This window comes from Neurospora tetraspora (assembly GCF_033439725.1).
Source record: "Neurospora tetraspora strain CBS 560.94 chromosome Unknown B0H65scaffold_2, whole genome shotgun sequence".
Lineage (NCBI taxonomy): Eukaryota > Fungi > Ascomycota > Sordariomycetes > Sordariales > Sordariaceae > Neurospora > Neurospora tetraspora.
Genome location: NW_026944384.1, coordinates 1,759,730 through 2,005,924, shown reverse-complemented (window position 1 = coordinate 2,005,924; position 246,195 = coordinate 1,759,730). Strand labels below are relative to the sequence as shown.

General features: G+C 49.4%; 59 protein-coding genes and 1 non-coding gene across 60 annotated transcripts; 26 read left to right on the top strand and 34 right to left on the bottom strand.

Annotated features, from left to right (window-relative positions):
- Positions 1–6,486: 6,486 nt before the first annotated feature.
- On the bottom strand, positions 6,487–9,651 carry B0H65DRAFT_567624 (glycosyl hydrolase family 3 N terminal domain-containing protein; the record flags this gene model as incomplete). The annotated part of the gene is made up of 4 exons (XM_062830372.1): positions 6,487–8,714; positions 8,773–8,798; positions 8,858–9,274; positions 9,402–9,651. 4 exons carry the CDS (start codon positions 9,649–9,651, stop codon positions 6,729–6,731), a joined length of 2,679 nt encoding a protein of 892 aa, XP_062684124.1. The 3' UTR covers positions 6,487–6,728.
- Positions 9,652–10,334: 683 nt separating this feature from the next.
- B0H65DRAFT_99984 (uncharacterized protein) lies at positions 10,335–11,063 on the top strand. Its single transcript, XM_062831677.1, has one exon. The coding sequence runs from the start codon at positions 10,509–10,511 to the stop codon at positions 10,881–10,883; it is 375 nt and encodes a 124-aa protein (XP_062684123.1). The 5' UTR covers positions 10,335–10,508; the 3' UTR covers positions 10,884–11,063.
- Positions 11,064–13,708: 2,645 nt separating this feature from the next.
- On the top strand, positions 13,709–15,372 carry B0H65DRAFT_456036 (putative triacylglycerol lipase precursor). The gene is made up of 4 exons (XM_062826270.1): positions 13,709–14,111; positions 14,174–14,336; positions 14,393–14,497; positions 14,562–15,372. The coding sequence occupies exons 1-4, from the start codon at positions 14,027–14,029 to the stop codon at positions 15,247–15,249; spliced, it is 1,041 nt and encodes a 346-aa protein (XP_062684122.1). The 5' UTR covers positions 13,709–14,026; the 3' UTR covers positions 15,250–15,372.
- A 1,032-nt stretch (positions 15,373–16,404) lies between these two features.
- Positions 16,405–17,261, bottom strand: B0H65DRAFT_586179 (uncharacterized protein). Its single transcript, XM_062830946.1, has 2 exons — positions 16,951–17,261; positions 16,405–16,862 (listed from the first exon to the last, which is right to left on the bottom strand). The coding sequence occupies exons 1-2, from the start codon at positions 17,022–17,024 to the stop codon at positions 16,514–16,516; spliced, it is 423 nt and encodes a 140-aa protein (XP_062684121.1). The 5' UTR covers positions 17,025–17,261; the 3' UTR covers positions 16,405–16,513.
- A 155-nt stretch (positions 17,262–17,416) lies between these two features.
- On the bottom strand, positions 17,417–19,346 carry B0H65DRAFT_456031 (peptidase family M48-domain-containing protein). The gene is made up of 3 exons (XM_062826269.1): positions 18,909–19,346; positions 18,102–18,848; positions 17,417–18,036 (listed from the first exon to the last, which is right to left on the bottom strand). Exons 1-3 carry the CDS (start codon positions 19,110–19,112, stop codon positions 17,593–17,595), a joined length of 1,395 nt encoding a protein of 464 aa, XP_062684120.1. The 5' UTR covers positions 19,113–19,346; the 3' UTR covers positions 17,417–17,592.
- A 159-nt stretch (positions 19,347–19,505) lies between these two features.
- B0H65DRAFT_456028 (uncharacterized protein) lies at positions 19,506–20,319 on the bottom strand. Its single transcript, XM_062826268.1, has 3 exons — positions 20,204–20,319; positions 20,013–20,146; positions 19,506–19,940 (listed from the first exon to the last, which is right to left on the bottom strand). Exons 1-3 carry the CDS (start codon positions 20,253–20,255, stop codon positions 19,857–19,859), a joined length of 270 nt encoding a protein of 89 aa, XP_062684119.1. The 5' UTR covers positions 20,256–20,319; the 3' UTR covers positions 19,506–19,856.
- Positions 20,320–20,944: 625 nt separating this feature from the next.
- On the top strand, positions 20,945–21,444 carry B0H65DRAFT_545912 (putative ribosomal protein L38; the record flags this gene model as incomplete). Its single annotated transcript, XM_062829412.1, has 4 exons — positions 20,945–20,974; positions 21,049–21,082; positions 21,165–21,293; positions 21,395–21,444. The coding sequence occupies 4 exons, from the start codon at positions 20,945–20,947 to the stop codon at positions 21,442–21,444; spliced, it is 243 nt and encodes an 80-aa protein (XP_062684118.1).
- A 138-nt stretch (positions 21,445–21,582) lies between these two features.
- On the bottom strand, positions 21,583–22,674 carry B0H65DRAFT_99880 (uncharacterized protein). The gene has a single exon (XM_062831676.1). The coding sequence runs from the start codon at positions 22,482–22,484 to the stop codon at positions 21,783–21,785; it is 702 nt and encodes a 233-aa protein (XP_062684117.1). The 5' UTR covers positions 22,485–22,674; the 3' UTR covers positions 21,583–21,782.
- A 1,527-nt stretch (positions 22,675–24,201) lies between these two features.
- Positions 24,202–26,305, top strand: B0H65DRAFT_99636 (ribosomal protein S5 domain 2-type protein). Its single transcript, XM_062831675.1, has 2 exons — positions 24,202–24,711; positions 24,798–26,305. The coding sequence occupies exons 1-2, from the start codon at positions 24,412–24,414 to the stop codon at positions 26,082–26,084; spliced, it is 1,587 nt and encodes a 528-aa protein (XP_062684116.1). The 5' UTR covers positions 24,202–24,411; the 3' UTR covers positions 26,085–26,305.
- A 321-nt stretch (positions 26,306–26,626) lies between these two features.
- B0H65DRAFT_456018 (protein prenylyltransferase) lies at positions 26,627–28,822 on the top strand. The gene is made up of 3 exons (XM_062826267.1): positions 26,627–26,752; positions 26,876–27,571; positions 27,647–28,822. Exons 1-3 carry the CDS (start codon positions 26,707–26,709, stop codon positions 28,591–28,593), a joined length of 1,689 nt encoding a protein of 562 aa, XP_062684115.1. The 5' UTR covers positions 26,627–26,706; the 3' UTR covers positions 28,594–28,822.
- On the bottom strand, positions 28,823–30,065 carry B0H65DRAFT_456015 (uncharacterized protein). Its single transcript, XM_062826266.1, has 2 exons — positions 29,695–30,065; positions 28,823–29,631 (listed from the first exon to the last, which is right to left on the bottom strand). The coding sequence occupies exons 1-2, from the start codon at positions 29,741–29,743 to the stop codon at positions 29,108–29,110; spliced, it is 573 nt and encodes a 190-aa protein (XP_062684114.1). The 5' UTR covers positions 29,744–30,065; the 3' UTR covers positions 28,823–29,107.
- Positions 30,066–30,223: 158 nt separating this feature from the next.
- Positions 30,224–31,228, bottom strand: B0H65DRAFT_456014 (protein trafficking Pga2). The gene is made up of 2 exons (XM_062826265.1): positions 30,770–31,228; positions 30,224–30,688 (listed from the first exon to the last, which is right to left on the bottom strand). The coding sequence occupies exons 1-2, from the start codon at positions 30,888–30,890 to the stop codon at positions 30,357–30,359; spliced, it is 453 nt and encodes a 150-aa protein (XP_062684113.1). The 5' UTR covers positions 30,891–31,228; the 3' UTR covers positions 30,224–30,356.
- An 84-nt stretch (positions 31,229–31,312) lies between these two features.
- B0H65DRAFT_99611 (kinetochore component CENP-S-domain-containing protein) lies at positions 31,313–32,120 on the top strand. The gene is made up of 3 exons (XM_062831674.1): positions 31,313–31,504; positions 31,560–31,683; positions 31,735–32,120. Exons 1-3 carry the CDS (start codon positions 31,472–31,474, stop codon positions 31,914–31,916), a joined length of 339 nt encoding a protein of 112 aa, XP_062684112.1. The 5' UTR covers positions 31,313–31,471; the 3' UTR covers positions 31,917–32,120.
- B0H65DRAFT_99605 (WD40-repeat-containing domain protein) lies at positions 32,121–35,203 on the bottom strand. The gene has a single exon (XM_062831673.1). The coding sequence runs from the start codon at positions 35,088–35,090 to the stop codon at positions 32,325–32,327; it is 2,766 nt and encodes a 921-aa protein (XP_062684111.1). The 5' UTR covers positions 35,091–35,203; the 3' UTR covers positions 32,121–32,324.
- A 103-nt stretch (positions 35,204–35,306) lies between these two features.
- On the top strand, positions 35,307–37,890 carry B0H65DRAFT_537068 (uncharacterized protein; the record flags this gene model as incomplete). Its single annotated transcript, XM_062829067.1, has 3 exons — positions 35,307–35,599; positions 35,685–37,162; positions 37,878–37,890. The coding sequence occupies exons 1-3, from the start codon at positions 35,567–35,569 to the stop codon at positions 37,888–37,890; spliced, it is 1,524 nt and encodes a 507-aa protein (XP_062684110.1). The 5' UTR covers positions 35,307–35,566.
- Positions 37,891–38,682: 792 nt separating this feature from the next.
- On the bottom strand, positions 38,683–40,515 carry B0H65DRAFT_99593 (uncharacterized protein). The gene is made up of 2 exons (XM_062831672.1): positions 39,968–40,515; positions 38,683–39,917 (listed from the first exon to the last, which is right to left on the bottom strand). Exons 1-2 carry the CDS (start codon positions 40,131–40,133, stop codon positions 38,713–38,715), a joined length of 1,371 nt encoding a protein of 456 aa, XP_062684109.1. The 5' UTR covers positions 40,134–40,515; the 3' UTR covers positions 38,683–38,712.
- A 1,181-nt stretch (positions 40,516–41,696) lies between these two features.
- Positions 41,697–42,565, top strand: B0H65DRAFT_487453 (putative small nuclear ribonucleoprotein SM D3). Its single transcript, XM_062827702.1, has 4 exons — positions 41,697–41,882; positions 41,943–42,003; positions 42,075–42,204; positions 42,320–42,565. The coding sequence occupies exons 1-4, from the start codon at positions 41,835–41,837 to the stop codon at positions 42,429–42,431; spliced, it is 351 nt and encodes a 116-aa protein (XP_062684108.1). The 5' UTR covers positions 41,697–41,834; the 3' UTR covers positions 42,432–42,565.
- Positions 42,566–43,489: 924 nt separating this feature from the next.
- On the bottom strand, positions 43,490–45,760 carry B0H65DRAFT_99533 (uncharacterized protein). The gene has a single exon (XM_062831671.1). It carries the CDS (start codon positions 45,633–45,635, stop codon positions 43,623–43,625), a length of 2,013 nt encoding a protein of 670 aa, XP_062684107.1. The 5' UTR covers positions 45,636–45,760; the 3' UTR covers positions 43,490–43,622.
- Positions 45,761–45,971: 211 nt separating this feature from the next.
- On the top strand, positions 45,972–47,204 carry B0H65DRAFT_99528 (putative ubiquitin-conjugating enzyme ubcP3). The gene is made up of 3 exons (XM_062831670.1): positions 45,972–45,987; positions 46,056–46,552; positions 46,690–47,204. Exons 2-3 carry the CDS (start codon positions 46,306–46,308, stop codon positions 46,941–46,943), a joined length of 501 nt encoding a protein of 166 aa, XP_062684106.1. The 5' UTR covers positions 45,972–45,987; positions 46,056–46,305; the 3' UTR covers positions 46,944–47,204.
- A 193-nt stretch (positions 47,205–47,397) lies between these two features.
- B0H65DRAFT_419140 (uncharacterized protein) lies at positions 47,398–50,540 on the bottom strand (the record flags this gene model as incomplete). Its single annotated transcript, XM_062824189.1, has 2 exons — positions 47,398–47,499; positions 47,577–50,540. 2 exons carry the CDS (start codon positions 50,538–50,540, stop codon positions 47,398–47,400), a joined length of 3,066 nt encoding a protein of 1,021 aa, XP_062684105.1.
- An 849-nt stretch (positions 50,541–51,389) lies between these two features.
- Positions 51,390–56,125, bottom strand: B0H65DRAFT_99474 (uncharacterized protein). Its single transcript, XM_062831669.1, has 2 exons — positions 52,842–56,125; positions 51,390–52,783 (listed from the first exon to the last, which is right to left on the bottom strand). The coding sequence occupies exons 1-2, from the start codon at positions 55,990–55,992 to the stop codon at positions 51,696–51,698; spliced, it is 4,239 nt and encodes a 1,412-aa protein (XP_062684104.1). The 5' UTR covers positions 55,993–56,125; the 3' UTR covers positions 51,390–51,695.
- A 1,815-nt stretch (positions 56,126–57,940) lies between these two features.
- On the top strand, positions 57,941–60,273 carry B0H65DRAFT_537063 (uncharacterized protein; the record flags this gene model as incomplete). Its single annotated transcript, XM_062829066.1, has 5 exons — positions 57,941–58,147; positions 58,504–58,593; positions 58,865–58,961; positions 59,726–59,806; positions 59,969–60,273. 5 exons carry the CDS (start codon positions 57,941–57,943, stop codon positions 60,136–60,138), a joined length of 645 nt encoding a protein of 214 aa, XP_062684103.1. The 3' UTR covers positions 60,139–60,273.
- Positions 60,274–60,501: 228 nt separating this feature from the next.
- Positions 60,502–60,834, bottom strand: B0H65DRAFT_439790 (uncharacterized protein; the record flags this gene model as incomplete). Its single annotated transcript, XM_062825444.1, has 1 exon — positions 60,502–60,834. The coding sequence occupies one exon, from the start codon at positions 60,832–60,834 to the stop codon at positions 60,502–60,504; it is 333 nt and encodes a 110-aa protein (XP_062684102.1).
- A 1,784-nt stretch (positions 60,835–62,618) lies between these two features.
- On the bottom strand, positions 62,619–65,050 carry B0H65DRAFT_518401 (uncharacterized protein; the record flags this gene model as incomplete). Its single annotated transcript, XM_062828697.1, has 3 exons — positions 63,915–65,050; positions 62,863–63,788; positions 62,619–62,738 (listed from the first exon to the last, which is right to left on the bottom strand). The coding sequence occupies exons 1-3, from the start codon at positions 64,873–64,875 to the stop codon at positions 62,619–62,621; spliced, it is 2,007 nt and encodes a 668-aa protein (XP_062684101.1). The 5' UTR covers positions 64,876–65,050.
- Positions 65,051–66,534: 1,484 nt separating this feature from the next.
- Positions 66,535–67,431, top strand: B0H65DRAFT_419409 (HAD-like domain-containing protein; the record flags this gene model as incomplete). Its single annotated transcript, XM_062824206.1, has 1 exon — positions 66,535–67,431. One exon carries the CDS (start codon positions 66,535–66,537, stop codon positions 67,429–67,431), a length of 897 nt encoding a protein of 298 aa, XP_062684100.1.
- Positions 67,432–72,515: 5,084 nt separating this feature from the next.
- Positions 72,516–72,902, bottom strand: B0H65DRAFT_439787 (uncharacterized protein; the record flags this gene model as incomplete). Its single annotated transcript, XM_062825443.1, has 1 exon — positions 72,516–72,902. One exon carries the CDS (start codon positions 72,900–72,902, stop codon positions 72,516–72,518), a length of 387 nt encoding a protein of 128 aa, XP_062684099.1.
- Positions 72,903–76,751: 3,849 nt separating this feature from the next.
- On the top strand, positions 76,752–77,991 carry B0H65DRAFT_99274 (ras-2 protein). The gene is made up of 2 exons (XM_062831668.1): positions 76,752–77,064; positions 77,221–77,991. The coding sequence occupies exons 1-2, from the start codon at positions 76,957–76,959 to the stop codon at positions 77,800–77,802; spliced, it is 690 nt and encodes a 229-aa protein (XP_062684098.1). The 5' UTR covers positions 76,752–76,956; the 3' UTR covers positions 77,803–77,991.
- An 8,874-nt stretch (positions 77,992–86,865) lies between these two features.
- B0H65DRAFT_t86 lies at positions 86,866–86,939 on the bottom strand. The gene has a single exon. It is a non-coding gene; the product is annotated as a tRNA-Val (tRNA).
- Positions 86,940–87,640: 701 nt separating this feature from the next.
- Positions 87,641–88,787, bottom strand: B0H65DRAFT_99245 (uncharacterized protein). The gene is made up of 2 exons (XM_062831667.1): positions 88,339–88,787; positions 87,641–88,125 (listed from the first exon to the last, which is right to left on the bottom strand). Exons 1-2 carry the CDS (start codon positions 88,622–88,624, stop codon positions 87,761–87,763), a joined length of 651 nt encoding a protein of 216 aa, XP_062684097.1. The 5' UTR covers positions 88,625–88,787; the 3' UTR covers positions 87,641–87,760.
- Positions 88,788–88,950: 163 nt separating this feature from the next.
- B0H65DRAFT_421938 (uncharacterized protein) lies at positions 88,951–90,288 on the bottom strand (the record flags this gene model as incomplete). Its single annotated transcript, XM_062824371.1, has 2 exons — positions 88,951–90,203; positions 90,228–90,288. The coding sequence occupies 2 exons, from the start codon at positions 90,286–90,288 to the stop codon at positions 88,951–88,953; spliced, it is 1,314 nt and encodes a 437-aa protein (XP_062684096.1).
- A 5,685-nt stretch (positions 90,289–95,973) lies between these two features.
- Positions 95,974–99,282, top strand: B0H65DRAFT_99169 (chitin synthase 1). Its single transcript, XM_062831666.1, has 3 exons — positions 95,974–96,240; positions 96,309–98,855; positions 98,915–99,282. Exons 1-3 carry the CDS (start codon positions 96,169–96,171, stop codon positions 99,050–99,052), a joined length of 2,757 nt encoding a protein of 918 aa, XP_062684095.1. The 5' UTR covers positions 95,974–96,168; the 3' UTR covers positions 99,053–99,282.
- A 1,160-nt stretch (positions 99,283–100,442) lies between these two features.
- On the top strand, positions 100,443–101,636 carry B0H65DRAFT_99135 (putative E2 ubiquitin-conjugating enzyme). The gene is made up of 3 exons (XM_062831665.1): positions 100,443–100,692; positions 100,828–100,921; positions 101,101–101,636. Exons 1-3 carry the CDS (start codon positions 100,672–100,674, stop codon positions 101,541–101,543), a joined length of 558 nt encoding a protein of 185 aa, XP_062684094.1. The 5' UTR covers positions 100,443–100,671; the 3' UTR covers positions 101,544–101,636.
- A 2,177-nt stretch (positions 101,637–103,813) lies between these two features.
- On the top strand, positions 103,814–106,345 carry B0H65DRAFT_586158 (mitochondrial ketol-acid reductoisomerase). Its single transcript, XM_062830944.1, has 6 exons — positions 103,814–104,420; positions 104,510–104,541; positions 104,631–104,693; positions 104,751–105,029; positions 105,100–105,767; positions 105,827–106,345. The coding sequence occupies exons 1-6, from the start codon at positions 104,219–104,221 to the stop codon at positions 105,852–105,854; spliced, it is 1,272 nt and encodes a 423-aa protein (XP_062684093.1). The 5' UTR covers positions 103,814–104,218; the 3' UTR covers positions 105,855–106,345.
- On the bottom strand, positions 106,296–108,324 carry B0H65DRAFT_518383 (tryptophan synthase beta subunit-like PLP-dependent enzyme; the record flags this gene model as incomplete). The annotated part of the gene is made up of 3 exons (XM_062828696.1): positions 107,650–108,324; positions 107,231–107,443; positions 106,296–106,891 (listed from the first exon to the last, which is right to left on the bottom strand). Exons 1-3 carry the CDS (start codon positions 107,984–107,986, stop codon positions 106,296–106,298), a joined length of 1,146 nt encoding a protein of 381 aa, XP_062684092.1. The 5' UTR covers positions 107,987–108,324.
- Positions 108,325–108,539: 215 nt separating this feature from the next.
- B0H65DRAFT_455944 (putative single-stranded DNA-binding protein 68k chain) lies at positions 108,540–111,096 on the bottom strand. The gene is made up of 4 exons (XM_062826264.1): positions 110,826–111,096; positions 110,507–110,767; positions 109,005–110,444; positions 108,540–108,944 (listed from the first exon to the last, which is right to left on the bottom strand). The coding sequence occupies exons 1-4, from the start codon at positions 110,855–110,857 to the stop codon at positions 108,845–108,847; spliced, it is 1,833 nt and encodes a 610-aa protein (XP_062684091.1). The 5' UTR covers positions 110,858–111,096; the 3' UTR covers positions 108,540–108,844.
- A 623-nt stretch (positions 111,097–111,719) lies between these two features.
- Positions 111,720–113,306, top strand: B0H65DRAFT_99039 (uncharacterized protein). The gene is made up of 2 exons (XM_062831663.1): positions 111,720–112,601; positions 112,665–113,306. Exons 1-2 carry the CDS (start codon positions 111,956–111,958, stop codon positions 113,114–113,116), a joined length of 1,098 nt encoding a protein of 365 aa, XP_062684090.1. The 5' UTR covers positions 111,720–111,955; the 3' UTR covers positions 113,117–113,306.
- Positions 113,062–114,144, top strand: B0H65DRAFT_99045 (uncharacterized protein). Its single transcript, XM_062831664.1, has one exon. The coding sequence runs from the start codon at positions 113,496–113,498 to the stop codon at positions 114,111–114,113; it is 618 nt and encodes a 205-aa protein (XP_062684089.1). The 5' UTR covers positions 113,062–113,495; the 3' UTR covers positions 114,114–114,144.
- A 2,821-nt stretch (positions 114,145–116,965) lies between these two features.
- B0H65DRAFT_455937 (uncharacterized protein) lies at positions 116,966–117,741 on the bottom strand. Its single transcript, XM_062826263.1, has one exon. The coding sequence runs from the start codon at positions 117,648–117,650 to the stop codon at positions 117,420–117,422; it is 231 nt and encodes a 76-aa protein (XP_062684088.1). The 5' UTR covers positions 117,651–117,741; the 3' UTR covers positions 116,966–117,419.
- A 6,103-nt stretch (positions 117,742–123,844) lies between these two features.
- Positions 123,845–124,315, bottom strand: B0H65DRAFT_545886 (cytochrome b5-like heme/steroid binding domain-containing protein; the record flags this gene model as incomplete). Its single annotated transcript, XM_062829411.1, has 2 exons — positions 123,845–124,002; positions 124,222–124,315. The coding sequence occupies 2 exons, from the start codon at positions 124,313–124,315 to the stop codon at positions 123,845–123,847; spliced, it is 252 nt and encodes an 83-aa protein (XP_062684087.1).
- A 391-nt stretch (positions 124,316–124,706) lies between these two features.
- B0H65DRAFT_455932 (PLC-like phosphodiesterase) lies at positions 124,707–126,633 on the bottom strand. The gene has a single exon (XM_062826262.1). It carries the CDS (start codon positions 126,335–126,337, stop codon positions 124,967–124,969), a length of 1,371 nt encoding a protein of 456 aa, XP_062684086.1. The 5' UTR covers positions 126,338–126,633; the 3' UTR covers positions 124,707–124,966.
- Positions 126,634–128,342: 1,709 nt separating this feature from the next.
- On the top strand, positions 128,343–129,668 carry B0H65DRAFT_567608 (SUR7/PalI family-domain-containing protein; the record flags this gene model as incomplete). The annotated part of the gene is made up of 2 exons (XM_062830371.1): positions 128,343–128,573; positions 128,632–129,668. The coding sequence occupies 2 exons, from the start codon at positions 128,343–128,345 to the stop codon at positions 129,406–129,408; spliced, it is 1,008 nt and encodes a 335-aa protein (XP_062684085.1). The 3' UTR covers positions 129,409–129,668.
- A 1,808-nt stretch (positions 129,669–131,476) lies between these two features.
- B0H65DRAFT_98951 (uncharacterized protein) lies at positions 131,477–132,888 on the bottom strand. Its single transcript, XM_062831662.1, has one exon. It carries the CDS (start codon positions 132,571–132,573, stop codon positions 131,749–131,751), a length of 825 nt encoding a protein of 274 aa, XP_062684084.1. The 5' UTR covers positions 132,574–132,888; the 3' UTR covers positions 131,477–131,748.
- Positions 132,889–143,282: 10,394 nt separating this feature from the next.
- On the bottom strand, positions 143,283–144,605 carry B0H65DRAFT_98926 (uncharacterized protein). Its single transcript, XM_062831661.1, has one exon. The coding sequence runs from the start codon at positions 144,349–144,351 to the stop codon at positions 143,548–143,550; it is 804 nt and encodes a 267-aa protein (XP_062684083.1). The 5' UTR covers positions 144,352–144,605; the 3' UTR covers positions 143,283–143,547.
- A 619-nt stretch (positions 144,606–145,224) lies between these two features.
- Positions 145,225–146,861, bottom strand: B0H65DRAFT_518365 (uncharacterized protein). Its single transcript, XM_062828695.1, has 2 exons — positions 146,657–146,861; positions 145,225–146,585 (listed from the first exon to the last, which is right to left on the bottom strand). The coding sequence occupies exons 1-2, from the start codon at positions 146,751–146,753 to the stop codon at positions 145,306–145,308; spliced, it is 1,377 nt and encodes a 458-aa protein (XP_062684082.1). The 5' UTR covers positions 146,754–146,861; the 3' UTR covers positions 145,225–145,305.
- A 513-nt stretch (positions 146,862–147,374) lies between these two features.
- On the bottom strand, positions 147,375–153,377 carry B0H65DRAFT_487399 (uncharacterized protein). The gene is made up of 2 exons (XM_062827701.1): positions 152,829–153,377; positions 147,375–152,763 (listed from the first exon to the last, which is right to left on the bottom strand). Exons 1-2 carry the CDS (start codon positions 152,894–152,896, stop codon positions 147,726–147,728), a joined length of 5,106 nt encoding a protein of 1,701 aa, XP_062684081.1. The 5' UTR covers positions 152,897–153,377; the 3' UTR covers positions 147,375–147,725.
- Positions 153,378–155,842: 2,465 nt separating this feature from the next.
- B0H65DRAFT_98865 (uncharacterized protein) lies at positions 155,843–161,613 on the bottom strand. Its single transcript, XM_062831660.1, has one exon. The coding sequence runs from the start codon at positions 161,203–161,205 to the stop codon at positions 155,977–155,979; it is 5,229 nt and encodes a 1,742-aa protein (XP_062684080.1). The 5' UTR covers positions 161,206–161,613; the 3' UTR covers positions 155,843–155,976.
- Positions 161,614–164,377: 2,764 nt separating this feature from the next.
- B0H65DRAFT_98834 (uncharacterized protein) lies at positions 164,378–166,589 on the bottom strand. The gene is made up of 3 exons (XM_062831659.1): positions 166,022–166,589; positions 165,751–165,953; positions 164,378–165,687 (listed from the first exon to the last, which is right to left on the bottom strand). The coding sequence occupies exons 1-3, from the start codon at positions 166,402–166,404 to the stop codon at positions 164,426–164,428; spliced, it is 1,848 nt and encodes a 615-aa protein (XP_062684079.1). The 5' UTR covers positions 166,405–166,589; the 3' UTR covers positions 164,378–164,425.
- Positions 166,590–167,384: 795 nt separating this feature from the next.
- B0H65DRAFT_439769 (uncharacterized protein) lies at positions 167,385–168,366 on the top strand (the record flags this gene model as incomplete). Its single annotated transcript, XM_062825442.1, has 3 exons — positions 167,385–167,704; positions 167,912–168,161; positions 168,253–168,366. 3 exons carry the CDS (start codon positions 167,385–167,387, stop codon positions 168,364–168,366), a joined length of 684 nt encoding a protein of 227 aa, XP_062684078.1.
- Positions 168,367–172,306: 3,940 nt separating this feature from the next.
- On the bottom strand, positions 172,307–172,868 carry B0H65DRAFT_98790 (uncharacterized protein). The gene has a single exon (XM_062831658.1). The coding sequence runs from the start codon at positions 172,832–172,834 to the stop codon at positions 172,466–172,468; it is 369 nt and encodes a 122-aa protein (XP_062684077.1). The 5' UTR covers positions 172,835–172,868; the 3' UTR covers positions 172,307–172,465.
- Positions 172,869–177,540: 4,672 nt separating this feature from the next.
- B0H65DRAFT_506312 (CRAL-TRIO domain-containing protein) lies at positions 177,541–178,792 on the bottom strand (the record flags this gene model as incomplete). Its single annotated transcript, XM_062828055.1, has 2 exons — positions 177,541–178,112; positions 178,165–178,792. The coding sequence occupies 2 exons, from the start codon at positions 178,790–178,792 to the stop codon at positions 177,541–177,543; spliced, it is 1,200 nt and encodes a 399-aa protein (XP_062684076.1).
- Positions 178,793–179,369: 577 nt separating this feature from the next.
- B0H65DRAFT_98744 (DNA polymerase alpha subunit B N-terminal-domain-containing protein) lies at positions 179,370–181,825 on the top strand. Its single transcript, XM_062831657.1, has 3 exons — positions 179,370–180,071; positions 180,122–181,457; positions 181,535–181,825. The coding sequence occupies exons 1-3, from the start codon at positions 179,581–179,583 to the stop codon at positions 181,709–181,711; spliced, it is 2,004 nt and encodes a 667-aa protein (XP_062684075.1). The 5' UTR covers positions 179,370–179,580; the 3' UTR covers positions 181,712–181,825.
- B0H65DRAFT_98738 (splicing factor, Prp19-binding domain-containing protein) lies at positions 181,775–183,730 on the bottom strand. The gene has a single exon (XM_062831656.1). It carries the CDS (start codon positions 183,502–183,504, stop codon positions 181,939–181,941), a length of 1,566 nt encoding a protein of 521 aa, XP_062684074.1. The 5' UTR covers positions 183,505–183,730; the 3' UTR covers positions 181,775–181,938.
- A 12,352-nt stretch (positions 183,731–196,082) lies between these two features.
- Positions 196,083–197,217, top strand: B0H65DRAFT_455902 (uncharacterized protein). Its single transcript, XM_062826261.1, has 2 exons — positions 196,083–196,766; positions 196,833–197,217. Exons 1-2 carry the CDS (start codon positions 196,548–196,550, stop codon positions 196,953–196,955), a joined length of 342 nt encoding a protein of 113 aa, XP_062684073.1. The 5' UTR covers positions 196,083–196,547; the 3' UTR covers positions 196,956–197,217.
- A 1,120-nt stretch (positions 197,218–198,337) lies between these two features.
- B0H65DRAFT_487387 (uncharacterized protein) lies at positions 198,338–199,685 on the bottom strand. The gene is made up of 2 exons (XM_062827700.1): positions 199,386–199,685; positions 198,338–199,276 (listed from the first exon to the last, which is right to left on the bottom strand). The coding sequence occupies exons 1-2, from the start codon at positions 199,396–199,398 to the stop codon at positions 198,588–198,590; spliced, it is 702 nt and encodes a 233-aa protein (XP_062684072.1). The 5' UTR covers positions 199,399–199,685; the 3' UTR covers positions 198,338–198,587.
- A 159-nt stretch (positions 199,686–199,844) lies between these two features.
- Positions 199,845–201,159, top strand: B0H65DRAFT_487383 (regulator of volume decrease after cellular swelling-domain-containing protein). Its single transcript, XM_062827699.1, has 2 exons — positions 199,845–200,178; positions 200,255–201,159. The coding sequence occupies exons 1-2, from the start codon at positions 199,901–199,903 to the stop codon at positions 200,964–200,966; spliced, it is 990 nt and encodes a 329-aa protein (XP_062684071.1). The 5' UTR covers positions 199,845–199,900; the 3' UTR covers positions 200,967–201,159.
- Positions 201,160–219,263: 18,104 nt separating this feature from the next.
- B0H65DRAFT_98632 (polyketide synthase) lies at positions 219,264–226,178 on the top strand. The gene is made up of 3 exons (XM_062831655.1): positions 219,264–219,673; positions 219,736–226,042; positions 226,105–226,178. Exons 1-3 carry the CDS (start codon positions 219,369–219,371, stop codon positions 226,144–226,146), a joined length of 6,654 nt encoding a protein of 2,217 aa, XP_062684070.1. The 5' UTR covers positions 219,264–219,368; the 3' UTR covers positions 226,147–226,178.
- On the top strand, positions 226,104–226,883 carry B0H65DRAFT_98629 (uncharacterized protein). The gene has a single exon (XM_062831654.1). The coding sequence runs from the start codon at positions 226,306–226,308 to the stop codon at positions 226,846–226,848; it is 543 nt and encodes a 180-aa protein (XP_062684069.1). The 5' UTR covers positions 226,104–226,305; the 3' UTR covers positions 226,849–226,883.
- A 4,150-nt stretch (positions 226,884–231,033) lies between these two features.
- Positions 231,034–232,673, bottom strand: B0H65DRAFT_537034 (uncharacterized protein; the record flags this gene model as incomplete). Its single annotated transcript, XM_062829065.1, has 3 exons — positions 231,034–231,880; positions 232,441–232,558; positions 232,631–232,673. The coding sequence occupies 3 exons, from the start codon at positions 232,671–232,673 to the stop codon at positions 231,259–231,261; spliced, it is 783 nt and encodes a 260-aa protein (XP_062684068.1). The 3' UTR covers positions 231,034–231,258.
- Positions 232,674–234,324: 1,651 nt separating this feature from the next.
- Positions 234,325–235,576, top strand: B0H65DRAFT_567598 (uncharacterized protein; the record flags this gene model as incomplete). Its single annotated transcript, XM_062830370.1, has 1 exon — positions 234,325–235,576. One exon carries the CDS (start codon positions 234,325–234,327, stop codon positions 235,408–235,410), a length of 1,086 nt encoding a protein of 361 aa, XP_062684067.1. The 3' UTR covers positions 235,411–235,576.
- On the top strand, positions 235,577–236,799 carry B0H65DRAFT_98585 (uncharacterized protein). The gene is made up of 2 exons (XM_062831652.1): positions 235,577–236,374; positions 236,619–236,799. Exon 1 carries the CDS (start codon positions 235,742–235,744, stop codon positions 236,372–236,374), a length of 633 nt encoding a protein of 210 aa, XP_062684066.1. The 5' UTR covers positions 235,577–235,741; the 3' UTR covers positions 236,619–236,799.
- Positions 236,800–246,195: the final 9,396 nt, after the last annotated feature.

Here is a 246,195-nt window from a genome sequence, read left to right as displayed (position 1 = left end):
CATGAGCTTGGAAGTACAGTACAAAAGCCCGCCGTACCCGTCTCATCGTCCTGTTCGTGTCCCAACCCTCGTCGAGCCCCTCGTCCATCGTCATGGCCTTCGACCCCGTCCACTGCGAAGTGGAATCCTCAATCGAGCCCATTGCTCCGAACCTGGTTGTGATTGGGTATCCACTCGCTGGCCATGCCTCAAAACGGTGAGATCTTGGAGCCTGCGTACATAATTGAATCCGTCTTTCTCCAGTCTTTGTTTATTTCCTGACCTCCCCGCCTCTTCTAACTCCATACTTAGAGTCTTGAGTCTTGACTACATGAACTCCTCCACAGTCACCCAAATCTGTTCGAGTCTCGAGTGAATCAGCGGGGACATAATGAAATGGCGTCTTCGTCGTCGACTTTTTCAAGATCTCGATTGAGGAAAGAGATGAGTGTGGAGGAGCCAATCACGACACTTGCGTGGATGGTGTGGCAGCCAAAACGGGGTTAGATTTGCTGCCCACACGTGCAAGTTGCAAGCCGAAAGGTAGTGTACAGTCAAGTCAACGAGCCAGGGTTGCTTGAGCAAAATGTTAAGACACCCCAGGCCGTCGTGGAACAAGCGGGAATGTTGCGATTTGCGCAATGTTGCCAGCGGTGGAAAATGTTACGGTCATGTGCCCAACTGCCCACCTTTTCCTTAACAGTTTGGAACAAACCTTGCAACCCACGAACCCACCCATGCCCCATCGCTACCCCATGCTGGCCGTCGTTGGGAAAATCAGTGGCAGAAGAGGAAAGGCAGCAAGGTACTGCACGCAACGGTACGTCGCGGATACCAAAAACCCTTGATCTCAGTCCTGGCCTTTGGGGTAATAACTCCGTTGCTGGTCCTTTGCACATGCCAATGCTTTGAGGCTTTGAATCACAAGCTTCGAGTTTTGACTCTCCTATCTAGGGTCAGACGGACTTTTTGGAAGTTCAATGAAGTCTTCGATATCATCCATACGGACATTATCGGCGTCAAGAAAAACTTCCACTCCGTCCGCCAACCAGCCCCTTTTGTTTGAGGTTTCTTAGGCTTCGATGCATTGCATGCAATGCGAGATACCTGAAGTCGAAATACTGTTTGTATTCTGGAAGAAAAACTGGGGAGCATTATCTCCGTTCCGTTTCTCTACAGTCTACACACATAACCCTCTCTTCTTCGACCCCGATCCTTTGTACTGTAACAGTTGTGCCGCGTGCGAGAGATAGGGCACCAATGATGGCATTCGCTATTAACAACCAAAACTGGATCTCCTCGATTGGCAAGGGAACAATGGGCCAGTGACAGGTCGGCCGTTTGACCGAAGCAGCGAAGCGCGATGCGATGCCGCTTTTGTGTGTGGTTCCCCTAGGCCGGAGCGGGACTTCTCCGCAGTGGCTTCTGGGGTCCGGCCGGGGCGGTGTTCTGATTGACCGAGAGCACGAAACTACGAAGGACATACGAGCAAAAGCCTTCTTGGGATTTCAGTCCAGACCTCGTCGGGAATAACAAAAACATTAACGACGACGACTACGACCATGTTGATATCGCAACACCGCTGCACAGAGCCCAAGACAACGATCGGAGACTCTCGGGTCCACACCGTTGTCCGATTATCGATAGCAACCTTGATATCTCGAAAACATAACAACACATGAAACCGAAGATCACCACTGTCACAAGGTGAAGCGAAACCTGGGGAATCCAGCACTTGTATGCTTCATTTCAAGTTTCGTGATGGTCAATCATCATGGACAACGAAAGAAGAGACAACAACCAGTGAGCCACAAATTCCGACGATCATCATGACAAACTGGGCTTAGCTTCGGCCTCGAGTCAGTTGCTTGGGGACGAGCCTAACGAGAAACGGTGAAGTTGCATGCATCACCGTCTTGACCGTTTCTGGAAGCCCACTTTTTACAACACTGGGCAGCAATCAACCAATCCACAATTCCTGAACATTGTGGATTTGGGAAATTTGAAACGGTTCTTGGCTGATGATGTGTTTTTTTGGAGTTTTGTTTTGTTTTGTGCTCTTGCTCTTGTTACCCCTGAGTCTCCTGATCGCAAAGTAAACAAAACAGAAGTCAGGTACAGTTGAAGAAGAGGTAAGCCATGATCCGGTCAGGTCTGAAGCAATGCATTAAATTCATCAGATCATGGCCAGAACCCACGATCGATCAACAAGCGAACATCACGACCACGCATCCTTCAATCTCTTTTTTCTTCGAGGGACTTCCCCATTGATGCCAAGAGCGGTGAAGCCTGGCTCGTTGTCCACAGGCACAAAGGAAAGCTGTGGGGATGAGAAAGATGGAGAGAGACAAAAAAAAAAACGATCACCGATCTTTTTTTGATTTTCTTTTCCTCCCTGCCTCCCCCGCTTCCATTGGCGGCCAACCCCACATTCCTCCGCAAAAGCCAAGCTTTTTTTTTTTTTTAACTGCTGCTGGAGCTGCCCCTCCGCACACCGTGCTGACGGGACCCCGCAGACGGTGATGCCTCAGTGCCAAACACTCACCAACAGATCGTTCACTGTCACCATCACTGCACCGTTCAGAGCCTCAAGCCCACTTCTTCAGTCTTATTCTTCTTCTTACCGTTTTCACCAAAGCTCCCCCAATCAAGTCTTCAGCTTGGCAGCCTCGGCAGCGATCCCAGTTCCAGCCTCCCCGCCTCCAGCCGTCCAGTCCGCCCACAGCTCACCGGCGACCGGCCGACCCGGTCATGCCCCTGTCTCTCTCCGTCTACGCCGTCCTCCTAGACAATTTCACACCGTTCTCCGTCGGCGTTCTCTCCGTTCCACACGCACTCCCTTCGCCAGACTCCGTCAGGAACAGACAGGCGAGACAGGTTCACCCCTCCTCCTTGCTTCTCAATAACATGACATAACACCCGTTTTCGGAAACGATTATCCAGAAGATTAAAACTCATGTACCTTTCCACCCACGCCTTCAAACCAGCCTCCCGTCCCTTCCCGGCCCCGGGCCCTGGTGATGGGCCTGGCCGGACCTGGACCTGGATCGTTCAAAACTACCTACCCAGGGCCTCGTTCCCAGGAATACAAAATGAAAGAAGAGGCGGGATCACGAGACACGGGGAAGACGGGGAAAATGGGGCACCCTCCGCATTTCAATTCTCTCCTGCTAGCAGGTGGCGCGAAGAATGCCGGTCGGTGTAAGTGTCGTGCTTTACATCCATGCGGTGTGCGATCCGGACTGGGTCTGCCTGCGTTAGATCCGATCGAAGCTCGACCGAAACCAACGGGAGGGAAACTACCTTGACGGACAGTGATCCAGTGACTAACAAACAGCAACGGGTGGGCTTGGCTGGGCTTACACCGTTTGCCTATTGCCAAGAGCGTCATTGGTTGTGCGGAGGAGCACCTGGCAGAGGTATGTATGTACCACTATATTGTACACGTTGGGGAGATCACCAGTTTCATCGACGACTATCGACTTGGAGATAGGAAGTGGTATTTGCTGGGCATTGGCTGGTAGGTTAGAAGGCTGGCCATCAAGGGACTCGAGCTCGAGAGCGAACAACGAGCGAACGACGGTAACGTACATCATCGTGAATCGTGAAGATTAAGGTAGGTAAGTTGGTGAGATGGTATGATAGTAAAGGTAAGCAGAGACTTCGTGAGAATTTACCTACTGACCCTGAGGATCGTAATCAACAAAGAAAAAAAAACCGAACAAAATAAATCAACGGAGTGAACAAACGCCGGTTTCAACAGTATAGGATTTACCTCAAGACGTTGAAAGAATATCACAGAAAGACACATAGGGGAGCTTTTATCTCCGTCACTGACTGGCAAGATAGACGAGACAGCATAACCTTGACACTGAAAGCTACATAGCAGAGAGCGACAAGACATCATCGAGATGAAACATCACCTATACGACTGAAGATCCATTCGGTGTCGCGAAGGATCATCGATGACAACCGATGATCATCTACCGAATGTGATCCGCGGTGTATATACTAGAGCTCCGATTTGACGACGGGTCTTGATTCTATACAAGGACTCGATATGTGCCTCTGCCCTCACTCGTCATTGATAGTATGCGAGCTTGGATATCAACTAGGAGCCCAACACTAATCTTCAAGCTACCAAAAACGTGCCGGATTTCATTCGAATCTTCTGCCAACACTTAGGTACCTACCTCAACCCTCACGAGACCGGCCTGGGAACGAAAGGCGCGATCAATTCATCTACGGCTCTGCACACCAGTACGCATTTCAATCACCGGGCCAGTATACCAAGACAGCTTTTTTACGTACAAATTACACATCACCCAGCGCATATGTGGTAGTCATAACCAATTTGTGTTCAGACTCATCGTTTATTTTTACAAAACTCAATCTCACCCTTGCCTCTTACAAAAGTATACCTACTCAGCTTACGACCGGTTTATCCATAACCCGCAAGCCATGTAAACTACCGTCGACTAGAGGTACATACCTTAGGCTGATAGGGAAGGGTTAGGTAAAGAAATAGACAATACAAGAAAAAAAACATTGTGGTCATTCCCCCGAAGTACTTGCGAGGATCTGAGAAAGTTCCAGACCTCTTGAGTTCCAGCCTTTCGGAATTTTTTTCTTCACGTTGTTGGTTCTCCTGCATGTTCCTTCCTCCCGTCTGCATGTCTGCACGTCGAACGTTCGTAAACAGAGCGAAGCGAGAAGCGAGAAGCGAGAAGCGACGGAAGAACGAATGAGAAGGGATGTGTATGGACGCCACAAAATCAAATAATGCATCAAGAATGCACCATGATCTGATCTGAACCCTCCTGCCCTCTCGAACCCCTGGATTCGAACGAAGAAGGACTGGCGGCTGACTGACGGGTTCGGTTACATTCGGGTGAGAGGAGAATGTTGTTGGAGATGCTGTGTTGGGGATGCTTGGAGAGATGCGGAGGAGGCGTTGGAGTCCGTCCGAATGGAGATATATCGGGTGTGACGAAATGAAACAAAACGGATGCTCACTCAGCCCTGCCATGGTAGCCGTCAAGGTGCTCAAAAAACTTCGGAAGAAATCTAATCCAATGTATGCGAGAGATTCACTGGCGGTTATCTTTCTTAATTTGAACGGAATATGCGCACCAATTAGGTAGATTTGAGAACTGGATAGGTAGGCTGTATACAGATGAAGATAAGGTCTGTGGGTTTCCAGTTTCCTATATCGGAGGAGTGAAATTGAGTGTATATGCTCAATATGGCACCTCTATATGCATGAACATGTTACAATGTTTATCATCACAGCAGCGTCGCTATGACTTTGTAGAACTATTTTCAATGGCATCTCGACACACAAGAAGCTAGCGTCAGAGAATACAGGGAGAAAACTTCCATTCCTTCTCTTGAGGAAGTGAGGAGGAAGGAGAACAAAAGCAAATTGGCAATAAATGTCAACGATGAAGACCATAGGTAGAAAAGCAATGCGAAACTCAAGAGTCAAGAGGCAAAATGAGAAGATAATCAGAATAACATGAGAATAAGAAGGAAGTACAACTGCAATGTAGAAAGACAACTAATTCGAGGAGGAGGAGGAGGAGGAGGAGGAGGAGTATGAAAGGAATTATAAAGTAGTAGAACGGGTCTTCTAGATCTTCTTCATTGTGTCATTGTTCCTTCGTTCATCCGTCATTCGTGCTTTGCCACCGGCAATCTGTCCGTCCTTCTTCTCCTTCTCGTTTCCTTTATCTATCCATCTCCTTCTTCATCCCTATACGTCCGGGCAGTTTCCTTCTTCGTTCCCGCTTTTGATACCGTAGAGTACTCGTGCTTGCTGGCGGAAAAAGCTACCAACTGCTTTGAAAGTTGACAACTTCGGCTACATGATTACCTCTACTAGCCCGCATCTTTGCATGGAAAATTAGACATATAAGGTAGCTAGTCAAGGGCTAGATGTTCTTTGGGAATATCGATCAGTGGGATTGAGAGCTCAAGGCCGTCGTCAATCATGGGGCACATGTGTGCTTTTGGCTTGTTACATACCTTCCGTGCTACGAAATCCTCTTTTTCACAATCGGTATGGTATTTCTCAGTTGGTAACACACACACAGGGGGCAATGCCGAGCATCTTTGTTGGATTGATATTTGTGCGGAATTGATTCTCTGGGCTCGGGGGCGTCGAGGGTGAGGAATCTGGTCTTATGAAATGCCGACAAATTGTACATAGTATGAAGGTATCTGGATATCCGGATGGAAACTACCTAGATATATCGAGCCAGATATGCGTCACAGGCGACTTTTTCAGAATCACATGAATTCGCTCGAGTAAATCATAGCTTGTCGGTAGGTATTCAAGGCTCACAGGGACGTCCATATTGTCTGGAGGAAAGGAAGATGCGGGCGATATGGCGTGTCTCAACATCTTGATTTAGAAATCAGGCATGTTTCGATACACGTCACCGAGCATCTCGAACCACCAACTCTACTTAGGTAATCTGCTGGCTTGCATCAGATTACGGTATAGGACTATCATATGAACAGAAAGAGGAAACCGTAAAACTAGGACTCGTGAGAACACATCAATCAAGTAGGTATTAACACTAAAAGTTACGAAATACTAAAGCATATAACCTGGCATACTCCAGCCAAGCCATCGTCATCCACAAGTAAACAACCCCTTACTCGTGTGGGCTCGAAACGCCAGTCACACCCCTTGGCCCGGCAGCATTGGGTCTAGAGGGCGTTTCTAGCCCAGACGAGTACCCTCAAACAGGCGGCTCAACCCCCCTCTCACAAACCAAAGTATCACTAAAACACCTAGTAAAAAGCTTATCACTCCCCTCACCCACCCACACAACGTATCTCTTACTCTTCCCATTATCCCCTTCGGCACCAGGAGCCACCCAATTCTGCTTCTGCGTATCCCACACACTCAAATCCTTCCTCCTCAGCCTCAACGTAACCGTCTCGCTCTCTCCCGTGCCCAACTCCTTCGTCTTGGCGAAATCACGCAGCTGGATAATAGGCGTGTCGTACCCGCTATCCGAAGGAAACTGGACATACGCCTGCACAGAAGCTTTACCCTTATGTTGAGTACCGGTGTTTTGCACAGTCACGTCCAGCTCGAGGATGGTGTCGAACAGGGCGGGGTTACCGCCCTGACCGCCGCCGGCGGGGACGCCGGGCTTTTGCACGGTCGAGTAGCCCTCGGGGTAGGGGTAGGGGTAGGTCTTGGTGGAGCCGGACTTGGTGGAAGAGGTGCCGACGGCGTAGGCCTTGTCGGCGTCGGACTTGGACAGCCAGGAGTAGATGTAGCGCCAGATTTTGGCGAAACCCGCTGGCTCGTAGGCTTCGGAGGCGGATGGGATCTCGGTGGAGAGGACGGGGACGGAGGGCTTGGGTTGGCGGGCGGGCGGTAAGGCCGAGGAGAGGGCGTTGACGATCTTGATGTGGGCGTCGGTGTAGTTGAAGGTGGTGTAGCTCAGACCGTGGCCGAAGGCGTAGCGGGGTTTGATCTTCTGCTTGTTGAGCCAGCGGTAGTCGATGTAGAGGCCTTCGCTGTAGGTGTCTTGGGGCTGGCCGATGAGTTCCTTGACGAGCTTGGTTACGCTGCCGGGCAGGTCGTCCTCCTTCTTGGTGATGGAGTAGGGAAGGTGGCCGGAGGGTGAGACGTCGCCGAAGAGAACGTTGGCGAGCGACTTGCCGGCTTCTTGGCCGGGGAGGTGGGCGAAGAGGACGGCCTTGACGGAGGGTAGGTCAATCCAGGGCTCGACGATGAGGGGACCGACAGTGTGGACAACGACCACGACGTTCTTGTACTTCTCAGCAGCCTTCTGAACAAGCTTGTCGCCGTTATGCCAGGCGGAGAGCTTATCATTGTCGCGATCACCATGGTTGCCTTCAACGGTAAACGAGTTCTCGCCCGCATCAGAGTTAATAAAGACGATTGCAACGTCATCATCAGTGGGCGTAGGGGTGAGGATGAGGGGGAAGTTATCGCTGTCGTATAGCTTGACGTCTTCAACCCGCTTCTTGATGGCAGCGATGGGGTCATCGAAATAGGGGTAGTTCGCAACGCCGGAGCCCCAGCCCATTCCCAGAGTGCCCTTGTTACAGGCGCGGCTTCCGCAAGCGTTGGCGCCAGCAGGGTCGACCCGAGCATCGGAACCAAAGACCCTGAGGGGTGACTTGGTAGAAAGGGGCAGGAAATCGCCGTCGTTTTTCAGAAGAGTGATGGCATCTTGGGCGACCTGGCGTGCAACCAAGCCGTGATCCGCTTGAACGTCCACGAACCAGTTGACCTTACCAATGGGCGAGGACGGAACAGCACCGGGGTATAGAAGTCCCTTTTCACTCGATACATACGAGTGAAAGTTAACAGCCGGGAAGTCATTGTCTTGGCCGAACTGATACCAAGCGGCCACAATTCTGGTCGCCATGTCGCTCAACCTGTCCACTGGTACTGATCCGTTCAGGACAGCCTCCGTAAGGTGGAACTTCCACGGGCTATCACCAAATAGAGGGATTTGAGTGTCTCCAGGCATGCTCATGTCAAGACCGGCCAGTGCTGATGCGACGCCGGAAAGGTGAGAAAGCCAATCCGACATGACAAAACCTTGGAAGCCGAGCTCATCCTTGAGCAAGTTGTTGATAAGGTAGGCGTTTTGAGAAGCAGCCGAGCCGTTGACGGCGTTGTAGGATGTCATGGCCGAGCCAACGCCGGCGTGGACACCATCAGCAAATGGCCATAACTGTAGGTAGCTCTGTGTTAGTCTTGAGAATTCCGGAAATTTGCGTTAGACAACTTACGTAAAGCTCGTGTAGGGTGCGATCATCTACAAACCTTTGGTCAGTATCCAACTGTAGATTTGAGGATCCGTTGCAAGTCACTTACCGATATTCGAACTGTATCCTGGCTGCAATGGGTTGTACATGCGATACATCTCCTGCTCGTTTCCGATGAGATGTTTGATGGTAGCAATAACACCCTGCTCCTGGACGCCCTTGATAGTCAAGGCGCCGGCAATACCCTGGAGAACAGGGTCGGCGCCGAAGCTTTCCCAGTTGCGGCCACCGAGAGGCTTGCGACCCATAGGGCCTACCGCGGGACCAAGGAAAACGTGAGCTCCTTTGCCGCGGAACTCTTTACCTATGGCAACAGCACGAGCATAGATAAGGTCCTTGTCAAACGTCGCTCCCGTCGTGATACCAGCCGGGAATGCCGTATTATGATCGGTGTTGCCCACACCGAGAGCACCATCCTGCAAACAAAGCTGAGGGAAGCCAACTCGGTACGCACTACCGCTGTTTCCTACACAAGGGCTGTTGAGATGGTTAGATGTGCTCAAGTGCTTCGGTAGCCGTTTTGATAAACTCACCCTGTGTCCCAGTCAGCTCATGCTCAGTTTGCCACTCGTATATTGGACTAGGGAACCTACCCATGAAGTAACCACTTCCACCTGTGATGTTCGTCTTTTCCGCCAGAGTCATCTTGTCCACCAGTGCCTGCGCTTTTGCATAGCTCTCTTTCCATGAATCTTCCCAGCCACCATAAGGTGTTGGGTAGTAAGGGGCCGCATAGAAGCCATCAGGGACGGCCTCCCTTTGGCGTACTGGACCCGCATTACAGGTAAGATCGAAAAGGCTCAAGGCGAGAGTGAGCCACACAAGGCTCGATCGAACAGCCATCTTGACAAATGCCCTTGCGGAAGTCCGAGTACTTGTCAACTTGAAGGCGTCCAGAAAGGAAATGGATCCCCTAGCGAGGAACAACGGCCCGGTGAAGGGAGTCAAGTTAAGATATAAGGGAAGATGAAAGACGGTGTTCATGTGCCTCCCTCGGCCATACCTTGACGGCTATCGGTACCGTGTTTCCATCCCTTCAACCTTGCTAAAAGAGAGGCCGTGAGGGGATATCGACGAGGTTCCACGAATAAGACCAGGGGACATTACGTGATCTCCTGTCGACAGAGTAACAGCCAAGTGCTAAACGATCAACTTTTACCTGGAACCCGCCAGAATACCGCATACACGTACAGCAAACGAGAATAGACATGGCGACGGAATGCGCTGCACGATATAACAGGACACAAGGCATGACCAACCGGAGCCAGATTGCCACACATAGCAAATGCGTGGAATGCCGCCACGTTCCACCACCCGTTCGCGTGCCAATCTGCTGTGCATCGTGAATCCATACTGACAATGACCGGATGAGATGCTGAATATTGAAGCAATATTTCCAGCTTTCAAGTTGCACTTTACACCGTAGGAACGAACATGGCGTTCGGTCCAGCCCGCCGTATGACCAACGGTGTCCAGAAAAGGAAAAGGAGCGCAAGTGGTTCCTGACGAGCACCTGGTTTTCCTCCTATAAGCAACATTAACGGGAATATGGGGGAGAAGGAGAGAGAAGCGGGGATGGCGAAGTGAAAAAGCTGGAGTTCCCCGACGTCTTCCAACTTTCCTCTTGCAACATCACCACCACCACTACCAACGACGACGACCACCAACAACGACGGGCGACGGCCATCACACTCCCAGGTATGGCTGCACCCCTGATTCAATTCCTATTGCTGACCATCATCATTTGCATCGCAGATTCAATTGCCTCGGCGATAGCGACGACGACAGCGACAACGACGGCCTCGATTCAAGGTAGTAGTAGTGGTGAACTTGGTGGTGGTGGACTTGATGGTGGTGGACTTGATGGTGGTGGACTTGGGTGGTTTTGGATGGACTTGGGCGGGCGACGGGCAAAGCTAGGGGAAGGAGCGGGCCTGGCCAATCGGAGGCCGGATTTCAATATTATCGGGAGCCAATCTAGCCAATCAGGTGTAGGCATTGGTTCTTGGCGCTTAAGCTCTCGTCAACGCTTTTGCTTAAGCCTCAGCATCGTGAACTTCAGAGCCAACGCTTAAAATATATTAAGCGTTCTAGGCGAGGTAGATTACCGGTAATGAAGCTTGTATATAATCCCAATTTCCACCACTGTAGCAGCACTAGCCACTGTGAAGATCCGGAACAGGTTTTTGGTCACCAGCTCTTCCGATGTTGTTTTTTTCACTAAAATCAGAAGAAGGGCAAAGGGGAGAAATCAATCGAGATGCTCTCCGCTTGAAGATAGGTCTCTCGGTCCGTGTCGTGCTCTGGTAGCCATAAGCAGCAAGCTAGATGCTTGGCCGACGTTGCGGTCCGGAGGAGATTCCTCACTGAAGTTAGGCCATTCCATGCACCTGTTGATCCCTTCTGTTGGCGGAGTTAAGTTATAGCAGAGATCCTTATGCGGAGAAATAACGGCGGGGGAAAGCAGTCCATGGGGTATGATTGGGCCTAGTGGGCAGCTGGGCAAGGGTACTGGTCGGCAACGGCCGTGATTTGACCGTGGCAGTGGGTGAACAGCAGCAGGGGGCGGAGGTTGCGCCGGGACACCTCATTTACCGAAGAACCTCGAAAACCAGAACCAGAGAAGCCAGAGAGTTGGGCAGCAGCACAATGACGCAGTTGCTCTTATGCTTTGCTTAAAGTCTTGGGGATGGTTGTCCTTCGTGGTGGTGTAGTGCGCTGCAGGCTCGCATGGGGAGGGGAGTTATAGCATGAGGAGGGGAGTTATACGTCAGTGAGGCCCGAGATGGTGTGGTGTGGTGGTGAGTGCGGGTAAGCGAAGCGATGTCGGAGCTGATGCGCGAGCGTCTTCATCGAGCAGGTCTGGCTAGTGTAGGAGCATTGAACTGAACTCCGCTGAATGGAGCATTCCGTCTTTTTACTCCTCAATATACGGGAGGCCGGCAGTCACTAGACTAATTGAACCACCCGGATCCGAGTTTGTTGATAAACGGTCGTACTTCTCACCATGCCACTGTGAGACATTCCCGTTGCTCTTTATTAACCCGTTCTAGTAAGCAGGAGTGTAGATCACGAGTCCAAATTGAACATATGCGGAACCATTCCGCCCGTCAACCTCTTTGGACATACACTACAGGCCAACTCAATAATTCGAAACAATATGGTCGCACCAAGTGTCCCAGGACCCATTCTCGTCGGCTGACCTTGCGTAGAAGTAACTTGTTGGAGGTTCTTGGGGGTTGTGGTGCGGCTCGGTGGTGGAACCTTTCCTCAACCCCCTACTCATCTTTTCTTTTGTCAACCCCCTCTCATAAAAGATGAGTAGGGGGTTGACAAAAGGCTCCAACCAAGCCGCCCGACAACCCCCAAGTATATCTTAGTAAGGACTTTTTACACCACTCAGTCACTAAAAACAAAGGAGCTTGGCGTGAGATGAACGTGCAATCGTGACTTCGACGCCGTCCGTCCTTCTCTTTTGAGTCAGTCATCTGCACATAACAACCGTGGCGACACATACCTTATCACATTTGTTATAGCAGATTTCTTTGAATTCTTCAACTTCTTCGGCTTACTCGACCGAATTTCCCTCCATTGGGGTTTCGTTGGGGCACCAATCATCAGTCGTTGTTTGCGGGGGTTTAACGGAAGGCGTTGCCCTTCTTCTGCAGGAACATCTCGAACTTGCTCTTGTCCACTCATATCAAGAGAACGACAGGAACAAGAACCAGAAGAGGAAGGAGCACTTCTTACACAGCGTCCTGTTGGATCTTTTCTTCTTCCAAAGGGAATGATTGAGGTGGTGATCTTTTCCCTTCTTGCATCCATCTTGCGAGTCGGCCGTTAATGCAGAATCCGGAGCCGCTCAACCGTGTTCTTCATCACACCGCAAACCTAGAGCCGCGGACGCTACCATATTACGTATACTTCCCCAAGTTCTCCAGCATGAATACTCAGATTACCGACAGTCAACCCCTGCACTTATACGGCCCGCTCCGATGATCAAAGTTACCTTAATCTTTCACGGTGCACGGTGCACGTGGCTGCGGTCTCGGTACCCTCTTGAACACTCTTGGACAGTCCGGCCTAGTGTACCGTTTAGAACAACAGGGGAACGTTCGAAACTAGTATCAAGATGATCACTTGACCTCTATCACATCTTTCAGCCTTCACTGTACCCTCCTCTCCTTGGTCCCCTTCTCGCAACTCAACCCCAGATTTGGCCATTCCCTCCGCACCTACAGAAGCTATACAACTTAGCGGCTGTGCTAACTACCAGACCGCCGGGCCTCCAAGTCCGTGTATGGAAGGCCAGAGGATGATCCCCTCCATGCCCCATCAGGGAACCGGCACAAGGTGGGCCGTGGTGTTTGACAACTTGTGACATGTGAAGCTGCCCAGACTACCTGAAACTGACCATGGAAAAGAAACTCCCAGAAGCAAAGAAACAAAGCAAAACAAAACCCCTTGCCCTTCAGCTTCCTCTCGCTTCGCCTGAGGACCTGGCTGATAGAAGTGTGCCTCTCGTACTGCACCCACTTCCTCTCCAATGGTTAGCTCCGCTGACGATCTTGTCCCGGTCTAGTGTATCAAGTCCGGTCCTTTGTGCTAATTAGCGAGACTAAACTACCTAGTCTCCGCATTGTTTGGCTGTTAGCTGCCGTGTTCCTGGCGGCTCACGCCGAGAACGATCACCGGCTTCATCAGTGTTGATCTTGATCTCACCGTATACGCCAAGTGAAGCGCGATACTACAATTTCAGGTCCTCCTGACCGATGTCCAGGGCTCGGCTTTGAAGTTGGGTGGCAGGCCAAGCGGGCCAAGCCGTACCGGCGTTCTGGGCTTCGGATCGTTGCGGAGGAATTGAGACAAAATCCTGGTTGGCGATACATCGGGATGGAGGAGAAGGGATTAAGCAGTGTGGGTGGTGGGTTGGGTCCAGCGTGGCACACAAGGCAAGCCATCTCAACCTGGAAGGCAAGTCAAGTTAGGGGTATGGCAATGCAAGTCAAGTCAGGGTAGAATGTGGGCAAGTCAAGGCAAGTCAGGGGTACATATTGCACGCATGGTGATGGTGTTGAGTATAAAGATCACGACAATGTCCGCCGTTTCCCTTCTCGAATCTCTCTTGCAGCAGACACAGGTTCAGTATTACTCCTGGTTCTCATATCCCGTGGACTGTCTTGTCTTCTCTCTGAAATAACCACTTCTCCAACACAAAATGAAGGCATCTCTGTTTTTGGCTTCCGCCATGGCGGCCACCGGTCTGGCGGCGCCCTCGACGAGCCCCAACGTGGCTAAGAGAGGTAAGCCTACAACACCTACACCATCTCTTGATGTCAACCTGAAGCTAACCAGCCTTGTCCAGCCGATGTCACCACCGATGAGCTTTCCAAGCTCCACTACTGGGCTGAGCAAGCTGGCACCGCCTATTGCAACAGCAACAACGCTGCTGGCACTCCCGTCGCTTGCTCCAACAGAGTTTGCCCTACCGTCGCCGGCGACAAGGCCGTGACTATTGCCTCTTTCACGTAAGAGACTCCATAAAGACCCAGTCGAGATAATGCGGCTTCTAACAAATCAAAAGTGGCTACACCACTGATATCCGCGGCCTTGTCTCAGTTGACCCTGTCAAGAAGGTTATCGCTGTTTCCTTCAGAGGATCCTCTTCGGTCCAAAACTGGATGGCCGAGTAAGTCGAACACCGAGTCCGTATCCCGTACCACAGCAGGACCCCCCAACTGACATTCATCCAGCGAAAATTTCGTCCAGGTCCCCTGTGACCTCGTGAGCGGCTGTCTCGTCCACGCCGGCTTCTACACCGCCTGGAAGGAGGTTGCGACCAAGGTCACCGCGGCCGTCCAGTCCGCCCATGCCACCAACCCCGACTACAGCATCGGTGTCACCGGCCACTCGCTCGGCGCTGCCGTCGCCACCCTCGCCGCCGCCTACCTCCGCAAGGCCGGCTACACCGCCGACCTCATCACCTTCGGCTCGCCCCGCGTCGGCAACGAGGCCTTCGTCGCCTTCGTCACCAACCAGCCCGGCGACGAGTACCGCGTCACCCACGCCTCGGACCCCGTGCCCCGTGTCCCTCCCATCTACGACAACTACCGCCACACCTCCCCCGAGTGGTGGATCAACACCGAATCAACCCAGCCCACCACCAGCCAGGTCAAGATCTGCGAGGGATACGCCAACATCCAGTGCAACGCCGGCACACTCAGCTATAACATCGCTGACCACCTTAACTACTTCGGGAGCATCGGCGGCTGCTTGGTTGGCGGCCGCGGCTTCGGTTGGAAGAGGGATGACACTAACGTTGCGGCTAGCAACGTCACTGATGAGGAGCTCGAGACTCGCGTGAAGCAGTGGACTGCCGAGGATGTTGCTTATGTCAAGAGCAACAATCTTGAGACTGACTTGAAAGCCTTGGTGTTGTGAGAATCACATCAAGTAAATGAGAAGACTGATGTTGCTACTGGCGGGATGAGCTCTAAGTCGGGGTAGGAGGTAGGAGTATGGAAATGAGAAGGTGGAGGAGAAATTGAGATAAAGATGGAATGCGTAATGTTGGATTTATGTTAGTACGAGATTAGTTTTGGTAAAGTTATAGTGGTTTGGCGCAAGTAATTCTCGATAGGATCTCTAAATTAAACTTGTCGAATTAGAATTTATTAGGGTTGGCGATTACTGTGACACTGCCCGCGTAGAAAAGTGACACTGCCCGCTGAGCAAGTCTCAAAGGTAAAATAGGGGTGCTTTGTGCAGGGAAGCTTGGAAGATAGTTCTTCAGAATAGCATCAATGACACCCCAGAGAAATCACCTTCTTGGATACTTTGACGTTTTGGTGAAGTGACAGTGTATGTGTGAAATCGCCGCCACTTGGCAGTAAAACAACCTTTTGACTGAAAAAAAAAAAAGAAGTTTGAAGTCAACCCTCATGCCGCGTCGCGTCGTATTGCACATATAAAACGGATGGAGTTAAACAAAATTGCCGACCAGCGCCAAGAACGCCGTCGCGACGGCCATAGTGTGCATGATAAATACTTCTCAAGTATTGTAAATCAGGCGGGCAGGAAACCTTGAGTGATGGGTGGGTATAACAGGTCGTATTTTTCATAATGTACAAGTGTTCTCCTTCATACAATGTGTAGAGAGGAAGGGGTAAACAAGAGCGTGAGGTGAAGGCTGAGATTCGGTTACCGTTCCTAGACCATGAGACGGCAGGCAATAGAGCTCGTCCGGTTCGTTTTGCGCCTCGCTGCTGTAGTATGTCCAAGCCCTCCCAGTATCTTCAGCGGCCGAGGATATTATGTTGTCCGTCTCCTGCCTGCGAGCTTTTCACTCGCTATGCCCCGTAGATGCGTCAGGTCGAACGATCGAGAGCATGGCTTGCCCGCCCATATAACTACCTCCGAGACGCGGCCGGGTCCGTGAATTCCAGCAAGCGAGAGAGTCGGTCGAGTCGTAGCAGCTGAGCCCACCCAACAGGAGAGAAATATGGTCGAACAGCTTCTGCGGACGGACGGAGGGACGGACGGATGGACGAGTTTCGATTCTTTCTCCTCTTTGGCCCCCTTCACTTCCCTCCCTTTCCCCTTACTTCCTCCCTTCATTCCCTCTTCCCTCTCTACTCACTTGGTCCCTTTCTCCCCCTCCCCCCCAACATTTCAATCAATGCGTCCCAGCTCAAGTCAACCACGCCTAAGCACTCAACCTCAACCTCCCCTTGGCCTGCCTCCTCTTCAACGTCTTCTGCCCATTCTTCGTCTTGACCCTGCTCAGGAACCCGTGTCTGCGCTTCTGCACCAGCCTCGTCGCGCCGCTCATCGTCGGGCGCGGGCCGCAGCGGATCTGGGAGCCCAACCCGCTAAGCGCCGGATGACTCGAAACAAGGGAGGAGGCGGAGAGGAGGTCGAGGACTTCGCCGTCGATGCCGACCGTAGCGGTGGTAGTGGGAGAGGAGGCCGAGGGTGCGGTGATGGCGTTGGGGGCGCGGAAGATGGGACTAGAAAAGGTGGTGGGACGGAGGGAGGGGAGGATGGAGAATGAGCTGTTTTGTTGGAGTGGCACGGGTTAGTTACTGTTTAACCTTATGTTTTGGCATCAGGGTGGGGAGGATGGAGGGCAGTGTAGCGTACCGAGTGGCAGTCTTGGGGAGGAAAGCGCTCGGCTTGAAAGCGGCCTGGAGGGCCGACGAGAAAATTCTGGACATCTTGGCGGGATGTGGTTGTCGCCGATGGTGGTCGGTGGTGGTGGTTGACGTCGAAGAATTGCGGGGGTGGAAATAGGACCGGGCGAGGCCGAATGCGCCGGGACGAACACAAGCGTTTCGGGATCCTATGGAGTGGTTCGCGACGAGCGGGCGCGGTTGCTGGATCGGCTCCGTCCAAAGTTCGATTGATCGGCCGGGGTCCGGGGAGAGCTTTTTGCACCCGGTTGCCAGCTGCTATAGAACATAGCCAAGGGTTAGGGTTCTGTATGTGTTAAGCCGCAACCATCACAGCTTCGCAAGTTTGTAGCACTCAACATCAACAAATTCCAAATTCGACGACCAACAGCATAAAAAGATTCAGGTTCAAGGTTGACGGACTTCGTCCTGTTCAGTAATGGAAAACAGATTTCTTTCTAGATTCTCTATCAAAATGATAATTCAAAAGCAATATAGAGTGGGGTACTCTTTCATCAAGGGCGCTGATTTTCCTTCAACTTGTGATCACACACATCCCAGCTTGATTTTCAATTCCTCCTCCACTTTCTCATTTCTATCATCCTACCCCGACTTAGAGCTCATCCCGCCCAGTGGCAGTAGCAACATCAGTCTTCTCATCACCCTCTTTACCCTTCTCCTTGACCTCCACCTTTCCAGTGGACTGCCAGTTGAGAGCCTTCAGTCTCTCGGTCAAAATGGGGTGCGAGAAGTGGTAGGTGGCGAACAGCCAGTCAGCATCCATGGTGCTAAGGTTCTGGATCTGGAGCTTGATCAAGGAGCGAGCGAGCTCGGCGTTGTAGCCAAGCTCGTTGGCGAACTCATCGGCCTGGAACTCGAACTTGCGGCTGAGAACGTTCATGCCGAGCTTGATAAGGGTATCGGTAGGGCCAAGGACGTCCGAGAAGAGAAGGAATCCAACGATGATAGGGTGCACCGTGTGGAAGCCAAAGTCGGCATAAAGCGAGTTGTTGTTGATGAAAACGGAGAAGAGGGAGAAAATGGCGAAGAAGTGGGCCTGGTCATTGTTAGTAACATTTCATGGCAAACAGAGGAAACGGCAACAAAGGAGCAATAGCTTACCTGGGAGATGCCAAAGAGGCTAGTGGTATGACCCAACTTCCAGTGACCCAACTCGTGTGCAAGAACGGCAACAACCTCCTGGGTCTCGCTCTTTTCGATCAAGGTATCGTAGATGACAATGTGCTTCTTCCAGGGCATGCCGAAGAAGTAGGCGTTGCTGTGGGCGCTGCGCTTGCTGCCATCAATGACGTGCAACTCGGAGAGGGGGAACTTGAGCTTCTTGGCCAAATCCTCAACGCTGCTCTTGAGCTCACCCTCCTCAAGGGGAGAGAGCTTGTTGAACAGAGGCAGAATGAAGATCGGGTAGATGGTGATCATGACAACCTGGAGACCAGCGACAAAAACCCAGAGATAGTAGAAGAACTGGTTTCCAGTCTTCTGCACGATAGCCAAAAAGCCAGCGAGGATCGGAGGCGTGAGGACAAAGGTCAAGAAGAGAGACTTGATCTTGTCGGTAATCCAAAGCTTGGCAGACGACTTGTTGAAACCGAACTTCTCCTCCAAGACGAAAGTGTGGTAGAGGCTAGTCGGCAGCGAGAGAATCTGGGAGATGACGACGAAGGACAGGACGAAGACGATAGATTGCGAGATTTCGCCGGAGAACCGGGCTGGCGCGAACCGAACGAGGAGGTTGCCGGCGAATGACCATAGCTTCGGGAGGACGTCGAACTGATAGAACAAGATGTTTTGGATTTGACCGTATATACCGCTGAAAAACTCGAACTTTGCCTTGGCGCGTCCGTATGCCTATATCGTATGTCAGAAAATGGTGACTGGCTGGTGGTCCGTAGCTGGGGGATATCGTACCTGACTCTTGTCGAAGACCTCTTGGGACACCTCATGCTCCAACACCTTGGGGACCTTGGTCTTCTTGAGGACCTGATACTGACGATATCCGAGGAAACCTTCGATGAAGTAGTTGGCGAGGGAGAAGCCAATGATCAGCTTCTTCCAGGGGAAGAGAGGCCGGTCGAGGAACCTCGCGAGACGCTGCCGTTTGGAGAGTGCCATGTTAGCCGGTGCTCCCCTTGGATGTCAGAGGAGAAGGATTTCGCAGAACGTACCTGAAGAAACTCCATCGTCGCGCAATAAGGGCGTGTCTACTAGAGGCTCCGCCGAATGCGCAAATGGAATGTTTGTTTGTTGGAACAATGAAAGCCAAAAGACCGTGTCAGATTGTCCGCCGCATTGGTTATAAGCACAATGCCAGCAAGGTACAAACAGTAACAACAACCTGTCCTTGCCCCAGTTCCGCTTGAAGCTTCCTTGCAGGTACGTACCGTTACGTATGGCGCAGCCACCATGATTTACACATGCTGATTGGGTTAATTTGCAACTCGCCCCACTCAGTAGGTCTTATCGATAAGCCTGGTCGTAGAGGTTCCCCGCGAGCGCAGCGTGGTGGTTCCATGTTGCCGGGTCACCCTACGGATCCCCGAATGTAAATAGTGTTTCCTGTTGACATCAAGGAGCATTTCCGGATGGCTGTATGTAGTCATATTGTCTGGTTGCCGGTTTATGCTCTTGTATTCAGCGGTTGGGATCACGAGTATGTAAGTACGATGGGAGAAAAGGATCCAACAGCATGTGTCCTCTAGCCAGCTGATGATACCATCGCACAGCCTGCTATGAAGATAGCAATGCCATGAAGAACATGGGACAAAATGAATGCATGCTAGGTATTCTTCAAAGGGTATAACATATCATAGGGCTTTTGAGCTTTGGGGATCCCCCAATTCCTCCAGTACTACCAGCTCACTGTCTTGGGATTCTCATGTTCGCTTGGATCCTTTCCAGTAACTGCTCCCGGGTGTCTGAGTCTGATGGATGAAGATTACGCTGGAGATGATAAGAGTTCCCAACATTAGCTTCGAGTTTTTCGTCTGCTTTTTACAAAACAAGAAAACTCACCAGTGTAAGCCATGTGCGCATCTCCTCGCGAGTCCACTCTTCAGGGTTGCCCTTCGGGTCAGCCTGGGCTTGAGGAAAGACGTCGCCTCCCCAGATAGACCATGCGGCGGCACCCGTCACGATGCCGGCGAACGCTATGTGGGGTTAGTCAAGGTTCGGTCGACTGCCCGACTGTTGAATAAGAAGCTTACCAAGAAATGCGTTCTTGCTCGCGGAAACTATCAGCAAAGATTCGACAAGCATGATTGCTTCGGTATGTTGAGTTGTGGTGATGAGGTACTCACTCGTGATCTCAATGCGTTATCCAGTGGCGTTGGCATGTTTAAGTAGCTCGAAGGGGGTGGTCTTGTAAGTGGTGGTTAGGCAAGAGGGGTAGGCGCAGTGCAAAACGTTAACGCCCAAACTAACTGAGTTGTCTGATGAGGTGGCACTTGATCTGGAACAAAAGAAGCTCTAAGTAGGACCGCGTGATTGATCTCTGATTATATACTATCTGGGTACACAAACTACTAGAATCGTGTCCTCTCGAGGCCTCCACGAGTTGCAACCGAGCTTGAAGGCGAACTTTCGCAATCAGATGTTTTAGACGGTCCAACGGTGACTGTTCGTTGGAATGAGACGAGTCGACGCCACACGAGCTCCTTGCGTCACCGTGTCCGCCAAAGTTAACGCAGTTACCAAAGTGCAGCATCAGCCACACTTGGAGCTTGCGCTAACGTCGGCATGTGTGATTTGGCAGAAGTGACAGCGAAAACAAGGGTGCGTCGCGTTAGCGGCTCATTGCCCGCACGCACCCCCACCAAGCCACTCGCACCGCCTAGGCCCCAAACCCACACAAAATTATTTCCATAGTACCTAAAATTCATCCACGCTCCTGAACTCCGTTGTCGTCGTCACCACAAGTACGGGAAGTCCAGCACCAAGCCGCCAAAATGCCTCAGGAAATCGGAGATATCAAGAAGGTACGTCGTCATGCTGAATTTGTGCATGCGTGCTGCAATTGGGCTTGCTTTGCTGACTTTGATTTCAATAATAGTTCATCGAGATCTGCCGGCGCAAGGACGCTTCCGGTATGTTTGGCCAAGGGCCTGCCCGAGAAATACCGTCGCGAAACCCGAACGAAATTCTAACAGAGTCGCTTTCACCCTGCAGCCGCCCGGATCAAGAAGAACAAGAGCACTCAGCAGATCAAGTTCAAGGTCCGCTGCCAGAAGTACCTCTACACCCTTGTTCTCAAGGACTCCGACAAGGCTGAGAAGCTCAAGGCTTCCCTCCCTCCTTGTACGCGCTCCCCGACCCCGAATATCTGATCCAGAGAAAGAGATGGACAAGGCAGAAAAGGACAGCTGCGAGAATGATGGAACTGACATGCGAGACTATAGCCCTCACCATCGCCGACGTTGCCAAGCGCAACAAGAAGCAGACTGCTTAAATTTCCCGACAATGAGGAAATGACGGCTGCTTTTGGGCGAATGGGAAGCGAATGAATGACGATTTTCAACTGCCTGGTTCTGGTGCTGGACATTTAATTCTCGCGAACTAAGACGGCGTTCTCGGATCGGGGGAAACCTTCATGGGATTGGGAACAGGAGCACTTGCGAGAGCAGGTGCAGGTCTTCGGAGAAACGCGATGACTATTTAGTTGTCAAGGTCTCAGCGACCGCAAACCAACCCCTTGCAGAGGGTCTGAATACACATTCATGAGCGACCAGTTCTCGGACCCGAGACCGCGCATTTTCCCAACCAAGTGTCTGAGTGACAGAGAGGGCACTACAGGAACCGTCTGTAGTGCCGTGTTTCCACCGACGAAGCGATACCAGCAATCTGACTGTACAGGAAAGACTCGGACGACGCAGCAAACTGTTGCGTATGACTTTCGACACAGGACCACCCGGAAACCAACACGAACTCCTCACCCTCCGCCTCGCGATCGACACTGCGCCCGCTTCTGACCAAGTGAGGATGTACGACCTTTTCCATGCTGGCCCTCACCTTCTCGAGCGTGGCGGCAAAGCTCTCCTTCTTTTCGGTATCGACAGAGAATTGTTCAACACTGATGACCGGGCTATGGAGGAGCGCAATCGTGTCTTTGCTGGTGGCGGCATGGCTACTACCAAAGATGTCCGTATCCAAGTGGAAAAGGACGAGTCCACCAGGCTGGTTGGGCGGCCCTTCGTTTGCGATGATATTGGTCAGGTTTGTACCCTCCATCTGCTGCTTGTTATCGTCGCTGAGGATCCATGCCCAATGTTCCTCTACGGAGCCCCAGCTCGTAGTGAGGAGTATCTGCGTCTCATCGTCGATCCCCCGGAAACTAGCCACGGCCCGTGCCGAGGCGGAAGAGGGGCGGTCGGGAAAGGCGCGGGCGTGCCATGCGTCTTGGACAGTGATGGCCCCGCTGAGGTTGTCTCGTAGGGTAGAGTCGGTGACCCCGGTGTGAACGCGGAGGATGGCAATCTCGGTGACGGTCATTGTTGAGATATGCCCTTCGTCAGTAGAGCCAGGATGCGAGCTTGACGGCTTGAATGCTTCACAATGCAGCAAAACTAGAGTCCATATACAACTTGTATGTGTGGTGGTTGAAGTTCACTTGGACTCACTCAGGACAACAGCATACGCAAATTAGGCTACCCTCGGAATCCGTAATCTCACACGGCACAGTTGAGGGGTTCCATGGACTACATGCACCTGTTCCAGGAATCTGCCATCCATGTCATCAGTTCCCCAAGAACATAATCATTATGATGCCCTGGGGCTCAACGTCAATGGAGGCCATGCCGGCCGTCACCTGAGACTAGATCCTATAAGCAGAAACACTGCTGGAAAGATTGGATGCGATGATGTGTTCTCGAGACTCTCTGAACAGTCTCAACAAGATCCTTGCTGGTGTCGTAAATGTATGACGAGTTCTCGGCAAAATGGCACTACGATTTTGTAAATCGGGCACTCGCCAAAGTCTTCGGGTTTCGGTGCATATTGCCAACTCATGTATGCACTTGGACAAACACGTCGAAACCACTAATGAAACTCTCGTCCATTACCCTAGAGCATAGTCAGGAACGAGCTGAACAAACCAGCGAGACAGGTAAAGTTCAAGTGACCACCTGACGTACGTCGATTGGATTTCAAAGCCTCGACAAGCGTGGTCTAGCCCTAGGTCTAGGGCAGTTGGAAAACGGCAAAGGTTCGTTCCACGATCCTGGTGTTTATCCTGCAACCAAGAGAAATCCTGGGTGATGCCACGCTTCGCCTGCTGCAGTCCAGACTCGACTGACAATGGGGCAGTTGTCAGTTGAGTGGGGAGCCTGAGGAGCAGAAGCTCCCCTTGTCCTGAGCTCCCGATGCTTCCCCCTCCCTGTTCGAGGCGTTGTCCAGTTCACCGGAAGCTAAATAGCGTTGTGTCGAGAAGCCGGAAAGCGCCAATCAGCGGCTTTGAGAAGGAAATCCAGAGCTAAAAGGCCCCCTGTCAATAAAAGTCCATGATGACAACCCCTTTTCTGCATGGCAAGTAACGGCTTCGGCGTGCGGGCTGAACTTTCCAATGACAAAGAGTTTGATTAGGCGTAGATAGCTTCGGTTGTAGCGGACAGCAGGAAAAAGAAGAATCGCATCAAGCATCGTTGGCGTAGAATAGGAAAAAAAGGGAGATATCTAGAGCCCACCGACCTTCTTCTGGGCACATAAAAGTGACTCCGGACCCCCTTTCCCCACGTAACGGGGCCCCTTTCTTACCTCCGCCCGCAGTTGCTGCAATCGCAAGTTGGCACCCCTCGGCACCCAATCAACCCAAATCAACACCAATTGACAGCGCCTGCCGCCCTCGAACTCTGTCACTTTGCGCAACCTCAACACGGCACGTCTGCAAGATTATTTGCATCGCAAACACCCTGGGGCTTGTCACCTTGTGTAACTCGTGGTCGTCTGGCGTATCAGGAACACCAATCGCACTCGTTCGCAGCCTCCGCATAATATCCGTCATCTGGACCTTGCAGACCACAAGCAAGAAAAAGATCGGCAGTATATCAACAACCCCGTCTCGCCCGCTTGCTTCACCACCTTGGCTACGCCGCGATACCCTCAGTTGCTTTGGGCCATTCCTTTAGGACTCCAATATCTCACATATCTCTACCTATCTAGGCAGCTTCGGTTGCCTTTATTGCTGATCCACGGCCACGCCGACGCGCCTTTCATCACATCAGCACCACGGCACAGTTCTATCTCAACGTGAACTAGTACTCAGCCATCATACTGTTGGCGATTCCACGGTTCAACCAGTTGCGCCGGATCTGTACATATAGCCCCTCTTCGAAGGACCCCTCCCGCTTAGCATTGTTGGCGTTTACCGAGGGACGCTCGGGTCGATTACGTGCAACATACACACAAAGAAAACTATCTAACCATGGCGGAGCAAGAAACCAACCGAGTCAGTGGATTCCATTCCGAGTCCGATCAGGGAGGCCAACACATAAACGGTGATGCGAGCGAAGCCGTCAACGAAAACACCAGCAATGGTCTTAGAGTGACCATCCAAGAAGGCGCCAGCAGCTCCGTCAACGGGGGCTCTCCTACCAACGGCACAATAACACCCATACGAAAGAAGATGGAGCGCAAAAAGTCCAGTCCTATGATGCCGACCTTCATGGTCTCGGCACCAGGAAAGGTCATTGTGTTTGGAGAGCACGCAGTCGTTCACGGCAAGGTATGTTGTGCGGGCGCATAGGTCATAAGGGTGCTGGAAAAGGGGGGAATAGTTATCAGAGGCTAACAGTTGTTTCTCTTCGCCAGGCTGCGATTGCTGCCGCCATCTCGCTGCGATCTTATCTGCTCGTCAATACGCTTTCCAAGTCTAAGAGAACTGTAACGCTGAAATTCCCCGACATCGACTTCAATCATTCGTGGAATATCGACGAGCTCCCATGGAAGATCTTCCAGCAACCAGGGAAAAAGAAGTACTACTACAGCCTCGTCACCGAGATCGACCAAGAACTCTTTGACGCCGTACAGCCCTTCCTCACCGATGTCTCGATAGACAAGCCCGCCGACATCCGCAAGGTACACCAGAACTCGGCCGGCTCCTTCCTCTACATGTTCCTCTCCCTCGGCTCGCAGTCGTTCCCCGGCTGCCAGTACACATTGCGCTCGACGATCCCCATCGGAGCCGGCTTGGGCAGCAGCGCGACCATCGCCGTCTGCTTGTCGGCAGCGCTCCTGCTCCAACTCCGGACACTGTCCGGTCCTCACCCCGATCAACCTCCCGAGGAGGCCAGGCTACAAATCGAGCGCATCAACCGCTGGGCATTTGTCTACGAGATGTTCATCCACGGTAACCCCTCAGGTGTGGACAACACAGTATCAACACAGGGCAAGGCGGTCGTCTTCCAACGGACAGACTACAACCAGCCTCCCGCTGTGCGCCCCCTGTGGGACTTCCCCAAGCTCCCGCTACTCCTCGTGGACACCAGGCAAGCCAAGTCAACAGCGCACGAGGTCGCCAAGGTGGCAACGCTAAAGAAGAAGCACCCGCAGCTGGTGGGCACGATCCTGACCGCCATCGACCAGGTCACGCAGAGCTCTGCGCAGCTGATCGAGGAGCAAGGCTTCAACACGGAGGACGAGGAGAGCCTGAGCAAGGTGGGCGAGATGATGACTATCAACCACGGCCTGCTGGTGTCACTGGGCGTGTCACACCCTCGTTTGGAGCGCGTGCGCGAGCTGGTGGATCATGAGGGTATCGGGTGGACGAAACTCACTGGTGCGGGCGGTGGCGGATGCTCTATCACGCTGCTGCGGCCGGGAGTGCCGCGCGAGAAGCTGGATAAGCTGGAGAAGCAGCTGGATGAGGAGGGGTACTCCAAGTTCGAGACCACACTCGGTAGCGACGGTGTTGGCGTGCTTTGGCCGGCTGTGCTGAAGAATGGAATGGATGAGGATGATGTGGGCGGTATGGAGATTGACGTTGAGAAGTTCCTCAGCGCGGACAGTAACGAGGCGCTTGAGAAGCTTGTCGGTGTACACGGTGACCGGGGCGAGCGGGAGGGCTGGAAGTTCTGGAGGGTTGAGAACCGGGACTAAAGAGGATGGCTGATTTGGGATGTTAATGGAGACCCAATCCCATGTCGGTGTGCAGACAAGGGATGACAGACAGGGCATGGTGTTGAGGGTCTCTCTCCCCACGATACCTAAAAGAAGCTGGCAGGAGGCAAAATCCCCTAATAGACTTCCTCACTTCAGTTGTACATATCGCGTTCTAGGTATTCTTGCTGGGCGGGAAGGTGGAAGATTACTACGTAATGAGTATTACCTATTTAATAAGGTGTATATACTAGAGAATTGTTTGGGGCCAATGTGAGGGAGTTGCTAGGTGGTGATGAGGAGGTGAAGTGACGGGAAGTAACAAGGTACTTACCTCTTCAGGGGCACCTTTTGGGATAAGTAGAAGGAATAGTCAAGAGAAGAAAAAAGGCAGACAGCAAGCGATGTTTGCGGTTACCATGGAGATCATGATATCCCGTGCATGTTAAGCATTGTGCTGCTTGGAAGTTGCGATTGTTTTGTTCGATGCGCCACTGGCTTCCACTTCGTCACTTTGTTTGTATCTTATCACAATCCGACGACCGCAAATCAATGCGTTCAGCAAGGTCCCCGTTCCGCTTTAAGACCCCACCATTTCCCCCTTAGCAACCACCTCATAACAATGCCGCCCAAAAGTAAAGCGGCCACAAAGCCCAAAGCAACCGAAAGTTAGTTTCTTTTCGTATCTTCGACCTCGAAAGATCCTGTTTGTCTTTTCACTCTGTTCTGTTTGCAGCTTGTCCGTTCGGTACAATACTTGGAAGGGTAGCTAACCGGGGTCAAAGCTCCAGCGACTACAACCACCAATCCCACCACCATTACTAGCCAAACAGCATCGCAACCATCAGAACCTACCACCGTACTCGAACGTAGTCAACAGCGTTACGAAAAGACCCGTCCATTCGAAGCTGCCCGTCGACAGCAAGGACTCAGCAAACTCTCCAAAGAAGACCAGAAAGGTTGGATCTGCGACCAGCTCCTCCACCTGACCAACCGCCTACCCGCAGCCAGCCGCTCACGCCTCCTCGGCCCTAAAGCGTCCAAGGAGATCTGGTGGACCATCAACGGGACCAACTCGATCGTCCGCGGACTCAAGCACAAGCCCGAACCCCATATCACCTGGGGCACCGACCGGAACGGCCACGACGTCGGCAGCTACACGATCGAGCGGTTCGACGAGCGATTCAGGAAGCGGATCGCCTTGACAGCGCTCCAAGTGTCGAGTAGAGTATTCCGGGAGAACGTCGAGCGCGAGAAGAGAGGGTTTGTCGACGCAAGGTCCGGACGGGAGATTATTGTTACGGAACGAGAGATCGACGAAGAAAAGGTCCGACGAAGCAAGATGGCTGCGCTCAAGAAGGAACTGTACGGCGAGATCACGGGGAAGCTGGCTGGGAGCGTGGAGTGGGAGGATGTGGTGCCTATTCCACATGAGGAGCCTGAGGGCGCGCTGGCGGCGATTGCTTATCCGGCTGAGTATGCTGAGGGTATGTTACCACTGCACACTTTCTTTCCCTCTCCTTCAAGTCATCATGACCAAAGCTAACATAACTCCCCAACAGCCATGTCCTACCTCCGCGCCGTCATGACCACAAAGGAGTACTCCCCGCGCTGCCTGCGCCTAACCGAACACATCATCTCCATGAACCCCGCCCACTACACCGTCTGGCTCTACCGCGCCGCCAACATCTTCGCTTTGGGTCTATCCATCCCCGACGAGATCGAGTGGCTCAACGAAGTCGCGCTCGCCAACCTCAAGAACTACCAAATCTGGCACCACCGCCACCTGCTCGTCGAACATTATTACCCCACCATCTCTTCCGACCCCGACGCTCTCGCGCAATTCGCCAAACAAGAGCGTGACTTCCTCATCGCCATCCTGTCCGAAGACACCAAGAACTATCACGTCTGGTCGTACCGCTCGTGGCTGGTGGGCAAGCTGGGGATGTGGGAGGACGAGGAAGAACTCAAATCGATTGAGCAGCTGATCGACGAGGACGTGCGCAACAACTCGGCTTGGTCGCACCGGTTTTTCATCGTGTTTTCGAACCCCAAGTACGCAACGCCGGGGAAGGGGGCGACGGAGAAGGATGAAAGGGTACCCCAGGAGCTTGTGGACAGAGAGGTGAAGTATGCCCAGAACAAGGTGTACCTGGCGCCGCAGAACCAGAGCCCGTGGAATTATATGCGGGGCGTGTTGGTCAAGGGCAGGCAGCACCTGGCGAGCGTGCAGGGGTTTGTGGAGGAGTTTGTGGTGAAGTTGGGCGAAGGGGAGGAGGAGGAAGACGTAAAGAGCACGCATGCGTTGGATTTGTTGGCGGAAATTTATGCGGAGAAGTGGGATAGTGATAAGGCGGATTTGTGCTTGAGGAGATTGGCGGAGAAGTGGGATAGGATTCGTGGGGGGTATTGGGAGTGGAGGAGGAAGTGTTTGACACAGACTGAGAAGGAGAAGGCGGTTGCGGTTGGAGAGGCTGAGAAGGGTGGTGAGGAGGTTGCGGCGGCGTAGGAGGCCATGTTGGGTTTGGAGGATTGGATTGCATTCAAGAAACAAATGATCTTGGCCGGACAGTTCGGACTACAGTAGTGAAAGCAGTTATAGGGTAGTAGCTCAGTAGCGAGCATATGGTTAAAGGGCATCGGGTAGTTTGGATTATTCGGGAGAGAATTCCCAAGCGGTTCGCTTTGGTAGTTGTGCTGTAGAACAATTTGTAGTGAGTATCATTCTTGATGGCTTTTCGAAGTATGATGTGTATTTCGTGGTATCAGCTTCCCACATGCTCCGCTTCGAGTTATCATCAAACCATGTCAGATCCTTCTCTTTTCCGTCCCTGACGCCAAATCCATAAGCTAAACGCTGAAGCAAGCACTTTGCTGATCTGGAAATCCAGTGAAGCAAACCCTTTGATATATCCCTTCTAATTCCCCTTTTGCTTCCCTTCCCTCTCCTCCCTCCGCTTACCACCGCTTACCACATCCCCACGTTGCTTTCAGTCACCTCTTATCCCTCAGAGTCGTACCACCTAGTACGCCCTATAAGTATGACTAGCAACCAAATACCTCTTATGCCCCTTAAACTTGGGCCTCGTCACATAATCCCAATTGGGCACCAAAACAAAAACATCCGAAAAATGCTGCTTCGGCGGCGTGCCCTTCTCTTTCCCCCCCGCCCCAAACGTCACACTCCCAGCCACAGTAACAACCATCATCAACCTCGCATCCTCCGTCCTCTGCATCAATTTTGGGTCGGTAGCAGCCACGATCTCCGCGGGCGCGGCGAACCGGTAATCCTTGTTGATGACGTGCACGTCGAACCCCTCGACTTCGTATTTCACTTTGCCCTTTTGCTGGGTGAAAGGGACAAGACGCTGTTGCTCGAGGAGGGCGTCCCACTCTTCGGGCGTGGCGATGACTTGCCCGTTGATGCAGATGTCGGCGGGCGGGTGCGAGGCGGCCAGGTACTTGGCGTTGGAGTTGACGTAGGCGGAGGCGATGGGCTTGCCGTCGGTGAGTTGGGTGTAGTACCAGTCTGTGAAGGCGCGGGCGGCTGGTTGGGGGTGTTAGAATGGGTGAGGTGAGGAAGTGGTGAAAACTGGGTGAGTGGGCGTACCTTCGCCAGAGGAGCGGATGATGGCTTCGTCTTTTGAGATAGTAGCCATTTTGGGCTGTGATGTGGAAAAAGGCCCTTTGTTGGGATTGGTATTGAATAAGGTGGGCGAAGGCCGCTTCGCTGGTGAGTCCCGCTGATGTGCTTCGATGACGCTGGTAGTGGTGAAGCTGTCTTGATGACTTCGCTGGTGGTGAAGCAAGAGTCCGCGCTTGGTGGAAGACCGATATATAAAAATGCTGTCTGATGATGATCTTTGGTAGTTGTAGGTAGGTTTCGCTAGGGTAGCAATATTTGAGATGTGCGTCAAGAATGAGGTTTGGAGGTTGAGGTGCGCAAGGTGGTTTTGCGAAGTGAAGTGGAAGGTCAGTGAATGTTAAAAGGACGTAGAAGTGGGCCCCTTTGGAGGCGTTTTGCCTTCCCTTTGGCTGCATGCCGAGACACGCTTCACCCGCAGAATGCAGGTTGCAAGGTCCCACCTTTCTCGCAACACAGTTTCTTTAGCCACATCACATGCAAGCAGGAGTTCTCACTCCATCCATTGTCTTGTCTCGTGAATGCATTATTATTTGATTATTCTGTGTTGTTGGTCGTCGTCCGTCTTTTTAATGTATAAGTTCATCCAACGTCAGTCATACCCAAACCCGATTCCTGTTCTTTTTTTTTTACTCCTTGAGTAGGAACTCCTCGATATCCTTATCCTCCTCTTCCTCCTTGCTCTCCCGCAGTCTGTCCTCCTCGGCCTCGATGAGCTTCTTGATGACCATGCGCTGTCTCCTGCGGGCCTTCTTGCCCCAGTCCGCCGCCGAAGTCTCTCCGTTTAGCGCCTCGTCGTCTTCCGAGTCGCTGTCCTCACCAGGGAGACGGACCATGGCCTTTTGTCCGCGCAGCTCGTTGGGGGAGATGGTGCCCCTAATGGCTTCGGCAGATTCTTCTTCGTGTTGCTTCATCTGCGCCTTTCCGCCGAGCTTGATGATGTACGGGCGCAACAGGGCATCTGCCATGGCGCATCGTTAGCTACTGTTTTTTCTTGAAAATATGTTTGCACATTGCGCTTTTGAAAAACGATGCTACTCACAAGCTCCGACAATGATGATCAGGCGAATCCACTTCTCCGCGGTCATGCTGGCGAAGGTGCCCCTGACATTGTTGGAGATACGATCACCCAGGACCGTTATGACATTGGCTACTCCGTCCATCTTGATCGGGTTTGTTCGGGCGTGGTTTGGTTGTTATGTGGTGGTGTCTTTAGGCTTCTTTGCGCAAAGGGCGGTGGAGAGAGGCTTTGGTGTACTTGCGACAACTCGAGAGGTAGAGTCTTTGGGAAACGCCGGGAAGGAAAGCTTTCGCCGACGACTGATTAAGTACGAAGAAAAAGAAGTCTAGTTTGAGGAAGTATTATAAAGAAGGATCCCGAGGTTGCCGGAGTAATTAAAAAAAGAGAAGAAGGAGTCTAGAGTTGTTGTGAAAAGGAGAAGGGAGAAAAAAGTGTTGAACTGCCCGGCACCTGCACTTGCGAACTTGCGGCGGGCTGGTGTGCTCCATAATCCATCTGCGCGAGAAACGTCCACTCGGGACGCCGACGGCACGTACGTACAGGTTACATCAACTTCGGGGGCCCCACCAGCGCCGAAGGGCACCCCCAATGCCCCACCGAGCGCGCCTCTTGGCAGGCACTCAGTGGGACTAGAGCCGCATTACGTAATCCACTTTACGACCGAACATCATTGAACGGGGGTGCATTTTGAGTGTGTGTAAGTTGTCACTTACATAATTCAAAATGGCTGACGCCTCGGGTGAAGATGTCCAGGAGGTAGGTGTCCTGTCTTGTATCTGTGAGCTTCGCTTTCAATGCTAATCAACGACAGCGTCTCAAATCAGCCCTATGGTTCGCCATAGGCAAGATGGTCGACGATGAGTCGCTCCGTCGCAACATGAATGCCACTCCTCAGTTCATCGGAGCTCTTACCGAGCTTGTGTGGACTCAGATTGGTACGTCTCCTCTCAGCGCAAGTTGTTTTGTTGCTAACCTGTGGGCATCAGAAAACGTCGCCATCGATTTGGAAACCTTCAGCCAACATGCTGGGCGCACCACCGTCACCACAGATGACGTGCTTCTGCTTGCTAGGCGGAACAGTGACCTTCAGTCTGTGATCAAGGACTGCGTCGACCGTCTCAAGGCTGCTAAGGCCAAGGAGAAGACGAGGGCTGGGAAAAAGAAATAGTTTAAAGAGGCCGCCATTACAGACAGCACGATATCAGTCTTCGGATTGGGCGAGGAAGAAGTCTTCGAATCTTCAGTGGTTGCTTGAGGCAGGGTGAGTAAACCATGACGATGGTGATATAAGGTGGAGGATTACCAGAGCAGAGGGCCAGCATCGTATACGGCCGAGACTACACACGCAGCATTGATACCCTTGGCGAGTGAACAGAGAGATTTAGGTATGGGCTTCTGAAAGAGAGACAAAACTTCATTGACAACAGGACAATCGGCAGACTAGACTGCATTCTTCGGTCTATACGTGTATGTGTTTCAAACTTGGTATCACATTATTTCATCCCTTATCAAAAAAAGCTCTACTGCTACTTTTCCCAACCGTTCTTTATGCTTTCAAAAATTTCAAAACAAAAATCTACGCATCAGCCATAACCAAATCCCCATCCCTCTCCTCAATCGCCGGCGGCGCCAGACTATCCATCTCCTGCAACGTATACTCGACAAGATAACTCTCATCCACCAGCTCTTCCGTGCGCTTATAGTGCCTCTCGGTATATACCCTCAACGCGTTGAGGACCTCCTTCAGACTCTTCTGTCCCCTCGCGCCCTTGACCGACAGGTTGGAGAACTTGTTGGCAGGGTAGAGCCTGACGAGCGCCCAGAGGATGCGCTGCGCCACGGGCGCCGTGCGCGCGTTGGTGTTCCAGTCGCGCAACCTCAGGAGGAGAAGGAAGATCTGCTCGTCGGAGAGGTTACCAAGCACCTGATCGACAGCCTTGATACCGGAGAGAGAGCCCTCTTCGGGAGCGTTAGTGGTGACCACGTTGGTGAAGATGCCCAGCAGACGACCGGGGTGGTTGAGCTGCAGCGCCAAGATGATGGCATCACGGTAGGCGCCGGCGTGGATGTAGTTCTCGAGCTGCTGCTCCTGCTCGACGAGCTTGAGGGCGGCCGAGGAGGCGGCGGCATGGCTCTCAGCAGTGGTATCCTTCCAGAAGGTCACGCGGGAGTCGGAACCACCAGACACAAGCATGTTGGTCTTGGGGTGCACGGTGAGCGTCCAGAGACGGTCTTCGTGGTTGTCGAGCGTGCACTCGGTCTCGCCCAGGTTGGCGTCCCATACCTTGACGAGGGAGTCGGCGCCCGCAGAGGCGAACTGAATGCGCTGCTTGGCCTTGGTGGCGGCGGCAGCAGCCTCATCTTCACCGTCAGCGGCCTTGGGAAGGCGCAGCCAGACAACCTTGAGGACGTTGTGGGAGTGGCCCTCGAAGGTGCGCAGACAGGTGTAGTCGGAGAGGTTCCAGAGCTTGATAGTCTTGTCACCGGAACCGGTCAAGATGACACCCTTACCGGAAACGGCTGTGCCGGTCTCGCCTTGGATGGCGGGCATGCCCTGAGGCGCGAACCGAACAGTCCAGACACCCCTGCGGTGACCCTTGAGGATACCCACGACTTCTAGTGTTGCAGAATCCCAGATCTTGACCGTCTTGTCTTGTGATGCCGAGGCAAAAAGCTTCCCGTTGGGGCTAATGTCGAGGGCGTTAATATCCTTTTCGTGGGCTAAGCGACGGAGACTGGTCGAGACAGCTCCCTTTTGTGATGTTCGGGGAATGTCGCGCTTCTGGACGAACCGATCCTGAGAACCGGAGATGAGGAATGCGGGTGGGTGGTCGAGAGGGTTCTTGAATGCCTCCGAGTTCTCGGGGGGTACGGTCTTGGGGAGTGCGACAGCGCCAACGGACTCGATGTGACCGGTGAAGACTGCATAGCACTCGAAGGAGTTGTTGGCTGGGTCGACCCTCCAGAGGCGAGCTGTGTTATCCTTGGCACCACTAGCAACCCAGTGGCCAGACCAGTCAACATCGAGAGACATGACAATATCTTCGTGCCCCTTTAGCAGAGCTACGTCATGACCAAAGTATGCCGCACCCTCCTCCTCGTCGCCCAGCTGGGGCTGCTTATCCGCCACAGAAACGAGTCTGATATCTTCGGAGTTGGTCGCAAGAGCCATGAGAGACTGATCGGGCAAAAGGTAAACAAGGTCGAGGATTTCGTCGTGTGTTCCCGAAATGCGCCTGAACGGCTCCAGGGGCTTCGTCGACTTTTTCATGGCATCGGCGGCCGAAGGTGTACGGTAGAGGGCGAGGGTGAAGTCGGACAGGGCGCAAACAACGAGGTTCTTGTGGGGAAGAGCAAAGGCTGACACTATCGACTCGGCTTCCGACTTGGCGTCTTGCTTTGCTGTGATCTCTTGGTGTGTGGTTGTGTCCCATAGCCTCAGGAGACCACTCGTGCCAGCCGAATACATCAAGCTTCCGTTGTTAAGGAAGCCAACAGCTTCGACGCCCTCGTGGCGCAACATGGGTGTTCCCCTCCAAGCTCCCTCCTTCCATAGCCATACTGTCATCGTCTTATCTCTGCTGCCGCTGAGAAGGGCATGTAGTTCTGGCGAGTAGTCAAGGCTCTGTACGTTGGACTCGTGCGCTTCTCTCCTCGAATTCGGGTCGGCGTAAACGGGGTAGGTCTTGCGTTTGCTGAGATCGAATATACGGATCTTGCCGTCCTGTGTGCCGTAGGCAAGACGGAACTTGGAAGCGACGCTGTCATCCTGAGCTTGCTCCTCATCCGCTGTGCTCTTTCGCCTGTTCTTCTTGTTCTTGTTGCTGGCTTGGTCCTCGAGCGCGGCAATCTCGAAGAAGTGGAGGGCAGAAATAAGGACACTCGGGCCGCTAACGGTGTGGGTGACGTATCCGCCGACAATGTCCCAGATCTTGATGGCGCCGTCGGCAGCACCGGTGGCGAGGAGGGTGCTGGTTCGGTCGACCGCGAGAACAACGACGGGGGTGGCGTGGGGCTTCGTGGTGCGTACAAGCGTCGCTTCGATGGAATCGTAATCTGGTGAAACCTTCAGGGAGTATATGCGCATAGTAAGAGAACGAGAGCAGACGATCAGGTGGGAGGCCGAAGGGGTGATGGTGAGGGTCGAGATGGGCTCTCCATCGCCCTCGATCTCGGCAAGCTGCTTGCCGGTGTTGAGCTCTGTGAGGACGGCCTGCTCGCCGAGGGTGGTCGCGAGGATCCTAGCGCCATTGTCGAGGGCGACGGAACCTCCTGTGAAGATGGGCTGAATGACATTGTTGACCTCGAAGGTCGTCTTGGTGGTGGTTTGCCTGTACGCCATTGTGAAGGAGTGTCTGGCTGTACAAGTGGATTAAATGGGTTGCGATTGCGCGCCGCCGCCTTTGGATTCTGCTGTAGAAGGTACACTGCAAAGTCCCCAATCCCAAAAACTTTTCGCGGTCGATGCCTGCCGCCCGCTGATAAGGCCAAGAAATAAGGTTATCTTAGCGCAATGCAGCTCTAGCCCCTGTAACCAGTGACGAACCACACTGAAGCACTGGAGCATGACCGGGACATGGCACACTGACCCCTCGGCTTTCTGTGTTCCACAAGCTCCCCCACCAACATCAACTGTCTCCATCACTCATCAACTGTACCACCACAATCTTCACTCAACACAGTCCCTGGCACGGAATTCGTGACACGAGGATGGCCAGCAACTGGTCAGACTTCACCGTGTAATGCACACATAACCATCTTGGCAAATGCCGGATAGCAAACCACAAACATTTCCTGAATCCAGTTGACCCTTTCACTATGCGGCTGGGTCCTCTGACATCACAGGCCCTTGTAAGTCATCCGTCTTGTCATCCGATGCAAGACTTTAGGACTACAACTTCCATGTACATCGCCTTGAGTCTAATACCAACCACAGGGCCGCTCTCCCTACGATGAGGTGGCTGAGGGCACTGGTGAGCCTCAACCCGGGGCACCAGAGCAGTTGTATGATGATCGAGGACGGCCAGTGAACCCGGAGACACGGCGCATTAACAGAGACATCATCCGCTCTCACAACGAGGTTATGCTGGTCATTGGCGTTGCGGAACCGGACAGTGGCATTAATGAGGCCCAGGCTCTATACGATGCGGCCACTAAGCATCAGTACTACGAAGATGGAATCGGCAGGAAGCTGTTCCTCACTGGCGAGGTGTTGGCCACCGTCGGTGTCTGGGGAGTCAACGGCCTGAGGCAGCGCATCTTGCTGTACAAGGACTCTGCCCACGTCCCGTTCTCTCGCCTATTCTACTTCCACAGAAGCCAGCAGTCATGGGGAGAGTATATCTGGGCTGGGCTACCGTCCTATGTCCTAAGCGATAGTTTTGCTGGATTCGACATGCCAGAATACCCCTGGGTCAAGTACGTGTTCGCATGGGTCAACTTGCACCTAGACATCTTTGTCTTCATGCAACGAACCGGCCTAGTCAACACTTCGAGATGGGTTCCTACCCTAGGCTTCTTCATTCCCGGCTGCTATGACTCTCCAATCTTCCTACCAAAGCTCCCATCCTCGTTTACCCCTGGAAGCATCATCAGCTGGCTCGGCGCCCTCGTCGCCGGTGTCGCCCCTTTTGCCGGCTACTGGTTCTTCTCAAAGACATACGCCAGGCTCGTCTGGTCACTTAGGCGGAAGATCCAGAGACGCTTGCCCAAACCCATCAACTTCAGCAGGAGGAGGACCCTTAAGGAGGTAGTCCCCTATTTACAGCCGCCTAGTGGAACATACAACCCACCTACTCCCACACCAGAAGAGCAACAACCTCAACAGCAGCAACGACAGGAAATCCAACCACGAACACCGACACCAACACAACAGCAGCAACAACAGGCCGCAAGCGCAAACGCAATCGAAGCAGGCTGGGAAATGGTCCACGCCCCCTCCGACACCCTTCCAACCAACGACGCCCTCCCCACCGGTCCTCCCCCCGACGGCACCCTGCGCCGACAAAGCACCATCTCCGTCAGTGGTCCCGGCCCCGGCACTCCCGGCAACAGCCAATCCCAATCCCAATCCCAATCCCAATCCCAGTCTCAATCCCCAGCAGCAACAGCCGACGAAGCCCCCTTCCTCAGCGACGACGACGAAGAAACCGAGCACGTCAACCCGACCCTAATCACCTTCGACGTCGACACCAGCGACTCCGCCACCAGCGACTCGGCTCCGATCCCCCCGGGAGCAGCGGTCTGGGCCGCCGAGTTGAGGCCTAACGTGCCTGACAACTCTTCTGGCTCGAACCGGAACTCGCAACAGACAGTTACCAATAATAGCACAACCCTAGGCTTGGACGCCCCCCTCTACAGAGACAACGGCCTCACCCGCCTGCCGCACGTCCTCGCTGCGGGAGCGTTGGGACTGTGTGCCGCGAGGACGATGATGACGCCGTTTGAGAGCTTGGCTTTGTTGGGACTGGCGAGGCCGTATATGGCGAGGCGCATGGGGTTGGAGGGGGCGGCGTTGGACGTGGCGTTTCATGGTTTGGGGTTCATGGATGCGTTTTCGGTGGGGAGGATGTTTAATGCGTTGGGATTGGAGATGGTCCATTTGGTGATTCAGTGCGATTTGTGGGCGGGCATGATGTGCGTGGCGGATTGGTTTCGGATGAGTGATGAGGAGTGGTGTGAGAGGGAGGGGGTTAAGAGGAGGACCCAGGAATGAGGATTGAGGGTTGAAGAGGGGGTGGAAAGGGGGTTGAGGGGGTGAAGAAGGTAAAAAGATAAGTAAAGAGAAAGCGAAAGAGAGGTGAAAAGAGAGGTGAAGAGAGAAGTGAAGAGAAAGGTAAAGAATAGGTAATAAATAGGTAAAGAAGACCTAAAATAATAAATAAAAAGAATTTAAAAAGAAACGTAAAAAGAGAGGTAAAGAATAGGTAATAAATAGGTGAAGAAGACTTAAAGTGATAGGTGAAGAGAATTTAAAAAGAAACGTGAAGAGAAGCTGAAGAGCAGGTGAAGAGTAGGTGAAAGGAAATGTGGAGAGCCAAATGAAGAGCAAAATGAAGAGCCAAATGAGCAGAGCTTCAGGTAGCGGCTTGCTATATATCTTTCCACACCTGAATATATCAATCGGTAGATGCTTGGTCTGAAGCCAGCGTTATATAATAAAAGACAAGCATTTTATTACAGTGGTATCTGGTCATTACCTTTCATTGTCGATTCTATCCCTGAACCAAGTAAACAACAATGAAACACACGTTGCACGCTCAACCTATCTCGTGCCTGTTGTCCAATATAGGAGAGGAAACAGGTTATGCGTACCCAGTCAACCATTCCCACAACCAACAACCACAGCCACCAAAACCACCGGAACTCTCCAGCATTTGCTCCACAAGAAAAAAAAGAAGAGAAGCTCAACCGACCTCATCGGGGACCAAGAAGACGTCATTGACAGGAGGACCGAGCATGTAGACTATATGCCGGCCCTTCGCCCTTCAACGTCGCTATATCCTGCTCAAACCCAATGATGATAAGGACCATTTCTCCTCTTGCTCTTGCTCTTGCTCTTGCTCTTGCTCTTGCTCTTGCTCTTGCTCTTGCTCTTGTTTTAGCTCCTTCCGAGTTCCGATGTTCCTTGACGGCCATACGGGTAAAGTGGATAGGACCAGACCGGGTCTAGGACCGAACTAGACTTCCACCGCTCCGTGCCCATGTAGCCTTGCCGGCTGCCATCCATGCCTTTGAGGAGGAGTGAGTGGTTAACGAAAAGAAAACAAACAAAAACAAATGCAAAACACGATAAAACTCCCAACAGCCTTTATGCATTCCCCCCCTCTTTCCGTCCGTCCTTCCCTCTATTATCATTGCCTCGTAATGTCCTCGTAACACCTCATAAGCTCATAATCATTTAATCATCAGCCAGTTTGCTGCCCCTCAACAAACCCCATCATCCCCTTTCAAAACCCAGTCCATCACTTCGTCATCCTCCTCCCCCTCTCCTTCCCACCACTACTCTTGCCCTTCATCTTCTTTTCTTCTTCCGCCCCAGGCTCCATCCCCGCCAACCACCCCTTAATCATCTTCTTGCTATCCACCTTCATCTCCTTCTCGCTCTTGATCTTGGAGTTGAACTTCTTGGTCTTGGTGATGGTCGCTTTTCCCGGCGGTGCAATCACACTCGGCACGCCCGTATCGAGGGGCACGACGACGGTGGTCTCGCTTGCTGTGGGTACCGGCGGCTTTTTCGGTTTTGTTGTTTGTTTCGTCGTGACCACCGGTGGCTTTTTTGTTGTTGTTGGTGATGGTTTCTGGGTGGATGTTTTTGGGACGGCGACTTTGGTGCTGCTGTTGTCTTGATGCTTGCCTACTGAAACGGAGGGGGCGCGGGAGGAGGAGGAGGATGTGGCGGTTGAGGGGCGGGTACCGGAGGTGCGTGTTGATTTTCCAGGTGTGGAGGATCGATGGGGTGAGGAGGAGGGCATGCGCCGAGTTTGGGGGCCGGCGTGGGTTTTGGTTACTGCGTAGAAGATGGAGAAGAGGAGTGGTTGTTTGTGGTTCGGGTCGTGGCTCTTGGTGCGTCTGTGGTGGTGATGGTCGTGGCTGTCTTTGTGGCCTTCCTTTTGGCCTTCGCTGAAGGTATGGCGTTGGGGGAGTCGTGGGCGGTGGTGCGAGGATGGGACGGCCGTGTCAGCCCCGGTTGTATGTCTACGCCTTGGTTTGTACTCTCGTCGTAGCGATGGGACGGGAGATAAGGGCCGAATGGGTTCTGGTTCGCGAGTGAAGACCATGGGTTCCGCTTCTTGTACGGTTGGCAAGGGCTCGCTTTCACGATAGCCATCATCTTCTGACAACCTTTCGGAGACATCATCACCCGAGACTGAGGTGGCGTTGGTGGTGGTGCCTTGGTGTTGTTCCTCCTCATCGGCGGCCGAGAATTCTCCAATGGGCTCTGACTCTGCGATCTCCGCGTACCTAGGTTCTGGATCCTCCATGACCTCGGGACTCTCTGGCATAATCGCAACGGGTTCTCCGGGAAGTTTCCAAGGGCTGACCGCAACTGCCGGGTGGTATTCCTTCTCCTCGGGTATCTCAATGCCTCCCGCATACCCATCCGCATACCCTCCCGCATAACCTCCCATGTAGTAACCCTCTGTGTATTCATAATCTCCCCAAGTGCCTGCAAAAAATCAGCTGGGGTCCAACAAGGAAGGCTTGTGAAGGGCTTACCGTCAGCCAATTTCCTGGCTCGATAGAAGTAGGTTCCATCTTCACTTGACACCCAATCTGACCACACCACAGGCTCGACCACCATTTTCTTTTCCCGCTTCCATGGGAACCACTTGAAGCCCTTCGCCGGGTGCTCGGTGGTATAGGCGCGATGCCTTCCTGGCATTATGACGAAGACAAGACAATACCTTGAGACGTGAAGAAGTGGGCCTCGGGTTGACTAAAGCAGGTACGATGCCCTTGTGTAAGAAAGCCAGGGGCAATACGACCTTCAAGATGATGCGATCTCGGTTTGACAGGACCACGTAGTCCAATTCACAAGAAAAGGATCTTGTGACAAAACGAACCGATCCCACTCTGGGAGACGGACGGGCATAAGTAGGAGACGGGAAGCCCACATCACCAGGGGTAAACTCCTCAATTACCGAAACTGATGGAGTGACCAGACAAGAATTTTCCACTCGGAACTGTGAGATGTCATGTAGCGTCCAGCGCTAGAAGTTGGCAGACACCTCCTGGAAAGTGGTGAGACGTCCAATCAGGGACAGCACCAGGACATGATGGTGGGAGGTGGGATGCAACCGAAGCCGCCGTTGAGCTTGTAAAAAGCTTGCTAGTACCGCACCATCACCACACGATCCAGCTCACACAGAGAGATAAAAAGAGGGTGGAGAGACCTCTGAACACAGAAAACTCGGAGCAACCACAGATGCAGACAGACCATGGTCTCGATGCACATGCAATGCAGCCTATAACAGCCAATGCTATGGAAGATCAGTCCACGCCAAACCCACTTGCCGCAGCTCGACTTTGAGACCGTCTCCTCACCCATTCAGTGGTGCCGGGGCGGTTCGTGGGGTTTTATCAAAAGGTTTGGGCATCAAGCTGACAACACAGCAATTGGCCGACGGCCCACTCGGCCAGCCCGTCACTACGTTTGAAAATGGGACAGGATGACCCTTACTCGCTGGACAACGTAGCCGTGCAAGCCGTGGTCGTGGCAGACAGGGAGCGAGGACGGAGGCATGATTAACGAGTACGGCATATCTCGGGGCGCGTGCAGGAAGTCTGGAGAGCGTCGAGAGCGTTTTCTGTCCTGCATCATGTCCCGTCCTTGCCGTCGAGAAGGTGGGAGATGCTCGTCAACGGTTGGCTTGTTGGAACATCGGAGACCAATATTCGGGGGCGCGGGTGATATTGAGGACCCGAAGGACCGCACACAATTCAGCGTATAGAACATCGGAGAAGGCCTCGTTTAGAAAAAGGTTGGGGATGCTGTGTTCAATGCGTTGGACAATCCCATGACGGCCGCCATTATGCGACGACTCGGAACATGAACCGGGAAAGTTGAGCGATAACGGAGTTCGAAGTGCTGGACCAGACAATTTTATACTTTGACTGAGCACAAGCGTATGACAACAGGCCGGTCAGCTAATGTCAATGGGTTAAAAGTCAGTGATGATGACGATGTTTTTGATATCCATCACTTAATTCGGAGACTGATGAGCGATGACTGAATGTGAGACCATGTTTCACTGAATGCGGGGACAGCGCAGAAGAGGCGTGTGGGGAAACCTCCACACTTTGAAGGACCTCAAGTGGAATGTCCGGTTCGTACCTTACCTTTGGAGGCTTGCCAGCTGTTCGTCAGCTGCCAACGCTGGTTGGAGACGACCAAGGTTCTCCGACGAAATTCCCAGCAGCACCGGGCTGACAGGGCTGCCGCGTTCACGTCAAGGCAACTGATAGCATCCACTATCATCGCGAACCGAGTCGCCTGTACTTACGGCATACCATCCAAAGTCTAAAACCACCAAGGCCCTTCCACAAACAACCAACCCCACGACGTAATCACACAGCCGCCAACATGACTTCTACAATTGGTATCCCTATCAAGCTTCTCAACGAGGCTCAGGTTAGTAAAGACCATTTGTTGCCAGTTGCCATAAGCTAACCAACTACTCCTGTCCAACAGGGTCATATCGTCACTCTCGAGATCACCTCCGGCCAGACCTACCGTGGCAAGCTTATTGAAGGTACTGCTTTTCCCAATCAATCTTCCAAACTGTCCAACCATGCTAACTCATGCGCTTCTCCCCCCAAACAGCCGAGGACAACATGAACGTCCAGCTCAAGGACATCACCGTCACAGCCCGCGACGGGCGCGTCAGCCATCTCGAACAAGTCTACATCCGCGGCAGTCATGTGCGATTCTTCATTGTGCCGGATATGTTGAGGTACGGCCATCACTGCTACCCGCTGCGATCTCCTCCAATCGCTTCCCAAGAAAAGCCCCAAATCCCAAGTCCTAGACCAGACTAAGCCTAAGCTAACGCTTTCTCTTTTCCACAGGAACGCCCCCATGTTCCGCTCCCGCAACGTCCGCGGCCGCGGTGTCGGTCTCGCCCGCGGTCGTGCGACAGTCAGTAGGGCGCGCGCCGGTGGTCGTGGCGGCGCCAGATAAGGAGACGACGACGCCGCCCGTCGTCAAACTCATCAAAAACCAGACCCAGACCGAGAAACATTAAAATCACAACACAAATGCAATGTTGGGGCACAATAATCGGCGTATTATGGTTCTTTTTTTTTTTTTTTTTTCCGCGCGCAACGACAACCACCGTTATTTTGATATTTTTTAGGCGTTTGGGGGACGACAATAAAGCAAACTTCGATTTCTTTTCCACGAAGAAGAGGGGGCAGCAGCAAGATGGATGGGAAGAGAAAAAATGTGATGCGAAAGCTTGGATGCCCGTATAAAGGAAGGAACAGGAGGGATAGGGAGGGTGGGTGTGTTGAGGCTGGTTAGAGTTGAGAAGGGACTACCGGAGTGAGGGCTGGGGTCGCAGGGCTGGGAGTCTGGGACGAACAGTGAGTTGGAGGACGCCAGGCCAGCCAGCCTACAAGTATTCGCCTGCTGCAAAGCGATGATCATGGGGGAAGCGTGGCGTGTCCTGCTTCCAGGGGTTTTTCACACGCTCCGCCAGCTGGACGAAAATGGTCGGTCGGGGCAACAGCCGCTACCCGTCAGTCAGCACGCAACGAAAACCCGGCTTCATCACCATGGCACCTAGCCAGGACGCGAAAAGCGAACCAGCAGCTCGCCTTAGAGCTCATCCGGCTTTGAATTCCTTGCCCAGGGAGCAAGCACAACATGGATTGAATCGGATGGACCGCACCACAAGCGAAACCTCTAGCCCTGGCTCTAGCATAGACAGGGTACGTATCGTCTTTGTCTATTTTGTTGTTGTACGCACAACGCATCCCATCCTCAGCTTACGCTGACAGTTTAGACATCTACCACAAAAGTCCAGTGCCCCTTTTTTTTTCCCCTCGGATTTCTTAATGATACATGGAGTGTGGCCCAGTTGATCTGTTGTGTCCGGTTGTAATCCGCCTGTCCCTAAGTGTGCGGCTTGCATGAGATGAGCTTGCAACAGTCCTCCTCCGGGTGAGAGTAAATGGTGTAGACTATATATACAACAGGTGGCTGGTTAAAGGGTTGGTTGGATCGGAGGGGGTTATCGTCAGGATACCCACCTAAGGGACTAACAGACAGGATAGGGCAGTGGGGAAAATAAGCACAAGAAGGAAAAAACTTGAGTCAGTAGGTTGGTATGATCCCTTTTTGAGCATCTGTTGCATCTCTTCATCATTTCTACTTCAACCTCGCAAGCGCTTCCTCGGCCCGCTTGAGGGCACTCTTGGCTTCCTTCAGCTCCTCCAGCTCAACCGCCACATCCTCGGGGACCTCAGGGGAAACGCTATCCAGCAACTCAGCAATGCTGGCCTCGGTCGCGCGAACGGCCTTGCGTCCCTCCTCACGGACCTCACCCTCCCAGAAATCTCTCGCCTTCTCCCACCTCCTCTGCAAGCCCCTCAAGCTCAACGCAATACCCAGCGCGGCGATGGCTCCGCACTCGTAAATTCCGAAACCAGAGAGCCAGGACATGCCGCCAAGCGCCGTGGTGGCACCCGCCAATGTGGATGACTGTAGCACGAGCTTCTGCGCCAGCGCTTGCAAAGCTGGAACGGTTTCCGCTTGTAGATAGTTCCTCGTGAAGGGGATATGTGCCGGCCAAGTTCCCTTGGTCTCTGATTCCGTAGTAGTAGTAGTAGTGGCAACACTGCTCTCGCCCTCAGGGAACGACGGTGGCACCGCCGGACCAGAGTACGTCACCGGCTTGTCCCCGCCAGCAGTAGTAATACCCGCCTCGTGGAGCCTGCCAGCCAAAAAGATCAAGCGCTTCTCAGCCTCGGGCAAGAACCGCTGGGCTACCATCTCGGACGACAGCATGCCCACATCGTCCACCCGCCAAAACAGCTTCCACCAGTTCATCTGCCTCCACGCCTCGCCGACAAACGCAATCTCCAGCTGCTGCTGCAGCTCCTCGTGCGCATCCTGAGCCCACTCCGCCAGCGCCTGGTTCAGGCGCGCGACCGTGAGCGGCGACGGGCCCCCTTCTACCGAGATCTTCATGTCGCGGTGCTCGGCCGCCTGCAGCGCCGCGCTGGCGTTGCGCAGGACGGACTCGATCAGCTTGCGCACGGGCGCCTTGGTGGCCCCTTGCTCGGTCCGCGAGAGCACGTTGGATCGCAGCCACTTGTTGATGTGTCCCACGCCGGCCTCGGTCCAGAGGGCTTCGTACTTCATGGCGTTGCTGGCGCTCTCGCGGAAGAGGTCGAGGCCTTGCGCACCAGACTCGACGCTGGTGATGACCAGGGACGGGCATGCGGCCTTGTCTTCGGCGCTGATCTTCTTGAAGTTGGCGACGGCTGTGATGGTGTCTTGGCCCTCGGGGCTGATGGGCAGCGACAGGATCGAGGCGGCGCCCAGCACGCCGTCGCCTACCAGCACGGCCATGTGCACGGGCGTGACGATGGGCGCCGAGTGGCCGGCTGTGGTAGCCGCTGTGTCGACGGCGGGCACGAGGACGGCGTCGTCGAAGGCGTGGGGCTGCTTTTCGCTCGCCTGCGCGACGGTTGCGTAGTCGGCCTCCATGACCAGCATCTCGAGATTGGCATCGTTGTAGATGTGCGACGGCACGGTGATTTCGGGAATGACGTGTTCGCTCGCGGCAAGCGACAGTGGCGTGGCTTGCTCCTCGGGAGGGCCGATGTGTACGATGAGCGGCTTGGAGGGGTCGTGGGCCTTGAGTTGCGCTTCCCAGGTTTCGGCGGACTTCAGCGGATCGGCGAGAACGAGGCGGAGAAGTTCCCTGGCAGTGTGTTGAGGCTTATCGCCGGTGGTGAGGCCGAGGAATGCGACTCGTATCGATTCATGGCCGGGTTGTTGGCTGAGGTTGCGCAGGGCGAGCTGGAGGCGCGGGAGATTGACGTAGTTGGGTGCGTGGGTTTGTAAGTCGCGGAGGGCGCTCTCGAGGTCTTTGCGGGGATCAATTGGTTCGGCGGCATCGACGGCATCGGAGGACGTGCTTATGAAGGGTCGGAGCGGGGTGGCGCCGGTCGATTGGTATCGTGGTCGGACAGCTTCTAGAAGTTGTTTTGTCCTCGGCCGGAGCTTGTTGAGTGGTGACGATGTGGGAAGAGTGGAAGGCCGAGTCGCAAAGGAACAGAAGAGACATACGGACGACGGTGTTGTTCGCTGGCCAAACCCGAGACCGCGACCGCGGCTCTGTAAAGCCCGTCGTAGGCCCAGCGTTGGCGGCATGGCTGGCTGACTCGGTGGGAGGTTGGAAAGCTAGAGTGTAGCTCCCAGTCGACGACGAGCCATCGAGTTTCCAAACCCGAAAACAAGAAGATGGGACGGCAGATGCGATAACCACCACCAGCCAATTGCGATAACAGGCCGGTAAAAAGCTCTCGGGTTTGCCGGCCGGAAAGAACAGCACCCCCCGGCCGCTAGAAACCCCCGGCTGTACCTGTCCGTAGGGGCTTCTGGAAGGGTCCCAGGCCCTGGCATGTCCCCTCTGTGGTGCAGCAGCTTCCCAAGTCGTCCCAATCATCCGAGCGGCCGACGTCAGACGTGTCAAGCAACTGCGCCGCTGACAACCCCGCTGCAGGTGTGTCCTCCGCGCTTCTCCTGCATCCATCGATTCATGCCGGTGTTGACTTCTTCAACACAACAAAGAACAGCCTGCAAGAAGTAGACCAATACATTCTACTTCCGTCACTATCATATACCTACCCAACACAACAATCGTTTGCGACGATAAGCGACTTCCACATCGACAACCAAAGCGCATAACTCTACATACCGAGGCACTCTCCCCAGAGGCCAGAGCCCGCATCGCGTCTCGATCATCACCATCACCACAACCCCGACATACGAGGACCCCAACAAACATTAATCTCGACTCAAACCCAAAAACACCATCGCAATGTCCCTCAACGTAGCCCAACGCCGTCTCCTCCAAGAATACCGCTCCCTAACCAACAACCCGCCGGAAGGCATCACCGCGGGCCCCATCTCCGAAGACGACCTGCTGCACTGGGAATGCCTGATCCAAGGGCCCGAGGGCACCCCCTTCGAGGGCGGCGTGTTTCCCGCAGAACTCAAGTTCCCGAATGATTACCCGCACATGCCGCCGAGCATGAAGTTCTTGGGGGATGTATTTCATCCTAATGGTATGTATGCTTGTGCTTCTCCTCCTTCCACCACTTTCCCTCCTTTTCCTTCTTTACTTCCTTTTCTAGCTTCTCTCCCTCTGTCCCCCTCACCCTCTCAGGAATCAGGACTGGTGCTAACAAACAAACAAAAACAGTCTACCCCTCAGGTCTAGTCTGCATCTCGATCCTCCACCCACCTGGCGACGACCCGAACCACTACGAGACTGCCTCGGAGAGATGGTCACCTATCCAGTCCGTCGAGAAGATCTTGTTGTCGGTTATGAGCATGTTGGCGGAGCCTAATGACGAGAGTCCGGCGAACGTGGAGGCGGCCAAGATGTGGAGGGAGAGGAGGAGCGAATACGAGACGAGGGTGAAGGTGAGTGTGAGGGCTAGTTTGGGGCTTTAGGCATGGGGCACGTGGGAAGAGAAGAGGGTGGAGAGTGAGGGAGGATGAAGAATTGGTTAAGGGGAAACGAGAAGGAGAGGATGATGGTGAAGAATTGGTGAAGAGCCTCAGAGTGACAAAGCACTTTGAGCAAGAGGGTGGTTTGCGGTATACCTTTTATTAGCATGGCATGGCAATGGTGTTTTCCTGAGGATAATAATGATGAACTTTCTTCTTCCACCACAGAGCTTCCCATTCATAATCACTGCTTGCCTTCCCCGTTTGAGGTGAACAGCCGTCTCTGAAGCGCATACGCAGCTTTAGCTCTATTAACTCTCCGGGTTCTTTGTAGCTCGCCCCTTTCCTTCTGATATAGCTTCCATAACTCGATAAGCAGCTCTGAGCATCAAACGCTTATATATGCTTCCAACTCCTATCCTCCTTCCCTTTCTCATCAACTCATTACCATGCCGCCTCACATATTATTCTCCTTCTTAAACTTATCCCAAGCCTCATTAAGCGTAGCAAACACCGTTCCAGCAATCATCCTAACCTCGGTCGACGCATCCGTCGGAATCTGTTTAGTAAAATCACATTAGCAACCATCCTTATCCCCAGTTCCATCGTAATCCACACCACAGAGAGGTAACGTACCTTATCAGGATGACACTTCGCAATAGCCTTCATGTAAACAATTTTAACCTTATTCGCCACCACCAACTCATGCAACCCGACCTTCTTCCACCCGCTCCCCTCCCACAGCACATTATCCAAACTAGCCAGCAGCGCTCGCAAGTTATCCTTCTTGCCGTCGCGCCAGCTGGCGATCCTCGCATCCACCTTGTCGGCAAGAGCAAACTTTTCGCTTCCTTCCTTTTCCGCGGCCTGGTTGGCTAGACGGAGACGTTGGACTGCTTCTGAGGATTTTTGACTCGTACTTGCCGCCGCGGAGGCGGGCGTTGGTCGGGGGCGAGCTGGGGCAGAAGAAGGCTTCTTAACTGCGGGGGCAGAGACAGCAGCAGCAGGCTTAGGAGCCAAAGCCTTCTGACACCTCTGTCTCCCCGCCGCCGCCGTCTGTCCTCCCAACCCAGCTTCGACAGCACTCTGCCACACTTTTTCCGCGTCCGCCCACTTCTCCATCTGCTCCAGCGCTTCGGCCTTGCGGGTGAGGGCTTTACCGTAGAGGTCGCGCATGTCCCGCTTCTCTTGTGGACCATGTTCGGACGTCTGCACCTCGACGGACTCGCCTTCCCCCTTTGAGGGACCGATGAGCGCCATGGCGGCGTCGGCGTCCTGGACGGCTTGGCGGGGTTCGCCGACTTTGAGCGCGGTGAGGGCGCGGTTGCAGAGCAGGAGGATGGCGAGCGGGTGCATGGACGGGATGGCGGAGAGGGAGGCGCCGTAGGAGGTGTGTGCCGCGGCGTAGTCGCCCCGCTTGAAGTGGGCGGTGCCTTCGAGACGGTGCTTGGTGGAGGATTGGAGGGCGATGGCGGAGATAGGGGGGATCTGGCGCGGAGGAGCGGCGGGTTTGGGTTGTATAGGAGCGGGAGAGCGTCGGGGAGCTGGGGGAGGTGGTGCGGTTGATTTGGCGACGGGTCGGGAAGGAAGTGTGGTGGTGGTGGTGGTTTGGGACTTGGACGGGCCTGAAGAGCCGAATAGAAGATCCTCATCCTCGAATTGTGCTGGCGGAGGAGCTTCCGGTTGCGGTTGCGGAGTGGCCTTCTTTCTGCGCGCAGGACTGACATAAGCCTGGGAGCTCTGCTCCTCAATAGCCTGCTTGCTGAGCCTCGACCGTGGATCAAGCGAAGCCGGAGGCGGCGCCTGTTGCTGCCACCGGGGCACGGGAGAAGCATGCCGTTGCGGGCCATTACTAGCAGTCCGGGGTTCCGCCGGGCGTTGTTCTCTCGTAGACTCCGGCCTCCGTGCCGGCCGGCCACCTCCCTCCAACATCATGGCCTCATCCGTAACATTCGGCGCCTGCGCCCTCCTACCCCCTTGCTCATACTCAGCAGCTTCCCTCATCCACTTGGGCTGGTTCGGATCGCCTCCCTCATGCTGGAACTCCTTCACAGCCTCTTGCACCTTCTTCTGCCCCGTCTTCCACAAACTGTTCGCCGTCTTGAACAAACTCGTGCCCACGGCTGCCGCAGTCTTGGCAAAGTCCACCTCAGCTAGAGAAGCCGGCGACCGGTTATCCCTACTCCTAGACCTCTCAGCCTGCTGCTCTTGTTCCTCCCTCATCCACGAAGGCCCTCCCTGCCCACCACGTCCAGCGCGAGACTGGCTTGCTCCTCGTTCCTCGCTTCGTCCGGTGTGCTGTTGTCCGCCGCCACCATTCTTAGCCCTAGCCTCCTCCTTCGCCTGCCTATGTGCGTCGTCAAGCAACCAGTTGACCGCCGCCTGAACGTTTAGACCGGCGCCGCTCTCCGTTAGGCCCCTCCTGGCGTTTTCGGGGGTAAATCCGTAGTCGACTAGTTGGGCTACTGCCCTGTCGAAGGGGTCGTCGGATGGCCGCTCGGGTTCATCATCGGAGGAAGACGAGTCCTCGTCGTCTTCAATGGGCTTGCCTGGCTCTCGCGTTTGGGAGAATGATGGTCTGGCCGCTTGTGGCTGTGGCTGTCTTTGCTGCTGCTGTTGTAATTGTTGCTGTTGTAACTGTTGCTGTTGCTTCTTTACCTGGTCCACGGGTTTGGCTAGGTCGCCTAGTAGATCATCCTCGTCGTCGAAAGCCGGGGCGGACTGCGCCGGCGGGGGCGCACTCGTCTTTGCCGCACTAAATTCCCCAAGACCGAACGGATCGTCATCATCGAGCCCCGCAAACGCCGTGTTCGTCGTACTAACCGGCGCCGGAGCAGGTGCAGGTGCAGGCACAGGCACAGGCACAGGTGTACTCGGTTTCGCCGCCCCCCAAGCCGATGGATCCGAAAGATCCAACCTCGGCTGCGCACTCGCCGTCAGGCCCGTCACCGGTGGAGGACTCGACACCGTCGGCGGGGGGTAATGGCTCGCATTATCGACCTTGGTCTCCGCCTTGAACGCCGCAAACAGATCGTCATCCGAATCGCTCGGCTTCTTCGCTGTCATGTTCAACTGGTTCAGCGTCGTCGGGTTCAACGGGCTCGCGACCCTCGAGATCGCCGGGGACGGGATCGACGTAGGCCCCCCAAGACCAAACGCAGGTGACGTCGTCCTGCTGTTGCTCCCACCACTGCCCAGCTGTCCCAGCGCATCGAGCCCTCCATATTGTGCTTGAAGCTGTTGTCGTCGTTCCTCCTCTTTCCTGCGCCGTTCGGCCTCCAGTCGCTCTTGTTGCTCTTTCAGGCTTAGCTTCGCGGTGCTCTGGGCGGAGGATGAGCCGAAGTTGACGAGGCTGCCGAGGTTGCTGAAGCTGTCTTGCGCCGGTTTCGAGAACGGGTTGTTGTTGGACTTGGGAGCGATCGCGCCGGCGCCCTGAGTCGATAACACGGGCGTGCTAAGGCCGGATGCGAACGGGGACGGTGTCGGGCGGATCGCGGGAAAGCTGGTGAAGGCGGGAGTCGTCGTGGTCTTGGGGGGATTCGGCTTGGAGCTGTTGCTGTTGCTGGACGCGGACCAGTCGAGGCCGGAGAGGTCGTCCATGGTCAATTAGATAAGTTCCGAGGGAAGCTTGGATGGGGAAGAAAACGTAAAGAAGAAGAGTAGAATCAATAGAGGTCAAGCAAAAGCGGAGTTGGTGATCATATTAAGTTGGCTGTTCTAAGAGCGAGCGGGAGTTGGAACTTTGGAGTGTTCAGGTTGGTGATGACTTCGCCAATGTTGGTGGATTGCCATGCGGTTCCAGGTTAGTGTTAAGCGGCCCAGGCGGGACGTTTTTCAGGGGTCCAGGCCAGGAGTTGCGGGACCCAAAACCGCCCCATGCGCCCCTAAACAACACTGCCCCCTGAATGCAGCGTCAAAGGCCCCGCCATGACGTGGCTGGTGATACCCGGGACTTACAGGAACACTTTGTCTGAATGCCCCGTGTGGCGCATGACTTTTACACTCTAGGACTTCAACCCTCGGTCTCGAAACAAGACGAGATGGCCCTCTTCAACACATCTTGTCACTTGGATATTTGAGAAGGCAAGTTGATCAAGTAATGAACTTGTACAGTAATCTATTTCTATCTTGCTGTTGCCCTTGAAACGTCCACAAACGGACGCATCGTGGCTATGATCCTAAGATCGGATCCATCCTCCTCCTGAATCGGGGTTGCTGGTGATTTCCCCCTAAACTTGTTTGAGTTTGAATGCTCCAAATGAGCTTGTAAACTTCATGTTCGCCGTCGCCGTTGACTACATAGGTACAGTTGTATACACATGCCTTGATAATATAAAGAAACAACCTCCAAGTGGATGCATGAGAAATGAAATTAGAAGGAAAATAAACGAGATATGAGGTTGGTGTGTGGTGAGTATGTGAGGATTCGGAGTAAGTGTTTGTGCCGTTGCCTTCCACAGCCTCCTCCTTTTCGAGGGACTCCTTTTTAGAAGTTATGGTTATGTTGGACTCCAATGTCCGTAAATCTTTGCGTCCTCTTAACGTTTTGAATCTTGCCACTGCCTGGTGTTGTAGGTGGTTAATGGTTTAAGAAATCAAAGTCTTATCCTGCTCACAAAGTGTCCGCCGTCAACTTTTCCGCATCTCCGAACTCTTAACAAAAATAAACATAAGGAAATAAATGAGCGCCAGCAATGGGTTGCACAAAAAAGGCAACGAGTATAAAACTCCAACACCATGCTTTAAATAACCTTCTTAAAACCCCTTGAACGGGTCGTCTCTGTCGTACCCATAGTCCTCAATGGGATCGCTTCCGAGAGTGATCCGAGTGTTTCCACTCAGAATGCTGTCCCTTTGCCAGCTTCGGCTGTGTCTCCTTCGGAACTCCTTGCTTCGGCGGCGGGCCATGTAACGATAGCTCTCTTGGTCGTCATCGTATTTGGTGAAGGCCATTGGCTGTATGAATGCTTCCATACGCACAGTTCCAATCGCGTCAAAGAAGTTGGGAGCACTAGGTCGACTCGACGCCTCCGACACACGGGAGACAGACCCGGTTCCCCATGTCATGCCACTTGAGCCCAGGATGCTAGATCCCATAACGCTCGGTGCTCCAGCATTGCTGAAGATGTCGGACGAGCCGGCAACACTCATGCCGGCTGTACTATCAGACGGCGCATGGGAGCTTCCACCATCCATCGGTCCGGAGAATCCTCGATATGAGATCGGCGGTGGAAGATAGCCACCAGTGCTACTACGCTTGCGATTGTGCAGCGCAGCGTGGTGCAGGTTCCGTTCGTTGAAGCGAGGAATGGCAGGGGGTATGGTGGAATCATACGACTCTTCACGACTGTGCATTACCACCGGGTTAAAGTTGCAAGACTCGGCTAGTGTAGGTCGGAAGGTCGGGATGCTTGGGGGCACGGCACTGTCTTCATCCATTTGTAGTGGGAAGCTTCTGTCATGTTCCGTTTGGATAAGGGCTGCTTTCGCCTTTGTCAACCGAATAGAATCACGAATAGGTCTTCGCGCCTTGGGCTTAGGAACCGGTACGGATGTGGGCACCTGTACTGGTGGCGGTACGGCCGCCGGCTTGGGCTTAGGCAGCTCGAACACCTCAGGCTGCGGGTCCGGGTCTGGGACCGCGAGGTTCTCGGGAATGGCTTGGTTCGAATGAGCCAAGAACGATAACGCCGTCAACCAGAGATAGTGTCGTTCAGCATTGACTGCCGTGAATTTCAGTGCTCTTTGTGGCGTCAAAATCAGGATTGATCTGTCGAAAAGCGGACCCGATCCCTTGGGGGCTGGGTTCTCGTCCTTCACGTCAAGAACAGACTGGATGACCACTAGAAACACAGTGAAGTTAGCATATGTCAGTTCAAAGCATGTGTAAAGGAAACCTACATTTGCGTCCCGATTTGCCCAACAGCGCGCTCCCAGATGAAGGTTGTTTGCTACTCCAGAGGATCGCGCGCTCATAGGGGGCTATCCAGACCCATCGCTTGTGACGGTCGTTGCTGCTGTCATCGCCATTCCTGTCCGTCATGCCAAACGACTTCCGTCTTCTGACATATTTGAACATCCATTCTCCAACCATCGTCTTGGCAATAGCATCAACCACACTCGTCGACTGATTCGAGCTTGTACTCGCAGGCCGACCTGGCAGATCGTCTATGTTCGCCATCGTTGTCGACCGTTGCGACCGATCTGTCTTCTTGGGGTTGCTGATAGAGTTGCGCGGCAGAGGAGGTAAATCAGGGCTGTCAGGTGCTTGAGTTGGGGGCATGAAGGGTGGAGGAGACCGGCTTGTGCGCCGCTGGCTTCTCTTACGCGAGATTGCCGATGGCGGACGGGCTTTTCGGATGCTGTTTGCCCGATAAGGACCACGACTTGAACCTCGCCTGTGAATTCCCCCCTCGTTACTTCTCATAGGAGTTACGCCGCGGCCCTCGCTCGGGCTACTGGTATTAACAGGCTTCCTCGAACTAGCACGTTTTGGAATAGGGAATGGCGGTTCCGCAGCGTCCGTAGTAAAGCTTGGGGTTCTTGCCAAGGAGTCACGGTGGGATACGATGCCGCTCTGTATCAGAGCAGCCCTGCGCATGCCATTTGCCTTGGAAGCGGTTGATCGTCCTGAGCGCCTGGAAGCAGTTCGAACCAGGCTCAAATCGCGGCTATCGCGCTGATGGAAAATGCTGACAGAGTCAAAGACATCTGGAGTGTCATTCTCCTCCTCTTCAAGTCCGCGAAGAGTGTTACGTACTCCAGCGGTCCTTTGGGAGAAGGTCTGCTCTGGTGAGCTCATTTGTGCAGTGCTTCCAGAGCTACGCTTGCCAAAGCTAGAATTGGTCATGGGCTTTGGAGCAGATAAAGCTGTGCAATATTCCGAATCGCTCTGATCCGCCGGATTCATGAAATCTTCCTCGTCCGAGCTATGTCCATTGAAACCGGCAAACAAGCTGCTAATCCGTTTCGGTCTTCGCATAGGAGCGTCATAATGAGACAGCGGCCCATCATCATTGTTCCCAGGATAGGTGTCATGCATATCTTCCAAAACCGGGGATGCTGCGATAGGCGGCGAGGATGGGATCTCGGACACACTGGGCTTGTTGGTCAGTCGCCTTGGGTTCCGAGGTGGCAGGTTTCCTGGTACTGGTGTGAACTGTCTAGGTTCCTCGGTGTGGTGATCAACGGACGAAACGGCTGGTGAAACAGGTCTAGAGATGAGGGCGGAGGGATGCAAGTGGGCGGGGAGCTTAGCCAGCCGCAAGTCAACCCGAATCTCATCCGTTTGCACTGCAGTCGACTGCATAGACACACGAGCAGGCATGGAGACCTGACAGCCGAAGTCCTTAGATAAGGGCGGCAGGAGTGGCTCGCATGGTGACGCAGGTCGGCTTGAGGGAGGGATAATGCTGATACTGGGGATAGTGTATGAGGGAGACTCAACACCGGGTGGCTGCAGCTGAAGAGATGGAATATCGGTTTGCGTGGAGGAAGTTACCATAGTAGATGGCGTCGCTTGGGGTGTGGGCAGTGATTCCTGGACTGGCAACTTGGGTGTTCGAGGCGGGCTAAGCGGCTCTGCCATGGTTTGCGTCGTTCCGTTCACCATCAAGTTTTGTGTGTTGGGTGGCTTGATTGACAACGGACCCCCAAGGTGAACTCTCTTTCTTCTTCGGTTTGGCTCAGATTCAGTGTCGGTACGAGGTGGGCTATCAACATCAGATGGCCTCTCGTATAGTTGGTGAGAAAGGGTTAGGGCCGGTTGAGGAGTCGAAGGTTCGATTTGTGCAATCTTGGGAGAAGGAGGCGGCGAGTATTGGATTCCAGTATCGACGTAAGTTGGCTTCGGTGTTTGCGGCTGCAACTCCTCATCCTCCTTGATCACGGCGCCTTCCAGTCTATCGAGGGTGGACTGGTTCAGAGACAGCTTTCCACGATTAATGCTAGCAGATCTGAGAAGGCTTTCGGTGCTTTGGTGTCGTCGGTGTGTCTTGATGGAGAAAAGGGTATCGCGGCTTCCATTTCGCATGTGGGCGCTCTCACGGCTTGAAAACCGCACGAACGCACTGTCACGGCTCGTGGTCCGCATGTGTCCACGGTTAGACAAGACACTCTGACGGCCTCCGTAGTCGCTTTCATCCTCGAAGTCTCCATCGAAACCAAGCTCGTCTGCCAAGGTATTGCCATTCGGCTTCATCATTGCGCTGACAGTAGAGAACCGGATGCTGTTGGTCAAGCTGAGAGTTCGAACGCTTGCGCCATCGTTTTCTTGTCCGGTTTCGCTGCCCGCCGCACTCTTAGGGCGATCAAGGCTAGCGGTTGTCTGCGCAGCTTGGAACGCAGTCACCTCATCAAGGACCACCTTCAGGCGGCTTTCCGCGACGTGAATACGGACCTCAAGCTTCCGCTTCTCCTCCTCCCACCCATCCTTTTCTTTTGTCCATTGCTGATGGACACGCTCGATATCCTCCTCCTGGTTTCGCAGTTTCTTCTGGGTGGTCTCTAGCCTCTTCTTGGTGTCGTTCGCAGATTCCACAGCCTCATCGCGCTCTTTGGCCAGTTGATCTAATGCAGAAGAGGTCCCGCCTTCCAAAAGTGCTAGTTGGCGTTTCAATGACCGGCTTTCCTTGGTAGTATTCAAAAGCGTCGTTTGCAAGGACTCGGACTCTTCTCGGGTTGTTTGCAGCGACGTCTCCAGGCCCTCGATGATTTTAAGATTCTCCTCCTGATCACGTCTCAAAGACAATATCTCCGAGACTAGACTGGCGTGAAGCGTAGGGGTAAATCTTCGTGGGTCAAGTGGGTCAAGAATGCCGATGTTGTCGTCTATGCTAATATTTTTGGATGCTCTTTTGGATCCCTTGTCGCTCCAATCGACGGGCAAAGGTGGCGGGGAGGAGCTCCCCGACCTATTCGTTGGTGTGGTGGACCGTCTGGATTTGCGCGAAGCTCGGGATTGATTTCGAGAACGGTTGCGTATCGAAGGGTTGCGGATCGGCAACGACACCACCGGGTCGGTCCCCTCATCCTCAGTTTCCCAGGCGCCCATGGTGAACTGCTTGTAATATCCTCAGTGTTGAAGAGCTGCAGTCTCGTGCAAGCAACAACCAGAACTCAGAGCATCGCCATCCCACCGTCTACTTGCAGTCGTCGTCGGCAGAGTCGTTTGTCGTCTTTCAGGTCCCGCGATAATGATTGTCCAGAGTGTTTGTTGCCTCGTGGAGACAAAAACGGAATCCAATGAATGTGAAAGGGCCAGCTCTAGAGAGACGCTTCACGGGTCAGCAGCTCTCGATCAGGGTGGCTGCTCCGGTCTATGTCACGTTGCCAGGGGGTGCATGAAGGATTAATGACCGGGCTTCGCGAAAAATCATACCTGGAAAAACAGATACCCCCACACAAGGCGAGGCGAGATGTCGTCTCTGTCAAAGATACGAACTACCGTTGCAGTTTCAAGGAGAAAGGGGGCTCAAAATCTGCCCACTGAACGTCTTCACGTGAAAATTTCCGGTGTGGTCTGTGGCTGATTTGTTAGTTTGGAAACTTGAATTTTCTTGAGAAGACACCCTCTTGCGGCTACATATTGTATGATGCCAGTCGAGAAAGAAACTTGTAACCAAGCAACATGTCTCTGACTCGGGGACAAGAACGCAAGTGCCTCCAAGCAACGAGGGTCCGGTGGAAAAAAAAAGATCTCGGACCTTGAAGAGAGTTGACTTACAAAGCCCGAATAATCCGAGCAGAAGGTATATATTTGATCTCTGAAGGACCAAGAAAGGTAATCCAATCGTGTAGATCGACCAGATCGACAGAAGAGCACGGCAGTCAGTGCTGAGCAGTTAATGACGAGGGTGACTGAAGACTGTTATGACTGGCTGAACTGCCCCTGGGTCGAGACTCTTGGTCTGGTGGGTGGGTAATTTGGAAATCGGGGATTTCTGGAGTAGTCAAGGGTAGAACGTGGATTATATTTGGCACCCACAGGAAAACCCAGTCTCGTGGGTATCGACTTCCTCTGTTTCCGCCGTCCGAATCGTTTGCACTTTCCGGGCTTCTTTGAACGAGTGGAGCCCGCAAATCGGTGTGTAAATGAGATGAGATAAGTGAGCGGGTCGTTTTCGACTTCCACCTGGGGCGACTGGCAAGAACGAATGGAGTTGATGGCGGGGACGTCAAGGTGATCCGCTATCGGGGGGAAATGGCAATCGTCCAAACTCGAGGAAGGAGTGCACTTGTTTGCTCAGCTGAACAAGGACAACTTGAAGTCAAGAATGAAGGTGAAACAACCCGAATTTCGGTCGAGGTGAGGAAGCTGTAGCCAGTATCCAGTGTCCAGTCGGTCCTGCCTAGAGTCTTTCCTTTGGTCAGCGTTTCACGGGGTACTAAGGGAAGGTACTGCTGGTAATATGATAACATGGAGATTCTAGATGTTCTTGACCCCTCGATATGGTGCACAGAAAGAGGGGCTTCGGAGCCTCGTGGTTCACAACATTTAAGTAGTCCAAGTAGTGGAAGCTCGTAACTGCCCGGTAGAAGCGGAGAGAACGGGCATCGAGACGTGGAGTGACGGGTACATACCGGACGCAGATCGGAGCAAAAACAGGACTTTCTTCAACGAGAAAGCGAGCGAAGCCGACTTGGTGTTTTCCAAAGTAGTCCTTGATGAAAAATTGAAAATCCAGCACCGTTTCAAGGCCAAGCGTCTATGGCGTAAAGGAGTGGCGATTCGGCAGCAAGACCGAGACAGGTCGATGACCAAGACACAGCCCAGGCAACCTAAGAAGCGAATGTACGGGAACCGAAGGTCTGACAAGACTACCTCTAGGCTGTGAGGCAAAGCGCAATGTGTGAAGCCTTTGACAGATGCGCACCGACACAGCACTACCCGAACACAAGGAGGGACGACGGGATGTAACGGGCAGTAGTCGGAACACAGACAAGGCGCAACGTCTAGTCCACTTCAACGTCGGCGTGTGAGAGTCCAGAGTCCGGTCGAGATGGACGACGGGATGGAGAATGAAACCAGAGGAGCACAACTCGGCTGCGACCTCGAAGGGCGAAAAGAACAATGCGCACCCGGTCGCAAAGAACAAAAACTGAATCGATACAAGGTACTTAACGAGACTGTGACAAGGTCCCCAGGAGAAACCGAGCAAGAACCACTTTCCACTCGTCGTCTCTTTGGAGGCAAGGCCCTGGTCAGAGTGAGTGGAAGCACTGGATGGGCTGGTTAAGTACTTTCTACCCTAATCGAGCCTAGAGGCTTGAAGGGCAAGGTGGGAGAGTGGGAGGGTGAGGTACCGAACTGCTTGTACAGTACCCGACAGTACGAGGAAAGATCATATCAAGGGTGCCATGATTTCTCTTGTGGTGTAGGAGGGGGGAGACCCAGGAGGTGCACTCTGTGGTGCGCTAACCTCCAGAGAGATCGTGGTTGCCCCGTGGCCACCGGACCCCCCAGCCAGGCACTTCACCTCAATGAGGTCAATCTCGCTGGCGGAGGGAAGCGCCAGGCGCGCGAGAAGGCCAGAAATTGGCCATCATCACGGCTTCCCATGAGGGCATGTGCGCCGAAAGAGGTCTCAACCGAGGACACAAGCGCGACCGACATCCGATGACAGGTGGATGGGAAGGTGAAGGTCCCGTCGAGGTGAGAAAAAAAAGTTGCAGGAGGTGCCCCTGTGCAGTGTACCACACAATTTTTGGGGTTCCCCTCTCCCTCTCCGCCTCCCCCCGTTCCCTGGGCAGCAGCTCACGGACCATCGCGGTTCATATAAACAGTAGAAAGGCCGGCTCGCTAAATTTGGCGGTTGCACACCTAATCTCAACGTCTGTAACCTTGATGGAAGAATTCTTTCTGTCTCAATTCCTCGTGGTTTCTGATTCTTCATCAACTCTGTTTGGCACTTCAATATCTTCAGTCCATTGCCCCTGATACTGCACAGGTGAGACAGTATGCTACAGTGCTTGCGCAAGAGGTCATTAAATCACTGACAGGGGCCACCATGACAGCTGGAAGTAAAGGGAGCTTCCCAAGGCGTTGGTTCCTGGCTTCGGCCTCGTCTGGCCAGTGGAAGCCATGGAAACGCCAGGGAAATGGACGCCGGGAGGCCCAGCTCTGGAAGCAGCCCAGCCCTTGCCAGGAACCGATAGCCTAAAAACCCTCTGAACGGAAGCGGCTCCGTAACATCACGACGAACCCGTCTGTGCTGATGATACACATGGCGTGTTCGATGTAAACCCACGGGAAACAATATCACAAGCCGTCGTGGAATATCACGCGGGGCGCCAAGATGGGTTGTCGTTTCATCGAAAGTCCAAGGTGTCCTTCAGGATAACCTCGGTGTTTCTGGAATCCGTCCCGTTCTCGCTTCAAGAGATGATATTGACACATATTGACGCATCATCTTGCCCATCGTCACCACGCCTCGGCCGTCTCCATCACATCGGAGATGCGACCTCGCACCCTGCACCAGTGAAAGGACACAAGTGCTCGTGTGACGAGTTTATTGGCTGAAGGGCCTGGCCTACCATCACCGGAACTGAGGCTCGCCAAGCTATCCCAGGCTGAAGCTCGCCATCCAGAAATGGCTCTGCTCTACTGATGCTCCCAAAGGATCTCTGAGCACTAAACCCTTCTGGTTCCGGGCTAGCGACGGCTGCGCAAAAAGTCGATTGACCAATAAGATGCTGCCATTGCGCCAGCCAAATCTCTTTTCTGTGATGGGGCGACCGCCGATCACAAGTTCTAGCAGTGGGGAACCATCACTTTGAGCCCCTAGCTTCCTCATCACGGCAGAGCATCACGGATGAAACCCTCGATGACGGCGGCGGCGACGACAACTTTGTGCTGACCTTTGCAGGTACGCGGAGGGCAGATTTGTGCAATGGCCAATGGCACTGGAAAAGGACAGTACCGGTACGCCACGCCCGCGTCCGAGTCTCAGCCCGCGCGAACATCCGCCAAACAATTACCTATCATCCGAAAGACGACCGCCGAGCAGTTGAGACATTTATTTTGACAGATGTTGAAGATGTCGGTTGTCGTTACACAAAAACCGTCTGGGGTTACATTCCTACACCCACTCGCAGAAACATGCCGTGTCTGCGATATGATGATCCCGTCCTCACAGATAGATTCGACAGACAATCACATCTGATCGTCAACTTTCAACCTTATCACCAACATTCCTGAACCAAGGTCCAGCCTATGGGTTGGTTTTGATAGCACCTGTAGAGAGAACTAACCCCGCGTCACTGCAGCGGCCAACTGCGCCCAACATCCACCAAAAAAAGCAACAAACGTGAACCATCACGGGCCAAAATGAGAAAGGACCAGCAAATCACGGTCGTCACAGTTGGAGAAAAAACGAAGGAAATATTATTTCTTTTGCGTGTGTTGGGTTGCATGTGCGACACAGCCAACAACCTCACCTTTAGCGAATGTCCCTACAAACTTGGCTGTGCCGTTGCGGCATCCGCGGGAGATTAACGAAGGTTCCCAAGGAGAACGCCGCATACCTTACCTTTTGAGGTTTACAATCATTCCCAAGGTTCCTCATCCTCCTCGGTGTAACAGGATGCGTCCCGGTTCGCCTCGAAGCCCTTTGCATTTCCCACGGTGCGATGTGTTGCGTCTGAACTCTGGGCTGGCCTGCCTGGCCTGCCTGGCGAACCTGGACTGGGCTGGGCTGATGGGATGAACTCTGTGCTCCTTTTCAGCAATCTGAATATCTGAAGAGTGAGGAAAAGTGCATTGGCCAATCGTTCTCGAACTCTTCATGACCCCTGGGCCCTGGCACGCCTCGCTGGTTCTCTTGACAAGTTGACACAGGGCTGTCTGTCTGTCGGCTCCCGAGAAGTCTCGAACCGTTGGTGTCAAGTTGCACATGTATTTCTGACAGGTTACAAGACTCCATGTTCTCAATCAACAAACCCCCAAAACCCCATCACATCATGGGTGAATGATCATCAACCCCGTCACTCCAGCGATCATCCAAAAATCCTCCATCAGTCGCGGCGTCAGCGTGCATCACTGCAACTGCAGCGCATTGCATGCGTTAGTCCGGCACTGCTAATGCAGGTTGAAGCTTCTATGATGGGTCCTCCTGTCGCCTGTGGGCTGTACCTGCAGAGCCGAGCAAAACATTTCAGGGGTGTCGTGCAGAGGGCAACATAAATTTCCCGGGGGTTGCTACCCTACAACGCTCCATGTCTGGCTGTACGCGGACTCGCGGAGCCCCTTTTGAGGTCAACGGGTTGGGGACGTTTGAGCGAGTATGCATACTGACATGAGCACTACTCAAGACCGTTGGCGAAGGTGAGGCGAGAGGTAAGAGAACTGTGCCCATGGACGTATGAATGGAGTCGCAAAGGACGTGATGCCCCAGATGATGAACGTCTTCCAAACCTCACTGTGAAGGTCGCAAGAAAGAGGGCGATAGAATATATCAGAGGGGCTACGTTTTCTATGGAAACACATGGACAACAACTTCTGCAACGGTTTGTTTATCTGATTGATATTGTTTATCTTGGTTTTGATGCTGAATTAACTCATCAGACACTGCTTTGTTTCAGATAAAGTGCTCGACAAACACGTCTCAGGCTCCATGTTTCCAGACCTCAAAGTTTCAAGGTTCAAATAGACTTTGCGAAATCTGGAACATTTATTTAGTTTATTGACAACTCATTGGGTCACTCTGATAGTCACAAGTGCTGTGACGAATTTTGAAAAGTTTATTCCAGTCTATTCGACATCTCACATCTGAACGGCATATCTCCCGCGTCAAGGTCAGACACTAAAGAAACGCTACGTGACCCATCACCTCTCGACTCTCACCCTCAATGCGATCCCAACAGGCATACTATCATGAATATTCGAAACACTTAGCAAGGACAAGCTTCCCCGCGTTTTCTTCGTCCTGAGTTGGAAGGGGAGATTCAAGGTCTATCAAACGGCCTTAAGGCGGCTTCATGTACATGACAGTGGCGGTTAGAGAACCTGCGATATCGGAGAGCCGTTGGGTTTTCCCCCCCTGGGCAGCTTGTTGAATATCATTTCTGCCCTCTTGGGATAATGGAGCGGATTGCCCTTTGTTTAGGGGAGTATCGTTGGGTTGGGTAGACGGCGGTGAGTGTGTCAAACGGACTTTTGTTCTGCAATGTGTAAGCAAGAGTATCTGTTTCTGGCGGAGGGAGATTTGTGATCCCATCTAGACTCCTGTATTGCCACTTTTTGTATTGTTGATGTGTGCGTCTTTCACTGGAAAGAGTTGGCGGAGATTGGCGTGTGTTGTCAAGATGAAAATTAAATGTGGTCCTCTACATCAACTACTATTCTAGTTTACATGGAGACTCGTCCTTCAGAGAACAACCACATCCTTCACATTGTGAACAGTCACGAATTGATGAACCACTCCTGCTCGCCGTTGAGCGTCTAGGATGGAATTTTCTAAGGACGCTGTCTCTAGTAATGTCATCGTCGCTGTCTCAAAAATGGTATCATATGTGCGATGAACAATCTTCTGTCAGAATCAATCCCACGATGGCCCACGACGACTTCGAGATCATGTATTTCAAAATTTTTCTCTAAACCTCTAATACTCCGTCTAACGAAACCTCCCAAGAGCCTGGACCAACATTGTACAGCCAAGTGGTCTATCCCACTCCATCCCCCTAAGCCCCAGTCTGCTGCTTTGCATCCGGGCGGATATGAGGCTCGCGTGAAGGAGGCGCAGTACCGACGGTAAGGGGATACTTGTTCAAAGCTTCGAACAGCAGAATCACTGAAGCGATCTAAATTATCAACAACAATTAGCATTCGCATTTCCTTCAACGACTCGCCGGCAAAAAGCGAGTGTCTCCTCATCTCGTGTCCCCAATCCACACACTCCATCAGAACCGGGGCAGTTTAACTCACCAAAAAAGCCCAACTAGCCACAAAAGTAGCCATCCCCACCGCATACCCATACTGCGGCCCAGCATCTTGCGCAAACCCCAGCGCCCCCGTAACCGTCAAACCCAACGATCCCACCAAGCTCCAAGCACCGATATGCCACCCCAGCAGATTCGGCGCCGGGATGTACCACTTGTCTTGCACCTCCACCATGGTCAAGACCGCCGAGACGATGAAGAAGAATCCTCCGACCACCTGGGGTAGCCAGTACGACCCGTCCAACGCCCCCGTGGTCAAGTTGTTTTGGGCAAAGGGTAACCCAGTAAAACCCTCGGTCCAGAAAATGATGGCTCCGATTAGTTGCAAAAGACAAGACAGGAAACCGATCTCGTGCAAGTAGTGCGACTTGAGCTCGTCGGATGACGGCCACCACTTCCACGCGCGCGAGGGGTGTTGGTGGTTGTTGTGGCCATTGTTATCGGGTTTCTTGCTGCCGTCGGCAGAGTCATCCGAGTCCGAGCCATCGCCGTCGCTGTGAGATGCATCCGGGTCATCCTTCTTCTCGTTATGAAGGTTGTGGTCATCGGGTACCGAGACAGAGACGGGGACCACGACGGCTTTGCGCTGGTCCCTCGGGTTAGACCCCCGGAGGAGGACGTAGCGGACCTGATGGTGGTGGGTGCAGCGTGTTCCTTGGTGCTCGTGGGAGCGCAGGCGGGGACCGTCGGCGTTGCCGGCGAGGCTTTCCTCGAGGGCCCAGCCGAAGCAGTCGGCGCGGTTTTCGTTGACGGCTTCGAGCATCATCAGGACCGAGGAGATGACGATGAGGGTGCAGGTGATGAGACGGGTGGTGCCGGCGCCGGCGCCGGTCTCTTCGCCTTTGAATTCGGATTTGGGCGCGGCGAGGGGGAGGTATACGAAGAAGCCGTTGATGAGTCTTGCTATGGCGGCTGTTGGGTTATGTCAGTAACTAGTCTTCTTGTTTTTCAACTCCAGTCATTCCCATTCCCGAGCCGTAAAGGCTCTTCAAGCGGCAGTAGTCAACCATCAACCAAAACAGGAGGGAACAAACATACCAATAAAAAAAGTCAAAGCCACATCATAACTAATATCCCACCACGGAAAGCTCGTCACCATCTTCAACACACCATGCCACGTCATCCTCGACATATTCGTCGCCCTGGGCCCTTCGCCCCTAGCCTCCTCTCTTGCATCCTCCTCCTCAATCCCCTCCCCCGTCTCTTCATCCTGCAACTTTCTCCTATGTCTCCAACCACCACTGGTCCTACCACATTCCTCTCCATCATCGTTATCCTTCCCACCATCCTTATCCTTATCCTTATTCCCACCCCCCCCTTTATTACCCTTTTTCATTTTCCCCTGCTGCAAAATCCCCGGCTTCGTAACAACCGCCGCATGTCTTCCCTTCCTATTATCCCTGCTCCGCCAGATATAATACACCCCGCTATCCTTCTGTTCCTGTTCTCGCTGCTTTTGCTGCGTGGTGTTGATCGACGTCTTGCTACCATTGGCACTACCCCCCATCCCCATCCCCAGCTGGACGACCCTTCCGATCTGGCTAGGCGAGGTGTCAAGGGCGCCCGCCAGCCGCTCGGGCGAGACGGTCGCTGCGTTGGCGGCATTCTGGAGCGAACTTTGGGCGCTGAGCTGGGAATCGGTGGCTTCGAGGGCGCGGCCGATCTGGTCGGCGGATAGGGTGGGGATGTCGGTGTCCTGAGGGAGGGAGGCGACGGCTTCTTGAGTAGTGTCGTTGGTGGCGCGGTGGCCGAGGATGGAGGCGGCTTCGTTGCCGGTTAGGGAGAGCTCGTCGGAGGCCTGCTGGGATTTCTGCCTCTTTCCGGTTGTTGGATCGACTTGGGGCTCGACCTCGTTGTGGCTTGAGGGCGCGAGGACGTGGTAGCGGGCAGTTGGGTTGAAGAAGGAGAAGGCGCCGCTAGAGTAGGCGGCGTTGTAGTGCTTGGGGCCGGTGAAGTGGTTGGAGTCCTTCCGCTTGGGAGGGCGTGTTGTGTTACCCATGAATTTGATCTGTTTTCTGGATGTTTCCTTTTCTGGGGTGTAAGTTCCGGATCTCTCTCTCGTTCGTGATGATCGTAGCTTAACCTTGGCGTAAGATCAAGGTTTCTTTTCTGGGCAAAGTGTAGGGTTTGATAAAAGTCAAGATCAACATTCTCGTCTCTCTCTCTTTCTGCTGGGACACTACTATACAAATACGTCGAAGATCAGAAATATCCAAATCCCAAGAACTGTACCTACCCGTCACTGTCCGGACTAACTTCTCCGCGTCTTACCTGTAATCCTGCTTCGTAGGTCGATAAGAGATTTTGCCAGCACGCATGTAAGGAGATATATCTCCGACGTTAACGCCAAGAGATATTGAAGATTCAGCCTTGTCCAACCACTTACACACGCAACGGTCGTTTACATCAGAAGTTGGCTGGACTTCGACGATCGTTCCCACTGTTTCCCACTGTTTCCCCCGGTTTGGTGGAGCCGACTCAGCCCAGTCGAAGCAGTATTTCATCATTTGGATCGCGACCGGTCTCTTTGGTGGAGTTGTAAATCGGATGTAAATCCTAATATGGAAGGTGTTCTAGAAGGCGAAGAAAAGAAACAAGTGACAATGAAGCCGTTGATGTAGTGGAGATGCTGATAATCGCACAGGCGCATCAAGAGAACGTCGCTGATTTGTCCAGAAAGTCGCCATTTGCCGTCCGTCTGGTTCTTGCTCGCTTCAACAAGCATTCTTCGGAGAGTCTTTGCCATTGTCAAAGGGTGAAGATCAAGATGTGGCGGTCGGGTTTCAACCTGCTGTTAGCCCGATAGATCTCCGATGAACAAAGGTGTGCACAGGGCGCCGGTCCCGAAACCGCCGTGTTCCTTGTTGCTCCTTGTCATTGGTGTTTGTCGTCCAAACTAACTCAAGGGGAAGGAACGTGGTAGACGTGGTTGGGAACGAACCATCTCATCTACGCCATCGCGATCGCATCCGACCCGTGCCTGCCGTGTTCTGCCGTGATGCTGGGATTATCTTGGCCGACTGTCAAGGTGCTTGAGCACGGGAACGCTTCGGCCCCATGAATTCGGGGACCGGCCGGGTGACGTTATTCGGGCCCGAATTGAACGCTACCCCAAGGTACCTCGTGCCTACCTTAGCTATTTTGTTCCGTCATTTCTGGCAACAACGACCAACTTGCACCAACAAACGCTTCAATTGTCACTTGAAGGTTTCAGAGACTTCCCTGATGACTTTTCAATTGCATATAGATGTTCAAGTCTATATTGTACCTGACCATAAGCTGACTGAATATTTTTCGGAAACTCTTCGAGATTTTACAACCAACGACATCTAATGACGTAATTGGATAGTTGCAATCGCGCAATTGTCTCTTTACAAGAAAGATGTGCAGATGCGGGGAAGCATAGGGTAAGCGATGGCCGTATAAACGGCTGCCTCGGACCCTTGATATCATTCTCCGGTACCCCCCTCTTGGACTACCGAACAAACAAACAGCAAAAACCACTTTGTTTGTTTGGTATCATTCCTCCCTTACCTTTGTCTGAGACTCGGATCTTGCACCCTTGTGATCATTGTATCCCAACTTACCTCTACAAGCCACTTACCTACTTACCTCGACTCACCTTTCTCTCCCTGCATCGTACCCCTATACCCGAATCATGCCCGCTACTCATCAAGTCCCTCCCTGGGCAACCGAGATCAAAGCACTCACCTTTGATGTCTTCGGCACCAGCGTAGCTTGGCGGGAAAAGATAGTCTCCGCCCTCGCTTCGGCCACACAGTCCAAGCTTTCTTCCGCCTCTGCCTCCAACTCCACGTCATCGGAGACGCCACCGTCCGAGCAAGTCCTCTCCCGCGCCCGCTCACTCACCCGAGACGACTGGGCCCGTTTCGCCCAGGAATGGCGCCGGGCCTACGCGGACTGGACCCGCTCCTTCGTTCCCGACGAGACGCCTTGGAGGGACATCGACACCTTCCACCACGAGAGTCTCGTCGACCTGCTGACCAAGTGGCAGCTGGACGGCCTCTTCACCCCGTCCGAGGTCGAGAAGCTCAGCCTGACGTGGCACGACCTCCCGCCCTGGCCCGATACCATCCGGGGTCTGCAGCTTCTCGGCTCCCGATACCACACGGTCGCCTTGTCCAACGCCAATCAGGCTATCCTCAAGGATCTGAACAGCCAGAAGGGCGTTGATGGCAGTTCGCCGCTGGGGTTCCAACGCTTGCTCTCGTGCGACATGTACCAGGCGTACAAGCCGAACCCGAAGGTGTACCAGGGCACGCTGCGGGACCTGGATCTGCAGCCGGGAGAGGTAGCGATGGTGGCGGCGCACTTGGGTGACTTGGAGGCTGCTAAGAAGGAGGGGCTGCGGGCCATCTATGTTGCGCGGCCGGGCGAGCTGGAATTTGACGCTGATGAGGACAAATTCAAGAAGGCCAAAGAGTGGGTGGATCTCTGGGTTGAGGAAGGCGAAGGAGGCATGGTGGAGGCGGCAAGAAGGTTGGGCATCAACGTCGACATCGATGTTGGCGATGTGGCCGGAGTCCTAGGCTGAATGAGTGAGCCTGTGAGCCAGCCTGTCGTCCTGATCCAGACCATCGTCCTGATCAGACCATGTCGTCGGCAATCTGCGCTCTCAGCCTTCGAGAAGGAAATGGCGCTTCCGCTTGCCTTCCCTCGGGATTCGGGACCCGGATCGGGATGCTACCCTCTCGGCGATGGTTTAGTAAATTCAGGGGCGGCCGGTCGGGTCAAAGTTTTCATGGCATCTCGGATAGACTGTTTAGGATGCGTGTGATATCCCTTTCCCCCTGCCGTTTAATCACCCAAAGGAACGGAACCCGGCGGAGAAGTGTCGCGGACAGAACTCGGGGCCAGGACCGAAGAGGGAAGAAGGCATGGAAGGTTCGGTTGATGCGTTGATTCAGAAATCGGCTATGCTGAAGATGGCTGTTTCGTGAGGGTCTTTTACCGTGTCCTTGTCCCTTCGAGAAAAAAAAATTGAAATTGCGATGGATGCCACGAGCCTGCTAGCGAACCCGCCGATACGGAACCTAATTCGGCGTACTCGGCGCGGCAGTGATGAGCATGGAGCAGCAGTAATATTGATTTTCTCGGACCGGTCCCCCGGAGCCCTCCCCCCTGCCGACCCCCCTGGCCGGAGCCTAATGTCCCTGCCGCCTAAATCGACTGTGTTGGATTCTTAGCCGACTGTGTGGAACCCGTCTGGCCAATGGCATAACCATGTTGCCGCCCGCCAAATCTTCACTAAAGTGATATGTGTATAACATCTATATGAAAAGCTGTCAGGAATTATATAAACGAGGCATTTTAATATACTAATTTATATAGGAAGGTGGTGAAATTGTAGAGTTTATATTATTACTAGTATATATAGATCTATTAGTATTAATAGTACTAGTTCGATTGGGATTGGTATTATTACTAGTATAGCTAGTAAGATTGCTACTGGCTAGACGGCGGCGGTTAGTAAGGGTTCAAATATAGCTGCTGTGAAGAAAGGGACATCGCTTAATATTGCTAGTGATATTGTTGAAAAGAAGGTGGGGGTATTATCCTTTAATGTGAAGCTATTACTATAAACGCCGTCGATTATTAGTATCCCTAGTATCCTTGTGGCCGTAGTTATTGGAACTCCCGTAGTCGTACCTCTAATTATACTTCGCATTACTATAATTCTTATATCTTATAGAATTATATTTATAGCTGTACAGTTTCTTACTTCGCATATTCTACTTCAACCTTTGCCTCTTACTCTCTCTAATTAACTAATATTACCGTAGTTATTTTCTTCTTCTTTAGCGGAGGTTATAAGGCTTTGGGAGGAGTATTATAAGACGGATTATATTGTATACTACCGCCCCCTCTAATTGCTAGTTGATGGGCTGTATTAGGGAGAAGTTGGGGGCCATTTTTAGGAGCCCGCTAGCGGTTAATAATAATTGGCCGGGGATTAACCTTACGTCGAAGTGCCAGGAAGTTAATTATCAACGGCTAGTCTAATTTTAATTACTAATGTTAATTAACTATTTCTTACTATATAGATCCCCTCGCTTTAACGAGAGCTACTAAATTATACCAGTAGGGCAAACTATATTATTATATAAAGTATATAGTATATTTCTTTTTAGCCTCCTCTATAAATCTTACTAAGCTTATATTCTTATATTACTCCTTTAAATTAAACGCTATTACTATAGTAACTTATTTATTTAGTAATTTAAGCGTATTGAAGCTAATAATAAATTTAAAATTATTTAATTCTCTAAGGTATTAAATAATACGTTTAAAGATTTATATTATATATTTATCCTTAAAGCTAGCCTATAATCAATTAAATATTATTTCAATAATAGTTAATAACTCATCGAAATTAATATAGCGGTTCTTAAGCAATACTTTTAATATTCTATATTAGCTTTCTATATAGGAGGTTATACGGATACTATAATTGTAGTACAATTTTATAATAAAATAAGCAAATTCATTATATAAGGGGAAGTAAATCTTACGTGTGATAGCATTTGTGGGATGCATCTATCATTACAACTATATAAGACCACTTGAGCGACCGAATTGCCAGCTTTGGTTACTTGTACCCTTTTGCGGGGACACGGGCTGGTTAGTGTAGTGGTCTGCCACCACCGTGACATTTAACCGAAGCTAAAAGGCTACGAGTTCGAACCTCGTAGTTGGAAAAACTTTCGGGTTTTTCGGGCACCCTTATATAGGTTCCCCTAAGGATGGAACACCGTAGATCAGTATGGATGCCTGTCGTAGTAAGCGAAGTGCACACTGACGGTGCCGCCTTAATTGAGAGTTCCCAACTTGATTCGATCGGCTTCCTAGGAAGACCGCTGGCGTGGCGATCCGGAAGGGGGGTCGAGGTTCGGGACGAACCTCTCAATGTAAGGGGGGGAATGTGATGGCATTTGTGGGATGCATCTGTCATTACAACTATATAAGACCACTTGAGCGACCGAATTGCCAGCTTCGGTTACTTGTACCCTTTTGCGGGGACACGGGCTGGTTAGTGTAGTGGTCTGCTACCACCGTGACATTATGGAGGCAATTAATTATTTTTATAAAATATTTAATTAATAATATTAATAATAAGAGGAGGGGAGAGGAGGGGAGAGGAGGGGAGAGAAGAGGAGGCGGGATTCTTACCCTACTACTTAAGGAATTTTACTAATAATACCCTCTATTATATTTAAAGATTTTACTTAGAATTCGCCTATATTATAAAGGTCCAAACTATTAGTATACTATTAACGTTATCAATTTACGTACGGTTTGAGCCTTTTGGTGCCCGCCTAATTAACTACTAGAGATAAGTATTCTTGGCGGAATTTTTTAAATACTGAGCGCAGTCTTCGTCGTTAAGAAGTTTGGAAGTAACTTAACGGGAGATATAATTTTAATTGGCCGGATTAATATTTATCCGAAATTCGTTACGTAGATAGCTACTATTACTATTTTGATTCCTTAGTGCTATACCTTCGAATGTACCCTCCTATTTCTTTTTAACGTTAAAAATAACGTTTTTTATTATATACTAAAAATAGATCTAGTATTAGGTAGTAGCAAAGATAGCGCGGCAAGCCTTTTTATATACTTTATTATAATTTATAACGATAACTTTTAGTATAGGAATATTATAATCGGTTAATAATTTACTTAATTATTCTAAAATTTATATAAAGTATACTTCCTTTTTATTAAATAGAAGGTAATACTTTATATTAAAAGTAATATATAACGTAATAATACTATATATCTATAAGAAAGGTATATTATATTTATTAACTTTGTAAGTACAATTTAAATTCTATATTTTTAAATTCTTCTTTAATTAATCAACATATTATAAATAAATTTAGAAAATTTTCTCTATAAGTCTTTAATTACTACTACCCTTACAAAAGATTTCGCTAACTACACTAAGTATTGTAATTAAAATATTAAAGAATTATTATATTAGAATAAAGATACTAACTACTTTTACTTTTTTATTAATTAATACGTTTTATATATTTTTACATATAATTTTAATATTAGGGAATTTTAATTTAATAGCGGAAATAATATTTAAATTAAACGTTTTTAGTTATTTAATTAGCTTGATAATATTAGAAATAATTTTATTTATACGCTAGAAACGGCATTAGGCAAGTAAATAGGCAGCGGTCGAAGAATTAAAGGTATAATTATAGTTAGAAACTATAAAAGTAAATTACTAAACGCCTATTTTATTAGTAAGAACTACTTTAACCTTCTAATTATAATTCTCCTTTGCGTTCGCTATTATAATCTTTTTCTTTACTATAACCGTTAAACTACTCTTACTGCTACGCGCCGCTCCCTTAATATATTCTAAATTATATTATATTTATTTATCTTCGCGGTAATTATTTACCTTCTTCATAATAATATTAAACCCGACGTAAACTAGAATTTCGCTTATATCCTTTATTAACGCGTCAATATCTTTCTATTTCCTCTTTATAAGGGCTTAGAGAGAGGATTCTACTATTTTATCTTCTATTTGCTTAGGATTAGACGCGACTAAAAGGGATAGGGATCGCTTTTTTTACTTAATAAATTTATTAACGTCGAAAAATTTATCCCAGCGGTCTTTAAAGTATTTAACTTTTTGTATATAGAGGAGTTCGAGCGAAGAGGTGGGGTTGGGGGTGCGCGCGGGCGCCTTTAGCTAGGAATTAGTAAGGTCAATAATTTTAGGTATTTATATAGTAGTTAGTTACTTCCTTTTAAGAGCCTTAATACTATAATTTACTTTGGCAATATTAATTCAATTACTTGCTAATTCGTATATACACCAGTAATACGAGTATTTATACTATATTACTTTAGTATAAATTTTGCGGGCACCAATATACAATAAATATACGTATTCCCTAGCCTGTGGTTGGTTGGGGGCGCTCCACACAGTCGGCTAAGAATGGTACATAGTCGATTTAGGCGGGCCGCTAGTGTCAGACCGCCAGGTCCCAAACCAGGGGATCGGATAGAGAATCATAACCCAATGTCCAATCGCGGAACTACGCTTATGAAGCCGGCCATGTCAAGAGCGGAACTTCCATGCGTTGCTGAGGCTCGGCACCCCTGACCATAACCTGACCGTAAATGGGTAATCAATTTTCCAATTTTCTTTTCTTTTCGTCGCCGACTCGTCCCAACAGCTCGAGCTCGCTCCAAGGTCGGCTATTGTCATTGGACCCAGTATTGAATCGAAGTTTCAGGAAATGAGTGGGCTCGACAGGAGATACTGTGGAACAAAGTGAGTCTTTTTTTTTGTGTTTCGCCTGTTAGCGATTTGATCACTTGATCAAAAACTGTGGCGGTTGTCTCAACAACAAAGGGATTTGTTCGACCTGATGGGGCGCCCTGATGAGGTCAGTAGTTTATCGGTTAACGAGGCGAACGAGGTTACTTTCCTCATTTTGTTGCCAACTGTCCCATCTATGCCTCTTTAGCACGTAGGAGGCGTCGCGGCGTCTCGGTATCCAAGCTTGTCCAGGGGCCACTAACGAGGAAAGAAACAAAGTAATTCGTTTGTAAGTCGTTCGCAACGTTGGCTGTCGCCGTCCTATATCACCGAACGGGACTTGAATTGCGCGATGGACCCGAGTCTTCGGCCGGGGTACCCGGTGTAGACATTGAGGAACTGACTTGAAAGAACCAGGGTGTCGGCGTGGTTGTTTTGTTTTGGGCCACTGATGGAGGCTCAAAGACGGCTAAAGTGGGAACAACCACCAAAAATGTGTGGGTTGGAGGTTGGTTTAGCGAAGCGAGGGAGGCGTGGGAGGGGACAAAGTCGGGTGTTTCTGTCTTTGTTCCGGGCCTGTCGTCCACGCAGCATGGCGGCCATGACTTTGACTTCGACATCTGGTGTCGCGTAACGGACTTTTCTCGCCTAGAGAGATCCCACCTCAAGAATGGCCATAGCCCATGCCCATCCGGGAGGCTCCATAGGGTCATCCTATCTCCGTCCGGGAAGAGCACCCAGAATCGCGAAAACGGGTTTGTCTGATGGATATGATGTCCACCGGACTGCGTGGCCTGCTAGGTCTTGAATCTCGATATGGCGGTGCCAAGCTGTTAAGAATCGCTCCAGTCAGTCGCTGCTCCGAATGCCAGACTTTCTAAAACAGATGTAAGGCTGTTGTGTGACACGCTAGGGTAGGGAGACATTCTCCTGGAGATCAATGTTGGGAAGTGAATGGAGGCGCCTCCCAGCGTTGACAATGGGTTGGGAACCCACATGATGAAGATCAAATGCACATCAATTGGGCTTTGCAACGGTTCGGAGAGGGGAAAAGAGGATGACGAGTCGACGAGGTTGGGGTTGTTTTTTCAACGGCGGGGTCCATCATGCAAAACAGGAAAGGCAGATCACGATGCCTTTCACAGCGGAAGGACCTCCGGTTGATGGGCTTCCAGTCAGCATGACCAGCAGACCATTAGCTCAATCAAGACAAAGGTCAAAACAACCCCTCGTTGGCTTGAAAAATGTGCCTGACTGGAGACATTCCATCGAGGGGAAGGGACGAGCCTAGGGAGGGGAAGTGGTACAAGTCGAGATACCTAGCCGATACCGATAGGCGATAAGCAACAACACACCTTCCCGCCTCCCGGTAGGTCGTCGAGGACGAGGAAGGTGCTGACCCGGAACCTCATGCATGTAGCCGGTCTGGAGGGTATCCGATGCTTTGGACACTTGGCCGGGGCCGCTGCGGCCACCATGCAACAAAGTCCACCTCTCACGCGTTTTCGGGGTCCTCTCGCTTCAACTTCCCTCGCAGTTGCCCCTCCTTTTTGCTGATGGAGGTGGAGGGAGGGGCAGGGGACGGGAATGGGGTCAAAAAAAGTGTTGAAGCAAGCAGGAAAAGACGGTAGGGCAGGGACTTGGATCAAAAGGATTACTGAATGAAGAGTCAAGAAAACAGATCTGACAAGCAAGCCTATTACAGCAACTGCGAGCTCGGGCCGGGGTTCAAGAGGCTTGGGAATGATGCGAGACGCATTTCGTGTCGTAGTCAACCTCTCCGTCTCGGAAGCTTCAATACCGTTGGCTCCCGTCCTTGCACAGCACTCAGTTATTTTGGGGGTCCTGACCGGCACCCGCTCCGGGGGCGGTTTGGGTAGTTGGGTGCCGAGCGTCACGCCTTTTTAGCCTCGCCCACTGGCAGTTGTCTTGCATCTCCCCCGCCGTCACCCGCCATTTGTCTTTCAGAAAAAGTGCCAGTGCAGTTGAGCGGGTATCAAGTGATCGTGGTGGCATGAGGCGCTTCCCCGGACCAAGAAAACCAAAGTGACAGATGACCCCGTCCCGCCCTACCGCAAGTCTTTGCCACTCGGGCCCGGATACCGGTATCGTCAGCCGTACTATCGTGGTCGTATCGTGGTTCCGCGTCGTGGTTGGCACCCCCGTACAGCGTAGCAAATCAAGGCGCCAAGCCAAAACCGACAGTAACGGGGAACGGGGTCATTTCGCATTTACGGATCCAACAAGACGGATTTTGCCGCTGCGTAATCAATGAGGGATCCGTCGTATGATCAGGGTCAAGGTCTGGCCGTCGGGAGGAGACCGGCTTGGGATCTCAAAAGGCAGGCCCCGTCTTGAACTTCCCGTTCTGTCAAAGACTCCTTCAAAAAGCGATTGTGATGGCAGTTGAGCCCGAGGAAGGACGGAGGCAAAGACGAGCAGAGTAGCAGAGCAAAAGAGGAGGTCAAGGAGGGGAAGAGCCGTGCGTGCGTCCAAGGTTGTGCTTGTGTCTCCGTGTGTCCGTGTCCCTAGTCCGTACTATGTCGACTGGGTGTTGAAAAGAAAAGATATGCAAAAGATATGGCCTGTGTCGCCAACGGATCAGATCCCGTGGTTCGGGTCACAGAAAGGTTGTCCAAAGGTTGAGCAGCTGTATGGCCCCAGATTCGCCCAAGCCCAGGCAATAGACGGGAAGCTGCTTACACTGCGTGTACTGTCACCACTGCGAACCCAGATTGGCTGCGCTTGCTCAATGTGGGATAAGTTTGCGAGTGGACGGAGGAGCGAATGGAGCGGACCAAAGGCGCCATGGGAACGGTGCTCCATGTCCCGCAAGCGCCGTTCTCGCAGAGTGGACAGCTCTGCCAGCCAACGAGCCAGCCTTTGCCGCATTCTCAATGGATGGCCAACTCGCTCTATCAACCTTACCTGCGTTACCAATGCAGCTGTCCTACATGAGCACGCTTTTTGTCTACTGTTATGATTGTCAGGGCAGACGACGGGAGTCTTGACCCAAATGGGAGTAGTTAGCCCCTAAGTAATCAAGAGAACTGTCGAGACCCAAAGAGCTCGAGACGGGCGGACTATAAAATCATTAAACAGGAGGAGCTGTGGGACCGAGGACACCCTAAAAGTTCACAGGCTACCTTACCAGTGGGCAGATCGCTTGGGTCACGGTTGCAGCAAGCCATGCATGTGAGGTGTGTACATATCTAAGGGATGTGTGTGTATGGTGTATGTATGTGATTTCAAGCACGGCAACGGGAGTGAGTGCCATTGAGGAGGCTCCGAGGGTCATGATCATGTTCGAGTTTTACTGGGAAGAGGACTGCAACTTTCTTTTTGTCCAGACCAATCACCTGGTCAGATGCCGGTCTGGAGAGATAAAGATAGGTCGAAAGTGTTTGCCTGGCACGAGTTCTCAGGACCATCCCACCGGCGTCATGACGGTACGGTAGTCAAAGTTGACATCGGGGACGAGGTCATAGTCAACTTGAACACCAAAATCAAAAACAAGTCGAAGACTGTTTGAAGGGGTTATCTGTCAAATGGAGCTATGCTTGTAGGCATGCTAAAAGTCACGTTTTGGCTAAGGGCGCCTCGGCTTCGCGGTGATACCGGTGTCTCTCGCCCATTAATTCGGGCAGGCATCGAGGTAGGTACACTGCCATCGTGACAGCCCCAAGACCCGACGGAATTCTTGACATCTCCCATCCCGATCTGATCCTCCTTCCGCCGGCTCTGCCTCCGAGTCTGTTTCGACAAACCACTGCACTAAATAAGCGAAACTCTTAACATTACCTCTTTTATTATTACCTTACCCCCGTCGGCCGAGGATCCAGATCCATTGCTGGAAAATCCCAAAGCTTATTGGAGGGGGATCCGTAGGGGCCGCTGGGACCACATTGCAGAGGGGAGGTACCTGTCGGGCCAGGTACTGGACATCCAGTGATGAGCCCATGCTGCCAGACTGTAGGAACCTGGAAGGCCAGAGCCGCCCACCTGTTGAGCGGTCCCCACAATAAACACCCATTCTCCACGGGCCCATCCAACGCTTACCCGCTAGTCGAGCCTCCCCATTGGTCAAATCGCTCTCCTCCAATCCACTCTGGGTCCTGCTACCCATCCACTCCATGCTGGCCAGCCAGACCTGTCGTGCCAAGAGGTGAAAGTTGTACCTTTGGGAAGTATCGTCGCTACCGGGCAGGTACTGCACAGACCTACCACGGCCTGCGACCTCACACGCCCGCGAGTCCGCCCGGTGGACACCCGTACTCCCCAACCACACTACATACTGTAGCACTGCCAACCACTGGCAGCCATTCAACCCCCCCCCGGCTGCTCTTCTTCTTATCATTCTTCTCCCTCACATCATTCTTTCCCCCCCCAATCCATAACCTCAACCTCAACCATCCAGGACGACCATCACGACGACGACGTGACGATCACTCTTCAAATCTCCGCCGCCCTTCTCAGTCGCTGAACGCCTGTTCCAATTGCCACTCCTTCGTGGCTGCGCCTGTTTGAGCTTCTCTCTGCAACCACGCAACAACACTACCTCTACTCCTCACTACTACCACCACCTAGTACTACTACTACGACTTTCCGCATTCCACCACATTCCGACTCGCGGCGAAGCCCCGGCTCTCACTGCTCTTCTCCCCTGATTCATATCTGTCGTCCGCGCCTCATCCAAGCTTTCCTTGGTGCTGCTCCAGCTTCCTCGACATTTGGACATCCGCGAAAGTACGACAGCAAGACTCCATCATGGTGGGGAACAAACAGGTGTTATACAAGTTGGTGGTGCTCGGTGACGGAGGCGTGGGGAAGACTGCCTTGACCATCCAGCTCTGCTTGGAGCACTTCGTCGAAACCGTGAGTCTGCTCTTCTCATAACCGTCTCCCTTCGCGCTGATCATCTGCCTACGCAATTGCATATCCCTGCATTGCTCACGTCCCTCCCTGGCTGGCTGGCTGGCCAACAAGCCGCCTACCTGCATTCCCAGCTTATCGCTAACCTCGACGATTTAGTATGATCCCACTATCGAGGACTCCTACAGGAAACAGGTCGTCATTGACGGCCAGGCATGCATGCTAGAGGTTCTGGACACAGCAGGACAGGAAGAGTACACGGCACTACGAGACCAGTGGATCCGAGATGGCGAGGGCTTCGTGCTAGTATACAGCATCTCATCACGCTCCTCCTTCTCGCGCATCAAGAAGTTCCACCACCAGATTCAAAGAGTCAAGGAGTCAACCTCGTCGCCGTCAGCGTATCCAGGAGCATCACCTCTCGCCGCTACCAACCCGTCCGCGCCCGTGCCGATCATGCTAGTGGGCAACAAGAGCGACCGCGTAACGGAGCGCGAAGTCTCTACACAAGAAGGACACGCTTTGGCGCGAGAGCTTGGCTGCGAGTTCACCGAAGCGTCGGCAAAGACACGCACAAATGTTGAAAAGGCCTTTTACGACGTCGTCAAGCAGCTGCGAAAACAGCGACAGCAAGGACAATCAGCACCGCGCATGCTACCGCCATCAGGGAACAGCAAGAGCGAAAAGTACAGTGGGACAGAAAAGCCCAAGCGTCCCCGTGGAAAGTGTTTGATTATATGAGCGCTTTCGCAATGGGTGTTGGGTCTTTTGCCAGGTACTGATGAAACAATGTCGCACTTCCTGCCTTGCTTCCCCTTCCGGGGCCCCAGAGGGGCGGCCGCGGCCCACACAGAGCCAGACCCCGTTTTTCCCTCCCCCAGTTCTTGGCGCAAAATGCGTCGGGCGATGCGCGAATATCCCCGACCCGGGACTCCGGATATGTCCCAACACGTACGGCCGGCACATCAACTCGGGTGTTCTCGTCACATACTAGCACTCATTTGGGCTCGTATCCGAACGACAACTCATTACTGAAAAAAAAAGACATGGCGATTTCTTGCGCATATACCACAACCACCCACACACTCGCATACGCTCCATACATTTCAGACTTTCTCATCACACATGACACAAACGACGTAACCGAATTCTCCAGATGGCGAATGGCGCACGATTTAAAAGAGGGCATCCGATTTGGCGGGAGGTGGGAAATGGGGGAAAGGGCGTAAATATCATATTCACTTCTGTTTCTTTCTCGTTTAATTTCTCGGCCAGGTAGTTGGAGAAAGTGTGTTTTCTGGTTTTACTCTTTCCCTCCTTTGTTTTCACACATGTTTTATCTTCTTTATTTTCTTTTGTTCGGGTTTTCACAAGGCCACCGATTTTCGTGGAGGGGTGGTTTCTTTGGAGTTTGGGGGGGCAACAACACAGAAGGAACTGCATATCCCCATCCTAAACGGAAAGTTGGCGACTAGATATACCGGTCTTGGGCATTTGGGAGGGGGAAGCGATATCATCCAGAGTCTGGTTGGCCCTGGGCTGGGCCGTTCTCAGCGAGAAGACGGCGGCAAGGGCACCAAAGGAGAGGGATAGGCTGGAAAGTGCTATGCGCAAGGACGCAGCGGGGATTATGGTATGCCATCTGGATGCGCCAACGGGTGTAGATGGCAAAGAGGCTCTGCCAAAGGGTGGCCATGATGGAGACAGAGCAAGGGCGTGTATTTTGGAAATCATGGAATGATTCCATTACCTAGCTTGATACCTTTTTAGCTCAGTATTGCAGATGCTGTGAACCTCAGCTTTGTCCCAAGTGTCCAAAGAGAAGCTGTTTGAGTTCATTAGTCGATACCCGAGCGGTCTTTTGAATGCAATGTGTGTTTTCGATCTCAGCTGTTGCATGCACACCGTCTTATTCTATGGGAGTTGGTGATTGGGTCGTTGACATAACAACGGTGGTATCAACTTGGTCATGTACGGGGATAGCAGAGCTACACCAAAGACCACTACAGCTGAAAGTTGCGGGGTGGTGGGACAGCCAACGAGCCACAAGATGAGTATCTCGGACACAGACCTTCTACGAACACGCTGTACGATTGCCTGGGTATCCCAAGCAGAACGTAGTAACTGTCCTCCCCTTTTGAAATCGTTAGTTATCTATCATCCTAAGTTTCGTAGCTCTTATTCATCTCGTAACTATCTGGTAACCTCGAACTCCGCATGTTTATACGTACATACATATGTACATGTATAAAGCCCCGCGCGGCGCGGTCTACGCGGTTTACGGGCGGGTACGTACTTACCATCCGGTCACTGATCTTCACTTCGCATTTGTTAGCTGAATATCAATGGCGGCTGTCACAGCTGCATAGCTAGATAGCCAAATAAGTCCGTCATCATGACTACCTCAAAACAAAAACCAAGGCAGGTAGATCATTACGCCTTTATAAAGAAAGTTCTGACTAAACTAACCCTCCCCCGTTTGTCTAACAACTAGAGTACCTTACCTCTAGACAGACTGCTTGATATCTTTGACCGAGATATGTATGGACATACATACATACATATGTAAAAACATTTAGCCAAGGCGGCTCGATACTCCCAAAATGTCGGCCGTGATGCCAAGTGCTTGCATGACTGCCGCTTCCTGAAATAGCTTGTTGCTACTGCAGGACAATTTACAGGCAAGCAGGCAGGTATGACGGCGGCGGCGGCGGTATCGGGACGACGCGGGACAGTTAGGACCACCCGCTGCAACCATTTTTTTTTTTCAAGTGAGCAATTGGATTTTTGTTTGCCCATCATCTATACTTACTTATCTACATATCGGCACTCTATACAAGTACGTCCATCCGCACTGCCGCCTCAAAAAAAGATACGACACGAAATGCGCTTGTCACGGCACGGCGGGAGCGCCCCGGGAGAGAGAAAAGAACGAAAGCGAAAGCGGACCTACAAGTATACAGATGTGATGTGATGGACAGACCAAGACAAGATCAAGATCAAGATCAAGGAACGAACATGGGCAGGGTCGTGAGAATGGTGAGACGGATTAAGACGGATTGGACAGACGGACGGGGTGGGTGAGACCGGAGCGAAGAGCGGGAGTGACCGAACGCTCCGCGCCGCCGCCGCCGCCGCTGCCGCCGCTATTATGGAGCCCCATGGTTATGGACCATGGACCAGCATGGGGAAGCAATGGTGAGGCCATGCTTGGTGATGAGCATAATGAGCAATGATGGACATGGCTCAAAGCGCAAAATGCCATGGATAAAATGCCCCCCCTGAATGCCTCCGGATGCCGTCCGTTTGGATCATCTGTGGAGGGTGTCTTGGTATGTGTGGGTGAATTGGTTGAATGGGGAATTTTCTTTGGATGCTTGTTGGTTGGTTGGTTGAAGAGAAATGTTGTCGACGTCGTCAGCACGCTACTGTACGCATCACAGACATAACACACCCAACCCGGCTTTTTTGGAGGGCTTGGATGCGATTGGATTTCCACACGCAGGGTCGATCAAACGACGTTCAATCCAACAGAGAGATGAGAGACGACAGACCAATGGGTACACATCCGGCTCGTGGAGAGTTTCCGTTAGGGGTGGGTGGTAAGGTAATATCGAGGACTGAATCCGAGGACTGAATCTCAAAACCGAAGATGCGACACAACCGGGCCGTTAGAGCTTTTTTTTTTTCCTTGATGCAACTACATATCACAATATCATTGCTAACAACCACCCTGTTTAGGTACGTATAGGGCAACCATCCATAGCATCCGGTCATATGCTATGTCTTAACACTTCTACCTATTCCCGCCGCGCCATCGCTCCGAACAGCTTTAAAGTGGACCAAACGTCCCGCATAAAAGGGTAGCATCGCGACAAGGGCATCAAAAAGGAAAGTGGAAAGAACAAGAAGGGAAAAAAAAAAAAAAAAAAAAAAAGCTGTTTGAGGCGGATTACCGAACTGACGTGATTGACAGCTGACGTGTCCGGCGATTGCATTCCTTCTTTCTCGACAAGGAAAACAAGACCGAAGCCGAACGCTCCCCGGAATTTGCTGACCTTCTCATCACACACGACGCAGGACGCACATGTGGGATGTGGGATGGGATGTTGGACGTGATGAGTTGAGGCACCTCGCTGACGCTCCCACCTAACAAGCACCCCCGTTCGGGGGACCGGAAGGGGACCCATCTTTCAACCCCTTCCCATGCCATCATCTCACCATCACCACGTTCCACGTTGGGCACATACTACAGGTACTATCCCACGTTGGCTTACTTTTTTGTATCAGAAAAAGCGGTCCGACGCGGTCCGCTTTGGCGGTTTGAAGAAAATTTTTCTTCTCTAGGCAGCTCCTGAAGGAGGCTATCTCGTTCGCCCTGTCTGTCCCCCATTCCCGTCGTTCTCGATGAGTCCCGGCCTCCACCACCACCACCACCCTCACATGTCTGTGCGCTTGCGTTCACCGGTGAAGCCAGGGCTCTCAATCGCTCACGAAAAGAGCTGGCGGGTTAGCGGGTCGCGGGGGGGCCCTATTCTCTCTCAAGTGCCAACGGTTTCGGTTTCCTGGATCTCCTCCGCCGGCTAAAAAGCACGAGGGACAACTTCTGGCAAAAGGGAGGACACACCCGATCGGATGGCTTTTGTGGTTGGCAATTCGAACGTTCAACAAGTGTGTCCCGCCGTTCAACCAACAGCAGAAATTCCCGTTTGTGCCAGAGACGGGTTAGAGGGCCTATCTTCCATCTTGATCTTTTCTTGGCTCTTTGGCTAGGCCAACCTTTACCCGTGGACATAGGGTGGCTTTTTCACCCATCCCCACTCTCCTATTACCTTACTCACTCTCCTTCTGTCTCTCACGAAACTCGGTTCTACATCACCGAAAGTACGCCGAAGGAGTTCACACACACCCCCGTTATACTTGGGTTAGGTTGGGCTGGCTGAGTAGCTAGTAGCTGGGTTGGGGCCATCCCCTGTGAAATGATGGAACAGGGAGACACATCCACAACCCACCCACCTCCTTTCCGCTAGCTCGTGAGAAATAAGTGCGGAATGAGGCCCGCTCCGTCTCATTCACTGCTTCTCATTAGTGCCCGGAGAAAGCCCCGGTGGAGATGAGTTGGGATGTGAAGGGGGAAAGAAAGACGAGGGTTCCGTTTGAAGAGAAGAAAGAGAAAATCACGCTAGGATACATCTCTGGCCCGCACCATTTCGACGGCCGGCCCAGCAGTGTTGAAGACAGCTCGCTACCCAACACTAGTGTACCGAAAAGCCAAGCCAAAGCCGAGCCGACTTACTAAGCGGGTAAAGCTGCCAAAAGGACGACACAGGGGGGGCCACAGACTCGAAGGATCTGATAAGACCAAACCCAGAACGTCCAAAATGTCGTGACAGAGACCCATAACGAGCACGAAATTCGCGATGCATAACCTCAAAGTCTCGTGATCGTCACCATCAGTCGGACAAAAAAATATTCTCATCGATAAGGGGCGCCATCTTACCTAGACTCACCCCTGAACAAGAGAGCGCGAGCTGTTTACCATACTACCGGAATGTGGAAGGTAGTGAGCAAGCGAACGAAACACAACGGCATCTCACCATTCATAGAATGGTTCCCACCCCTTACCACTCGCTATCTCAAGAGACAACGCCCGCATTCTCGACGGCAATCATCATATGAAAATGCGAACAGATCCTAGGGGAGGTTTTGGGCTCTCTCCATGCGCTCTCAAGGATTATCAGATACGCGACGGCTGAGCAGTTGGTAGAGACTGTGAGGAGAACCCTGGGTTAAGCTGTTACTAGTCGATATTTAGTCTTCAACCCTTCCCCAGGGCTCTTTCTTCCAGCCGCTCGGGACACCCAATGAGACTCCAACAGTCCACTAACTAAGGTCTTGGGAGCTGAGCTGAGTCCTAATCATGTACCACTATGTACGCACCAGCCGATCTCTACAGTAGTCTCCTCGAGCCAGACTCTTCTCGACTTGTCTCTTCTCCAGTTATTCAACATCTCATGGTCTCACAAAATATGCGGCTGACCTTTGCCAGAGTAACAATAACTCTGCCAGGCTGTACTGACCGCCTTCTAACATGACACTCGCCTACATACTTACCCACTTACATGCTGCTGCGCTACATACCGTCCAACCTATTGCCGAGACCTCGTCGAAGCTCGCTCCGTTTCGGCATAACGATTGCATAGATAGCTGCTCCGAGTCCCCGTCTCCGGGGACTTCTCGCATCGTCTCGCATTAGTTTGGGCACGCGGCATTTTAGCTCGCGGCATTGCATGGCTCTTGGTACTGCCGCTCTGCCGCTAGAGTGTTTCTGGCCGCAAACTTTTTTTCTTCCTTTCCTCATGTCTCTGACACTCCATTCTACCAGACCACCGGGAAAAGACAAACCCCTACCTACCCTACGACCAGCTGGGAATGGATATTCCGAGACCCCAAGCAACCTTCAGCTACACGTGCTCATACTCTTAGGTAGTCTTGTCAAGGGCCTCAAGCGAAGAAGGAAAGATCTTCTCTTCGCAATCTTCACGTGTTAATGGCATGCCCACGTGCTCGCTGAGTGCGTGCCTGAGCACCACACACCTGTGGTGTTGTCTTTGAAAGGGCTGAAGGGTCGTGATGTGAACAGAGCAGAGCTCGTCAGACATCACAGCAACTGCACTGCACTGCTTACCAGACAGATTCACAAACCGAAAGCCTATCACGGCAGGGTCTAGTTGAAGGAAGACCCAACAAAGTTCCCCGACATTTTCACGTGCTCCTCCTCCTCCTCAGTTAGCCGACCGATTCCTCGGGACGGACTTCCTCTACCACGGAAATCCCTTCATGGATCGGGTTCGGATGGACGTCAGTGGTTGGGTTCGGCTTTCCGGCATTATCCCCCCTCTTCTCTTTCTCAGAATCGTCGGACTATCCCCAGAATTTCTCCAACAAAGTGACACTAGGTGTCCTCTTGGCCACCGTAGCTAAACGGCGCCAGACTGGTCTGGGATCGTCGCTCGCCGTCTACTGTGGACTGTGTTAGGTTTCATCGAGATTTCTTCTAAGATACTCCGCGTATTACGGTGTGTCTGGGGTGTCGTCGTGGAGCAGTACTCCGAGATTTCCAGTCCTTCTTGTCTCCGTAATTGTTAGGGGATGGATGGATGTACATGTCCATCGAGGAGGAGAGAAAGACAGGGGAAGAGGGTCATATGTACTTTGTGCAGCACTCCGTCGGACTGCAACGCAAGTATTACTCCTTTCGGATATCACCTGGGTTTGAGAAAAAAAATTTTATCTGATCCTTCGCCTTTTTCTTATCCACCAACCCACATCAATACAACCACAAGCAGCCAAAGGGTCTGATGGGGAGATGATGGTGCTTGAAGAAAACCCGGGAATAACCCGCTGAAGGTTTAGAAGGTGGTATCTACCTAGCGTACCAGGTAGGTACGGCAGTCTATCTACCCACTCACACAGAGTCCCTAAATCCTCACCCCCCACGTGGGCGTGGGTTAAGGACAACCATCCATCACCAAGAAAGACCATGACCGTCTCATACCCATTCCCCCGTCCAACCCTTGACATCGGCCATCTCCCATCCCATCCCATCCTTCATCCCCACGCGATCCTCACCCATCCATCATCCATCCATTAATTATCCATCATCCTCATTCCCCATCCACCATCACCGATGACCGTACTAAGGACCGGACCAAGGACCAATATCAGGACAAGGGCAAGCTCATCACCCCCCCCCCCCTCCTAATTCCCCATTCCCCATTTCCCGAGAAAGAATGAAAACCACCCACGGCCCACGGCCCTGGGATACGGTATCACACTAGCTCACATGCCTGTCTTGCATTTCTTTGCTTTTTCCTCCCTCATGTCGTCTCGGTTCAACGGTGTCCTTAACTATTCGTCGGTAACTCGTCTAAAATTTCTTTTCGCGGGGTTCTAGCCCGGCACCAAGGGGCTTGGGAGGTTTGCTTGCCATGGACTTGGGAACGCACCAACACCGGCACTTGCGGCCCCCTTCCCCGGATTGGATAGGCGCCGGGTATCTTCTCGGATTCTATGCCCTGGCTCATGTCTACTGTAATCAACCTGCAGAAGACAGTGAGGAAACCCTGGTGCTTTTTTCTCCGTATCTACCGCTGTGGTTTTAGCTCAGTTGGGGATAGTACATCCTCGGCTTTTGGAGGACCTCATGGACGACAGACATCGTGATATGCAATATCGGAGGTAAGTAAGTAGGCGAGTCATCTCGCTCAGGTGTGGAAGTACATTTTGCTTTTCTCATTGCTGTCTGTAGAGGAGCATGTCTCCGCCGGCGTGGGTCGGTATAAGTGATATATGATATCTTCCAGTTCTTGCCAGAGGAAGTTAGTTGCCTAGGTAAAGTCGCCTTGCATCCGATTACGAAAAAGAAGAAAAAGAAGAAGAACAGAGGAAGGACAGAAGAGCCTTTAGATTACATTGCCAGCAACAAGCTAGAACAGTTGACTTTTGTTTCTAAGTATAGCTGAAGTCCAGAAGCAACGCCTCCTTCGACGCCAGCGGCTAAAGTAGATGTTCACCAACCTAACTGTGTCCATGTATATACGTCCCCGAAGCCCCGTCTCTTTCACAGTTTGTGATGAACTGAAGTGGCGCCGCCGGGCGTTTTCTTTCTTCTTGTCCGAAGCCGAAGCTGTATTCGGAAACATGTCTACCATTCGCTCGCTTGTTATAGCAAGTCCATTCAGTCAGTCATTCACCTACCGGACACGAGACAAGGCAAAGACGAAGGTAGAATGGACGCTGTGAACACAGTAAATGTGCCTCTTTTTTTTTTTTTTTTTTTGTGAGCTCATGTGCTCTTGTTGCACGTTTGAAATCTATATTTTGGTCTTTTCTTGTCCATTGCTGCTGCCTGTGGAAGGTGTCTTCCGAGTGTAAACGCTGGACGACGTGATGAAGAATGGCTTGACTGATTGCAATGAAGATGACTAGTACAAGCAAACTCGCTTGTAGACGAAGAAAGGATGGCCGACAGTGAGTGGTACTTGCCTGACTATAGTGCGGAAGATATGCCATGTACAGAAGGTGCAATGATGAGGGAGTGGAAGTTTCTGCATCAGTGTCTTGAGTTTGGCCTGGATCTTAAGTCCCCAGCGCATGTAGAACGTTGCATAACCGCAGCCGGGATACATAGGAAGGAGTGACTATCCCCTCTTCCAGATGGTGAGCTGATGATAGCATGAAGATCGAGTGAACCAGGCGTGAACTCAAATGATGAATGAGATCAAAGAGTGATAGTATCGGATAGGCTCCGAGTGCTCCGCTTCACGTCAACCTCTTATCAAACCGCAACTTTCAGGATATTTCCGGTCGATGAAAAGAGAGACCGATGTCAAATACCAACGATGAATATGGTTCAACTTGGATTTACAGAGGTTGGAGGGGGGAGCGTCAGAACGTCGACTTGGTGCTCGGCCTTAGAATCACGAAGAAAGGAGATAGGTTCCTATCAAGAATATAACATTTACCCATCCTCGATCTCTCTCAAAGTGTCAAGGCTGGTTCAGGATCTTTCGGTTGTTCATTTCCCAAGTTCAACCGACTAACGGTTCAGTGATCGCTCTGCTGCCATATCTCTATTGTTAACAATCTCGATTCTTTCTTGGGGCGCCTCCACCGTCCCCCGATGCCTGAACTACGAAAAGAAAAAAAGAAAAAGAAAAACCAAATGTATGAGTGAAAGAAACGAGACAAAACCCCCAAAAAAGAGATTGGAAAAATGACAAAAAAAAACGAGTTAAAAGATGATCCGACCCAGGCTCGATCTGGGGACCTTCAGTGTGTTAGACTGACGTGATAACCAACTACACCATCGGACCAGTTTTATTGTTGATGTAAAAGGCACAAGGTTAAGTACCTATAAAGCATGATCCATCCATACGCCGAGATGCTTTTGCAATCCGACATACTCGGTAGCAAGCAAACCAACAGTTAACTTCGACTTTGCTCCCATTTCCTTTTCATCACAGTTTTGGTTCGAATATCATCCAGTCGCTGATAAGATCTAAACAGGGCATATCCCTGTTTTGTCGAATTACGGGACACGAGGTATTCGGAGGCGACTTTGGACGAGAGAGGACGAAAGCGATGTCAAAGATGGAAGACATCATTCACTCAGGTGGATTTGTAGATAATTCGTAGTGATCCATTCTTTTCACCGAGGTCTCAATGATGGAGCTCGGAATGTGTCCTTCAATTTGATCCTTTGAAGTTGCAATTACAAGATGCAGGGACAGCGAGTCCTTGGGGCGGAGACGATTAGAATCACAAATGAAAAATAAGACGAACACTGTAGAAGCCATCCCACAAAGTGGATGGTATCGACTAGGAAAGCATTTCCGCATTTCAGAGATGCTGCGAGAAATATGGCGGTTGATTATTTCGTTTGTTATGTTGGAGTGTCGTGGATGGCTGCTAGGTCTCTGGCACACATCAAACTTCCATTGTCTCGGGAATGTGGTGATGGAGTGATTGGGAACCAACGTGTACTGTGTAGAGGAGAGAAAGTGATAAAGAGAAGCCGGGAGAGTTGTGAGTGTTCTTCCCACAAATCCTACCTATAGTGCCCTAACATATCTTGAACATACCTCTTCCTCTCCTGAATCCAGTCTTCGCATTGCTCTCCCGTCACCTTAGCGGGTCAATTAGAGAGACTTATTCTCCGGAACCATAAGCCAAGCGAGCAAGATCCAAAACACGAGTCACGTGTTGTCCTTCTGTTTTGAGATGGGGAACGTCCTCTCTGCCTGGAGAAGGACGAGCTGTTCGTAGAGCCTTCCTTAAACCTTGCAAGTGAAGAGCAACTTAGACTCAGAAAGTTGTATAGATCTACAATGTACACAACGAACAACAGGCACGAACCGATTGCAGAATCTGAAGACTTGAATAGCACCGCTGCAAAACACAGATGAAGCATGTTCACCACCCGATATACCGAATGGTAGTCCAACTGTGGAAACACTTCCCAGCCAGAGTCCAAACAAGCTCCCTGGAATTTGGTCCGGCCTACGGCAGTATCGAACTTGTCAACTTGCATCATCGTTATGCCACAACTTGTTTCAGGTATAAACATGTGAAACCAACCCAGGCCGAGTTAGGCAGCTACTTAAGGTCACAAGAAAAGATGTTTGACCTTCAGGGTATGGGTGTTTACATCATACTCGAGCAAACCGTGACGACAACACCTCCATGGAGCAAGAGGAAACGGCTGGAACTAACGGTAATCATCAGGACAGACAACGGCACGGTGGGACGATGCCAAAACCGAGAGGGTACGTGCGTGGTAACTCGTTCTTGATTCACTGTTGCCGCGCCATGAACGTATGGTTGAAGCTTCATCGAGCACTCGATACGTCCAAGCCAGAAACTGTGAGCTTACTTGCTCAGCATAGCCAGTAATGACCGAGCCAGGGAATCCCCATCCCTCTCCAAGGCATACATAGATCATCCGCGAGCCTAACACCCGGGCAAAATTTTGAAACCCCCCCCGTATCATAGAAAGCATGTCAGTGGGACCTCCCTGCTTCCCTCTAAAGCCGTGAACCCCTTGAAAAGAAAATGAACCGTTATGAGGCCCGAAAAGAGAATCGAATCGCCAATCTCCAGTTCTCCAGGCCCTGCAGCACGACGTGAAAGTTGCGTGTTGCCCAGTTTCAGTAACACCGCCTCCAAATATCCAAACCAGGAGAATAAGTAAATGACAAGAAATCCGAACTTCAGATACAAAGAAGTTTGGGGAAGCGCCCTCCCAAAGCGACCAGGGGATATCGTTAGCAAAAGCAAAGAACAAATGAGAAATAGGAAACGAAATTCCGCGTATATAGTCGTCACTTAATCTTGAGTCGCATGTTCGTCGCTAAATGGGCTCCGTTCCCGGTCTTTAGAGCCAGGGGAACCAGAGGTCCGGTCTGAGGCTCTCCTCGTTGATTGCTCAATTACTGCACTCAACGTTGCTGTGCCGTGGGTTGCTGATCGGTCTACCGGGGGGGACGGGGGATCCGAGAAAGGCCCTTGATCCACGGCAGGCGAATCAATGATGATGGTGCCAGTAGTAGAGTCTCGTCCTGCGGATGAGGCAGTGCTGGGTGAAGTTGCCGATGAATCAGACGTCTTGGGCTTGACAGTGTTCACCTTCTTGACACTCCCTACTCGAACGACCATGGCGCGAGCAGGCGTGGCGGTGTTCAAGAAGGTGGATCCCACGCTGAACGTGCTATTCCTGCTATTTGTAGGACTCGGAGGGCGGAACCCGGTGTACTTCTCGAGATTCACGCTCGGCACAGGCGGTGTTGCGCTGCCACCGGAGTTATTTGAAAGACCCGACTTAACACTGACCATAGCTGGCCTCGCCCGCATGCCGGTTTGGGCAGGTGTGATAACAACGTTTTTGCCGTAGATGGTAGACGCCACGCTAGACCGCGGCGCATATGACGTCCGGGCGTAGGAGGTTCGGTCTGTGAAAGCTGATATGCCGGAATATGTAGAGTCGCGCAGATCGCCGGGAACGAAGAAATGCTGGTCTCCTGTAGCAGAGGGACTGCCGCCGTGGCCGATGGGAATCGGAGGTACGGGGGGAACAAGGACTGCCGGGGATGTTGGGGTTCGGTTCGTAACGCCAGGGATATATGCTATTTGGATGATGTTGGATGCTCGGGTGAAAACGGTGGATGCTACCGAGTTGCGGGTGTGTGTTGATGACCGGTTATGCTCGGCGAAAGACTTCTCGGGGCCGTCGTCTTGAGCCTGCACTCCATCCCACTCCTCCGGTGCAACAACTTGCCTACTCGACTTGATGCAATATCTCCAAACCAAATATGTGAGAATCGCAATCACAGCTACACCGCCGACAACACCTCCTGCAATGGCACCGACATTTGTGGAATTGCCTGCTGGCTCCGCATCTGGAGGCTGATAGGAATTTGAATCCGTATTGTCAATAGGAGCACAGATCATGTGTGCGCACTCCTTGCAGCTCGCGAGGATGGTCATGCACGCAGTATCCTCCGGACAGGACGGGCAAGAAAGTGGTGCCCTGTCGTCGCACAGAACACAAGTCCCATCGCGCTTGAAGAGGTTGCTCACCACTGTCGGTATCGGTTAGATCATACTTTTTCGACCAACTTCTCTTGCGGAAGACATACCATTCTGTGACATTGCGACGACCGCCATTTTGACCTATCTATAACGCTTGGCCTCGAGTTAAAGAGACGTGGTTGAGTATTTCAACGTGAAAGTGGTTGGTTTCTCGGATCGGCGCGTATGTCGACAAGTCAATCGGCCATGGACAAATGACCCCCGTAGATCTGCTGATCGGATGGATAACGGGACCCGTCAGTAATCGAGATGAGAGGCCGGCCGTGACGATTGTGTTTGTTGCGGGCGAGGCAGCGGGTTCGTTGCTTTACGCTCGCGGTGTCGACGTGAATGATGAGTGATGTCGAACTGAGGTGGGGATCAGTTGCTTCGGGCAAGGGTTGCGAGGAAATGATGTGATTGTCGTCGAGCCGCGATGGGTTCAATGAAGCGAGTCGTCGGAATGAGTCGGGTGGTGAGAGGTGGATGGCGAGTGGTGAGTGGTGAGTGGTGAGTGGTGAGTGGTGTTGATGGCGGATGAAGAAAACGAGTGACTGGGAGGCTAGCTCGGCAAAAGAATCGAAGGTGTCAACAAGAAATCAAGAGGGCATCTCTGATGGGGTCCCTTGAAGCTTGAAGAACTTGAAGCAAGAAGCAGCGAAAATGGAAAATAAGTCGTCGGGTCGCAGAACGTTGACGTGGATTGCGTGCGTGGTCAACGACTGGCGACTGGAAGGGAGCAACGACGTCGAAATGGAAGCGTTGTTGGTTGCTGCTGCTGAAGTGTTGTTGCTGCAGTAGTGTGAGACCCAGGGAGAGGAATTGGCCTTCTTTGAGAGAGTCGAGCCCTGGGCCCCGTTCCTGGTGCGTCGGGTGCCAGTTCCCTTCATTCTCCACTCCCACGTCTCCACTCACTTCACGTTGTGACTGAATTCCTGCACTGTGCATCTCATTTGCGGAAGGGGCCACTTGGGTAGCAGCACCACTGTAGCTACGCCCTCGCCGTGACGCCGCCAGCGAAAGCAGATGCCTTTTGCGCCTGTGGTACCTTGACGGCTTCTCGACCACACAGTGCCAGGAATGGGAGGACCGTCCCAAGTCCACTAGCGTGGTGGAGCCCTTTTGTTTGGAAGGAAACGTTCTGGAGGCGCAGCGCCGCCTCTTATTGGCTGGCTGAGACAAAGCCTGGACTTGTTGCCGACCTGCCCACGCGGTTCCTAGTGCCAAGTCCTCCCGCACGTTCGTCTGCACCATTCCCCTCTTTCATCATAAAATCGAGATCAAAGGATTGACTTTAAAGTTCTTGCCGCCTTTAGCTTCCTGCCCGCCCCGAGGTCATCAACCCGCCCCAAATACCGATCGAGGGGACAAATAAGCTCTGGACGGGAAGCATATTGACGACGGAAAAGTTGATTTATAAGGTATGGATTTCGCAAGATGTGATGATATGGATGGGATGGAGCCAATCACCGGCACCAGCAAAGGGTCTTCCCTGTCGTGCCTGTCCGCAACTCCATGGTTCGGAAGTTAGGATGGCTCGAGGATGGCTGCCAATCTCGACCAATTGGGGTCACGGAGATGTGCCTCTTTGACCTCGAGTCTCTCATCAAACTACTGCCCAATTTTCTCGCTTTCTCAGCCCAGTGAGGGCTTGCAGATCCTTTTCCCCTCTCGGTCATCTTTGGCACTTCGCTTGGCAGCATGTCAGCTTCACGCATGTCGCAGAGGCATCGCAAAGTTAACCAGCAACATCATTCTACCTCCACCATGTTTGGGTCGAGATCATAAGGTATACCTCCATATATGTCAGCATTACTTGGTTGGCAATACGCGCACCTGCCAAATCCATATTGGTCCAGCTTCTTTATAATCCCACGATACTCTATATTGCCCCGCAATCCAAGCTCGCCCTTCCCAGACAGACGATTTGATCCTCGATCCTTGATAACTTCCCCATTGAGGAACGGCTTCGGCGTGGGCAATCTATTCCGTGGGCATCACTCATCTCGTGTCGTCTTGGGGCGCCATGCCGTGGAACTCTGCTCACTTTCACCTATGGAACTGCTTTTGTTCTTGCGCAACTGAACCACAGAGCACAACAGTTACACGGATCACCAGGTCGATGAACGCCCATAGGGTACGCTAACCATTTCGGCTACGTCTGTACGCAGTAGCACATTACGCGCATTTGGTCGAACTTGGCGACGCTATGGATAAGGTGTGTATGGCCTTTGAGAGACGGCCCTGCTACGGGCTGCGTTTTCGGGACAACCTTCCAGAACAAAGACGAAGACGAACGGTGTACCCGAGCACCGGAGAGCGGGACCAGTCCTCCGCTCCGGAGCCATCGTTTTCGCTTCGGAACCACGGTCGAGTGGCACTGGCTGTTCAGAGTCAGGTCCGAAGGTGGCGGACGGCATTGTGCAGATTTCAAACTTGAGAAGCATTGCCCCTGGCGGCGGAATACGCAACGAAAACTGTCTCGAGAGGCAAAAGGAGCCGTGCTTGGTTTGTGGTTTGCTTCTATGCTCTCGACATTCCTAGGGAGCGACAAGGGAGCTTTATAGTGAAACCGCCCATCTTGAAACAGACTTGACCGACAACAGGCAAGAAGTAAACCGGCCGCGGCAGGGAATTATCACGTATTTGTTGCGGATTGCAAGCTGACGGAGGTTTCTCGGACTCCAACAAATTGCCATGCCATATAACTGGTGCCATTGAGGCTCTGACGCCAGACAAGACCACCATAGCATCCAACATCGACGACGACACTGGGGGGTTTTACGGCAAGAACCCGCCGCACGACCATAGCGATGTAGAGTTACTACGCTCGGTGTGGACGGTCAACAGCCCGACACCAAGCGGAATCATGAACTCCTCACGCTGTCGGCCGCCAGGGTAGCTTGAGACGACCCGTCAGCATACTATGTGGCCAGAAATGATGCGCTCAACCGAATCGAATTTTCGCTGATGTGGGATTGCGCAACCGCGCACCGCCGTAGCTATGCGTCAAACAACACACTGGCGACTGGAGGGCTTCGTACTTATATAGTTCGTCTTCTCCACCATGGTTGAGTGAGACGGGGCCGTAAGATCAATGGTTTACCGCCGCTCGTCAAAAAACCGGGGCAGGATGTTTGGCAACCCTTTCGGACATTCGCAAAACAATTCTTTATTTCCAGAGCAAGCAGACAAGCGCACAAGGTATGTAAGCAAACCAAAATTTGCAATATTCGACGTGCAGCCGGGACGCGCTTGTTGGTTGAACAAAGTTCCCACACAAAGTCTAGCTGTAACGTACGTTCGTGTGCCTGCCAGCGGCCCGCTGCTTGGTGCTTTGCTTCGCCTCGAATATGGCCCCAGCCAAATGCTCCTGTTCCCTCGTGTTGTGCCTCGTTCAGGGTCTTCCAAACCTTCTTTTGAGCGACGATCATGGTCTGTGCTATTTTTGGACGAGGGTGCGCGCGGCTCTGAGCAGCTAGCTACAGGTAGCAGCGAAGAGCCCCCCTTTCCTCTTCTTGTGCGCCAACGGCAAAGGAAAATTGAGCCTACAGCAATACGGACGGCTTCACTAGGTAAGCAATTGCCAATGTCTTGAGTTGTGGCCGAAATCATATTCTGTTTCCCGTTGCCCGTATCCAGTATCCAACGCGGCCACCGGCACCGAATGGGCACGGGACTGAATCAGTCTCGATCATAGCGAGCAAATGAAAAGAACGGTTCTCAACTGAGCCCTACCTATCATCATCATGTGTGTGACCCGGTAGGAAGATCAGTCCTGGGATTTCATGTCAAACATCGAACGAACAGCGGTCTCCCCGCCATTTCTCGTATGTACACCATGTACGCAGTAGTCACAAAGCAGCAGCATGTGCTATGCAATGCCAGTTGGCCGCAACTGTATTGGTGAACTTTCAACGTCGCGTGTCACTCCAAAAAAACCATGAATGCAATCAGCTGCCAGCCAGCCCAACCCGTGAGAATTTGGGAATTGAAAGAGTGCGTCAACATGTTTGGACTTTTGGAGCGGGTGGGTAGCGCTGCTGTTTCAGAGTCGCGGTAAACCAGAAGAAGGGGGCACCTATTTTCCGTATTTTACTGGGAGCTGGGCTGCTGGGGGGGCAAATGGAGGGGGAAACGGGGGAAACTGGGAGGTGGACAACCGGGACGATCCTGTCAGCGAGGGTTGACCCTGATATCATTGTGCCGCGATGTGTGGCAGCCACTATATATCAAGTTGGAGGGTCATTGATAACTTGAGAAGCTGGTGAGAAGCAGGATATCAACTCAACTGATGGTTGAGCGTGATGGAAGTGTCCGTCGTCTCTTTGAAAGGTGGGATGAAATTTGGAGATGTCGACTCGATCGATAACATTGCGCCCAGGCTTTAGAAGTTGGAGTTTGGACCCTGAAAGAACCTAAGCGGAGAGGAAATCCCCAATCCCCACGCATCTGCCCATCAGTACCTGCTTGGGTATAGAAAGCGGTGTCAATCATGGTCGCAGCTTGTACTGATCCGGTGCTGCGGACAGGAGACAGAGACATCTGAACTTGTGCATAACTCGTAAAAAAAAGCCAAAAGGGACAAACGGCAGGAGCAGCCAAGCGGAAGCCAAACGTGCATTGTGCAGACGCCGGCTGCTGCTTTGAAAAGAGGTCAAAGAAACATACATTATCCGACATTTTGGGACGATGAAAGAAAGTTGCATGTCCCCGGCCCCTTTTTCACAATGTTGGACAAAGCAAAAGTCGCCATCCTTCTTCGTTTTCCATACCTACGATGGGTCATGAAACGAATCTCAAGACTTTGTGGGACTCAGGGGCTCGATGGAACTCCTATCCGTCAACTTTGTAATGGGTGACACTAGCGTAGGGACGGCTTCCACTTGGTACACACAGTTGCAGCGGCATGAGCGGGCAGAGGCGGGACAGAATACATGGGACGGCAACACGACGACTGACGTAGGCCGGCTTCATTTTTCTCAACATGCCTCAGAGACTCCAACACGGAGTGGCTATCGCGATGAGGCAGCGCCAACCAATGCCCAGCATCAAGACGACACATTCACGACATTTCACTGTCGAGACCCGAGCCAGTTGAAGCCATCTCGCAATGGGATTGCATGGATGCATTCCTGAGTTGGTGGGGCCAGCCATTTTGGCCACTCGTTGATGTTCTTTTTAGAGGTGATTGCATCCCTGCAGCATTCGCCAGAGGAGGTTGCTAAGCCACGCCCTCCTGACAGTGCTGCTCCTTTTTCCGTGCCGTGTTGTGGTTGACACCTCACCTCCAGTGAGCCAATGTTTATAGCGAGCGAAAAAGACCGGGACCTGCAATGACCTGCAATGACCTGGACCAGGGCCCTCTCCGAAATCCCCACTCCTCCTGCCCCTGGGCTTCCAACCTAGAACAACCTATACCAATACCTCACTGACCGACCTGTTGCTCTCCTGAGATCTTGAAACAAAGGTTTTTGCCATTTTGTTTTGTTTCTCTTCCTGCTCAGTACCCTCACTCTCCAGGAAACAGAGGCATGTTCTGTTAGCATCGATACGTCCTGTCCCGTCTCTCGCTATCTTACGCATCCTATCGCTCGCCCGGCTTCTCTCGACGGCAGCTTTTGTTTGACCTGGAGTCTTTGCCAGCCACTTTTGGTCTTGGATCCCCTCCAGTCAGTCGCCAGTCTCCAGCTGACATCCATTCCCGCCTCGCCATTGTTTGCTGCCACTCTCTCTCCACGCCCACCTATCCGGAGAAAGAAGTCCAGCCCCGCTGTTCCTCAGCACACCGCGACCATTTCTTTGACCTCCTGGCCGGCGAAGGGCGTTTCGACCGCCAACCCCAACTCTCCATAATTATCCGACAGTGAATACCTTGTAATTCCTTCCTGCTCCAGCATCAACATCTAGGCTCCAGCAGTATTCGAGCTTTCTCTACATCCGCTCTTCCCAGTCCCTATTCCACGGTCCGCAACCATGGCGTACCACGGTCGGGGCGACGGCTATGAAGGCCACCAGCTACAAGATCTGCGCGGTGGGCACAACCAGGTAAGTTGGTTCTTTGTCAGACAGCGAATACTCAAGGTAGCCATGTTAACGCGAACGTCATGATCCAGGGCGACCAGCACGATGCGCAAGCCCCCTTCCTCTCCGAAAATCCTATCCACTACGACAATGACCGCTTGGGCGCCGATACGCCTCCAGTTCGCCCTGTCTCGGCGTATAGCTTGACCGAATCCTATGCTCCTGGTGCTGGCACCACGCGAGCTGGTGTCACTGTCAACCCTACCCCGCCACCTCACGGGGGTTATGGCGGCGGCGGCGTCAGCGTCAGCGGTGGTGTCGATCAGGGCTACAACTACGGGGGTGACTATGCGACGGATCCGGCGTACAGGATGTCCGCCATCGATGAGGACGAGAGCTGGATCCGTCGTCAGCAGCCCAACGCTGCTCCGGGCGGCGGCCTGAAGCGTTATGCCACCAGAAAGGTCAAGCTCGTCCAGGGTTCCGTTTTGAGTCTTGACTATCCCGTTCCTAGTGCTATTAGGAACGCTGTTCAGCCCAAGTACCGCGATGAGGAGGGCAACAACGAGGAGTTCTTCAAGATGCGCTACACTGCCGCCACTTGCGATCCCAACGACTTTACGCTCAAGAACGGTTACGATTTGCGCCCTCGCATGTACAACAGACATACCGAGCTTCTCATCGCCATTACGTATTACAACGAAGACAAGGTCCTGCTCTCCAGAACGCTGCACTCTGTCATGACGAACATCCGCGATATCGTAAACCTGAAGAAGTCCTCTTTCTGGAACCGCGGAGGACCGGCGTGGCAGAAGATTGTCGTTTGCTTGGTTTTCGACGGTCTTGGAAACACAGACAAGGACGTTCTCGACGTTCTGGCCACCATCGGTGTTTATCAGGATGGTGTTATCAAGAAGGACGTTGACGGCAAGGAGACTGTTGCACACATTTTCGAGTACACAACCCAGCTTTCCGTCACACCAAACCAGGCGCTCATCCGGCCCGTGGATGACGGCCCGCAGACACTGCCCCCCGTGCAGTTCATTTTCTGCTTGAAGCAGAAGAACACCAAGAAGATCAACTCGCATCGTTGGCTGTTCAATGCCTTTGGCCGTATCCTCAACCCCGAGGTATGCATTCTGTTGGATGCCGGTACCAAGCCTAGCCCCAAGTCGCTCTTGGCTCTTTGGGAGGGTTTCTACAACGACAAGGATCTTGGCGGTGCTTGCGGTGAAATTCACGCCATGTTGGGCAAGGGCGGCAAGAAGCTGTTCAACCCCCTGGTCGCCGTCCAGAACTTCGAGTACAAGATTTCCAACATTCTCGACAAGCCGCTGGAAAGTGCTTTCGGTTACGTCTCTGTGTTGCCTGGTGCCTTCTCGGCCTATCGTTTCAGAGCCATCATGGGCCGGCCGTTGGAGCAGTACTTCCACGGTGATCACACCCTGTCCAAGCTTTTGGGCAAGAAGGGTATTGAGGGTATGAACATTTTCAAGAAGAACATGTTCTTGGCCGAAGATCGTATTCTCTGCTTCGAACTGGTCGCCAAGGCTGGCCAGAAATGGCATTTGAGCTACATCAAGGCTGCCAAGGGTGAGACCGATGTGCCCGAAGGTGCGCCCGAGTTCATCTCTCAGCGTCGTCGCTGGCTCAACGGTTCGTTCGCCGCCAGTTTGTACTCGCTTATGCATTTCGGAAGAATGTACAAGAGCGGTCATAACATCGTCCGCATGTTCTTCTTCCACGTCCAGCTCATCTACAATATCGCAAACGTCATCTTCACATGGTTCTCTCTCTCTTCCTACTGGCTCACCACAACTGTCATCATGGATCTCGTCGGTACCCCGGTTACGGCTTCTAGCTCTTCGGCAGAACATCACGGTTGGCCCTTCGGTGACACGGTAACGCCCTTCTTCAACGCGGTTCTCAAGTATATCTACCTGGCATTCGTTATTCTGCAGTTTATCCTTGCATTGGGTAATCGGCCGAAGGGTTCCAAGTGGACATACATCACCTCGTTCATCGTCTTCTCGCTCATTCAGTCTTACATCTTGGTTTTGTCCGGTTATCTTGTTGCCCGCGCGTTCTCGGTACCGCTCGACGAACAACTACAGCTGGACAATGCTAAGAACGCAATGGCTTCGTTATTCGGCGGTTCAGGATCAGCAGGTGTCATTTTGGTGGCCTTGGTAACCATCTACGGTCTTTACTTCTTGGCCTCCTTCATGTACCTCGACCCCTGGCACATGTTCCACTCGTTCCCTTACTACATGCTCCTCATGTCGACCTACATCAACATCCTCATGGTCTACGCCTTCAACAACTGGCACGACGTCTCGTGGGGTACCAAGGGTTCGGATAAGAACGAGGCACTGCCGTCCGCCAACGTCAGCAAGGGCGAGAAGGACGAGGCCGTGGTGGAGGAGATTGAGAAGCCGCAGGAGGATATCGACCAGCAGTTCGAGGCCACCGTCAGGCGCGCTCTTGCTCCGTACAAGGAAGACGAGACGCCGGAGCCTAAGGATCTCGAGGACTCGTACAAGTCTTTCAGAACCATGCTTGTCGTGACTTGGCTGTTTTCCAACTGCATCCTCGCTGTTGTTATCACCAGTGACAACTTTAACTCATTTGGCATCGGGGTAAGCATTGCTGTTCACCTTCTTTTGACTTTGAACCACTTACTAACATACGTTAATAGCAAACTGCATCCGCGAGAACTGCGTGGTTCTTCAAGTTCCTTCTGTTCGCTACTGGCGCGCTCTCTGTCGTCCGCTTTATTGGCTTCTGTTGGTTCCTTGGCAGGACCGGTATCATGTGCTGCTTTGCCCGTCGCTAAGCTAAGCAAACCCAAAGCACGTGGTTGTTGTTGGAGCTTATACAATGTTTACAAAGCGCAAAACGGAAGGAGGAAGGGAGGAGGTTTGCTGCTTTTTGGCGGCGGCAAGGCGTCATGGTAGGGTAGTATCGTGAAACGGTCCCAAAAAGCCTACTTTTTATTACATGTGTAGTATCAAATGCTGGCTTCTCTTATGCTGGTATGAAAGGCTGTGTGGTGTTTCGCATTGTTGGGGTAAACTACTTGCTTGTTCGTTGGTTGGTTGGGTGTGACAATTATAGATGGAACAAAATGGGACACACTCTCTTTGACATACACAGGTTAATGTTTTAATTCTGGGTTACGATCTTCCAAGATGTCGACAGGAGCGAGCCAGCATGTATTGATCTTGACCTTGGAATGTCTTTGTGCAGCTAGGTCGAAAGAGATGTAAAGAGAGCTACGGGGATGGAGGGAATGTCTAAGAAGACATTAGGTCAGGGCGTTTTCTTCTTATTTCGTTCGTTAAGTCCGGACCGATTATGAATTTTAGTATCATAGAACTTGTGAACACTATGTAGTATTTGATAGTTCTTACTGTAAAACCCAATATACCAAATCCCGGATAATCAGGCGGGTCCCGGAGTGATAGACGGAAGATACGGGACCTGGACGGAGCTGCCGGAGCGGCGATAGAGCGTGTAACTTTCGGGACGTATTGTACGGTATGATACACCTTACCTAACAGCTAAAGTTACCGGAGGGTTGCGGCCACGGAATCCACTGTAATGATGAGATCACCGAATACTACCGATTGTGCACCCGGGGATTTGACATCTTTTCTATGTGTTTTACACCTCTGATTTAGTTACTGATTTCTATTTTAAAAGTACACTCCTCGACAGCTCGTTAAAAGGTTTCTTGAAGAATGTTGTAGAGACCTCGACGTTGTTGACGTGACGGGACAGTATTATAGCGGCGGGCGGACCAATCTGGAAGCGCCTGCCGGCCGGCGCTTTGCCTTTCTGTTATCGCGTGCCCCTCCCGCATCAAGGTGCCAGGTCTAAACGCCATCAGTTGGGTTTATCATATCACGTATCGCGAATCTGGATTTCGCATCACACCTGCCACTGTCCTGACAAATCGAGCGTCAACAAGAACTTCCGGCCTGACACATTTTGAAGCTTCCGCCTTCACTGCAGTTCCTCTCTTGTCGTTGGTAGCATTTTGGTCTAGTTTGACACTTCCTGTCTTGTCTTGTTTGATCTTTCCCCTGACACATATACCTTACGCACGACCGGTCCGTCATCTTGATCGATCGGAAATACCTTAAATACACCGCCCACGCACGCAACGCAACGCAGGCCTCGGCGTCATCCAATACCTCTATCCCTTTCCTACCTCCTGCAACCTTCGCAGACCCGTAGTTTGACACCTACCGCGTACATCATCTCCATCTCCGTCCTCTTTTCAACCAACCCTACCTTTCCCGCTCGAGCGCAAACCGAAACCCTCGACGACCTTGTCCCCCCCGTCCCTCGGCGCCTAGAAGACTTGAAGTCTGTTGGCACCCGCATCGCATATACATATCCGGCAAGCAAACACATACGTGGATCCGCGGCAGGGTCACCACCGTCAAGATGTTGAAGATTTGGTCTATGGTACGGAACACCACGATACTTTGATCCTTCTCCCATCAAGTAGGGCGCGCATGATCTGATGTGATCATGCTCAAAACGACCTAAGACGGGACGCGCGAAACTGTGATGCTGACACGATCTTGATCAATTATGTAGAAGAAAGAGCAGCAGAAGGCCGAGAATGCGGCTGGAGCTGAAAGTGGCGGGAAGAAAAAGAAGGTTACGGCGGCGCAGTTGCGGGTGCAGAAAGGTACGTAACGGCGATCCGATCGCAATCCTGGCCGGAGGCTGCCGATTCTCGGTCCCTGCTTCAACATGTCCGTTCGAGCTGAGCTGTCTTTGGCTCCGCCTAGTCCACAGCTATAGAGAAAGAACCATCAAGCTAACGCCATGTTGCCCTCCTCACGGGGCGGTAACGCCTAAAAACAGATCTCAGCGAGCTTTCACTAGGCAGCACAATGAAGACCGAGTTCCCGGACCCAGACGACATCCTCAACTTCATCCTCTACATCGAGCCGGACGAGGGCATGTACAAGGGCGGCAAGTTCAGCTTCACCTTCAACATCACGCCCAACTTCCCGCACGAGCCGCCCAAGGTGCAGTGCCGCGAAAAGATCTACCACCCCAACATCGACCTGGAGGGCAAGGTGTGCCTCAACATTCTGCGCGAGGACTGGAAGCCCGTGCTCAACCTGAACGCCGTCATCGTCGGCCTGCAGTTCCTCTTCCTCGAGCCCAACGCGAGCGACCCGCTGAACAAGGAGGCGGCCGAGGACCTGAGGTCCAACAGGGAGGGCTTCAAGCGCAACGTCAGGGCGGCCATGTCGGGCGGTACGGTCAAGGGTCAGACGTATGAACGGGTTGCCCAGTAGGTATCGGGAACCCAATCAAGCCAAAAGACTCAAAAGAAACATCAGTATCAGAAGAACTAGGCCCGTGCGTTCACCTCTTCCTCAGCCTCTCAGCCTCAAAAGTCTCAGCTCGCCTGGTTTTCAGCCTCAGCGCCTGCCTTATTTAGATCTAAGCGAACTGTGAGATAGCCCCAGCCCCCAGGTCCCATGGGGATGGTACAGGATGGCCCGGGAATCGGGATGAACACGCGCTATGCTTGGCGTGCAGAATGGAGTTGTGGGAGTGGAACTGCTGTGCTGCTCTGTCAGTGGGTGGATGGGCAGGCGCTCGCTCGCTCGCTCGCTGTCAGTCAGTTCACCGGCAGTTTCCTTATCTGTTTTAAGGCTGGTAGTGTTGGGCGGGCGGGGAGGGGGGAAGGGGGTCAGACGACGGACGGGGCGCAGGGCGGGAGCTACTACCTGACACGCCGAACTCCCCGGATCTACCTTACTCAAACATGGAAGCTCCCTAAGCTAAGTTCTAGGCTCTCTGCGGGCGGGTATGTAATGTAGGCGGGAAGACGAGGGACTGGAACGTACCTACATTGGTGGAAGCGAAGGAGGGGGAGGGGGGAAGAAGACTGGGGAATGCTAGAAGCGGATTCATTAAAGCGGCGTTTTTTTATATGACGAATGGACATGAAACGAGTTTCAATGGCCAAGGGAGTGGTGTTAATATGCACTTATGACGTCCCATCTGTACTTTTCCCTTGTTTTTGTTTGATTTCCTTTGTTCCATGGGGTTCATGTAGTGGCGTACTTACCACGTATACCCATCTTTATGATAGACACCTTCTTTCATATTGTTACCTTGCTCATGGATGATTCGACTTTGCAGACGACGGGGCATTGGCAACATGGTGCAAGTTCCTTTCCATTCTGACAGAGCATGTGGCATGGAAAAAGACGTTGTCAAAACATATTGACCACAACACAACGCAGTCGTTGTTAGTATGTCAGTGAAAAAAACAAAGGGTTTCCCTCTTTACCATTGCCTACCCCAACCACTCAGCACAAACCAAAGACACAATCACGAAAAAGCCTCCGAATATCGGTCCATTTCACATGCCGTCCTACTACCCCTGAAATCCAGATTCCAGACTTACTCTCACCTCTTTTGTGAGTCATCATTAAATATCAAGGATCACAACAACAATACCGAGAACAGGAGTCACAAAAACTAAACTATTGATCGGATTCGGAAGTGGAAGTGGAAGTGGAAGTGGGAGGTAACAATAACAAGCAAGCACATCATCGCCCCAGCCCCAGACACATTACCTAAATGACATGAAGGCATCCCCATGCAGTTTGCAGAGAAGGCGGGCCGAAGCCGCAGTGGCATGGCAGCTATGTACACAACAATGGACGTTGCCCGGTTCGGAGCTGTGTGGTCAACCAGTGAGGTGACATTCTGGAGACTGGAAAGTGACAGGGGTGTACCCATTCAATAATTCGTGGATCGTGGGCCACGGTTTGGGAGAGGCAGAGGGACCCGCTCAACCCCAGTTTTCAAGGTGACTTCGTCTCCTTTTCGGGGCGCTGGTCGGAGCTCTCATGGAGCTGTGAGAACCTCTGGAGCTGGGAGAGCCCACAGCTTGCTTGTGGATGGTTCCTTGCTTGTGACGAATTGTGGTGACATTGAGGAGGGGACGGGACCCGTCGTGGCAACTAGGAAACGGGTTGTTCTCACAGACTCCCTTACATTGACGAAGGTGGCATCATCGGAGGCAAGTAAACACACGCCAACAATCGGAATGACGGGAGTGGATACGGAACCTTTGACAAAAGCAAAGTGCGGAATTCAGTGCGTATGGAGCTTTGGCAATGCCGTCCCTCGAGGCTGTTGTCAGAGCTCCGTACCGGGGGGTAGGGCGACAACGGCGTGGACAATAGGGGCGGATCTGGTCGGTCCAGGGCCGGTAGTCCAAGACATCGGAGTCACCATTTGGCGTCAATTGCAACGCCTTGAAATTGGCTTGCAAAGGGTCCAGCATCGCCAGCATCTGGCTCGTGCGTGCTCCGTGTCGTCGTCTGCTTTGGGCCGGTATGGAGTCGGAATGGCCTCGCCTTGGCAATCTCTTGGCGCGCCCGGGCTTGGCTGGCACGGCTGGGGGCCCGGGCCAGTCACAGGCTCACAGCGAAACAGCAGAGGGGAAGCGAAAGCGGGTTTCACGCTTTTGGAGACAGAGCTTCCCAGGTTGGTTCCCCAGCGAGGCCCCAGCCATAGCTCGCCAAGATGTCCACTATGGACCAAGCTGTGGACAGGGGGCCCCACCCACAGCTTCGGCAGCTCTCGCCAGCGACCGACTTCGGTGACAGCATGGCAGCCAGCTCCAACCACGGACGGGTCGCGGACCAACCAGAGCGTCTGTTTTGCGGTGCGCGTTGCTCGAGTCTGGCAAACGGGAGGGAAATTTAAAAATTTGGACCCGCATATCGGTGACTACTCGGCAGCGTCAGACAGTCACAGACAGTCAGACGGTTGGGATCAATAAGGTCGTGGTCCTCCGTAGCTGCTCCGTACTAAGCTGCCGCTCCTGAGCTCCGGATCTCCTCAAAAGCCAACCATCTCTTCCCCTCTTGCTTCTCTTCTTCTCTCCCGTCCTTCTTTCCTTCCCTCCCCATCCATCACATCATCCCCCAAGCAATCCATCACAATGGCCGCCCGCAACTGCACCAAGGCTCTCCGCCCCCTGGCCCGCCAATTGGCCACTCCCGCCGTCCAGCGCCGCACCTTCGTTGCTGCTGCCAACGCTGTCCGCGCCTCCGTTGCCGTCAAGGCCGTTGCCGCCCCTGCCCGCCAGCAGGTCCGCGGTGTCAAGACCATGGACTTTGCCGGCCACAAGGAGGAAGTTCACGGTGAGTCCATATCCAGATCCACTCAATTGGCAGCCATTGGGCCGAAATCTCAACATGACTGTTTACTGACGAGCTGTCCCTACATACAGAGCGCGGTGACTGGCCCGCTGAGAAGCTCCTCGTGAGTCATGCCATCTCAATTACACAATTTCAACCAAGCTGCCCTCAGAAACAAATGTGCCCATAGCTCCAAGCCCAGCCCCCTCATAGCTCAGCTATGAGCTTTCCCCAACCATGGATCATCCCAAGGTTTGGGCGGGGCACGGCGGTGGCGTGAGCGGGTCAAACTTGCTCACGTGAAATACCATACTGACCCTTTTATTTCTGTAGGACTACTTCAAGAACGACACCCTCGCTCTCATCGGCTACGGCTCTCAGGGTCACGGCCAGGGCCTCAACCTCCGTGACAACGGCCTCAACGTCATCGTCGGTGTCCGCAAGAACGGCAAGTCCTGGGAGGATGCCATCCAGGATGGCTGGGTTCCCGGCAAGAACCTCTTCGATGTCGATGAGGCCATCTCCCGCGGCACCATCGTCATGAACCTCCTTTCCGATGCTGCCCAGTCCGAGACCTGGCCCCACATCAAGCCCCAGATCACCAAGGGCAAGGTGAGTAACAACGCTTACACCCAAGGTGCCCTTGAGTCTCTTGGCGCGAGCTAACCACCATCTTCAACAGACCCTCTACTTCTCCCACGGTTTCTCCCCCGTCTTCAAGGATCTCACCAAGGTCGAGGTCCCCACCGACGTTGACGTCATCCTCGTCGCCCCCAAGGGCTCCGGCCGTACCGTCCGCTCCCTCTTCCGTGAGGGCCGTGGTATCAACTCCTCTTTCGCTGTCTACCAGGACGTCACTGGCAAGGCCAAGGAGAAGGCCGTCGCTCTCGGTGTCGCCGTCGGCTCCGGCTACCTCTACGAGACCACCTTCGAGAAGGAGGTCTACTCTGACCTCTACGGTGAGCGTGGCTGCCTGATGGGCGGTATCCACGGCATGTTCCTCGCCCAGTACGAGGTCCTCCGCGAGCGCGGCCACTCCCCCAGCGAGGCCTTCAACGAGACCGTTGAGGAGGCTACCCAGTCCCTCTACCCCCTCATTGGTGCCCACGGCATGGACTGGATGTTCGACGCCTGCTCCACCACCGCCCGCCGTGGTGCCATCGACTGGACCCCCAAGTTCAAGGACGCCCTCAAGCCCGTCTTCAACAACCTCTACGACTCCGTCAAGAACGGCGACGAGACCAAGCGCTCTCTCGAGTACAACTCCCAGCCTGATTACCGTGAGCGCTACGAGGCTGAGCTCGACGAGATCCGCAACCTCGAGATCTGGCGCGCCGGCAAGGCCGTTCGGTATGTGACCTCATCTGCCCCTCTGCTACAAAGTCCCTTGACTAACATTTCTCTTCTAGCTCCCTCCGTCCCGAGAACCAGAAGTAAACAACTGGCGTTCAATGCTTTTTGGTTGGGTGGTGATTTCTGCTTGCACGAGGGATACACAAATGATACTCCGGTAGTTGGGCAGGTTTGAAAAATGACAGACACACACACGCTGCACAGGCCGCATCATGACTGGCCGGCCGCTGGAACGGGACGGGATACCTCTGGGAAATATGGGGGATATTAAAAAGCCTTTTCTCCGACGTCTCTTCGATTTGGTTTGTTCTGGGTTCAGTTTGTTCGGATTGTATATAATTATCTTTATGGGGGGCCTCTGCCCGGTGGCATGTCGGTCAATGAACTTTTCCTTTTTTCTCTGTTCAATTGCTTGGTCTATGCCCATGCTTTGGTGATCTGCATCTTATATCGGACGAGCTGCCACTGACTTCACCTCCTAGTTTCTCTCTATACAGTATATACCTCTTCTCTCAATCGCCCTATTCACTCCTCACCAAACAACCTCCCCAACGCCGCCAACTCAACATTCCCCCCACTAAACACAACCCCCAAATCCCATCCCTCCTCCCCTCCTTCCCTCTCCACCATACTCCTAAACTCCTCATTAAACAACGCCACCGCCAACCCCACCACAGCACTCGGCTCAACAACAACCTTCATCCTCTCATACACCAGCCTCAGCGCCTTCTTGATCTCCTCCTCGCCCACACTGTACATCCCCGCCACCAGCTTCCTCTCATAGATGATACTCCACGGATACGCACCCAGCGGAGTCCGCAACCCATCGGCGATGGTCAGCGAACTGACACTCTCGATCCGTTGGCCCGAGTAGTACCCCCTGCGCCCGTCGTCGGCGCCGGAGAAGGAGGGTTCGGCGCCGAAGACGAGGATTGGACCACCGGAGGAAGGGTCGAGGTCGGAACAGGCGAGCGCGGTGCCGGAGAGGAGACCGCCGCCGCCGCAGGGGGTTATGACGGCGTTGAGGCGACGGTTGGTGTTGCCGGAGGTGGATAGGGAGGCGGCGACTTGCGATTGGAGTTCTAGGGCGGCGGTGCCTTGGCCTAGGATAATGTCTGGGTCTGTTGTAGGAGGGTGAAGGTTAGTGGGTGAAGAGAAGGATGAAGAGGAGGGTGAAGAGGGAGGTGAAAAGGAGGGTGAAGGTTAGTGGGTGAAGAGAAGGATGAAGAGGAGGGTGAAGAGGGAGGTGAAAAGGAGGGTGAAGAGAAGGGTGAAGAGAAGGGTGAAGAGAAGGGTGAAGAGAAGGGTGAAGAGAAGGGTGAAGAGAAGGGTGAAGAGAAGGGTGAAGAGACTCTGAAGAAAGCTTAAAGCGATTCTCAAGAGACTTTGAGCAGACTCCGAAGAAAGAAACTATGGAATGATGAGGGGAAGGGGGGGAAGGGAAAGAAATCAAGACCCACGATCATAAGGCGGCACCAGCCTCGCACCCGTCTTCTCAATCACCTCCTGAGTAACCGCCTCGCGCTCGGTACTCGTGCTTCCGCTAAAGGTTATGTTGGCGCCGTACCCCTTTGTCGCTGCGATCTTGGGCGGAGGAGAGATAGTAGGCATAACGATGTACGCCGGGATGCCGTTCTCGCGGGCGGCGAGGGAGAGGGCTTGGGCGTGGTTACCTTTTCAGTTGCCATGTGTTAGTATATAGTTTGGTTTGTCAGTTCTTCACGTAGCTACTACGTCTTGTACATATCACATCACACATCCCATACACATCCTCACACATCATCTCAACCCCGTCTCACATGCTTACACCTCAGACATCTCACAACCTCACACACACCAAAACCCACCCCAAAAAGGAAAAACACGAAATTTCACAAACCAGAACTATGCGTCACCACCCCGCCCTTCCTCAACCCCTCCAGCCCCTCAGTCTTCTTCAGCCTCTCAACAGCATGAAACGCTCCCCTAGCCTTGAAAGCTCCAATCCGCTGGAAATTCTCGCACTTGAACCAGAACCTAATCTTTGGGTTCGCCGGTCTTTCTGTAGCCTCCCATTCCGTCCCTTTCAACTCTTCGGGCGTGCGAGGGGTGGAAGCGAGTTGGTCGAGAGTTGTATTCGTGAGAACGGGCGTCTCGTGGATGTAGGGTTTTATGAGGGAGTGAGCGGCTAGGACGGAGGCGCGGGTGAAGGGAGGGGTGGTGCTGGGGTCGGCCATTTTGGGGGGGTTTCGGGGTTGTCAGTTTTGTTGACTTTGTTGTTGATGGTGGTGGTGGTGGAAGAAGGTAATGTGAATGAATGGACGATATAAGGACACCGGATGAGAAAGGAAGGATGAAACAAGACGCAGGTTCGATCACAGGACTGTATGATAGTCTTTGGTTCTAGAATTCGGTGTCAGCTTCCCGTTCCATCGAAAGCGGGGGACCCCCGAACGGAGCGGGGGCGGGCCTGGACGGCGGAGGTGCGGGATCCCAGCCCACGCCGAGACCGGAGCCGGGGGTGCTTATTCAAACAACCGGACGGAAAATGACGAAAGATGACCGGGATGGCCTACGTTATGGGTTCCTTGTGTGAAAATGCTGAAGCATGGAAGAATTCGAGAATACGAGAGGATGAAGAAGGCCGATAACGGAGGAGGAAATGGGATTGCGATATTGAGCCCGAAAGGTGAGAATTACAAGGGACGGCCCTGATCCAACAGCTATTGAGCTATCCCTCTAGTTAAGCGTGTGTACCTGATCGTCGCGGCATGTTATCGTTGGGAAGGGTGGGAAATAGCAGCTTGCACAAGAAGGTCTCCCAGTCACAACTCCAAGATTACTCTTGAGAGATCAATTCAAGTCTGCGAGCATGCCGAACTTGCTGCCACGCTATCAAAGTTCTGTCAGGTATCGGCATATCACAACTTTTAACCATCCCTGTCCATCATGTAACTGAAAATCATCTTCAAAGGCCAATATTGTTAATATCATTCACCCTTGAAGCCACATGCCCAAACATACAAACACTTGTTCATTAACCATATGCATCATCTTGTTCCCCCCGTACATAGGAACATTCCCCATCCACCCCTCTACATGCTCATTTGGTTGTAAGCATTGATAAGCTCGTTAAGCTTGTTTCCTTCCATCTTGTAGTCAAGCGGCGCCGCGCTCATGACCTGGTATCGAACCCTGCAAGAAGCACTGTGTCAGTAACGTCCATCTAATCGTAAGAGAAAGTCCGATACGTACCTCTGTTGTTCACCGAATGTGTCCATCTTCGCCCTGCACCTAAAGTTCAACTTGCGGCAGTTGGCCTGCTCAAACTCTGCGGCCAACCGCGTCTCGTCGGTCTCCCGAATCTCCATAAGTTCATCGGCCGACTTGCCCATGATGATCCGCGCCGTGTCGTCGAAGCAGCTAAGCCAAAGTTGACCTGTGTGGTCGTTGACGTTGACGCTCATGATGTAACGGTACTGAGGTCTGTCGTGGTTGATCTGGCACTTCTCGCAGCGCCAGGTACCATCACCCATATCTGTGACCTTCCTGTTACAGCCTTCGCTCCGGCAAGCAGGATAGGCAAAGTTATCCTGCTTGATGAATACAACAGTTGCCTTGAGAGAGAAGTAATCCGGCGCCTCGTTTGTGCCAAGGTTTTCTTCCTTCACTTGTGAGATGGTCTTAGTGTCGTCCTTGCGACCGGTCGCGCCACCCAAGGTCTGCATGTTGTTGTGTGTGGCGAAGGTGTTGTTTCTGCCGCTGCTATCATACCAGCCCTTGAGGTGGTGAGCCTCTGGAATATCCGGATCAATGGCCATGGTACCAGAGGAGAGCAGGGACAAGCTGCGCCCACCGAAATCGCTGACCTTTGTGCCCTTAAAGGCCACAATGGACTCGGGCTGAGCATCAAAGTTCGTGGCCGTCTTGCCCCAGATGGTACAGCGTACAGAGTATCCAGTGTTGTCGACAAGGGTCAGCTCGCGCTTGTCGTAAGGCTTCTGCGTGGTCTTGGACACGATTTGCGTCACCTCCTGGACCTCTTTGAGAACACCAATCACATCGACAGTAGCATCTTTCTCGACATCCTGGAGCTCCTGGATGTTAACAAAGTTGAACCGTACCTGTGGTACAGAGGTCTGGTCTTCGGCCTTCTCGATCACAGTATCCCGTTCAAAGGTGAGCTCGTAATCGTTGGGAAGATTCGAGAATTGCTTCTTGGCGAGTTGCACCCTGCAAGGGGTAGAAATGTAGTAAACCTGACCCTCCTGTAGCAGATCGTAGAACTGGTCGACTTGGTCATTGAAGCCAGTTGCCCTAATCTCGCCACTCTCGTCAAGGAAGTTGACGCTGAAGAGCTTGCCCTCGCCGCTAGCCTTGTGCCAGGTCTTGATATCGGACTTGGAGGTGACTCTGGCCTTGATGGTCCATTTGTGCGAAAAGGGCGAGAGACCTTCGATAGGATATATCGTGCTTGATCCATGACCTCCGCTGGCATTACGCGAGGGCATCTGGCGCGGAAACTGCGGTTTCGTGTCTTGGGTTGGCTCGCTCTTGACGCCGTAGAAGCCGGTGCTGCCAAGGTTGGGGTTCTGCTGTGGTTCTGCACTCCGGGGGCCAAGAGGCTGCGGATCGCCCATCTTTTCGGGACAGCCGAGGGACTGGATAACTTCGAGATCGAGGACAATCAAGATGCTGGGTTTAAATTGTCAGTATTATGGCGGGACCCGGGTTGGTAGAGGGAGAGACAGGCGTACCTTTTGCCCTTGAGGCATTGAGCTTGGTACTGCTTCAAGCGCACGATACAGCCGCGTTGTAAGAGGCCATCATGGACGAGATGGTTTGTTTGTGTGGCCATCATGCACTGGACGTAGTTCTTGAGATCGCTCAGCACGATGCGGAACCTCTCAGTGGCGCCCGCGCCTCCGTTCTTGGAGTCGAGGGTCTTGATCTGAAGACATTGAAGGATGGGGACGGGAAATTGTTGTTGGGCGCGATCGGGATCATTGAACATGGCGCTATAGCAAGAAGTCAGAGTCTGTCATACTGGATGGAAGCACACGTGAAGAAACCTACTCCAGAGCGCCCTGTGTGATTTGGCCCGCCATCTTGTGTAGTGTTGGCGCAAAGCCCGCGGACGTTCTCGATGTTGTTTTTGAGGTTGATTTGTGCGTGAGTCGTATTCGAAGATGTAATGACTGGGTGCAGAAGTCGGGAAGGATCCGACGAGATACGGATGGATTGAGTGCTCGAGTGATGATGGTGGTCTGGAGGGGAAATTCACGGCAACAATGGATTGTAGAAGCGACGCGTTTGGTAGCGCGTCGAGGGGCAAGAGTTTAATTGCTAGGCATCCAGGGTCCGTGCGGAGGGCCCCAGTACACTACAGCGCCTTGGGTCGGCGTTTGGTACCTGTACTGTATTGCTGCTGGGGACCCCTCTGCCTGCCGCGTACCCTGTACAAACGAAGAAGGCGTCAATCACGCAGCGTGAACTGTGTGCTGACGGGAGTGTTGCTGCCAAGCGATTTTGACAAGCATGGCAGTTGAAACCAACCCCATATCTCCACATCAAACCCCACCTGAGAGCTAGAACTAACATGTCTTTATTCACACAGCCATGTGATGACTGTACACGACGTGGGCACTTTTCCTACAGTGCTGTAGGAAGACGAAAGGGAAAAGGACTCGAGGTCAAAGAAGTGGAAGCCGGAGATGGGGGTAACCACTCTTGATCAGGAACCGTATTATCGTATCTTTCGGTGTGAATTGTCCCGTCTTGGGCCTGCCCTTTGCTGGGCTACAACCATGCCATACCCCACCTCGTCGTGGTTCCAGGCTGAGTGTCGTGTCGATCCCATCTCCCACCCCCTCCTGACCATCGAGGTGCTCTCCTCGTACTGTACCGCGTGCCTGCCAATGCTAATATCGGATGGAAAGTATAAGAAGGAGAAGGCTCGATTGGGAGCCCCCCCGTTGCCTCAGCTGAGTCCCGTTCATACGACTGTGTTCAACTTTGGTTTGCCTGCAGAACGGTACACCGCTTCGACCTTCATATTCCATTCTGACCTTAACCTCTACTGCCATCTCTGAAATTGTTCGCTTGTCTTCCTCTCTTCCTCTAACTGTGCTGTTACTGAAGCCTACTTCCTTGCCAAACTTTTCTGTCACTCTACCAACATCAAGCCCGACAACGACCTGATCAAGATGGCATCCTCTCCCGCCGTCTCCGTGCCCATCATCGACTCCCATATTCACCTTTACCCCCAGTCCGAGGTAGAAACCCACCAGTGGTACGCTCTCGCTGAAGGAAGCCATCTCGCCAAACAGCACTCCATCCAGGAATATCAGACCGCCACCGGTGCGCCTGGCAATCTTCAGGGCTTCGTCTTCATCGAGGTTGACCGCAAAAACGACAATGCCAAAGATTGGACTTATCCACTACAAGAAATTGCATGGCTCCGCCGCATCGTAACCGGCCAGCCGAACCCAGGCGAGGGTCACACGGCTGAGGATGGCCGCGACTGCCTTGGAATTGTGCCATGGGCGCCTGTTGTGTTGGGTACTGCAGAGCTGGAAAAGTATCTTGCTGCTGCGGAAAAGGAAGCCGGGCCTGAAACATGGGCCAAGGTGAAGGGTTTCCGCTACCTGTTGCAGGATAAGCCCAACGGAACAGCGCTAAGTGACGATTTTATCGAGGGCCTGAAGCTGCTTGGCAGGAAGAAGTTTGTCTTCGACCTGGGTGTCGACCAGCACAAAAGAGGGAGGATCCAGCTGGAGGAGGCGGTAGAGATGATCGATCGTGCACACGACGGCGTGGAAAACGAGGAAGACAAGGTGGTCTTCATCTTGAGTAAGTTCGCAATCCAGCACATCTAAAATGGGACCGAATGCTAACTGATGGCCATCATCTCAGACCACCTTTGCAAGCCAGATCTAACCATCGTCAACGTACAAACGGATCCCTCATACATCGCCTGGCGCACCGCCATGTTCACTCTCAGCAAGTGCGACCGTACCTACATGAAACTAAGCGGCTGCTTCAGCGAGATGCCCGAGTGGTTGAGGGCTCGCCCGGCCGAGGAAATTCTCTCTGCTATCCTTCCCTGGCTTGCCGTGGTGATAGCCGCCTTTGGGCCCGAACGCATTATGTTTGGCAGCGACTGGCCAGTGTGCACTCTAGGTGTTGGTGATGAAGCCTGGAAGAAGTGGCGCAGAGTGGTGGAGATGACATGCCATATGGCTGGCTTGGGACCCGAGGCTCAGACAAGACTTTGGGCGGAAACAGCGAGGGAAGCGTACAAACTTGGTAATCGTCAGGTCTACAAAGTCGTAGACCTGACGAGAGACGCTCCCATTGAGGAATAGGATTAATACCACCAGAAACAGAAAGGCTATCTTCTTTCTTGCTCAAAATTGTGTCATCCTTTCATCTCCCAACGCTTGAACGGCGAAGGGGATAATTTGGAGATAGAAATGTTACATATGATTCATGTTCGGACGCAAAGCCCCATACGCTTGTTCGCCCCTTTGATATTACATCGAACCTCAACTACAATGTTGCGATTCTGGCAACCCAAGAGTGCGAGCCGGTTCAAATGAATACAAGTGTGGGATGCCAAACTTCCCTATGTATAAAGCAGAGAACACGGGAAAATTCCACCAGTTCTGAAGCCAGGAGATCGGATTGCATGCCACCGAAGCTATTATATACCACAAAGATGGTATCCCTAACGCGGACAGAATCATGGCGATCATTTTTCAAGAGCAGGCTTATTGTTGCTTCGAAGAAACAGTCCAAACCGTAGCCAAAGCAGACTGTCTTACATCCAGACATGTAAGACTCCAAGCCAGTTACCAACGTTCCTGCTCCTTCCCTTTTTACGCTTTTCCATTGCCCGGTGGCCCGGCAACCCATCGCCAGGCTACCACCAGCCCCACAGGTCTATATACTACCTCTTTCACCCCATCTTCCAACGTCTCCGAATGGGACATATGGTCAAGCGGTTCAACGAAGCATTGCAACAGGCCAGACTCACAGGCCCAAGCCTACCCGTTCGATTCCCGGCGGCAGCACTCGAAACTCGATTTTCAAAGGGAATGCCCGATTTGGGTCGGGCTGTCAATAGCCCCCTTCTCTCCTCCCCTCCCCTTTGAACCGCGGGATCATTGTTCCATTACCCCCTTTTTTTTTATTGCTTTACGACGAAAAGCTCTGTCCTACCGTTTGTTGCTGTGCGCGCGGGTGATGATGCCGAAGCTGGCGAGGCACCAACTTCCAAATCTCATATGCAAGCGAACCAGAGTCAGTCAGAACAGCGTCGAAATTCAAGTACGGCATCAGAAACTCTTGGTTTCAAGTTAGTTCTCATGGCGTTTGGATTCACAACCTACAGGAGTCTGGAGGGACTTCGTCAGCTGGATCACTCAGTTCTCAAGCCTCGCTCGTAAACAGACTACCTTATGTAGGGAGAAAAACTGAGGTGGATGTTGGGGGACATGGACTGACGGGGTGCTTTTTTTAGACGGGGAGTAGTGAGGTTTTGTCTGGGAAGTGGTGTAGGGAGCGATGAAGTGTGTACCTGGAGGAGCGAATACATGGCGAATCATAGTTCTCTTCGGGCGCTTATAAATTCATGCTCACCTCAAGACTGACCTAATATCAGCTTCGCATGTGTCTCAAGAGTTGTCAATGCAGGTACCGACCGGGAAAGATGCCACATAATACCAGCTCATCCAGGAACGGGATGGGATATAGGAGTGCCCGGGTTCGGTACATACTTCCACTCCCTTCTTCGATGCTTCCATACCCCTTCCAGGTTCCTTCCAGGCTCCTTCCAGGCTCCTTCCAGGCTCCTTCCAGGCTCCTTCTACACTTCTTCCATCGCCGCGGTGTAACACCAGTTTCTCTCAAGTCCTCAACTCCGAAACAGTGGCCTCCTCCGTTGGTCGGGTAGACCTACCAGGACTTACTTACCCTCCTGTCCATTTCCGGTGGTCATCTACCTCACTTGACTCTGGTCTCACTTCTATCCCAATCCAGGCTGGCTCCCCAGGGTACAGACGACGTAGATCAAGGCAGGTTTATGGTATCTCGGATCTTCCCGTACCAGAACCTTGAATCTGACGTCGTACACTCGCGGAGTACATACACTCGACGAGTCGGCCATGTCACAGCCAGTGAATCAGTGAATCACTTTGTTTCTCGTGTTGACGCGTGTCGGACGGCTGAGAGCCCGTATGGCGCCGTATGGCGTCGGTAATGAAGTGTTTCAAGGTGAGGACATACGCCGGTTGGTGCGCGGTTGGTGCCTGAGTTTGTGATACCTTGGGGTAAGTAGAGGTGGGTTGGGGAGTTACACGGCATTGATACAGAATACCTACATCTACGCAGAAGCGGTTTGAAAATTGCTGGAAAAGTAGCCGGCGGGCCATATGGCTTGGTGTTGTTGATACCGATCGAGCTAGAGTTGCATGAAAAGGCTTCTTCTTTCTGGTGTAGAAGTGAAGTGGCAGGCTTCTGGAAGTTTCATTGATATTGGTGTGGCTTTTTGGTTTCACGGGATGTAAGTGATTCGAGGGTAGGTAGCTTGTCCGGATGTTTTGCTCCCTGTGATCCAGTTATCACAGATGAAGTTAACTCTGTGTCTTTCCCTTCGGTATCGTGTAACGATCAATTATGACTTTTCTAACTCAACCTTCTGAAAGACTATGTATGCTAGACACATGTCAATTGATAGTGCCGATTGGATCACAAACGAAGAACGGTCAGGATTTGAGGATGACGACGGATGGTCTTACTGGGTTAAGTGTTTTGTCGACGCCAGCTAGAGGCATGATTTGCCATTCCATATCCCATTAGCATTATCACAGAGTTCTCTCCATGAACAGGTGTGATGTATTGCGTTTGTGTCCAAACAGCCTCAGTCTCACTTCATCCATCCACCACCCATCATCCATCCATCCACAGTCCGCGCGGACCCCGTCCGTCCCGTCCATCTGATCTTGAGGTTGTCTTGCCGGTGTCTTATTTCGGCGTCCCATATCCCATTCATTCTCCCATCACCTCACCGCAGTCCTTCCGTTCGGGGCCCGTCCGTCCGTCCGTCCGTCGGTCATTCGAACTGGTTAATCCACGGAAGTCCGGACGGCACCCGATAACAACATCCGGGGAAAATAGTGGAGTAAGTGCACCGCCCAGCGGCCCCTGGTCCTGCCCTGTCGCTCCGTCAACTCATGCGCTGCTACTGCAACCCCCTTGGACCCTTGGCGGGACTCAGTGACAGCTGCAGAAAGTGGATTTTTAGGGGACCACCGGGTCCCCTTTTAGGGCGCCTCGGCGCTTTGTGGGGGTCGTTAACAACAACGCCAAAACCAACATCCCCGGATTTGTTTGCCACTCAAGCCGTTCGGGGATCCATAAAGATCATCGGGCCTTCTATATTTGGAACTGTAGCGAGCAAGTGGACGACAGGAGGACAAGTTCTCGAACCGATCTGCTTGTTTCGAGAGTTCCTGATTTCTCCGAGAGCAGGGTCCACAGTTTACTGGCGAGACTGGATCGACGAAGGGGGAGTTCGTATTGTGAGCAAGATTACGTATACTACGCGAATCGCGAATCGATCTGCTTGGTGAAGCGGAAGTAAGGCTGTTCCGTTCTGACTTTGTCTGGCAATCTGGAAGTTTCTGATTATTGTTTAGTCGGTGGGGGGAACTAAGTTTTGTGGTAGTGTTTTTAGTGTTTATAGCAACAGACCAATCGTTTTTGGACGTCATGTTTGTGATGATGACAGTGGTGTACCCTTGTTTTGCAACCCAAAAACAAAGCGAGATGGAGTGGTAGAAGATGTATGGTTAGTCGTTGTTAGTGCTGATAACATAAGACCAATCGTCAAAGGCTGAAATATTGGTTTTGTGATAAAGGGTCTTTGGTCTAGACGACTGAGAACCGAGACATGAGGTCTTTGGGATGTCATTGGGGTGCATGCCGATGTAGTTGGTCTTAGTTGTCCAATAATATTGTTAGTGACAACAACTGGTGGAAGCGATCAGTCAGTTCTGATGCAGTATTACAGAGCTTTTTGTTGGGGACGGCAGAGAACAAAAGAGACGATCACCTATGGTTCTGGCGTCATATCTGAGTGACGGGTTAATCTTTTGTTGCCGGGGAAACCAAAACATCATGTCACATCAGTAAGTTGCCTGGGGCTGAAGAAGTCGAACTGAGGTACGTTTTGTAGTATTAGACTAAAACACAGCTTGTATTTGTCCGCCATGAAGGACCATTATCCTCGCGAGAATTTTTGTGTGCGATGTAATAAGGATGTTTCGTAACCGAAGAACCAAAGACGACGAAGGCCTTTCCTCAACCATTTTTGTGTGCGCCCATTCCCATTACTCCATTACATCCCCGCCGTGACTCCAAGTGATTTTTGTGTTGCCCATGTACCGTGGAAAAAAGAAAAAGACAACAACAAAGGTTCTCTCGCTGAGAAGCTTTCGACCTTGACGAAATAAGAATGCTTGCTTGCTGGTGCGACGAAGACGGTGATGAAGTGATACAGTGTATGTGTACAAGAGCCTCCCGATTACGGCCTATGCGGCCTCCCTTGAAATGAGACAAGCTCTGGTGCTCGACCCGCGACCCAAGAAAAGAACAGCCGGAGCTGACTTAACGGCGGACGGTGGATGGCCAATGATGATCCCGGAAGCTGACGGGGCTTGGAGGAGGAGGAGCTGGCACCGAGTAGTCGTGCTCTTGGATGGTGTGACTGGGTGTTGACGGCTGGGTGTTCTTGCTGAAGGAAGCATTGACAGTCGCGAAAAGATCTTGCGAGGTCATGACGCCGAGGTTCGGGCGAGGAACCGAGATGGGGGTAGGCTGTGCGATTTGGGAAGGCATTGTGAAAGAAGTCTGACCGGAGTTAGCCAAGTGATCTGTGTGAGGGAAGCAGTCAAGGTGAAGCTTACGCTACGCTCGAGTTTTGTACTTGTAGAAGTCTTGAATATGTAGACGGTGTCTGGGAAGATATGTCTCGAGAACGGGGAGGTGATGGAGCCCGAGCCGGGTTTTAATAACTGAACAAGTCGAGGATAGACGAAAAGTCGAGACGAGTCTAGTGTGGCCTGTGTTTGATGGCGGTAGTCTGGTCCGAGATTGTCGAGTTGGGCGAGATTCGTGGCTTGTTTTATGATGATTGTAGTACGGAGAGTCCGACAAGCAAACGATGTGGTCTTTCCGAGTGGTCGGTGCCGTGAACGGGGAGAGGGGGGAAGTTCGAAGGGAGAAAGTTGAGACCAACAAATTCTTTTATGGTCCAGTTCGGGTCCGGCCAGAGAAGGGTGTGGAACTTGCCGTTGGGGAAAGAGATGGCAGGTTTGATGGAGGGAAGGAGAGACGGGAACGGTCAGGTAGGGCAGTGGGGACTGGACTGACTGGGAACTGGGATCTGGGGGAAAGCAAATCTGGGGAAGGACGGGAGGTTCAAAGGTACTTGTAAGTCACCAGAAACATTTTGGCACTCTGACATCCGAAATGTGTCTTATCTCTTATTAGCTGGGGCGGCATGAATGGCCGCAATAAGAAAGGTTCTTCAACGGCAAAGGGACGAAACGGACCGTCCAAGAGACGTGCACGGGAGTAGACATGGAGGAAAAAGCAAACCGTGCTTGTCCACCTTGATACGGGCCTTTTCGGGCACTTTGAGCACTCCTCCCTGCGGAAATATGTCCATGAATGGCACCAGCATATACATAGAAGTCGGTTTCCATATGTATCGCTGATGGTGGCATGCACAAGGTGAATACATGGTGCTTGACCGATGGACGATGAGATCGATAGCGAGCTCAGCAGCAGGCTGAAAGGAATGCTGATGCTGGCCGCAGTGACATGTCCAACTGAAGGAAGTGTACAATTTACGGTACCTGCGACATTGCGGCATCGGGAAAGGGATGTCGACACTCAGTCACCGACCGACCAGGCCGTCCCTGGTTGAGCTCATCATGGTCCGATTCATCTTGAATTCTGACAGCACGGTCCCGGTCCCGGGGCAGGACCCAGACAAGCACAGACTCACCAGAACAGCTGCGTAACGGAAGCTTCGGTAGAAACACTCGCTCACTGATCATCAGAGGCGCAAAAAAGACGAGACGGCAATCTGAATCGGACAGTTGGCACCACAGCTGGGGGAACACGGCGGGACCTGGTTGGCATTGGTTGATCGTTGGAGTCGCGCAAACGCATCAGTCGTGGATTTGCAGCTCATGAATGACATGTTAGACCAGACGGGAAAGATAAACAGGATGAAGTGTGGACTGGGCAGTGGCCGTGCGACTGGATGCGAAAGAGAAGTTGGCCAGTCGCAGTCAGTCGTGCATCTGGCAGCAGCATTCAGCGCGACAGGACGGGCCGGGGTTGGGGTTGGGGCTAGACTCGGGCTGTTGTCCGAAGTTGGGGGGTCCCCCGTGGGGCTCCCACGTTTCCACTTTTCGTGCATCATTTTAGGGGGCCTGGCCCGCTGTTAGGCAGGTACGTACAGTGGCTCACCTACATAGTAAACTCTTTTGTGGGGTGCAGCCAACTCTAACCTGAACAACAACTTCACCTCAACGACACACAAGACTCTCCCGTCAGCTCTTTGATGACACTTGTGCCCTCACACGGCTCAACACGCCCAAACTCCAAGGTCGCACAGTCATCAGAAAAAGCAGAGATCTATCTGCCATTGGATCCGTCCTTCAGAGACCAGTCTCACGTCGCAATGGCTACCTTCGGAACCCAGTTTTCTTTCCATGAGAGATTTGGTGTCACGGCGCCGTCCACCTATGGCTCCCTACCCCGGCGTTTTCCAATCCGAGTCCTGACCAACATTACCGGGAATAGTCCCGATCAATGCCAATGATAGGAATTTTGGCCCCGAGTTTGGCACGAGCGGCGCTGTATAAGCATCGGTTACTTCTTGCGAGGGCGGCAAAACAACCATAGCCTGCCAGCCATGGTCGCAGCCATAGTCCACCATGCCTTTATCGCATTGTTAACAATCCTTCCCACACCGCCAGGGCAATGCTGGATGCTTCCATGTCTGTGTTGTCACTGCCAGTCTCGCAGTGTCTATACGCCCTGGGAGACTGTATAGGCACTATTCCGTATTGCCGTCCAACAAGGTGGCCGTCCAATTCAGGATATTGTCTTCCGCTGCTTGCCTCTCCAAATGTTTGCGACAACGGACGGGTCAAGTGCAAACCCTTCCGTATAGCCAAGTGGCTGTAAGAGTGCTTAATGGAGAAACAAATATCGGGACACCCTTTAACCTCAACACCACCATCCTCCCTTTACCCACCGTCACCGGTGTTTGACCATGTCTCTATTTTAGCTCTGATCCGTGGCTGATTCCGTTTCAAGAAACCTTCTGGAACTCGGATCTTCGCCTATAGTGGTGTCAAGGTAGAGGTAACCTCATCAGTGCCATCAAACCACACCTCAAGGTACCCTTTTCCCTGGAAGCCATGCGACTTTTCCACGGAAGGGCTCCTGCAGCTGTTACGCCTAACAACCTACTGTAACCCCCATACTAACACTAGTTCGGCTGTCGGGGCTCCTTTCCGGCACCCTACCGTTCATTTCCCCCCTTTTCCTTATATTACCCCGGATTTTCCGCTGACCTGGGATGGACGCCAAGCAATTTGGAACCATGTCGAAACGAGGTTATTTTATTTCTGCACTATGCTACGTGCCCGTATCTGATGTCTTGCGCAAGGAGACGTCATATCAAACCCTGGACTACACGTGTTGACGGGACCGACGGCCAAGCACCTTTTCCAGGTTGGCAGGGCAAGCAAATAATGCCCCGACTATCATCTTGTCAGAGCAGCCTGCCTTGCCGCCGCGCCTGTTTGCGCTCAAGATCCGGCGCCAGTTTCAACTTGCGGTGTGCAGAGGCTCTACGTAAGACGGAGATCTAAAGATGATCAGGTACTCGACAGAAAACGAGATCTCGATCTTTGCCGGCCAGACGTCAGCAGAGCGTCGAACTACCGGTTGTCTCTTATAGTTGCCAAGTGGTATGACTATCCATTACAGGCTTCTCAGGCTCTGTGTACATCAACATTTTGCCCAAAATTACTCGGACGTTGCTCATCATTAACTCCAGCTTGTCCAGGTACACTTCATCTTCGGAAGGTTTGACGGAAGCAGAAATTTTACAGGGAATTTGACGGCAAACAGTTGTGGTCGTGGTGACAGCCAAAGCCCATTTAGGCAGTCCGGATTTTATACCTTTGTCCAAACTGCCTCATTGGATCTTTTCTTGGACACCAAACATACAACATCTCCAAATCGGCATATCGTGTCAACCTAGCTCAAGCAATCATGACTCACCCACAGCTCCTCCAAGAAAGAATAACGGCCAATACAGCACACTTTACCAACCGACATATACTCGTACGCCCTTTCTTGTCACACGTTCCATTCGTATATCACCGTCACGCAAAATCTTCGCCGCGTGTGCCGAGCCCGTAACCCCATGGGCCATGATTGCCATCATCCGCCCACCAGTGCGGATGGTTACTAACCCACGGGCCAGCTGCACGAGAAACCGTCTCTTACATCTCTCTAGCTATCACGACAAGTACAAGCAAGTACCTCTCAAACGCGCGTAACCGCTGTTCCTCTCTTTTCCGCGCCTTTGTGCCCTTGACCTCTCATTTTGGCGCGATGCGGTGCGATACGGAGCGGCTGGTGCGGTTGGTGCTAGGTATATCCCTCGGCTGGCGCAAAGCTCCAGTCCAATATCAATGTCCGGAACAGCTCCCCGCGCAAGAGGGAGTCTCAGATCGACCTGAATGTGAACAAACAATCGAACAGCACTATAAAAGATTCTAGTCAACAGCATTCCAAAACATTTGCGGTTCGGTTTCTTCCGCTTCGGTCATCAGTGCTCAGACAATCAGCTGAACCTGGCAGGCAGGCAAGCTCAAACCAAGTTTGGCTGTACTGGCGGTTGTTTCACTTCTACCCTTTTGCTAGGTGAAACTCACCGGCGTCGGGGGACACTCACCGGGGTACACTCACTCACCGTGGTACACTTACCGGGGAACACTCACCGGGGTACATTCACCGGGGTTCACAAATTCTGAAATCAGACGTCGGGGCATCGAGGAGGACAGGAAGAAACAGCCGCACAGGCATGGTTAAAAGCAGGGGGGCTTGACCTTGACCGCGAACATGGCCTAACCATGAACTTCACCTTGAGCTTCACCTTGATTTATCTGACCAAACGTGGAAAACATCCAACATGTGAAGAGTGATGTGAGTTTGCGTGGTAAGGTAACGTTACTGGGGCCTCAGCGCGATATCCTAGGCAAGTGAAAAAAAAAGGTTTTTTTTTAAGAAAGTATCGATTCTGTTGCATATGTGTAAAGAGCTTGTGCAGTTCACGAAGGACGTGCAACTGCTTATGGTGGGATTTCTGCGCTTGAAAAGAATATACAACCACCCAAAAGACTCGGCCGTATCGTGAACTTCATCTAAACACGCAACAATTCCCATGATATCGCGTTTCAGAAGTGGAATTACACCCTCCCTATTTGAAGATGTGCAATGGTTGACAGAAAAGAGCCTTCTCAGAGCCGCACTTTATACTTCAACAACAACATGGAACACCATCGTCACCGAACGAAGAAGGTTCGTGATAACATGCTTCAGACAAGGTGGTGAAATTTCCGCAGTCTAATGCTGTCCAGTTACCTAAACCAACCAACCATTCACATCTAGACACTCCTCTCGTCCATGCCCTTCCTTAATCGGCTTTGAACTATACAAGACCTAACGCCCTACCCAAGCGGTTGAGGATATTGAGAGATCTTGCATGAGGTACCACTCCTAACTACTCGTCGGGACTAGAAGCGTCTCTTGGCGAGGGTCGGGGAGCAATTACCCTAAATTTCATTGAAAGATAGGTACGCCTCCTCGGCGTGCATGATTACTGTAAATACGCAGTCGCGAATCAAGGTCTGTTGCATCGTACCTAACATTCCCGACCCTCGTTTTCGGCGAGGGGGGTGGACGAGTTTAATCCAGACGAGTAAACACAATTGAGTGGGTTGAAGATCACCAATCCGAACGGTCGTTTACGAAAGCGACCTGAGGTTCCTTGAACTCGGTACCTATGCCTGCACGCCTGCACGCACAACTGACGGAGTGGGAGACAAACTGTATGTATGTACATCCGAGATACAGATACAGACTGGATGCAGATACAGCTACAGATGCATACACGGATAGATACAGATATATATACATATGTAGATGTCGATGTTAGCGTAAGTAACGGATGCAGATGCAGCAGTCGCAACAGATGCAATGACAATGATAAATACTAAATCTATATCACAGATACCAGGAAAAGATTGTATTCAGCACGTTCACATGCGACATGCTCGGTCCCATTAACATCACCAAACAACGTCAGACAACGTCAGACAACACCCATTTCAGGCTTTCGGGTTCAGGTTCAGGTTCAGGTGGAGTGACTTTGAGTGTTCAAAAAAATTCCCATTCGCTATACAGATCTGGGGTATATATATGCGATTGCGCTGCGCCCAAGCCACTCGTCAGTTTCCGGTTGATGTCTCTTCACCGGGAACCCTCGCTCGTACATTCCTCATATCCAACCTAAATCGTTCCGTTTTGCCTCGAAGAGAAGTTGCTATTGCGCGGCCCGAAGCAACGTCCATCGTGTCAACACACAACTCTCCTCAGCTAGATCGGCCCGGTTTCCACGACCGGCTCAAGCGAATCGGTCAACTCCTGGGCGGCGGAAGGGGACGAGATGGGGGGACGGGAGCGACGGGGAACGTGACTTGGCTGTATCGGTACTGTCGATCCCCATCCAGCTCGCGCGCGCGCTGAACCGCATGCTTGGGCTGTTCCTGTCGTTCGCTTTCGTTGAATCCCCATCCCCATCCCCATCCAATCCCGTTCTTGTTCCCCCATCTCGAACCCAACGTTCGTTCGCATTTTTTGACCGTCTAGTTCATCTTCATTCGTCTCTCCCACACCCAACTCATGCTCAAAAGACATGCTTATAGCTTGATAGCTTATAGCTTAGCAGCCTCAGCAAGGGTGCCAACCTTGAGCTTGGTGCCGTACTTCTCCAGCACGCTCTTGCCGTGGTACTTCCAGAAGGACTTGGTGGCGTCCTTGCCGGCCATGCGCTTGAGGATCTTGGCGCCGCCGGGGTGGTCGTCGAGGAAGTCTATTTATTTTCGATATCATGGTTAGTCTCGACATCTCTCTTTGTTCATATTTCTCTTGGTTGGATTGTTTGTTGGTCCGTGGTTATGTTGGGTCGCTATTAATGATTGCGCCGAGGGAGAGGGAGTGGGAAGTAAGGGAGGGAGTGAAGGGAGTAGTAGAGGGAGGAGACACAACAGAGAGTGAGGGGATGAGGGAAGAAAGAAGGAAGAAAACATACTGGTGATATCGTAAACACCGTCATCAATAATGATGTACATGGACTTATCGTCCTTGTGCTCGGCCACCTGGCTCTTGGTGAAGGTCTGAGACATCTTGGATAGTTTGGTTTGGTTTGGTTTGTGTAAGGGTAGATCCTTGGTGATTCGACTGTTGACACAACAACGAAGAGTGAAAGATGGGATGAGGAGTAGTCGCGTATATGTAAGCGCGGTAGACGACGGGTAGAAGTGTCAAAGAAGAAGTTGTGGAGAGAGAGAGTTGCGGGGGAAGTTGATGATTGTTAATTGACAGACGCCGAGTGGTGCCGAGTCGTCGCAAGTGTCGCGTGGACGTGGGGAAGCCGATTGTACCTCGGTTCGGCTCACATCGCCCGATGTCGCCGCTAAACTGAAATGGGATGCACGCGGCAGGGGTTCGGCTGGCACTTTCTGAGGTTTGAGGTTTTGTGTGATGGTTTCCCCGCAGACGTCATTCCGACTCCGCGATGAAGTTGAAGGTCTAGAATCGTCGACAGACCGGACCGGCATCGGCAGAGAAGGGACCGAGATATAGAAAGAGGCGTTTTAAGGGAAGGGTTTGATTAACAATATCTTCATAACTAATTCTATTTCCAGACTTCCGCCGTCTTCCCCTGACCAGGACCGAAACGCCATGCAAATGCTATACACATCCGGTACAAGCCAGATGTGAACACGAAAACAGAAGACAACCAGCCACCGATGTATACGGTCAGAACGTGATGCTTAAACCAGTGTCCAGAAAGCAGCCCACATCAAACCCAGAGTCAAAGGCACCTTCAACATGGCCTCGATTCTCTCAGCCGAGCTGGCCTCCTCGCCACAACACTTCCTGTTGTACGTCACATTGTTGACTCTCGCCGCCGCCTCGAACACGCTACCGGGAGGGTCTCCCATATTGTAGTAATCCACGTTGAGTACCTTGGGCGGCCGGCCCCAATCCGACCGACAGTTATTTGCCGCCAATCCCAGACTTCCAAAGCCCTCCGCGCTGTTCGTCACGTTGATCCGACTCAGGTCTGGCACGCTGAGGACGTTTCCGAGCAAGTTAGCCTCCCCGTTCAGGTTGTGATTCATCAGATAAATCCTGTTCTTGGCCTGGTCGGCCGGCAGGTCAGGCGGCCGCTGGACGGTACACGGGAAGTTTTGGTCGACCGGATCGAACGGGGTCTCCCACATCTGGCTGAACTCGTCCAGAAGCCACGGATAGGCTGTCTGGTTGGCCATGTAGTCCATGAACATGACGACGCGCTGACCAGTCAGGATCATGTGCGACAGGGTCGGCCAGTCGTCGAGTGCCATGGGAATAACAGGCGGGGTGAAGACATAGCGGAGAATGCCCGTCTTCTCGATATGGGGGACGTAGAAATCGGGGGTTGAGTAGTTGCCGTTGCCAAGCAAAATGGTTACGACATCATAGGGGTGGGCTACAACCCAGTCCTTGACGGTAGTGAGCCAGTCGGTGATGGGACCGGCATCGAAAAGATCGCAGGTGGTGTGACAGAAGTGCGGCACCGAATCGTTGGCAGTCCACTGAATCTGGGCTTGGAGGAAACGGACGCCATCATTGAGCTGATCGACGACGGGGAACTGTTGGTTCGCAGCAGCGGAATTCGCCCTGACGAAGGGGCTGTTGTGGCAACCGACCTCGGTAATGTTGCTGTACTTGCGGTCGCAGAATTCGGGATAGTTATTGCACGGCCGTGTGTTCGTAGGTACGGGCTTCGGAGATTCTGTGCTCGACGCAGTCGCGTTGGAGGTCGATGTCGAGTCCGATTTGGTGCCCGTCAGGTAGCTCAGCGTTACGCTGGAAGTCTCGGAAGCTGATTCTGAAGTGAGGGAGACATCGGTGCCGTTGTCTGAAACTGAAGCGATGATGGTCGATGCTGTATCCGTAGTCGTTCCAAGCGTGATACGCGTGGTATATGTTTGATATAGGTTTGTTGGTATCGATGAGGTCGTGTGTTCAGCCTTTGTGCCCGTCAACATGGTCACCTCTTGGCCGTTGATTGTTGTTATGGACTGGCCATGGGCTAGGCTAGTGCCCAAGGAAAGCACTCCGAGCAGGCAGCCCAGACGCCTTGTAAGGGAAGTCATGGTGAATAGTGTGTCCACCCAAGCAAGCTGGTCTGAAGAGCTCTAGGGCAAATATCCAAATAATACAAGTTGTACCAGGAATCCCGTCCTAGGAGAGCATCAAATGCCGGACAGGGAGACGGAGAGATGGGTTATGGTTTGGTTGGGGTTAACGAGAGGATAAAAACAGATGACGACTAGAATCAAACAACAAGCTCATCACCTCCAACCTTGAAGCTTGGTTTGATCATTGGTCGGATACGTCTGCCAACTGAATTAACTGGGAGCCAAGTGAAAGTGTCAGAGCGCGTCTGGATGCTTTCGCAGTGGAGGGCGCTTCAAGTTCCGACCCCCTACGACCCCCGTCTGGAAGGAAAAGGCAAGCTTGGCACGGTCCACACGTGGAGCCGCTGAAGCCGGAGCCGAGTGAGCTAAGAAGCACTGCCGCATCACTCCATCAGCGCCCTGGAGCCGACTGGCGGGGCTTGTTCTCAGCAGCTACGACCCTGGCATCAGAGGCTTGGTCATCGTCAGGGTTCTTTGTCAGACTCGAAATCAAGACCTTGGCTCGAGCTTGGATCGAGCTTGGGTTGAGGAAATCGCCAATTGGAAACTCACGATGTCGACCATGGTGTTTTGAAAGATGTCATCTGAACTCGATGCAGTCTTGACAGCTCAAGATGCCTTGGTGGTGCAGCTTGCTTTTTTTTTTTTTTTTTTTGGCATGACGTCGCACATGCACAAGCCTCCTTCACTGCTGACAACGACATCGCTGCCAAGACAAAATACGATCGCCGCTTTCCCATCTTGGGCAGCAACTAAGAGCGCCTCTCAACCCCTCAGGGGGGCCCTCGGACTCCTGAATGAAGGGTATCATCTCCACATGGGGCAATGCTCTAGAACCGACCTGTTTGAAACATCAATAGAGGTGAGCTTTTGGACAATACGATGGAAGCCTGCAATTGTTGACTGGGTTGAATAGGAAGAGTCCCTATTGTGTGTCCAGGCCTTGCAAGGCGGTTGTTGGCGTCTAAGAGACTCTAGGGTCTAGTTATGATGAAGGCGCCTATTAGCCGCGAATAGGAACAGACACTGCAAATGGAGAACTTGAATAAAATTGGCAAGCCCAAACCACAGCCGAATGGAACTCTTCAACGCCGGGGTTTCACGAGAAAGCTCCCCGACGGTCAGGAGTACTTTGGTGGATTCTCTGTCCACTTCGTTTGGGGCAATGGGCTGTGGATTGCCGCTCAAAGACGCGCGCTGATGAACCCTTCCACTCTTTCCTGACCGCCGACGGTGAAAAAGGCACGCGAGCCAATTGCAGCGCCGGGTGCACAGAAACTGGCCGAGCTTCCAAACACACTCCCCTTTCTGGATGCTGACTGATGATAGATCTTCTGTCTCTCGCTCCTTCTTCCTTGACGATTGCCCAGATTTACCAACAGCACAGACCCCCAACCACCCCAACCATTCACTGCCCATTCCCTGCCCAAGGGTTGATTGCGCTGCTCCATCATCCATCAGACGAGGTCCCAATAAACCAATCTGCCAAGCAGTCGGTGGCTGTAGCGATCGCAACCTGAACAAGCCTGCTTTTTGATAACGACATCAACCTCATCTGCTCATCAATCTACCAACCGGTCGATCCCCAGCCTACTATTATCAAATTCCGCGCTCTTTCTCTTACCGTGATCCTCTTCTGCCGCGACTATCGTTGTTTTCCTGCGAAGACCGACCTTCAGACTTTTCGACTTGGTTCTGCAATTCCCGCCGTTGACCGGAGCAAAGCCCCGTCGTCATCACTCTCGCCAACTCTGGACCCCTAGACCTCAAAAGTCCCCTAAACCACAACCTCCACCACCAACACCACCACTCCAGATAAACTTGGGACAACACTCTCTGAAAGGGCCGGCCTCTTCTCCTTAACCGAAGTTTGACGAGAAAGAAGGTGCAACTGCGCACCTAAGGCCATCGTCACTATCCTCCAAATTCTTGGGATCCGAAACAACACCCGTACAGAACAATGGTCCTAAAATCACTACTGAACCTCCGAAAGAGGAACAGCTCGGACGACGACACAAAGGAACGATACAAATCCCAGCCATCAACACGACCAGCAAGCTACGAAAGGACACTTCAAGAAGAGGAAGGGAGTCCCAGTGATGAAGCGATCAAGCGAGCAACGAGGCTACGGCGATTCTTCGCCTATAGCGCATCCTTTGGGTACCTGGTGTCTTGGGTGTTCCTGATACTGGTATGTTAACTCGAGATCACCATCCATTCATGTTACATGTAGCTGACCAGTAGTACAGATTCTCGTTGGCAACACATCCGACAAGGCCGTGCTTCGCAATGTTTACTTCTACAAGCTCGACCTGGCCGACATCATTCCAGCATCGGTACCAAATGCGCAGTTGATCAACAGTATCGCTCAAAGTATAGGACTGCATGACTTTTACCAAGTTGGTCTGTGGAACTTTTGCGAGGGATATCTATCTGAGTTAGTCAACCTTTTCCCCTCCCCTCCTATCCACGGACTTGTCATGCTAACACATCACAGAGGAATCACCTACTGCTCCAAGCCCGAAACGCTCTACTGGTTCAACCCGGTCGAGGTCATTATGAGCGAGCTTCTCTCCGGCGCCACCGTCGCGATCCCCACCGCCATCATCACCATCCTCTCGATCCTGCGCATCACCTCGCAGATCATGTTCGGCGTCTTCCTGGCCGCCTGCGTGCTCAACTTTGTCCTCATCTTTGTCTCGCCCATCCTGCCCGTCAAGTCGCGGTGGTGGTCCCTGCCGCTCTCCATCTTCTCGTTCGCCTCCATGATTCTGGTCCTGGCCGGCTCGATCATCGGCACTGTCATCAGCTTCGCCTTCAAGTACGCGGCCGAAGCGCAGTCGGACCTTAACATCCACGCCGACGTCGGCACGCACATGTTCATCTTCATGTGGATCGCCACGGGCTTCACCATGTGGAGCTTCGCGGTGCACAGCGGCATGGGATGCTGCTGTGCGAGCAAGCGGGATCTGAAGAGCGGGAGGAGGCTGATCAAGCCCGATGGGAGAATCATCCACGCTGGTTAGAGCTCGGAGTGGATGAGTTCACCCGCAGGGTCGGTTGTGAAGGGGAAGGGAATGGATGGGTGGAGTTTTTTGATTTTGACTTTTTACTTGCATGGCGTTGGAGGAAGGTTTGAAAGGTCTGCTTTTTACATGGACGGCATCGTTTCTCAACACCGATTCGTCGATCGGTTGGGATACAACAGGTCAGGCCATGATGGCATTTGCATGCACAGGAGTTCTTGGATATCCCTTTATAAACTTGCCCTTCAAGGGAAGAGGGGACACGACATACAGTTACAATATAGACTGACTGGGAATGGTACCTACGCAACATACATACAACACGAACCTGTATGACACCGCGTGAAGCCACTCAAAGAAAGCGTTTTAGTCAATAGACTTATCAAGTATCACATTACTACACTTTCACATTTCTCTCTCATGGAGAAAAAAAAAAGTAAATAATCCCGTTCCCGTTCTCACTCGCTGCTCGCTCTTCCATTTCGCTTCTTCGCGTATTATACGCCAAGAACTCACCGTCATGGAGACCTCAACCAGCAGAAAGGAAATGAACACCAAATTTAAGCGACCGGGCTCACCAGGTTACCGAGAGACAAGCGGAAATAAGAACTTTCGCGTGCGGCGGTATGACGATGGCCCAAGAATGGGCCGACCGTGCCGTTGTCGGATGTTGGGGGTTCCGAATTCCACAGACAGACGGTACAATCGAGTCACCACTCTCTCTCGGCCCCGACGGACGGACGGCTCGACAGTCGCGAGCTCGTACATTTCACAGTTAATTTGCAATGTCCGGAGCTGCCATCAAACGATGTCCTGAGTGCCAAGTTAGAAGCGTCTAATCTCTGATTCTTTACCCTTCTATTCTCGAAAAGCACTATGCATAGTAAATGACTGAGTGAATCGAACTTTATTTTGAACAGAGGATATTTTTGATTGACTTTATCTATGTCCAATCCTTCAATCTCTATATCCTTCAACTTCTCCTCGATTTCTCTTCACTTCTCTCTTCACTTCTCTCTTCATCTTCTCTCTCCCTCATTTCTTTCTCAAGTGCCTTTGATAGAGCTTGGAAGGATCGGCCTTGTCTAATGTTACTGCTCTCACGGAAGGTGGAACCAGTAAAGAACAACATCATTTGGTATTCTGGTGATAAAGGCCAACACTCCATACCTGATTGCATTCTCTGCACGCGTTAGCACGTAGGTATGTATTTGCGTAGGTTCATGATTAAATGAAGAGGTATGGGGAATATGAACGTGTGAGGGATGACGTTGAGAACTGTGATAGATATCGGCAAAGCATCACTCAGAATGTCAGAGGAAGCACGAGAGAAGGCACAAAAGAGCAAGTTGTAATCATCAATAACCAAGGCATAGATTTCAAGAAGCGTATCTATCCTACTCCGGCCTCTGCAGCAATTTATGCTGTTTCAAGAATTATCTGCCAGTTTTCTTCCTCCACGATTCCCAATCCCAATTCCTCCCTTTTTTTGTGAGTTTTCATGATCTTCATAAGTCATACAAAAAGTTGAGTAGCTAGTCTAGAACTTTCCAAAAACCATCCAGTTCAAGCGCCACAGGATTGACAGAAACAAGTAGGTAGGCCAAGTTCCTCCAAGTAACCAGGAGAAGTGCCATCATTGACAGGTGAAATATTATATCCCGAAGCTGGACTTGACCACCAACCAGTGGGGCCAAGTACTCCGAGGCTTGATAAAAAAAAGTTTGGGTGTTGAGTAATACACGCAAAATACATCTCAAGAAAAAGTTTTCTTTTTCGACTTCACAGGAACACATGCTCGTAAAGAACAAGTGGAGTGAGGGGCCGCAGCATTAACCACAATAGTGGGAAAGCAGATGGGCAGAAGAAAAAGTGTCGAGTAAAGCGACAAGTAAAAGATGTAATGATGAATGAGGTCTGTACCTCGACGCGAACCCGAGGGACCAGCCGGTTGGGCTTGCGCGCAAGGGGACAGAAACCTTGACTTCAACATACTTCAGTCACTTGGGAGAGCTGAGTCGCCTGACACTTTTTCTCGCTGCAGTCGCTATTCAACAACTGAAAGTGAGCGTGATCGGACCGTATTAATCTCTCATCGAATTCCGAGCGACGAGATGGCGAACTAGGCGCAAACATCTGAAAGCTGGAATCGAGACTGGGACGTCGATATGTCTTCTTGGTTGACCGGATTGGGAGTATGGGACGGTGGTGGCAAATTAATGGCACTAATAAGGCCGGGCTGCACACAACACACAAAACGTTCCTACTTGAGTTCCCTTCCAAAAGTCGGAGGATGGAGTCTTCTTCAAATTTCCTCACCCGAGGCAGGGGTGAAGCCACTTAAGCACGGACGACGATGCCGTTGCGGCGAGAGCTGCGCTCAACGTAGTTCTCCTCATCCTCGGAGGAGCAGGAGTCCTCGTAGCCGCAGCGGGAGCCACCGCAGTCGAGACGGACGCGCTCGCCCTTGCGGGTGATGCCGTAGCGCTCGCAGATGCAGCTGGAGCAGTCCGAAGCGGGAGTGGAGTAGCCGGAGAGGGAAGAGCTGGGGCTGGAGCTGTCGGAGCGGTAGCTGACGGAGGAACCGGTGGAGGAGACGGGGGAGGAGCGCATGTCGAAGTCGGTGATGACGTCCTCATCGTACTCGTCGTAGATGCCAGTGGTGGCAAAGCGGCTGGAGAGCTCGTCGATGTTGTAGTCGGCATCGAGGATGTGGCGGGTGGCGTGGGGAGACATGGGCTTGGGAGCCTTGATCTGGGAGACGGAGAGAGGGCGACCCTTGGGGATGTCGAGGGAGAGGGACTCGCGCTTGGAGGACTTGACGGAGTCGCGGGAGTGGCGGGAGGAGCTCTTGGAGGAGGAGGAAGACTTGGGAACGTCGAGGATGTTCAGGGAGCGGCCGGTGGTGGGCTCAACGGTGAACTCCTCGGAGGGGTTGTGGGAGACGTGGTAGCCATCGATGATGTAGTAGTACCAGTAGCGCTGGCCGGGCTGGACAAGAGCGGGCTGGAAGCGGAAGGTGCCCTTCCACGAGCCGGACTTGGAGGAGGTCTTGTCCTTGGAAAGGGGGAGCTGGCCGGCGTAGTTGTCCCAGGAACCAAGAAGATGGACGGTCTTGACGCCAGAAGAAACACGGAGAGAGAACGAAAGCTGAATGGCGGACATGTTGACTGATTAAGGGGTAATGCTGAAAATAAAACTAAAAACGAATCTTGAGAAGAATGTAAATTGGCGCGTAAGACGGCGAGTCGAGCAAGCAAAAACCAGTTAGTGCTTTGGGGGGTATGTGAGTGTGAATTTGGGGGATAGCGAGACCAGCAAGCTACCGTGATTTGAGTTTTTGGTGTATTAGTGAAAGTGAATTAATCGATAGAGCACAGCTCTACGATGGGAAAGGGGAAAGAAAGGGGGGAGGGGGAAAAAACACAACTGGCTTTTGGAAGTTTGAGAACTTGCTGAAGAAAAAAAAAGAAGAAAGAGAAATGGAAAGAGTGGGAGGAAACTGAGCCTTATATCAACATATCATCAAGAGGGGTAAGACGGGTGGTTACCTAAGAATAGGCCCTGGTCCACAACGCCCGGCATGCATCAACAAGAGACCATGGCCGCCTTGTTGGTGACCATGGCTGGTCGGTGATAGAGTGACGGCAGAGAGGGGTTGCTATGATCGAAGCCAGTCGGCTCTGTCGGTGCAATAGCACAAGTGATGGCGCAAGTACCACGCATCTGGCCGTCTCCCACGCGAGGCCAATAACGAGGCCGGGGCCAGGGAGATGCTTCCAGGCGATGTGGGCATCAATCGATATCACGAAGCTGTGAGGTAAGGGTGGTCGAGGGTGTGTCCATGGCGATGGTGCCTGTCACGTTCAAGGTCGTTGAGCTGGGTCCACCAATGCTACTGACCAATGCGACTGCATGATGGGCGGTTAAGCAGGTGAGCACCCAGAATGGATGGCAGAACCGGAGAATTATTGCGTTGACGGTCCTTGACGGTCCTGCAAGGCGTGTTGACGATTGCACTTCCAAAGAAGAAGTTGAAAAGAAGAAGATGCAGTTCTCGATGCAGCCAACCAGGCACCAGATGGTCAAGGCCCCGCACATTCCATCAGGTGTGTGTTAGCGCTTACTAAGCATGTACATGTGAGGCAGGCGTACCCTGTACTCTGTGCCCTTTATATGTAGCCAGTGCATTATGCACTTTATACAATACCTTAAATTCTATAGAATACATTATATATCTGCACGCACTTCTTACTTTTACTCTACCTTACTTATGCCTGTAGCATTAATAATGGTGCCCATATAATAATCAAATATACTTTATTATTCCTTATCGTTTTAATAGTTTTGGTAGTTTGTTTACTTTATTAAGTCGGACCTGCGTGAAATGCGTCCCTAGTAATTTACTTTAGCGCTATCAACGCTATAATTAACTTAATTTAAGTATTATAATTAATATTATCGATTCTTTTAATGGTTTATTTTAAGTATTACTAGAATTAATACTATTAATTTCCTCGTTTCCTACTTTAGGATTCAAAATCGTTCATCGATTTCCTCGTTCCCTATTTTAGGAATTATCCTCTTAATTATCGCGTTGTTTATTTTAGTACTAATTAATTAATTCTATATTGAACGCTGCGTTAATAGCCGCGCCCGATTCTAAACGCTTTAAATCCGATTACCTTCGAGTCCGCGTTTATTTTAACCCTGTAAATCGATATTATTAATTTCCTTGAATCTCATAAATTGATGCTATTAATTTTTATAGATTAAATCAAAGAAATTATTCGTTAATTATAAAAATCCTACCGAACCGGTTGTTTAATTACTTAAATTATATAAAACGAATATTTGGAAATTATTAAACGGATTTCCCTAAACCCCAACGTTTACTTTAGGTATTACAAAAGTATTTATTCTATTAAATAAATTAATTTCCGTCGTACATTTAATAGTACCGTTAAAATTTAGAAAAATCGCTACAATTTTATCGAACGCAATTAATAATCCGATTAGACTACTAAAGATTAGTAGGACGGATAGTTAGCGAATAACCTTTAGTAAATCGAATTTACATTTACCGAATTAATTTTTAACTAATATAGATAGCTTCTTATACTTTTAGTATTAACCTAAGGTTAACTTCCTATTTTTAGAGCCTAAAGATAATTTTTTATTCCCTTACCTACTTCTAATTTAGGTGTAGTTTTTAGCGTATCGCAAATTTTTACCCGATTTTTTTTTGGTACTTACTTCGTTAATATAAATTCTTGCCTCCTTAATATAGGTTCTTACCCCCTCCTAAAACTAATTTTTCTAGAAGGTTTAACGCTAGTATTATTAATATATTAGACGCTAGTCCTTTATTTGCTTTATTTAATTTAAGTAATTTAAACTTTAAATTTTTGTTTCATTTAATTATATTTTATTTTAACGAATCTATTTTAGAATTAACTATTATTAATATAAATATTAGACCTAGCCTTAGAACATATTTTTAAGAACCTTAAACTTCTAGTTTTTTTACCCTACTACTTCGGGTGTTTATTTTTACTAGGTTTAACCCCCTTTTACTAACTCCTATTCGTTGTCCTACTTTTAAACCTATTTATTTTAATATTCTATCGTTTTTTACTTTCTAATAACGATTAGTATTATTTTTGTCGATTGTTTCTAAAGAGTTTAACCCTTTAAGAAGTATTTTTAAGTTAATTAATAACGAAAATTTATTAAACAGATTAACCGTAATTAATATAATTAACGATTTTATTACTCTAAAATTTGAATTCAGTAAAGTTAATCCTGAGCTTTAACGTTAATAAATTCCCTAATATCAATAAATTCGTTTAGGAGCTATACCCTTAATAGCGGACGAAATCGCTTAATTAATTATTTAAACTATAATTTAGATTCTAGCCGCCGCTCCCCGTCCCGGACTATTATTAAATTTAAAAATAAAAGAAATTGGTTATTTTAATTTAAATTTAAAAGAGAAAGATAATAATAGTAATAGTATAGTATAATAAAATAAAACAATAATATTCGTTAATGTTTATATTTTTATAAAACGTTTGAAATATTTAGCTATTATAAATTCTATTGAAACCGTCCGCGAAATTTAGATTCCCTATTTCCAAGGATTAGCCTTAATTTAGTATTTTATAGAATTAACTGATTTAGAACAGGCTAATTTAATTATTAAAAATATCGAACTTATTTTATTAACCTTTATTGAACGTTTTAAGCGGATAAATAATAAAATTTTATATAATTTTAACGCTAGGAAGTTAACCCTTTTTAATATTTATACCGGCCGAAATATTCGTTCTTTTGTTTAATAAATTATTAAAAACGCTAAAACTTTAAATTTACTTATCTTATTTCAATTTATATTTATTTTCGAAACGATAGACGGTTATATCTAATCTATTGTTAATAAACCTTCCGATTCAACTACCTTTAATACTTTTCTTAAATACCTCGATAAAAAATAGAATATTTTAATAATTAAGGTTAGGGAATTTTGGAGTCCTTCGCTGGTAACTGAATTATCTTCTTTTAATAATAGATTAATTTTAACGGCCGTTGTAATTAATTTCGGTAAATATTATTATTTACATCCTAATCCTCTTCTTTATTAATTTAATTAAAATTAGTATATTAATCGCCCTAATTAATATAATAATAATAATATTAATTACCGTTAGAATAATAGGTCTAATTCTTCTAATAGGAACGGGTATAATAATAGGTATAATAATAATAATTTCGGTACTAACTACGGAAATAGTAAATATGATAATAATTATAATAATAATAGCCGGGGAAATTAGTTTAATTCTAATTAAATTTAGGAGCAAGCGTTTAAATCCTTAAAATATTAAAATTAAAATTAGTATTAGAATAATAAATCCGGCGGAGGTTATAATAATAATAGATCTAATAATAGCTTTAATAATAGACTATAATAATAGAGAACTTGTTTTACCAAAGTATAAGATAACAAATATATTGAACCTTAGGATAACAATTACGTTTATAATAATAATAATCCTAATAATATTAATTAAATAATTTTCGAATAAGTTTTCGGCCGCGATTAGGATTAATTTAATAACGATTCCTAGGATTAGGATTAACCCGATAAAATTATCTAGATAAGCGTTTAAGTATTTAAGGTTTATAAGTATGTTTATTACTATTACGAGCGGTCTTTCCCTATTTTTAATAAACTTTGGAAATATTTGGAGAAAGATTATCGAATCGAGAAACATTTTAGAAGATAAACTATATTAATTACTATAGCCGAACTTCCTATTCTTTCCTTTTTTATTATACTCCTAACTCTTAATTCCGACGTTATTAACGTAATTGCACCTAATTTATTTATACCGGAGACCGAAATTTCTAATTCTATTATTGATTTTACTACTTTTAATTCTTTCAATATTAATTCTATTATTTTTGATTTTATTTATTATTTTATTCCTAATTTCTTTGTTATTAATATAATTATTTTTAATTCTCTTACTATCGATTTTATTATTCCCAATTCTTATATTTAAAACGCTATCGTACGTAATGCTCTTATTTTTGAATCCGCTTCGCTTAAATCTATTTCGCTTAAATTAATTAATTTAAATATAATTTTTAGTAATTTATTTATTCTTAAAATTAACCTTCTGGAATTAAACAATAAATAGGGTTTTATTATTATAATTAAAGAAATTCCTATAGTAAAAGCTTTATTTAATTAACTAAAGATTTCCGATTTAATTAACCCTGATTTAAGAATATTTAAACCGACCCCCAAGACGGTTTATTACCAATTTATAATTAAAGACGAAATTAAACCTATTATAACTAGATTATTATTAACGTAGTTATCGATACCTAACCCCCCTTTACTTTTCTAATAACTTTTAAAAATAATATATTTTAAAATCGACCCTAAATTAAATTTAGGTATTAAATAATAATTCCGGGCATTTATTTACTTTAAGGCTTATATTATAATTAATTTAGCTACCTAATACGAAGAGGATATTTATTTTGACTTTAAATATATTACATCTTTAACCAATAAGTCCTAAATCTAAAAATATTATACTAAAGTATATATTCGTCGAAGCTTAACGGCGTTACTCATTTGAAATATAGGTAATAATTAATATATATCGGACGAATACGTAATCCTAAATATACTTTTTAAAGGAGTTAATTATTTAAATTAGTTTATAGTAGTTTTTTTCCGTTTCGAAATTACTTTGGTCTAAGGATTAGAAGCCTATTTATTGTTTAGAATGAATATTTTAGCCCCGGAGAAATTCGTATTAGATTTGGCTAAATTATTAATAATAATTGGATTTTATAGTAATATAATTATTCTTATTTCAACGGAAATTAGGGGTAGAAAATATAATGTTCGTATTATTATTACTTAATATATTGTAATTTAACCGAAGTCGATAATTGAAATTCTTATCTAGTATAGAATCCTATTTAATAGTTAGGACCTTTTCTTTAAACTTTTTCTTTAGAATAGGGTTATTTCTTTTATAATACTAGTAAATTTAACTATATCCTACGCTCTAATAATAAATTTAAGCAATAAACTTATAATTGTAGGCGTTAACTAGATTATTGGAAGGCTATATTTAATGAACGATATATATACTTTAATTTAAATCCCTACTAACAGTTTGGACGTCGACGCTACTTATTTAGCCGCTAATTAACTTTATTAAGAAAAGTATTTTATAAACAATTTTAAATTCGTTAATTAGGAAACAATTACTTATTGTATTAAAATTAGAATTTATAAGGATAGAGATAATTGAAGAGCTTATTAATGAATTTTCGATTTATTTAACGAATTTGTAAATATTTTTTAAGATAGGGGCTTCGTTTTTCTATTTAAAGATTAATAGCTTCGAGTTTTTTTAAAGCTTGGTTGGGAAAGTTAGATTCTAAAGAAATATAAGATTTACCTAATTAATTCCTACGAAAGAGAAATAATCTGCGAAATTTTAAAGAAATTTTCTAAATAAGGTAAGATCTATAAAATTAAAAATTATATACCGTTTTCGTTCTTTATCTTTATTATTCAGTAAAATATACTTAATAGTATTTATAAAGGCCGAATAGTAATTAATATTCGTAACCTTGATTAAATTATCTTATTAAATTCTTACTTTATAACCTCCTAAAACGATATATTCGGTTCGATTAGAGATAAAGAGTTTATTTTATCCTTCGATGCTATTAGCTTCTATTATTAATAACAAATCTACCTTAATTTAAATTAGGTATTTATTATTATAACCTTAGAAAGTTAATATATATTTAAATACTTAATCATAGGCTATAAAGGTAATAACGTATTCGTTTAATATTAAATAGATTCTATCCTATAGGATATCCTAGCCGCCCGAAATTATTACGACGATATTATAGTAGCCTCCTCAATTTTGAACAAATATATTCAACATTTATATCGATTATTTGAAGTATTCCGAATCATAAATATTAGTATTAGGCCGTTTAAATCTTTTATTAGATTCCCGAATATTATAATCCTAGGAAGGATGATTAATTCCTTTAGTTCATTTATAACCCCTGAGCGTTTTAATACTATTAAATACTTATAGTTTCCATTAAGCCTTAGGGATTTTAAATACTTTTTAGAATTTATAGGCTATTTCCGTAATAATATTCTTTAATTTTCAATTTTGATTTTACCCCTTTAGGAATGTAAAATACAAATAATTAAAGAGAACGACAATAAAAAGAAACGTTCGAAATATATTCGGAAAATTTGGGTTAAGAAAATTTAATTATTCCGGCCGTTAATTATTGAAAAGGCCGCTTTCGATATAGTAAAAGACGAACTTTTAAAAGAAATAATATTAGTTTTCTTCTCTATTAACCGATAATTATTCTTCGATTTTAACGTTTCTAAATACGGGAACGGCGTCTAAATTTATTATATTAATAAAGAGGTTATTCTTGAAATTTTAATTTTAAATAGAATAATAATTATCGCCTATTTATTACGTACGTTAATTTAATTTATTACCTTCCTAAGTTAGATTCTTCCTAATGTTAAATATAGGTATTAACTAACTGAAATAGAGATTTTAGGCTACGTTTAAATAATAAAAAAGATTCGCTAATAATTGTCAGTAATCAAGAAGATCCCTATAGTATTTACTGTTTATTAAATTATTTTTAGCTTTTAGCGTTAAGTAGATATAATTAATACTATAATAATTGACATAAATAATAAGAAATTCGTTAAAGCCTTGGAATATATTAGCTAATACGAATTCTAAATTATCTGTAATTAGGTAAATATTATATAGTACCGGACGCACTATCCCGCTTTTTAACCGATTTAAATCCTAACAATAATTTGGAAACCCTAGGCGAATTAAATATATTCTTTAATAATTACGAAGAATATTGGCAAGTTTATAATTATACCATTAAACCCGGACCCGACGAAAATTAAGAAAATTAGTAAATTTACTTTAATACTTTATTAGTAATATAATTAATATTTATTAAAGAGTTTAACGACCTTCAATTCAGTTAATTATTTATAAAAGGCTATATACTAATTTAAATATCCCTTAATTTCCATTGACAAATTATCGATAACTACGCCTCTAACCCTAAATTTAATAAAATCCGGAAGGAAATCCTCAATAACCTATTATTAAAACGTTAGAATTAAGCCTGATTTCCATTTTAATTTAGGAATGAACTTCTTTAAAAAATTATAAACGGGAATCTTAACTAGCTTTATATCTTATAATCTTATATTAAATTTATTTTCAATTCGATTTATTTTAATAATTATTATGGATACATTAAATTAAGCGAATTCCTACTCTTTTACTTTATTATTAATAGATTAAAACTATTTCGCCGGTACTTCGTTAATTGTTTAAAGTATCGTATTTTTGAAACTAAATAATATAAAGTATATAGTAATTTATAGCCTATTTTAGGACTTCCCTACCTTTTCTATACTATAATAATCGATTTTATTTTGGGTTTACTAATATTAACGCTAAACGGTTTCAACGCAATTATATTAACGATTTGTAAATATACTAAAATAATAAATACAATACCGGGCAAATTAATATAAATTGTAAAAGATTAAATAATTACTTTCTTTAATATTCTATTTATTATTAATTAGGGATTATTTAAAATTATTATTAGTAATAAAAATTTGAAATTCCTATCGGCCTTCTAGAAAACTTTATTTAAATATTTAGGAATACTCCTAAATAAATAAATAGAGTAAGCGTATAAAATTCGTTATTAAATTAATATTTAAATATTATATTAACGTTTTTAAGAACCCGAATTTATAGTTAATAATAATTCCTACCTTAATATTTAGAATTAATAATACGAAGGCTACCGCTATAGGATTAACGCTTAATGAAGCGATTATAGGATTTATATTTAATAATATAGCTGATATTATATTAGGATAAGCTAATTATAAAAATAATCGTTAATTTCAAAGCTTACTTCTACCTATCGCTAGAATTGTAATTAACAATATAATTACAATTTCGGCTATATTAATAAAAAAATATTTCGATCGAGGCTGCCTTCTTGAATTCTTCGAGGTTAACGATAAAATTATATTTAGGCTTTATTAACGGTATATTATACCAAAAATAATTATATTAAGTAAGAAGCTAGGATAATAATTCGTAGGACCCTTTAAAATTATTGAGAGAATTAGTCGATTAGCATATCGCCTAAATTTACCAAGAGATTAAAAAATTCATTCCGTTATTAATATCAATTATTTAGAATTAACCCCGCCAATAGATATTTTCAATAGATAGTTGCTGCATCCTAGCCCTATCCACTTATCTAATTATCCCTATAGTATAGTAGGATACGATGAACGGAGGAAGAAATATTTAATAGTATATAAAAGATTAGGAATTAAATATTATAAATAGAAGAAACTTAAAAATATTAGCATAGACGCTATAAAGCGTTATAAGGAAAGGCTATAGTAAAATAGTTTTGTATTATAGGAAATAATATATATAATTATAATATATTAGGAGTAATAATATACAAGACGGATTTATAGCGCAAGGCGGACTTATAGAATATATTTAGTTAGATTTGGTTTTTTTTTTTTTTTTTTTTTTTTTTTTTCGAATTTCAAACTCTACTACAACGAAGACGTCATATTTTTTCCTTTTTAGGGGGCATTATTAACGCTTACTAAACATATACATATAAAGTAGGCGCACCCTGTACTCTATGCTCTATATATATAGCCAATGCATCATGCACTTTATATAGTACCTTAGATTCTATAGAATACATCACACATCTGCACTCACTTCTTGCTTTTGCTCCGCCTTGCTTATGCCTCTGGTATTAACAGTGTGGGTCGGTGTTCCTGTCCGCTGTGGGGACTCGCGTTCGAGTGATCACTTACAGGACTTGACCAATCTGGGTTTAGCGGATGAGATGGGCGTCTAAATCCCTGCCACAATTGGCCAATGGTCGCTTGTTGTGCGTCGTTTTCGCGCGATGGCCATCGGCTCCCATCACACCCAGACGGCAGCCGCTATCACCAATCAACCTCACTTCTTGCCTCATCAGCCATCAATTGGAAAGAGCAGCCATCTCATTGAATCTCACATGTCGATATCGTCAATGCAATGTGTCCAAAAGAACCACAACGAACTGGCATCGTGAACAGAAAGAATCAGAAAAGGGTCGAAGAGGGAGATGGGGTCAGGTATATATCCCTCCGAACCTCGAATGGTCTCGTCATCACGAATGAAGCGCGCATTTGCGGCCATCAATGAACTAATGTAGGTCCCTCCATGTGTTCTTCCTGTGTACCTTACTTCCTTGCTCCGTATTGCGTCCTGCAGTCTTTCATGCAATGCACGCACGCTCGCAGCACACAAGCACGCTGCACCAAGCCATCTAGCATCGTCGATAGGACGACAGTTTTCTCACCTTGCTCGGTCCGGCTGGCCGCCTCAACGGGCCATGCTACTCCATAGTATCCATGTTCGCCATGGTCTGTCCGACCTATCTTTCTGACCGAGAAGAGGGGGAGCCCGGAGATGAGAGAAAAACCACCATACTCCGCAACACCAAAAATGGAGGACAAGCTCGTTTGTGTGCTTGTGTGTTCGTGTGTGTTTGTGTGTGTCTTCGGGACTCGGAAGATAGGAAAGGAGCTTGTCTGTCCTGCTGTCTACACAACGCCCATCACGTGTATTGACGGGATTTTACCTTGACGAGGTTGAACAAGGCCGGCTTGTCACGATCCTTGCTAGCCTGCTAGCCTGCTAGCTACCACGATTCCTGCCAACCCAGGATGTCCGAAAAGATGCAACCAACCGTGGTCGAGGAAGAGGTGCGGTGCAAGCAACGCGTTTGCGCCGTTGTAACGTCCTCGCAGCGAAAGATGACCGAGCACCCGGGCTCCCAGGCAATGAAGACATTTCCCCGCCATTACCAAGAACTTCAGCTTCATTATATCTCTCGGGATACCTTCACTAGAGGGCTTATCACATTCTCTTATAGCCATTTCCTGATCCCAGCCTCCTCATGCATCAGAACATCTCGTTACCCCTCACTCAGCTTTCATGGCCGGCATGGGTGCTCGGTTGGGGTCTCAGCTCATGATATTGACTGAGGTTTTCTTCCCAAGACCTGTTGTGATACCTCGTGGTTGCCTTTTCTTATCCAGGTCTCACCGTCTCTCTGACGAGGGAGGATGACGAAGTCCTTCAAGACAACTGTATCACATGCCTTCGGCCTCACTCATCATCTTCCTCACGCAAATCATCATGTACTACCAACCTCTAACAAACATCACAGAAGGCAGACTGTTATTTTGAGCTGAACCAAGGATTTCATTGCAGCTATCACCATGTATCCAAACAAAACCCTCTCCCTTCCGCTTCAACTCCAATCCCCACGACCATGATCACTATCCAAAACCCCTTTCAAATCCAAACACCATCCACCTCCACCCGATAAACCCTCATCCATGATCAAGATCAAGATCAAGCAAGCTGACGTCTCTCAGTCTTCACACAACTACGCGTGTGCCCCCTAATTCCCGTTCCCGTTGCCAGACTTCTGAACAAAGAACTTATTGAACTTATTAAAGTTCTCCGGCGTCACTTGAATAGTAATATTGGGGTTATACACATTCAAGTTCTTGATCATGCCGTTGCCGGCATTCTTGCCCTTTACGTTGGCACCACTAAGACCACCGCCCAACAAATGTCCCAGGGCTTGACTGTCAGTCTGATTCTGGGTCTGGGTCTGGTCATGGCCGTTCGGTCCGTTGCTGTTGCTGAAGATGGAGAGCTGGGTTTCGGTGGCGGTGTTTCGGTTCTGCTTCTGCCCGTCGTTGCCGCCGGGAGGACCGGAAGGGAAGATGTTGCAATAGCCCTTGGAAGTTTTCTGGCAGGAACACTGCCGCTGAGCACGTCCCTTTTCCCTGGAGCTTAGGAGTACGGGAGGAGGAGCAGGAGGAGCGCCGAAGGAACACTGAGGTTGCTGAGAAGAAGAAGAAGAAGAAGGACCGAAGAGAGAAGACATGGAAGACATGGAAAACGGGTCAGTAACCTGGGACTGACAGACGGAGGCGGATGCAGAGGCCAAGGAGGAGGATTGATCCCAACCATCGAGTCCCTCCTCATCCTCATCGTCCTCATCGTCTTCATCGTCCTCATCGTCCAACTCCTCAGTGTTAGAGTCGTAGCCATTGTCGTAAGTGTAACCGAAGCAAGAGTCGCAAGAGGACGTGGGACAGGACTCATGGGAGTAAGAGTCGCTGTAGCTGCTTCCGCGCGGGGCGGGTGCGTTCATGTTGATGGGAGGGAAAGTACGTCTCGCTGTCTGCTTCATCTCTTAGATGGTGGTGTGATTGGTAAATTGTGTTGTGTTGGTTGGGCGCGTTTGGCTGTTGGTCTGGGTTCTTGAATGATGGGAGTCTGCAGAGTGGTGAGTTGAGAGCTGGCCTTGGGTTGTGGGGAAGAGGCAGAGTTGGCGGATATTTGGGAGCTCTTATATCTGTCGCTTCTTAACATTTGAGGTGGGACTGATAATATCCAAGACAAAATGAAGAGAAGACTCTCAGACACGCATGGAGAACATCTTGATTGTTCTGTATGTCTTCCGGAAGATACAGGAAGCGATACCATCACTCATATGTCTGGTTTATGGGCAATCCTGCGAATAATTTTTGTTGTTTATAAGAAATGATGGATATCTCAGTCAGTTTTCCTTCCGCATGACTGACGTATCTATCGCCACTTTACGTAGGGTTGGTTGGTTTTGAGACATCAGGGTGCTGCCAAACGGGAAAACAAATAAGAACAAGGCTTTGTGCCAGACATCAAACGAAAAGCTCAATCACAAAGGAAGGAACCTCGCGATATAATGAAAAGCACCCACATCTAGATGGGCTTGGCAACTTTCAATCCAATGCCTCTTCGCTGGATTGACATGGGCAGGGACGACTTACATTTCGCGGTATTCATCTTGTCTTGTCAGGCAAGTGCCAACTTTCCAGGCGCCCAAGGAAGGATCGACTGACATGGGCGGCATGTGAAATTAAATTTTCTAACTGTCCCTTCAGCTTGAACCGGCATTTTGGTTTTTTTTACAACCTTACCTCACATCCAGGGGTTGTGCTGATGGGCTGGCGGGTGGATGAAAGTGTAGTCGGGTCAGGCGACTGTTTCTTAGGATGGATGGGAGTAGAACGAGAAACTGATGGATGCAATCGATAAGTTGATGAATTCTGTGACTGAAGATACCAACTGCGTCTGTTTCTAGCATACTTCGATTCCATAGACGCTACAACTCCCTCATGACCTCCTCAACAGCCTTCAACGCCAACTTTTTCCTCTGCTCCTCCGGTACTGTGCCGCTCATGTCCCTAACCGCTTGCAGCTTGAGCATCATCTTGGCAATCCTCTCCACATCTTCCTCTCCTATCACATCTTCCTCGTCATCCCCATTCTTCTCCTCTTCCTTCTCCACCTTGTCTGCCGCCCCAGACCCAGACCCAGCACTCGGTCCAGCCTTTGCTGCGTCAGCGGCAGCAGCAGACTCCCCCTTCTTGCCCTCCCCCTTCTTCTTCGCCTCCTGCACCTCCTCCTCAAGTGACTTCCAAAACCCTTCTCTCGCCTGCTTCTTCATCTTCGCGTCCCACTCACTCCCTATCGACCCATCTATCGTCTGCGTCACACTCCTAAATGCCTTCAACTCTTCTTCCGTCGTCCGATTCGATTCCTCAGTCCCCTTCCAAAACGCCTTCCGCATCTCCATCTTCTGCTTCTTGGTGTACCCAAAGCCAAGATCAAACTCATCCTCCGTATCCCAGTTGTTCTCGTCAATGTAGTCGGCATCTTCGTCTTCAGACTCGTCGAACGGCCCACGATTGTTGTTGTCCCCCTCCGTAGACCCGGTCCCGTCTCCGCCTGACCAGTCATTAGACTGCAGCGCCTCGAGCGCTCGCGCGATGCCCATCTTTTCGCCGTACTCGTTTCTCTTGTCGTTGTTATCCACCGCCTCCTTCTTCCCCTTTCCTTTCAGAGCGGTATCAGGCACAACCCGACGATGATGAACAAACTCCAACCCCCACTCCGCACACAAATCATCCCACTCATTGATCTCCTCCTCCATGTCGTCGTCGGCATCCATTTCATCTCCACCACCAACCTTGCCCCCAACCGTAGTAGTAACACCAACAGCCAACGCAACCCCTTCCCACTCCCACCCGCCCAAACCCTCCCTAACCACCTTTCCTACCCCCTCGATCAACTCCCTCGTCTTTTCATTTTGGCTTTCATAGACTGCCTTCTCAGACTTGGAAGAAGGAACCTCAAAAACACAAACAACACCACCAAGCACCCCCAGCACCTCCTTCGCCTCCTCGCTCAGAAAGCTCGCTGACCAGTCGGCGGGGGAAGATATCAGGTCGAGCCAGATGGGGATTTGGGCGGTGTAGTAGGGCGTGGAGAGGGGGAGGGGGTGGGTTGTTCCTGCTAGGGAGGGTTCCGTCGTGTGTTCTGATGCATCTTCTTCTTGTGAGGGTGGTTGTTGTTGGGGGGTGGGTGCGGTGCCGGTTAGGTCTGTTTTTTGTTAGTTTGTGGGGGTTTTGGGAAGGGAGGAAGGTGAAGAAGAGAGATATGACATGACATACCTCTGATAACAGCACCGAGATGGTCTGAGGAGTCGGTGAGGGCAACCGCTAGGATTCGGCGCGGGTTGGTGATTTCTTCCGCTTTGGTGGATGTCATTTTGAGATATTTCCTCTAAAGAGAAAAGTTTGATGTTTTGCTGAAATGAGGGGTTCCGAGAAAGGAAGTCGTCAAGCAGAGTAGTGAGAGATGAACATGGGATGATAGTGACGCCTGCCCAACCGTTGAGCGTGACGCCACAGTGAGTGGAACGGGGACCTAACAGGTAGCTGGGAGCTGAGGTAGGAAAAGTGGAACCTCTGTGGCTTGATATGTGGCGCATATCATTCACCTGAGGAGAAAATAGGGATGTGATTCACAAAGTCATAAAACTTGCGATATTGATCAAGTGTTTGGGCATTTACAGTAATTTGGCTGGCTAGGGGGCTACGCTATAAATTCGGGGCGTTCGTTTTCGGGATACAGGTATTGCAGGGGAAGCACATCCAGCATTGCAGACATGCTTGAATCTCTTCAAAAACCGAAACCCGAAGGCATTCAAGTTGAGTCGATGTAATTGTCATTTGTTGGAGCCGACAGATTCCGCTGTAGACTGCTGGATCCCGAAAACGAACGACACCAAATACCAGGTCATACTGCACATGCAATACTGCACATACAAGGCCATACCGACAGAGTTCGGGCACCACCAACACCACTCAGACTTGCACTGATCCAGTTGGAGTCTTCAACAATCATATTCCTAGTTCTGATCTATGTATATACACCATCCATACCCGCTGTCGATGATGTCTATCATCTCAAAGCAAAATGTGTTAAACACCAAATGAAAAAAGATGCGCTTCTTCTTTTCCTCCATCATCATGAGACCGGAACCAACCCAGAAAAAACACACTCCTCCCATTTCCCGAGTTTCCCATCATCCATCCGTTCGCATATACGCTTGGGCTCATATTCCATAATCCATCACGGTCATTTCATAACATGACATAATCCCATTTTGTAGTTCCCCCCCTCGTTTCATCTCATTTCATCCGTCTCTTTTCCTTTCATCTTCCCCCAAAACTTTTCTTAGTTCTCACCATCCTTCTTTCCCTCATCCCCATTCCCGCTTCCCTCAGCAGTGGTAGTTGTACTCTGCTCATCATCCCCATCAACATCAACAAGCTGCTTGGTCTTGTACGCCTTCTGGGCGATCTTGGCAAGCGTGTCGTAGTCGCCGCTCATGTCGCACATACTCCTGAAGCTTCCATCGGTCTTCTTCATCAGCTCCCAAGGATGTCCGTACTCGACGATCTCGCCCTTGTCCAGCACGAGAACCTTGTCGTAGTCGGCAATGGTCTGCAGACGGTGAGCAATAGTGATGATGGTGCTGGTCAGCTCGCGGATGGTCTCCTGGATGGCGGCATCGGTGGCGTAATCAATCGAGGCGGTGGCCTCGTCCATGACAAGAACGGTGGGCTTCTTGAGCATGGCGCGTGCCAAGCAAAGAAGCTGACGCTGACCCTGCGAGAGGTTGTTGCCGGACTCGGTGACGGGAGAGGAGAGGTCGAGGAAGATGTTCTTGTTGGTAGCGGTGGCGGGGCGAGAAGGCTCCGACTCGCTCTCAGGAGCAACGGGGGTCTGGGGAAGAAGGGCGGTGCTGACGGCGCCGGGGATGACCTCATCAGCCTTGATCAGGTGCACGCGGCGAAGAGCGGCAAAGATCTCCTCATCAGTGTACATGTTGAAGGGGTCGAGGTTGGTCCGGATGGTACCCATGAAGAGGGTAGGCTCCTGGGGAACGATGGTGATACGCTCGCGGAGATCACGGAGACCAATCAGACCAATATCAACACCGTCGATCAAGATCTTGCCCTCATCCGCCTCCAGCGCACGGAAGATTGCCAAAGTAAGAGAACTCTTTCCGGCACCAGTGCGGCCCACAATACCAACCTTCTCGTGGGCTTCAATCTTGAAGGTAAGGTTGCGGAGCACGGGCTCCAACTCAGCCCTATAACGTGTAGTGTAGTTGATGAACTCAACAGAGCCGTGGGCGGGCCAGTTCGCAGGCGGGCGGTTGTCCTCAACGATAGCAGCGGCCTCTTGCTCAACGTCAAGGTACTCCTTGATACGCTCAACAGAGTTCATGTTCTGTTCGTTCATCGCATAAAGACGAACCAGCCAAAGGATGTTGTCGGCAAAACCGATGGCATAGCTGAGGGAGATACCCGCAGAACCAGGATCGATCTTGCCGAGACTGAGAATGACGAAGACTCCAGCAGCGAAGGCAACGAGATCACCAAGAACATCAGTCCTGAAAGCGAGCCATCTGTTGGCAGCCCAAAGATAGATGAATGGGCGGATCTGGGCGTTGATCTTGGCAAGGTTGTCCCGAATGAAACGTCTCTCATCACCATACGCTCTGATGGTGACAACACCGCTCAAAGTCTCTCCGAATTGCTGGAAGAGAGGGCTGCGCTGCACGGACTCCAAGCGCTTCAGGTCGCGCGAGGCATGGAGATAGAAGGCACCAAGGAAGACGTAGAGGATGGTGATGAAGAAACCGGCAATCAAGAAACCGGGGGTAACCCAGGCAATCAGAGTAACAGTGACGACAATTGCGAGGACACAACTCATGACCCCAATAGCAATAGGCGCAACCTCCTGATCAATAGCCTCCAAGTCCTTGCTGAATCTGTTCATGATCTGTCCAAGAGGGGTGACATCAAAGAACTGGAAACGGGCACCAGCGATGGCACGCATCAGACGCTTGTGGAGCTTCCATGAGGCAGTCAAGGAACCGAAGAAGATCCACATGTCCCTGACGAGAGCGGCAACTGCACCACCGATACCAATGATGGCTAGGACGGTCAAGTAGTAACCGACGTTGACATCATTGTTCGAGGTAGCCGAGAAAGTGTTGCTGTCGTTACCCTTGATGTACGTGGCGATCGAAGCAAAGTAGGTAGGTGAGACGGTCTGGCTGGAATAGCTCTGCGAGTTCACGTTGAAGGTGGGGGCAACAACCTCGTCCGTAGCGTATTGGTTAGCCCACTCCCTGATCCAAAGACTGGTGGCGACACCAGAGAACTGCTGAGCGCCAAAGACAACCAGGGCCAAAACCCAGAACCACCATTTGCCCATAGCGGTGAGGTAGAGTTTCATGACGGGCCACTTGACGGCACCAGTAGCCTTGCTTTCTTCCATAGCATCCTGTTTCTTGTGCTCCTTCTTGATCGTCTGGGCCTTAGTCTGAGATTCACTGCCGTCGGCTTCGTTGATCATGGTGTGTTCACCTTCCTCGCCGACACTAGACGGAACTCGGGAAGGAACACGCGAGACGTGAGCAGAGCCGGAACGGGACTTTTGGACAAAGTCCTCACCGAACTTGCCGGCCGCAATGAGCTCCTGAGGAGCGCCCTGAGCAGTAACACGACCATTGGTCATCTGGACAACGAAGTCGGAGAAAGGAACGCAGAGAGGGATGTTGTGAGAGACGAGGATGCAAGTGCGGTGCTTCATCAAAGGACCCATGATGCAGTTGCTGAAGATCCACTGAGCGGTGTGAGAATCGACGGCGCTGAGACAGTCATCCATGAGAAGATGCTTAGAGTTGGAGTAGACGGCACGAGCCAGCGAAATGCGCTGCTTCTGGCCACCGGAGAGGGTAATGCCCTTCTCACCAACCAAAGTCTCATCGCCGTTATCAAGAATTTCCAGATCACGCTCCAGAGCGCAAGCGACAATGACGTCCTTGTATCTCTGCTCATCAAACGGTGCACTAAACAGAATGTTGTCCTTGATGGAGCCATTGACAAGCCAGGCTTGCTGGGCAACATAGGCGCAAGTGTCGGCAAGACCAGTTTCGGGGTCGGGGCGGACATCCTCACGGCTGCGACCTCCGGGACAGAAGACACGACCCTTGAGAATGGTCATCTCACCAAGCAAAGCCATAAGCATAGAGGTCTTTCCGGATCCGGTGGGGCCAGTGATGACGTTGAGCTTGCCCTCCTGGAACTCGACATCAAGGTCAAGAAGACGGAAAGCCATGCTTCCATCCTCAGCAACAGTGTTCCTGCCGCCCCAGATGAAGCTGGCGCTTCTGAAACCAATGACCTTGTTGCCGTTCTCGTCAATGTTGTCCGGGCCAAGCTGCTTTTGCTTCTCAGTCTCCTCCTCAGACAAGAACTCCTCGATGCGGTCCACGGACACCTTGGACTCCTGGACGTGGGCAATCATGTCTCCGAGTTGGTCAAGCGGATAGCGGAGCAGCATAAACAGAGAAATGGCGGTGAAGGCGATAGAGGGATACAACGGCTTCTTCTCAATAACGGTGAAGACGAAGAAGGTGAAGAAAGTGATGAGGATAGGAACCGTGTTCCAGACAGCCACGGCGCAAGCCCAGACCATGTACCGGGTGCGCAGGGCCTTGAGCTCCGCCCGCCTCTTCTCGTCAACAATGGTTTCGAACCTGTGCTCCCAAGCGAAGTACTTGATGATCCGGATGTTTTGGAGGACTTCGTTAGTGGTGTGGATGCGCTTGTCAGTAGCCGACATGATCTTCTTCTGCGTATACTGGAAAGTCTTGGCGAAGCCAATGTTGACAGGAAGGAGCAGAGCCATGATGATGAAACCGGGGATGGCACTGTAGCCCATGACGTTGTAAAGCAGGATAACGGCTACAAGCAGCTGTGTAGGAGCCGAGGCAATGAGGAAATGGAGGTAGCTAGTGACCTCAGAGACCTTGAAGCTGTCGACGGACATCAAGGTGGTGATGGTTCCCAGATTGGCCTGCTCATCAGCCTCGGCGGCCTTATCCTTGGCCTTCGTAACAGCAGCCTCAGCTGCAGACTGATCATTGGCCTTCTTGTCATCCTTCGCAAGACCCAAAGCGCGCTTGAGCTTTGCGCAGAAACCCTTCTTGGCGGGAGCTTCATCCTTCTTGTCTTCGCCGAGAACCTTGTCGTTACCGGCGGCGGCCTTTCTCCTAAGCGCCTTTGCGTAAATCTCACCGACAAGGATAGCACGGATGTTGATGCAAATCTTGCGACCAATCCAAAGCGCCTGAGCGTCTCCAACAGAGCGGACAACATCAGTGATGGGGAGAAGGATCACATAGAGCCACAAGACGTTGCGGGGAGCCTGTGTCGGGTCCTCAATATATTCGAGGATAGCCTTGAGCAGCAGGGTGGGCGCAAAGGTGAAGGCGCCCGACATGACAGCCCAGGCAGCCTGCGCAGCAACCATACCCTTGAAGTAGCTCAAGAGGTGGTAAGCCAGGGAAGTGGTCTTCTTGACCTGGCGGTAGTTGGCCAGAACGGTGGCGGCTTTGTCACTAGGAAGCAAATTCCAGACCCGGTCGGCAGTCAACGGCTCCTTCCAGCCTTCCCACATGATGGAGTCAACCCAGCCGAAAGTGAAGTGGGAGAAGAGAGAGGCCAAGTTCTCGCGACTGGGCTGGATACCGTCCTCCCACTCCAGAATGACTGTTTTATTTCCTCTGCGTGTGCTGATCGACATGAAGAAGAGGAGCGAGGTCAGGGCGAAGTCGACGATGGCCAAAATCTGCCTGAGCTGGGTCGCAGGATGGACAATGGCCGAGCGGAAGCCAATGAGCGAAAACAGCCACTGGGCACAGTAGATGGCAGCCGTGTGGTTCCAGAGGTGCGGTACGCGCGTGTTTCCGAGGAAGAGACGCAGCGCAGCAAGAATCAGAACGTAGGTCCAGGCGCCGAGACCAGCAATGGCGGCGATCTTGCCATGGCGACCGCTGTAGGCTTCGAGAACCAATGCGACAACATTGACACCGACCAGACCGGCGATGGCGAGGACTTCGATGACGGTAAGGAGAGTTTGACCGGCAGGAGTATCAGCCTGCACGATGGAGCCCTTGGTGGTAACCTTGGCCAGCGCAAGGCGGCCGCCGCCAATAGCTAGCGCCTCATCTTCGTCACTTTCGTCGGCAGGTTCTTCGTCTCTGGGCAGGTGGGTGCGGTCTTGCTCGTTATCGGCGACGCGATCGTACCCGCGGTTCGGTTTTAGCTTGGCAGCTCGGAGGAGACCTGAGACGAGGAGTCGAAGTACGGACAGTCCTACGACAATCAATGGTAGGAGGATCTTGAGGTAACTGTGGAAACAAGGTTTGTCAGATCTGATAAGCGCAAAGCTGGCGATGGTAGGTGTCGGACATACTCTTCCTGGAAGCATGGCGTGAAGTCGTCAGTCCGCCATATCGGCCACCCGCACTGAGCGAAACCCATTTCGCGCGCTCAGCAGCGCCTTGGTGGCGGGCGAGCTGGAGACAGATGGAGTGTGTTGTCGATGACCGAGGCGTTGGTGATGTCTCGGGAAAGCGGGTGAAACAGTCGAAAGGTCTAAGGATGCGGCGAGGGAAGACCGACTTCCTCGAGAGCTGACGAATTTTCCGGACTCGGTCGACTTTAAGTTGGATAAGATGGATGATGGCCTTGGCTGGGATTGCGCCGTGCTAAAGTTGCCTGCCGTTCCCCGCTGTGGAGGATGATGATTCACGGTCCACACCACGTCCGGCCAGCTGGATTCGGAATTGGGAGATGGGGTTCAGTGGTCAGCGCACCTGCTGCAACACTGGGGGTTGCACTGTTGTTGGTACGCCGGTGGGGTCGATTTGACACCTCTTTTGTGTTTTTGGACTTTTTAGCCTTGATAGTGGGGCCACCTAGAGTCCTTAGACCTGCCAGTTGTCAATTCAAAGACTTTTTGACAAGCGTCTTATCAACTGGAATCAACAAGCGGTCGGAGATCAATCTTTATTTCCATCTCGGACTGACTCACAATATCGTCTGTTTCTTGTGGTCTCGGACTGTTCATCCACTGTTTCGGGCTTGATTTGCCGAGTCACAAGAACATGACTGAAGGAAGGTATGTAAGACGGCAAGGCCCGAACGGGAAGGTCCCATCAAGATGGCTGTTTTATAGATATAAACTCGTCGTGTTGGCCACATCACAGCTCCTGTTGGCTTCGAGCCTCGTCATCATCATCACCGTTTCTTTGATGCCTATCACTAACACGTTACGAAGGCCTCATGCTCCAGGATTTCCATCGTGATTGTCTCCCACTGTTGCGGTTTCTTATCGCTTTCCGTCCCGCATTAGATCGGTCCTAATTGTGATTGGACCAGGCCCTTAATTGAACCTCCAGCCTCCTCCGCATTTGGTGCTTCGTCTCCAATCCGGGCCCACGGAAGCTGGACAACTGGGGAAACTTCGTGGGTTTGGGAATTGGAAATTGGCGGGTGGGAAGCACGAGCCTCTCTCCTACCTATGGCGTTTCCTGTCAATGATGTCAGTTTGGATGATTAAATCGAAGAAAGTCATTGTCTGCAACTTTTTTTTGGGATGACATGGAATAATTCCAGCCGATCAGGTTGCGCAAAACACATCTGTCCCACGGAAAAAGGTCGTTCTACAGACACAAATCTCATCAAAAGGGACACAAGAAGACACAAGGGAAGGGGGAAGGGATAACAAGTGACAAAACACAGAAACAAGGGTCCTTGTGTTCTGCGATGCACAACGGGTACGTATCCCAACAATCTCCACACCGCACCTCCGCCGTTTCGCAACATCGCAATTATCATGACCACCTTGAATTGTCGGACCTGGAGTTCTGAGCCATCTGCAATCTTCTAAATCCAACTTTCAATGCCACCCTTCAATTGACAGTTCAATCGCTTCAGCTTCAGCTCCAGCTCATTCGGGGTCCATCTCCAACTCCAACCTTTGCACATTCCCTTTTCTGTCAGGGCCCGAACGGTTACAACGACTGCTACGTACCTCACTGTACCTCGCATTCTGTACTGTGTTCAGTAGGTAGCGCCGGCTGGCTTGCTGCACGCGACCTTGGTGCTTCCTTGGTGCTTGGGGAAATTCTTGGGAGTTGGAGAGGCTCCCCCTCACATCCCTCGATTAGAACTTTACCAATCTAAAGTCACTAACAGATATCCCTTCAATCCCAACCAAAGTCTGTTAGTGCCAGACCAACGTCCCGTCCATTACACATCCGACCCACCTGCTCGGTCTCGACATCCGTTACCCGTCACCCGCACGTTTTTAATCTTGCTGACCTTCCTCTTTCATCCAACCTGGAACGGACATTATTCAGCCCCAGAGTCCAGACGAGAGATTGCAGTTATGACTCTTTCCAAGTCTGCATGGTTCATTCATGTGTGTAGGGTGGTCGTTCTGGAACTCACATCAACCAACTGGCAAACTCATCAGGTCTGCAAGATTCCAACCAGTAACTTCCTTCACCTCTGTTGATATCATCGGATGGTTATATATAGGTGGTTATATAAGTCGTTTCTGCTCCTGTAATGAATGAATGCTTGCGGCGGTCATCATCACAGCACCACCACCACCACCACCACCAACCAGCCGTTTACCGCTCTGCTTATGCATATACATGATCCTACGTGCCCAGTGATGCCCTGTATCATGTCAGGGATTGTTTACGGTTGACATATAAAAAAAACAAAGGGCGTATGTGTGTTATGACTCACTTTATCTCTACATACAACCCTTCTTCTTCTCTCCAACCTCCATATGTAATCCGTTAATGAAGAGTTGAAGAACTGTAAACGAAGAGTCGGGGTAGCACCGGCAGGAACATCACGAGGCCTGGTAGACACAGAGTACCAATTGATAATATCTCCGAAGTAACGTCGCTCTGCCAGTCATATCTCATTGGACTCGACCTTGGTGTGTTTTCGGATTTGGAGATCTCGTCACACTACTTAGGTAACCATCTCAATGCTGTATAATAGAAGTCTGTGCTGACGAGTGGTAACACGAACAGACAACATTTTCGGCATAGGATGGAGCATTGACTAAGTATAAAAAAAGAGATGAAAATTATCTATATACGTGTGGTGAGGTATGTATCCAAGAGAGCCTCAAGGTCCAACTAGGCAAATACAAGTAAAAGTCCCCAATAACGCCGCTTTTGTTGTCTGTCTGTCTGTCAACTCAACAGAAGACAGACATGCAGACGCCTTCGATCGTCAAAATAAATGCAGGATAAGTGTGCAATAGGTATAGTGTGTGTGCTCTTTCCAACAAAAAGAAAGCCATCAAGGGAAAATGTCCCTCAAGTCATCCACAGCCATCTCGTCTCGTTTTCTCGTCCATCAGTCATTCATAACCCATAAGGCCTCCTTCTTCTTCTTCTGCTTCCCCCCCTCCCTCATCAAGCATGCTCATACAATGGCGTAGTCACCGTAGTAACGTGTTATGTTATTCCTCATATCATGGTTCATCTCACTTCACCAATTTCACCATCTTCTTCCACCTCAAAAGCTCCTCACAGCAACTGCCTCGTCACCGGTGGCTGTCCCTCATCCTGATTAACTGTCGTCCCCGTCAACTGCCTCTCCACTGCACCACCTTCTCCCGCTTCCCCTGTTCCTCCAATACCAGTGCCCGCCGCCTCAGCCGTTGTTGACAATACAGGAGAATGCATCTCCGGCATCTCGATCGGGCTCGTGACGAAATAAGGCTCTCCACCCTCCACCGCCGACCCACTCGCAATCGGCGTATTGGCACTCCCCTCCCCAAGGAACCTCGTGCTCACAGCCACGTCCATGCTCGTCCGCAACGCCGACTTCCTAGGAGTCTTCCCCTTCATGCTTCCCTTCGCCTCCTCCGCCTTCTTGCTCTTAGGTCTGACAACATCCTCGACCGGATCCTCCAGCTCCTCCGCGGGGGAGTCAAAGTTGGGACGCGCGTAAGCATGGCTGGGACGACCTTCGGGCATCAGAGGCCTGCTGCTGCTGCTTCCGACGGCGGCGGGGGTCATGCCGGTGCCGATAATCTCGCCGTAGCTGTTCTTGTGCCTCAGACTACCAGCCTCCGCTGCTGCGGCATCCGCAGCGGGCAGACCGGCCTCTCCGCGCTCGGCGGCATGTTCTTTCATGACGTCCAGGACACCCTCGATGTGCTCGATCTCCTTCATCAGATCTTGATCGGTAGGCCACAGGGATCTGCGCACCGTGCTGATAGCCCCTTCAAAGATAATAAGGGCAGACAGCGTGATGATGCAGACGACCCACCAGGGAGCGTGTTGGCCGAAACCCTTGATGAAAGCATCTCTGACAAGATACGGACTCATCTTGGCCGAGAAGATGCCGCTGAGGAAGAGGTTCCAAAGGAACCAGCCAAAGACAGAGATGAAAAGACCGGCGAAAGTGATGGCGATACGGTTGTGCAACTCGAGGACGAGCATCTTGATGTTGATGAAAATGACGCAGATAGTAAAGGCCAGGGTGCCGACGGGATATAGAGCGGTGTTCTCGGGCGGAAGGGTGATACCGTAGACGAACCAGACGATAGTGAAGATTAGCACTGACTCTGACACGGCCATGAACATCCAACCGACGTATAGCTTAACGTTGAAGGCTTTCTCCTTTTGACCATATGTGTACAACTCGGGGACAGCCATCAGCGTGTCGGCTTCGAGATCTTTCTCAAAGATACCAAAGAGAATAACCGGGAGCGAGGTAAACAGGGTGTTGAAGACAGTCAAACTGGTAGACTCGAACAAAGAAGTACCCGTATAGCCGTTGTAGCGCTGGAACTGCGCCTGCACCAGGTAGAAGACAATTTCCTTCCAGAAGGTACCAAGGATGTACTTGCCAGTCCTGATGTAGTTCCAGCGACCGTGAACGAAGAGTAAGCGTTGCAAAAACCGGAACTGAGCGATGGCGTAATCCGAGATACGAGCAGCCTGGAGGCCTTCTCTTCCGGAAATACCGATACCCACGTGGGAAGCCTGGATCATGGCAATGTCGTTGGCACCATCACCAATGGCAAGAGTGACAGCCTTGGGAACTTGGTGACGGATACTCTGGACAAGGGTGGCCTTCTGCGATGGGGATGCGCGACAGCAGATGACCGAGTCGACTCTAACAACAAGGTCAAAGAAGAGAACTTGAAGGGACTCATCCTCCTCCACGACGCTCAGAGTATGACCATCAATAACAACAACCGAGTGAGGAACCATGCCACGACCGACATCTATGAGTGTCGAGGCAAGTCTCTCCTGAAGATCGCCTTGGGTCGCGTCCAGGATGTAGACCTCCGAAAAGGGCTTGCAAATCCTGGCCGAGTGGGCGATGTTGATGGCAGTCTCACGCTTGTCACCCGTAAGCATCCAGATCTTGATGTTGGCACGGCGGAACTTGTCGATGGTCTCGGGTACACCGTGCTGTAGCTTATCCTCAATGGCAGTCGCTCCAGCAAGGTCGAAGTTCTGTTCGATGATCTCAGCGGCGGCCTCAATGCGTTCTTGGCGGTTAACCAGGCTAGTAGTGGCTTCGTGATAGATCGTCTTCCACTTCTTGTACTCCTCGCCATCCAAATAGCGGTAGGCAAAGACAAGGGTTCGCAGACCTTCAGAGGCGAAGTCATCAATGTGCTTAAAGCAGCGTTCGAAAACGGCGGCGTCGTTCAAAGCCAAATGCTCGTCGACCATGCCATCAAGAGGGTCGTGCGGACGACCAACTTCAAAGGACCGGCCACGCTGCATCGAGCGACGCGGGGGTGGGTTAGAATCATCGAACTCATCAGTCTCACGACGAACCAGCCAAGAATCAACCTCATCCGTAAAGAAAGTAGACCGGCGCTGACTGCCCTTACGCGAAACCCTCCGATGATCCATCGAAGCACGGGAAGCCCGAACAAGATTCATGCTGTCACGCTTAATGCTGTGAAGACTGAGCCGACGGAGAGCCTTCTCCTGCTCCATACTCTTGCGCATGCTAGCCATCCGCCCGATCTTACTAGCGGTCTGCATGGCCAGATTGCTCTGCTTGAGACGAGGCAGAATCATGCTGTCAGCACCCTTGGTAAAGATACAGGTGGATCCGTCCGGCATGCGAATGACGATGGACATGCGTTTCCGCTTGCTACTGAATTCAATAACGTCGAGAACCTCGTATGTTTCGGTAACAGGGTTGCCGTCCGCATCGCGAGTTTGAAGCTTGATAGCTTGCGCGGGACGATCGATAACCAGGTAGCCCAAGTCCCTAGCTCCTTCTACCAATGCCAACTCATCAGGAGACGCCGCCTGGAAAGTCATTTCGCCATCCTCCTTGGTCTCGGGGAGACAGGTGTGGCAAAGCGCAATACAGAGGATGAAGTGCTTAGCGGTCCGGGAGAAGGGTGTGTTAGGCCTCTGCTGAAGATAGCGGATCAAGTCCTCAGTATTCGGTTCCGGCTGCCCATGCTTCACACCAGCGCTCGAGTGCCACACAGCTTGGTTGGCGACAATAGGCTCGTTGCTCGACTCTTCCGCCAGCGGTTCCAAGGCGGCCTCGACATTAGATGGCCGGGGTTTCGCTGAGATCGAAAGGCTCCGTTTCGGCAGATCCTGGGCGAGTTGCTTTTGCTTTGCATTCTCTGCTTCTCTCCGTAAATCCAAGTCATGAAGAAAGGCTGCTCCTCCCACACTGATCTTCCGGAACCTCATCAGATTCTCTGTCAGAGTACCCGTTTTGTCCGAAAACACGTAGCTAACCTGGCCGAGATTTTCCAAAATTGTCGTAGTGTTGGCGCTCATTGCCGTGTCTGTTTTAGGATCATACATCTCGACGTCCGCAAGTAAGTAAAGCTGTCCGAGCTTGACGATTTCAAGACTGACATAGAGGGACAGGGGGATCAGAGTGTTGAAAGCGATGATGAAGCCGATCACAATCTCCTTGATGGGAACCTTTTGCTGGATGAGATACCAAGCCTTCTTTTCGTTGCTGCGATGCCACATGGTATATCCACCTGTACACCCAACAGCAAGTGCAACGACGAAGGCCACGAGAAGCATGACAATCCGATTGACCATGAATTGCATCTCCGGGGCCTTGGTGCGGACGTTCTTGTGCGCATTCATCCGAATCTTGCACTCCTCGCCAGTGTTGACAACGATACCAATCGCTTGGGTGGTATTCCGTAGGGTTGATCCTCTGTACACGATCTGATTGGAGGTCAAGGGCATCGTCTCTCCGTTCTCTGTCACTCGGCCTTCGTAGTTGTAAAGGTCGAGGTTCGGGTCCTCGGAGACGACTGTAGCATCGCAGTGGGCCATGGCGTTGATAGAGGAGCAATGGTCAAGCAACAAAGGACAAGCCTGTTTGCTCTTGAGATTCGTCTCACCATCCAGCGCCATAGTTTCGATAAATGCAACTCCGTTCGGGCCAGTGGCATGAAGAAGAACCATGTCGGCGGGGACGTTTTCGTCTCTCTGCAACTGAACGATGTCGCCGACTCTGATGTCCTGCCACTCGACTCGTGCCCAAGGCTCCCGTTCGCCTTCGCCTTCGCCCTGGTCAACTTCAGCTGTAGTCACCCTTTCCAAACCAGCTAGTTCCGTAGCAGCACCATCCTCAGTCGGCTTTTTGCCTTTGATCATTTCCATAAGCATCCTACGTTTCCTTCCCCGTACTCTCGTGCTGACGGTGCCATCGGGATCCAGCACGAACGCGGCACTCCTGTTCTCCAGTTTGTCGAGTCTGTATCGTCGGTAGTCGTCATAACCTTCTTTTGCCATGCTGATGCACACAAAGGCAATAAGCGGCGCTATCGTTGTGTATGTTCCGGTTGTACTGAGTCCAGGAACCATCTGTAGGATACCGATAACAAGGAAATAGAAGTTGGCGAGCTTGCTGAACTGGAAAAATAGTTGCTTCGGCAAAAAGTCGTAGAGGGTATATCTGCTGGAGCGGATAAAGTTTGAGACATAGGGCCGACCCGTCCGCTCATCGTTCAATGGTGTCTGCCGTACCAAACCGGGTTTCAGCGGTATGTGCCTTCCATCTTTACTTGGGGGTATCGGCCTTTGTCGCAAAAGGCCTTCAACGATGTATTTCTGGTAGGCATTCTCGGCCCTAGCTTGTATCCTTTTCAACGGATCGCTTGTTAACCTCTTTTGTCTCTCCTGCTGTCTGCTAATCCAGTCCTTGTAGGTGTCAAGAGTGATCTTGGTTTCCTCCTCTGTGGCCATAGCACTGTTGACATCGCCGTACGACTCATCATAACGTTGTCGCGGTAATGTTAACGATATACGAGACCGGGTACTGTTAGCTTCGCTGTGTCGTGGTTCCAAGCTTGGCCGGGCTGGTTTTGTTGGGATTGAAGACGAGGAGGAGGGGTCGGTATTAGAGTTGATTGTGTATAGTTGGGACAGATGTTGTAAACTCGGGCGTGACAGGCTGGGACGCCCAGACCTCGGGAGGTCGTCATCAGGAATATCGAGACTGAAACGCACGCGCGTGGCCGATGGCGAGGCTGGTGAGAGGGGGGAAGTTGGTGTTTCGGGAGCAAGGTGGGACGAATGCCTAGGAAGTCCGAGGCTTGGTCTCCCATGCGCCGCGGGATGTCGGCCGTCGGTTGATCGCCGTTGCCCAAGCTTCAGCGAGGGCGTCGAGGCTGGTAGGCGGCGCAATGCCGGGCGAGGGACTTGGACTTCATTCTGCTGCAGTTCGATGTTCTCAAGGCGGTCTCTGAGAGCCTCGGTGGGATCGGGCTGGCCTCGTCCGGCCATGGTGGAGGAAGCAGTTTGTCGCAACCCGTAAGCAAGTCGGTGTAAACGTATGCAAAACGGCGTATCGTCCCTTTTCTAACACCAGTCCGACATGTCCTCCCCCTTATATCGCACAATGACAATGGCGTATGTGATCGACTCCCTGCCAGGAAAAAAAGAAGCTTCTTTCGGGATTGTAGCGGTCTGGATAGTGATCTCTCTGGAGACGTTCAAAGCATTCTGGCGACCGAGTCCAGGGTCGGACGGGGGGGCGGTTGGTTCGTTGACGGAGTCTCGATGATCAGAGCCGGTTATGTAACTTGTAAGCCACCTCCGCATTAGCTGCGTTTTAGTGGAGTTTAGTGACGGAGTGCTGCTGCACTGGTGCTTCGGCGCCCGAGTCCGACAGGTTAAAAGAGTCTCGAAGGCAGACGGAAACTTTATCCACGCTTAGACCGCGGGGTATATCTGTCGTACTATGGTGTCGGGAAAAAAGTTAAATTAACGCCCCTCAGTTTCGAAGGCTCGTGGGGTTGTTTCGATGCAAATTCGCTCGCCGTCGCTTGGGTTTCTGTGTCGACCGGTAGGCGATATGCCAGGGTTCTCAACGCTCCCCCCGCTTGTCTTGGGGCCAAGGTGTCGCTGTCAGCCTGGACGAAGGACTACCTAGAGAGAAGTTGAGGCGATGGGTGGTTGTACGTAATTGAAAAGACTGAAGGGGGTATCTCAAAAGACGACGGGCAATGAATCCAAGATGCAGTATCCAAGGCACGGGCAGAGCAGGAAGGGAATGAAGAAAAGCGATTGACAATCTGAAAGAAGAGGTTGGGTGGTGACATGCATGTGGATTCAGTGATGCTCCGAGCCTGGAAACTTGGGGAGGAGTGGAAAGATCAAGCCACGCTTTCCCTTTTTGGGTCTGGTCTTGGCAAAAGGAGCGGGCCCCGACGTCCACCCGCACGCCGTCCGCTGTCCCACCGAGCCCACCGCTGCGGGACTCCCGGCCCGCAACTGCAAGGAAGCACTCAAGAGTTCAGCGCCGAAGACATCAAGCTCCCGACCGGGCAACCTATTCTTCTCTCCGCTATTCTTCCCACCTAGTGAGACTGCAAAAAGAAGTTGACGCGCATTGCGTGGTTTTAGTGAGTGTACTATGTACATCACCGCCTGAAGCTCAACTAGTGTACAGCCCCAACGCCAGGAACCTTGGCGGCCGGCCTCGGAACTGTTTCGCCGCTTTGCTTATTCGGGATAAACCTCCCGTGCCTCTCACCTTCTTCCGCCTATCACCATGGTCGCTCACGCGGCGCATATCACTCAGGAACGCCGCATTCGCACTCCATCTTTCAGGTCCGAGAGACAGGATTCGAGACAGACTTCCCGACCGTTGCGTGGCATGGCTGCAGAGCCGCATGGCTTTGAATGTTGTGTACGATGTTGTGAGGGCTATTTGAGGTCCATCATCCAGCTGGATCATGTTCATCTGCTGTGTACTGCGGGCTTTGTGCTTTGTTGGCAGTGTGTGGTGTGACACAGACATGACGAGGAAGTCACCCGTGAACTCGAGCCACGCCCACGGCCGAAGCTGTGCAAAGTCCATCTGACAAGTGGAAGGAAATAGTAACTACCCCAACATATGAGAAAGTAATATCAAGGATCAGAGCAAAAAACGGACATGAGACGAAAAGCATGTCAACGGTAAGAGAAGCTCAACATAAGATGAATCCAGGACCATCCCGCATTCCGCTCGCGTGATCAAAGATTAAACTCTAATCCCACGACATGTCCACTCCTGTTCCTGCAGATGATACTCCTCTTTTTCTTGATTAAGTTTGCACATGATGATATGGGTCACGGTACGTACACGCGGTACTAAGGTAGGTATCACGCCGTCCCGTTCCGAGGGGTCCGGTGCTCCCGCTCCCGCTTCCCGCTCCGAGGATCCCCGACTGGACGACTGAGTCTTGTCCAGAAACCCGGCCGGGCTGTCCCGTCTCCGTGCGCAAAAGACGAAGGGCGACGTGAAGTGTTTTGCCACGAAAGTAAGAACGGACGGGTTGGTTGGATCTGAGAAAGTTTTAATCTAACGCATTCACCTTACCCCACGTTTCGTTTCCATTTACCCCAGACTTTGGGAAATTGAATCCGGGGCCCGGGATGCTACTCTGTAATTTCTCTTCTCCAGACAATCAACAACATTAGACTGCCGTGACTGAGAGCTTAACATTGCGTATGCCCAGGCGTGTTCTTTTGACTGTTCTCATGTCGTCGGATTTATGCATCATATCGTTTCCTACCTTGAATCGAGGAAATATCGACAGAAAATGCCCCGACGTCGAGACTTGGCATTACAGAAGTTGTCTCTACAAGCGGGGTCTCTTTCACACTTTCTCAGTGGCACAAAGACGCATGTTAACTGATTTTACTCGACATTGACTATTTCTGTTATGCTCTCCATGCTAACTACCTCCATCACCAATACCGTAAACTAGATCTCTGCGCAATAGAGCAGAGACTGTTCCAATACTTCACCGCCCCCTGATTAGAACCAGAGTATCTGAGAAATAGTAGCCGCCTGGGCTTCTCCAGATCATCGCCTTTTAAACCTCCCCGCAGCCAGAACTTCATGGAGACACCTGATGCTTTTTACCGTCGACACTTTCCCCCGCCGTCCCGTCAAGAGAGAGGAGAAAACGGGAAACCCATGATAAAACGAAGAGCTATTACAAAACCCGAGGCCCCGGGGGATTCGCCAACAAAAGAGGAATTTATTACCCCGGGATATCGATAGACGAGTGACCGCCAAAAAGAGCAACGTAATAGAGAAACGAGAGGAGAACTTGAGCGATACTAAAAATGATCATAGTAGGGATAACGAGGATCGATGTGCCAGACACGCATGAAAAGACAAGGTATCGTCATGCAGATTTCGTGGCTGATGGATGAAATGGGACAAGAACAGAACATTTATAGGAGGGGTGTTCTTGGCAGTTTTTAGATCGGGAAAATGTGGTAGATATGTCGTCAAGCTTTTTCTTTCTGAAGCGACACATGGAGGCAACAGAGCGTCCTGGTATATACAACGAGATCCTCTAAACGCCAAAAGGAGTCGAACCGGGAGTATACTCTCCGGAGGGGTATTATAAAGAATAAGAGTCATGAACCATCGGTGGCTTATAACCTATCGCAACACAAAGCCGTGCTGCGAGGCAGACAAGGAAAAACATTTTGATTCACCCGCTCACTGTGTATGGTGAATGCTTTCAGGAGACAGGGAAGCGGGATCAACGTCAAAGTGTTTGAGATCCATGTACTGGTTCAGCTCCATTTCTGCTTGGTTCGGCTCGGCAAATGGCGAGTGAGGGTGCATCGGAAGTGTGTAGCTGTGCTTTCCAGGCTGGTACATATCATGGTTGGAACCATCATCCGAAATCGCAGAGCCTTCGCAAATGGGAGGCATAGACATCGGCGGAGATTCGCTCATGATAGCAGGGTGGTCGAACGATAGCGGGGAAATCGACGGGGGCGGAACACCGAGGCTCGAGGGGTTGATCATGGGCGAAAAAGTGGCGCTATAGGGGGTGAAGCTACCTGCCATGTTGCCATTGTCAGGGGGGGCAAAGTAGTTGGGGCTATTGAAGCCAGCCGGGGAGTGAGGAGCAGTCGTCGCCGACATGGGATACTGTCGCATATCCAAAGACCCGAAGCCAGCCTGGGTATCAATGCGCAAGTTAGGGTTGAGAGGGCCCAGCATGTTCGGTTGTTGAGGAATAGGAGCGAAGATCTGGGGGTTGTGGACGGGAGCCTGGTGGTGCTCAGGTTGCGTGATGTGGAAGCTTGGGGGCTGCTGGAGCATCTGGAGTGTCTGGAAATCGATCGGCCCAGGGACACTGCGGCTACGTTGCCTCTTGTGGCCAGGTCCTCCCCGCATCATCATGTTGTTGTTCTGATGGACGTTGATGCCCCATTGGTTCTCCTGGAACATTCCAACGTGCGGCTGCGCGAAGTTTGGCTGAGAAGAGGGACGAGCTGGGGAAACAGGCGCAGACAGGGCCATGGGGTGGTGCATCTCCTGGAACATGTGGTTCGGGCTGTGACGATGCATGAAAGCCTCCAGGCTGACAAGCTTGGCAAGCTGGCCGCTCAGAATCTTGGGGTTGCCACCAAGGTGATGGGTGAGCACGCTTGAAGCTTGCTGATCCTCAGTGAAATCACCGACCTGGAAGAAGCCGCTAGCCTGGCCAGCCGCGTCCATGAAGAAGAGGGGCGGGGAGAGGAGCTCGATCGTGATTCCGCCCATATGATCGCCATCGCCGTTGTTGAGGTAGATATTCTTAATGTAAGAAAAGGGATACTCGATCTTGTATCCTTCCTGCTCGTTGTTGATGTAGTAGGTCATCGTGCACTTGTCGGGGGAGTAAAAGATGATGAGATCCATAGAGTTTTGGGACACGCGCATCCACTTGCCAATAGTAAGCGACTTGCAGGTGAGATGGTGAATCACTGTCGCGAGTTAGCAAGCCGTCCCAACTCCAAGCTCCATGGGGTAATCGAGCCGCAACTTACAAACTTTGCCCTGTCCGCCTTGCTCACCACCAAGCATGCCCTGGTGTCCATATGGCAGCAAACCAGTGCGACCAAAGTAACCAAGACCCTTGCCCGACTCCATCGCCTGCATCGCAAGATACTGTCTCATGGACTCGGGGATGGAATCCATATCCTCGCCGCTTTCCAAGCTCTTCTTCGCCAGAAGCTTGATCTTGGCGCGACTGCTCACAAAGTTAGTCGACAGTCGCAACTGTGAACGGGGAAGAAGCGCGCAGCAGCAAAGACTTACCGGTTCTGGAACCAAATCTGGACAGACCTTTCGGTCATGTTGATCTCCTCCGCTATCCTCTCGCGAACGGTGGCAGTCGGGGTAGGGTTCTTGTTGAACTCCATCTCGAGGGTTGTGAGCTGGTCCTGCGTCGCACGCTGCCTCTTCTGGTTCTTTTGCTGCTGGGTGAGGGTGCTCTTGCGGGGAGGACGCCTCGAGGCCGAAGACTGGCTGTGGTTCTTGTTGCCATTGGCGGGAGTAGAGGGAGAGGGCGAGACACTGTCCTTGGGGAAGCTGGTCGAGTTGGGAGTAGGAAGAGGAGTCATGCTGGAGGTTGGCGAAGGCGCTTCCTGCATCATTGACGGCGGGGCCAAAGCCTCCTGGTTGATTATGTCGGTAGCCATTTCGAGCAGCGCTGGTGTCGTTTCTTTGTTTCCAAAGGAAAGCCAAGAGCGCGTTTAACGATGTTTATCTCTCAATACACGGATCCAGATGTCTCTGGGTTCGGCCTAGTGCTGTCCGACACTGTCTGCCCGTTTCAGGTTGCGCGTCGAGCGGAAGGCTGAAGTGGTGAAGGTGCGATGTCGAAGGCGTATCGCAGTCGTGTGCTTGAGCTAGAAGCTATCGCGAGGTGGCAGATGGCAGCAAAAGGAGGAATGTCGCAAAACAATATGAAAGTCGTATCTTTTTGTGGTAGTAATGAATGTGTCGTCCTGGACCGCAGTAGGTGGGAACAGGAGGATTAGTAGTGATAGTAGTATAGTAGTAGTAAGTACTAAGTGTCTAGCAGTGTTTGGATTGCCAGGGTGAGTGGCAGCGAGAGTGTGTTATGTGTGTGATAGTGGTGATGCTGGTGATGGTGTTGTGGTGTTGATGATGATGATGATGATGCTGAATTCAGACCGTAAAGGAAGGTAGGGACCCGGAAAGAGTGACGGGACCTGATAGAATGGACTGAATTGATTATTGATCCAACTGAACTTGGAAGTGAACGACTGTGGTTAGAAAAGCGAAAGAATGAAGGCAGGGGGAGAGAGAGGAAAGGAAGGCTTGTCGGTGAGAGACGATGCTGACGATGGCGACCGAGGTGGGTTGGAAAAAGAGGGAGTGTGAAAAAAAGAGAGCGACAATGGGCCGGGGACGGGGACATTCGAGGGAAAAAGCAGAAAGGGCAATGGTGGAACATGCGACCACCACCCGACTCCAGCGGGCTCCAGGGCTCCAGGGCTCCAACTAACCTGAACAGGGCTCCAGCAGCGAGCGAGCGATGGGGCGGCACCAGAAAAAGCGGGTCCAGACTCTGGGCAACGAGAGCAACGACTGGGCGACCATCTAGTGGCACTGCGAGACTGCGAATCACTGCGCGAATCGATGGCTGCTGCGAATGGCACCGTCCAGCCAGTGCCTCTGCTCGCTCTGTGGTGCACTGGTGCCCACCACCTGCAAAGGTGGGTCGCTTAATGCGGGTCTAGTGGCGTCCACAAGGGTTGCGGTTGGCCCATATGTCGCCGTGCCTGGTCGTGCCTGGCTCACCTGGCAGAGCGCGCCTTCCATCTCTTCGTCCTCTCCCGGGCAGCTGTCGTCTGGTTCCAGCTTGGTGCAGTTTTGGTGCAGTTCTGGTGCAGTCTGGCGCAGAGGCGATGCAGCAAGTGAGGTGCATCGCCCGCAATGCCCGCCGACAACCCACAGACACCGGCGTCAGAGGTGGGAGGCAGACCGTTGGGATTGGACGCGGTCCGTCACTCGCGAACCACACAAAGCACGGCGATGGCACAGCTCGACACTAGCACACTCGCACATTGACCAACACTCAGCGCGGAACACGGCATGATGGCGACCCTCCTCCCAAGACGTGAGCGACGGTACCTGCAGGAGGACGTGAACTCACTCACTCACTGTCCCCGTCCACAGTCCGTCAGACGCCATCTCGTACCGTGGTCCCGTCCCGTCTCCATGGCAAGCAGTTCAGTTATGTCTCTGTGAGAAAGGCTCTGTCTGTCGTCTGGTCCCTTCTGCAAACCGAAAAGTCCCAGCGAACAGCGATCATGATGGAGTGGATCTCACCCACCACGCTCCCCTTCCTCGTGCTCCTATTCGGGCTCCGACGGCCAAGGCTTTCCGGTCGACCCCGTCGTTTTCCCGATACCCCCAGGTGACCCAGGTACAACCCATCCAGGCCCCGTTTGCACCAGTCGACCAGGTCCCGGACGGACTCGACCATTCAGATGAGAGACGCTACTTTAGCTCCCCAGGGTTACCTTACCACTGGAAAGAACGGCACTCATCCGACTGCCGCCAGGCCTGTTGGTGAGATCCTCTCCTCTGTTCCTGAGCTAGACAGTACCGAAAGAAGCCCTAGAAGTTGAAAGGATCTGGGGGGAACGAAAGGGGAGGGGATGCTTGATTCGGGAGGGCTCGGGCTTGACCGAACTGTCCACAACTCCCATTTCGGTAATCAAGAGCTCGAGACAGACGACGGGGGAGAGTAACCAGGCCTTCAAAATACACAGGACGCAGTACCCTGATGGAGATGGGGAGCCTGACCTGACCTGACTGGCCACGACCTGGCCACCATGCAAGACAGTGAAACCGGTGCAACAGCGATGCTGCCAAAAGGTTCACTAGTCCAGGCCGGCATGGCCAGTCGAGTTCATTTTTCTACATATGGATCTCATTCCCGTCGACAGCAGGTGGTTGTTTTCCTACCCGTTGATGAACATGGTAAATATCGGACGACGACGTTTTCATCTCATCGAGGGAGGACTCGTCCGTTTGATCATCAGCCCAGGAACAATCGACATCCACTCACGGTCCATCATCCGTCGAGGTCAATTGGAATGAATGAGCACAAGCGGATCTTACAATGATCGGGAGAGCTTGCTGCTCCCAGAGCTCTTGTCGAAACATCCAGGTACGTATACTATCGGCCCAATTCTCGTTGTCTGTTATACCATCTGCCACTTTCTCGCCTGGCACCTGTTCATCCGGATACACGAGGAGGCGTAGCTTCCCGGATAATCCTGTCGTGCAACGTGCGCTCGCGTTCATCCTCGGACTCATTCGGGTTCAGTCTGGAAAGCAGATCACCATTCATTGACACTCACAGTGATAACATACTCACCGAAACAGACCCCTATTGCCCTCCAAACCCTTCGGCATCTTGGACCCTTATAAAGTCTCCTAGCTGATCGGCCCTGTTGTCGACGTTTGCTATTGCCGTTGCCGCGGGTTGGCGGGTCAGGAGGGACTGGGAGCCCCAGCAGTCATATGGTATTCGAACAGCGCTATCAGCAAGACCATGCAACGGCCTGACTCTTGCACAAACCATATGCCTCCACCAGCTGTTTGAACTGAAGGTTAGCGCAATGGATCGGCGCGACGTGGTGCGAATTCGGATCGCATCAAGCTGGGATTCATCCACTGGACACCGGAGAGAGACGTGTGTGTTGCACGATGGTCTCTCCACCATCGGCCGTTATAAAGCCATGTCCTCGTTTTTTTTTCTGTTCTCGCTGTTACCCGACGTTGCCGTTGAACATCAACAAAGCCAAAGCTGGCTGTTTGATCCGTCGCTTGGCAATACGCGCCGTTAGCCTCTCCGAAGCGGCTTCGGCTTTTGACACACGCCTCCAGTTGTGGTGCACATGGACAGAGATGCACGGGGCAGTGAGCCAAAATAGATGTTCGTCCCCGGGGTTGCAGCGACGTCAGGCCGGGGGTTTTGGTGTGCACACCAGAAAGCCAAGAAGTGCTTGATGCCATATTCAGGGACACCAATCGGCGTTCATTTAAGCACTTCGGCCCCACGGTTTGGGGGCAGTCTTGGCCCTCTTGGGACTGAAAAAGGGGAAAACAGCGAGACCTCAAGCGACCACACAGTGCGCTAGACTGTCATGGGATCATGGTGTCGCCGTTGGTGTTGTTCTCTTTGCCCTCTTCGCTTTTCTTCCATTTCTCTTCCTTCAACACCATGTCTAGCCTCTCTCTATTTGAGTCGCGATCTCAGGGATGGGCGATTACGTGCGTACTCCAGCTCCTTGGTGTCGCTAAAGCTCATCGATCTCAGGCGAACACTAGAGTCTGTGTCTCCTCATCCTTGTCCTCAGACCGCTGTGTGTTGTGAGACAGGTTCACAAGTTTAGTCCCAGTGTTTACAAGCCTCGACCCCGTCGAGTCCTGTGCTATTCGAAATCGTGCATTGGCGGATTGGCCAGTCTTCAGTGGGGGTCTATCGGATCAGCTGGCGGACCTAGAAGCCCGAAGCACTGCCCACGTTCTCGGCTTTCCTTTTTCATTGGGATTCTATGGGGAAAGGGCAAGGGGTTGTTGATGTTGGAATTCTGGCTGATATTCCTTCGGGACATCGCCACCACAAGATGAAAGTTTGTTCAAGTGCATCTTCTATCGTCGTTTTGGGTGCCTGCAGACAGAACAGGGCGCGGAGAAACAGACTTCAAGACAGCAAAGAAAAAAAGTCAATTGAAGTGGGCAGAGACGTCAGACGCACGTCTGTGCACGGTGCTGCGACCTTGCAAGTTGCTGCAGTGTGTTCCTGCGTTAGCGCCCTTTTTTACTCCGCGATGCTGATGCGGCGTCAACACACGACCATGCCTGCTCCTCTTGCCTGCTGCATGGTGACAACTACTATGAAACCAGGCAGGTCAAGCTCTCTCCAGGCGGCTCCCCACAAGTATTGCGGCAAATATTGTCATGGGCTCTCTTCCGATGGTTCGCATGACGCGGTCAATTCCGGGATAAGCTTGCGAGGAATGATAGGTAACGGGTGAGATGGGGGCGATAACACTGATAATCGACAGCATCCTCCAAGATACCGGGCACGAAAATGATACAGCGCCGATAGAAAAAGAACAAGTCACTGACCGGTCTTATCACATGACCACAGCTGTCTACCGGGACGGGTATATGATCTTCTTACAAGCCCACATCGTCTGTGTTTTCCCAGGTCCTTCTCGATCTCGCACTGGTCTATCTACATAATAACGTAGCCTCATGCTCTCAACGGGAAAGGTCCGGCAGCTGGCCAATGGAATGAAATTGGGCCCGGGCTTGTGGACTACCAGGAACGGGGCATTTTTCTTATGACAGCCGCCCGGTCCGCAAGAATGCTTCCTAGCTCCTGAACTTGATGGCGGACGTGACAGAGAAAAGCCGGAGACGGGTAGGATCTTGATCAAAGACGGCAAAAACCGCAAGAGAACTACTATACTGTTGACAAACCGGCGTGGAGACTCGGACATCACTAGCATCCGATGACAGGACGACGCTCTGACAGGCCGGCGCTACGAAACCGCGGCAAACGGGCGTTTGTCCGTGTTTATTTCCAGATCAAACCAGAGGCAATGCCTGCCTTTTCTCAGACGTGGCTATCTCCGAGAAAGATGTTTATTCCGGCAAGGCAGATTCTCCATTTCGAAGATTGATTGTTTGAGGTGTGTTACCCTTGAGAAGACAGGCTTTCTGGATCTCAAGAAAACACAGCATCCCCTCGTCATAGTTTGGGTTTCAACTAATGCGACTGCGATGCGATGACCGGCGTCCCTGCGAGGGAGACATCCACAGAAGGAACTTGTCTGGACAGTGCGACAGCAATCAGCAACAGCGACGGACAAGCACAAGGTCGAGAACCCACCTTACCCCTGGATTTGTGGAGCATACAAGGATCACTAGCGGCATAACAAGTCAGGAACAGTTTCTAAGCGGTGCGATTCCATTGGTTGTCGGATTTTGAGCTACCCCAAACGGGGCTTAGCTCTGATCATGGGCATGGTCTGTGCCCGGCCTTTTTTCCCTTTCCTCTTCCTCTCGGTGCCTTTCTGTCGCCGGTCACCCATCTGACCCAGAGTCGATCTCTCCTCCTGACAAGCCCGACCATTCATCCGTCCAATCCCTCACCCCGAAGCTCACCCAAGACAACCTTCAATGCCGTCCATCCATCTCACCCCCAATGATGTGCGCCGTCTCAGTGCACACATCCATCGGAATGGCAAAAGAGGGGCATGCCAATGCAAATCCTACATTTCTTTTTCGAGGCAAACCCAATCGTATATTTGGTGGGGGTTACAATATCACATTCGTTGTCTTGGTCGTACACACAACACACACAACACGTCAAAACTGCCCGGATAGAAAACAGAAGAACAACGGAAAAAACTCTGAAAACTGAAAAATAGGAAGAGTTCTCAACCGCCCCAGCACACTTGTCACTACGAGGTGCACCGTGCGGTTACATCTTGCTGATGACGACCTTCAACTGCTAACAAGCGATATGATCTTTGGCGGAGCTTTTCGTCCCCCTTTCCCCATCCGGCTGTGGAGGAGGCATTCGAACATCGTCCGTCTACCGGAGCTGCGAATGGGCCTTGGGGACGCGCTCAGAATAGGAACGAACACGCTCGCGGTCCTTTCACTCTTTTTTTCCAACGCGAGACGACGGCGGGCGATCGTTCATGCGGCCACCCGCTCCGTTTGATGATTGGCCTGTCTTCTGAGTGTCTGCTTGAAGGTGTCCAAAGCCTCATGCACATCTGACTGGCCGTAAGCTCTGTACGCCGGCGAACGAAGACAAAAGCACTGCGGATGGACGCTGACAGAAAAAGGGCATGCGAAACACCCGATGTCGTAAAAGCACCACTGACTATCAGGAACAGGAAAGTTGGAAACATGTCGCGAGCTGGAGATGCAAGAGCCAAAATAACCACAGAGCCTCGTCAACCAAGATCTGAAGATTCTCGAAACACACCTGACCGCGGGAAGCCATGTGGTCATGACGATAAGCCCAAGGCCAATCCCCGGTGAGATATCGACGGTGGCCATGTCAAGTGGCCAGCCTGAGCTGGGTTTACTTGGGGGGTTCTGGGCGCCAAGCTTTCTTTCCCCCCTACTCGTTAAGTAGGGGTAGCGAAAATCTGGGACAGGTTTTTATTCTTGGGACATCTGAACTGGCGCCAAAAGACCAAGAAACCTGTTAGTGCAGCATCGATCGCGAACCATTTCAACCACCACCATTTTCTAAAATTCTGAAAACATTCAGGGAGTATAAGGAAGTATTAAAATAAGCATCCTCAAAGTTGCATCAATTTTGAACGAAACGTTGGGAAGAAAACGCGAGCGCGCTCTCTTTTGCTGTCAAAATGTCGGTTCGGCTTGGCGGTTAGTGAAACTAAAAGCGACGACATTTAATAATTGAGGAAGACTCCGGAAGCAACTACTCATTCAATTTCCTAAATGAAATCTCCAAACTTTGAGAGGCAATTCTTCTATCTTGAGTATCGCTTCCCAAATTTTCCCCGAATTTTAGAAAAATGGTGGATGTAGTTATCATTGTTGCATCCTGTCCACTAACACTTTTCGGTAGTATACGCTAACATTTCAGATGTCCCACGAATAAAAACCTGTCCCAGATTTTCGCTACACCCTACTTAACGAGTAGGGGGGAAAGAAAGCTTGGCGCCCAGAACCCCCCAAGTACACGAGCACACCACAGTCACCTCCTCTCCTGATGTTTCCGCCCACCAATGTATGACGGAGCTCTCGGCAGTTATTAGGCGACGGTGGCGCTCTCTCTCCTTCTCTTCAGCCCTGAAAGTGGACGCCGTTCCTCGAAATCATGAACAACCATAAACATCAGCTCCCCTTGTCCGATAAAGCCGCTGTGCTTCGCTGTCAGCCTCGGGTTTATCAACCTGGCATGACGGACAAGCCCGCATCGTGTTCGGGGCTCCATCTCATCGACGTTAAGGCATGACGGTCTCCTTCTTATTTGACTGGATTTGGAGTCCTGCTCCGCACGCACACCAACGATGCCACCGATGCCCACTCAACATCGTCATGCTAGGCCGATATGTTTTTAGATGACTTGAACCAAGTGTTCGTTTGTCAATTCATTCTGTGACGGCATAAGATCTCGCTGTTTGTTCTATACAATGTTTCCTTCACGGTGAGTGTTGACGGAACAAGGAACCCACTCACATTGGGCTCGCTCCATCAGAATGGGAAGCCAGAAACACCATGATAACCGTTGGATTTGAAACTCAAAAAAGAAAGTGATATCAGGCGATACGCAGGCCGCCCGGTGTTATACCCAGCAGAGTTTAGAGCTGCGAACGTTTGGTTCGTCAATGCCGGACTTTTCATGTCTCACGAGCGGTGCGCCCCCGGCTCCGGGGTAGTCACCGGGGTCCCGGGGTACAACGTCAGAGAACCTGTCGACCTCGGATGCTCGGCTCCTATCCGAAGCAGCGGGCCGGAAGAATGAACAAAAGCGGATGACGACTCCGTCTGGTCGTCGAAACTACCCCATCCCGCCTGAACTCGCCGGGGTATTTCCCCCCGTCAAGAGTGCCCTCTCCGTTCGGGTTTCTCGCATGATCATGCAACGGTCAACAAGGTTGCATCCCCATTCCAACCACCAATCCCAGGACGGGCCTCCGAACTTCTGAAACTCCCGGGTCAAGTGTCAAGCCGAACATGACAAAAAGAAATGTCCGTGTTCACCCCGGTCATCCACTGTTCAAACGGTAGCGGCATCCCGTTGAGGAAGGTTGTTGACGACAACCCGTTCTCGGCTCGTTTAATACCCCAGATCTGACGATACGATGACTCGCGTCACCGCCGTCAACATTTATGCATCTCTTGGCGACGGATGGTTCATCGATCTCAACATCGACGAGATCGATCGAACGAACATGTTTGCATAACTCTTGCATCCTGCATGGTTTAGGCAACACGATAACACTGCGTTTTCTTCACCGCAATCCTCTGGCCAAATGGTAGCGAATATCTACCGACAATGTCTCACATGCACCCTTATGCTTGCTTTTCCTTCAAGTTATGTTGTGTTGTTTACGCGTTCTCAATCTCGTTCTTCCCGTTCGCTTGCTTTTTTATTCTACCAACCTCATACTTACCCCCATCAACCTCTGACAGGAACGCTTCCTCATCAAGGGTGATCGTCGACCAGGGATAGATGCCATGGTGGCACATGCTACCAAGACCGGGAGATCCTGTTCGTCTGTACACTATTTGTCATTGTGCCCTGGACCATGATCTGGCAAGTGGCAAGATGAAGATGGTTATTGGGGTCGTTGAGCTACAGGATTTTCAAGGCTATCCCTTCCTGGTCTTTTCTGCTGTTCACATTCTCCCAGAAAATCTATTCCATGGGAGAACCTAGTACTGTACTACGACAGAGTTCCCTCTCGTGAAGATGTGATGCAGTTTGCCATGCAACAGAGCTATAGTCAAGTACTTGTAACCTTAGCCAAACCAAACGAAACCATGGAGATCATATATAGCTATGCTAAATAGGTAACCCCCACCTCCTTTCCCGTCTATACCTTGTATGTATACTTCCTGTTCTCTTCTGTCGTATCTTCTCGAAGTCGAGACAGCATGATCCCAGTCCTTGTTTATACAGAGTTATGTTTAACCCATCATCCTCATACAAACTATACATAGTTCTTCAAGCACAAGTCGAAAGGTCTACTAAACCGCTAGCTCTACAAGTCTATTATACTCGGATATATTTTCCACAATCTCCATGCCAAGCCAAACACTTTCCTTCTACCCGTCCTCTACTCAACCTCAACCAAAACCAGGATCCTTCGTCCGGCTATATATAATAATCACACAATCCTTCGCCAGGAAACCCCAGGAATATTCCAACAACCGTCTTCCTTGCCCACTCGTCCCGCTCCGTTCCGTCCCTCCCGGCCGCCGCACGCCCGACTGCTCGGGCAGCCGGGCCGATTCTTAGCTTGATGAGCTAGGTGAGCTACGAAAGGTACGGGAGCTTGGCGAGCTTGGAGCCTTGGCTGGGTTCGTTGTTGGGTTTGTTGGGCTGTGGGTTTAGACGTTGGGACTTTGGGACTTTGAGGAATACGAGGGACTTGGGTATATAGAAGATATTTGCTACTGCTGCGGTGGGTATACGTATCGATAGTTGTGAGAAAGGATTTGTTTTAACTGAAGTTGTTTGAACTTGATAATGATACACACCACGATAAAGACTTTTTTTTTTTTTTTTTTTTTGGGTCAATTACATGCAGCGCAGGTTATCCAGATATTTCTCGTGTCTATTATACCTTGGGAAACACTGGAGTATATGTGTCAAAGGAGACAGTCTTTCTTTACTCTGACGAGAACCGTTTCACTCACTAGTCTACGTAGGTAGACATGTCTACACTTGCCTCTTAAGAATATCATACTTGTGTCTTAAGTATATCTCAGGCGCGCGAAATGACGTCGGCTCGGTATGAGGCAGCCCTTACATCGCTCATGTGAATAATACCTCTAAAGAATGAAATATCATTGGTAATAAACAGTTTTGGCAGCATAGTTCGGCGAGCAAGAGGAATGAATGTATCTTCATGTAAGGAATCGCAACTGAAGCTGAGCTGAGCCACTTCTGTCGGGGAGGAGGAAGATGGAGGAGGGAGAGGTCGATAGGGGGAGGGGCAAATACCTATCTATGCTTGTGCTTTCGATGACGGGGGTAGACAAGGAGGGCTTCGTTCAACTGCGAAATTGGAGTCGCTACCTACCTTACTCGGTCTTACATGAATGACAGATTGAGAATGATCAAGAGAACAAAATAGTATCGTCACCGCGCTTGGCTCACGTGCACGCGACCACAACTTCCAGTCAGAGACAGGCAGGCAGGCAGGCAGGCGGGGGCTGTATACACATGGAAGGAGCAACACCCAGCTGAGGGCGGGGTGAGGCGAGGTAAAAAGGAAAGAACGAACAAAAGCACAAAAAAAAAGAGAAGACAAGAACGCCTCACCCCTGATTCGAATGCCTTACACGCGGTTAAGTTCAAGGAAGGAAGGGAGGAAGGAACAGGGAAAGGGCAACACAAATACCGCTGTGCCACCCGTCCCGGGAGTGTGAGTCTTGTCTACTGGGAGGTATTAGGATTGGGCGCGGTCGAAGTAGTATATGTAGGAGGGAATGATTGATTGGCTGTGTGCTTCATTCAGGTTTGGGAAACGGGCAGCACGGGGCCGAGACGAGAGTTGGGATGAAAGGTTGGGTCATGTGTTGGAGGTAGTTGGCCAAGACGAAGGATGTTCGGCGGGCAAAAGTGAGTTGTGATTGTTGAAGGGTTACTCACACGTTGTGGTTGCGTTCAGATCGTAGCCAGATAGTTTTGATGTTGTAAAATATAAAGTTATAATGTTAAGAAGCGGCCGGTTATATATGTGAAGATGTTTGCGAGTGTCCGAAGACTGTTAAACCAACCCTCGGCGTGGTTGTCACGACATTAGGTTACCCTTTATCAACTAGTTAGACTGAGTTATGTTTCATGTTTCTCTAAACGCAGTACCAGCCCTTCCTTCAAATACAACTAATATTATGCTTCGCCTTCTATGGTGTCTAACGGACCAGAAGCACCCCTATGGCGCCTAGCTTTCTATGATTGGTATCAAAATATGCGACAAAAGCTCCCCATTCTACTCTTTACCTAAACTCAGTGCGACTAACCCCAACACCGTCCATTTGACAACCGAGCGCACCTTCTAAGCAGTGGTCTCCCCAACCTCAGTTGGCGCGACAACCGTTGGCTTTTCCTCTTCTTTCTTCTCCTCCACAGGCGCCGCCGCAGGAGTCGGTTCTGGAATAGCAGCAGACTCGGGGGCCGGTGCTGGCGCCTCCTTGGGAGCCTCCGTGGTCGTTGGTACAGGGGCAGCAGCGGGAGGGGGAGCGAGAGCAGTGACCGCCTCAGACTCAGCAGCCAGCGCAGGCGCAGATGCGGCAGGAGTGGGCTCGGGAGCAGAGGTGGCAGCGGCAACAGGACCGGCAACACCAACCTGGGCATGACCAGTGATGAAATCCTCCAACTCGCCAATCTGCTGGCCACCGGAAACCCAGCGCTGGTACTTGGCCTCACGCTTCTCGGCGCACATCTTCTGCAGGGCGGGCCAGTAGGTGGCGTGATCGTAGTCGAACTCGAGAGTGCCGTTGAACTCGGTCCAGAGCTGCTCGGCGGGGACGTACTTCTTCATGTCCTCGTTGAACTTGAGCTTCTCGCGGGTGTTAGGATCGATGAAGGGAGTAATGAGCTTGAAGAAGCCGTTGACAATCCAGGGAACTGTAATTGGTCAGTTATCAGGAGTTCGTCAGAGATTAGGCATTGGACATACCGTTGATAATGAGAGCGCGTCCGAGTCTTTCGGGGTAGTGGTTCTGAAGGATGTTAAGAACTTCGCGAGCCAGACCGAGTCCGGGAGCCGTGTTCGACCTGGACTTGCTCGACTTGAAGTTGATGAGCAGAGACAGAGTCTCAACCTGGGGCGGCATAAGCTCGATAACGCGCTCGAGCATGAAGACGAGGTGCTGAACTTGGCGAGGAGAGGCCTCGGTGTTCTGGCGGCCGGGGTTCAGGTAATGGCAGACGCGGCCCTCCTTGTCGTAGCCCAAGATAATCTGCTTTCCAGTCTCGTTCTCGGGCGAGATGTGATCCGCGGTCAACTCCTCGACACCGTACTCTCTCCTCCACGTAAGCGTGCCCAGGATGCGTTTCTCAGCCTCCTTTTGATTCCATTTCGTTGCGCGCAGGAAGCGGAGAAGACATTCCCGAGTCAACCAGAACTTCTCTCTGTGGGTGAGGGGACCGGCCTTGCCTTCAGCCGCTGGGACTTCCTTCCAGTTCTTGACTTGCTCGAGCAACGAGTTGTACTTTTCCTGCTGGTCAGCCGTAAGCGCCGCTTGGGGCCTGGGCTGGCTGTCAGGGGTGGGGGAAGCCAGAGGGACCTTGAGGACGGTGGCCATTTTGAGTGAGCGATGGGTTGAGAGTTGGGTATTAAAGAAAGTAGGTTGAGTAAGCTCTTAGAAAGCAGGAAGAACGGAAGAAGATGTGGGAGGTGGTTTAGGGAAAGAAAGCCGAGATAAGTCGAAGTGGAAGTGTAGTGGAATTGGACGACGACGATGTGTCAGCCACAACCGAATTAGGGGTTTTGATTGCTGGCCTCAAATCGCTTCGATGATCACGGAAATTGGCGAATATCTATCCGACTGAACCGAAGAAAAGCCAAGACTTGGAACCAAGATATGGAAGATTTGTAGTCAAATATTGAAAAGATATGCTATTTTGAAGATGTCACCAACCGAACATGTCAATCTTCTTGAGTCTTCGTTAAGCAATGCACCTTGATAAACACCTCTGTGCACTTCGGACGATCCGTCTGCAACGTGCAAGCACAGCTCTCAAACTTGCATCGAAGCGCTTTCCCGAATCTGGAGTTAGCGTTAGGGAAGCCACGCACCAGCCACAGATCCCCTGAGCTCCATAGCGTCACACCCTCAAGACACAAGGACCACCCACCCCTGCCAATTGGTTTAGCGTGTTTTCGCGTTAATTGATTTCTACGGCGCGGTTAGCATGACGCGTTCTGTAAATGTGTAGTTCCCCTCCATGATTATCTTCGTGATACCCAGTACAGGTAACTTTCAATTCGTGAAAACACAACCTTAGGCCCGTTAGTTTGGAGACTCGACCAACCTGTTAAACACCACGAGCACCCGAGAGAAAAGCCAGCGCAAACATCACAATCGCGATCATGGCCGATCCAGTCGTGGCCGAGCTCAACGAGCGCTTCGGCACTGCCAACACCGAGCTGTCACCCGATGTCATCTACGAGCTCCAATCGATCATGCGCCTGCACGAACTCGACGTCCAAGATATGTTCTTCAAGTGGGAGTCGTACTGCATCAAGATGGACATGGACCAGCCCAAGATGTCCATGTCCACAGTTCGCAAGTTCAAGCAGGACCTACAAGACACACTAGAACGAGCAAACCGAGCGCAGGCGCTGGAGCAAGTCAAGACCGAAAAACGACCGGGAGGAACACCAAGGCCAGGAGCGAGGAACAATAGCGATGTGTTTGGTATGCTCGATGGACTTACAACGCCGGCCGCCCGACGGGCAGCAAAGCTCGGTTCGGCCAGGAAAACACTAATGGGGACACCGATCAGCTCCCGCTTGAAGAATGAGCCCGTAAGCTCGCCGATGAAGCTGGAGGCTCAACTGGATGCCATGGGCGCTATTCCGTATGTCAAGACCAAATCTGTGCCGACGTATTCCTGCTAACCGTTCCAAGACCATCTTCTTTCAAAGACAGACAAAACGCCGGCGAAGCGATCGAGATCCTCAACGAAAACCTCCCTGTGCCCGAACCTCCCATCGCTCCCTTTGGCGAGTCTCGCATCAAACTTACTGCCGCCTCCGACCAGAAGAAGCTGGGATACAAGCCACTTGCAATGAAGCTCTCCGAAGCATCAGAGATCTTGGACGACAGGATAGACGACTTCACTACTTTGGTTCTGGAACATCTCAAGTTGGACGAATCTGCATTCGGCAGTGCGGCTATGCAGAGTACTACGGAGATCGTGGCAGTCGGACGCATTGCATCTGATTCGTCCGAAGGCAAGCTCAATGCCGCTTCCCTGGTATTAGAGACCTCGAGGAGGATGGGCGGCGGTTTCCGAGTACCCCTAAACGTGAGCAAGCTCAAGGGTTACCAGTTCTTCCCCGGACAGATCGTCGCACTACGCGGAACCAACACCACAGGGCGCGAGTTCACTGTGAACGAAGTCCTGCGCATGCCTCTCATGCCCAATGCTGCCTCCGCCCTAGAGACCATGGCCGCACACCGCGAGAGGCTACGCGGCGGTCCGGACGCCATGGACACAGACGACGAGAACCCCATGCCTCTTAACGTCATCTTCGCCTCCGGCCCCTACACCGCCGACGACAACCTTGACTTCGAGCCGCTCCACACTCTCATCAACGAAGCAGCAGACACCTACGCCGACGCCGTCATCCTCACCGGTCCCTTCATCGACGCCGAGCACCCCCTCATCGCCTCGGGCGACTTCGACCTCCCCGAGGAAGCCGTCTACGACCCCGACGCCGCCACCATGAGCACCGTCTTCAAGTACCTCATCTCGCCCGCACTGAACCGACTCGTATCCGCCAACCCCCACGTCACCATCCTCCTCGTTCCCTCGGTCCGCGACGTAATCGACCGCCACGTCTCCTGGCCACAAGACGCTTTCCCCCGCAAGGAGCTCGGCCTGCACAAGAGCATCAAGATCATCGGCAACCCGATGACGCTCAGCCTCAACGAGACGGTGGTGGGGATCAGCAGCCAGGATGCGCTGTGGGAGCTCAAACACGAGGAGTTGATCGGTGGTACGGTGGAGGATACTAACGGCTTGTCGAGGGTGGCGAGGTACCTGATCGAGCAGAGGCATTATTTCCCGCTGTTCCCGCCGACGGATCGGACGAAGCTGCCGAAGACGGGCAGGCAGGTGATTGATGGGCAGGCGGCGCCGGGCGCGATGCTGGATGTTAGTTATTTGAAGTTGGGAGAGATGGTTAATGTGCGCCCGGATGTGTTGATTGTGCCCAGTGCGTTGCCGCCTTTTGCAAAGGTATGTTTTGTGGTGTCGTACTTTTTTCCCATCCAGAAAACGCGTTCAGTTGCTGACTTTTCGGTCCCCTTTCTTAGGTCATTGAGAGTGTGCTGGTTATCAACCCCGGGTATCTGTCACAACGCAAGCGAGCGGGTACATATGCCAGGATGACACTGTATCCGCCAAAGCTGTCGGAGGCGGATGCTGCGCCTGGCGGGATGCTTGCCCACAGGGTCTTTGAGAGGGCGAGGGTGGAGGTTACCAGGATTTGAACGGGATATGAAAGTTTTGGGGTTCGTAGACATGTCTTGAATGATGTGGCAACTGGAGGTATGGTTCTGGGTTGAACTATTTTTGGCATTGGTATTAGGATATAACCAGGTGGTTCGGCGTCGGAATGGAAAAGTATGCACATCCAGCTTGGTGATACTGTACATCGATATTACTGCAAGGAGTACTAGCATAACCCGAGGTGGCCGCAGGTAGGCATGACAGGCTACTACCTAGTATCCACCCTTCTTCGTTTGTCGCTCTCATGACGATCTCGCTCTCTGGATGGTGACCGTTTCCTCCGCTCACCGTGGTCGCGATCACGATCACGTCTTGGGGACGGCGACCGGCGCCTCTCCCTGTAATCATCATCCCGACGTCTGTCACGGTCCCGGTGCCGGTCTCTGTCTCCGTCCCTATCACGGTAACGATCCCGGGAACGGTCTCCATCGCGGTCGCGATCCCTATCGCCTCCCCTATACCGATCCTCGCCACGCGACCGGTCGTCACCCCTTGGTCTCTCAGAAGCGCTCTTCCGATCACCCAGCGGAATGGCATTCGAGCCCTTCGGCCCATCACCACCCCTATCACTGTACCGATCCCTATGCGAGCCGTCAGGCTGGAATCTTTCATCTCCAAACCTGTCAAACTCCCTCCCCGGTCTGTTGTCATGCAACCGGCCCCACTGTCCCGTATCCTCACTCTTGAGGTCTCTGTACTTGGTGGCGCCCTTCCTTCCCAACTTGGTCATGTCTCGCAACTGCAGCGCCTTCGGCAACAGGTCCCGGTTCCTAACATCGTCCGCAAACCTCGCGCCCATAATGTCTCGCTTATCCAGTCCCATCTCCTTGCTCTCATCCTGGAAGAAAGCACCCTTGTGGAAGTACTTTTGCATGTACGCCATCTTGCCTTTGCCCTCCTTCTCCTCCTTTTGCTGCTGCAGGTGTTTCTCGTCTTCGGCACGACGCTCTTCTTCCGTGAGGTTCCGCCGGCGCTCGATCTCTGCGAGTTCCTTCTCCTTGGCCTCGATGGCCTCACGCTCGCGACGCACACGCTTGAGCTCGCGCAGCTTCCAGGCAGCATATTCGGCTTCGGGGTCGATGTCGTCCGTGTCGTCGATTTGGTCGTCTTCTGGGTCGGTGTCGTCGTCCCAATGCTTCTTGCCGGCGGCGCGGGCGGCGATGTCTTTTTTGATTTGCTCCTCAACGAGCTCGTCGGCAGCGCGGCGGCGGGCCTCTTCGGCAGCTGCTTCGTCTTCTTCGGGTGTTGACTTCTTTCCTGTTGAGGTGGAGTTGGATGCGGTTACCCCAGCTTCGCGGTCGGCCTTGCGAATGAACTTTGGTCGCAGCATCAGCCGCCTTGGTGCTTCCTCTTCTTCTGAGCTCTCTTCCTCTTCGGACCCTTCTTCTGAGCTACCACTTTCCTCTTCCTCTTCGTCTTCCTCCTCTGTCACGAACCCCTCCTCTCTTGCTTTCTGTTCGGCCGCAATGCGCGCCTTCGCAGCTGCTGCCCGTCGCTGATTTTCTTCTTCCTCGTCGTCTTGGGCGCTGCTGCCTATCCCGACGGCTTTCAGGTTGATCTTGCCATCGTTGCCACGGCTGATGATTCGGCCGGGACCTGCTGCGTTGACGAACTTGGGCGCTGGCACCTTCCGCGTGGGAGGCTTCTTGGGGGCCTCCTCGTCGTCTTCGGAAACGTTGTCGGATTCGGATTCGGAGTCGACTCCGGTGGGCTTGCCGGCGCGGTAGCGCGGTGCCTTGACCGGGTTGGCCGTCATGCTCTTAGCTGGCGGCATAGTGGGCGTGGGTGTGGGCGTGTAAAGCTGATATCGGGTTGGCAATGCAAGGCTGAAAGATTAAACTAAGTACAGATAGCGAACCCAAAAGGATGAAATGGAGTTCAGAATGAAATGGGAAGTGCAACTTTCATGTCCGGGTGGTAATGATGAAATTACAGTGCAACGGTCAAGTACGATACGTGCAGTATGTAAATTTCGTGACGCGGCAAGTGGACCTTGCAGGGCACAGCGGGTTGTTTGGTTCCCGCTGCCAAGACCCGGCGCAGCTACCGAATGCCCCGCATGATGTTAGAGGCCAGGGGATCCACTGGCCGTGCACGTGCCCAGCTAGACTGGGATATGCGGGATTTTTACCCAGATGCTAGAGCTTTAAGTTTGCAGAGCCAGTTTTATATATATATTTACAATCAAGTTACGTTGAACCTTATATCGATTATTACCTATAATATTACAATTAAGAGTCTTATTAATTTAACCGTTAAAGTTATCGCTAATAACGATAACCGATTAAACGATTGCTAACAATATTTACAACTAAAATTAATAGCGTTACTCTCAATAGCCCTAAGGATTAGCCGGTTTAGGAAAATACATTTATTTCTATAGCCTAAGATTTTAGTATTTAGAAATATATCGATCCCAATAACCGTACGCCCTAGCCAATTGAGCCTGCAGAGCCCAATATCGCTAACTATTAGGGGGAGGTTCCCGTTAGAGAAATTAAGGAAATTAAGAAGGATAGGGAAGTTGCCTTATCTATTGCCGCTAAACTTTATAGCTTTTATTATAAGCGCGACTATTGTAGCTATATAATTAAGAAATTAGATTAGTGTGTAAAGGTCAAGACCTTCTTTAACTTAGGTATTAAGAAGATTATATTAAGTCGTTGGATATTTAAAACCGTTGGAGATAATTACTAGGAAATTAATTTTATTAAATATATTAGTTGATATAAGTAGTACAATAATTTTAATAAATCTACTACTTTTAACAACTATAAGGTAAAGAAATTCGCCCGGGTTAGATTTATTAATATTTTTAAGCCCCCTAGTAGAGCTAACTATAATTAGTATAATTAGACCTTTTATTAGGAAATAGCTATAGTCCTCTATATTATTAGAGGAATTATTAGAGTAAATAGATTAGACTTGTAGTTCCTAGAATTCTATACAGCTATAAAATCGAATCCTTATACCGCTTAGGTAAACAATTACTAGCTTTAGTATAATAAGGAGATTAAGAGAAACCTTAATTTTAAATTTTTTTTCTATACTGTAGCTAAGAATTTTCGTAAAGTAGTAATAGCGAATACTATTTAGGGAAAGGGTCGTGCCCCCTTACTTAAGGGTATTGCGTTCGCGGCTATATTAAGCGGTAAGTCCGTTAAAGAGAACGTTCCTAGCGATAAATAAAACCTTAGCTTAGAAGTAGAGGGACGGAGAGAAGTTGCAAGTAAGAATAGTAAATTTATGAAGAATATTAATGAAAATAAGCGTACTTCCTCTTCGTCCTTACTAACGAATAAACAACCGCGACAATCCCTATATAAATTCTATAAATAGCCAGGCTATAATTTAGATAAATACTACTACGCTAAGTTATAGTTAGCCTATAAAGGTTTAGTCGAAAGTCCTATTATTAAGAAGCGTACGTTTGTTAATTTAAAGAAGGATAAAATATTTAAAGAGGCTGTTAACTATTTGCGAACGTAGCAAGACGATAAGGATTAAAATAATTAATTCTATAGACGTTAGGTAAGTAAGGGTAATCTTTTAGTACTTATAGTGAAACGCGGCACTATATACCTATTGAGAGACTTTATAATCTTTAATTTAAGTATAATAATATATATTTTTAATAAGGTTAATTGGGTTAAAAATTTTATTCTATTAAATATTAGTAATTACGTATAGGTTAGAAATAAGCGGATTCTTATCGAGGGGTATAGTATTATTACAATTACAGTCTAGGACGACGTTAGAGATAGAGAGTTCTAATTCTTTAACGTCGCTTTAATGCTAGGTATAATTTATAACTTCGTCTCTTTAAAATAATTCGAAGATAAATAAATCTATTAGGATTATAAGAATAGTTATTTGTACTCCCGCTTTACGGACTCCCTTATTTATTATATTTATTAAATATAAGTAATTTATTTTAGAATATATTTTTTTGTAAAATAGCGTTAAGAAATCTTCTTTCACTATATAGTATATAAATTATATTATGCGGAAGCCCTAAAAGGGTAAACCCTTTCGTTAGTATTTTTAATTTAGCTACCCGGGACCCGAAATTTTAGTTAAATTAATAGAGTAAAAATATAGCGTGCAATTTAAGGGATTGGATATAATATATTGCAAACTATATACTAAAGTTAAATTGAAGTGTTAAGTACGTAGAAAAGTTTATAATTACTTAGAGGGCCTTAGATTACAATCAGCCGTCGATTTCTTCTTTTATAAAGAAATAAAAGTAGGGGGTTAGAAATACTTAAATTTAATAGTAGTCGTAGACCAGTAGTCTAGATTCGTTTAGGTATATTACTTAGGTAATAAAAAAGCCGAATTTATAATTATATATTTGGAATCCTTTTATATAGGGTTGTAAATTTAGTATTAGATTATACTTTAGGTAGTCGAATATAATAACGAAATAATTAGTAGTAAGAAGATTACTATTTAGTTTATTACTAAAGGAATTAGTATTGAGCCTTTAATATTTTATATGTAAGTTTAAAATAGCGGCGTAGAGTATTTAGGGAGTATGATTAAAATTAAAGTTATAGTAATATAATTAAGTACAAATCTTCTTGTGACGAACGGCAGTCTGATCTGCCTAAATGAGATAGCTGAAGGAAGTAAACTATCAGGTGCAGTTCGGTGAAGCCAAAAGGTTCACAATAAGTATCGTTATACGTGTCTCTGATGACGATGGTCTATTGACTACTGTCGAACTATCTGACAATCTGAGTTCTCCAGTCGTCCCTTTATACTCTGGTGATTCTAGTTACATGTGTCTAGCTCATTGATCGTGAACTGGCTCATGAGCCTTCAGACGTCTTATAAGCTTCTTCTCGGCTCATGAGCTCTTGACTGTCTCATGAGCCTGTCTTGGCAGATGTGAGCCCTCCTTGCTCCGATCCTGGCTCTTATTCCTGGGAAGGTTACACTACCCAGCCTTCACGTGGCTGTTGTGTTCCCGGTGGCTTGGTTGGCCCGTGTCATCGCTTAAAGTTCGTAACACTTCTTTACGAACTATAGATAGAAATTACTAAAGTAATTATATACTTATACAACTTAACCCTTAAGGCGGAATATTATTAGAAATCTCCCTAAGACCGATTCGAAACGTACTATTAATTTAGAGATGGTATCGTTCTTTTATTAGACCCTTCCCTTATTATTACGTACTTTAAGGTATATAGTTGTATCACGGCACCAGATGTCATACCGCCGAACCTTCAGCGTTCCGGTACTGTAACTCTACAATTTTCCAATCGTATCTCATCTCGACTCATAGCATATTTCTACCTAATTCATATATATAACTAAGGAGCAGAATTTTCTCTACTCTCTTCTAATCTTCTTCTCTTCGTACAATAATACATCTTCTCAAAGCCTCTACTAAGTCGGTATTATAATAATTTATTATACCTTCTCTATAACTAATTGCCCAATAATACTTTATCGTCTCGCTTTTAACTATATTTAGAATTAATACTGACTTTACTGAACCCTACCCTATCCGAGCCTTATATTTCCCGAAGTATTTCTCTAAAATCTTTCAATTTTTCTCTATATCCCTAATCACATTATATTATAATAATACTACTACAACTAATACGCTTAATTATAGATACTACGCTAAGCTTATTATCCGGCGCTCCGAAGCCTAATTTTAACTTTAATACTACTCGCGTAGCCCTAGCCTACGACCTCTTCTCTGAAGGGAATTAGCTAAATATCTATACCGCTGTTCTAAGGTTAAATAAGGATTTCTCTAACTTCGTTTTAATTATAAAATAGGAGCCCGAAACGCTCTCCCAATTCTAACTTCACTTCAGCGCTATCGAAACCTAATTTATTAATATTTATAATTATATTTACGAAATCTAATACTAAACTGACGCCGCGACCGCCTAAACTTAATAAACCTAATAATATATCGCCGACGTCGAAACTTAAGCCTAAAAATAAATTACTTAAACTATAGCTTAAATATAATAAGAGATCGCTATTTCCCTTCCCTTATTAACCCTAATTATATTAGCTTCGGCCCCGTCTACCCGCCTTCGTAGCGCTAAACCCCCTATTTTTATTAGCGTAAAAGCTTCCTTCGCTAAATAATAAAAGGAATATATTAATTAGAAATCCTTCGTTCGTATTAACTTTGCCTTCGATATTATTACCTTCTTTACGCCGGCGGATTGTATCCTTTATATATTTTAACGCCTTTCTACCGATATTTATATTTGGGTATAATTTAAAATCGATATTATTACGTTATTTCTTTACAATTTTACCCTCTAATTATTAAGCCTTACCGATTTCTAAAACCTTTTGAATTAATTTAACTTATACTATATTACTTTAAATATTTATACTAAAGCGGTCCGGGATATAAATTATTTTAAATAAAGTAGTTCTACCTTCGCTAATTTTATTACTAAATTTATTAAATTAGCCGACCTCTACGAATTTAATAGTTACTGATAGGTTAATACCTTTAAAATAAAAGTTAGTTATAAACTTTAGGACGTATTAATTAATATAATTTCTAGGCCTAAAATTAATGAATTTAACCAATAAATTATACTATTACGCAAACTAATAAATAATATTACTAATAAATAATATCGCGGCCGGACCGGTAGTTCTTCACCTAATTTTTAATTAAATTAAACCGCCGATGCTAGGGACCCTATAATTTTAAATAAAGTCTAGGCCTAAATTTCCTAATATAAGAAGGGCCTAATTCTTTAGGCTAAAAAGGACCGCCGGATGAAAAATAACTTCTATATATATTACGGTAGCGCGGGTTACTATATAATAGCTTATACTATTAAGGGAAAAAAATCCGCTAATTTCGCCGCTACTTCCATAATAACCGAGATAAAAGCGGGAAAAATTTAATTTTTAATAAAAGACGCTACTAAAAGAAGAATTTAAAAACGATAAATAATTTATATTTATATTCTATAAGCTTTAATACTAATTTTTCGTTCTCGAATTTTCTATATTTTAATAATACGCTACTAATCCCTTATTCTATTATAATTAATTCTGGATATTTTTAATAAGTTTCGTCGACTCCTCCTTCGTATAATAATATTACTTCCTAATTACGCCCCTCCTTCGAATTCGTATCCTATAATTCGCAAACGGCCGGAAAGGTAGCGAAATCTCCTAATATTATATTATCTTATATTCTGTTAATTCGTTTATAGACTGCTTTACTTTCTTTATTTAGCTATTCGGAGGCCCGAATATTATTTTTGGCTTCCTTTAATTACGAAAATATAACCCTACTATTATTTAAATTAAAAGGACGATAGAATTTCCAAGTATCTTCGCTACTGAAATATCGCCGTCCCTTATACGAATTATTATTAGTATATTTACTCCTAAAATTAATTTAACTTAGCCCGCTATTAAACTTTTATTAAAAGACCGGTCCCGACTTACCACCCGGCTATGACAGTTTCGCCGCTACTTATTTAATATATATAATTATTTAACTATAGTAAATAATTACTTTAACGGTTATTTATAGCCTTAGAATACTTCTATTTACTTACTATCCGCCCTTAATTTTATTTTTATATATAAAGAACCTAGCGTCGAAATTTATAATTATATCCTAACGTAATTATATTACTTTATTAAAACTATTATACTATCCTTATTTTAAATTAATAATTAACCGGGCTAAGCGGCCCCTCTCCCTAACTTGGTACCCGAAAATTTCAAATAAATACTATATAACCTTAATTATATTACGTTATATATTATTTTCGAAAAAGATTAATAAAGAAACCGCTTATTAAAATTATTACCGGCTTTAGGGATTAAATCGCCGAAAAATTATAATTCCGCGCAATCTTTATTAAGGATATCTAAAAGTATATTAATAGGAAACTACCCCTAATATAATAAAAGATTTTAAATACCCTACCTAATTACTTCTATTATATTTAAAAGGCCTTTGACCTAAATACTGCTACTATAATACTATTTTACTACCATTTCAATGTTAAAATCGATTTAATTCCTAATAAAACCCCTTTATATTATTACCCGTAGCCTATATTCTAAAAAGAATTCCGGACTATTTAGAAATATTTTGACGACTATTTATTAAAGGGATTTATCCGCCCTAACTTTTCGCCCGCCGTAGCCCCTATTTTACTTACTAAAAAACCTAATAGTAATATATATATTTATATTGATTATTAGGGCTTAAATAACGCTATTATTAAAAATAAGTATCCTATCCCCTTTATTCGTAAAATAATTGAAACTTTTCGGAAAGTGAATAATTTAATAAATTCGATATTATTATAGCGTTTAACCGACTTTCGAAAATATGGTATTATATCCCTATTTATAGTTTAATTATCCGAAAAATCGTTGCCGCTTTCTTCTAGGAGGTCTACTACTTTTATAAAATCCTAAACTCTATTGTTTTAGACTGAAATACCCAATTTATAGTTTCTTTTTAAAGGGAATTCTATTGTTAATTAGGGGTTTAATAATAGTTATCGTCCTTAGCTTACCCGGAAATTAATAAGTAAACGGAGATTATTAATGCTTTAATTAAATAATATTTTAGGGCCTTTTATTTATATTTTTAGAACGATTAGTTATAATAGTTTCCTTTAATTAAATTCGCTGTTAATAATTATATTCCCGAGACTACTGGTTTTAGCCCGTTTTTTACTAACTACAACTAATACCCCCGGATAGGTACGGAATTACTATTATCCCAGGACGGTCTTATATTGCTTATTTAGTATTAAGAATTCTTAGATGCCTAATATATTAAAAAATAGGTAGATAAGATTATTGCCTATATTAGTTTATTTATAGAGGAAGTTTAAGAACGATAGTACTATTATATTAACGTTTACTGCTTAGATATACCCTGGTATACTATTAAAAATAAGGTTTAAATTAATACATATTATTAGGATTAAAGCTGCTTAATTACTAAATTTGTTAATAAATAGGCGGGCCCTTTTATTATTAAGAAAATTTATAAAAAAGTTATAACTATTATAATAGACCCTTCTTACCGAATTTTCCTAATTTTCTATACTTCTCTTATCCGCCTCTACTAAGAAGGCCTCCTAAACTAAGAAATTACTAATATAAATTTCGACTAGCGGGCTTAAAGCGCTATAATATCCTTTATAAACTCCAGCGAGGAAGAATAATACTTCGAACAAATTATTAATTCTAAATAGAATAAGGATGGAGACTTCGAATATAAAATTAAGTAGCCGAAACCCTACCGATCCAATTAGAAGCCGGTAAAGGACTTTTAAGAAAATATTAATAATATTAAGGATTTTTATGCTAAAAACCCCGGGAAGCCGGGCCCTATACTATATTAAAACGATTCTACTCCGAACCTAATACCCTATACTACCGAGTTTATACCGGCGTCAGAGCTGCCTTATAACCCGCCCCGTCGGAGCCCCCGATTCTAAAGAATATAAATAAAATTTAAAAGTTTAAATATGGAAGGAAGAAATAAATTGATTTAGCTGCCGAAGTACGGAAGGAAGAGATAAATTAATTTAAATAATAATATATAGGAAGGAGAGATAAATTATTTAAAATAATAATATACGTTCTTTCTTTCTTTTAACAAATAAGTATATTTATAATTTTAGTACTATAGTTTTATAGTTTTATAATTTATAATTCTTATATAGGGTATCTTATTTTAATAATTCATATTAGAGAATCGTAGCGGTATAATTATAATTCTATTAATATTTTATTTCAATTACGAAGGCGCTAACCTAATTTCTATTATTTAAAATAGTATTATCCTTACTAAATACCAGTCCTACGAAAGTACTTCGGACCTAATTTAAATTATTACTAATATAAAGAAATTGGATATAATATATTCTATTTCGGCCTTAATATCAGCCTAGGCTATAGTATTCTTAAGGGTACTAAAATACCGCATTACTTCAATACCGACCGAAGTATAATAGGAAAATTTAATAAGATATTAAATTTCATATTCGGTATTACCCGGGAATAAACAAAACTTTTAAGAATCGCGTTAATAGTAATATTCTTTTAAAGGAATACTAAAAGTAAAATACTAAAAAGCCTACACCTAAACTAAAATATAATAACGATTAATAATTTTAATAATAGTATTATACTATTATAAAATTAATATAATAATCGAAAATCGCAAAAGGAATATTATAATAATTATAAATTTATAATATCGCCAGTTTTTTTCTTAGTATTAATAATACCTTTTTCGAATTTTATTACCTCGTTAATAATATTGAAATATTCTATCAACTTATAGGTTTCAATAGTAATACGAGCGCGAATCTCCTAAATCTAAATAAATTTACCCGCTTCATCTTTCTTTTAGAATTCCGAGGCTTAAGTGATTATAGAAGTAACATTAATATTATTTCCGTCTATAAAAATAACGGCCTAACTACATTAATATTTCGTTATTAATTATAAAAATACTTTAAATAAATTTATTAAATCGTAATTCTACTTATATTTATAATGAAAATAATATTTCTTTTTCTTCACGAAGGGAAGACAATAAAAAATTTAACCAGCTCACTACCATCAACGGTCGCATATTTAGTAGCGTAGCGAAAGCAAATTATATAACTAAATCCCTTAACGGGAATAATATTAACATTAGGCTAAACACAATGGAATCTCGGCGGTATTTCGAAGAATTTTTATATAAAATAATAGGAACTTAAAATTTCAATAATAGAATAAATAAGTTTTAATATTAGGATACCCTAAAGTCGTAATAATTACTTTATAAGTGCGGAAGGACGAAAGAAAGTTTAAAGGTAAAGGGTAAAAAAGGAAGGAAAAAAACAGGGATAAGAAAACGCGAAGGAAGAAGGAAGAGGAATATACGACGAAAATTAAAGCCCGAACGTTACGTAATCTTATTTAAATCGGGGATAGCGCGCTTATATTCCATCGATTAAATAACGTTTTAGGGGGCAAGCAACGTAAGGACTATACCGAGACTTTAATATACACCCGCTATACGCGGGGCCTATACTATTATATCTTAAGTATTATAGTACTTTTCATTTTATGAACAATTAAAGTTAATTGCGTTTTAAAGCCGGGGGTATTATTACGGTATTAAATATTATACCGCTGAACCTTCAGCGTTCCGGCACCGTAACCCTACAATTCTCCAGTCGTATCTTATTTCGATTTATAGCATGTCTTCACCTAGTTTATATATATAGTTGAGGAGTAGAGTTTTTTCTACTCTCTTCTAATCTTCTTCTCTCCGTACAATAATACGTCTTCTCAAAGCCTTTGCTAGGTCGGTATCGTGACAAGTTGTAAGGCTTTTACTTTTATAATAAAAATTATACAAGAATAAAATGAATTAATAAAATTTAAAGACTACGTTTAGGTTAGTTATTTAGTTGGATACTAATTAACGAATATTTATAGGATCTAGAATCCCTATACTAATTTTATTATTATTATATGAAATATCGTATTTAATAAAGACGAAGTCTTCCTTAGTAGTAATATTAAAAAAATCTATAATGCCCTTAATATTTCCTTTAAAGAGTTGGCTGCACAATTAAGAGACTTTTATTAAATAAATATTGCGTAAATAGACGTCCTATAGGTCGAAGCTATACCTACTATAAATAACGGAGTTCTTAGCCCCGTTATCCAAGACTTTCCTACCGAAACCGAAAATATATTAGAAGAAAAAGAGGAATTAGGGTTTCTAAAAATATAAATATAATGTAAATTTTTAGAAGTCCTGTAAGTATTAAAGATACCGTTAGGTTTAGAAATACCGTAAGGGTCCTTAGAGCCTTTACTATCGCCGCCCGTATAATTACTATCGGATTTTTAAAATATAATTTTAAATTCGAAGGATAAAAAAGAGGGTTATTTCCCCATACTTTTTGAAAATTTAGCCGCGTTTTTAATAACTGACCTCTTTTATTTTAATGAAAAATTATAATTAATTATAAATTAATACTTTTATTAGGCTGCGTTATTTTTATTTGCAAAAGGGTAATCGATTTGTAGGCTTTTAGGGAAATAAGGTCGTAAACTAAACCTTCTTGGAATAAATAAGAAAAAGGAGTATCGATATTAATTCCAATTATAATTCGAAATGAAAAATAATAAGGGATATTATTAACCGCCATAGAATAAAGGGTATATTGAAGACCCTTTATCTAACTAATTTTCTACTTCTTCTAAAATATTATAGTAATTTTAATTCTTATTCCTTTAGGGAACTCTTCAAAGCTATAAAGAAGGAACACCTAGATAAATATGAGGATAAGAAGTTTTAGAAGTAGGTTAGTATCGAGGAAGTAGGAATAACGAAATATTCGGTTCGATATAGGTATATACTTATAAATTCAATTAAAACGGCCGGTTCTTTAAATATAAAGTACGTTTAATTATACATAGGAAGTAATAATTTAAGGATAGCGTATATAAAACGTACGTAGTAATTCTAATAATTAAATCGTTCTATATTTCAATAACTATAGCTACTTATTTTAACTTCGATTTAATTTAGTACAATATAAAGAACGCTTTTATTAATACTATACTCGATAAGGTAGTATTTATAAAGGTTCCCCTTAAGTATATTAGAAAAGGCTAAGTATTTTAACTACTATATACGTTATATAATCTACGGAAATCTCCCTTCCTTTAGTAGCAGGAATTTACTAAAATTTTCGTAATTATAAGTATAAACCTTTTCCCTATAGAACCTAATATCCTTATTAAAGATAACGTATTTTTCTTCTTTTACGTCGACGATATCGTTATTATTTATAAGTATAAGGATAAAGAGATTGCTATAATTAAAGAAGTAGTAGCCGCTATAGAGAAGAAGTATTAATTAATGGGTAGAGAACTATTGAAGTAGTTTTTAGGTATCGAGATTATTCGAAATTAAGAAGAAAAAGTAATTTAATTATTATAATATAATTATATTTAGAAGATTGCGGAGAAGGTTAAACGTACTATGAAATTATATTCTACGCCTATAGTTAAAGAAGAATTCCTACTTTATTAAAATAATATAATCCTATACGAAATTTATACGTATTAAATTAAATCGGTTCGATTTTTTATATTACTATTACGTTGCGACTAAACGTAGTTTTTCCGGTCTCCAAATTTACTTAATTCAATTTAAATCCCAATTTAGTATATTATACGGTTGTAAATTGAGTATTGTTTTACCTTCTTATAATTTAAAATTACGTCCTTCAATTAAGTAGTAAAGACCGTTAGAACTTCTACGTTATAATTGAAGGACGTAATTTTAAATAATTTTTCTAATCGAAAGAGTTTATAAGCGTTTATACTTAAACTCTTAGGCGCTATAGTCGATTAGCGAGCCAATAAACAAAACATAATCACGACCTCCTCTATAGAGGCCGAATTGTTATCCCTTAGCTAGGGAATTAAAGAGGCTATTTACATTCGCTATTTCTTTAACGAATTTACCTTAAGGTTTAAAAATTAAGAGGCTATACTTATAGGCTATAATAATAAATAAACGATATGATTTATTGTAAAAGAAGGAGTTCAGTTCATAATTAAATTCAAGTACGTTAATATATATAAATATTAGTTAAAGTAAACATAAGAGAGGAAATTAGTAGACGTAGTCTATATACTAACTAAGGAATAAATTGTAAATAGCTTTACCAAAAGCTTTCTTCCCATAGTATATTTAAAGTTTATAGAGTAATTGGGACTTATAGAGCTATAGCAGCTATAAATTCAATTGCAAGAATTTAGTAGTAGAGATATCGTTATAGGCCGTTCGAAGGGTATAGAGAATTTTATAAAGGAGGATTCGGGTAACGAATCAGTAAGTATAATAGTAAATGTAGTAGGGTAAAACTTTTATGAATGATAGCTTAAAAGCTACTATAACGAGAAAGTAATTTGGGAATAGCATTATTTTTAGCTAGTTTTAGAAGAATTTTAGGGTATTTTAGGGTATATTTGGGTAGATTTAGTGTAGTTTGTACACTAGATTTAAGGGGGTATGTTAGAGGTTAGGAGATTTATTGGCTGTGTACGTGCCCAGCTAGACTGGGATATGTAGGGTTTTTACTTAGATGCTAGAGCTTTAAGTCTGTAGAGCCAGTCTTATACACATATATATAATCAAGCTACGTTGAACCCCATATCGATTATTACCTATAATATCACATATGACGGCCCTGGTTCGGGCGTTTGTTGGTCTGTGCTTTCCGACTTTCAGCGACGCGACGAACGGAGCAACACCTGTGACTTCACTATCACAACTCTAGGACAGGAAGGAGCTCCAAGACTTGCAGAAAGCGCTTCTCCAGGCAGAAGGAAGGCAAAGACTCCCTTGGGGAAAGAAGCAAGACGCTGAGGAAGGTACAGAACTCAACCAAGACAGGAAGAAAGTCCTGGAAGCAAGGTGGGGGACGAAGAATTTGGCGTATATATTCTGGGCTCCCCAGCTCTGTTTGACCCGTTCGTTTTCATCTCCATAATCATCAAACAAGCATTTCAATCTCTGAGGATCCGCCATTCACTACACATATCTCCGTCTCTCTATAAAATCCCTTCTCCCTTCGACCTTTTTCCTCTGCTCAAGCTTCACTTTTCCTCACTCGACACGCTCTCTTTCAGTCTCCACATCCCACGGGTTGCACAGCACCAGCGACATTTCAGCAACACGGTCTTCTTTCCTCCTCCGACCTCTCATCTCTAGGTGTTCCCGATCAAGTCTTTGTAGACATGATGGAGCAGCAACTTTCTGACTTCAAACTGATGAGGCCCAAGCTCACGATCATCCATCAGCCTTCCGCCAGTAGCATAGTTTTCCTACCCATAAGGCTCTCGTTCAGGCATTGTTCCTTGTCGACATTACCTTGGGGCTCGGTCTTCTTCCCAGTGCAGTTTCGTCATCAGCACCGCAGGGCATCGACTCTAGTCTGCGCAGACTCCTCCAATATCGTATGTCTGCTCTCACACCGCACATCACTCGTTTGCGCTGGAAACTAACCTCGGTCTCACATCCAGATCAGTGCTGCGAAAATCGACCACCTGGTAGCTGAGCACAGAAACGAGTCGCTCGACAGCCTGGTGTCTCTCATGCGCATCAATGCCGACCAGAGGGCAGCATATGTCGGCAGGCCGCGCTAGTCTTCAACCTGCACATATGCGGCTCCTCCATCTGACACCTTCGCCTGTTCAACCTGTCGGCCCAGACACCTCATCAAGGCCAAGGATGGCGATCTTCCCGGCACCAACAGAGACAAGAAGCGCCCCTGCATCCGCCTGTCCCTTGTCTGTCCTTGCCCCTCCTCAACCAGCACTGTCGCGCAGTTCCCCCTATCGCGCAGTCTCGCTGGTCGTTTCAAACCATCTTCCAGCACCGTCCTCACCTCGCATCATTTGTGAGGGCGGCGAAGTCGGCCTCTGCACCTCCACGCGGTGCCGCCCGGGAACCTGAATGCTGATTCCACCTTTTCGCGCCAAGTTACTCACGCCCATGTTCGCGAAAACGACTAGATACTCCTTCGACAGCATTCAGAGCAAACGCAGAGACGCAACCCTAAGTCTTGTCGCGGCCACAATGACGGACTGATCACCCGACTCACAGGCCGGATGGATCCTCCGACAGGACTACCCCGGGGAAGTTTGATGAGAGCAGAGGCGATCGTACCCTCTTACCTCTCCTTTCACAGGCGACCCCACCCCTCCGATTGTGTTGAAAACCACAGTTGGGCAGGAGTTTGGTCCTTGAAGTAGCTGATGTGCAAAGTGTCTTTCCGCAGCTATGATCATACTCCTGTTATCGGCCGTCGCCGAGGGTGCTCACATGCAACACGCAGATTGCAGGCTGGAAACAGCTATCTAATGTATTCTGCGTTGATCATCTGGATGAGACCAAAGACACCGAACATAACGAACTCCGTACATACAACCTCCGGTGTCCAAGTGTCTTGGCCCGGGGCTCGGGCGCCATTCTTTTTTAAAGTTTTTGCGGATGGCGCCTGGGTCTGATGACGATGGGCTCCAGGTCTGTCGTTGTCTTTCTCTCGGGGCACGCCAGGCGTGTTTTGAGAATGAGGTGTGCCGCTGTGTATGAGCTGGGCGGGTTCGATTCCTGTTTCTTTGGGCCCTAGTTTGGAGGGACGGCTAACACGGCACCACTGCCTTGCGACCTTGATGGCTATCCTTCACCAGGTGAGGGATAGGCCGATCGTGGTGCGCAGAAAAAAATGGACTTGCAAAAATCACCCAAAGATGTCATGTGTTTTCCTGGAGGGTTTGGCAGCTTGATGTGGACGGAAGTGTTGGACCTGTTGGGGTTTTGGCGGAGAGGTTGTATCGTTGATGGTGTATCAGTCTTGGTGTGTCTGTAGAGTAACTCTGTTAGCGTGCTGGCCGACAGAAGATATTTGAGGGCTCATCGGGCTGGGTGTCAATGTCGATGTGACCAACCAGGCCTTCTGGAAGCACAATATCATCAGATAGCTATGGCGATTAGCCTGCCACCCAATTTCAAACTCAAATTACATCTGGTGCTCGACAATCTTGCCGTGCCCTCTGATCTACCTTGAGATGTAGTTGACATTCGCTTTCTTGTCCCGTCCCGTGCGATCTTAAGTTTGCACAAGTATGTGAGAGCCAAAATCCAGCTACTTGTAGATTCTTTGAAAAGCATAAAAGGGACCCTGGTGCTGCCTGCTCAAACTCCAAAACTTAGCCAGCTAGGGAGGCTCTCACGATACCGGATTTTCGTATCGCAAACTCATATCGCCAGAACAACTAAAACATTACCTTTGAACCCATGCCCACCATCCCAAATGCCCTATCCAGTTCCTCCCCTTGATCCGGCACCGCCATCTCACTTGGTCCCCCATTTCCTTGCCCCCCATAACCAGCCGGCCCCAATCCAAACCCGTGCCCGCCGAACCTTTGAGTCAACCCAGCAATACCCCCATCCTTCCCCCCATTTCCTCCCTGCTGCTCGTCCCCCTCACCATCTTGCGCATCCAACAAACTCCCTCCATTCCCTCCCTTGGAGTTCCCACCCTTCCGCTCCGGCTCCAACAACCTAGCCTCACTATCCAACCACCCCGGCGCCACCCGTCTCTTCTCGGCCAACTCCCTCTTCTTGATTCTCTCCTCCAGAGCTTTGAGTTCTGCGCCCGCGTCAGATTGTAACTTGGCGACGTGCGCTTGTAGAGCCTGACAGGAGGCGATGATGTCGTCTGGGTGGGCGGCGTGGCCGGAGGTGGGGGAGATGATGTATTTTGGTTTGTTGTTAGATGATGAGGATGTTGTTGGGTCGCTGCCGCCTTCGGAGTGTTGGGGGTTGTTGATGCCGACGCCGGATGTGGAGGGTGGTAGGGCGCTTGGCATCGGCTTGTAGGTGTAGGGTAAAGTGGCGGAGGAGGGGAGGGAGACGAAGGGGGAGACGGTTAGGGGGAGTTGTTGGAGGAGGGGGTGGGTTCCTGGGTTGGGAGGGGTGGTTAGTTATGGGATATTTGGGGGGAAAGGATGGGGAAGGGAGAGGAAGGGGAGGAGGTGGAGGTGGAGGTGGGTTGGGGACTGGGAACTTACGGTTGTCGTGCATTTTGAAGGATTGTGGTGGTTGTGGTGAGGGAAGGCTGTAAGGCTGAGAGGGTGGAAGTGGTGTTTTGGATGGAGGAGGACCTTGAGGACTGGGACGAGGATGCCTGGTGGATGGACAGAGCGCCTCGGGTGCCGTGTATCTGAGGGGTTAGGCGTGGTATTTTAGAGTCAAGACGATTATATATCGACTGGAAGGACACAGATACGACCGTGAGCCTGGTTCGAGGATCTCGTTCGAAATGAGGAGCGAAGTGAACGTTGTTGAACTTGGATGCGCGGGGATGTTCTGGTGCAGTTTGGAGTCAGCGATGATGAATGGCATGGAGCTGCAGGGGTCATTCCACAGCGGGAACGATAAGCTGATAAGCCCCATAATGAAGCAATTCGACCCCACTAAAAATCGCCCAGAGCTTCTGGAGCTCCAGCTTCAACTTACAAGCTTGTCGCGTCTGTAGCACCGTAACTTGTACGTAATTTCAACAAAACATAACAAAACATTCAATATGGCACCTACCACGATTCGGACGCCGCCCGCTCTCACGGACTTCAAGCCTCTTGAAGAGCATCTCCAGCAAACCCCCGAGACATTCTTCGGCGGAAAGCCCGTCCTCTACTACCATGTGACCGGCGCAAAGGCCTGGATCCCCAAGTCGCAACGCGGCAGGCTGCCTTTCTTTCCGGCCGACCTGGAGGCCGAACCTACAGCTCCTGAGGGCGCGGCCTTGAGCGAGGGTGCCGAGGAAACTGTTGAGCAGAAAGTCGATCTCTACGTCAACTCCCAGTACGTCCATTTGCTCTCGAGCCGTCAAGGTCCTCACGCGCTTGAACAGAAGCTAATCAGATCCCACCTCTCACAGAAACCTCACAATATTCTCCCCTTCCGCCGAAGTCGGTTTCGAGATTCCCTACCCCGTGATTAGCATTCACGCGATCAAGACCATCGGCACCGGCGAAACCAAGTACCCCTCCGTCTTCCTGCAGCTTGAGCTCTCCCCCGACGGCGGCGCCGACGACGACGACTTCGAGACCGTTGAACTCACCCTCACCCCCCCACCCGCTCATGCAGGTACTACTACTGCTCCTGCCGCCGAAACCCTAGCCGAAACGGAGGAGGAACCAACAATCGGCAAGAAACAACCCGATAACGAAGCTACAAAACTCTTCAAGGCCATCACCGCTTGCTCTGACCTGAACCCCGATCCCGTCGAGGAAGACGACGAAGACGATGAGTACGACGATGATAGGATAGTTTTTGAGGGTGATGCCATCGAAGGGTTCCAGGGCGTGTTTGCGGGGTCGAACTCGGGAGGTCTGCCGCCGCCGATGCCTGGTAGTTCCGGGTGGATCACGGCGGAGAACGTACACGAGTACTTCGATGAGCAGGGGAACTGGATTGGTGGTGATGAGGAGGTTGAGGTTGAGATCGAAGGAGAGGAAGAGGGTGGTGTAAGTGGAGAGCTTGGTGAGGGTGCTGGTACCGTGAGGAGGAGAGAGGATGTGGAGGATCCAGCTGGCGGTGGAGAGGAGAAGGAAGAGCAAGGAGAGAGCAAGAGGGCGAGGATTGACTAGGGAACCTAAGAGCAAGTGAGAGAAAGGATGAAAGCAGTGGACACATCGTACGCTTGCCTTGTTGGAGAGGACTCGGCTGAGACTATATACAATCCTGCACTCAGACCCATGTTGTCAGGCATTTCAGAGGAGTGTGTAGGAAAATTGTAAAGCTACGGTCTATGGATACTTGAAAATAGAAAGTGGTATCTGTACCCGCTGGTTCGGGTTCTTGACCAACGCGTGACGCACTTCTATGCTACTGGCGATCGTCGGGCCCAAACAACGGAAGCCATAGAACCTCCTTTCTCTGGCGCTTGGTGCCAATCTGGAGAAAAGACCGAAACGAAACAAGGTGTGTAAAAATTCTCGATCAGCGCGTGTCTAGCCAAGGAACAAAACAGCACGGAAGGGGCAAAGGAGCGAGAAGCCTGGAGTCTGAAAGGGCGTTTTAGCCCAGGCGATTATACCTGACCCAACTCAGTGTTGAAATGCTGTGGTAGACAAACGGCAAAGCACTTGAAGCAGGGCAGGCCGCTGCCTCGTGACATTTGACGTCGGTGTTACATAACAGGGACATCCACAAGCCTTTCCGATCATGGACCTTCAAGAACTTCTCCAATTCTTTTCCTTTCTTCTCTTTTCCCCCTCTCCCATACATCATTTCGATTCTGGCCTGCTCAGTTCCAACACCATCCGTCTTTCTAACCAGTGTACTGGTTTGGAAGAACACTTCGACTTCTGTCACGGTTGGATTGCACATCCTCCTCTGCAGACACTCTTCTTACCCTTTCTTCTTCGCTCTTTGCCCACTTGTCCGTGTTCTGAGGTTCATTGCCTAAGCGATCACCTCACAAACAATCTCGACCTTCACTATGATACTGTTCAGGTTGGTTTATTACTTCGGGCCGTCCATCCTTCACGCTCACCCGGCTCACCCGGCTCACCATCATCCACGCAGCAGGCCTTCAGAGCCTTTCTGCAAGGCTGGTTGGAGTCAACTGCACGTTCTCCAAACACCATGCTCTGCATTGTTGTTTTTAAGAATATGACTAACAAGCCGACAGATTATGAACTTATCAGTGCTGTCCTCGCTCCGCCCCTCCTCATCCGTCGTCTTCGGACCCCCCTTTTTCTCGGCGCAGACTCAGCGGCAGACGTCTCTTATTTCGAGGTGCAACGATGGTTCAACCGACCGTAAGGAGTTTTGTATTCTTCTATATGTTACCGTGAGTATCACCTGGTGCCCTTTAGCTATTGTTGCAACACCCTCTTTCTTGTAGAGAATGGGAAGAAAAATCGAGGGACATCCAAAACTCCGAGGGACACATCAGTTCTGTATGGCATTTACTACGGTGGTCGGAATGTTAATGCAGCGCATGCCAGGCCCAGACCTCAGATCAAGCAGCTCAAAACCGTTAACACTCTCACTCTAGAGCCCCATACAGTACTGCCTGTCCCCCAATTTTTGGGTGTCCCTCAATTCTTCTTCCCATTCTCTGCTTTGCGACAAGCGACCAGTCCACCTCACTCTCACGGTTGTCCACCTGTGGCATGTGCAGTCGGGCGTCACCCGCCCACTACCGAACTACAGGATTTATTCCAGACCAGGCGTGGCGCTCCCTCCCCTCAATTTTTCTTTCAGAAGACAATCTTCCCCATGCTTGCCTTCTTCTTTTTATGCTCACACCGTGACCCAAGGTACTTCCCTCCCAACCCCCCCGCGCGCGCCTCCCCACCTCTTCTGTGCAGAAACTTGCGCCGACGTGGCAATGACTAACAATAGTACTTCTAGGGCTTCTAGGGCATGGAGGGCTGCACAAAAGTTCTCCTACTACAGCGCCAACAAGGGAGAGAAGTGCTCAAGCAGCCTTTGACTCTGTGGATAAAGACCAGTCATTCCATGCATTTTCTTCCAGTGGCGAGAGTTCGGTAAGTCCACAAGAACCTGGTATCTTACCTAAACAACAGTCTTTCTGTCACTTACAAATGTTTACCAGCTTGGGAAACTCCTCTGGCCGCTGTCTGTACCATGAGATTACGCAGTGGGGTACTATGCAACCAAAGGGCCCATCATGGCACAGGCGTATCAACTCGAAAAAAGGCCAGAGAGCCCATCAAGGACTCAAACAGGACATTTGATGCGCTATCGCGTACCAATGGCCTACAGTCAGCACCTGAGCATGAAAAGCGTCAATAGCTACGGCACCAACTCCATGAAGGTACCCACTTGTCCGTCGAGCATCGACATGGCGGCGAACTTGGCCAACGCGTGTCAAGGACAACACAGCTTGACAGTTGGCAACAGTCACGGCGGTGAGCCCAGTGCTGCGCATCGGATACCATGCTGGGTGTTGGAAGAATTCTTGCCATCTCTCCAGGTACCTTGAGTGGAGAGGGCGTCGACGAGACTAGCATCGAGTCACCGCATTCTGACTCGGATCTACCTGGCGAGCCATGTCAAGTGCTTGCTTCTCGACTATCTCACAGTTTTCTCCGCCATATCAACCTATCAAGCCAGTCTCCCACTTGCGATAACGTCAGAGAAAAAATCATGCAACCACGTTTCCTATCGACCTTTGCTCCCGCACACACATGTTACGGCAGTTGGCCTTGCTCACCTTATCTCTCGCTTTCTTCCCCATCTTTTCCCCTGGCCGTCGACGCACCAAAGCCAAAACATCCTTTTCATACCAACAAAAACAAGCCCTATGGCCGCATAGACAGACGGCCGTCACCCGCAGTAGGAACCACGATGACGACGACGACGACGAACTCTAGGATCGATCATACTTAGGCAGTCCCCCGACATGCCACTTCCTTCCGAAACAAACAGAAGCACGACAACCGAGCTGCAGGACACACCCTGGAGCCGAGCCGTAGACGCGATGGAGTCCACTCCACGCCGCCTTCCACCCACCTCGAACCTAAGCAGAATGCGGTCACGCCGAGAGATGGGATGATCATACAGAGGGCGCCAGTGACGGCGAGTCAACCGGTAAGAACAAGTTCTTTTTGTTTTATTCAAGGAACCTGTTCAAGGTCTGGCATGTGACAGGCATCTAGCCCGCGCAATTGAACCGTTCCCATCCAGGTTCACTGCTTCCAGTTGAGGCTCTTACCGGCCTGGCCTTCGGAAGCAGAAAACACAGGCTTAAGGGAGATGTCATGTATTACGGAGTAAGATACAGTACTCGGATGCCGCCATGGTCTACTTCTCCTTGTAGAACAAGCTCTTAGCCCTGTTTTCCTGCCCCAAGGTAGCATGTTCAACTCGATGTTTTTTTTTCCTTTTCTTCTCTTTTCTTTTTTGTTCAATTCTTTTCTTTTTTTTCTTTATTTCTTTTCTTTATTTTTTTTTTCTTTATTTTTTTTCTTACCTCCGCGAAACAGAACCACCTCTTCTCTACTCACAACTTCGCCACCACAACGGCAAATTCTCCATACGCTAAGCCGAGTGTCGTTCGGAAGGATTTGGCATTCGAGCAAGCTCCGTACTGGCCGTTACCATGGCATTACTCTTCTGGCACTCACTCTCCTTTTTCAATTTCGAGCAAGCTGCTTGTCTTCCCCTTTAATCTCTCTTTCTGCCGTTACTTTTCTGTGCCGTTCAATTCTCTAGAAGACACAACAGGTGTGTGTACCTTTTCTCCTATATACATATCTTCCGTACCAGAAAGTGCCTTCTCGACACCCTTAACCCTACGATACGGCGCATACCTACCGACGCTAGTGCCGACGACCGCTCGATCTCCTCCGTTCCTCGAATGATGAAGAGAAAGGACAAGGAAAAACAAACCAAGAAGAAACAAAACATACCTCTACCCGTTGATGTGAGGGAGACTCTATCTTTCACTCCAACTCAACTTCGCAGAAACCACTCTACGAAGTAGAGTCAGGGTGACAGACAGAGACCTTCTCACACAAATGGGTAAAGATAGATGGAACAAAGAAATAATCGAAAGAGGCATTCTGAAAACCTATTGTCTTCTCCATAGACATTCAGGTTGCAACATTGCCTCAACAAACGAAGGATGTAACAGTTCAAGCCCTTTTTTGTAGGTTTTCATTTCCTTCGTCGTCATCTCTTCGTTGTTGAAATCTCTGGTTCCATTCTCATGACCCTTCCGTTCCTGTTTCTCTAGCTAGAGAGGTAGGTAGAATCATCTTAAACTTCCCATCTGGTGATGTAGTTGGCAAGATCTAGATGACAGGAATGTTCCCTTGACTCCAAACGAAGCGGGACATTCCTGACATAGGACATCTCCATCGCACCTACTCTATAAACATAGCATAGCTGGCGTCCTGGCAGCCGCGTTCGTCTGACCAATGTGAGCTCGTCTATAGAGAACGGTCATTGTCTGATTCTCGTCAGACATGACTCTTGGTCCAGACATCATTTTCAATACATTCCTTCTTCCATGAGGCTTATGACTGGTTCCGGACTGAAATCAACGTCTCAAGTGACCCTCAAAGACCGGTAGCCCGTATTTTAATCTCTTCCAAGCTACATGCCCAAATAAGGTTACCCTTTCACAGCCGTTAAGGACTAGAAAGACAAACAAGTGCACAGTGTCTTTGTCCGGCTTCCCCTTCTCCTTATTATCAACAGACTTCCTGGATTTTATTTTCTTATTCCCGGACTTCACAAACCTCACCGGATAATCCATCGCCTCCCAGAAACATGACACGTAGCTCTCAGTACTGTTGAGTACCTGGACCAGGGTCCTCATATGGAGAGGAAAGGGGGGGGGAGGGAGAGAAGAGAACGAAGAGGAGGAGAGAGAGGAGGAGGAGGGAGGGAGAGGGGGGAGAGGAGAGGAGTGGAAGGAGAAGAGGAAGAGGGGGGAAGAAGAGAGAGAGGGGGCGGAGGGAAGCTCGACACCCAGGACGCCCCAAGAACCTTCTGAACGCCACCAGGACTTTTGGCAGACCACCTGCAACACTGCCCTCTTTTCTCGACAAACTCAGTCAAAGGCAGCTTGCCCCCGTGGAAGCAAGGCCATGCATTCCACCTATCTCCAATGTAGGGTCCAGACCCAAGTTCAGGATCGAAGCATCATGAGTATGCCGGGAGAGCCCAGGTTCGGGCTTCTCTCTACATGACAGGTCGCTGTCGACGACTCTATCAAGACACAAGGGAAGAAGAAGATTATGGAGGTAAACGGCGGCAGTCAAGCAAGACCCCAACTGGATGCTGTCGGAGGCTGTGGGCCCAGGAGAAGCCCATCGACGAGGCTATCATGCCGGTCTGCTGTTGTCTGCACAAAGACCTGAAACTGCCGGTGTTCCTTGTTTGAAGCAGAGTAGGCAAGTTTTAACTTGTTTGAGGGACTTAATGACGACAAGATACTTACCTGTGCCGATGGAGGGGTCTAGGACCAGCAATGTGTTCATCGTCGTCACAGCGGGCGTTCAGATAAGACAGTTCGAATACATTATGCAGGTACGCTCGACAACCTTCCATATTCTGTGCTTCTGCCAGCACGTGTGGCAATTGTCATCCATCACTACTTAAGTCCTGTATTTATTCCACACTGCGGGGCTGTCTCTCCATTCCGGCTTCTTCTTCCTCGCACAAATCCAACAAGGCCATCTTCTCAATGCTTCGCCTTGTTCTCTTTAGCATGCCATGCCAGTTCCAGCTACAGTGGCGGTGCCTTTGACGACCACGTCACTACGGTGTCGAGATGGTTAAGACGCCGAAGCACGCTATCTGCCCGCCCACGTCATTGCTGAACAACTCCCGCAGGGAGATGACGACTCCCCATCAATGTCCGCAGGGAGTCCCGTGTCCCTGAAGCCTGGAACCCCTAATGTTATGTGAAGAGCACACCATCTTCTCCCGATTCGTCTGGAGCTGAAATGCGAAGAGTTCTGTGAGAAGCGAGGCCGCCAAAGAGGTTCCCAGGCCCGCCTCCCACGAGGAGATGTCCAGGACCTGTGATTCAAGGACTTGCTGGGGTAGATATGCGCAAAACTGGCGGAGGAGGTGGCGCGAGGCAGAGAGAAGGCATATCAGCAGTGGAAGCTGACGTGTTTGGGATGAAAGACCATGATGGATGGCGTGGAGGAAAGGATGGAGGAGGAGGACGCCCCCGACCCACCGCGAAGCTTCGACTCCGTCCCTTGAACCCCCCCTCAGCAGCCGCCGGACCATGATGGCTTTATCGTGATGCTGTCCTGGAGGAACCAATCATGTACCAACAGTCCTGTAAATTATGATATAGTCATAGATACCTATACAGAACGATAATGCACCCTGTTCCTCTCTCCGCAACAATTCGGCGACGCCATGTAGGTGTACTCGCTGTGCCTGAACGCTGATAGCTGTCTCCCATTGGCCTTCATGATCTTGAAAGCCTCTCGCTCTCGCTCAGGAGTCGCAGCCCGGATACAGTTGTATCTTGACCCGGGGGTCTTCGTGTCTGATTCGACTTCTGGCAGACCGACAGCTTTCTGGTTTTGGCTACATCCGTCGGTTAACACCGGCATCAGGTGGCCGGTAGTCCATCCCGGGGACCCGCTTATGAGTACCTTACCCTGGCACCAGCGGTCAGCGGCCGTTTCGACCGCCTCGGTCACCCCCCTCGCTCTGTTTGGAAAGGGGTCTGCCCTGACCCAACCGCGTGCTGGCAGGCACAACCAACGCCGGGTCCGCAAGAGGGTACCCACTACCTTCAAGCTACAGCACTCCGGAGCCATAAATTCAACGCCTGGACTTCAGAAGTAACCGCCCGGCTCTGTAGCTACAGTGGGTAATGGTCGAAGTGTGAATAACCTCGAGGGACTCCGAGGCCGGGAGTTCACTTCCTTCTCCGACCCAAAAATGGCACCATTTTCAACCGGATGACTGGGGGGATCTTTGTACATAACATAATAACACGAGTCCAATACATTAGCTGCCCTGCTTGTGAATTTGTGACTGCAAGCTCACCTTGAGAAGCCCGACGCTAGCCATAGAATGCCCGCCCATGCATTGTGACTGCCGTGGAGCTGTGAGAGGTGCTAGGCAACGACGCCGGGGTGTAGATGCCGTACCTGATTGCGTTGCTTGAAGCGATAGAACAGGGAAAGGCCCGCAAGGCTGAAAACAAGGAAGGCAGGAGAGCCTGGTCCGGTGAATGGGAAGCCCAGTGAAAGAGAGGCCACGTTGCCGTGGGCCCGGCCTCTTTAACAGGAGCGGCTCGCACTCGGAAGGCACGGCGTGACTGCCAGGATGACCATGACAGCCTATGTGTCTCTGAAGCATCTGCCGTCATTGGGATCGCCACTTCCTCGCGTCACTCGCGTCATCGTGTTGCCTTGCACTTCCCACTGGGCTCAGTCATTGCAGTCCGGCGCCTGGCTGCCACTTGCACAGCTGCCCATGCCCAGGCAGTCAGATCTGTACCAGGCCCGGTCTCTGAGAGCCTGAACCTGTCTGCCTGATGCCTCGCCGGCCTGGAAGCGGCAATCTCCGCTCAGATCCCGTCAGCTGTCGTTCATGTGAGCACGGCATGGTGTTCTGGTGTTGAGCCGGCTTCCAGGCTCTTGCCACCTGGCATCCCGACAGACGAGGGGTTTTTAGTACATAAACCCCGCTCGCTCGCTGCTGTTGCCTTCCGTGAGAGTGTTCTGGTGTTGCTCTTTCCTCTTTGAACTGATGACTCAGCCTTCGGGTCGGAATGCCCTCATTTACCCCTGACACCTGCAGATCTCAGCCCTGTCTTGCCGAACGAGATCGAGTCACAAATAAAGGAAACTACCACTCTCGAATGCCGTTGTTGAAGGTGTAGTGCGAGAGACGGCAGTGGCGACCCACTTGGGCCAGGGGTCATGTCTTGGCAGTACGACACGACGACGGGAAAGTCCATGAGACACTCCCTCGTAGTTCCTTCCATTCTCACGACAGGAACGTAGAATCTTCCGCAAAAGCCTTGTTTCCGGCGTACCATCTTCGATCATGTATTCTTGTGCTTCATTTGCTCCGTTACAAAAATTCTTATTGAGGCCGCTCAAGGCCTTGTCGCCGCCGACGTTCGGAGATACTCTCTCATATTTTCGTCATCATTTACGGCGGGGAGCTAAAACGTCTCTTCAGACTGTTCTACTTAGTATACCAACTCGTTAACATCCGTTGGAGCTTCATTTATTGTGCACAAAAAAATCTGTTCCCCAGGCCTTGGTCCCTCCGACTTCGGTGACACAAGTGACACTGCCTCATTATTCCGCGGTTTATGCGGTAACTCGCTGAAAACCTCTGTATTCTTGTACTTATGACCCAGATCTTACTTCTTGATACCCTCATAGGCGTCGTTTGAAGATTTGCCCAATTGTCTACCGGAGCTAGTCAACGGCGCATCGTTTGAGCCATCCCAGACACTCGACTGTGATTTTTTCGGCATTAATAACCAGAACCGGAGGTCAAGACAGGAATTAGATACTGCAAGGATCAAGTGGCGCATCAAATTCTTTAAGAATGGAGCTCAAAAACCTCCAAATCAGCGTCGAGTGTTGTGAGCCACTTGTTCGCTCAAAACCGGCCATGCGCAACAACTGTTTTCCAAAAAGTGAAATGTTTGGCGCAAAACTTGACTCTGGGATATAAACCCACGCACACCAGCATTATTGCAAATGCAAAAGTTGAGAGTTTTGGACGCAGAGCATCGTCATTTGGCTTCACAACATCGTCACGGCGGAATCTTAGCGGGCGGATAGACCCGACTTTGACTATTACGGATCTAACTTGCCTATTGACACCGGTAAAAAGCCAAACCAAAAGCAGGAGAAAAATGAACCCATGGGCATATTGTAGCCCGGTCTGACGGCTGTCCTGGTGCAAGTGCGACTCGACCTCCAATGTTCCGGGACCGAGCGGGTCCACCCCGGGGCTCCACTTGGCAGGGGGTGCTCCACAATTAACTACATACCACATGCCCACAAACGGAAGCTGCGACTGCCGGATGAACTTGGGTTTCTTCGTCGCAAACAAGAACAAACACTTGAGCGCAAAGATGAAGCTGTATCAAAGATGGATTGATAGTCTCCTTGTGGACTGTGCTTCGCATCAAGATCTGGACAACATCCGTGGAGCGTCATCATGTTCGACCCCTCCGTTCGGCGCAAAGTGGGAAGGAGCGCCTAAGCGCCTGGGCTTCTCGTTTGCGCCGCCAGTGACAACATAATGATGATGCGCTGCGCATCGCAAGGAAAGAACGAAGCTTGAATATGGTTGCTAGGCCGTGAACTGTCAAACCTGAAAATGCTGGATGTAGTAAGTTGTCGATGGTCCAAGCAGATGTTGAGAAACTTGGACGCTCGATAACGCCAGTCATTGATGAGAGGTCGTTGAACATTGACTTATAACCTTGTAGGGCTGCAGGAGCTTGGAGGACGGGTAGGCAGACGCACAAGCAAGCAAGCAAGCAGGCAACGCGTGGCGGATAAGTAGAGTCTGCAGGTTCACGAACTTGCTTGCAGGAGGACGTTGCTCGTTGTTGGAGCGAGCGACCCATATATCTAGATGGGCTTCTACTGTCCTGTCTGCGATATTAAGGTGAAAAAGCCAATTGGGTATGACATGAGGCTCACTTAGCTTCCTAGTGTAAGAGTTCAAAGATCGTCGAAGCGCAATGTCTTTACTGGTTCTCGAGCCCCATTGGTAAGGAGTGGAGTCCCGGTGTGGAGACTGGAGTCCCGAACATGCTCCGGCACGGCCCGGGCTCACGCGCCCGGTCATGTCCTTCCCGCGCGCCTGGTCACTCATTTCGGAGTCGGCAATCAAGAGGCCAGGTGGTTCCGAAAAACAGTACACACACGACTACTGCTTTTTGATGAGCCCGTGCGTAGTATTTCTTGGAGCCACCTGGAGGCATAACTTGTCAACATGCAGGCCAGAAAAGGCGGCGAGACCCCACTCAACATGGGGCGACGTTTGATGAAGACGAATATGAGCAGCACGGTGAAGCCAATGCATGGTGCTGGCCAGGCCGGCACTACCATGCTGTTGTTCTTCTAGTCACGTTTTGACAAAGCTCACAACAAGAAAAGTAAGCCCCGGGACAAGCAGAAATCTTAGTACAAAGTGAAAGGCCGCAATGCCATTAGCACAAGCTTTTCTACTTTGCGCTTCCTAACGAAGAGGAAGGACGTTGTCATGTTAGAGCGATCCACCTTCAGGATCCGGTGGATATAGATGAACTGTATAACTGCATAACTGCATGTAGGAAGCCTGTTCTGCCTGCATCAACATCCGTCCTGCCGGAGCAAAGGCGCAGTATCCATAGCTTGCTTTCTGACTGTTATACGCGTCAAACTTTAAATCTTGACAGCGGGACGGGAGGCCACTTCAAAACGGCTCTGCCGTCTCAATGAGTTACAGAGGCACGACAACGTGCCTGCAGATGCAGAACTAGACTTACCTCCACTTTGTAAATGTACGGATACAAAGCACTGTGAAAGATAACCCAGCAACCCCACCCCAGAGAGTACACGAGCACCTCTTCATCCGATCATCGGACGTCCACCGACGCCTGCCACACCGACCCTTCACACCTGACTGGCATTGCGCAGGGACAAATCTTCACCGGTATCGCACACACACCGATGTGCAACCGGGACAAAGCTCCAAGCAACCCCAATAGCTTGGTTCCTCAAATCGACTGCTTCTCATCGAACACTGCCATCCCTTTCGTCGTAATCATAACCCAAGCCACGACCTCAAGTCGTTCCGCTGGGAAATCGGGTTGGTGCAAAGGCTGCATAGATTTGCCAACCCCTTTACGGAACATGTGTACAGAACCCACAAGCAACCCTCCGTCTCAGTTTTCTCTCTCTTTTTTTGGATTCTTCTTGCTTTTTTGGATTCTTCTTGCCTTTTTGTATTCTTCTTCTTTTTCTTCTTTTTCTTCTTTTTCTTCTTTTTCTTCTTTTTCTTCTTTTTCTTCTTTTTCTTCTTTTTCTTCTTTTTCTTCTTTTTCTTCTTTTTCTTCTTTTTCTTCTTTTTCTTCTTTTTCTTCTTTTTCTTCTTTTTTTTTTTTTTTTTTTTTCTCGTATTCTTTTTTTTTTGCTTCCACGAAAGCTCACCCTTACCACAATTAACCCTAACGTACAAAGATGCACATGACGTCGTCACCTTGGCCGCCCTGTGCCCTAAAGACCAAACTAAGCACATGGCAAATGGAAGCTCGCCGCATCAGCAGTGTCACGATGCGTGCCCCTATCCCACAGTCCCCCTCACAAAAGTGACTGTTTGGAATGATCGAAACAAAAGGCGGTCAAACATGAACATGCCACTTTTAGACATCTTTGGCGCAGTGCCTGGTAACATACAAAAGAAAGCACAGCATCGTGTCGCATCGCAACCCCAGCTCTTCCCGTCCTCCAGGTTTTTGGAATCTCTCAACTGCGGATGTGACGATGCAACGATGCAACGAGGTGATGGGACACAGAGCGGCGAGACGTTGTGGCTTGTGATTAGGTAGCAGGTAACAGGTTGAGTTAGGTTAGCGATCAATGGGTCTGAAAAGATGAATGGAGCAACTGAGGTGTTGCAACGAAAGAAATGAAATGGAGTGCAAATGTCCATGTGTACATGCGGCTCTTTGTGTTGACCACGTGCCTCGATGTGTGGATGTGTAGCGTGGTATGGAGGCGCAATTGAATGACGACTGGAGAGTTTCTAGAGATGGAAGAGGTGACTGTCGAGGGTTACGGTGTTACTGCGTTGCTGCTGCTGTTGACTGTCACGAAAGTGCGAATAGCTCTACGCAGCGATGGAAGTCGTCGAAGAATTTGAAGGGTGATGGAAGAGGGAAGACGCAGGTCCCGCCTCGGGCGCTTCAGGCTTGGGGGCTTGCGACAAGGCCGCGCGTTTCTGCTGCGAGGAAGGGGGGGCGAAAGGGGTAGCCTTGCATTGAATCCCCCAGGAGGAACGAAGAAGTGACAGAATGATGCACTTTCCAGGGGAGCGGGCCAGACCTCGAACTGCCCACTACATTCCGAGTATCTTACCGCCAAGCGCTTCCGGGCCGGCACCGGGCCGCACGATGCCCCGTCCTTTCCCACCAGCCGCCGAGAGGCCCGGGCGCTGCGTCGGCACTCGGCAGGTGCCACTGCGGGGGCCGGCAATCTGTATGGAAGGCAGTTGCCCACCGTCGTTGGCCTGCACACCAGCAGGTGATTCTGGAATTTGCCACTTGATGACCCCTGAAAAGTGCGATGCATTTAAAGTTCCAGTTGCCTCTCTGCAATGCAGTGAACCTGACTTTATCCCCAGGTCTTCGGTCAGATGAGACAGAATTTGGGTTGGACTGGTCGGGATGGATGGGGTCAGTGGTAGTACGGTTAGTGTGCACAAGGGAAGTGTGAGACGTGCGACAAAAGGGGGAGGAATTGAGGGGGGTGATGGAAGGGTTCAATGAGGAGGAGAGATTGGAGACATTGCAGGCACGACAGGTCGAAGAGGAAAGAAGAGGTGAATTCATGAATGTGAGAATGGAGGGACGGATCGGCCCTGCATCATTTCTATCTACTGTACGACACTGGCACTTTATCTAAATCGAGCCTTCCTGAGACATGCTGATCGTGAACAACGTCCTGATGTAACTGTGGGTCCCGTGTGGGTTCAGGTCGGGGGAAGGTACTATGGTCAGTGTCATCCAATGTTCCTTCCCCTGGATTGTGCATTTGTCTCAAGTCCGGGTGTAATCTACCTTACATTTGCCTCTCTTCATGTTACTCTACTTACCGCCATAACAGCTTGCAGCGGAAGGCAAGGCGGGGGAGGTGACGATGCGATGGAATGGAGAGGAGAAGATACGGTAAGATGCAATGCTTCAATACAATACAGCCATTGTATTACCTTGACAGGCACCAAACCTTCAAGAGTGTGCCATGTCCATGGCATGATGAGGTCCAGATGCTTACTCCAACCCCCACGCCATACTGATATTATCTGGTACGTGCTCACTTCAGACAGCCGCTCAACTTGGATAAGGTGGGTAGGTGTCAGCCTCAATGTGAAGCATCGTTGTTCTCTACGAGCTTCCATGCATCGGTGGAGGTTGGGAATGGTTCGTTGCGGAGGTGAGGACATTGCATCTGTTGTCAGCATCTTTGGCACTTACATCGTGCTTACGGGACGGACACGGGAAATGTGGATGGGGTAGTCCATAAATGCACATCTCCTCGGTGCAAGATAAGGTTGTCAATCTGTCAGCAGCCAAACGACAGATAACTACCCGTACCCGTGCCTTGCCAACTCCCCCATCTAAAATCCGGCTATGTGGGAAAAGGGTGTCGAATCGGGTTACCTGACGGCTAGTGGGTGGGCTGTTGAAGAAAAGGTGTGATACTAAATGTGGTGGGATGCCATGCACGTCTCGGAGTTGGTTGAACTAGGCAAGGACGGAGGCTGATCAATGTCTCGAGCCCATGTGGATTTCTATGGGTCTTGTGTCCCGTTGACAAAGTCCAACAATCCAGCCAGAAGAAAGCACAGCGAATCCTTTGGGCCAACTGTTGGGCCGTATGATTAGGTATTGTAGTACTGGACGAGCCTGAGCAGCTCAGTGCAGGACGCACGCTGTGGCTTCTGTTGGAGGATGAGGGGGATGCGAGCCTCGTTCCGGGGCAGGGCAAAATGGTTGCCTCGTTTGGTGGGCACATATCAAGAGGAATCGACAGAGGGAAAATTGAGGATGTGGGAAGCCATCATGGACAGGACTTTGGAACAAAGTCGCCACCTTCTGCCTATTGGTCCGGGCTTTGTGTTGGCGATGCATCATGCAAGGCTGCAAGGCTCTTTGGCATTTGGAAGTTGAACGACGAATCTTTTGAAGCACGGATGGTCCCGAACATCCAAAATGCCATAAAGAAAAGATTGGACGTTTGGACATCAGGTCCACACGAAGTAGGGCCGAAAGAGTTCCATACTGTCACGCTGTGAGCATTTGGCCACATTGAAAGGAGGATGTTTTTGACGTTTGTCTATCTAAGCGCCTTACTGTCCAAGCATCTCGCCGTGGAGGAGTACTGGATCTCGTGTTGCCGTCTGTTGGATTCAAGCCATCATCCTCCCGGAACTGGGGATGTCGTGTTGCTTGCAATGATCCGTTACTAAACGGGGGTGCCGGGGCGGATGGTTGATAAAGGTACCACAATTCGAACATGGTAACCTGAAGCCACCTATTTTTGCCAACCAGAATGTTAATGAGAAAAGAAAAGTGATAAAGTGAAAACTGGTGAGGGGTGGTGGTCGATTACCCCAGTATCTGCCTTCCCGGAGCTCAAAGCGGCGATAATCGGGGAATGTCCGGAGACAGAACCGAGCGCCAATACATTGCACATGTAGTACCTAGGTACTTACATCAAACTTACCTGCTCTAGCATGAAGCAAGCCTGTCGCAATAGGCACAGATTTTAGCACATGATGCAGCATATGTGCCAACCCAATTGTGCATGCAAGAGAGTGAATCTCTGTACCCCACGCTCCTTTTGGGATTGCTCTGTAGTAAGGAAACTTCCTGCTACAGAAAACTCATAGTTTACAGACCTCCGTGAGGGGGACACCCAATTGACATCGTCTTCATCGGCCAAAAGCGTCAGGGAGTAACACCAGATCGCGAAGATGACCGTCGAATCATCGTAAAGACCAATTGAGGCTTAAACCAAGTAGGGGCTTCGCTGTACATTCTTCCATTCCACGAACGGCCTGAGCTGGCCCGGACTGGGGTGTGTCCGGCTCTAGATTCAGTTCATATGTAGATGGTTTCTCATATGTTCACGTTTGTTCCACGTAAGGTGACGCTTGTCATACAGTAACTTTAAGATTGTCATTTCTGTATCTATATCGAAATTGCTGTTACATCGGTCTCGTTCATGTACCTGTAGGAGGGCGCATGGCCTCGCCTCGGTCTTGACAAAACACGCATACCTTAGAATCTTGTGAAATCCGGAAACGAGGAAATGGTGTCCACGGCCCAGTTAAGTAGTTATAAATACACTATGTTATGAAACTCCGAGAGGGCATACGCAAGTATGACCGCATTATACGGTACATTACATCTTTCTGGGGTGTATGGTATTAGGTGGTCTTGAGAGATTGTCAACCCTTCACCACTCACCTACTGAGACAGATTTGACGGTCTAAAGCTATTCTCAGGCTTCTTCAGTACAACCTCAAGGCGGTTGGAACGTTCAATTGGTAATATGGACGCCGGCTGCCGGCCGAAGATTATTGACACTGACCTTCAAGACTCGCTCTTGCCCTGGCGGGCGGTAAGCCCCAATACACTTGGTCTGTGCGAACTGTTGATCGGAGAAGGAACGAAGAACTACAAGAAAGTTTTCCATTGAAACTACGTACATGTATTTTACGTTCTCCGCTGACATCACCATTCCCGATTACAACCATGCCAAAGCATCGTCATCCCGCCGATACCAGACTGGTCATTGGCCAATGCTATGCCAGACCGAAGCAGCAAGGTGGGTTCTGGCACCTAACCGGTGATTCTACGTCGGGCCGAAAGGAAACAAGGCTGACTACTCCTCAACAGGCTCATCAAATCCGTTAGCACCGCCGTATACCGTTGGGGACCCGAGCTGCCGAGATCACCAGAATCTCTTCCATCGCCGCTTACGCTCACGGTTTACGCTCTGATGCTGAGAGCTACCTACGGAGTTTCCCACATGCCGGCAAAGAACAGTGTCAGCATTCCAGAGGACAAGACGTATACCCCAACAAGCACCGGCGGGATCGGTTGGCGCAAAACGTTTCCGCCGTCTAGATCCAAAGCCTTCAATCGAGATGATCAAGGATAATGGGGCATTGGTGATCGAACCCTCACATCCCGGCGATGTTAAGGAACTTCCACACCGAACTGTTTTGTGAACCGAAATCTGGCTGTGCGCAGTGTTTTCACCCGCCTTGTACAAAAGAGTGGGTGTTGCGTGGACAAGGTCAGCTCTCACCCACGGAATTGGTCCCGTATAATCTCCTCGAAATGAGATATCCGTTCTGCTTTCCAGACTTCGAATAAGCTCACTCCGGATTCTAGACGGCAAAGGAAACACCTCCTCTGATTTTGTACAATGTAGGGAGCACAGAGAAACCCGGGAAATCCACCATTTTAACCTCAAACTCATTGTATGCTGTAGGTGTAGATACAAGCATCAGTAACCCTTCCAAGCACTGAACGGATACTGTATTAACTCGGGTAAACCAGATACAGGCTGTGCAGAGAATGCAGGTTATAAGGCTGTCAGTTGTTTTGGCAGCTGTCAGGGGGCATGTACATTGTTGTCGGACATACCTAACCCTTCATCCTGAATTGCGGTTCCTGCCGGTCAATACGGTGGACGAGTTTGAAGAGATCATACGGTATTCCAAAATGATGACAATCCGTAAGCATCTCAACACAATCTCTAGAGTGATGATCCGAGCATGAAGGGACATCTACTGACATTGGAACATCATCAAGAAGCTCATCCACTGGGGGGGCCTCCCCATTTATGTCCAGAACTCAACCACCATGACCGTATGGATACCGACGGCCAGGCAGTCTTCTTATCGCTGCATTGCATGCAGTTATCCGACACTCCATTTGAGCGCATTGTCAACAAAAAAACACGCGCTCTGCTGCTACGAAGCAGGTAAATAACATCAAAGCTGGTAAATAACAGCATATAAGCAATGTATGTATAGGTACGTCTCAGGCCATCGGGGCCAATCACGCCTCCGACAGCTCCCCATCTGAGATGGGAAGCACTGCGGATTTCGAGAAATCTTGGTGATGAAATGTCTGACTCGTCGGAGGACATCATTCCAATCCATCTTGAGTGGCTGACAAGACTCAAGCTGCAGTGAGCGCTTTTGGCACTCCTCTTTGCAACATACATCAACACAACGTTGCCTATCGAGCTGCCGATTCCGAAAACGGGGATCAACATGTCACTTCATGTTTGCGGCCATGGCATGAGGAGGACAGACATGGTACTTCGACACCAGCCTGTACGCAACGACTGAACAGGTCAAGATCGCATTGCTCAACTATTTCCCTAAGCGGCTTAAAAGCTTCCCAGTTTGGGGAACTACAAACCGGATTGGGCAATTGGCCATTCGTGGCCCACGCTCCTTTATGTTAACGTGCATTCGTTGACGTTCCACACGGACATACGGTGTCTCGGATCCCTTTCGAGATGTCGAATGGTACAACATTGCTTGGTACGTCCCTGGCAGCTGCCTGGGTTATGTTCATCCAGAGGGAGTTGTACCATAGCGCATGGCTACCATTCACCGAGGGAGGGAGAGGGAGAGAGCAGGGGAGCGCTGGACGGAGCCATTCAATGAGAGCCTGAGACCCCTGAGGCATTGCCATATTGAGCCAAGGCAGGGGTGTTTCTGACCTATGGCATCTCGTCCCACCGGACAGCCTGAACCAGACACTCGATCATTCCCCGTCTTGGGTGGTGTGGTAGCCCAACGCCCCAAAGAAAATACTCAATGTTGCGCCCTGTCTATATTTGCACAAGGGCACGAGAAACTCGCAACATCGATCCTTCCCACAACTGATACCGCGTCCGAAGCTTCGCGCCATCATCCGGTTCTGGCATCGCAGCTGATGGACATGGACAACAACATGTTCCGCGCCGGATGTCCGTGTGGCTAAATCCTATACGGCTGGCTGGAGGCGCCGTGAACCGGTTGGGGAAGTCCGTGTCCGCGTTTACGCTCTCAACCCCCTCACCCAATGTATTCATGGGTCGCAGATGCAGAGGGATATGCTTCCCATGTGAATCGTCTTGTTCCGGGTGGATCTGGCTCGAAGCAGGCATGATCCTGCCCGGGAGCGGCAGGAGTTCCCTGATGGTCTCACGAGCATCTCCAGGTCTTCAAGTTAACAGGGATGCTACAAATCCCCCCCAAAACACACCCAAACGGTCTAGCGGTAATAGTGATGGCACCAAGATACACAAAACAATGCCGTAAGTATCTTTGCCGAGCTTGTGTATCAACCCCCCCACCGAAGCTTACATGGTCACCCAGAATAAGCTGAGGCCAGCAGTCCGTCCACCGGCTACGGATAACCCTATGTAACTGCAAGCATGAGGCACCTGTTCACTCGTCCGATGGTGGTCCGGGGAAGATGTATGTCCGTCGCCCATGGGCTCACATTCCGAATGAGAGCTCCAGTCCCCCTCGCTTTACATTTCATCCTTTAGTTCTTTAATTCTTTTACTTAATTAAGCTTGCCCCATCCCTTTCTTGCTTTCTTGTCACAAGTAAAGGGCAGGCAAAGGGCGAGTCACTTTCCGTTGCCCATATTGCAGCACCATCTCGCGGTATCATCTCTTCTTCCGAGTATCCTTCCATACATCCTGCATCATCCACGACAACCGTACAGCATACGGCCGAGAAGAACCTGAAGAAAATCCTGCACCATGTTCTCTCTCCAGGATCAACCGTTGGCATACTACCTCTTCGGAGACCAGTCCCTCGATACTCACGCTTTCCTCGCGAGCCTCTTCCGCAAACCAAAGAAAGGCACTCTCGCAAAAGCCTACTTGGACCAGGTTGGCTACGCCATCCGACGCGAGATAGAACAGCTTCCCAGGACAGAACGTTCGAAACTACCCGAGTTCCTCAATTTACAGCAACTCAATGAGAGATACCACGCACAGCAGATCAAGCACCCTGGCATCGACGGTGCCCTTTTGTGCATATCACAATTGGTTCATTACATAGAGTAAGCGGTGCTCTGCTTGTCTGTCATTTCCCTTTCTCAGGCTAACCTGACCGCGTCTCTAGTCATATCGAGAGTAATCACGATGACCTCGCCAGACCGGAGAATACATGCCTTGTCGGCCTATGCTCCGGGCTCTTCGCAGCCAGCGCAATCGCCTGCACAAAATCGTTGTCAGAGTTGGTACCACTTGCCGTTCAAGTGACCCTCATGTCATTCAGAGTTGGAAGGCACGTGTATAAGGTTGCCGAGCAGATTTACCCAACGGTCGAAAAATCCGAGAGCTGGACATATATCTTCACGAATATTTCCGAAAGCGCTGCCGGTCCGGTCGTTCAGGATTTCAATAAGAAAACCGGTTGGAACCGCGGCAACCGCCTATATTTGAGTGCAAGCTCATCACAAAGCGTCGCCATTTCCGGTCCTCCTTCTTCTCTCAAGGCTTTCGCAAGTGGGCACAACTTTGGCGAAAAGACCAACGTAACCTCGATTCCCGTCTACGGACCTTATCATGCACCACACCTTCACGATGCTGCCTTGATCGACGAGATCTTGCGTCTGGATGACGAGGCGGTCATTGACGCGCTGCACAGAACGAAGCCGAGATCCCATGTCATGTCGTGTTTTTCCGGTGAATGGGTCACCGAGAAGCAAGTCACCACCGCGTCCTTGCTGAAGCAAATTGTGCACGAGGTTTTGCTGGAGCCCTTGAGGTTTACCAAGGTGCTTGACGGATGTATCGCAAGGGGAAAGAGCTTCAAGGGAAAGAACTGCCTCATCCTTCCGCTTGGTCCTACTCAGAACGGCGCAACTCTCGTTGGGCTGATCAAAGCCCACACCAACCTGGATGTCACGTTCCGGGACAATCCGCCCATCTCCCCTGAAGCATTTGCTTCTAGAATTGGCAACCATGGGTCCAGTGGCAAGTGCCAGCTCGCCATTGTTGGCATGGCTGGTAGATTTCCCGATGCCGCCAATCATGAAAAGCTCTGGGAACTCCTTGAAAAGGGACTCGACGTCCACCGTGTTGTGCCCCCGGACAGGTTCGATGTCAAGACACACTATGACCCTACGGGCAAGGCTATCAACACCAGCCATACTCCCTATGGCTGCTGGATCGAGCAACCGGGCTTGTTCGATCCGCGGTTCTTCAACATGTCACCCCGTGAGGCCTTCCAAACCGACCCTATGCAGAGAATGGCTTTGACAACAGCCTACGAAGCGCTGGAGATGTCTGGATACGTCCCCAACCGAACGCCCTCTACCAGACTGGATCGCATCGGTACCTTCTACGGACAGACATCAGACGATTGGCGTGAGATCAACGCGGCCCAGGAGGTCGACACCTACTTCATCACAGGTGGTGTCCGCGCCTTTGGTCCTGGTCGTATCAATTACCACTTCGGCTTCAGTGGCCCTAGTCTCAACATTGATACTGCCTGTTCTTCCAGCGCTGCAGCGCTTCAGGTTGCCTGTACTGCTCTCTGGGCTCGCGATTGCGACACCGCTATTGTGGGCGGCTTGTCTTGCATGACCAACCCAGACATTTTTTCCGGTCTGAGCAGAGGTCAGTTCTTGTCGAAGAAGGGGCCTTGCGCAACCTTCGATAATGAGGCCGATGGCTACTGCCGTGGTGATAGCTGCGCTTCGGTTGTCATCAAGCGATTGGAAGATGCTCAGGCCGATAACGACAGAGTTCTCGCCGTTGTTCTCGGCACCGCCACCAATCACTCAGCCGACGCTATCTCAATCACTCATCCCCACGGGCCAACTCAGTCCACGCTTTCACAAGCTATCTTGGACGACGCTGGTGTGGATCCTCATGATGTTGACTACGTGGAGATGCACGGGACGGGTACTCAAGCAGGAGACGGCACCGAAATGGTGTCTGTTACCAATGTCTTTGCGCCAGCGCAGCGTAAGAGGCCCGAGGACAGGCCTCTCTATCTTGGTGCTATCAAGGCTAACGTCGGCCACGGTGAGGCGGCTTCTGGAATTACTGCCCTTTGCAAGGTGCTCCTGATGCTTCACAAGAACGCCATCCCTCCCCATGTCGGTATCAAGAAAGGGTCAATTATCAACAAGACCTTCCCCAAGGACTTGTCTGAGCGCAACGTCAACATCGCCTTCCATCTGACCCCATTCAGGCGCAGAGATGGCAAGCCCAGACGTGTCTTCATCAACAACTTCAGTGCCGCTGGTGGTAATACTGGCATTCTTGTTGAGGATGCTCCCAAGACCGCACCAACTTTGCCCGATCCACGCAGCCACCAGCTCGTCACCGTCACTGGAAAGTCGAAGGCTGCCATGATTCGGAACGCGGAAAATCTTGCCAAGTGGATGAACAAGCATACGGATGCGTCGCTCGCGGACATTTCTTACTCCACAACCGCCCGCAAGATCCAGCACTACTGGCGCATGAGCGTCACCGCTTCGAGCGTGAGTGAAGCGCAGAGTGCCATCCTGAATCGCCTCAAGGAGAACTTTGTGCCTGTAACCCCTGAGCAGCCAAAGGTTGCTTTCTTATTTACAGGCCAAGGCTCGCAGTACACCGGCATGGGCAAGGAGCTGTACGAGAACTACTCCATTTTCCGGGAGAGCCTCCATGAGTTTGACCGTCTTGCTCGCCTTCACGGTTTCGAGTCTTTCCTTCCCTTGATTGACGGTACTACCAAGGACGTCGCCGAGTTGTCACCGATCATCACACAGATCGGTCTTTGCTGCTTTGAGATGGCACTTGCAAAGCTTTGGGAGTCATGGGGCATTAAGCCAGCCGTGGTCATGGGCCACAGTCTCGGAGAGTATGCCGCGCTCAACGTTGCCGGCGTCCTCAGTGCCAGCGACACTATCTACCTTGTCGGCACTCGTGCGAGTCTTCTGGTTGAGAAGTGCACGATGAACAGCCACGCCATGCTCGCCGTTCAAGCTCCAGTCGAAGAGGTCGAAAAGGCGTTGGGTAGCAAGGCTACCAGCGTGAACGTTGCCTGTATCAATAGCAACCGTGAGACGGTACTCAGTGGGCCAACCGATGTCATCACGAAACTGGAGGAGGAGCTCAATGCCGCCGGCCACAAGGCCAAGAGATTGCTCGTTCCGTACGCGTTCCACTCTGCTCAAGTCGACGCCATTCTGGACGACTTCGAAAACCTTGCCTCTGCAGTCATTTTCGAGCGCATCAAGATTCCTATTATTTCTCCGCTTCACGCTGAAGTTTTGGGTGAAGACGACAGGGTGGACGCTAGTTACCTCCGCCACCACGCCCGAGAGGCTGTCAACTTCCAAGGTGGACTCTTCAGAGCCCAGGAAAAAAACACGATCGACGAGAAGACCGTGTGGCTCGAGATTGGCCCCCACGCAATCACCGTGGGCATGGTCAAAGCTGCCTTTGGTGCTACGACCATTGCCGCGCCCACCCTCCGCCGTACTGACCATCCTCAGCCCTTCAAGACTCTCACTGCTACTCTTAGCACGCTGCACTCTGCTGGATTGAACATCGACTTCAGCGAGTATCACCGCGACTTCCTCCAGTGTGTCCGCCTCCTCGATCTGCCCAGTTATTCCTTCGACGAAAAGAACTACTGGCTTCAGTACACGGGTGACTGGTGTCTCACCAAGAACCGTATCACAAACCAGGGTGGAGCGAAGCAGATCGGGTCCAGCAAGCCGCAACTGTCTACCACCACAGTTCAGCGAGTCATCAGAGAGGAGGTCAAGGATGATGTGGCAATTGTTGAGATTGAATCTGAGCTTCACGAAGAGAATCTCAAGAAGGTGGTGTCAGGTCACTTGGTCAATGGTGCGCCGCTTTGCCCATCATCGCTGTATGGCGATATGGCCATGACGGTGGCCGACTATGCCTACAAGCTCCTGCGTCCCGAGACCGAGAAGATTGGGTGCAACGTCGCAAAGATGGAAGTCCCGAAGACACTCATCTTCAATGACACGGCCAAGAGCCACATCTTGAGACTCACAGTCACGGCTAACGCCCAGGCTGGATACGCTGACCTTGTGTTCACCACTGGGGATGGACCGAAGAGGACCGAACACGCCACATGCAAGGTTTACTATGGCGACCTCGAGGACTGGCAACAGGAGTTCGACAAGATGGCCTACTTGATCAAGACCCGCATTGACTCCCTCAAGCAACAAGAGCAGCGGGGAGAGGCTTCCAAGATTGGCCGCGGTCTTGCGTACAAGCTCTTTGGTGCCCTGGTTGATTACAACCGTCGTTACCAGGGCATGGAGGAGGTCATCCTGGACAGCGACTCCTGTGAAGCCACTGCGAAGATCCGCTTCCAGACCACGGAGAATGATGGCAAGTTCTACTTCAACCCCTACAACATCGACAGCTTGTGCCACATCTCCGGGTTCATCATCAACGGCACCGATGCTGTGGATTCTCGGGAGCAGGTCTTCATTTCTCATGGCTGGGGCTCAATGAGGTTCACCGAGATCCCTGATCTCAAGAAGGAATACCGCAGTTACATCCGCATGCAACCCGTCAAGGGAAGCAAGATGTTCTCTGGTGATGCCTACGTCTTTGATGGGGAAAGGGTGATAGGTATTGCCGGTGACATCAGGTTCGCTGCCATTCCTCGCAAGGTTCTCAACATGCTGCTTCCTCCCCGTGGGGCCGCCGCTGCTGCTATGGGAACTGCTGCGCCGGCTCCGGCTCGCGCTGCACCCCCTCCCGCTCCAGCTGCCAAATCCGCACCGGCTTCCAAGAAGAAGAAGAAGGAGACTGTCACACCCGACAACATCGGCAAGATCAACCAGAAGCTCAAGGGTGGAGTGGTCGCACAGGTCCTGGACATTCTTGCCAGGGAGGTGGGCTGCAGCCATGATGAGCTTGCCGACAACATTGCCTTCACCGATCTGGGTGTTGACTCTCTCATGTCCTTGACCGTGTCCGGCAAGATTCGCGAGGAACTTGACCTGGATATTCCCTCTGGTGCCTTTGTCGACTACCCGACCATTGGTGCGCTCAAGGGTCACCTTGCCCAGTATGACAAGGCTGGCGCCAACGAGCCCATCTCGTCCAGCGCGTCCGATGACTCGTCCGATGACGAATCCCCAGAGCTTGGATCCGAGTCTAATGTCACTACTCCCCTTGATGAGAGCGAAGCTAACTCGGTCAAGGGTGAGGGTCCTACTCGAATTGAGTCCGGAGGAGGAGAGAAGAACAGCAACGAGTTCCAGGGCCTTGTCCGGAACACCATCTCGCAAGAAATGGGCGTTGACATTGAAGAGATTCAAGCTGCCCCTGATCTAGCAAGCCTTGGCATGGACTCGCTCATGAGTTTGGCTATTCTTGGTACCTTGCGCGAGAAGATGAACATGGACATCTCGTCCGATCTCTTCGTGACCAACCCTTCCTTGAAGGACGTCGAGCGTGCTCTTGGTATCAGTGACGCTCCCAAGAAGGCTGCTCCGAAACAAGCCCCTAAGCCGGCCAAGTCCAAGAATCAGGAGACTGCGCCTACGCCAAAGTCCAAGAATCAGGAGACTGCGCCTACGCCCAATTCATCTTCCAACACATCGAGTGCCAAGAAGGAGCACCCGAGAATTGGTCTCGAAGAACCCTGCCCCCCAAAGCCTCCGCGTCCCACTAGAATTGTCGACGACTACCCAAACCGCAAAGCAACCTCCACCCTACTGTCTGGAAGTCTAAAGACTGCGACCAAGCAGCTCTTTATGGTCCCCGACGGCAGTGGTAGCGCCACCTCCTACACCGAGATTTCCAATGTCGGCGGTCAGTGGGCTGTCTGGGGTCTTTTCTCTCCCTTCATGAGGACTCCGGATGAATACAACTGCGGCGTCTACGGCATGGCTTCCAAGTTTATCGAGGAGATGAAGCGGCGTCAGCCCAAGGGCCCATACTCCCTTGCTGGCTGGAGCGCGGGTGGTGTCATTGCCTACGAAATCGTCAGTCAGCTCGTCAAGGCCGGCGACGAGGTCGAGAATCTCATCATCATCGATGCTCCATGCCCTGTCACCATCGAACCTCTCCCTCAGGGTCTGCACGCTTGGTTTGCCTCCATCGGCCTTCTTGGTGAGGGCGGCGACCAGAAGAAGATCCCCGAGTGGCTCCTGCCACACTTCGCTGCCTCCGTTACGGCCCTGAGCAACTACGACGCAGAGCCCATTCCCAAGGAAAAGTGCCCGAAGGTGACAGCTATCTGGTGCGAGGACGGCGTCTGCAAGCTCCCGACCGATCCGCGCCCCGAGCCTTATCCCAAGGGCCATGCCCTGTTCCTGTTGGATAACAGAAGCGATTTCGGACCCAACAGGTGGGATGAGTACCTGGATGTCAAGAAGATGACCTTCAGGCACATGCCTGGCAACCACTTCTCTATGATGAAGGATGACCTGGTCAGTTGTTTCCCTTGTCCCCATTCGTTGAGTGCGTGAAGTTAACTTTCAATCTACTCTAGGCCAAGCAACTCGGTTCATTCATCCGGGAGGCTCTAACATGATCATCGGGTATTAGGGCCATAAAGCGCAAGCGCAAGATCATGGATAAAGCCTACCACTAGGCGTCACCAATGGCGTTTGAGGGTGGGCAAACCAGCGCGGAGGATGGGGAGCAGTAGGTACAGCGAGGAGGACGAGAAGGCTGCTCCTTTCTCCTCCACATGCGCTATAACCCGGTCAATATCAAGAGATCTCGGACTCTTCACTCCGCGAAAGGGGGGACAGAGGGATATCTCAGCACCAGGCGAGAGAGGGAGGAGTATAAATATCAAAACAAAAGGTCTACAACCGATACTGGGCGTCATGCGAGTAGCAATCGGACGTCTGCCCAACATCAACCGGAGCAAGAGACCCGCAAAAAAATGGTGGAGAGAGGGTCAGAGGGATCGAAAAGAAGATGGAGAGGGTCGTGTAGTCAGGATTCGTGGTTTTGGCGTTTGGGAGTTTTGGTTATGTGGATCACGACATGGGAGGAAAGGAGGATGTTCCTGTTCTGTGTTTGCTCGGCTCCTTCGATGGTGGTTACTGGGTGGCTTTCTCCTCCGTTCTTTCGCATGTCTTTCTGTTTGGGTATTCTCTCTTTGTCATCTCCTATCTTTTCTTTCCTAACGCTCTGCTCGTTTGGTTTCCTTCGCCCCTACGCGCACGCAGTTTGTCCTTCAACCTGTCTTTTACCTTCCTGGTCCCGCGAGATTGACACCTAGACCATCTGCTTTTTACATAGGCATCACAATGACGCATTTGTTTTTCAAGCACTACCGTACAAACTCGCGAATTGCCAAAAGGCAACGTGCAGAAAACGAAGGGTTGGGCGGCCGTCAATGAGCATCAAGCCAGATGTGAGAAGGATTCAACATCATTTATTTGCGATCACCACTTTTGGCGAGGAGAAGAACCTAACCTCCACACTGCCAGCAACATCGAAGAGCGCGTGGCCGCTCTAACCCATGCCGAGACGGTATGGATTAGGGCGGCCTGCTTTTTGGTTAAGCTAAAGTACAGGGTAGGTGAGCAGCTTGCCATTCGCGACAAAGAACTCTTGAATGGACTGAGGGAGGAATTGAGTGGTCCGTGCACCAATCCCCGCCATGCCTCCCATGCTCGCCTGTCCTGCTTCCGTCTCCTCCCCATCTTTCCGTTTTCATTAATCACGATACCACGAACGATATGAGCTTTTCCAGGTCCTGAATCAATCTTCTGTCTTACTTTATCACCGGAAGCGACTGACGAAAACAGTGCAGCAGCAGACAACAGGGAAGAACCGAAGAGGTACATACCGCGACCGGTACCCGATCCGGCCGCTGCAATTGGTCAATGGCATTGTTCGATGTTTACCGACCGACTGACTGCAATCAATCTATCCCTCCCCGCCCCCCGGCAATGCGGTCATCCATCATATCATTCCTCGTTCGCTCGTCCCTTGGTCGCTGCCGGATGCGTGACTAACTACCAGCATGTAAGTACGTTACCCCATCGATCGTCATCGCATTCCGATTTCACTACTACATAGCGATTCGAAAATGCGAGTGGACAGGACGGAAGCGATGCCATCCGGTAAGCAGTACCATGTCGACTGCTGCCTTGACGACCACCTTGTCGAGCAACCGGAAGGGAGACCCAGAATTGGACCCGTTATCGAGAACGACATGTACATACATACCTACACTCTTGATAGCAAGAACGTCGAGATTATCAAAGAGAGACCAATATATCATCGTTGCACGAAAATCCAATTCACAAGGGATACCCGCCCCCCTGCCCCCTGCCCCCTGCCCTGCCTATCCTGCATGTCTTTCCCAACAACAGCCCAGCGATAGTACAGCGACAAGGCGACAGCGACCTACAGCGAGTGACAGCGAGATATCCAAGACTTTTTTCTCGTATTCCCCTAATCTAATCTATGGGTAGTGGGCTCAACATGGGAATGGGCTCGACGCACGAGCAATATCTGAGACCAATGAAACATTCGGGGTATTTCTCGCCAAGGGATTTTAAAAAGGGTTAGGCTGAAGACACACATGACAGGGAACGAGGTAAGGACTGACTTGGGGCTGGGAGCATGCGCTGCTGGGTTTGTGGCAGGATTGATGACGGCAAGGGAAAGAGGAGGAGGGAGAGAGAGAGATGGCGGGGAGGACGGTGGATGGGGTGGCGAAGATGGATAAGAGTGGATGAGAGGAGCGGATGAGGCTGACTGCTACCAGACGTTGATGGGAGACCAAAAATGTCTGAGGGAGGGCAGTATTGACCTGGCTTGGGTTGTTAAAGGTGGGCAAAGGTGAGTGAAACCGAAGGGACCGGGAAGGGATACACCGTAGGCAAGGCATAAACTTCTAGATGCACTCATTGTTAACGGACGGGGGGCAGGCCTACCTTACCGCAAAAAACAGGAACACAAAGCACAAAGCACAACATCGGGCACCCATTGTTGAAGTGACGGTAGCAGTAACACTTGGTCACTCAACGACGGAAATTCCCGACTGGATGATAACCCGCGAACCGCAATCTACTCAACTGCGGTGGCATGGGTTAAGCTTAAAGCAGTCTGGCGGTCTAGCCTCCATTGTTCTTCAGGTTGGAGCAGACGGGTACCTGCTACTTTCTGCCTTTGTGCCTGTGACTTTCAACTCAGTGCTGCGCTGGATTGCGAGACAGCTGGGGACAGGGGACAACAGGACATGGCAGAACTTAGCTTGCCTCACCTTGTTCTTCGACGCTTGTCTCACCTTGCAGTGACCTCTGACTATACGACTGAGTGACCGATGTCAAGCATATTGCAACCAGTCGAACGGTTCCATAACTGGCTGGGTAGTGGTCGCTGGCGCTAAGGCTTGAACACCACCTACCTTCCAGCTGAAGATGGTCAAATGGAATGGGAATCTGATAATGCACGACATTGATCCGCACATGAAAGCGAGCGAAGCGGTGAAGAAGAAACAAACAAGATGAAGCTGAAGCAAAACATGGTGAAGATCAATCTTTGCGCGTTCGATCCTCGGAACGGGAGTGGCTTGCTATACGCGCATCGGTATGGACAGAGTTAACCGTCTGGGTAGAATCCCAACCAGTCGTCGATCCTCACGAACAATGTGGCGCAAATCGATAAAAAGCGGATAGCATCCAGTACTACATCGTATCGTATCTCAGAAAGTTCGCTGGCGCCTGCCGCCTCTAAGAAAGCATGGATCTCTGTTGTAGATCAGATGTCGTGATCCGAACGGCTTGTAGCCCGGGCGTTCCTTCCTTTCTTTTTGCTTTCCCCTATTTCGGAAAGAGGAGACAAGCGTCATGAGGGGAGCGGAGGGGGGTGAGGAAAGAGAGACTGATAGAGTTGAAGGAGGGGTTGACCGATGAAGGCATGGAAGGAGCAATGGGGTGGATTGTGGATTATGAGCAAATCTTGCTGAATTTTTCTCGCGGCTTGCGCCAAATTTACACCTCGTTAGATACACATAGATGTTGACTAAGAAGATGACATGGAGATAATCGAGTATCAGCAGGAAAGGCGATGCTGCTTCTGGTATCATCGAGCCTTGACTGCCCCACGTCGACGTGGAGATCTCATCTCAGGCTGGACTTCACACAGCAGTTCCCTTGCTGGATATTTTTCCTCCCGGAGCATTTATGGAAATTCAAGGCAGTTGCGTTTGAATCCAATGTTCGATTGCGCACTGCAGTAATTGCCGCTGTGGCCGTCGCTCATCCCTTCCGCTGAGATAGGTAGGTTTCTCGGCTCCTTCCTCCTGTTCTTGATGTTGTCTGAGGAGAGAGCAGTTCCTTGACGACCTGGACGTCTTCCCGACTTCGGAGACATTCCGATCGTCCCGTGTACTTGGGAAGGAGCCGGTTAGAAACTTTCTGAATAATACCTTCTACCACACGGAAGGAACCAAGGGACGGGCCGCACTGGTTGGATGACCTAGACAACTGAATCCTCTTTCCACTTCCACTTTTGTTTCAAGCTCATGTTCAAGTTGGCTTCGCTTGTTCTTGACACCCGGGTGATCCTGACATGCGGATGTTCCTCCAATAAAACATTGCGCATGGCGGGTTAGCCCAAGCAATCTACAACACAAAATCAGCAACAGTGATCATAACCTGATAACCGTACCTTCTTCTTTGTCTCCAATCCGATTTCCTCCGTTCTTCTCCCTCTCCTACTTCTCACCTAGCGCTTTAGTCTACGTGCCTGCACGAGTGTCTCCATGTCTCTCTGGCTGTCACACCCGTAACGAAATCCCGTTTAGTTTTTCCGCGGAATCTTAACGTAGGACAAATGAAGCTTGGCTGTGCTGATTGTGTGTCTGTGAGACGGTCCTTCTTCTAGAAGGGAATGATGGATGTCAGGAAGCCGATGGTATGGTAAGTGCCGCGAGAATGTGTGCAGTCAATCTGATGTGGATACACTAACAAACCACCAGGATCGAAGCCGTAATCGAAATGACGATGCAATTACAAGAACAGCCACAGTGTGGTGTGAGGATGACATGTGGACGATTGTGTGGACAGGCTTGATCCTCGAGTCCACGCCAAAGTAGGCTCCCGATCGGATGCACGAGGTGCCAACCATACTCAATCACGCAGACACCCAATGGATTCTCGTGACTTTGGCTCAATATGGATATGACCTCGGTATGTAGCTTTTCCTCTTGATCAACAAAATACCTGCAGAAATAAAGTGGTCAGTTGGGAAGGCCATGTTTTTTCAGCATGTTCGATGAAAGATAAGGGTCAGACCATTGGGCGTTGATGGCTGTGATAGGTGAGTGGGCTATCATTTTGTCTTTGACTTCCAAGATGTTCACGACAGATGACTATCTGCAGAACAGACACATTTCGAACGTGCTCGTTACCGTTCCACGACGAGGGAATGTTCCGACGTTCCACACCTACTTCACCCCGTAGAAATTACTTCTACTGTTTCACTGACTCCCGAACACTTCCATACTCAGCCGTCGTTAACTCGAGAGGATCTTTCCACGTGGCTGAGGTTCGTGCTCTGTGGCTTGATTACCTTGATGAAACCGAATAGTTGACGGCTTTTTCTTGTCAACCGACGATATTGTTTTGATCGGGCTGGTTCTTGGGCTGATGATCTTTTATTGTTAGCGGTATCATCCAGCAGTCCCTCCTGGCCATCTCCACGAGCACTTTCCTTCATGGCGACACTCATAGAAACCTTCCCATGCATCTGGATTCCATCCAAGGTATAGCTGTGGCTTGGTCCCCAAATCAGGCGCGCTGAAAACTGCCCAGGACCAGGCTTCCTCACTTATTGCCCCTTCCGAACCCTTTTCGGGATTTTTCTTGGCTGCAGAGCTACGGTCAAGAAGCCATGCCCCTATTATTTGCAAGGAAGCGGCTCTCGTGTCTGTTTCAATCGGTTTTTGCACCTGTCTTCCCTTAAAAAAACGTGGCCATAGTGGGCGGGAGGTGACGGGGAGAGAAGAGGGCGGGTGGACTGCGTGAGAAGCTTTCCTGTTTGAGAACCAGCTCAATTGGGGACTGGGCTCGGGGACACGTTGCCCAAACTCCTTGACTTTGAATTCTTGCAGACGGACACCGGTGGTTTCCATGCAGCGGGCTCGGTTCACGTGGCCTAAAAAATATTCGATGATCGCGCAGCCCCGCCGGTTGATGATGCTAACAAATCCAGGCGCAGATAATTCCTGGCAAGCAAGTCGACGCCCGTTGTTAACCATTCTTGTGAGGGCATAAGCCCCGCTAGAAGTGCATCTATCGATGCGAGTGATTGAAGTCTTCTGCAGGCACTAAGGTCCGTGTGCTGCGGCTACCTGTACCTCCTTTTGGCGCGGACACACCTCGGGTTTCCGACCGGGCGGTATTCGAAGCCACGCGAGCCGGTATTGCTTCGGCATCTGATACTCACGAATTTTTCTGACTTGTCCTAAATGACATCAGGATCCTCCTGCAGGTTATGAGTACTAGAGTCTCATCAGATCATGAAAAAAATTATGATGACGAGGATGGGAAGCATAGGTCCTGCATGTGAATGCTCCCGGAATTTGGAGTTTGTCCGCGCGAAGGGTCTTTCTTGTTGCTTGCAGAATGCAGTGAATGAAGCATTTGTATTCTGACCAACTGAAAATCTGTGCTTGGCTGCGGCGCCGTGACGGACTTAAAGTCGGCCAAAGGAAGCAGCAGAGCCTCAAAGAATGGTACACGCGCGGTAGCAACGCCATATCCCTTACCTACCGTACCTTCTCCTCAAAGAGGAGGAAGGAGGTGGCAAAGAGCAATATTGGTCTTGGGCAAAGAAAGTTGGATTTACTTACGGTAGTCGTATCCATGTGAGGAAAGGAGCGTAGAGGTAGAGGTAGACACAGGAAGAGAGCCAGATGAGAGGTTGGTAGTGAAGACGAAGCTGACAGCAAGTGGCACACCGAGCACATGCTAAATGGTTGTGGTAGTTTTCACTGTCCTGAATTATTGAAGGTAAAATTTGGAAGCCCAACGGAAATTTACGTTGGCGGTACATGTAAATGACGGGTTTCGGTGTCTGTGACATTTTGTGTGGTATATCTGTCCAGAGATTGCGGTGTGCCATGGAGAAGAAGGCCTTTGTTGTCGGTCCAGTGCTGGCTCTGTTGGAGACCGGAGGTGTTGGTGTCTCTTGAGGGCTCCGTCAAGTACTCAATTAGCTGGTACTTCCCGTTGCCGGGGAGAGGTAAGAGCCCGGATCCAACAAATCCGGAGCGTCACGGCCGTGTCAGCATCCCACTGACCCGATCCCGGACACTCACGGACAGATAGGCGGGTCCGGGTCTACCGTCACCACCCCGGCGGTTGTTAGACGGGATATGGGTAGTGACGTGACGTGAGGTTATCTTTAAAAAGGTAGGTACCTAGGTACCTCTTCTAGCCTACCAATCAGCGGAAGGTACCAAGATTACAACCCCTATAAGGAAATGCTGCTGAAGCGGCCACCTGCTACCCGCCATTTAGCGCCTTCTAGCCCGAGTCCCACTAGACGAAAGAATCAGCGTGGAAGGCTGAACATGGAGGCTCGGCACACAATGATTCCTCCATCGCTCTTTCCCATCAAACCCGCACTGATGTTGACCTCACTCCTCAACCTCTTGGCAACATAACTGAAGGTACTGGGCTCGCTTGCGTGCGTAGTTTCAGATGTCGTGTAGTATACCTACATACGGACAAAGAACTGATATGAAAACCTGGAATAAGCGCACCGGAGGGGGCAGCCGAGAACGCAACCCGTCCTTCCCAGATGTACGTGTTCAACCAAGCCTCAAACTTCAACTGCTGTTCCTGTGTATGTGCTTCAAAACGCAGAAGAGTTTTTCCGCCCGATAACACATCCCACCGTCCCTCCTGCCGGTACAACGAACCGCTTTCATCCGATATTTCCGTTGGATTTCTTGTCTTATTCACTTATTTTTCTTTTTGCTGGCTCAATCACCGATCATGGTATCCATACCGAGGACGTCTTCCTACGAGCCGATGAATTCTTTTTTTTTGCTGCCCCAAACTTCATCAGGATTGTTCCCCCTTCAACGCATCCCTAGCAGTTTATCGACAAGAGATCCTCCTCAACCAAGTTGGAACATGTATGCAAAGACAAAAAGACTGCACGCAAACTGCACTTCAACCATCACCACCTGCTTGATTCTTCAACACTGGCCTCGAATGACTCTACGAATGCAGTTCCGGATGTTCAGTTTCGGCGGTTTCTGCAATGCATAGATATCTTTTCTGATGCCCGCCCTCTTGTCCGGGCGTCAGGATTTTTTTTCCCTCGAGCTCTTCAGGATACTTAAACAGCACCACCGCCAGATCTCAATAGTTTCACCATCCTCTTCGTTAACCATCTTTACCTTATATTCATTTCAGAGGCGACACCGAATTCTTACCTGAGCTCGTGATCCGTCTTACCTTTTATATACCTAACTCACAAACGACACCAAATCCTGACCTTAGTCAGTGACCCTTCTTACCTCTACCCCCTACCCACCTCCAAAGCGAGGAAAATATTCACAAACATCCGGCCAGCCTCGAACAAAAGGCCTATCTCCCAGAGAATCTGACGTCTATTTTTTGAAACATAGGTCCAGGTTCGTTATCACCATTTCAAGAATATATCTCTTGACCGTATACTTGTATCGTCCAACGAAACTAACACGAAACTTATCATAGGCAACATGGGTCGACACGTTTGCTCGGATAACTGCGAGCTGCATAAGGTTTGTGTCGGAGATGGATGCGGGTGCCGTCGGCAGGACCGCCGGCCAACGGCCTGCTACGCATGCAGGCTGGCAAAGACTGCCTGCCGACCAGCAGTGGGCGGAGGGGGAATGTGTAAGCGTTGTCTCAAGAAGGGCAGCCTTCACCACTGCAACAGACGCGGTGGTGAGGGCAACCAAGGTGAGGGTGCGCCAGCCGGCCGTCGCGGCTCTCAATATCCGGTGGACTTTGGCCCCGATGCCGGTGAGGCGCTACTGGCGGGCGGCATGGCAGCACCCTCGCCAATCATCTTTCAACAACCGACGCCGCCGGAATCAGTCCGGTCCGGCTCTAGTGATCCGGCTCCCGTATTGTTTCCGGGTCGCGTACCTCCACATTTTCCTTCCGTTCCTGTTGCTCCGGCACCCGTCCCTTTTACTCCGGCATTCGCCCCTTTCGCTCCGGCACCCATCCCCGTTACTCCGGCACCTACTCCCGTTGTTCCGGTATTCGCCCCTTTCCCTCCGGTACCCGCACCTATTATTCCGGCCCCCGCATCCGTTATTCCGGCACCCACCCCCATTACTCCGGCATTCGCTACTTTTGCCCCGGTACCCGCCCCAAACTGCAACTGCCTTTTGAGGTTGGCCCGGGCCAAAGAGGCGATTAGTCAACAATTGCCCGAGAATAACCCAATTCCTTTAGTCCCCGATATCCTTCATGCCAATTATGAGGTAGTTAATTCTCTAGCGCAGTTCGTCTCCTGTGACGATTGCTACGGGCGCTATAGGGGTAGCAGCCCGTATATTATTGAAATATATTCAGTAATAACGATTGGTGTGAAGGCGTTGGAGGAAGGTGTGTTGCTCGTCGCCTCGTTGTTAGCTCTCGGGGAGAAGCACAACACCCTGAGGGTGTTGACATTTCTTGGAGCTTTCACGCGGCGATGTGGCGGCTTCGGCCCTTGGGTGGAAGACCTCAAGGCCAAAATTACCGAGTTAAGTGGTGCCATTGAACAGGCACCACAACTAGCACTTCCGGATGTGCTAGAGTTTCAGCATTGAGCTCTAGCCTCCGTCTACGGCCACATCATCACCATCAGCGTCTACTAATGGCCCACTAGGTGGTTCCTTCCTCCAAAGGGAAACGAAACAGAAAATGCGATGTGAAAGTCCAGTCGCCAAACACAGGAAGGTGTCTGTGTGTGTGGAAGTCAAGTCTCTCTTAAAGACGCACACCCCCACAAGCACTTAGATCTGTTACTGGACTTTTCTGCCAGGCCATCCATTCATCGCATTTTCGGAGGGAACCACCTAATCTAACACCAGCCTCAAGAGGGCATCACTCGAGAAAGCCAGCAACTTTCCTTGAGTGATCAGAGGTGTGTGGACAACCATGAAAAACGCACGTACAACTTCTTGTTGCACAAACGGGACACACGAACACACAAGAACATCACATTATATCACTATGAGCATCATCAACAATGGTCGTATAAAATGTGTGTTTCGGGTGAGAAGTTGTCAACCTTCTCTTCGTTTTGGGAGGAGAGGAGAAGGAAAGGTTGAATACTCATGTACACGACGACGACGACGACGACGACGAGTACTAACCACTTGTGAGGGTATATATCATATAGGTTCGAATCAGTTTTGTACTTGCATGTTTTTTTTTTTGTATTTTCCTGCCTCCTCGTGTTGGGGCTTTTTCCTGCCTCCTCGTGCTGGGGCTTTTTCTTGCCTCCTCGTGTTGGGGCTCTGCATGGATATGGAATCGGATTTGCATCTTCGGTTTGGGAATGGGGGTGGTATACTTGGAACAGCATTTTGGGACAGAGTTGCATTTTTGATTGCGGGTTGGCATAAACGGACATCAGCGTTTTGGGGGACTAGTTGTTATCAGTCTTCTGCTTTTTGCATTTGCATTTGCTATGGTTGTTGGCTTGATACTGTGGTTCCGAGCAAAAGAAAAACCCCCCTGTCAGGTACCTGGCACGGACTACTACAGCCAAAATTTCGGGGTTGTTAAGTCATTCAAGAAATGGGGCCGGGTTTTGACGTCTTGGAACATACGTCTTGCTCTCTCTATTTTCATCCAAGAACGTGTTTTGTATATTAGAAACGGCGTTACGTCTAATATTTATGATTAAATGGAAGTTCGTTTATCAATTCTGTCCTCCGGGATAAAATATTTCGTCGGCTTGAGAAGGGATCCTTGGATATTCGTAATATTATATTACATTCCTATTCTCGGAACGACCTGGTTGTGTAAGGTTCGGTACTTACCCCGCCTATTAAACTTACCCATAACACCAAGTAGAATGATGGTCCTGGGTCGGAGAGCCCATGTATTATCTCGAGGAAAACAGAACTCGAAGCGGATCATTACATCTCAGTATTCCCGGGTAACAAGCAATACAACAACGAAAGCTTCGGCTTAAACACACCTTTAGCTCTCTCGATCCATGCATTTGAGTGATCTTGCGGCCTTTGTAGAATCCACATGTATGTAATAGTGATTTGGTCTCCCTAGGAAATCACGGTTGGCCAAAATGGCCACGAAGAGGCTGCGTTTGGTTTGGAAATTCTCTCATGACGGCTGACCAGTTGGCTTCTGGGCTCACCATTGCACATCAACTGTGGTGTTGTTCTCTATCTTATATTTACAGCATACACCTGATCATTACGCCCGACGTTGGTCGGGCTACACGTTTGCGAACCGGGATTTTCAACAGGCGCCAGGAGAAGAAGACAAACTAGTACACCACCAAAGGTAGACGGGAACCACGGTCTGTCTATTTTCAATTTCTTTCTGTTTCCACCGACTTGGACTGCCTGGTGGCTGTTTCTTGCGTTGCAAGATTGTTTTCACGAGAAACATGCCATGGATTTATCCCATTTCTGCCTTGTGACCTTCAAGCAGCAAAAAAAAAAAAAAAAAAAAAAAAAAAAAAAAAGAAGAAAAGAAAAGGAAAAAATAGAAAAAAGGAAGGGGAAAAAAGGGGAAAGAAGGAAAACCCCAGTCAAGTCCCGGACATAATAAAAATCATCAGCCAGACAGAAATCTGTCAAGTTTGGCCATCATCACACCATGATTCTGTTAGCTACTATCTCCGGCTGCGGAACTGGCCATAGCGTCGGACCTGTTTGTCTTGCCAGTCCATCCTAGCTCACTGGCTTCCGTTGCCGGCGTAAAAGCGACGGGCCATGGTCGGTTTAGCATATGATCCCTTTCACACAATTATGGAGGGGGCGGCAAAGACGCGCCCTTGGATCTTGGGCGGGCGGCGTAGATGCGAGCAGACTCCGTGGGAGACGTGGCATCTGCGCGAGGTAAGTATGTGCCCCTCAGATGTATACCACATGCTGTTGGAGCCGAGGCTTCCATGGAAGAGAAAGGAAGCAGAAAGAAGTTGAAGGAATGTGAGAGAAGATCAAAATTTCTCGCGGTGAAAGGCGGCCGACATTTGGGACATATGTCTGCATCTACCAAAACGCGTCGTACCTCTATGCAATGCAAAACCACGCTCGGATTATCTCCGCTCTCTCATTATAGATCCAGATCATCCCAACCCAGCTTCCGTCCTGTTCCTACATTGTACATACATGGTGTCTGCCCGGAGCAAAACCACAGCCACTATCCATTGCATCAAGAATGCCGAGTTCCTCTTCCAGGCGCAGTAATTGCGAGCGTGGCAAGTGGAATGAACTCGAACTGCAGGCCTCAAACTTGGAAAGTAATAGGAGGCTCCTGCCTCAGCTATCGCCATCCAGAACTGCGCCGGAGTCCTGATCTCCGTCGTTCCTGTCTTCTCTGTTGTTCACTGTAATTTCCACTGCAAAGTTCAAGCACCCAGGCACCAAATGCGAGATGAAAGATGCCATCTTGACCCCACTTCTTCCAATGCTTGGTTCCTTCCTGATTAGGAATTCGTTCGTCCTTGGTAGCCAATCAGACGATGCGCATACAATGATCTGCGCTAGCACTTTCCTAGCGCCCGCCCACAAACTCCACCATTTGGCAACTTTATTTGAACCAGGCACTGTCTTTTGGAAGGAACAGACTTGGTCATGATACTTCCTGCCATCATTTTGGCTTTCCTTACTCGATTTGAAGATGGCAATGAGATCAGAGGTTGGCGATGCTTATTCCACGATAGATCAGGTGATATCGAGGTACGGGGAGGTGGGGCACAAAGCAGCGGGTCTGCGGGTTCAGTGGTCAGTGTCATTGCATGTAATCGGAGCGTAATCAGTAGTATCCTTATAACCAATACATCGCTCTACCCATATTCTTATCCCTCTACGAAGTCGGGGTTAACGAATGGAGCGTCTTTGATGGTAGCAGTGGCGACCAGTGCAACCCCTCAAGGAATCGTAGATGCCTTCAGCAGGTATCCGTTCCCCATGGAGAAAAACGACACTGAGGTGACATCCTGATGTTGCACGATGATGGCAGTCCACCTGGAGTTGGTAGTGCAAGAGCAGCTATCGAGGTCCCGCGAAAGTCAAACCTGCTTCAGCGATACACCGCCTTAGCGTAGGCTGGGTTGGGTTGCAACCCCGCCATTTGGTCCCTCGGGTGCCCCAAGGTGCATCAACAACCCCCACCACGAATCTCACCCTCTCATCACTATCTGTTAGATATGACCGTGTAGAATTGATTGATTGAAGAGTGTGTGACTGATTCGAGCTGTCTACAATAGAGGGTATGGGGGGTGCTGGGGTAACCTAGATATACCTAGAAATTAAGTAATATTAGGGGGCTAGGCAGCTAACCTATATAGAATTTAGCCAAAATCCCAAAAATCTACCCTCTACTCTAATATACCCCCTTACTTACAGACCTTCTTAAAACAAGGCAAAAGTAAAGCTATTTACAAAATATTTCTTCTAATATGTCGATTTCTCTAATCAAACTATAAATATCTTCTAATATATTATCTATAATCTCCTTATTCATCCCCATCTCCTTACAAACTAGTACATTCGCCATTCCTATTAATTTCCGGAACTTCTTATATTCTAATTATCCTAAAACTTTCATCAAACCGTTAATTAGTATCCTCTTTATTTCCAAATATTCAATTTAAATCATTCCCTCTATAATTTCCTACTTTATTTAATAACAATAAATATCGATATACTTAAACTTGATTATTAATTTTATAACCTCGATAGTAAATATTAGTATCGTTTAGGTATTATTATAATTAATAACAGAAATATCTTTATTAAAGGGAATATTAATCTCCTTATACAAACGTATAATAGCAATAGCCTCCTTTACTACGCTTAAAATAGAGAGGAGCTCTATTCTATTATTAATATCGATACTGTTTTTTATTTAATAGTACCCTAATAAACTAAATTACTAAAGAAACTAATTGTAAATCCTTATAAACTCTTTCGATTTAGAGAATTATTGGCGTACGACGTATTTAAAATAATTTCAAATTTCGCTAACGTACTGTAATAAAAAGAAAGATTAAAGTAGAATTAAAAGTAGTATAAAACTTTATTAATAGCTTTACGATACTAAGGATTAGGATTATAATTATAGCGAATTAATCAGTTAGCGGCGAAGGCGATATTAAATTAAGTAATTACGGCAGCGTATATTATAAAACCGACAACGATTTAATATTCCTAAATTTTATCGAAAGAGACTACACTATTATAGGGTATAAATTCTTCATTACTTATTAAAATGAAAGTAAAAGTGTAGGGATTCTTAATCAACTTAATAATTTTATAAATATATTCCCGTTAAAATAATTAAATATAATTTACTTTTCGATTTTAAATAATTTCGATACTTAAGAACTATTAAAAGTCCTTACCGTTAATAAATTTATATTTCTCTTTTAACTTCTTCGTAACCCGGGTAATTTTATTATACTATAATTTATTAAAAGCGAAAATAATATTATTAATGTAATAAAGAATTAAAATTCTATTACGTTTAAAGATATACGGGTCTTCGAATAACGGTTTAAATTTTAAACTTTTAAAAGTACTATTAAATTCTCGCTACAATAATAAGGGAATACATTGGAAACTATAGAAAGCCTTAAGGAATTTAAGGATAATATTATACTTTTAATAATTAAGAGGTATACATATATAAATCTCCTTATTAAAATAAGTATTAACGAAGGTATTTATTATATTACATTAAATAAATTCAAAATTAAATTTAGCGGCGTACGTAATAATTGATTAAAATAAACGATTAATTAATATAGAGGTATGCGTTTCCTTACTATAATTATACTATTAATTTCCTTTAATTATAAAGCGAATTTCTATTTCTAATAATCGATTATACTTATTAAACTTATATATATATACCTATATACAATCGAAGATTTAAAAACCTTTAATATAGGGGACGTCCTTATTTATTTTAACTTATAACTTTATTTCTTTATAATTATCAAAATATATTTCCTCTACTTATTAAAAGAAATTACTTAAATTATAATATTTGAAATTATAGTAAATTTTTAGGATTAGGGGAAAGTCTTAACGTTTAATAGAGTTTAACTTATTACCCTTAGAAATCAGGCGGATAATTTCTACTTTTATAATTATTTTACCCTAGTATTATCTTATTAAATAAATGAATTTCCTAACGTTAAACGCGGCTTTTTATAATTTAAAAGTCGGGAAAGAAATAGGCTCTAATAAATTAATCATAAACGTAATAATAAAAGAAATTAATAATATATTTAATAGGGTAGGGTACTTAAATATAAAATTCATAAATGTTTTATTTTAAATTATAGGCTTTAATAACTTTAAACTAATTTTATTATTATTCTTTTGAAATTCGTTATTGAAGAATAACGGTAGGAGAGGGGTAAAACCATGATTTTTTATATTTTAAATCGTATTAAAAGGTTTAAAATATTACGTAAATAATTAAGAAAATTAATTAATTCAGTTAAATAGGTCAGTAATTTCGTTATTAATTAACCTTAATCCTTTTTTAAGATTGTTAAAATTCCCTAAATAGACTGAATCTTTATTAAAAAGTATATTACGAGTATAAGTAATATAATTAGTTTAAAGGTTCCAAAGTTAATAAATAAAAGAGGCAGCGTAGCCAACTAGGAATCTAATCTAAACTTTTAATTAAAACTTTTTAAACTATTACTCTTTCTTTTATATCATACCCGTTATCGCGTATACTTTAGAACTATAAATATATAAGTAATTAAAATTAAATTTATAAAGTTCAGTTTATACCCCTTTATAATAAGTAACGAAAGTATAGAATCTTTCGTATAGTAACTTCCAATTATAAAGATACTTAGGCGATCCGTTAATAAAATAAACCGTAATAAAGATAATTTAAAATTAGAGGTTATAAAGGAAATTTACGCTATTCGTTATTATACGCGCCTTCTTTTTAATTATACTCCTTAAAAGCTTAGTACCGCCGTTTTAAATTTAGATATTAAATACTAAAGGCTTGAAAATAATAAAGCGTATATTTAATTTATCCTTAACGTATTAATTATTAAATTCGTTATCGTATTCGATATATTTAATTTTAACATTATATTAATATTTAACTATATTAATAACCGAAAAGAACCCTTCAATAATAGATTCGGTTTATCTATTCGCTATATAAACGTCCTAAATGAACTTAATCTACCGATAAATAATAAATATAACGTATTTGAAATTTGCTCTCCCTTTTTTATAATTAAAGAAATTAATAGCAAAACGTTCCCTCGGGCTAAACTTTCGGTCGCGTAATTTTCATTTAATTCATTATTTAATTTTTAAAATACCGTACGCGTTGTACGAATAAATAGCGGGGCCTTTAAATTTAACGCCCTTAATATTATATAAGTATTCGAAAATTTAGGGATTATAATAACCGAATTTTTTATACCAAAGTTTCGCAGGTATTTTATATATACGACGGCCGGTGAAAGAATTAAAGCGATTTCGATAAATAAAGAAAGCGGCGTAATTAAAGAAGAGGGGTAAATATTTAAAGACGATTTAATAATAGGTTTTTTAAAGGAAATAAAAGAGTAAACCGTTTAATTAATGAAAATAATTACTTAAAGGTTTAGAATCCTAGTAAAGACCTTGCTTTCGAAGTAAGCGGAATAATATAAAATTTATAGTAAAGTTAAAGTAAAAGGCTACCTCCTTTAACCATAACTTTAGGGTACTTCTTTCTCTCTATATTTTTACGTCTACAATCCTAAAACCTTTAATAAATATTTAAAAATCTCTAACCTAAACGTAATCCTTTAGGAACGCTATTCGAAATAAAAAAAAACGATTAATTTTATTAAAAATATAAATAGAAGCTCTAAAATCGAAAATTATAAAATTCTTAAGCGGGTAAATATTACCCTTACTATTATTCACATTAAAAGTACTTTATTTAACGAGAAATACTAAATTGCAAGTAACAATTTCTTATTTCTTTTATTATCGTAATATAATAATTTATATAAAGGTAATAAAACAGTCCTATATTTAATTCCTAACCTTCTTAACCTCATTACTAATTTTGAAATACTTTTTTAAAATTCTTATTAATAAATTTCTAAATAAGGCTACTTAATATCTATTTAGAATTATCCCTAATTTTAAATATTAAATACCAGTAGCGTATTATTAGGTAAAGGTTCTGCTAGTAAACTTTATAAAGTAATATAATACTTCCTCTTTTTTTCGGCCGTAAAGAATCTTTCGTATTTTTATCCGCGTTGCGTTTCTTCCTTATATTTACTTTCTACTTCTTTTTATAATTAAAATTAGGAGCGTCCTCCTTATTAAACGTAAATTCTTACAAGCTAGAGTAATTAGGACCTTGAATATTACGAACTATAACCTTTTTAATATATATTAGTACTAATAAATCTTCGCTGCCTTCCCGTCTATCCAATTATTTAGTAGTATTATCGACGGCGAAGGTCTTTCGTATATAAAAAATCGAATTAAAACGTTCTAAAAATTTAATTTTCTAAATATTTAAAATTCTTTAGAAATTTACTTCGGTATAATTAGTTAATTACGTAGAAATATACTTCAATTTATAATTAAAAAAGAATTATTAAATAAAAAAAAGACCGAATTACTAAAACGAGTATAAGAATTGGGAGATTTACAATCAAGAACAATAAAATACGCTCGGAAGATTTATACTTTTAAAATTAAATTCGAACCGACTAAAGAAGAATTAGAAACTTTTCATAATATATAAGAAAATCTATATAATTAAACGTATTTATTTTACTAGGTTAAAAGTAAAATATTATTTATTAAAATAGAGACTAATAGAAGCGTTTACGGGGTTTACGTTTTTTAATTCAAATACGTATAGGATAGCGAATCTATCCCAAGTATAAGTAAAATTCCCTTGACTATAATTAAACCAATTTATTTCCTATCAAGATTAACTACTATAGTCGAAAAGAAATACAGCTCCACAGAAGCCGAAATTACAACAATTATTTAAACCTTAGAAAAACTACGCAAAATAATCTAATTTAATAAACATTATATAAATATTAATACCGATTACGCTTCACTATAAATATCGTTAAATATACTTCTCTACATACTATAGATTTAATTAAAGCTAACCCTAAATTTACTACCACTATTAATTAAACTTCCTAATTCAATTTAAATATTTTTTATATTCTAGGCCTATTAAATATCGTTCCCAATACATTATTAAAGTTACCAACTATTGAACCCGCTAATAATTATAATACTTCCAATAATATTATCAATATTTAATCATATTTTAATTATTTAAATGAAATTAACACTTGTACTTTCATATATACGGAAGCTTTCCAAGATACCCATATTATAATTCCTATTATTTCTTCTACTTTTTACTATTAATTAATCAAGGCTTACCCTTCCGACTTTAAATATAATAAAATCCTCTAGCTAATTACTAATATCAATTCTCCAAAATATATTTATATATATCGGTCTGGTAAACGTCCTAATTTACCCGCCGGTCCTTACTTCATTAAGAACGGCCTCCTATACTATATAAACTATTAGAATAAGCGTCGCCTCTATATCTTTTACTCTTACGTATAAAAAATCCTATAATTCATATGTAATACAAAATACTATTTTAATATTAATAGGATAATAAATAACCTATTCTACTTTTATATATACTAAAAATTATAAATAATTCAAGAGTACGTTAAGTATTACGAAATATACCAATAGAATTAATACAATTGTTAACTAACTCTTGATAAATTTATACCAATTCGAACTTTTCCTAAGCTATATTATACTATTACTATAAACTTTATTACAAATATACCAACAATTCTATTAATTAATATAATATAAAATATCGCCGATTTCAAGAACTTAATACTATATACTCTATAACCTGCAAATTTAGCAAGAAAATACTTTTACTAATAAAATATTCTATTTACAACGTACAAAAATAAGTTACTATTCTATTATAAATTCTATAATATTATAATTAAGGTTTATTAATCGTTATAATTAATAATCATAATCTAAAATTCGTTTCTACTATCTAACGCGGCATTTTTAAAGTATTAGCAGTAAATCTATTATTCTCAACAACTTATTATACCCAAATAGATAATTAATCCGAACGTATTAATTAAATAGCGGAAATAGTAATTTATATATAGTACATTACTAATACCTAGATATAATTATTTATATTAATAATATTTTAATATAATTTAAATAAGGGGGATAGCTCAGTTGGGAAGATCTGGGCTTGGATTTGCCTTGCGGTTTCCGTAAGGTCGTGGGTTCGAATTTCGCTCCCCTTTCTTCCATCCGATTTTTCAGATAGAATTCTTCCCCTACCCTAAGTACGTAGTTAAACTTATAGGGCTCTCCCAAGTTTAAAACCCTAGGAAACCCTACTAAAAGTAGATTTGAATCGATTCTCCACTCCTCGATAAAGAAATTACTCCGTCCGATAGTACGACAGCTTCTCCGCCCAATTAGCGTACGATTCTCTAATAATAAGTAGTGTAATGCTTATCCTCGCCTCCGAAACTAGGGCCCTCGGGCTGAAAAAGAACCTTAAGAACGCCGATCGAATCCGTAAATCCCTTCTTCCCTCCCCCTAAAATACTGCCTTATAAAAAAACAGATGGTCCCGGGGCGGTAAAGAAAGGGTAGGGGTAGAGGGGCTAGCTAGAAGAGGACAACAAAAGGAAGGCTTAGGATAAACGAAGGAAAACATTAGATGTAAAGACGCGGGAGGTTTTCATCCAGTATTCGTAGTAGTAGTCTCGGATATATGGTTTTTCCGCCTAGCTTTGAACGATAAAGGACCGTATGCCTAAATAGGCGACTAGTTAAAATTAGACAGTTAAGCGTGAATAAGATTATTATTATTATTATTATTATAATTGAAATAATATTATCTAAATTACTATTAATATATTTGTAAACGAATAAATTTACAATTTTAAACCTAAATTTATAATTAACTTATTAGTCCCAGATATAGAAGAAGTAACTACGGCGGAATTTTTAGTGCTATTACATTAAAAATTCTAATTAAAAGCCGCCGAATTTATTAATAGAATAAATATAGCGGCTAAAGTAAAATATAATATAAAATACTTTCTAATATCGTTTAAAATTAGAAATAAAATTTATCTTCGCTTTAATAAAGGCTATTATTTACTTAGTAGTACAAGAATTAATAATTAATATAACGAATAGGTCTTTATAAAAGTGTAGAGAAAATTAACCTTTTAATTTATAAATTTAATTTAGTTTCTTTATAGCTCACTTATTTAATAATTTCTATTCTATACTTATAAA

Bases quoted from the DNA above. Each gene is read 5' to 3' on its own strand.
- B0H65DRAFT_99984 (XM_062831677.1), top strand. From the start codon at position 10,509: ATGGCTGCACCCCTGATTCAATTCCTATTGCTGACCATCATCATTTGC.
- B0H65DRAFT_456036 (XM_062826270.1), top strand. From the start codon at position 14,027: ATGAAGGCATCTCTGTTTTTGGCTTCCGCCATGGCGGCCACCGGTCTG. The intron at 14,112-14,173 runs GTAAGCCTACAA...AGCCTTGTCCAG, and splicing joins CCCCAACGTGGCTAAGAGAG to CCGATGTCACCACCGATGAG. The intron at 14,337-14,392 runs GTAAGAGACTCC...ACAAATCAAAAG, and splicing joins GTGACTATTGCCTCTTTCAC to TGGCTACACCACTGATATCC.
- B0H65DRAFT_586179 (XM_062830946.1), bottom strand. From the start codon at position 17,024: ATGTCCAGAATTTTCTCGTCGGCCCTCCAGGCCGCTTTCAAGCCGAGC. The intron at 16,863-16,950 runs GTACGCTACACT...CCAACAAAACAG, and splicing joins CTCCCCAAGACTGCCACTCG to CTCATTCTCCATCCTCCCCT.
- B0H65DRAFT_456031 (XM_062826269.1), bottom strand. From the start codon at position 19,112: ATGGCACTCTCCAAACGGCAGCGTCTCGCGAGGTTCCTCGACCGGCCT. The intron at 18,849-18,908 runs GTACGATATCCC...CATACGATATAG, and splicing joins AGGTCTTCGACAAGAGTCAG to GCATACGGACGCGCCAAGGC. The intron at 18,037-18,101 runs GTAAGCTATTGC...AACAATGACCAG, and splicing joins GCCTCTTTGGCATCTCCCAG to GCCCACTTCTTCGCCATTTT.
- B0H65DRAFT_456028 (XM_062826268.1), bottom strand. From the start codon at position 20,255: ATGCTTGTCGAATCTTTGCTGATAGTTTCCGCGAGCAAGAACGCATTT. The intron at 20,147-20,203 runs GTAAGCTTCTTA...AACCCCACATAG, and splicing joins GAGCAAGAACGCATTTCTTG to CGTTCGCCGGCATCGTGACG. The intron at 19,941-20,012 runs GTGAGTTTTCTT...TATCATCTCCAG, and splicing joins TGCGCACATGGCTTACACTG to CGTAATCTTCATCCATCAGA.
- B0H65DRAFT_99880 (XM_062831676.1), bottom strand. From the start codon at position 22,484: ATGACCGTCACCGAGATTGCCATCCTCCGCGTTCACACCGGGGTCACC.
- B0H65DRAFT_99636 (XM_062831675.1), top strand. From the start codon at position 24,412: ATGGCGGAGCAAGAAACCAACCGAGTCAGTGGATTCCATTCCGAGTCC. The intron at 24,712-24,797 runs GTATGTTGTGCG...TCTCTTCGCCAG, and splicing joins ACGCAGTCGTTCACGGCAAG to GCTGCGATTGCTGCCGCCAT.
- B0H65DRAFT_456018 (XM_062826267.1), top strand. From the start codon at position 26,707: ATGCCGCCCAAAAGTAAAGCGGCCACAAAGCCCAAAGCAACCGAAA. The intron at 26,753-26,875 runs GTTAGTTTCTTT...TCAAAGCTCCAG, and splicing joins AAAGCCCAAAGCAACCGAAA to CGACTACAACCACCAATCCC. The intron at 27,572-27,646 runs GTATGTTACCAC...ACTCCCCAACAG, and splicing joins TCCGGCTGAGTATGCTGAGG to CCATGTCCTACCTCCGCGCC.
- B0H65DRAFT_456015 (XM_062826266.1), bottom strand. From the start codon at position 29,743: ATGGCTACTATCTCAAAAGACGAAGCCATCATCCGCTCCTCTGGCGAA. The intron at 29,632-29,694 runs GTACGCCCACTC...ACCCCCAACCAG, and splicing joins CATCCGCTCCTCTGGCGAAG to CCGCCCGCGCCTTCACAGAC.
- B0H65DRAFT_456014 (XM_062826265.1), bottom strand. From the start codon at position 30,890: ATGGACGGAGTAGCCAATGTCATAACGGTCCTGGGTGATCGTATCTCC. The intron at 30,689-30,769 runs GTGAGTAGCATC...GCGCCATGGCAG, and splicing joins GATCATCATTGTCGGAGCTT to ATGCCCTGTTGCGCCCGTAC.
- B0H65DRAFT_99611 (XM_062831674.1), top strand. From the start codon at position 31,472: ATGGCTGACGCCTCGGGTGAAGATGTCCAGGAG. The intron at 31,505-31,559 runs GTAGGTGTCCTG...AATCAACGACAG, and splicing joins CGGGTGAAGATGTCCAGGAG to CGTCTCAAATCAGCCCTATG. The intron at 31,684-31,734 runs GTACGTCTCCTC...TGTGGGCATCAG, and splicing joins GCTTGTGTGGACTCAGATTG to AAAACGTCGCCATCGATTTG.
- B0H65DRAFT_99605 (XM_062831673.1), bottom strand. From the start codon at position 35,090: ATGGCGTACAGGCAAACCACCACCAAGACGACCTTCGAGGTCAACAAT.
- B0H65DRAFT_99593 (XM_062831672.1), bottom strand. From the start codon at position 40,133: ATGCCAGGAAGGCATCGCGCCTATACCACCGAGCACCCGGCGAAGGGC. The intron at 39,918-39,967 runs GTAAGCCCTTCA...GATTTTTTGCAG, and splicing joins AGCCAGGAAATTGGCTGACG to GCACTTGGGGAGATTATGAA.
- B0H65DRAFT_487453 (XM_062827702.1), top strand. From the start codon at position 41,835: ATGACTTCTACAATTGGTATCCCTATCAAGCTTCTCAACGAGGCTCAG. The intron at 42,004-42,074 runs GTACTGCTTTTC...CCCCCCAAACAG, and splicing joins CCGTGGCAAGCTTATTGAAG to CCGAGGACAACATGAACGTC. The intron at 42,205-42,319 runs GTACGGCCATCA...TCTTTTCCACAG, and splicing joins ATTGTGCCGGATATGTTGAG to GAACGCCCCCATGTTCCGCT.
- B0H65DRAFT_99533 (XM_062831671.1), bottom strand. From the start codon at position 45,635: ATGCCGCCAACGCTGGGCCTACGACGGGCTTTACAGAGCCGCGGTCGC.
- B0H65DRAFT_99528 (XM_062831670.1), top strand. From the start codon at position 46,306: ATGTCCCTCAACGTAGCCCAACGCCGTCTCCTCCAAGAATACCGCTCC. The intron at 46,553-46,689 runs GTATGTATGCTT...AAACAAAAACAG, and splicing joins GGATGTATTTCATCCTAATG to TCTACCCCTCAGGTCTAGTC.
- B0H65DRAFT_99474 (XM_062831669.1), bottom strand. From the start codon at position 55,992: ATGGGCGCCTGGGAAACTGAGGATGAGGGGACCGACCCGGTGGTGTCG. The intron at 52,784-52,841 runs GTAGGTTTCCTT...CTGTGTTTCTAG, and splicing joins GGGCAAATCGGGACGCAAAT to TGGTCATCCAGTCTGTTCTT.
- B0H65DRAFT_99274 (XM_062831668.1), top strand. From the start codon at position 76,957: ATGGTGGGGAACAAACAGGTGTTATACAAGTTGGTGGTGCTCGGTGAC. The intron at 77,065-77,220 runs GTGAGTCTGCTC...TCGACGATTTAG, and splicing joins TGGAGCACTTCGTCGAAACC to TATGATCCCACTATCGAGGA.
- B0H65DRAFT_99245 (XM_062831667.1), bottom strand. From the start codon at position 88,624: ATGCTTTCTATGATACGGGGGGGGTTTCAAAATTTTGCCCGGGTGTTA. The intron at 88,126-88,338 runs GTTAGTTCCAGC...ATACTGCCGTAG, and splicing joins TGTCTGTCCTGATGATTACC to GCCGGACCAAATTCCAGGGA.
- B0H65DRAFT_99169 (XM_062831666.1), top strand. From the start codon at position 96,169: ATGGCGTACCACGGTCGGGGCGACGGCTATGAAGGCCACCAGCTACAA. The intron at 96,241-96,308 runs GTAAGTTGGTTC...GTCATGATCCAG, and splicing joins TGCGCGGTGGGCACAACCAG to GGCGACCAGCACGATGCGCA. The intron at 98,856-98,914 runs GTAAGCATTGCT...ATACGTTAATAG, and splicing joins TTAACTCATTTGGCATCGGG to CAAACTGCATCCGCGAGAAC.
- B0H65DRAFT_99135 (XM_062831665.1), top strand. From the start codon at position 100,672: ATGTTGAAGATTTGGTCTATG. The intron at 100,693-100,827 runs GTACGGAACACC...TCAATTATGTAG, and splicing joins TGTTGAAGATTTGGTCTATG to AAGAAAGAGCAGCAGAAGGC. The intron at 100,922-101,100 runs GTACGTAACGGC...GCCTAAAAACAG, and splicing joins GCAGTTGCGGGTGCAGAAAG to ATCTCAGCGAGCTTTCACTA.
- B0H65DRAFT_586158 (XM_062830944.1), top strand. From the start codon at position 104,219: ATGGCCGCCCGCAACTGCACCAAGGCTCTCCGCCCCCTGGCCCGCCAA. The intron at 104,542-104,630 runs GTGAGTCATGCC...GCCCCCTCATAG, and splicing joins GGCCCGCTGAGAAGCTCCTC to CTCAGCTATGAGCTTTCCCC. The intron at 105,030-105,099 runs GTGAGTAACAAC...CATCTTCAACAG, and splicing joins CCCAGATCACCAAGGGCAAG to ACCCTCTACTTCTCCCACGG.
- B0H65DRAFT_455944 (XM_062826264.1), bottom strand. From the start codon at position 110,857: ATGGCGGGCCAAATCACACAGGGCGCTCTGGA. The intron at 110,768-110,825 runs GTAGGTTTCTTC...TTCTTGCTATAG, and splicing joins ATCACACAGGGCGCTCTGGA to CGCCATGTTCAATGATCCCG. The intron at 108,945-109,004 runs GTACGTATCGGA...TGCTTCTTGCAG, and splicing joins ACATTCGGTGAACAACAGAG to GGTTCGATACCAGGTCATGA.
- B0H65DRAFT_99039 (XM_062831663.1), top strand. From the start codon at position 111,956: ATGGCATCCTCTCCCGCCGTCTCCGTGCCCATCATCGACTCCCATATT. The intron at 112,602-112,664 runs GTAAGTTCGCAA...CCATCATCTCAG, and splicing joins CAAGGTGGTCTTCATCTTGA to ACCACCTTTGCAAGCCAGAT.
- B0H65DRAFT_99045 (XM_062831664.1), top strand. From the start codon at position 113,496: ATGGCGATCATTTTTCAAGAGCAGGCTTATTGTTGCTTCGAAGAAACA.
- B0H65DRAFT_455937 (XM_062826263.1), bottom strand. From the start codon at position 117,650: ATGCCTTCCCAAATCGCACAGCCTACCCCCATCTCGGTTCCTCGCCCG.
- B0H65DRAFT_455932 (XM_062826262.1), bottom strand. From the start codon at position 126,337: ATGACTTCCCTTACAAGGCGTCTGGGCTGCCTGCTCGGAGTGCTTTCC.
- B0H65DRAFT_98951 (XM_062831662.1), bottom strand. From the start codon at position 132,573: ATGTCCGCCATTCAGCTTTCGTTCTCTCTCCGTGTTTCTTCTGGCGTC.
- B0H65DRAFT_98926 (XM_062831661.1), bottom strand. From the start codon at position 144,351: ATGAAGCAGACAGCGAGACGTACTTTCCCTCCCATCAACATGAACGCA.
- B0H65DRAFT_518365 (XM_062828695.1), bottom strand. From the start codon at position 146,753: ATGACATCCACCAAAGCGGAAGAAATCACCAACCCGCGCCGAATCCTA. The intron at 146,586-146,656 runs GTATGTCATGTC...AACAAAAAACAG, and splicing joins TCTCGGTGCTGTTATCAGAG to ACCTAACCGGCACCGCACCC.
- B0H65DRAFT_487399 (XM_062827701.1), bottom strand. From the start codon at position 152,896: ATGGGTTTCGCTCAGTGCGGGTGGCCGATATGGCGGACTGACGACTTC. The intron at 152,764-152,828 runs GTATGTCCGACA...TTGTTTCCACAG, and splicing joins ACGCCATGCTTCCAGGAAGA to TTACCTCAAGATCCTCCTAC.
- B0H65DRAFT_98865 (XM_062831660.1), bottom strand. From the start codon at position 161,205: ATGGCCGGACGAGGCCAGCCCGATCCCACCGAGGCTCTCAGAGACCGC.
- B0H65DRAFT_98834 (XM_062831659.1), bottom strand. From the start codon at position 166,404: ATGGCTACCGACATAATCAACCAGGAGGCTTTGGCCCCGCCGTCAATG. The intron at 165,954-166,021 runs GTAAGTCTTTGC...CTTTGTGAGCAG, and splicing joins CAGATTTGGTTCCAGAACCG to TCGCGCCAAGATCAAGCTTC. The intron at 165,688-165,750 runs GTAAGTTGCGGC...AACTCGCGACAG, and splicing joins AGGCGGACAGGGCAAAGTTT to TGATTCACCATCTCACCTGC.
- B0H65DRAFT_98790 (XM_062831658.1), bottom strand. From the start codon at position 172,834: ATGGCCACCGTCGATATCTCACCGGGGATTGGCCTTGGGCTTATCGTC.
- B0H65DRAFT_98744 (XM_062831657.1), top strand. From the start codon at position 179,581: ATGGCCGATCCAGTCGTGGCCGAGCTCAACGAGCGCTTCGGCACTGCC. The intron at 180,072-180,121 runs GTATGTCAAGAC...AACCGTTCCAAG, and splicing joins GATGCCATGGGCGCTATTCC to ACCATCTTCTTTCAAAGACA. The intron at 181,458-181,534 runs GTATGTTTTGTG...CCCCTTTCTTAG, and splicing joins CGTTGCCGCCTTTTGCAAAG to GTCATTGAGAGTGTGCTGGT.
- B0H65DRAFT_98738 (XM_062831656.1), bottom strand. From the start codon at position 183,504: ATGCCGCCAGCTAAGAGCATGACGGCCAACCCGGTCAAGGCACCGCGC.
- B0H65DRAFT_455902 (XM_062826261.1), top strand. From the start codon at position 196,548: ATGATGGAGCAGCAACTTTCTGACTTCAAACTGATGAGGCCCAAGCTC. The intron at 196,767-196,832 runs GTATGTCTGCTC...TCTCACATCCAG, and splicing joins GCGCAGACTCCTCCAATATC to ATCAGTGCTGCGAAAATCGA.
- B0H65DRAFT_487383 (XM_062827699.1), top strand. From the start codon at position 199,901: ATGGCACCTACCACGATTCGGACGCCGCCCGCTCTCACGGACTTCAAG. The intron at 200,179-200,254 runs GTACGTCCATTT...CACCTCTCACAG, and splicing joins GATCTCTACGTCAACTCCCA to AAACCTCACAATATTCTCCC.
- B0H65DRAFT_98632 (XM_062831655.1), top strand. From the start codon at position 219,369: ATGTTCTCTCTCCAGGATCAACCGTTGGCATACTACCTCTTCGGAGAC. The intron at 219,674-219,735 runs GTAAGCGGTGCT...CCGCGTCTCTAG, and splicing joins CAATTGGTTCATTACATAGA to TCATATCGAGAGTAATCACG. The intron at 226,043-226,104 runs GTCAGTTGTTTC...AATCTACTCTAG, and splicing joins CTATGATGAAGGATGACCTG to GCCAAGCAACTCGGTTCATT.
- B0H65DRAFT_98629 (XM_062831654.1), top strand. From the start codon at position 226,306: ATGCGCTATAACCCGGTCAATATCAAGAGATCTCGGACTCTTCACTCC.
- B0H65DRAFT_98585 (XM_062831652.1), top strand. From the start codon at position 235,742: ATGAAAAACGCACGTACAACTTCTTGTTGCACAAACGGGACACACGAA.